Source organism: Centropristis striata, chromosome 9 (assembly GCF_030273125.1).
Source record: "Centropristis striata isolate RG_2023a ecotype Rhode Island chromosome 9, C.striata_1.0, whole genome shotgun sequence".
Taxonomy (NCBI): Eukaryota; Metazoa; Chordata; class Actinopteri; order Perciformes; family Serranidae; genus Centropristis; species Centropristis striata.
This window is the reverse complement of record NC_081525.1, coordinates 22,444,644-22,689,356: the sequence shown is the minus strand read 5'-3', so window position 1 is coordinate 22,689,356 and position 244,713 is coordinate 22,444,644. Positions and strand designations below refer to the sequence as shown.

The 244,713-nt window shown below is 39.3% G+C and overlaps 1 protein-coding gene and 3 long non-coding RNA genes across 6 annotated transcripts; 1 reads left to right on the top strand and 3 right to left on the bottom strand.

The window, feature by feature from the left end:
- Nucleotides 1-16,493: 16,493 nt before the first annotated feature.
- Nucleotides 16,494-231,304, bottom strand: lrp8 (low density lipoprotein receptor-related protein 8, apolipoprotein e receptor). 3 transcript variants are annotated; one of them, XM_059340547.1, is made up of 19 exons: nucleotides 231,127-231,304; nucleotides 229,990-230,115; nucleotides 122,446-122,568; nucleotides 95,609-95,737; nucleotides 71,782-72,156; nucleotides 67,033-67,155; nucleotides 65,330-65,452; nucleotides 60,704-60,823; nucleotides 59,139-59,264; nucleotides 50,613-50,784; nucleotides 46,968-47,192; nucleotides 46,204-46,322; nucleotides 43,886-44,025; nucleotides 36,883-37,024; nucleotides 31,917-32,069; nucleotides 28,324-28,719; nucleotides 23,231-23,299; nucleotides 19,846-20,036; nucleotides 16,494-17,754 (listed from the first exon to the last, which is right to left on the bottom strand). In XM_059340547.1, the coding sequence occupies exons 1-19, from the start codon at nucleotides 231,191-231,193 to the stop codon at nucleotides 17,716-17,718; spliced, it is 2,958 nt and encodes a 985-aa protein (XP_059196530.1). In that variant the 5' UTR covers nucleotides 231,194-231,304; the 3' UTR covers nucleotides 16,494-17,715. The 3 variants fall into 3 exon arrangements, with proteins under 3 accessions (XP_059196530.1, XP_059196532.1, XP_059196529.1); XM_059340549.1 differs by having other exon boundaries at nucleotides 19,846-20,018; XM_059340546.1 differs by lacking the exon at nucleotides 16,494-17,754 and having other exon boundaries at nucleotides 17,830-20,036.
- Nucleotides 141,108-142,792, bottom strand: LOC131977312 (uncharacterized). The gene is made up of 4 exons (XR_009394877.1): nucleotides 142,733-142,792; nucleotides 142,363-142,416; nucleotides 142,091-142,228; nucleotides 141,108-141,376 (listed from the first exon to the last, which is right to left on the bottom strand). It is a non-coding gene; the product is annotated as an uncharacterized LOC131977312 (long non-coding RNA).
- Nucleotides 147,548-149,104, bottom strand: LOC131977313 (uncharacterized). The gene is made up of 4 exons (XR_009394878.1): nucleotides 149,024-149,104; nucleotides 148,306-148,453; nucleotides 147,823-147,985; nucleotides 147,548-147,734 (listed from the first exon to the last, which is right to left on the bottom strand). It is a non-coding gene; the product is annotated as an uncharacterized LOC131977313 (long non-coding RNA).
- Nucleotides 149,290-152,132, top strand: LOC131977314 (uncharacterized). The gene is made up of 4 exons (XR_009394879.1): nucleotides 149,290-149,399; nucleotides 149,779-149,894; nucleotides 150,809-150,877; nucleotides 151,921-152,132. It is a non-coding gene; the product is annotated as an uncharacterized LOC131977314 (long non-coding RNA).
- Nucleotides 231,305-244,713: the final 13,409 nt, after the last annotated feature.

Below are 244,713 nucleotides of genomic sequence, written 5' to 3'. Positions count from 1 at the left end.
ATTTACACAGGATCACAGAGAATTTATTTTAACTCAGTGCAGCACATCTGATCATAATTGGCCATCTGTATATATGAAGGAATGGAAATGAATAGTGTGTGTGTAGCTTCCCATGTGTCAGACAGCTAGTGGATGATCAGATCTGTTTACATTTGGTTTTTTTTTGCTTTCTCAGGGAAAAATAGTACCAATATATTCCTGTAACAAAAACATACTCATACTGCAGCTTCTACTGTACAACAAACATATGTATATATGTATTTAAACACTTGATTTGAAAATATTCCAAACAACATGAATTCACTTTAAATGTCTTAATGTGCATAATTTCTCAAGGATAAAGGTGCCATTATGCAGGTCTCTGAAACAATTTTCTGAAATATATACAATATGTGAGCCTGAGCGCTCACGCCAATATATGATGTAATGACAAAGAGTGACCAGCAGATGGTGGTGGTACTTTGTGGAAAGAATTCATTGACTATCACCTCACATAATAAATGAATTTAAACAATAATACATAGCATAGAAATACTTCATTGCCTCTCTGGGTGTTATATTATTATCTGGCAGGGAAAGAAAGAGTATTATTATACTTCTAGTAATAATACTGTTACCGTAAAGAATTTTTACTCAAGTAAAAGTTGAAGTAGGCTTACCTCTGTGAAAAAAGTACTCAGATAAAAGTAAAAAGCATGCTAGGTCAGTTTATATGTAGTTGTCTTGGAGTAAACATTGCTACTTTACATTTGATGATAATGATTTATGATACAGCTGTTTTATCTATAGGCTACAAAATAAAGAGTTCTTATGTCTAAACCAACAAGTTCAGTTTATATAGATGCACTGTGCAACCTTTGCATAACCAACAACTGATGATACATATACAAACAGTAATTAAAAAGTCAGTGGATGCAACATGCATTATTAAAGCACATAAATTAAATAAGCTGACCACAGTTGAAAGCAGAATAAAACACCACCAAGGCAAACATATAAAAACAATATAAACTCCACAGCGATTGCAGCCACAAACCCAGAACACAAGTATTAAAGCATAGAGCTGCACTGAGTGTGAGGAGTGTGTTGTTGTACCTACCTGTCTGCACTGTGAAGTCCTCCACAAGCTGCTACAATAGTCCACTCAGCCTCTCAGTCCCAGTGTAACCAGTCAGTCCACTTGGCCTCCCAGTTTCTCTGCACTCGTCAAATTCAAAACATTTTGAGCTAAAAGGGGCTTTGCAGTAAAGTTTGTAGTTAACGTTCCTCAGTGAACACAGAAGTTAGCTGGAGGATCCACCATGAGCATGTTAACATTTAGCCAGACCCAGCATGCACCTGCCCACAACATTGGATCACAGCATTCTGGATGGGTGGTGCATTAAACAATGAAGGTAGATGCAAAAAAATTTGATTGACTGCAACTAAGAGACTTTTCTTTTTACTCTGTACAAGAAGCAACTTGAAATGTAGCAGCGTACAATACTTGAAAATAAAAGTACTTGGCTAAACGTTTACATAAATACTCAAAAAGTAGGCTACACGTAGACCTACACATAGTGTACGAGCCATGTATCCATTGGACACAGCACCAGTTTAACCCTGTGACCCCAGGCTGTTTCAGAACATACGTATTTTGCTCTTTTTCCTCAATGTGACCGTGTATTTATCTTCAATATATATATATATATATATATATATATATATATATATATATATATATATATATAAGATGGACACAAATCATTAAAAAAAGTTAATTTTTTCTGATATATATATTTTTAAATTCGGAATTAAATGGAATTTATATACACTTTTTTTTTTATTATCCATAAACACTTTTCTAAGTGCCAACAAGTGTAATTCAATTCAATCTTTGTTTTGGTATTTGGCAACATTTGTCCGTTATCAATCTTTTGAATAAAAGCTACTCTTCAATCCCACCAAAGCTTTCAGTTAAAAACATTCAAAATCAGCAACAAAATCTGGAGATACATGCTTTCCACCGGACAGGAAGGAAAAATGTATTCTGAAAAGTAACTAAAGCTGTCACAAGGTACAATATTTACCTCTTTACTGAAAATATTCCGGTAAAGTAAACATACCTCAAACTAGTACATAACTTGAGTAAATGTACTTAGTTTCATTCCACCATTGAGTTCAGGCTACATCAATATTAGCAGCATAAATTAGAATGATCTTATATTTAGTAAAAACATGAAAATCTCAATATTTTTGATATTTTTGAGGTGTGAGCATGATCTCTGCTTCTACACATCAGTCTTCTCTAAAGCTCTGAGTTCTCCACTTTCAGCATAATGGACAATTAGGAGTGCCTATCATTAGATAACCTTGATCATTCTGCATGTTAATGGCTTGATTTCCTTTGGGACTACGTGTGCACCTGCTATCAATAGACGTTGTATTCTTCTTTCTCGAATATTCCCTTTGTTCTGGCAGGTGCCTGTGCATATTGAGGACTCAGTTTTTTTCTTATCTAATTAATTAGAGCTGTAAATTTGCTCACTGACTGTCAAAAAGTTGCAGTATTATAAAAATACACCTGTTGTATCAGTGAAAATTAAATAGTGGTTGTGCAATACAGAGGATCAGATCTGTTTTTACTAATAAACACAGTAGCTTTGGGCTCTTTTAATGTAATTTTTTTCAGCTATGAAAGGAAATAAAAATAAAGATTTTGAAAATTAATCACTAACATGGCTTTAAGTGGCATAAAAAAATTAATCTGAGCTATTTAAAAAGAAGAAATTATTATATTCAGACTGGTATCATAGATAATTTCCTCAAAATTAAATGTAATGTTTAAATTCTGTTGCTTTCAGCATGCTTAATTATGCATATTAAAGTGTGAACATACCAGATGCAGCCAAAACACTGGACTGAACTGGACGAGCTACCGGGGTGATCTAAAAATTAAAAAAGCATGTGTATGGATTTTTATGGGTTATAAAGTTTATTGCTATTACATTCTTCATAAACACATATTTTACAATGATTATAAAAAAAACTTTATTGAACTGATTTGATTGATTAAAACAGATTGGGAAGTCATTTTTAATTTTTTTTTTTTTACAGGAAACAGATGGCCGTTAATCACAAACTCAGAGGAGGAGAGTGATTTGCTCTTAACTGAAGTGGATGATGTGTTAGCACCGTTTTTGAGCTGTTCCGACTGCATTAATTACATACACACACAATTCACACTGATGTGGGTGTAAACATGTGGACGCTCAAACACACACATGTAGTAAGGCAATTTTTAATTTCCCTTCGCATTCTCTTTCCATACACTGAGGACTACAGAAGAGAGGATAATGAGTAAAAATGATGTTGTTCTCTTCTCATCAGCTTTTGTTTGGCGGCCAGGGGGATTGTTAAGATGAACGCTTAACAGACTGGTTGCAAATCAGATTTGTGGTACTTCTGGATCCGAACACCCTCACCTGTCCCAGCAGGTAGAAAAATTTAATGAAAGTAATGTCTCACGTATATGCAAAAATAACATCTGCAGCACAAAAGGGGTAAAATATTTGTTTGGGTTGTTTTTGTGTAATTGCACCTTACACATGTTTACGTTCCTGCTGCTGGCTGCCTCTCTGTGTGCCACAGACACCATTTAGGAAGGGAATAAGCCCATCACAGGGAGTGAAGAGTGAGCCCATTACAGGCATCCACTTTATGTGGTGTATGGACGCCCTCAAACTCAACTCACACTGGGCTCCTGTGCGTGCCAATTATGCTGATATACAGTGTTCATATTTGTGTGATATACGCCTGCACACACACACACACACACACACACTGTGAGGATGGCTTCTTATTCAAAATGTGGATAACAATAATCCTCTCATCATACAAGTACTAAACACACACACAGATGCACATATAGAGGGAGCAGAGGTATAGAATGCACACACATGAACACACAAGTGCTCCTAATCTGAATTGCAGATGTTTTTTTTGTGGCCTCCCTGTCTGCCAGCACGGTGATGATGAGCTGTCCTCGTTAGCATGGAGACTTTTAGCCGTAATTATCTGGTAATGGCACTTAGCCCATCAACTCCTCCTCTAGTGTGTTCCAGTGCAGACACACACAGACACACACACACACACACACACACACACACGCACACACACACACACACACACACACACACACACACACACACACACACACACACACACACACACACACACACACACACACACACACACACACACAAATATCAAGACACACACACACACACACACACACACAAATATCAAGACACACACACATGCTGGCATGCAGCTATACACACAGACACAAATCCAGACACACACACACACAGCTGGACGGAAATCCATGAATACAGACAAAGAGACAAACCCAGACAGGCAAATATTAATAGCCACACATACAGCTAAACAGAAGATGCACACAAATATACACTGACAAACACAGACAGGCACACGCACAAACAAACACACATACACTGTGCCATATCCCTGCTCCTCCGTCTGCCCCCATGGCTAATCTGTGCAACTTATTATCCAGGAGATAATAGGAACTGTCATCCATGAGGCAGTGGAGGGAGGGAGAGAGAGGCAGAGGGGTGGCCGTGTGTTCACTGCATTTTTAAACAGAAACACTCTTTATTGCGATAACTTTATGAGGCCAGATGTGGCCATTTAACCGATCTGGCTCCTTTCACAAAGTTGAAATGTCTTCTCTCTGCAACAAAAAGGTGCCACGGTAGAGAAGTGAGAAGAGAGGAGCAAAAAGTGCTGATAGAGGTAAAATGAAATGGACCAAGAGAGCGACAGAAGGTGAGAGGGAACATGTAGGAGGGATAAAATGTAGGGAAAGAGCTGATGCAAATGGAAAGAACTGTTAAAGGTGCAGGCAGAGACTGAGTGCTAATTTGCTTTTAACAATCCCGTTTTTATTGCAGTGGTTGTGAAACACTTCAATTGTTAATTCTGTGAAATTGTTCACACACAGGAGCGCCATAAAACCTGCATCTCCTCCGCAGAGCTCTCAGAGGCAACACAAAGGCAGAGAGGAAGGTAATGAGAGAGGGGAAGAAATAATGAAACAGAGAAAGAGGAGACAATAATGGAGAATGATTAAAAGGAATTACTACAGCAAACATAAGCACAGACTCTGCTTTATGTTACTTTATGGAAAGTGATGTGCCCTGAAAAAAAATGGAGGATTACTTTTCTGTTTGGGTTTCAGTGTGATGCTGAAATCACAGTTTTTAAGGTTTAGTGTAGTGAGGGCCTCTGGCCAGCAGGTGCAGCAGAACATGAACAAACAGAAACTTCTCAGCCTGAAATGTGAAGCAGGGAAGTGCCTGAAACCTGCACTCTTTCTAATGACCAGCAGGGGGCGACTCCACTGGTTGGAAAAATAAGTCAATTTGTATGAAAGTCAACAGAAACATGACCCTATTTCTCACTTGATTTATTACCTAAGTAAAGATTCTCCTAAGGAGTTTAGAGAGAGGAGCCGTCCACTGCTGTTCTTTTGGTCCATAAAGGTTTTGTGTAGCGGATGATCCGGGTATTTTAAGATGGCCTGGAACATCTTGCATCTCTCCACCACCTCCACCAGTGTCCAACTTGGCTCCAAATGTAAAAATTTCAGCTCCTGATCCATTCTGCGCATGCTCTGTGGCAATAACCATAAAGCAAAATGGCAACAGCCAAAAATGCTAAACTCGAGACTTCAAACCACAGACAAATGTTGGGTGACGTCTCGTGACTACGTTCATTATTTTTACAGTTTGGTGTTGACATGACACTATAAATATGAAAGTAAGTAGGTTGAAGCTTTGTAACATGACAAAGCTCCCCTCAAAATGTGTTTTCACCCTTGAAAAGTACTCCATCATGGTGTACAGTACAGGCTATAGTGGTGAGTGTTACCAACACTTTTTTAGAGATGTAACCTCTAAAAAAATGTTTTACTTTAAATGTTATTGTCGTACACAAAAAAAATACCATACTATCAACCAAGGTTAGGAGAAATCTCTTTTTGGTGTTTTTAGAGTGCCACCATCCGAAGCCAGTTAATTCAGACGAAGTGCACCTGTTTTACATTTCATATAATCAAAGATTACTTCGATAACTTTCACTCTGAAGCTGAGTTAAATCATTCAAGATCCTAGTGCAGAAGTGTTCACTGGAAACACTGGGGTGAATGATTTCACAGGGACACTTGTGATTTGGTGATTTAGACATCTCTGTCCCAAACAAATCTTTTTTGTGTGTTTCTTTGATGGATAAGAATATCAGCAGCACCTGAGTGTTTATTTCCTCTTCACCAAAGTCTCCAGAGGAAAAGACCAGACAAGTCACAGTAAAGGGCAGAGGAAGTGTGAGGGTAAAATGGGCTGACAGTGTAACCAAGGGAAAAAAGTAACGGATACTGGGGATGTGTGTAGTCCCTGGAGAGTTGAGAGGACTGACAGTTCACTGGGGGTTTGATGGATGAGCCGGCGGGAAGAGTTGGCTGAGGATATGGGCGCTCTCTGGCCTGCCCATTGTTCCAGTGTTGCTGCTGCTCTTCATTGAAGATTCCACCCTGCCTGTGCCCTGCGCTATCGTCTCCCCAGGCATTACAGAAGTCAAGGCTTTCATTGAAGATTCATGATAACTGAGGGAGTCGTGGTAGATCAAAGGGTTATGGTGTGTTGTAGGTCTGAGCAGAATGCAGCATATTTCATTTCTCTTTGAATCTCATCCTTCAACTTCTTCTTCCATTGCAATTATAATTCCTAATATGTACTATACAATGTAATATAAAGCAGTTTTCACATGGTTGAAATAGAAATGTTGGTAACTCTAAATTCTCGTGGAGAGTGAGGTGTGAACCAGATGTTTGGAATCAGAATCCCCAGGGCAATTAACCTGAATATAGAAACAGAGTCCAGAGAGAGGCCAGTTATAGCCAAGAAAGGCCTACAAACATCAAAACCCAGCAAGGACTGATTGATGGCCTCTCTGTGGACTCTGTTTCTATCTTCATGTTGATTTGGCCCAAGAACTATGATGTGAAACACCCGTCTTTGTCACTATATCATACTGTATAAATAATGGAAGTAGTTGCCGTGATATCAGCCATTGATTGATCAACATTTCAAGCTTAAACAACGCAGCTTGATCAAAAATGAATTAACACTTTTTTTTCCGAGAAAAAGCCTAACCCAACTATGTCACGCAGGTCTTTAGCTCAAGACCAAAGGAATCTTAGTGTTGAGTGTGAAGTTGTTCGGATGAGTGGTTATCGAGAAAGCTGCATGAGGAGGCCGAGCAATCAGGCCGTTCACAACAGGCACGAGTTATATCAATTTCTATGAAAAACTTTCTAAACTCAATCAACTCTGCTGCATCCAATTCCACCTATGGCCATTCAGAGAAAGACATCTATAACAATCCACTTTCACAGTACTGAGGTGGCAATCCAGCCTCACTTTACAACCTCTCCCTCCAACTATTTCCCTCTCCTCTGCTAAATGGAGCTAATGTCGGACTCTATTAGTTAACATTTGGAGTTAGTGGGGCATCCAGGTGGCTGAGTGCAGAAAATCTCCGCTCTCCACCTGTCACTTAAAAATGAATAAAATATTTTGGGTGCCTGGCACGGCAACTCTACTTATGAAAATCATGTTGGAATAGCAGAGCTGACCGCATCGTGCTCCTCTCCCCCTCCCCAGGGAACGACTCTGTTTTAGTTACACATTTCAATTTGATCTATACAGCATAAAAGGTTTAATGACTTTGCATAATTTCAAATATAATTTATCGTAGGAAAGGTAATTATAAATTAAAATAACAGCATTGTTGATTATGACAATGCCCTCTTTCCTCATGCAGTATACAATAGAAGCAACAAGTTCTCCAACCCAAACGGCAGAAGAGGTTGTGTTTCAGTACCACAAATTATAACACAAATGTACGTATCGCGGCTCGTGTTTCGTGGCTTGTGGTACAGTAGCGCCCTACAAAAATAGCACACGTCTAACACTCGCAGTTGTAAAAAAGTTTCTGTGGATTTATGTTGTAAAACCACTGACCTAGGTTTAGGGCAAAAAAACTTTCTGGTACGGCATCATAAAAAAACAGTTAAAAATAATTTACTTTTGTTTTAACACAGGACACAAACCCAGCTCTCCTGGGTGAAAGTCCGCTGCTTGTTCGACCCATCCGACACCCCAACCTCTAACTGAATGCAGGAATCTGCCCTTTTAAACTTCACTTGGCTGTCAGTCACTACTACGTTAGCAAGATGGTGGGGGACGCATTACTGCAGATGGTGAAATACGTAAATATAGCTCATTTTTCGCTGCCTGTACACACAACCTATACTGATGTTTTTGAGAGAACAAGCTGAGTAAAACCTAGTTTTACAGCCTACACCAAACGACAGACAGTTAGCACATTTAGCATCTAAAAAGCTGCTTCCCTGAGCAGTTGGTGGAGATTATATGTAACCTTTTCTAGACTTGCAAAAGTGCAGAAATATAATCTATACATACATATATTTTGTCACACCACATGAAATAGCTTGTTGTCCCATTTATACTTCGTTTTTCTGCAGAGCAAATTATAAATGATAAAGGGACTGCACTTACATAGTCTCATTCTAACTTAATGGACAAAGTGCTCATCAGGAGCAACTTGCATTTTGCTTTTTAACAATATTTCATTTAACAATTATTAAATATGTCAAAAATGACATTTGGCTGGTTTGAAGGGAAAGGTTGGTCACATCAAATATTGATTTCATTTAGATTTTTCTTCAGTTCACTCAATTTGCATTTTGATAATTGATACAAATAAACTATTAGCATTTCTATTTTTGAAAGCATTCTAATTTTCCAGCATTTTTTCACACCTGCCTAAGACTTTTGCACAGTATTGTACTAATGGCAGGAAGCAGATGCTACCTTGCCTTACAGTCGTACAAGAAAGATAATTTACCTTCTGAAAGCTTATGAAATGTGGCAAATGAAGGAGCCCAATCATGACCAATCAAAACACTTTCTCAGAATTTAAGGTGAGGTAATTTAGAGACTGACTTGTGAGTCTAATACTGCATTTCTTGAATTTAGGATGAGCTACTTTTAAGGTCAATGGGCCTCATGCATGAATGTTTTTATCACCTGACTCTGTTGATGAAAAATTGGATGCACATGCCAGGCAATTTGCAATTAGCACGAGGAAACGCCCCAATAAACTCAAACACAGGCAGCAGACTTGTGCTGTATGCAAACTGCAAACCAACAAGCCACGGACATCTGACAGGTAACGCTTAACTCAGACAAAAGAAGAAAAAGGAAACATAATGCTCAAATCAAAGAGTATATTATAGACTCTCCCACATACTGTATGTCCTCCACTTTTCCACAAATTGATGACACTCTTGTAACACCCATGAATGTAATAATGTCCACAAACGTAACAAACCACAAACGTAATAAAAATCTGCAGTTTTTAATGCAATAATCCCACAAACGTAATCCATTCTCCACAAATGGAGTAGCAGCTGCCTACTACAAACGTAACGTGCGATTTCCCACAAATGTAATAACTATCACGTTTGCAGGAACTTATTACTTTGTGGGAAAGTGAAAATCTTTCAATATTGTAATAACTTCCAACAAATTTAATAATGCAATGAATAATGGTCATTGTGGTTGTTGTTGTTTGTTTGTTTGCCTAAACACACACTACTAATACTGACCATGCGTGCAAAATCCAGCTTTGTGAAAAATGTATTACATATGTGGGATTATTGCATTAAAAGCCGCAGATTTTTCTTACGTTTTGGTTTATTACATTTGTGGACATTATTACATTCGCAGGCGTTACACACTTTCAAAAAAAGGAACTTAAAAAAAAAAAAACAAGACATAAAACACACAAGCAATACATGAGGCTTAATGTTTTTCTTGATAAAAACACAAGACAGCTTCCAGATATAACACAGAGAGACAAATAGGTTGGACAGTTTTTATAAATTTAATATATCAATATATAGAGATATTTATCAACAGCTTGATTTCATAGAAACGTGAGTGAGACCATTTTGGCATACAGTACAGATATTCCATGTAAGTACAGAAGTTGCTAAGTTTTAAATCCCCCCCACCCCCCGTCCCTCACCAACCCGCCTGTTAACCCCCCCTCCCGCCCTCCCGCAGACACATAACACAGAAAAACAGAAAGAGTAAAAGTATACAGGAGCACAAAACAAGGCACCAATAAATTAAAATGATAACCCCTCTTTTTTAAAAACACACAACAAAATCTACTGAACAGAATTAAATACAGTATGAACACTAAAAATCTGCAATGCTGTTAAAAAGCAAAAAACAAACAAACGGAACAGACGGGAGAAAAAGTAAAATAAAAACACTTTGGCAGATTATTAATTTTTAGTTACAATCAAGTAGTAAATAAATCCAGTGCTCTTGTGTACAAATAAATTCATATATAGTCTACACTCCTTTTTACCCCAGAGGTTTATGTACATCTTTTTTTACAGATACATTTAAAACATTATCAAAAAGTTTTTGCTGTATGAAAACGTATTTACAAGTCATGATTCAAAACCATTGGACTATACCATTGGACCCCTACCCTCCTCCCTTTTGTTTCCTCCCCTCCTAAGAACGTTATCTCTTTACACAGTGCAGAAGGCTTCTTGAAAAGTTTTGTGCAACAAACAGCATAAAAAAATGCCTGTCGTATGGCTGTGGAATGGACAGAGCCCCGAATGGTTTTTTGAGATTTCCTTGAAGGCGATGACACATCAGCAACATTTTGACAAAATGCATGTTTTCAAGAAAACGGGCGCCAATATTTGCGGTGATTTTCTCCCACATCAATCACCGAAGTATCACCTGAAGTAAAATGCTGTTATTTATCAGAATGCTGCCCGAGTATATCATCATCCCATCCCATTAAAAAAATGTACACACATAGATTTCACAGCTTCCTCATTGCTGTCTTCTTCCCCCAAACTTCATTTTACACTGACTGGTAGAAAAATGTAGGTGACTGAACACTGCCCTTCAAGTAATCAAACCCCAAGAAGATCAAATATGAAACTGAGACTGGTGTGGCAAGGAGAAAGAGAGAGCAACAACTACAATTCACAGACTTTTTTAGTCCAAAAAACACATGATCATAAGAGGAACCATGAAGGAAAGTCACTGGGTCAACAAGAGCTAACTGCCAGCCAAGTAGAGTCAATGAGGGCTCCTTCCAAAGTCCAAAACTGTAGCTTGGGGGTGAAGCAGAAGCTGCTTCTCCTGTTTGCTGGTTCATGATCGGGAGGTTTTTTTTTCCAGCTCTGGGAGTTTTCCTTGTTATTTTGGGGATTCCAGGTTATTTCCCTCCAGTGTTTTCTTCCAGTGTGTGTGCCTGTCTACCAGAAGACTGATAGCCCTTGCCAAAAAGGAAAAATGTCGATGACTGAGATGAAGATGGGAGGGCAAGAGAATGCGAGTGCACAGAGACAGCAATGCTCTCCAAAACTAAAATCAGTAGTATGAGAAGAACCCAAGTCAAGCCTCACAGCTGGCATTACTTTTCACACAGTGCACGAGGAAAGTGAAGTGGTGGAGAGATGATATGAGTGATGTTAAAAAAGCAGTCAGTGCATCGTGGTTAAAAGCAGCATGGGTCAGATTCTGGAAGCGACCAATTACATCGTAGAGAGGAAGAGAATGCGCATGCAACAGGACGGTTAAAAAACAGGGAGCACAAATCAGGAACACTGTAATTACAGCACACAATTAGACTGGATTATGGGTTATCACAGCTGTTAGAATTTTCCTGTGATGAGCTAATAATGTGCCATCGTTCCCAAAAAATAAACCAGACTCAACCTGGTCATGGATGGTTTGACATGATTTAGTGGTGATAGTAACCTGTCGATAGGATTATTCCAATTATTTATGAATGTATGAGTTAAATCTATAGATGGATAGGCCTAAACGACATAAACATTTATTTAGAAGGTGTATATGTATTAATTTAGATCTTAAACCAAGATTGTGTTGCACCAGCTGTTTGTAAATCCTTCACTAAGTCTTTTTAAGCTCTGAGCAACATCCAGCAACTGCAGCTTAAACATTAGACTTAATAAATTGGGTTTCACCGTTAAAACTTGAGGAATGAATTAGCGAGGTAAGACTAAAGCAATGTGTAAATCAAATGCTAAGAAATGTCTGTCGTGTAGTCCAAGCAAAAGTGATTAACAATGCAAAGAGGAAGTCACTGTAGCATCACGAATGGGGGTCAAGAGAAATATTAAACTTAACTATGAGAATATTAAATAAATTGTACCATTTTCTTGGCCAAATTAATGTCACAGTAAATAGAAAAATTGTATCCAGTGGTCGTCATTTCACCAGAGATCGCAGCGGAAAAATCGTGGTTTAGGATAGGAAAGAAAGGGCCGTTTATGATAATTCAAAATATATCAAGAGATCAATGTAACTGTATGTTAGACAGCTTTTTAAAGTCACCTGTGACGATATCCTCGATGATCCCAATACTGAAAATTCACCACGATTAACCATGTTTTTTTTTTTTATTTATCCGCAAGAAAACCATATACAGTAGTGTCATATTTTAGAATGAGTGGGAAATATCTGATTACATTAACTAATTTTTTTATGGCCATTAAGGCTGCATCCAAAATCTATAACCTACTATTTGTTATTTAGTCCAGTAAAACAATATGTGAGATTTTATAGTATATCTGAAACCATAGTATGTGTTTGCATACCGTTTCCAATGAAATATCACAACATGCCAGCACTGGCCACTAAACCAGCATAAATATTCCACAATGTAATGCGGTAGTTAATGTATGCCAACTTCCATAACGGCAGGCAGTGAAATGTAAAGCAAAATATATTCATTTTACATTAGATTTGTTTCATTTTTGTTAATGCTTCATTGTATGTGTGTGATTCTGATGTTTTCTGCCAATAATGTGTACATTAGCAGTTAAATATAGATTTAAAAAAGAAGACATTGAGCTGGGCTGCTCTTTAAAGAGATACACGAGACACACAAGTACTCTCATTTATACTAATGTATGTTTCATGATAGTACACATATTGGGTCTGTAGTGCATAGTACGTGATTTCAGACGAAGCGTCATATATTTGCATAATGATTATTTGAGGTATATTGTTATTTTTCTGAAATTTTCCAGTTTACATCATTATTAAACAGCATTTAATGTCAGTTAGCCTCATCTGATAATATATTAGTGAGTTAAAGTTTGGCTCAGTTTGCTCACACAGTCACAAGGTGTAAATATTTACTAAGTTTGTATGGTTTCAATTAAGCTTAGCCTCGTGAACTACAAACTGCTGGTGCAACATGAAGAACCTCTTAACATGAAGAGAAAATAGTACAACAAATGACATTCTCTGCTTTATATTGTACATTTCTGCTTGAATGCTAAATAACTTGCAAGCAATATATTTTGCACGTGCAACACTGCAGCAATTACTGGGTTAACACTGACAGACTTCAAGTAAATGATCAACAAAAAATGTACCTAGAGTGAGAAACTCCCGTACCTACACAGCATCATATCTGCACTACAGTAACCCGACATAAAAACACACACAAGTAATAATTTTTCAGCCTAAGGTGAGAGCTCAGCTTGATCCTTCTGACTGCAGCCTGACTGATAGCAAAAGTATGATTATGCTGCCATTAGTGCACTGATTAGCTCCTAAATGATTCCTGAAAGCATGAATCATGAATGTCCAGAGACAGCACACTGTCAAAGCATGTCCTCTACTACCACTACAATAACTCCCTACTATGTGATGAATGACAAAAGTCCCTTTCTGGACTTTTTCAGTGTCCTTCAGTGGAGACGGCTGCCTTCAAGGTGGCCACAAAGTGGACCAGCCAATCTGTCTTCACACTGTAGCAATAATAACTTTTCTACAATGCCACGCTCAGTCACCTCAATAAATAAGCAATTTATTCTCCTAACTGCAAACCCTCCGTATGGAACTCCATTAGACCTACAGCAAACATGGACATGAAGGAAACTGGCTGAGACCAGGGTTCAATCCAGCAGAGGGTTTGTGATTTACTTCATCTTAAATTCACAAAAAAATCTGACCATTTTCATTTTTCTTTTCACCTTGCATCATCTTTATCTTTCCTATAGGACTTAGACTTTACGAAAAAGTTTGAATTTGTAACAAATTCCACGGCCATCATACCCACTGAAAATAATATTAATATGCAGCTGTATTAACTAATAACGATTTCCTACAAATATATCCAATATTCTGCGGAAAAACAAACACAAATGGAGCTACCAAACGAGGCCAGGATCATGCTGAGCTGAGTCACAGTCTAGCCCACCGTGTAATGCATTTTATTTTGCTTCATTTGTACAAGGTTAGATAAAGGAAGATGGCTTCCCCCTTGTGCTCAATCCTCCTTCATTAGATAGATGTGGGGGAGTGCAGAGCTGGAGAGGACTATAATTTACCTGTCTAACATGCCACTTGTCACATACAGAACATAGAAATCCCCCACAGTGCATCATAAACCGAGAGGAGAGAGCTCCATCCTTCTGGGGGAGGTGAGCGGGAATGAGTGTCAGAATACTGCGTCACGATATCAGCAGAAATCCGGCAGAATAAATGGCCCGCTATTCATCTTCCAAACACAAACATGTTCGCATACGGTTTAGTGTGAATCCTGGCAGTCATTTCCTGCCTACCTTTGTCTTTGTTTCTTTTTTTGCCTCCCCTGTGGTACCCGAGCATCCACACTGAGCAAACATTTCTAGGAAACAGTGAAAACTATGAATAATAACTACCATTAATCAACTTGTTGTTGTTTGTTTGTGTGCACATACTGTCTGCATAGTATGATGAATATATATGCTGAGCCTGCATGGGAAGACGTTAATGTTTGCATTCTGTACTTGTTTTTGCTTGTTGTTAAAAAAAGAATGTGACATGTTTCTTAGCTCCACTAGGCTAAAATGCAGCATTTGTTCCTCCAAGAATGGAAGACTAAGTGTGCTCAACACCTTCAAGATGCCCTTTCTTGAGGCTAAATGACATGCAGAATAGAAAAGTTGTTCATTTGCCATAACTACTTGTAACAGCTATTATATTAACTTGTCATAACGGCCTCTAGTAATTCGATATTACAACACATTATGAGCAATTATTGCAATAGTCACTGGGCATGAATTCCATCTGATTCACTGGGCTGGAAGCATGTCTGTGGCAAGCCAATGGAAGATCAGCTCTTTACGCTGGTTTACACGCTTCCTCTCTATCCAGCCTTCAAATCAAATCAGCGATCGACTCAGTCAGCCTCGGCATATTACTCATCTGCTCGTACAAAAACAAGGCCGCTAACAACCACGCTGAACAGTCAGTGACAGCGGAGAGTGATTCCTTCCAAACGTGGGCTTGTTTTGCGACAGAAAAACACAAAGCCACATTGTTAAACAAAAAAAGGGGCGGGTTACTAAAGACGAAGACTTTAAGTTAAAGCAGAGCTGTGAAGCCACTGAAACACTCAGATTTATATTTACAGGGAAGATATGAAACCATGTTCTGTCAAATCAAAGGGGAAGTGATGTTGTGGGAGCCATACCCATAAGACTAATGTAGTGTTTAAGATTATCAGAGCCAAAAATACAGCAAAAGCAGACAAAAACTCACACTTCGCTCTATAAATCAGTAAGACAACTAAATATGTACCTGTTCTCCTCTCTCTTCTCCGTCTCTTTACATTTTCATTTCTCTTATTCTGTCAGGATATGTGAAAGGAACCTCACGCGTACTTCTTTTCTCCGTTTTGCTGACATTTGTTTGTGTCACAAGATAAGCTTTATATATTAAGACAAGGTGAGGAACAAGAGGAGACACCACAGGGTCAAACGGCATCATCCTTACATATTACTGCGCAGTGATCAACTGGAGTAACCAAACATAAAACTGTGGTGGCTGTGCAGAACCTCTCTCATGCCCTACTTCATATTCGACTTTATATTACATTTTTTAATTTCTACAGAATTCCAATACAGCCTGTGCTACTATGCATTTAAATGACAGATCCAGAAACAACATAAAATGTCCTGTATTTTTAATGTCTAAACTATTTCTGTTTATTTATTCTGTATACAGTCAGGGAAAACAATATTAGACTACTGTTTTCTCCAATTTCTTGTTCATTTTAACGCCTGGTACAACTAAAATGTACATTTGTTTGGACAAATGTAATGATAACAACAAAAATAGCTCATATGATTTTCATTTAAGAGCTGATATCTAGACATTTTTCTTGGTTTTCTTGATAATAACCAAACCCAGTATCAAGAAAACCATGGAAAATGTCTAGATATCAGCTCTTAAATTTAAATCATATTAGCTTTTTTTTGTTGTTATCAATATATTTGTCCAAAGAAATGTACCTTTAGTTGTACCAGGATATAAAATGAACAAGAAATTCAAGAAAACAAGGGTGGTCTAATAATTTTTTCCATGACTGTATTAAGGTTGAAAGTCACAGAACTGTCAAAGCACCGTTCATTTCTCAAAACAGTCACAGGGAGGTGTTTTGTGACACTCTGTGGTCTGAAAATGAAGTTTTACCTCTAAAATATTGATGGCAGCCGACACAAACATAAACAAAAAGTCAAGAACAAGCGTGAGCCCCAACACCCACCGCAAATGAACAAACAATCCCATGTTCATTATCGACTGTACGCATACCTCCAATACCAGGAGAGAGGATTACCCATAATCCTTTGCCTTTTCTGCCCTGCTGCTTTTTGCCTTGAGGCACTACCCTCTGGTGGCACAAATCCTACAATTCCCCTAAAAAAAAAAAACTCCCTCCCTTACTCTTTCACCCCCAAATCACCTCCAAACATGCAGACAACCTCGTCATTTTTCCCTGTCTCCTTTCCCCTTGGCTATATTTAGCTTTGCCTGCATACATACAATATGTCAGGGGGGCAAATGTGAGAGGAAGGTTGTGAAAAAGGATGACACTCCTTCGTTTTAAAGAAATCTGTCATGTCAGCTCAAGATGTAAAGGGAACTGTGAAGAAAAATAACGTCCTTGCATTCTACCGTTTATCCTTGCCAGCTTGAACAAATGCCTGTAGTTCTGCAGCTCTGAGAGATGCTGATTACATATTTACAACAGCAAACACACAAATAAATAAAACATCATAATATGAGGAATTAAAAATAATGCATGCCGGCTTTTTCCCCCTGTACGGTGGCCAGACAGCCTTCTATTTACAATGTGCACTGAGACAGCCAAATGAGGTTAGTTTGAACAAAATCATCAAGCAGCATTTTACACACCACTACAGCTAACAAGAGGCAGAGAGAAGAGAGGAGAGGAGCAGAGACTACTGATCAACTAGCACTAAGGGAAGTAGTAGTGGCTAGTAGTGGTAGTAATGTTACTCCAGAGGAGAAAGTATAGGAGAGGAAGAGGGGATTTACAAGATGTACATGTCATCCCTGCTCCTTATAAAAAGGGGAGGCAAAATGAGGACTCCTTCTCTTTCTCGTCTGCGTTGTACTGGCCTCATTGTAGTGGTGTAGGCTGTGGTGAGAGGAGGGGCCAGGATGGGATTGGGGAGGGGGGCAGGCTGCTACCCCGCCCTCAGGGATAGCCATCATCCTCCAGACTGAGTGCCACGCGCTGCAAACAGCAGATAAAAAGACTGTTACTACAGTAGGCTGGTAAAGGAGAGGGAGAGAGAGAGAGAGAGAGAGAGAGAGAGAGAGAGAGAGAGAGAGAGAGAGAGAGATACATGAGAAATGAAAACAGAGTGAGAGCATGATGGACACAGAAAAAGGAAGAAATCAGGTGAAAAAGAGAAGGCTAGATGTCACCCAGAAAAGAAATGGCAGGTTCGTATAGAATCTATTGTCCTGCTCCTCACTTCTCCGTCCTCTCCCTAACCTTCCTCTTCTTTTCTTTCCATTCCCCCCCTTGTTCATTCCCTCCTTCTCTGGCTCTAACTATGTGAGGAATGCAGGATGCTTCCCTTCGGCTGCAAATGTCTGGCCCACATAATGCCAACCTGATTGGTCTGGCTGTCTGAGTTGCCACACTGCCACAAAAGGAGAGGAGAGGAGAGGAAAGAAAAGAAAAGAAAAGAAAAGGGAGAGGAGAGGAGAGGAGAGGAAAGAAGGAGACAGGAGAGGAGAGGAGAGGAGAGGAGAAGAAGAAATCAAATAAAAAATACAAGACAATAAAATAGATTTGTGCAGATGTAAATAATAAAGCTGGGAGAGAGGAGAGTAGAGAGAGAATAGTTCCTCTCTGCAGCCCTTCACAGAGGGCGGCTGTTAATTCGACCTTGAATCTTAATATGACTCAGTCGTGCACCTGTTTCCTGTGTGTGTGTGTTGGTGTGTGTGTGTGTGCCTCCAGCCTGTCATCATGCCAGTGATACCCAGAATTCTTTGCCTCCTTTCTCTCTGGAGCAACACAAAGAAATCTGTGTTACCATGCCAACCGATCAAAGCGCTAAACTCCCACCCCCCTATAATCCTTTTTGGCTGCCCTTGCCTGCTCGCTTCCGCGATACCTAAAACAACAAATATATCCCATGAATGTCATAAGTGTCTGATACATTTAAGTGCATTTCTGTGCACAGCTGGCATTTTTTCTGCAGAAAATGCAGTTTCATGCCTAATAAGTGATTCTGAATGCATCTGCACCAATGGGAAATCAACAGGGTCGTCTGCTACTCATGAAATGTGAAGATTCATGATTTCTGCAACTGCACTCGAGATAGAAGATGAGATAAATTCTCTGGGACTGTCCTTGGGTCTGATTTGTGCTTCCCATTTTTATCCTGCATGCCTTGTTTACGCTGTAACGACAAATAAAAATAAAATCAACGTAAGAGCAATGTCATTATGTTACTATCCACTCTAAAAATCTAATTTATTTGCAGAATAGTTCGGTTCTGTGCTCAGCTGTCCTTTTTGTCAGATTTCTGAGGCGACTATAAAGCTATTTCTATCTTAACTAAAATTATTTTTTGTTTTACTAAGAATTCAACAGCATCCCATCATGCATCTCTCTCTCCTTCATATATAAACTGCACGCCTCAGTGGCCCTCGACGATTCTTTCTTATCTTTTTTAGCAGTGAACATAAAGAAAGAATTCCTCTCTGACGGGGATGCTACCTCGTGGCGCATATTTGTTGTTGACCTTGTGGAGAAAATTTTACTTCTGCATCAGCTGCTTCAGTAAACAAAGATGATATGTGTCTGTGTCAAGAGTTTTGTCAGGAAACGGGGGCATTATAAAAAACATATACCTCCCAGTAACAGAACAAACACTTCAACCACTAGAAAAACTAACACAAGTACAAGTAAATGGGGCGGGCAGATTGGCAACAAATACATGATGGTGATAAACAAATGTACTGTATGATCATGGTTATGAAGTGAAATAAATGATGTACTGGTGAAGGGCTTATGTGTGTATGATTAACATTTTCAGTGATTACTGCAAAAATGATGTGTGAGATTTTGGGCGTGTGCGTGTGCAAGCCTGTTCTTTCTTTCCACCAGGCCTACATGTACAACAAACGGGCTTTTCCAAACCCCTGCCCATCCTCCCATATCCCCAAATATTCCAAACTTCCTGTGCAGCTTCTCTCATTTGCCGCTGGAGAGCATCGGCGCCCCTGAGTACCAGTGAGAGTTGCTGTCTGTGACACCGCCCCCTAGTGGAAGCGCTATGAATGGCTGACTGTGGCTGCCACTCACTGCTGGGTACACGTGGCCGATGGACTCGCTGTGTCGCCCGATGTGGATTTCGTCGTCGTCGTCCTCCGTGGTCTTGCGGTACACCGGGTTGTCGAAGTTCATGCTCTTGGTGTTCTTGCGCCGCCAGTTGCGCCAAACCAGGTAGGCGCCGGTGCAGAGTAATCCGATGACCACTGTGGCAAGGATAGGGACTGCATGTGTTTAACACACACACACACAACAACACACGGCGGGAGCGTTAACACAGCCCAGGGGACACATAGCGGCGCTTTAAGCACTCACACACACAAACACGACTCACACACTTTATGTACTGAAGACTCATTATTATCAGTCCTTATTTTTCAAATCAGTATATATTCTTATACACATCTGTAAGACAGGTACGTAGTAGGGCTGCAACTCATGGTTATTTTCTTTATCAATTAATCTGCCAATTATTTTCTAGATTAATCGTTTCATCTATAAAATGTAAAAAAATATAGATTTAAAAAGTGAATCAAAGTCCAAAATTATGTTTTTAAATGTCTCGTTTGGCAGTCCAAAACCCAAAGATATTCAGGTTAATGTAATAAAACAATTAATCAATCATAGTTGTAGTATAATAGTTGATGATTATTTTTCTGTCAACTGACATCACAAGTTTGTAGAGAAATTAAATCAAGTGGAAAAATGCTGCAATGAGACAAAAAACTACTAAATTTGCCAATTGTACTGAATACTACTGTTCTGAATACAGTGTAAAATAAAACAGGACAATGACTTTTTGAAAGCATTTTGTTTGTAATTATTTTAAGGCCCTAAAATGACCTTGTTTGTATTTATCTTCACTCTGTAGAGAATCTGGTCATCTGCATTTTTCACAAGAGGTCTTTGTTAACTGTAGCTAAACTGCAGCCATTTTTTTTGCAGGAAAAAAAGCAACAAAAAAAAAAAATTGACATATGAAGACATAAAATCCTTGTAGGAAATTAATTATACCAGGATTTCCCCACAGTGATTTACATAGGAGGTGGGCCACCAGATTAGGAACAAAGACCACCTCTGCATACATTAGCAAAAGTTTAGGCTGAAATGAAACATCCACTTCCAGGGAGGAGCAGATGTGCTTTTTTTTCAAATAAAATCAATCAACCAATCAATCAGCTGTAGGATATGTATATCAGTTGCTAATGTAAAAGCTGTGGGTATTTTTTCAGTGAAAGTGAAAATAATGAGCCTTCAGACTGTGTATATCTATTATATTCCTTTTGAGTCTCAATCATACAGAATGATCAAAAACACAAATAAACATGAATGCACATGCTCAATTTGCAATGAATGCCTGCATGCACCATCACACATACCACACACACTCAAACACATGCAGACACAAAGACTGAACCGCACAGACTTTTCTATTAAATATTGTAGCATTCAGTTCCTGAAGCTAGTGATTAGGATTCTTTTTTAATAAAAGCCCTGCAAGGTTGCTTAAGTGTCATCACCACTTTCTTTTTCTGCTACATTTGGGCTATGATTTATAATTTTGCACTAGCCTGGGCAACAAAAAAAAAAGACAATCTGCAGACTGTCTGACTGTGGTGTTTTTGGATGGGGTTATGGGAGGAGAATGGACAGGGGAAGGAGAAGAGGGGAAAAGAGGGAGAAAGGGGGAGTGGAGGGTTTCAGATAAGCTCTGTCTCTCTCCTCTCATTACCATATCAGCATGACTGCCTAGTTGGCCTTTAGGACCTGTGTGTGTGTATGCATAGTGCATGTATGAGTTTATGTGTGTGAAGAGACCCACAGCCAAACCAGAGGTGTGTCAACGAGGAGAGATAAAACAAGTGTGAGTGTGTGTGGGTGTGTTTTTTTGTGTGTATGCCCACGTCCATAGATGTGTCTGTGTCCCCTGTGGAAGCCCCATCTAATTGCTCTTTTGTTGGAAAGGCACTTGAGATCCCTGTGTGACTGGGCTGGAAACCCCAGATCCTCCTTTGTTCTTCTCTAAATGCACACTGGTTTAAAAAAAACATCAGCTTTTGTCTCATTTAGAAAAATTTCACTCCAATTACAGCCTGACTTTGGCTAAATACGATAATCATTGTTGGGCTGCTTCCCCTTGTGGAGCTGTGGGTGGGCGTGGTGCATTAACGGATGTGAGCGGAGAACTGGGGTGCAGAAATCCGGCCCTTGTGGACCTCCAACAATAATTAACGTTTCAAAGCTGCCAAAAATGTGCAGAATAGAGGGGATTTATGGCTGCAATGAATGGCAGGAGGACAGAATGAGGGATGGAAAGGGTTAACAGTCTCGGGGGTTGTTTTAATGAGCTAATATCTCAATCGTCGAGAATGAAAAGAGAAAAAAATTGCTATACGATGTTTAAGAGCTCCCATAATTTATCAAAGTATTCAATATTAGGGATGAAAAAGATCTCAATTAGCGACATATGCTGCTGCAATATAAGGTCATTTGCACATTCAGCGGATTTCTTAGTTAGGTTATGCATATAAGTATTACATATTTCCATAAAATTATCATTTTAATTAAAGCTAATAGAATAGATTGACTTCACTAAGATGGTTAGATTGGAAGAACTTGTATTCTCTTTGCATGCTAAGCTTATATTAGTTGTACTGTAGCATGGTGGTGTAATAGTGTTTTTTCTAGCCTGACAATAATGTTATTTCCCAGGTGATAATTTCCACTGCTCCAAGCCAAAAGTGCAATTTTATCTCATTAAGCCTTTTCCTCATATTCAAAATCTGATTCCAGCAGCAGTGTAACCCACTCTCAGCCCACTGGGTCCCTGAAATAGGTCAAAGCACTGGATTGATTGCAGTGTGAGCATACTGTACGATCAGAGTGGGAACATGAGCTTAATGTTATAACAGCTGGTCAAATGTGATGACAAAACATGAACTGAATTTCCCATTTGCTCAAATCTCATTAATAATGACATAATGTGCACATTACAAAGGCTCGGCCATCGCCAGCTGATGAGCTTACTGGCCCATAATGGCTTTTTGTAGCCCTAGGCCAGGAGGCTATTGTTGGATAATACCACAGCTCAGTACATTCGCTCAGTTACTAAACTATTATTTTGCGCTCGAACATCAGCTGAGGCTGACACAGGTCTTGCATGTTCAAAAGACACAAATTATTGCTATCAAACCTAAAATACACTTATTTTAATCAGTCAGGTGGGAGTACAAACACTCAAACAAACCCAGCCACTCACACACACATGCTAGTGCACACACATGCAGCATAAAATAACACACCCACACACAACGTGCAGGACTTGATCGACAAGCAGAGACGGAGAAGCGAGGAGGGTAGAAGCAGGCAGGCAGAAAGCGAAGGAGACGAAAGCAGCGAGAATGTAAAGAGTACTCACCGATAGGAATGACTATCCCCAGAACAGCTACTGTGATGTTGTTACCTATGAGATAGTGATCACTCGCAGCTGAGAGGAAGAAGGGAAAGAAAAATACAAACTAAGCAAAAAGTTTAATTCCAAAACACCCTCCCCAAAGGCCTTGCTAGAGAGAAACACAAGTTTGAAGCATTGTGCTGGAAAAAATATATTTGCATAATATAAAAGCAGAGAATCCATCTGATTTCACTTTGGACTGCTGAGGTGTTTTTTTGTTTTTGTTGTGTAAATGAAATGCAGATAAATCATACCAGGATGCCATATAAATGCAATGAGATGCGTTTTAACACTAGAGGAGACAAATGCAATTCCGGGACGTAATGCATCAATTTGTGCTAATACAATTCAAAAACAAATTTAGATTTAGGGAGCAATACATCATTCAGCAGAGGTGCGAAACATGCTGGATAGTCCAGCTGACCTTGACTTTGTGTTGTAAGTCTTTCTTTTTCTGCAGCACGTCTTTGTATTGTGTCACAATAAAACACAGAAAACGATTATTCTGGACACGCTTTGTATCCCTACTCCACCTTCAACTCTCACCCCAACAGGTCGCTTAGCAGAGTGACATTAATCCTGCTCCCAACCCTCCTATTAGCAGCAGGCTAGCCATTAGCCAAAGTGTGATCAGATGGCTGTAATGAAGTCTAGTGAGGAAGATTAACAGAGAAGATCACAGCGCTGGTCCTGCATACTGATTGGCTCATTCTAGAAAGAGACTCTGTGTAGATGTATGCACTGAAAATGCACAGATGGGAGTTGATGGATGGGACATACAATCACGACATATTTGCTCTCATAAATGTAATCATATAGAGGATTAAGTGCATTGCGATAAATGTACACACGCCCACATCCACACCCACCCATACGCACACACACAGACATACTGTCACATAAAGAGGCACAGCAGGTGATGCGACTTCAAACTGAGCAGTGAAGCATCTGATGTCCTGAGTCAGCAGAAGTGAATTTGGCTTTTCTAAAAGTATGAGTGACGTCCAATGGGCCCTAAGACTCTAAAAGGCGGATTAATAGAATCTTATTATAGCAGCAGTTATGAAAGAAGCAGTCCTGGAAAGTGAAGGCAAAGAGAGAGAAAGTGAGAAAGAGGAGAAAAAAAGCAAAAATGTCTCAATTTCATTACGACTATTTTTGCTGGAGGGATTTTGAGTTCAAAAAGAATTTGCTGTTTGCCTTCAATGAAAACGTCCCTATTTATATTCCCATATTTGGCTCATTTAAATATAACCCTATTACAATGTGTCAGCTACCTACAGTAATTAATATCAAGTCAGCATATAGAAATATTTATAATAACTCCATACATTGTTGGTCATACCTTAATGAAGATGTATAGGGTCATAAATGTCTTGGAAGTATATTCCACTTAAAATGTCCTGTTCTACCCAAAAAATGAACAGCCATCCAAGTCTGAAGACAGAATATATTCACAATAAGGTTAATGGCCACAGTTAAAGCATGTTTACATTTCTTCAAGTCAGTCATAAAAGAATGATGGCAATAAGTCAGTCATAAAAGAATGATGGCAATAAGTCAGTCATAAAAGAATGATGGTCATATGTATATTAAAACAGTTTTCTCTTGCTGTGATCATTCCTCCTGCTCATTATGGCCATTACAACATACTTTTCTAACATGCTTACACTGTGAGTGATGGGGGCCAAAATCAGCCCAGATAAAAAGATTGGTCGTGTTTCCATCAAGGAATTTCTCCCTGCATTTTGAAGAATCACATGATAAGAGCTTGATGGATACACCAAAATTCAATAAAACGTTCCGAAATTTCGCTCACTTGAGGTGGTTTTTGTCTTTTACAGAATATAGTTATTGCACTAAACGGAAGATGGAAACAGTTTTACTGAATAAGTTCTGATGTAGTGAACATTTCACTCACATGACTGATCAGCTGTTTCCGCTCTGCCAGAAAACCCAAAAGAAGAAGAAGCTGTTTCCGCTGTTGGCGACTTCTCTCCATTTGGCCAAATTTGCCCAATTAGCAACCTCTTTTTGTATTTTTTCTCTTCTTCTACTGATGGATAAGCCTAAAGCAATACATTACACTGCCATCATCTAACCAAAGTATGTTCATACGGTTTGATTATTTGCTCGAAACCAGTTGATGGAAACTGACCTGATTTACATTTTCTTTAATGCAACATTTCAAAAGGTTGCTTCAAATTCACTTTGACTTTAATTGGCACATGATATGTAATGTTTTTAGCACCCTTTAGGTCCTGCGTAAGACACAGCAGACACATTAGACACATTGTTACTGAAACTGTGTCCAGTAGTTTTTTTGTTTTTTTACCCAAACCCTGATTGTTTCCTAATCTTAACCCATTCTTTTTGTTTTACATACATTTACTACATTAACTACATATTTAAAACTGCAAACCAGTGTATCACAAGTAAGAAATGACAGACTGTGGAGTTTCAACTAATGAATCTGTGATTAGAAACATACAATGCCAACTTTTTTTCTGGAGACTGGGTTGGACAAAATCCACAGTCCTGGTTTTGTGCAAAAATGTATTCCAAAGCTAATATAAAGCTTCAGCAATCTGAGTTAATTAAAAGAAGTGGGTATCTGAAGTTGCAGTCCTTTTAGAACAGAATACATTACTTTGTTTCTACAGTCAGTGTTTTGGTGCTGAGCTGTGGTAAAGGGGTAACAACACAAACATTTGTCTCATACTGCTGAATCCTATTAACTTCAGACAAAATTTGGGATTAATTTCTGCACAGGACGAGGACTGTGGATTTTCTCCTTCAACATTTACGTTGACAACACTTTCAGAACTGATTCAATGTTCATATGAGCACCTGAACCTAGCCTTTTAACAGCATACTGAAGTCCTGTCCCATGATGCAGAAGGATTAATGAATAATTACTGGCATCGAGGGTCATAATTGTAAGAGCACAGATGCATATGAGCTTTGTGTACCAGCTGTGGTTTATCTTTGAATCCTGAAACTCCTGGTTCTTCCTCGCTCCACCATGCCAGCCTGAACGCCGCACATGTGTAACAGCTGATGCCTACACACTTGACAGTGTGCACTGAGCTGAAAATTATAACACATGGCCCGTGGGTTTGGAGACGCGTCTTGTTCATGCCCTATTTTCTCATCCGTGTCTGCTCCACCTCTCATCTGGAGCACTTGTGGTGTGGTGAGGAGGCTGACAACTTCAGAGACTAGAGGAAACATGTTCTTGCTTCTTAGTTACTCCGAAAAACCCAGGACCCCAAAGTGATGAGACCAGCTGCAGCAGCCATTCTCTTTAACTCCCAGTAAATCACTTTCTCTCCAGCCTCCTATCCCATCCTTTCTTATCCCTGTTAATGCTGTTTTCCCTCCCAACAGTGTGTCGCTTTATAACTCCCACCCTCCCTGTTCAAGTGCTGGACTGTCATGTTCCTTTTAGTGCTCTGTTCATTCTTTTTCCTCCATGGCCTCTTTATTGCCTCTCACTGTACCTTCTCATTTAACAACCCTTAGTTTTACTCCTCGGTCTTTATCTCATTCATTTCCCCATCCTCCCTATGTCTCTAACTTTTCCTCCTCCGCTCACACTCACTTTCATCATCCCTTCTTTCTGCTTTCCTTCTGTGTAGCTTTTTCAATCTCAGCCCTTGCTCTCCTGGTTTCTCAATATAATGAGAAATGTCTCTGATGTAAATGCAATATTGCCAAATCTGAGTTCAAACACAGTGCAGCAGCTTGCAATCTTGCTCACTTGCCACCCAATTTTTCTTTTAATTCCTTCTATTTCTTCCATCCCATCTTTAATTATCTGCTGAGCCTACATCATTCAATTATAAGATGTAAGCTAAATAATCTTCTAAAGTGTGTGAGTAAGTTTGGCTTTAAAAAAAATGATTTAGCCATAGTAATAAAAGCTTTTTAAATATTTTCTTGTTTAGTTCATATTTTTTATATGTTGGATTGCCTTTCCTTTCACAATAATATGGGACAAAGTGCGTCCCTTTTCACCTCAGTACCGGACGGGTGCTTTTGTTTCTAAATACGGGACGATTCCATTTTTCAAGGGACGGTTTACAACCCCAATGGCGACACAAGATGGCGACGAGTGTAACGCCGAACTCGATGCCTCAAATGTGCCGTCCACAAGCCAATGGGTGACGTCACGGTGACTACACCTATTATCTATACAGTCTATGGTTGTACCTTGATGTAAAGGTGACTAATCAGGTTTTCCAACGACACAAAATACAACACCAATTGGTATTATTAAAGGGAAGAAATAGTTTACAGAAATAATGTTTGTTAAAAAACTTTTATATTTGAGCTGAAAACACAAATTTCTGCAACAGAATCACATGATAGCATGTGGTGTGAAGCACAGTGGTTTATCAATTTTGCTTTGTGGTGCTATCAGGGATTCTTCTCCGATTCCACATACAATTTGAGTCTTAGCGTGGCTTTGTGAAACATTGTTACTGCTGTTATATTGTGCTGTCATTGTTTGTCTGGGCAACAAACTGTAAAGCTGTATTTTTCTGGCGCGCCAGCAGAGCATGATTGGTGCAAGAACGAAGAATGCTGCCAGTTTCAGAGAGCGGAAGCGAAAGAAGAGGAGGAGGAGAGGGAGAAAGACAAAGAGAGCGAGAGAGGCTGTCAGAAAGTGAGGATGAGTGATGAGAGGTGTAAGGTGAGAATAGAGGGGACTGTCATTTGTTAGCTGTGACAGCTCTGTTACACGCTGCTCATGGGGGAGCGACACCAAGCAGACCGAGAGATATAGTATAGTGTGTGTGAGAGAAAAGCAGGGAGGGAGAGAGGCCGTACAGTAAATAGACAGATGGTCAGACAAAGAAACGAAAGGGAAGAGAAGCAATAGAGAGGAGGGAAACTGACTTAAGTAGTGGTTTTCAACTCCCTGCTGCTTAAATGGCAGGTGGTAGTGAAAGTGATAGCAGTGGAGCATTACACTCAAAGCACAACACACATACTGTTTGCATACACTTCACGCATTCCTTTGCACAAACACTGCCCACCCCTATCCTTACCTCTGTGGGAGAGGTTGCCGTTGCTCTCCCTCTGAATGCTGTTGGGGGCCACTGGGCCCAGCAGAGGTGTGTGTGTGGATGTGGTCATCTGACGTGTGCTGCTGAAGCTGGTCGTCTCTGTACTGGTGGCAGCGGGGGTCCGAGGCTGCTCCGTGGAGGTTCTCCTGGGGGTCTGAGGATGGGCAGGCGTGGTCAGGCGTCTGGTTGTGGGCCTGAGTGTCATAGTAGCAGAGGTGGTAGTGGAGCTTGAGGTGGTGGAGGTGGTGGTGGTGGTGGTGGTGGTAGTAGTGGTAGGGGGAGTCATGGTGGTGGTAACAGTTGTGGTAGTTGTTGGAGGGCTTGTTGTTGTTGTGGTGGTGGTGGTTGGAGCAGAAGTGGTTGTTGTTCTGGGTCGAACTGCACAAGAGAAAGAGAACAATAATCATTAGCTATAGTCTATAGCATTATAGAGTGTTGTATTGTTTAAGAACAATTACAATACTGTATCATGTGATTGTGGCAGTGTTCAATTATTATGCTCCACATATCTGGAGCAAACTCCCAGAAAACTGGAGATCTGCTGCAACTCTCAAATCTTTTCTTTTTGCCACTGCCTTTCAATAATTGCTAATAATGCACTGTGACTTCTATTCCTTCGATATTTTATATTTTTTATTTGCTCATTTTCAATTTTTTAAATTTTATATTTGAATGTAATTTTATATATGTCTCTTCCCAATGCTTTTAAATCAAGAATGAAGACTTTTATTTTATATTTTTTCTAAACATTTTATCTTCTCATTTTACATTTAATTTTTTTTATTTATTTGAATGTGATTTTATGTTTCTTTCTAATGCTTTTAATGTTTTGTGTAAAGCACTTTGAATTTCCTTGTTGTTGAAAGGTGCTGTACAAACAAACCTACCTTGCCTTGCTGAAAATTCATAAAAGATTTTAGTGACTTTAATTAACTAAGTTTTCGATACTGAAATAGGCTGTGGCTGACATGACTAATGAATGCCTAGTCTTAGGCATTCATTATTCATTCATTATCACTTTCACCGCCTTTTTAATAACCAGAGACAGTAACAAACATTGTACAGTAGGGAGATATTATATAATTATTATTTATATATAAATAGTGTCTGTCTTTTTATTCTGATCGCCAATTCCATTTCGGATCACTTTTTTTGTGTTTCAATACAGCACATAACAGTAATTATGAGGTTATCAATAGTCACGTTTTCATGGAGCCTAATATACCAATTATAATCGGTTATAAAGCCCAAACAGAATAAAAAAATAAAATCTGTATAAACCCTTAATTAGAACAGCAGAGGGGTAGTTTAAACCTTTTCACAAACCGATCAAAAGAAAAATTGTACCATTTAAATTCTGAAATAGCATAATAGCAACATAAAAATGGTCGTGCACTGCACTGAACAGACGATAGATATATGACATCATGGAGCTGATCAAACGGGTGAGCATTTATTTTGCGCATGTTAGGATTAAATGTGTCAATGCATGTCAAGACCACGTAATATTAGATCATATTACATGTTCCAACAGTTGTTCCATATTCCAACAGCTGACCTGAAATCTTCAATTGGAAAGACTTCAATCAGAATTTTATAATGTGCATATAACACCTTCTATTTGTGTAATTAGACAACCAAATGACGGCATAAAAAAGTGATTTGATTGGGCATTTCTAAATACATTCCTTAAGGTTTTATGGTTGCTGCAGAATTATTAAGGCTTTTCTGCAAAAATAGACAAGAGGCATAAAGCAGACAACAAGAGGAACATACTATAAGAGTCCGCTTTATCAAACATTAATAGGAGCTCAGCAGAAATATTTTTATTGCATTAGGAAGTCCAAAATATTGTGAGCGCAAATGTTCTCTCTCTCTGCATGCTCAATGGCCATGTTCCCTCTCCCGTCCTTTCTCAGAGGGATTCTCTGGATGCTGGCCTACATACATCATCATCTCTCTTTCTCCTCACCTGTGCAAACATGTAATGCAAAACAGCACGGGTCTATTAAGGATACCAAGTTAACAAATGTGGTGACTGCAGAGGCTGGGGACCGGCTGAGTGGGGGAAATAAGGTCGGTGAGATAATGAAGGAGTGCTGGGAGCACAGGTAAGATGGGAGAATCCCCGACCTGCTTCCCAAGATAGTGTTACATTAAGCACAGGAGTCAACATCCCTGAAGGAGTTGGCTGTTGAATCAATCATAATTAGTATAATTAGTTTTGAACATGTTGCATTGTTGAAGGCTGATAGTGGTGGATACTTGAGGTTTGTTTTTGTATTTTATATATTCAGCATTTACTGTTTTTACTTTAATGGCAATCTTAAAAAGGATTCAGTGGATCTTCAGGGTCAAGTACCTACAAATCTAGCTCTAAATATCAAGAAATTAGTTGGTCTTGGTCTGGCTGTGCTGAAAGCATTTGGAAGAAATATCCTATCTTTATTCAAGAGCATAGATTTTCAGTTTAAGAGCATGATTTTATTCCTTTTCAGTGAAACAGCTCCTTCTCGTGCTCAGATTTATTCTCCTCATGCTCACATTTTGTGCTCGCACTCAGATTTCTGCTGCTTTCTTACAAAATGTGTGCTTGAACTCAAAAATCACATGCTTGTGCTCACATTGCTTCTTCTTGGACACAAACATTTCGTTCGCACTCAAATATGTCCTGTTCGCGCTCATATCTAGAGTCTGCACTCTCAAAACTTATGTACACACACTCATAACAAGCACATCCTCTTAGGCTGAGGTAACTGCTCGGCCTGAAGGATGTCCCTCCCTGCACTTAAAATAATGTGTTTCACCAGCCAATAGGGAGACAGCTAGAGTGTGGACCAATCAAATGACGAATGTCGTGTATTGGGTGCGTTCTTTCGCCCCTTTTGAGAGCTCTGTAGACCGACTATCGTCTGTTTGTAAAACTGTTTCTCTCTTAAAATACACCAATTTACCATATAAGCCAGCTATTTGAATCGTCACCTATTGAAGACGCCAGCATATTTATGTATAATTAATCTTAAATAATCCTTAAGAGTTATCATAGTTTAGCCTTTTCCTAATTTTATATTAGATATAATATTTTTTTTGTTATTTTATATACTATGAATACCCTAATCGATTTAGCAATGTTACGATAGTCAAATGGATAAGGAAATTGCTATCTATTGCATTTTAAACCATGGGATGCTGGTACGCATCGCGGCCGCAACAACTCTTGCTGTATTTTATATTTTGATTTTAAATTTAAATTTATTAAATTTAAATTACAAAGACCGAAAAATAACCTCAGTTGAAATTTTTTTTATGTATCAGACTGGACACAACAATATACTGAAGAGTTTAAAGTGGAACATTTATTTAAAGATCTGTATTAATACTAAATTATGAGGTGAACTCCTTTTAGCAGTGTTAAGAGAGTGAAACCAGTTTAATCTCCGTATGGCCTTGCACTCCATCATCTCACTGTGATTAAAGTGATGTAGACTTCATGTGACATTACTCGGCACAATCCCTTGAGTTGAGCACGCTCCAGGACTCTGTGATTTATTGGTTTCAGAGTGTGACCGACTTACCTATAGCGCAGCGCCTCATGTCTGGACCCAGCTCCATGCCATCAGGACAGGCACAGGTGTACTTGGGAGAGTGGTCTGTGATCTGGGGGGCCTTCAGACAGAGGTATTCACAGCCTCCATTCGGCAGACTGCCCATGTTGCAGGTATCTGGGGCTTGAAGGGCACAAGCAGAAATAAAATGATTAAAATGGATGAGTTTGTACAATTCCCCTGACAAATATGTGATACAAAATCAAGGTTTATTTTGTTTCCAATGGTTTGGTGCCTTAAATTTGCATGGAAAACTTTCAAATAAAGACATTTTATAAACATTTGCTACTTTCCCCCAGTTGTGCTGTTAATTGAAATCTCATGTCAGCTCCAAAGTGATGAGCACAGAGGTTTACATGTACTGTAGACTTGAATAGTTAAGAGGGTTATTAAGAATTGAAGACAGAGCCCCAGTTTTGGGTCTCGGTCAACATCTAAAACATAAAAGCAAGGTGAACTAAATTCAACCTTTGTGCCTCACTGTCAAAAGTTGCCCTGGTGTCCTGAAATGTGAGTCGAAAAGCTAAATATTAATATTATGATCTATTAATGGCTGTAGTGGTTATCACTGTTGCCTCCCAGCAAGAGGGTTGCCGGTTCGACTCCGGCCTGTGGCTCTTCTGTGTGGAGTCTTCATGTTCTCCCCGTGTCAGCGTGGGTTCTTACTGGGTACTCCGGCTTCCTCCCACAGTCAAAAATATGCACATAGGTTTAATTAGTGACTCTAAATTGCCGGTAGGAGTGAATGAAAGCATGATTGTCTGCCTTGCGATAGTCTGGCGACCTGTCCAGGGTGTACCCCGCCTTTCGTCCAATGGGATTGGCTCTAGCCCCCCGTGACCCGGTTAAGGATAATGAATGAATGATCTATTAACCATCAATTTTGATCTTCAGACCAAAGCAAATTTTAACCCTTTGAATGCCAGTTGTTTTTGTTTTTTACTTTTTACCACAGTTAAGAAGAAAATTTTAAAAATATTTTCTGTAAACTAAATGGCTATTCCAAGTCCCTTATGAAGCGGGACCATAAAGATCGGTGCACCTCGAGGGGAGCACGCAGGCAAGCGTCTGGTGGCTGGGCCTTCGTCCACGGGGCTCGGCCGGGCTCAGCCTAAAGAAACCATGTGGACCCGCTGACCTGTGAGCCCACCACCCGCAAAAAAACAAATAAGGGTCGGGTGCGCAGAGAGTCGGGCGGCAGGCAAAAGAGGGGACCTGGGCGCGCTGACCCCCGGCTCTTGGGACGTGGAACGTCACCTCGCTGGCGGGGAAGGAGTCTGAGCTTGTGCGGGAGGTGGATCGTTACCAACAAGAGATAGTTGGGCTCACCTCCATGCATGGCGTGGGCTCTGGAACCAAACTCCTGGAGAGAGGCCGGACTCTCTCCTTTTCCGGAGTTGCCCAGGGTGAGAGGCACCGGGCGGGTATGGGGATACTCACAAGTCCCCGGCTGAGCGCCGCTGTGTTGGAGTTCTCCCAGAAGAACGAGAGGGTCGCCTCCTCGCGGCTGCAAGGTCATGGGAGTTTGCTAGTCCAGTCTACATGTGTTTTGTGGATTTTGAGAAGGCTTATGACAGTGTCCCTCGGGGAGTCTTGTGGGGGGTACTGCGGGAATATGGGGTACCGGGCTCGTTGCTACGAGCTATCCGGTCCCTATATAACCAAAGTGAGTTATGTTCGCATACTCGGCACAACGTCAAACACTTTCCCGGTGGGTGTTGGCCTCCACCAGGGTAACCCCTTGTCTCAGATTCTGTTCGTGGTCTTCATGGACAGAATCTCAAGGCGCAGCCAGGGGAGGAAGGGATCCGGGTTGGTGACCTTAGAATTGCATCTCTGCTTTTTGCCGATGATGTGGTTCTTTTGGCTTCATCAAGCCAGGACCTCAAGCACGCAGCTGGCTGGCTTGACTTTAGGGCAAATACTAGACCCCAAATTTAGAAACGTCAGACAAGGGTTTGGAATATTGTTGTAGTAGACAGTATCTAATCAGTTAAAATACTTGTACAACATACTAGCTATAGATGTTTGTGTAGCATAGTAAAAAACATATAAACTGGATGCTGGGAGCATATTTTCAATGTTATTTAGGGAGCTATATTTAATTCATGACCTATTTTCCGGTGTAGTGAAGATATGCTTATGTTAAGGCAGGGCTGTTTAAACTTTCTTTTTTTAATCTCTGCACTCAAATGAAAAATTTACATGTAGTTTCCCAACCTAAGACTCAGCGTCATGGAAAAATATTGCTTCTCTTGTCATGTGGGGAAGCACCAGAAATAGGTCAGGTCGCGGTCGATTCTGCCTCCTGACTTGTGCGTAGTTTTAAAGAGCAGCACATCAGAGGAATCATCAACCGCCAGGGGAAGCAGCAACATCGCTCACGACACACTGCAAGATTCTAATAAGCAGGGAATACGGTTGTGCTCGGCGTACAGTAAATCAGCATATCAAATATGTAATACGAACAGCTGTCTAAACGGAACTCCACATTTCTTCTATACCTGCCTTCATTATTAAAAAGAAATGAGGTTCTTTGGGTAAAAGTAAGTCTTTGAAATGACATGACACATTATGACAACACATTTAAATTCTATGCTGGGGGAAGACGGATAGAAGAGTGGAAGAGGAGATGAGAAGAGTGGAGAAGGGGAAAAAATATATCAAAGAACAGAAAGGGAGAAAGAAATAAAATATGATAAGGGAAAGACCGTAAAGGAAAAGGAAATAGAAGATGGGAGAGAGACGGAGATAACATTTCTCAAAAATGATGTTCTGAAGTGCAAAAACTCCAGTGTCCCCTTCTCCTCCTCTGCACTGCCTCCCTTAGGTCTGGAATAAGAACTAAAACACCTTCAAAGCACAGCTGGTTGGACAAAAAAATAAATAGATAAATAATAATAAAAAAGGCACAACAAAGACAGGATAGGAAGAGAGGCTGCTTTGAGAAAGTGTGTCAAAAATTGAAGGCCGTCAAATATGGCTCCAACTGATTCAACATGTGTGGAGGTGTGTTGTGGCAACCGATTATTAAGTGATGAGTTTCCATTCTGGGCTTTGTTTAGATTACCATATTTTCTGGCAGGAAAAAAATTATTTGAAAAGCACGAGAGGAAGATTAAGCATTGAAAAAAAAGGGGGCAGTGCAAATTGCTTCACTCAAGGTCACATTTTATCGAGGATGTCACTTATCAGTACTAGTAGAATCCTCACAGCACAGCTAGAATTCATTCAGTGTGTCTTCATTTAGCCTGGTTAGCCTGGGTGTTTCATGTCTTGCTTTTGTTGGTATTTTGGAAAAACATGCTTAATTCTGTGATATCTCTTTGAGCAGAACTCTTGATTTATTAATGAGAGAATGCAATTAGCTCCCCACTGGCACTCAGACAAGACTGCTTTGAGCTCTGAGTGAGAGGAGAAAACAAAGGATAAAAACACAGACTCACACCAGCAAATTGATTGTGCACACTTTCAAACACACACAGACGTGCTTAACTAGCACGCACACAAGCAGGTGTTCGTTCGCACACCTGGGAAAGCATCCATCCTGGGAAAAACACTACATCAAAACACATCATTTGACACGCATGGCACACACATCAATCTAATCACACACATCAGGCTATGTGTTCATCATTCCAAACAGTTTTTTTATAGGCAGATCATTTGGTCCATACATGTATAATTCAAGACTTTGTTACCAGGAAGTGCAATGTTGAAAGGATTTTTTGCTGGCAGTGGTTGAATGCAACTAAGTACATTTACTCAAGTAATGTACTTTCTATTTTTATTTTATTAGTAGTTAAAATGAACCCTTCTTAAGCAGCAAAATGTTACTTATATAAATGCTTATAATGCAATAGATTTAGTATATACAGTACTGTGCAAATGTCTAAGGCAGGTGTGAAAAAAATGCCTAGAAGAATAGATGCTGATTTGAAGGCAAAGCGTGGTCACACCAAAAATTTATTTGATTTAGATTTTTCTTCTGTTCACTCACTTTGCACCTTGTTAATTGATAAAAATAAACCTTTAACATCTCTAATTTTTGAAAACATCTTTATCTTACAGAATTTTTTTTCACACCTGCCTTAGACATTTGCACAGTACTGTATATATATATATATATATATATATATATATATATATATACATATAAACACTGTTAGCTGTTGGTGGTTAGCACTCTCGCCTCACAGCAAGAGGGTCGCCGGTTCACCTCCCGCCTGCAGCTGTGTGGAGTCTGCATGCTCTCCCCATGTCAGTGTGGATTCTCACCGGGTACTCCGGCTTCCTTCCAGTCCAAAAACATGCACTTAGGTTTAATTGGTGACTCTAAATTGCGGATAAGCGGTTAAGGATAATGAATGAATGTTGCCCATTTAGTTGGAATAATTTTGTTTTCAGGCACAGTCCTCTGTTAATTGTGGTTTCATTTTCATTGTGACATGTTTGGAAGATATTGATTAACAGTTTTGAGAAGATATACACTTTATCTGTCAAGAATAAATCACATTGTCACAATCATTTCATGGAAAGAGGTAAAAAAAAAAAATGTATTCCAACTTTACGGGCGACCATGTATAATAAGCATTGCCATGCTGCATAAAGAGTACTTTTACTTTTAAATCTTTAAGTACATTTTGATGCCGATACTTTTGTTACTTTAACTTAAGGAAGGTGACATGACTTATTTATTGGTTATAGTTTGTCGTTGGGTATGTGCTGATCAAGTCATCATTATACTTAACAGACTAACACTGAGTAAATATTTAAACGCATGGAGCAAGCATGTAACGCTCATAATGCCCAATCCTCAATGCAAGCACGTCATCTGAAGCTTCTCATCTCATCAGTTGAATGTGTATTCTACTGTCCTCAAAATCAAAAAGGTCCAAACATGTCCATGTTGTATCATTGTTGCTGCATGTCTTACCCTTGGGCTGCCTCTGTTCATGAAACACCACCAGGTCTAGAGGGTTGTTGAGGTGCTCTGCCACCTTTGCAACCTCGTGTCCTGTCAGTCGGTTGGCACTGTATATTGCTTCATCCTCCAAGTCTGTCCAATATATGCGATCCTGGATAGAAAAAGAGTGAGAGTGAGAAAAATAATAATTAAAAAAAACAAGAAGAAAGCTGAAATATCTGAAGACCAAATGTCTCCTCATCAGTTACTTCTGAGACAAAAACTTTTTCATATTTTGGTTTGTGGATTTACTTGACAGGAGAGGCTCATTTTAAGGAGCTTTGTTATGCCTGGGGTAACTTTGATTCAATTTTTAATTGAAGGCATATGAGAAATGACAGGTTTGAAGGCAAGAACATTATTTATTGAAACAAGGTTTAATACATTGCATTTTAATCAAGAAGAAGTTTAAACAGACTGAATAAGTTACTGTAATGGGGAATGTTCTATTTTAACTTTATCCTCTGACATTTTGAACCCCCAGCACTCGATCCTGACATTCAAATAATACTGAGCAAATAATACTTTGACAATATTATAATATAATGCTTAATGAAAAAAATAATACAGGACTTATATCCACCGTTATGAATAAAGGAATGTCTGTCATTTTATGTATTTACATGCACTTTTGCCAGAAATTATTATTATTATTATTTATTTTTTAAATCACAACATTGGGCACCATCGATCCGCCATCAGCCATTAGTGATGGTTAGGGATCTGGAGCAGCAACTATCTGGCACAAAACTGCTACAACAACACTAAAAAGCCATCTACTGGATGGTAGATATAGAAACACTTTACTGTTTCTACCTACTCTACAAGAGCCTTGTGTAAAAGAAATCAGTTGCCCCTAATTCTTTAGAAATAAATAATACTGCCGGCCCTGACCCGTGAGATCATTCTCAAATTTTTCACTTCACCTTCTTTCTCCATTTCTCTTCATCTCTTTAACACCTCCTCCCAATTCTCTTTAGTGATACTACTGTACAACAAGATATTCCATGCAAGTGGTTATGGCACTTGGTTTCCATGGCAACTACAGAGCGCTCCATCTATGAAGACACACATCAATTAACACATACACAATAAATGATAGCAACAGGCAACACACATGCGGCGAGATCACAGGAAGATAAATAATAAAGGATGTAGAGATAATTCAGGAGGATGGCTCCTATAGGCATTTTTTTTATTAAGCTGTGGTTGTGTTAACAGTTGTGTAGTCTTTTTAAAGGGCAAGGACCTGTAGGGGTCCAGCCACATATTTGTCTGGTGTGTCTCTGTGTGGTTCAGTCAAAGCTGTAATCCATGCTCTCCATTTGTGCTGGGTTATCAGCGGACTTAACCTTTCTCTCACCTTCTCCTTTTCCATCTTTCACTGAGCTTTCTATCACTGCATCTTCCCTTCACTCAGATTCAGATAACCTTTACTCATATGACAGTGGTGCTGAAACAATGAAAGACAAATATCAACCATGATGATAGAACAAAATTTATCATTCCATCTCTCCCTTTGCCTTTCTGTCTATGTGGACTTGTTTCTCGGTCCTTGTCAGTCTCTACCTCTGTTTTTCTCTTTCAATTTCTCTCCTGTCAGTCTCAGTCATTTTTTTCTTGCATTGAAAGCTTCAAACGGCAATGCAAACCTGAGAAGGTCATTGCTCTTCACTGTAAGATCAAGGTGAATCTACCATGTGTCAAAGAATAAGCTCCAACTTGTGCACGTGCACGGGAAAGCTCTGCCGAACACATGGCGTTGCATCATTTCAGAGCTGTCTGTGTCAGTCTGCAACTGTCAGCGGGTTGAGGCTGCATCTAAATGGATGTGAAATCTTTTTAGGGTCAAGGGGAGAACAGCCCTTGATTATTTTGTCTGATTTTGTCCCAGAAGTACCTTTTGACGGCCCTTTTTTGACTGACACTTGTGCCTGATGCAGCCCTGGTGCCTCCCTCATGCTTAGATGCCACGCCAGAAAACAACAAATGAAAGCTCAGACAAAGCCAACCCACTCAACTTTTGAAGCCTTTGATTGTTTGGGTTTGATTTGTATTCTTTGTTGTATCAGCCCAAGTTATGAAAAAATAATGTTATGGCTGTGTTGAATCTGTTTATAAATCAAATGACTTTAGGAGACAGTTTGTGTTAATCTCCAATAAGCTGCAGAAGAGTATTAAGGCCTTTTCACATGCATAGCACACCCACACAGGTGATTTTAGTTATTTTAGCTGATTAGGCCTCTTATCAGCACTGTGGGTGTGGACAGATAGGGCTTGACTGACATTTTCCTCACTGTTCTATTAAGCCTGTGCTCACGCAGGCTCCAGTTTCAATATTCACTCCAATTATCATAATTGATCCCTGTGTGTCTGATGAAATCAAGAATATGTGTCCTGTGTTGGTGGCAGTAACAACCAGCTCCGGCTGACTTTGACAAGCAAAGCCACAGTGTGTATCGTCTATCACTCAGTTCAATATTTTCCGTATTATCAGAGGAGGTTTTCCTTATCTGATATGAGGGTCAAAGGACAGAGGGTGTTATATGCTGGGGAGAGTGTAAAAGCGCTTTGAGGCAAATAAAGGCATATAAATTAAATACAATTTAGTTTAATCAAATCTCAGTTAAATGTTTGGCAATGGTTTTTATTGGTGCTGGGTGCATTGCAATTTCAAATGACTTAAAAGGCCTGGCCAGCATTTAAAACTGTGAAATTTGCAATAAAATCAATCACTTCTGATGGAACAACCGTCTTGACAGTGTTGACCTTTGAGGGGACGGAGAGTCAGAGAGTCCAAAATAGAGGAAGTTATTGAATCTTATTAGCTCTGCTGCACCATTCGCTTTAATTTAACCTCCTGCTCCAGGGGAAAGAAACAGTTCTGCAGAGAGTAACAGTGCAGACAGCTATGAGACAGGAGTCAATAGGACAAATGTGTTTTTTTAAAATAAACTTTAAATCTATTGCCCAATTAATGGTCAAGCTCAGATAACAAGCTAATGTTTTTACTAAATGGCTGTAAGCTAATTCTCTCTCAGGGTTTTTTATTTTCCCTTTGAAAAAATGTTTTCCCTTCAAAATGTTTTTATTGGAAGAAATAGCATACCCTAGTGAATAAAATGCCACAAGAAACTCTGGAAGCTATTGTGACTGACTAGCGTTAGCCTAGCTTGACTGGCTAGCGCACTAACCAACATCTACAGTAGTTCAACAACAATCTAAACGAGTAGCCTAAGGAGGCTAAGAAGAGGCACAACTGTGTCACATTATTGGGGTATAACACACATGCAGTGTAAATGGAGCTGTGCTGTCTTTTTTCTGCTCAGCTACTATTCGGGAGTGCTTGACCTGAAAGAACATCTGTGGTCTATGATCTATTCACCAACTATTGAGCCTTTCGGCAGGTGCAGAGTGGCTTTGCCTGTGCATGAGTTGTACCCTATTTAAATGATGTCTTTGAACCTGTTACTTCCCCTCTTTTCACCTCCCTTGCCTACGAGTAGTCACTGTATGTACAAAGTTTCAAGCCCCACCTTTTTCATTTCATGTCAATTTGTGGTATGATCGCAGCTTTACTTTGTTGTAATGGAGGGACAACTTTAGTACCGTGAGATCACGTAATTCCCAGCAAAGTTCCACCCACCTTAAACTTGAGCAGAGGTCTAATCAAATGGAAGAAATGAAAACACCTGTGTGGGTGTTCAGGGCTTTTGAAACCTCTTTAAATCCTCCTACGGTGTTGAGTTCATGGTATAAGGGCAAATTCCTATCTTAGTATCACTACTCGTCTTTCAGCCCGACTGCGTTTATTTCCATGCCAAACTCATCTCTTCTCCTTTAAGAGGGGATATAAAAGTAATGCAAGTAATGCAATGATACTTAAGCCAGAGAAAGAGAAAACATTACTCTCTGCATGCATCTGCAATCTACATTTCCACAGGGCTCGGTGTCTAGGCAGGGGGTGGACACTGACTGGAAGTGTTTGTAAGTGTGTTTTTGGTGGTGGTGTGTTCAGACTTTGATTTAGGAACCCTGTGTCTTTCCTCTGCAGAGTTAAGAAACGTTAGTACATCCGCAGTGATGTAAAGTTTGCAGAGGATAAGCTCAAGTGGAAAGACTTTTACTGTGTATCAGCCAGGAATATAAGAGGCCATGTGCGGGCCATAATACACACTTTAAAACTCACACTGCTGAAAAGAGTTTTGTATGGGTGTGTCTGTATCAAAAGGAATGCCTATGAGGGGAAATGTGACTGCATTGGGCAGCAATTAGTGCTCTCATTCACTCCTACGACCAATTTAGGAACTTCTTTCGACTGCAGCTTGGAGTTGGAGTACCCAGAGAGGGAACAACAAGCGAGCTGCACATGGAAGAGCTGCAAGCTGGAGTAGAACCGGCGACCCTCTAGATGTGAGGCAAGTGCTGACCACTATACCATGTGTAGTCCGCTGTTACAACCCTGTTAATTCATCCGTAGCCAAGTGGCCGTAGGTGCACTATGATATTTTTCACTAATTCTTTCCATTTTGATCAATCTTCTGCAGTTGCTTTATACCGTGTCATATTCTTCAAACTTGCAATATTCGAGAGCCAGTTCTTTCTAGGTCTTCCTCTTCCTCGTTTTCCAGGTACTCTGCCATGTTTGAGCATCGTCTTTTAATATCTGCATCCAATGTCCATGATTCACAACCATATGTCAGGTCAATGCCGCCATAGCTATCGCAATACGACACTTTAATTAATAAAGTAATTAATCTTAATCTTCCTTTCTTCGACTGAGTACAAGTCACTGTTTGATTTCTGAGATATTTGAAGGTGTCTACTTGTTCAAAACTTGATTTGAAACCACTATTGGTTATTGGAGCTTGATATCTTCCTTGGAAGTTACCGTGATTTTACTTTTCTCATGTAAATTATGTCCATGATATTTAGTTCACTATTGTACATGACCAGATAGCCCCATCAAATCCTCCAATTTGACAAACTGAAACCAGGGATTTTGTTTGGCATTTTGCTTTAATCAAAATAGTTGCTGATTTATTAATATGGCAATCAACAAATCGATTAATCATTGCAGCAGGATTCAGCAGGACAAAGATGCCTGAAAATATCTAAGTCTGTATGCATCTAAATGACTTTCACCTCTCTTGTGGCATACAACCAAACCTAATCAACAAACAAATGCTTTTGTAATCAACACCCATCTAGTACTAAATGATAGATACCTTATTCTTTTTATCACCATTTTCATGGTCAATAAATGTTGCACGATTACCTGGTGTAAAATATGGCAACTGGGAGAAATTGGGCCAAGTGAGCAGTTTGACACGGACCTAGAACCTGAGTCAGAAATGCTCCCTTGAGGCCCATTCCCAGATAAGACACAAACTCAATTAAATGGACAAAAAAGGTTCAATGTTGACAAACTCCGGAAAAACAAACTTCCCATTATCGGCCTGTTGGGACCGGGACAATCTGCTGCACTGCTAAAGGATTTTTAATTTGGTCTGTATCATAACCAGAACCGAACAATGGCCAGAAGAGCTGAGAGCTATTAATCTCGAGATGAACTTTCACTGGCTGCCTGAAACGTTGGTTTTCTTCCTCGTTTTTTACACATCCGAGCACACATGCAGGCACACTCAGCTGGACATGATGGATGTCCTCTCTTCCCTTTGCTTCTCATCATCACAGTGTGTGCAGCAAAGAGAGGAATGGAGAAAGCACTTCCTACTGATCACATTTCACCTCCCACTTTCTTACCCTCGTCCTCGCTCCGCTCCACTCCGCTGTGCTGTGATTCCCTTTTCCACCTTCCACATCATCCATACTTGATGGGCTCTAACAGACTGACTCACTCCTGCTTCAATAAATACACCCAAATTAGTTTCATCGATCCCTGTGCTCTCCTGTGACTCTACACTGGTCAGCCTTGAAAAGATGATTCCTTCTCTGGGTTTATCTTGCCAGTATACCTTTAAAACATCTCCATCTCTCATTTTTTCTCATCCAATCTCTCTTCTCTGGCAGTTTTTTCAAATATGAACAACTCTTGTTAAAAAATAACAGCAAATACTCACATCCTGTGCTTATATTTGGCTCCGCAAAAATCTAAAAATACATTCACAAGATGGCAATCAACGACCAACATATGTCAACCACGAGGCAGAGATAAGTGACGACAGACCTATTTTTCTGGATCTATCTAGCTTTGGAGGTCAAATAAGGACTTTAGCATCGAGTGTGTGTTACAGGTAGAGACCTACAAATACTGCCAAATGATTGCAGCCGATCCATGCCAAGTCCCAAAGTGTGAAATTGAAATTAAAAATATATATTCATGCTGTATTTCGAGGTTATCATTACCTTGTTTTATTTTAATTTGTGCTCAGCTTCTTTTATGCTATTCAAGCAAGCAAGTTTAAAACTTATTTTCCCCTGAAGCCAGGTTGCATTTTTTAAACTTTTATTAGCCTGACATTTTCTTGGGATAAAGACACTTCACATCTAGCTGGCTCTGATATATTCTAATAAGGCAAATACCTCACTGTGCTCTTGTATATTTCAAATTGCAAAAATGTTAGACTTTTCTTGACTGTCGGTGGAAACCTTTAATACCCAGGATATTTGGCTGCTTAAGAGAACCCTTACTGATCAAGAAAAAAAGGTTATACATTTGAAAAGATTGCATTGAGCCTCATGAGGACTTTTCACAACATTTCGTCATGAACTAAAGCAACATAAAAGCAACCTTGAAGGAAGAAACCAATCTAAAAACAGCCCTGCAAAATGAGAAAGACTGAAGAAGTAGGTAATATAAGCTATCTGTAGATAATGGGGTAATTTGTAAGAGCATGGTGTGGTAAGTTTTACCTCTCCTGCAAACAAATAACCAGCATACTGAGGTATTTCAAGCTGCCTTTGGTTCGACTCATTCTGTGGCTGTATTTTAATCTCAATCCTTTCATACCTCAAACACAGTGAGGGCGAAGGGGTGTCCCAGGTGGTGATGTGAGGACAGCAGCACTTTGCGGTTGTCTCCATTCAGATCCACACTGGACAGCAGGTGCAGCTTGGAGTCCACCCAGTAGAGACGCCTGTTAGACAAGTCTGAGACGATGGAGGAGGAAGTAAGAGAGAAAGAGAACAAAGCCAAGGAGAAAAAGAAAAAAGAAAGAGGGAGGGATGGAGACGAATGGAGAGGGAGAGGTCATTCCATGAGAAAAGGCCTAGGGTGAGAAGTATATGAATGTAATGGCCCAGTAGCCACACCATCAATCTTCTTTGACATGACGGCTGAGGCCCTGCGCTGAGAAAACACAGATGTGATTGTAATATTGCCGGTTGACTTCTTTGCGGGGGAAAATATATGTGCCCTTGAGCAAATTGATTAGTCTTGCTGGACTTACGTTAAAGGAATACTTTGCTGTTTTACAATTCTATCACCATGTACCGGTCCCATGCTCTTTACTTTAGGACTCTGACTCTGTTTTTGCGCTCTTGCTATGGACCACAAAGTAATGCTGTGGTTGACCAGAAAATTTGGATTAGAGATTCCATCAAATTTGACGGCAAGGGACATAATCCAACTATGACTTTGCTTTTATGGGGTAAGTATTTTAACACATCCTTTTGAATTACACATTTAATGTATAAAATACATACAAGTGCTATGCTATATAAAAAAGAAAACATGAGCAGGAATATTGTATTTTCTTGAACAAGTTTTTGTTGTAGTTACTACAAGGAACTTTCATTTTGTGTTGATTTTGGCAGCCCCTTCAGACAAAAGCGCTGCTGCCAGACTTCCTTTAGAAAACCCCTCATTTTAATGCAGCAGAATCTGACAGTCTCTCCCACTCAGTCTCGCTTCTGGCCAACTCTCCCTGCTCTCCAGGGGGACCAGCAATATGACATGGGTCTCCAGCAGCGCTATGTCGTCGTTAGCTTCCAGTATGTGAGAGTGAGCTCCAGGTGTGGATGGACCCTGTTGCAGCTTGTCTTCATGTGGCAAAACTTCCCGCCAAAATCGATTCGTATATAGTATATATGAACCATGTGGAAGATCCTCCCGACCACTTTGACTTTGACCAGTCACATCTGAATCAGTGGGGACTGGCGGAGCAGCAAGGTGAAGCTGTGCTCCTGGCCTGAGGAGGAGCTGCCTCTGCAGGAGCTCTGACTGTATGTAAAAGGTGGCAGCAAAACCAAATCTAGGTATATCCACAGCAGGCTGGTTGCTGCCAGACTCCTCACTACATGTAGTTAATTGAAATAGGACCCGGCATTGGGCCAGACATTAGGCATAACTCCATAGAAATAGCGTCTATTCTCACTGATGGTCTGGTTTGCTGATGTAGGTCATATAAAGGCCTCAGTATTAAATTAAGGCTGTTTATAAGCAGTTAAAAACTCCTTGTAGTAACATACAGGTGACATTCCAGATACAATGGCAGTCACAACACTGTAATTTCCCTTTTAATACAATAAGGAAGTCCAAAAAATGCCTAAGTAAAATGCCAGTAACCAAATGCCTACTTTCATTTGATCATATGAAATAGGCAAGTCGGCTGATTGAACTTAAAAAAGGAACTGATTGAAAATGATCATGCAGAAAAAAAGTACAGGAATACCACAGGGTGTATTTTGATTCACAGCTTCACCTCTTCTGACTCAGACAATCAACCGTTCTGTTCGCTGCTCTGTATGAAATCAATGACCAAGGCAAAATAATCCACCTCTTCTTCCACAGCGGTCTGGCAAACTCTCTCATTCGCCTTACTTTAAAAAATAATTTGTTTTCATACAGATGTAGTGACACCTCAATTCCACAGAGAGTGGCAACTGCGCGCCTCTCTTTCTCCTCGGGCAAGGGCAGCTGAGAGAAATTGGCTGGTGCCGCGGAGGGAGTTGAAAGGGATGATGGGAGGTATTGACGGCACAGAGCGTCTGGCTTATTAATTCGGAGGCCTGTGTTCGCTGGCTTGATTGATGAGAGCCAGACACAAACTGAGCTATAACAATAAGAGCTACTCAGGGGTTGCAGCACCCCAAGACTGTTTTTCTTCTCGCTGTTTGTCTCTTTGTTTCTTTCCCTCTCTCCGTCTCTGTTGAATTTACTCAAATACTTTCCCCCCCCTCTCAAGAGATAATATCAGCATTATAACTTTGTTTACAAAACTTCTCTCAGAGCTGATTGGTTTTGTCCTCATATTAACTTTAAGTTTACTCTGCCCTCTTGGATGAGCCCTACATGTTCAAAGTTACAGTTTTGTGTCCCTTACTTACCCAGGGTAATTCCATTGGGCCACTCGATGTGCTCAGACACCAGAACTTGTCGGTCCACTCCATTCATCCCAGCCTTCTCAATTTTGGCCTGACCTCCCCAGTCTGACCAGTACATAAACCTGTTGAAAGACACATACAAAGCAGTTAGTGATGGAAGGGCACAATTCAGCTAAAATAATGAAAAAAGAGCCCCTTTTCAGGAGCAGTGAATAGGTTTTCATGTGCAATGTCATGGTCCATTTTTAGAAGACAACTAATATGGGACTGAATCTACTGTAATCTATCACACAATGTCCCCGTCTGACTCGCCATCTCATTTTCTCTACAAAATCAAATAGTTGAACTTCTGAAAAAGGCCTTGAAGACACTAAGAAAAAAGTAGATACTGGTACTCAAAACTGTCTGTGTATATGTGTGGAAGTTCGGCTTGATTTGCATGTATTTCATGCTACTCTACTTTTGTAGGGTTGTGAAAAGAGTTCTTTTGGGAACTTAAGACATCTGAGACAAAGAGAAAGAGGCAGATAGAATAGACAAGAGTCACGCCATATCTCCAAATAATTGTTCAGCTGCTTCATCTAATAGATGGGTGCACAAAGTGTTAGTACGGTGTAGTAAAAAGAAACATTGGGTTTTCCCTATTTAGAGAGTGACAATGATTCACAAGAGTTTGTCCGGCCACCCTTCCTCTCCTTCTACCTTAATCCTTTTGCTCAACTCTATCTCTCCAAAACTTGACCTACCCTCAAACTTGTCCGACTTACCCTTGGTGCGGGTCCACCGCGATGGCCCGCGGCTCGCTCAGCTCGGTGGCTATCAGCACTTTTCTCTTCCTGCCGTCTCCCGTGGCGACAGAGATGCTCTTGTTGCCAGAGTCGGTCCAGTAGATGTTTTTGTGGACCCAGTCGACGGCCAGGCCCTCGGGGGAGTGCAGCGAGTCAATGAGAGTAACCTGCTGCAACGAGTCACTGGCCTTGTTGATGTAAGCACTGGTGGATGGTAGATAAGAGTTGTGTCGGTAAGTGTTTTGGAAATCATGAAATACCCAATAATTTAGGAACAGGCAGACAAGGAGAGACAGAAGACAATCACACAAGTTGCTAGATTTCTGTCTCTAGTGGTCTCCTTTTCTTGTGAAGTGAGACCTGAGAGTACTACGTGCCTCAGATACATAGTTGCTCATGGTGGGGAACAGGTATTCTTTACTCCAGATAATGCTATGTTAGGGGCACTCAGACCTGACACCTCTATAGCAAACCTCAGGCCCCCCACCTAACAGCACCTCCCATGGAGAAAGAGTCTGTGGTTATCTATCAGCAGCTTACAAAACAACATGCTTTTCTCTCTGCTTTTGTCACTCTCCCCCTCTGTGTCTTTCTGACTCTCGTCTTCTTAATCTCTCTCCATTTTCCTCTTGCTTCCCACTTGTTGTCTGCCCAATCTTCTGTCCTCGATTTCTGCTTTTTTCTTTTCCCCTCATACCTCAACATCTTCAGACGTAGCATATTATTGACTTCACTACATGAGGGCCATAAACCAAGACTATTCAAGACATGCTTGTTAAAGGTTGGAAAACGTACCAATCTACACCTCCTTCCATCTACACACTAGCAGACTGTACTGTAATGAAATCAAGAAGTATGGATGGAAAGAGCAGCGTATCAAAGGGTGGAGGGATGAGTTAGAGATGGATGAGTGATGGACTCGGAAGCAGCTTGTATTGTTAATTGGCTGTGTTACTGTTTGCCACTGCAGACGTCTTCATCTACGGGGGGACATTTAGCCTGCTGCTGTCTTGTGATGGATAATCTAAGGCTTCTCTCTTGTGTCCCAGGGTTTATAACAAGGACCCAACACCTGTCAACTCAGCTCAGGGTGCAAATTAAAATGAGAACTGGAGCAAAGTGGACGTGGATGAAACCCCACATGTTATTAGTGCACCAGTGGTCTGTTTAGTAAGTGCGGGAATAAAAATATTAAAAACAACATGCTGTGACTTGTATTTTAAAGCCTATGATAGTCCTTGTCCAATATAATAATCATTACATTTATATTCACTCATCTAGTGTACAGATTCTTGTGGACACCATGCGGAAAATATAATTATTTTTGCAGAGTATTGGTATTATTCATTACGCCCTTGTTTTTAGTTAGAGGTATTCAAATAGAGCGGGATGAACAAGTTGGAGGGATGAATAGAGGGCAGAATGGAGTAAGAAATAAGACAGAGACAGATGAGTCCAAGTCCACTGAGCAGATTGCATCTTTAATTGGCTGTATTATTGTTTGCAACAGACATCTCCATCACAGGAGGAAGTTAACAAGTCATCGACCCGTAGCTTGCTAATCACTATGAATTAGCCTGGAAAACCACACCGTTGCAGTGAGGGGCAATGAGGATGAATCACTTTTAAATACCCAGCATTTTCTATTTGGTAAAATGCTCCTTATCAGAGGGAAAAGTTTTGCTTGGGAAAGTAAAATGCTTGGGTAAAATGTGCAATCAATCATGTCCTTAGTATTAAGATTCAAGTTGGTCAAGTATTTTAAACAGGAAGGCATTCTTAAAACATTATATATGAGAAACTAAGTCAAAAAGAAGAATGGGGAATAGCTGTAGGTTCACAAAGATCCGAAAAACAAGTTGTCTTAAGAGTTGTTATTTCTGTTACAACAGCCTGCTAGCTGTGTCAATGGATCTTACACGCTTGCCACCTTTTTTGTGGCCATTTTTATGTTAGCTGTATTATAAAGGAAGAGGACTTCACTCTTCTTTATCCTGCCTACAAAACCCTGATTGGTCAGTTGTGTAAATGCTGTTAATGAGCTGTTAATGTATAAATCGTTGCACAAATGGGAAATGTGGGTGGCAATGTCGATATGTTACCAGCCAAGATGAGTAGAGGAAAAGGCTGGAAAGGGAAAATGCATATTTGGCACTTGCATCATAGCTGTTATGTAGCGTTTTGTCTGTAAGAAAACCTTGGTATTTTAAAACTATGGAGGTGATGAACTATCAAAAGGAGCAGAGGATCTAAAAGGTACTTGTATATTGAGAGTTATAGATTGTATGACAGTCCTTGAAATTGACACCATGAAACATTTGCAGCATAAATGCACTGCTTCAGTGTTTGTGATTGAATACAGATATGTATATTTTTTAAGGATAACTGAGAGGCAAACACAACCAACAACAAGAGTTCATCATGACGAATTAGTTAATTTGTCCTTTCTCTGTACCAGCCCTTGAGAGCATCAGTGAGTTTGTGTGGCAGCGTGCATATGTGCGTGTATGCAGATGAGTAATGGTGGTGATTATTGAGGCAGTGAAATTAAAGAGAGCATATGGTTCAGATGAGATGATAGAAGGCCCCTCCCACTACCTGCCAGCCATCAGGGTGAGATACACACACGCACACGCACACAAAGTCATGATATACCTACAGTATGTGTAATTGTGTGTGCAAACACTGTATTTGTGTGAAGGACAAACAGCTCCCCTTCTACTGACAGATGACACAGCCCTCCAGGTGTATGCACGCACACATACACACACAGCCCTCCAGGTGCATCTGACACACACAAACACACACACACACCAGACCAGAAAACCAGAAGGTGTGACACTTTGAAACGGACAAGATGGATGGATAGAGGAGAAGCAGCAGGATGACAGAATGGCTGAAGAGCAAGAAATGAGTGTTATCCAAAGTCATGAAACCCTGATTCTGTACAGTGCCCATCATGGTTTTATTTAAGCTTCATTGCTTGTCTAAATAAATCATTTTCTTGTTGAACTTGCATCACATGCTATGGCAAACATTCAGGCAGGTCTGAAAAGTGAAGCCAATTGCTGAAGTGCCTTAATCCTGCAATCTTTGAAATGGCCAGTAGGGGACGACTCCTCTGGTTGCAAAATGAAGTCTGATTGTGTGAAAGTCAATATGAAAAATTACTGTACTTTTTGCTTTATTTATTACATCAGTAACAATTCTTATAATGAGTTTATGGTCCCAATCACAAGTGTCAAGTCCTCTTCAAAACATTTTGTAAACTATACCCCATTTAGAGTTAAATAGATGAGGCGTGGCTATCTCATGATTAACAAGTACACTTTATTTTATGTTTTCAGTTCAATTTCAGTATCACTTAAGTAGCTTTATAATGTCTTGTTCAGCTTTCAGTTTTCCTAAAAGACAAATTTAAGAAGTCTTGTTAATTTTGGATTATTGATGCACCTTGCCATCAAAGCTAGCTAGTTAGCGCTAATACAAGCTTCAAAACTAACTAGTCCATAGACCCATGGATGACATCACAGTGACCGTGTCCACTTCTTTTCTGCAGTCTCTGCATCACACAAAACATATGTACTGTACACTGTGTGTGTGTGTGTGTGTGTGTGTGTATACCTGTATATTTTACGATGATACAGATCACACCAAAACATCTTGTTGGTGGACACGTCTACATCCAGGGCCACTGCATTCTTCAGCGTGGGAACCACCTGAGTGTATTCACTCTTCAGCAGGTCAATGCGTCGGATCTCATGACGGTTGGTGAACATCAGGTATGGACTCTTTCCTGATGGAGAGGGAAAGATATTCATATCATATCACTACATGTTGTCGCATGTCTCCTGAAAAACATTTGCTGCCATTTATTTACACCTTGACATTGCAGAGATTGGACAGATGACTCCAAATCTCAGGAGAAGTGTGGAGACTTGTGATGCTCATTAACCTACTATGGTAACCCCAAAAGGAAATACATTTATCATTCTCAGCGCACTCTATACTAGACATGGGCCATTTGTAATACTGTCAATCACAATAATGTACATGTGACAAAGAAACGTTTGTGGATCTTGACAATTATACACAAATTGAAGCACACATTTCAAACCTGTATTTGAAGGTGAACCTGCATATCTGTATCTTTGCTAATGTAATGCAATCCACTCTGTTCCTGAGCCTGAGACAGACAAGGTCACATTGACTTCATGCCAGTGTTGCTCGCTGAGAGTACAGTGTGATGTTATCAGTACATGCTGTAATGTGTTACCAGGTCACCGAGACCTGAAAATTGTCAAAGACCTGATATAAAAATATGTTTTAACTGTGCTGCTGACAGGAAATGCCGATTGGCCATGGCAACTCCCGTCCAATAAATACGCTTGAAAGGCAGTTCAACTAACTATCCAATGACAATTGGACGATGAAAATGTTGGTCTGTTTCCACCATTAAATGCTGCAAATCAATCAGTGTACTCCAGTCTCTTTTTTTCCCCTTCACATGTATTTCAGCAGTACTGTTTAAACCTACACATACTGTTATCTACAAAAACACCATGGGTGGTGTTGAGTGTTTATTCTTATTCCCCAAGAGGGAACATAATGTTCTGTAAGATAACCACGGCCTTATTTTGCATTTGTTCTATTTAGGTCCTTAACACATGTATTTTTTATGATGTGAGCATAAATTAATCATCCAAATAAACCTTTTAAAAGGAAAATATTCTGCACACAGACAAACATAGAGTTCCTTTATGACACAACATAATGCTGTTCACTTTATTATTCACACAACTATGCCCTGCAGAAAAGTAACACAAACATAATGTGAGGGGCCCTAACTGAAAGCAAAGGAGGCTTTAAAACGACACATCCATTGAAAAGAGTCTGTGAGTTTGTGTCTTTGTCCTGCTGCTGGATGAAGTAATGAAGCACAATGTGCAGGTGGACAAAGTAGCCCGACACCTAGACATGACATATTGTTCTATTTTTAGTACAACAGCTTGTCAAAAGTGTGTTTCTGGGTTCCTCAGGTGCGTACGGTACGTGCTGCTGGCTGGCACATCAGTTACCTGGGGCACACTTTTCAGCACGCTGAAGGTGAGCATGAGTCAAGCATTTGAATATTTCTCATGCAGTTGACAAGGTCAACCTCATCGTTAGCGCTCACTGACAAAGAATATCTTTATCTGTGTGTAAGCACTGGGTAGAGACACCTCACACATACTCTATACACACTAATCACAAATCCATCAGATTTACTCCTAAACCATCACTAGCATTCATCAAACTCAATCACTTCCCTTTACTTTAGCTCAGCTGTGCTGCTTTGGCCTGGATTTCTACTTGTCTGCCTGTTTCCCTCTCTATCTTTTTCTCCCTTTTACACAAATAACATCCATCTCATTTTCTTGCTTTTCTTCCCTTCATCTTCACTGCCTTCTCCTATCTGTCATGTTACTCCCCACTCCACACTGTCCAGTAAAGCAGAAATGCCATGCAACAAGACAAAGTTGGGCAACAGTCACACTGACGCACGCGCATGCACACACATGCAACAACACACCCACCCAAACTCATACTTTCACACAGAGCCAGCCATCCCTCAAAAGGTTTCCTCAGCCCCGGTTTAATACGGGCTACTGCACAGGGAGAAAATATTACATTTCTACTACTGTTTGGATCCAATCATTTTCCTCTGACTACTAGGTTTGAAACCATCAATTTCACCTGCTGAGAGAGAGAGAGAGAGAGAGAGAGAGAGAGAGAGAGAGAGAGAGAACGAACGAACGAACGAACGAATGAAACAAGAAAAAGACAGGCTCAAGCAAATGTGATGAATGCTTCAGGTAGAGTCGTTGAGAAATGAAGAGTAAGAGGATGTAATTGGGGAGGAAGCAAGAAGAAGAAAAAGACATTACCAGATCAAATGCCAGCAGGGGGAAAAAAAGTCAGGTGGGTGGAGTGGAAGAGAGAGAGACAAGCGAGGAAAAACAGGATGAGAAAAGGAGAGTGAGAACATTTTGAAGTATGTGTAAGATGGATCTAACTTCTCTTTCATCAATCGCCCGACTCACTTCTACAAGACAACATCTCTTATCCCCCATCACTGTTGTCGCAGCAATACGTATTGAAAAAAAAAAGCTGAGTCACTGTTTTCTTCAGGCCATGACGCTGGAGATGTCATCAAAAAGTACAATATTATCTCTCCTTAATATAACCTGGCATAGCAACAGTCAGCTTCCCTCACAAAACAGGGTCCCCTAGATATATTTTAATCTGTACTGCCAGTTCAGGGCCGCTCTGCCCCGTTAGCCAATTAAGATAATGCAGAGAAAAGATAAATACGGGCTGGGGAAATGCTGTCAGGCACTGCGGCCGCATTGATTTGATTTGTACCAAAGCAGATGTTTATGTTGTGGAGATGCAAAGTAAGAGGAAAAATCCAACATAAAGACAGACGAAAAGGTCAGACATTAAGGTAGCAGGTGCTGCAGGATGAAGGGGATGTTCAGTAGCAGCCAGTGTGATGGTGGTGTGGGTGAGGTTATTATTAGGATGATGTTATGTCTGGAAGTAGACACATACGTCTGGGTCTGCCATGCTTGTTAAGACATACAGACCATGCTATATAATGATGAATAGATGCTGCAGCAGCAAGCAGAAATGAACCTTCTGTCAAAAGTCAAAAAGTCATCCTACTTGCTAGCATTCCTCATGACAAAGCATGTTACATAACCCGTCATTATTTCTGTGGTGGACAGCCAAACTATCCATGAGCAATTGTCTTTTTTCTAATAATTCTTGCAGCAACATTTTAAAGTTTTGACCATTTAAGACAGAAGACAGAAACTAGATGATAATTATGTACGTGCAAATTTGTATTCTGCAGTAATATTACTAACATTCCTGCAGGCAGACAGAATAAAATGTTATGTGCTTGTCTATTAAAAGCCTAAAACTGCAGGAAAGAACTTCTGAGATGAGATTTGACAGTGTTCCACAACATCTTGGGTCCCATGGCAAAATCTTTTGACAATGGGGAAAATCTGACCACTGCTTTAAACCCATTTTGAAAAGTGTGTGCTCAAACTGTCAAGTGTGGAAAAAAAATCTACTCCTGGCACTGTGGTTAAGCCCGCAGTGCACTGTAGATGAGAGAAGGAACAAGGAACAAGAGAAGGAAACGAGCAAAAGGAAAGCAAGTCTTCCACAGGCAGTTTGTAAATTTCCTCTGCATCGTTGCGACAGCGTGTCCTGCTTTTATCAAACAGCTCGTGTGTACCTGTAATGTATTCCATGCTGTCACATCTTTGTCGTCCTTACCCTCACTGCTGTCTGTGCAAACTTTTATATGATTACCTTAAAAGTCTTAGTTATCTAGTGCCATTAAAAACTTATTTAATTGGCTTTATAAATGTATTATTTTAATATTTCAGGATAACCAATATTAGAACCCCAAAATCGATGCAACTGACACTTCCTACAATAACTGCTAGAATATCATTTGCAAGGTTTGTATTTTTCCATTTTTATATAATTGAAGCTAATGAAAGTAGTTAGCAGAGCCAGTGAGTGAGTCATTTATTGTTTCATTGTTTTGTGTGACACTTCAAAACTGCAGCACAGCTATTATTAGGTTGTTTGGCAGCAATTTGAGTTCTAGTTGCAGCATTAATTAGTTTTATTGTAAGTAGCATATTTTGTAATAATAAAAGAAAACTCATTTGGACACTGGCAAAACATTGTTCTCTAGAAATGGTGCTGCAGTAATTCTTATTATGCGTTGACTGATCAGTTGTGGCATACAATAATGATCATAATGAGGGATAATATCACAAAAAAATACTTGTTCTACACTGAGAAATGAGGGGCAGGTTTTTTTTACTTGATATATATATGCTTTTATATTTCCACTCCTCTCTTGGTTTTGGTCCTATCAAAATCATTTTTGCATCAACTAGTATGACAGACGACTAAAGTGAGTAAGAAACCCTGTCCATGTGGATCCATCCTTCTTATACCAACAATAAACTCCCACACACCATCTCCCTCTCGGTCTTAAGCACAATAATAATAACTCAAGTTGACGACTCAGTGAGTGGCATCACTTCCATAAAGGTGTAAACACAAAAACAATGCATGCAATTAGTGTTGAGCACAGCTTTCTTCAGGGGACTTAATGGACGCTGCCATGTATTAATACAAACACGCACCCACATCCACAAACACAAGCTTAGAAGAGAGAGCGCATTATGACTCCAATTGGGACTTTACTTTTAATTAGCATTGCTAGTGCTGCATATTACTCTGAAATTAATCTGCAGAGCCTGAAACCACGTGTTAGGATTAGAATGAAATGCTCTCTTTGTACATTGTAGAATGCAGGGGTTATCTATTCTCATTCAATTATCTGCACAGGCTCAACTTGCACCAACTACAGCAAACACAAATAGAAAATTAAAGCTGCGAGCAGAGTGAAGCTGTCGGGGGTCTCGTGATCGTCGCCTCCCAAAAGAACCTAGGACAAACAGGCTACGGGTTATGCAAAGGGGTGTGGTCAAGTTAAGGGGGCAGGGCAAGGCGACACCAACGAAATAGGAATTCTCTGGTGAGTGCACCGACATCCCTGAAAAGAGTGTACGACAAACAGGCGATGAGTTATGAAAGGGGGCGTGGGCCTTATGTTGACTTGTTGAAGTCAATCGGGTTAAATCTGTAGGAGGAGTTTGTTAAAGTATGCCACGTGGAAATAGCGAAAAATTATGAAAAGTGCGATATACGATCCAAGATGGCCAACTTCCTGTTGAGTTTGGGGTATTGGCCCAAGAGGCTTTTTGGTGCGTCTTCCCATGATACATATGTGTACCAAATTTTGTTTGTTTACGTGAATGTTCGGCATAGGGTGCTGCTACGTTTAAACTTTCAGCGCTAGTAGTTTCTGAGACCAATGAAATACGTAATTTTTCACCACGATGGATTAATGTTCCAAATTTGGTGACTTTTGGAATATGATAAAGCCCCCAAAAATGCGTTTGAATCATCAAAAGAATGATAATAATAGAGGGACCAATTTCAAATACTCCTCACACTGTCGTGCTTGGGCCCTAATGAAGAGGAAAAAAGCTATACATGGCTTTGCGTGCAACTTGAGGATGACACTGTGTTTTGCTGTGTGCCTCTGAGATAGAAACACAAATAGCAGCCTCGACTTCAATATGTGCAAATGATATTTGCACTTGGCATGTGTCACATCTAATCACTGCACTCTGTGTACGGACAATGATGTGACTCCTTGAAATAACGGCATGTTTTATTTGTGAGACCAGAATCCCAAAGTCTACATGTATGTGTGTGGCCATACATGTGTGTGATTGGGTGCACATTCACTCTGTGCGTCTAGGAATGAGTTCACAGTCAAATGTGGCTTCATTAAGTCCACATTACATCAGCTTCACAAAGCAAACATCTCTGTATTCATGTTCCCATGTCCATTTGTGCCTCTGAATAAATAAACCTCAACGTAAACAATAACCCTGTCATATTTTCTGTCTCTTCCTCTTGACGCCGTCTCCTTTGGCACGCTAGAACATGTGCCACAATCAGCAGTGCGGATGCATCTCCGCATTGCCTCAATGAGCAGAGAGATATTCATACAATGCATCCATCCATCCATCCATTTATCTTTTCCCCTCCTCCGCTTGCTTATCCTCCCCTCTAATAAATGTCTTAGCCTCTGACAAGGACTGTTTGCGCTGCCTAACAGTAATAAAGATTCACACAGAGAGGCATGAAGCAATCAATGGTGGTTTTTATGCCACTTAGCCTAAGAATAAGGGCCTGTTTTCTGCTTTAAGCTCTCTCATTACCAGACCAGTTCACCCCATAATGACTCAACCTAAGACCGATGGCGGTAATCACTAGTAACACTCTTCTTTCTCTCGTCCCACAAAAAGTTAATTTGCTGTGTAACTCAATCAGTTAAAAGTTCCATTTCCGATCAAGTAAGGGGCCAGTTGCAAGGCATTACCACTTCCAGAGCAAGAGTTTATGTTCCCTGTAGAATGTATAAAGTAGACAAAGCGCTGATAATGCACTGATTATAGTTTCTAATCCTGTCATGCCCCTTTCACACATGCTCTGCAACTCTGAACTAATCTAGACATTACCTTTAGGAGCTCAATGTAAGAATGCAAACGTCTGAATCAATTTCACTGGACATTAAACAAGACTTTACCCGGCCCACTTCTTAGTGCAAAGTGTGTGTTGTTTGGTTGAGCACATGTGTGAATAGAGCATGTCACTGTTGGTAAAATGCACAGTGAGTGACTGGGTGTGTTGATGACATCTGCATCATGCAACTTGAGAGAAAATGGAAGAATACAAACATCTAAGGATGAGACAGAAGGATTATTTACATGACGACGCCATCTAAAATATCAACAAGATTTGGGAACTTCTGACGATAAGGACTGACGCCGAAATTGTTGAGACTCAGTGGTTTATGACAAAATTATGAACCATAACTGTAAACAAAACACTAAGGAGCAAATTCACAAAGAATGGCTTGCAGCCACTGATGGCACCATAAATTGCACCTGTCATAAGGACATATTCACAAAAGATATAGCACTAATTATATCACAGTGCAAACAAGCCTATAAAGTTTTGAAGCTGAGCACAATGTGCCTCTTCTTTTATACATGGATATAGTTATCCAAGTGGCAGTATTAATGTGCTAGAGGTTAAAGTGTGGGTTGTGAGGGGTGAATCCTGAATAACTCTCAATCTGATGCATACTTTGGCTGAACTTGTGCTGTTTTTTTTAAATAGATTGTACTAAGCTCATTTAACTGCAAAGATAAGTGTGTCGAAGTTTGTATACACACAAGGCACAACAGCGGGTGTCCATGACTATCTAAATTTCCAGAGTCAGACCAGCTGATCAGTCAGGAACTAATATAAATGAATGTTCTGTGTTCGTCTACACATCCAAAAGATAATGCACACACAGTCTGCTTTCACACAGTGAGCATATGTGAGCACATCAGCTGTGGACATCACAAGAGTCGGACTGAGCCAGAAATCTATTTGTTTATTGACTATATTAATTTCTCATGTTTTTCCAAAAATTAAGAGTTTGAGTCGTTGAGTATATTCGTCATTATAAATGTGCTTCATGCTCTATTAAAACTTAACTAAACAAAATATTTCTAGTAAGTGAGAATTTGTCTGACACAGACAATCTCCTTTTGTGTGAGAATGAGAACCAGACATTGATACCAAAGGTCATACAAGAAACAACTGAGGTCACTCTTTTGTTATAAATGGAAAAGAGCTACTGTTTTGTATTACAAATAGGAGTAAAATTCTGCTTTCAGCACTGCTAGATGTAAAATATATATTAACTTTTATCATAACATCACTTCACATCAGAAGCTCTAATTTGTCGGTGGTGACAGGGAACGCTATCTGCAGGTGTTTAAATGGTTGTTGACAGACAGTGTTGTTATCAGTAACGCCAGCTGTAACAGACTGAGAATGTGGGGACTGATTAAAAACACCCAGAATCCACATGGAGCTTTTCAAGAGGCATTCTTAGGTACAGCTAACAAGCCACAGTTGCATCTTCACTTCAGGTAACAGCATTGCCTGGTGCAACTATGAGGACATGGTTTTATTTTCATTCATACCACTGCTCGGAGTGTTTACCCAGGCCAACGAGGGGTACAGACCCTGCCTGTGTCCTGTAGTGAGTGGGCAGACCGCCCTCCCCGCGCAACATCCTTTCCTTGACACTCCAGGGACAGCAGAGGCAGCTGGCTGCAAACTTTTCATTAGTGAGGACTGCAGAAAAAGGTGGCAAATATTTATCTTTGCACAGATTGCTGCGCAAGGCCTGCATACAAAGCAAGCCTCACAGAATCCCACAGACTGAGAATAGTGTGGGATGTGCCTCGGTAGCTAGGGGGGCTGGAATTGGAGAGTAATTGGTGTATATAAGAGCTGGTCTCGCTGTGTGATTCTTTTCGAGTGCATGTGCCAATGTCTTTTTTTTGTGAGAACATCCATCTATCTATGACAGTATGTGTCTTTACCTGACCAAATGTGTTTGTGTGTGTGTGTGTGAGATAAATGACTCACCCACAGCCTTGCAGGTCTTAGAGGCAGGGTCCATCTCGTAGCCTTCGTAGCATTCACACTTATAATCCCCTTTGTAGTTGATGCAGATTTGACTGCAGGCATCTGGGTTCTCACATTCATCTATGTCTGTGGAGAGAAACATGAGGATCAAAACAACACTACAGACACACACGCACACACAAAGTAATTTATGTCTGAGGAGTGAGAAATAAGAGAAGTGCATTTTCTGTATCTCGCATGTTAACAATCTTTCTCAAAGGAATGTTCACTTCAAATGAAGACTGATTCTTCAAATGAAGTTTCTAGGATTTATATCTATCTGGCCGAGAGCGTCAACAGACAGGATTAGATTTTGGTTTGAAAAATTTGCATACTTGCTATTTGTGAAGTAATAATGTGATTGTGAGAAACCCAGTGCAATTTCATTTGCATGGATCAGCACTGAGACCATCATTGCTTTTAAGTGTATTGGAAGTTATTAAAAAAAAATCAATATTATACTATGTTAAAGAAGAGGATCTGGTGACTTTAAACATTTTCATGTGTTTTCCTGTATTGGACTTTATATTCTTTATATGAATGGATATTGCGCCCACTGAATATTTCACCTGTAGAGATGCATTGTCCTGTCTGAGACTCAGTCACAGGGTAGTGCATTGAAACATCTTAAACCAAATAAAACTTCAAAACAACAGTCCAGCATTTTGGGAAATGGCTTGTTTGCCAGCAAACCTACAGCCGGATAAGAAGATCAATACCAATTTGATCTCACCGAGATCGGATTTTGGGATGTGTTTAGTCAAGCTTAGCACGACGTGAAGCAGGGGAAAGTACTTCTCTGGTTCTGCTCAGAGTAAAACAAATCACTTTCAAGCAACTGTAGAGCTGTTCTATTCATTCTTTGTATCTTATCTTGTTAATTTAGCTAGTTTAGGAAAAACAAAAACAAAAACAGTACTCTAATTTCAGAGTCAGTGACAACATTTGAGCTATAAAAAAATGACTGTTTATGCATCCTACAAGCAAACTCAGAATTTCTACCATGGATGGTGATGCTGTGATGTCAAAACATGCAATGAGAAGCTAAATAAAAGGTTTCCTGCTGTAGATCTTCTCAAGCATTAGGATCTAGCAACCAAACTATTTTTCTAGTTGTGCACCCAGTGGTTGTTGATCATGACATCAGACTTATAACTGCTTGTTCCAAAGGTGTATTAAATGAAAAACATCACATAGCTTTTGCAGCAGGTAATCCCTGCTTTAAATCATGTCCCAGTCTTCATTCTTTATTGACACATATAGATTTTATGATTTCATTTTTAATGAAAAATAAGCACATTTCCCAATACTACATGTCAAAATGCTTCTTTTTTCTCAGAATATGATCAATAGTTGGGTTAGAACTCACATGGAGCTCCCGCTACTCTCACAGAGCTAAATAAATCATCAGCGGTCAGAATAATTGCAGCAGCCGAGGCCCAGACAAGGTGTAACCGTACATAAGTCAGGGATTTTTGGCATTTAGGCGGTAGTTTTCTCGCATTACTTTTAACTCTTTTCTTTACCTCCACAAGTCTTTTTGTCCAGGAGTTTGTACCCAGAGGGACAGTCACACTCATAACCAATTCTGCGGTCCCTGCAGATGTGGGAGCAGCCGCCATTGTTGTCTGTGCACTCATTCAGGCCTGTACAGAGAGGGGCAGCGGGAGGAAGAATAGAGGATGGGACAAGTGGGGAGGGGAGTAAAGAGAAGTTGAAAATTGATGAAATAAGTCCAGCAGCCTATTGGACAAAAAAAAAATCAGCCTGGATAAAACAAAAAAAGAGAAAGAGTTGGACAGAAAGACAAAACACCAAAAGTTTCTGTATAGTTTTAATCATCCTGCCAGTTAAGATAAGTTAGTCAAATGTGTCTCTGTGTGTGTCAAAGACACTGAGCTTAAAAGTAGAAAAAGAGAGACAGTGTGTGTGTACAGTGTATCCATGGGCCTGGTTGTGTGTATTCATGTCCGTCAGGGCCAGTCTCGGCCAAAAGCACCTGGACTCAATCCACTTTCCAACAGGGAGCTTGGCCACATGTACCAGGTGCTACTCCACTAAAGTATGATGCCTGTTGTTACACAAACACACTCTGTCCTTCATCCTCTCATCTCAGTCTCTCCATTTCTTCCCTGTTTTTTGTTTTTAGTGTTTTATACAGCTGAACAGATTGGACTCCCTCTTAGTCATGCTTCCTTTATGTCCCTTCCCTTTTTTGTATCTGTTTCTGCACCTTCATTTATTCCTTTGTCTTTCAACTACCCTTCTGGGAGCAGAGAGAGATCACTGCAGAAAGCTAAAGCTGGTACTTCATTACCGGTTTACATTAAAGATTTAAGCTTCAAGGCTACAGGTTCTGCTGTGAGACAGTGAGAGAGAGAGCAAGAATAGAAATGGAGACTGACAGGGAGAGAAAGACGGAAGTAATGACTTTAAGAGACATTTAACTAAATTAAGGTTGTAATTTACAAAAGGCTTTAAACAGTGTATTCTATCAGATAAGAACAAATCAACTAATTATCAACACAGTATTTAAGTAAACTAGAATTACTGCCTCAAGGTCTGCAAACCAGCCAAATTACCACATATATCCATGTCTGTTCAGGCTCATATGGAGCCATGACAGGAGACAACGCTTCAAATATAGATGCTGCTGCAAAGAATCTACAAATTCTAAAAACTGGAAACTTCACAGACAATTTACACATATTAGTCAGGGGGCTGCAAAAGCAGGTAAGGATTATTTCAGTACTACCAGTATTATAACAGTGGTGGTAGGATTCATTTAATACTAGAATTCATTAAAAACATGTTTATTTTCATAAGTTCTATTATAATACATCTAGGGATGGGCGTTTGGAAAAAACCTGCAAACTCAAGCATCTATAACGTTATCGATCAATTAATCGCTACTTTTCTATACATTCTACAGTATGTATAAAAATACAAACATGGGCAAAAAAAGAACAGTTCTATGCAAAAGCCTGTTTTGATAATGGGCACTTTTATTTAGAAAGGACGAAAAGAGACTTCCTGACGATCGTTCAACTAACTCAAGTGAGGTGATACTGTAAAGATAACGTCAAGGAGTTCAATGTTTTATCATATTTGTTCAAATTAATACTCTTGTATTTCTGTGTGATTTATAATTGTGATTGCAACTTTCAGTTTTCAAACTGTAATCCAACTTAATTCTCTGCTCATTTGTGTATTCATGTATGTCTGTTCTTAGTTCACTGGGCAGAACTGAACGCTTGGTCGTGTTTCTGAAGTGAAACACGACCATGTGAGTACTGATATACAGTCATAGATAAAATTGAAATTTAAAAATTCCACGTGATCGATCAAATTCTTAATGACCATTAATCAATCATCATTAATTATTCCTGTTCCTAAATACATCAATTATTTGCAGGTAAAGTGAACTTCTTTTTTTGGGGATGTGTAAAATATAAGGTTTTCGCACGCAATCCAGGTTCCGTTCATGCCATGATTCAGTATGATTCATACGGGAGGCCTGCCGGGAAACTGATGCTGATAAAAACCTTTATGGCAGAGTCTGCATGGGTCTCCACACTCGACTAATCGAGTGTGTGAATGTCGGGGGCAAACAGTTTGAACATATGTTTATATTGATATTTTTGTATAATCAATAAAAAATTTTTATTACTGTATACCTACTTTTGCAGCCCTATGTATATGTGAGCTTTACAATCACAACAGTTTCAAGGTTTAGTTTCATCAATTCAGTATCTTCTTCTTGTGGCGTTGAATAATGGCCAAAAAAGTGCTTGTGCTGAACATTATGATGTCAAAGTAAAGTTGACCATTGACCTTTTGGAAAAAAAAAACATTTTATCCTAGTAGACACTGGTGTGAAATTATGTTTAGCGAATTACATTACATTACATTAAATTACATTACATGTCATTTAGCTGACGCTTTTGTCCAAAGCGACTTACAATAAGTGCATTCAACCCTGATGGCACTAGCCACAGGAATCAAGTAATTACATTACTTTCAGGAGCCAACTGTAATTGCTACAGAATAATTAGAAATGTATTCTTGTTATGGCCTAAAACTTACTTTGAATGCTACAGTAACCTTTGACCTCATTTGACCTCATTTAGTCCAAGAGGACGTTTGTGGCTGATTTGAAGAAACTATCTAGAGTCGCTCCTGAGATATTTTGTACACAAGAATGGTGCAACATAATGCTTCTGGTCACTGAAGTACATGAAGAAACGTTTTTTTAGAGTTTAGTGTAGAAAGCTCCCCAGGCCGGCACGGAGCCCTGACCTCAACTGCATTCAGCACTTTTGGCATGAGCTCGAATGCTGACTGTGAGCCAGGCCTTATTGCCCAACATTAGCAGCCCACCTCACTAATGCTATTGTTTCTAAATGGGAGCAAATCGCTGCTGCACACTTCCAAAATCCTGTGCAAGGCCTTCCCTGAAGAATGTGAGACTAGCTTAACAGCATTTTAATAGCCACAGTATTTAGGTGAGATGTTCATTCACTATTATGTTTAAATGTAATAGTCAGATGTCCACATAAATTTGGCCATATAGTGTGACTTAACTTTAAAGAAATCCTGAGGAGTTTTTGATGATTAGTAAAATGTTTTTCATGAGTGGGTTTCTTTTATATCATGCACATGTTTTAAATTCTGCCTTTAGTTTCAGGGTATATAACTATTAACAGTTGGCAGTTATAATAAGAGCTGCAAATATTAGTTGACTATTCAATCTATTTTGTTCATTGATTAATTGTTATTCATTTTTCATGCAAAAGGCCAGAAAATGTTGTTTTCAGTCTCCAAAATGTGGAGATTTCCTGTTGTTCTGTTCTGTTATATTAAAGTGAATATCTTTGAGTTTTTAAAAAAATGTAAGCATTTGAAAGCAACAAAATCTTCGCAATTCACCAACAAATACAAGAAGAATTAGCAAGCTTTTTCTTTCCTGACAAACATGCATGTAAAACTAATGCATGATTGTAAGTACTGTATGCGTTAGTAATGTACTCAAAATGTTTGTCAGACCTCAAGGATATACACAGTGCATTTATGTCAGTAACACTGATCGTAATTTATATAAAAAAATTACATTATATACCCCTAATTATAAAAGTTGGGATACTAAGTGAAATTTAAATATTTAACAGAAAGCATCAAATTCAGAATTGTGTAAATTTACAAAACAAGTTTAGCAATTTAAACATAAAATACATTTAAGCTGTAGAGTTGATAATTGAATATATGTCAAAAGGGGTTAGAGAATTATCACATTGTGTTTTATTTATGTTTTAGAATATGCCCCAACCTTACTGGAATTGGGGTTGCATGTTGCTTTGGCCTTGGTTTAAGAACTATCACGTTCTCCATTCTGCAGATAATGACTGTTGTCAGTTACAGCTAAAACAAAGATGAAGTGCAGGTTTGCCTTCAGACACTCTGAACATCATGTTTAACATTAATGATATGGTTACAGGGCGACCTCATTATAGTGTATATCCATCCGCCTGGAGATCAGAGCTAGCTGAAAGGGCAGTGCTCTAACATATCATTTTGTACCCATGTGACTGGCTTGAGACCACTTTACTTCAGAGCAAGAACGCACGTGAAGTGCAGTTCCCTTAAGTAATCCAAAAGACCTCTGCTTGTATTTGAGTTCACTTATATAACATAAATTACAAATGATATTTACTTGACAGATTTTATTAACAGGTATGTTTTTCTCACTCTCTTTGCAGCTGGATGTGTTTATGATGTGAGATCCGTAACTAAAGCTCGCTCAGTGGTAATTATCTACAGTGTGTGGATAATCTGTGTGGGTCCTTATGGGTAATGTAGTCCAGTCACGTTTTCCGGGCTAAGATCGCACTAGAGGGCAGAGTCGCTTGGCTCTTTGATCATAACAAGGCAGATGAGAAATGTCCTGATTTACCCTGCCTTGATCAAATGAAGCTCCTTTTACTAAGAGTGACCACCCACATCAGAATCAGCTGATGATTCCCCGGGTGTAACGTGTGCATCGGTGCTATTACACTCGCATGTATGTACATCTGTGTAAGCCTGAGGTGGTAAGAGAACTAATGAGTATCTGGGCATGTAGGTGTGTGAAGAGAACCAGAGACTAATTATCTTACCACACTCCTTCATGGGTTCATCAGACCAGTCCTTGCAGTCTTTCACATTGTCACACACCTTGCCACTGTCAATACACTCCCCGTTCTTGCAGCGGAACTTTCTCGGCCCATCGCACTTTGTAACTGGAGACAAAATGGTTAGAAGATCAGGTTTTTACTTACTGAACTACTCCTTTTTTCAGTTAGACACACATTGTTCAGGTTTAAGGAGGTGTCTTTAACAAATCCTGCACACTTGATCCAAATAAGAATTCTGCAACAAAAATGTTTTTTTTGATTGCATCAAAACCATGCAAGATGCAGTCAGAGTTGGAAGATGGGTGTGGTCTGAGCAAGGGCACCCCTACATTCCTGGGGTGATTTTGCACTGAAGCTGAGGTGATCTCATAGCAAGATGGTCTTTAGATTTTTGTGTATGAAAAAGTGCAGTAAATGTGATGCCTGTGCAAATAATAGTGTCAAAGTTAGTTGCTGTTTGTGAGGATAATTTGTGCTCTCAGTAAAAACTATCAAGCAGTGCTTATAGAATAATGAGAATAATAAGTTGTACATACCTTCTGTATAAATAAAGATAGAAATACAGATAAAAAAATTAAATTGAGCATAACATTTTTTCAAAGACATTTATTTATTGAAGGTCGCTTTGGTTTGGAGGTTCTGCCCCACTTCAATCCCAAAGCGTTGGTAATTAACAATTCGGGAATAATTATTTTATGGATAATTTAATGCAGAATAAGGCTGGTGGACTGCAAGTATTTCTGGTGACTTGACCTTTTCTTTGCAAGAATAGTTAAAAAACTCTCACAAATAATGTGAAAAATGGCTGTCTTAGTCATTGAAACATCACAAATTTGGGAGAGTAGAAACTATTTACCAGATAATTTAAAACATTACGCACTAGGTATCACTGTTATGTGCAGAATGATTCATATCAGCCATGGTTTCTGATTGAAATACAGACACAGCTGTGCAGTATATGACAAAAATGTATGCACAGACACATGCACTGTACTGCATCCTTTTTTTAACCATGAAGACTAAAAACTAAATTTCAGGTTCACAGCTGCACTTGAAAACACCAGCTTCAAGACAAAGTTCTCTGCCAGACACAGTGTCTGATAATGACTTTGAGCTTTTCTGTGTGTCACGATATGTAAACTCAAGATGATGTGTAAGCCAAGCGCAGAGAGTGGTTAGGTAAAAAAATAAAATAACAACGTAACTTGTTTATACGATCACATTTCACTGAACTCTTCTTGTATATGTCAGAGGAGATTGAAGTCAGACATACTGCATCTTTTTAAATACTCTGACACCATGGCCCCATCTCTCTTTATCTTTGTTGCTTCAGCAGTTAAACTTACTTCTTAAAGCAGTTTCTCATGGGGCAGACTAGACTAGTGCAGCCAACTGCAGCCATCTGTGCTGCTCTCTACTATATCCCCTGTGAATCTTGTTAGAAGTATTAAAGTTGTAATTGGATGGATTTTTCAGGGGGAATCAAGTATGACAAAGGACTTAAAATGCATGAAGCTGATGATTGCAAACACAGATTACACTTATAAAGGTTACTGTGCCACTTTTTTGCAGTGGAATATGAATCTCACTACATCTTTTAGATAGAAAAACCCTCATTTGATCATCTGTGTTAGGTGCATAGGTCAAAATGAATATAATGCAGCCCATACTGGTGCGACTCTTACCGTTGACACAGCCAGCTTCATCACTGTAGTCCGGACAGTCGTGGACTTTATTACACTGTTTGGTGCCATGGATACAGGATCCATCGCCACACTGGAACTCATCGGGTCGGCATGTAAGCAGGGCTAGGAGACACAAACCGCACACACCTAGAATTAGCTGACCTTAGTGAAAATATCATTGTTAAATGTGCCCTGGGGTTGTAACAGTACTATCCCTCACATGGGGGAACCACATTTGTGTTGGGGTTTTAATCTTCCACTGATTTCCTGTGATGTCAGAGGTTAGGTACACTATAAGTAAAAATCCAGCTTTCAAAACTTACTTAAGTAAAAGTACAAAAATATCAGCATCAAAATGTACTTAAAGTATCAAAAGTAAAAGTACTCAATATGCAGAATGTCCTCACTGAGATTTAATTCTAAATATATTATTAGGTTATTTGCCGTGATGTATTTATATAAGCAGCGTTTTAATTTTGTGAAGATAGGGCTCCCTTTAATACTGTTATGAGGTTTAATTTATAAAAATGCATTATCATTTTAAATGTATCATGTTTTTTAATGTTAAATCTCGACCTGAAAAGTAACTAAAGATAGCAGCTAAATATAGTGGAGTTAAAAGTGCATTATTGCCTCAAAATGTAGTGATGTAGAAGTATAAAGTTAAATAAAATTGAAATACTCAAGTAAACTACAAGTAACTCAAAATTGTATTTAAGTAGAGTATTTAAGTAAATATCCTTAGTTACATTCCACCACTGGAGAAGATATAAAGCTTATAACACACAAGAGTCACTGATTAACAGTCACTTATGGAGAAATAAATCCTGTTAAATATTCCTCAACTTTCATTTTAATATAAGCAACGTGAAGATAACATGAACACATAAACACAACATTCAGCTCATAATTTTTCTCACTCAACTGTATCTGTGTATCTAGTAGTGCATGTGTGTGTGTGTTCAGTGTTTGCTTCTTCAATGAAGCCAACTTCCAGAGAAGTGAATTCCAATCCAACAGTAATCAGTCATATGCAACTCTTACCTGCTCAGAAAAAGCCCCAATGAAAATAACAACCAGGCAGGTATTCATTCACTGTCTGAGGAAAACCCACATCCAGTGACCTATTGAGCATGTGTGTAGGTGCAAGTGTGTATTGGCATTTGTTTGTGCTTGCTGGTGAGGGCAGGTTTATTTAACTCATTCGTCTTTTTAACTGGCTGTTTAATTATTCATGTGTTGTGTTTTGGACTGGCTCTGCCAAGGGAATGGAGGCAGACATGATCAATGGCTGCGGAGGCCACAATAATGTGTGGCACAAAATCACTGTATCAGGAAATATGGAATAAAACACAGCCACCCACACTGTTTCACACCAAGAACTCGCACACATCCACAAATATATGTCCTGAAGGTTAGCAAACATGCAGACACATCAAATGACTGAAATGAAATACATGCATGCAGTAAGATGTGTGCATTTACATGAACACACAGAGAAGCTGACTCAGACATAATGCTCAAACAAAATATAAATATATAATGATAAACACATATTATTGCTAAAATCAGCAAAGTGTGGAAGACATAATCCTTTGCCATCACAAAGTGTGCTGATTCTTTCAGCCAAATGATTGGGATCTGAGCTCAGCTAATTATGATAAATCCCCAGGATGAATAGTAATAATAACGGATTGCCATCTGCAGAAATGGTGGCATGAGGGAAAGGAGAGAACCAGCTAGATATATGATTTGACCATTTCTCATTTACATCAACCTCCTGTCACCCATCTCACAGTCACTTGTCTCAGCATGTCTGTGAAATAACATGAGATTATTGAGACAGATGTTTAAAATAAGATGGGAGATAATAACCGAGGGACGGGTGTGTGGGAATGAGCAAAGCTTGACGGAATAGAGAAGGAGGAGAGAACAAACTGCAGATATGTAATGAATCTCACATTCCTAATTTACATTGAAATGTTGCACCTCCCTAAGCTGAGCTCTGCTCTCTCATTTACATTACACAGACATCTAAAACTATTACATCTTGTTTCACTCAAACCTTCCAACCACCCAATTGTATTCACAATGTGATGAGCATGCACACAGACCCAATCAAATACACATAGAACACACAGCTCCTGTCTCATCATATCTGTGAAATAGGGAACATGGTTATTGAGACAGATGACTCTACTGGCACATGTAGACAGTGTTTCACTCTGTCAGAGGTCAGCGCTATTCTATTCTATTACTGGGTTTGTTTTTGTTTATGCAGACATACTGTGTGAAATGTATTGATGGTATTAACAGAAATCTTAATTTTGTGTTGTTGTTACAACCAACCAGTAGATATAATTTAGAGGCGTGAATCAGCAGAGGCCCCACGATACGATTTTATCCTGATACTTGAGTCAAGATTCAATATTATTGTGTTTTTAAGCATTTTGCGATATGGTGTTGCTGTAAGCTGTATAACTGCATTTTGTGTCCACAAAATTAAATTGAATCAAGAATTGTTTTGTCAAATAAGAGACAATTCTCAGTCTATTCATCTCACTTCAGTCTTTTTTCTTTCACCACAATGAGAGTCAAACCCACAGACTGACCAACAAAATAACTTCCTATAGATTCCTTAGATCTTATAGTTTCATATGATGCCATATATCCAGTATTTTCCTAAAATTGACACCACTACGGCCTCTGGGACAAAAAAACAATATGATATTGCCACGCAAAATATAGCGATACTATGCTGTATCGATTTTCTCCTCCACCTTATATAAAGTGGTTGCAATCTCAGAACCCATTGGCTAATGTTTGGTGACGATTCAGCATTTAATTAACCTTAACTGCTTATCTGATCGGGTCACGGGGGGCCGGAGCCAATCCCAGCTGATATTCGATGAGAGGCGGGGTACACCCTGGACAGGTCTCCAGACTATCGCAAGGCTGACACATAGAGACAGACAACCATTCATGCTGTCATTTACTCCTACAGGCAATCTAGAGTCACCAATTAAACCTAAGCTACATGCCTTTGGACTGTGGGAGGAAGCCGGAGTACCTGGAGAGAACCCACACTGACACAGGGTTATGCTAACCACTATAGTTGTTTAGTGGCATCAAATTTTACATTCATAATCTGCTTGTAGTGATGAGCGGACTATCATCTGGACGTGTTGTGCAAGGTGTTACCTTGCACAACACAGTGCCAGAAAAGTTCCATAACAAAGCTCTGCCATCATTAAGTCTTAAGACATTCATACTGATTCCGCAATGGCCTTAAATTGGCTTCCCCAGTCTGTGAATTCACATTGCAATACAGTGTGTTACAGAGCAGCAACAGTCTGGTATACTAAGCAATTGCAGCTGAGTGCATTCACAACAATGATGGTGGAAGAACTACCAGTTGCAAGCAGAATTGTCCTGCATTTTGCTGAACATGATTCGATTACTGTCGGACTCCAGTGAGAGGCGTGTTCCACTTCCTTTTTTATTACCCAAGTGTTGGTTGAACAAATAATGTATGCAACATATTTTCCGTTCCTTTAAGGAGTTCCTTTTAGGAGAACCATTAAATACTGTACCAGCCCTCAATGACTGCATAATTATTTCAGCTCCGACATTTGTTTGTGCATGAAAATATGCATACCTGTGACCATATGTGCAAGCACAGGTACGATCTCCATGCAAACATGTGTTTCCTTCTGCCTGAGATACAGTGTGTGTGTGTGCGTGTGTGTCAAAACGCAGTGTGCATCATGTCGTATGCGTGAGGATGCTGTCATCTCCCTGAGTGGTGTGTGGGTGTGTGAAGAGGAGACCAGATGGGGGTCTTGGTTGATGAAGGACCTTCACCTCCCACACACGCACGCATGCATGCACGCACACACGCACACACACTCACTCACACAACAAACGCATATGGTCAGAAACACTCAAGAGGTTCTCCTTCTGCTTGCGCAGATCACATGGTTGCATGGCAACACACTCATGGATCATCATGATAAAGTTAGCATTGATCTTCCTTCAATCATTTGGTGGCACAATGAGATTTGTCTCAGAGTCTTTGTTCGCAGTGCATGGCATGTCAGCCTTTTGAAGCATTTTCCTTCAGTAGTGGTGAGACACGCACACACATTGTTCCACAACACAACATGCATTCTTACTGTTATGCATTAATCACTTTCATTAAAGCCTGGAGCTAGTATTACGTCTTTAGATTGATTATGAAATTCATTTTTTTTAAAGCGAACAATGAATTTCTCCTCCAAACAAGTGCTGTGTGTAGCCTTTGTGTCATGGAACAGATACATTACATAAAAAAACCATTGCATTCCCGTGCAGACATTACAATTATAATGAACATGGCAAATGTAAATTAATAGCAAAGCTGTGTGTCTGAGCATGTGCAGTAGTGTCAGGGCTACTCCCCTGAGACTGAAAATACAGTCATGGATTTGTGTCAGAATAAACTGTCTTTGTCTGTTTTAATTAAGGAATATGTCAATGGTGTGACTCTTTTATGTTTCAGAGTTTTATGACACTGGTGAAATGCTCCATCATGCAGCGAATAGCCAGAAAATTCTTGCTGATAGGAGAAATTTGGTCTCTTCTGGGTTCTTGATAATAATTAAAAAGACAGTAGCATTATCCTTTAGAAGTCCATTCAGTTACACACTTATTTACCCACCCACTCATCCTTCCACCCACATAAATACAATAAATCCACAGATGACTTACGACAATTTGCTTCATCCGATTTATCTTTGCAGTCTGCGTCTCCATCACACTTCCAGTTCATGTGGACGCACTCCCCGCTCCCACACTGGAACTCGCCCACTGGGCAGCGAGGTTTCTGGGGCTCCGTCCTCCGGCTGCAGCGCTCCATGGACTCGTCAGACTTGTCCTTGCAGTCCGGGTCGCCGTCGCAGCTCCACAGCGCTGGGATGCACTCCGAGTCATTGCAGCGGAACTCGTGCTGGCCGCAGGTGGGAGCCGTGCACTTCTCTTCGTCGCTGGCGTCCCCGCAGTCGTCGTCGCCATCACACACAAAGATTGGTGCCAGACACTTCCCGTTGCGGCACTGGAAATCTTTGGAGGGGCAGGCCTTGGCATCTACAGGATGAATGAGACAGGTGAATGTCATTTTATTATTACGTTCATTTTATTGATAACTATAAATCTCATTATTCTCACTACAGAAAATCTTTTCGACAGAGTGGATTTAAGAAACTTAATTGAGCTGTCATATAAAGCGCATGAGCTGATTTTGGAAGCAGACGTTAATGCACGTGGGAGTAGATGAGAGAAAATGTGAGTTAAGAAGACAGATATAGATAACTTATCACCGCATATATTCAAACTCTTTGGGGGAGTTGGAATATATGCAGCAGTATGTATTTCTTCCCTTCTCCTGAGATGGAATAAAAAAACTGTGTTGGTGTTAGAATTTAGAGTTAATGAGCGGAGGGTAATTCCCAATGTTTCGCATGCTGCTCTGGGGCTTTTGCTGTCTGGTGAGAGTAAAAGAAAAAGTTTAATCTAAAGTCAAACTGGTGACTATGCCGTGCTGAGGAGCACCTCTTTGAAATACACATTCCTTGGAAGTCTGACTGAGCAAAGTGTAGCAGGTGGAGGAACAAAAAAAATGATATATAGCAACTGTTAAAGCAAAAAGGAATAAAGAGACAGGAAGAAAAACAGGTAAACTTGCCTCATGGGAAAAGCACACTTATGCATTATTAAATATAAATAAACATGGTCCCAAATGCACAAATTCTCAACCCTTTAAACGATGAATGCAACCACTGAAACGCACAAGATAAATATGACATTGTGCCATATTCAGCACAAGGTCGACAGCATATGTGCAGCAGAAGTCCAGTATGTGGAAGCAGGTGTATAATGAGCAGAGTGGGGCCACAGCTGCAGGTGCGTGCCGCAGTGCAGAACCCCTTCGATGAGTGTTTGTGTGTGTTTATATGTGTGGGGATATTTGCATAGAAGTACCTGTGGAGCCCGTGCATATTTATGTGTGTGAGTTTCTGTGCATGTGTTTATCTCTTCTCCGACTTTTGGGAAATGATGAAATTATGATGAATGGTGTTTAAACTTTTTATGCAGCCGTGAGCGTGTGTTGTTGTGTGTTGCTGGCAAACTGCTTGCATCCTCGTTGCCACATCCCAGCAGTGACAGTATCTAATTCCAGCCAGGTTGGACAAATCAATTTGAATCATGTATTCTGCTAAAAAAAAACACTTGTCCTTTGATGTAACTTTCTTCTCTGGGCGACCGACACAACCGCTCCACTCTCTCTCTTCTACCTTCCCACACAGTGCGCCAAAGGGACTCATTATGATAATAGGCTATTGGATTCCCTGCTAGCTATTACTGCTAGCATGCTAATCATCCCCACTCAGATCTAAGTAATTCAATTAACATGAGCACATAAACAACATCAGCAGCATCCCTGCAAAAGCTCAGGTGGCTTTGGGGTCACGTAGGGTGTTCGTGCAAACAAATACCGGGCAAAGTTATAAAGTGATTATTTTAAAAAACTTTCTGTAGAAACAGCAAGATGATTTTGTTTAGGGAAATTATAAACATATTTTGCTTCATCCCAGAGGATGATGATGCATTGCTAGTCGGACTAAATACCTTCTTTTCTTTAAAGTATTTTTCCAGCCTGGTCAGCCAGGTGTGCTTGCTATAAACAGCAGGGCTGGATAAGAAGCTTGTTAGTATGGTTCCCATCGGGATATTGAGCTACAAAAAAGATGGTCTGCTCTCGATAGCTTTATTTCCACAACAGGAACAGGCAGGTGGCTTCCAGTTCATCGAATTTATGTCTTGTGGATAAAATATAACTGTAGCTTGAGTTTGAAATTCACAGCAACAGAGGCTATATTAAACCCATTCTTCTACAACATCCTACAGGAGTTACAAGAGGTTTGGGAAGGCATCTTTTCTTCTTCTTTAGGTTTTTTCCCCCAACTCTAGATCCCTGGATCTCTACACATTCTGCTATTTCCTTTGTTCCTGTCACGACGATAACAGAACACTGAAACTTGGTTAATAGGGAAACATGGAGCAGCAATATATAATACACACACACACGAGAAAACAAAAATCATATTGGGATAAGAAACTGCTTTTCCCACAAAAACACATTTTTGGTACTTTTAATGCTTTGGCATATCAGGGTTTTTTTTTAAATTGATCCTTGACATTAGCCAAACCAGGTTCTGCATCATTTGTGACTGTAAACTTGATATCTGACTGGAAAATAATGTTAATTTCTAAATGGTTTCTTGATATGTTTCCATAAACCCTGCTGCTTTTTGTTCCAGAGAGGATTATGCCACCTGCCCGACCCCCCGTAGTTCTGCTGTCTGTGCAAGTATTTTCTTTCTTTTTTTCAGTTTGGTTCGCAAAACAGATGAACATATTTAAAGTCTTACACTTCCCCAATCAACTGCCATTACAATAAACTCTAAAAGTAATGCTCTTGGTGCTTTAAAAGGTATAATCTTGCTATTTTGTCATAAAGGAATTCACCATTCCGATGAGACAGTTTGCAATATTAAAAAACACTGTGCAGAAGACTAAAGATGGGGGATTTGCCTTATTGCTTCAAAATTAATAGGATTTACTTAAAATATATTATATTTGACATGTATCAGCCCTGAAACATAATGTTCTGGTTCTGTTTTCCAGGTTGAACCTCCTACTGAGCTCTGGGTCGCTTTAGCTGCGTGTTACTTGATCCTATCACTTGGCTACGTCAAAGCTGACACACGCCAAGAAGACTTTGGCCGATCCCTCAGTGAAGGCAGTCTCTCGGTTAACACAGGCCAAAACCAATCCTCAGAAACAGAGTAGAGGGAGACTGGAGAGTAGACAGGTGCTCAGAGGAGCACATGGGGCGGTAGAGCTATTGATAGATTTGAGAGCAGAAATGCCCTTTCCCAACAAATGGGACCCATCCCGAGAACAGCAGGCAGGCAGATTTAATAGCAGATAACGGCAGAGAGGATAGATGGTCAGATGTGACAGGTCATAGATTAGATAAGGAGGGATTACAGTCAACTAACTGCAATTGTAATCCTTTTTATAATGGAATTTAAAAAAACTTGTAACTTATAATAGATGTTTCAGTAATCCGACTAAAGTTGAGAGGAATCAGTTTGTGTCATGGATCTGGACTTCTGACTGTTAATTAAACACATCCATCCAATAGATTATTCTACCAATTACAATTTTAAATAGGTAATCAGTAGTCTGTAACTGATTACATCTTGACGGTAACCTTCCCCACCTGCAGGTGATTGTGTTTAACTCGGGGTCGAAGCTTTCTATCCATCCATCCCCAGACCCTCCTCCGGACAGCTAATAGATGGAGCAGGGAGATAGGGCACAGCTCATTGACCTTGATCTGAAGGACAATTGAACTCTCTTCCAGGATGGACTAGTCTAAACCAAGCAGCCGTCGTACACGCACCAACACACACACACACACAGGAAAACATATGTAATCTCGACTGAACACACCGAAAAAGAGGTATGGAAACATACAGGCGCACATAAAAACCCAATCTATTTAGGTATAAGTAAGCATTCAAACACATGAAATGCAGGGACACCACACACACACACACACACACACACACACACACACACACACTTCACTCTGAACTCACAACCTCTCTCTGAGTCACTGGGTTTAATGTTTTTGGAGCGTGGAATCCAATCAGACTCTGGTATTACATGTCAGCCACTGAGCCGTGGCGTGGGAGCATGTCCACGTGTGCACAAGCATACACACACTTTCGCCCACATACTTACGCTTGACACAAACCTTAGTTCACCAGGTGTGCAAGTACAGAAGCAAGCTAAAGAAATAAAATAAATCACAACCAGGAATGGAAGTAAAACATTAACTTCACAACATTGCGTAAAATGCCGCATTTAACCGGAAACAGAAACACGTCCGCTCTATAATCAGCTAAAACCAGACAGTAACAGCTGAAGGCATTTTAGTGGAGAGCACAGCTTAATGGGCCGTATAGTAGACAAGCGACATGTTCATCTACTCTGTGAAATATCAATATGTATGCCTTATCTTTCACACAGGAGCATCAATAAAAAACAAATCCGTGTTGAGTCAAGCATGCCTTGTACTGTCAGATACACAAGGGTAATTGCAAACAAATCACCATCTATATTCATGAGGATTGATGGGAGAAAAAAAAATCAGAAGAGGAGGGAACATTTTTGTTCAATTATTCACTGTATATTAAAATATCAGCCCAAACCGCATCCAACACTTCAGTGCATGTTTTCATCAGGGCTGTGCAGGATGAGTACCCAGTGCCTCTAAACATTATTTTCACATGAAGCCGGACAGAGCAACAGACTGACAAGTTTCTCATAGTTCTGCTGCTTTGAGGGTAACTTGAGACCAGTGTTGTTGCATGACCTGTCACTGTGCACACTCTATTCTCCATTGAAACCTAACCTGATAAAACAGGACCCCTCTTCACCAAAACAAAGGCTAAATGTCATGTGCTCGAAAAAAAAAATATATATATTTCATCTGAAGAAGATAAATCCTATTTTCAACTATACTAATTTTGTATTAACAAATACAAAGGCTGACTGAGCAGAGGTGTGATGGTGATGCATCACTATAATAATTTCTAATGTATATACAGTGGCAAGTATGTGAACCCTTTGAAATGACCTAGTTTTCTGCATTATTTTCATAAAATGTGATCTGATCTGCAGCTAAGTCCCAAGTACAGAAAAACAAAATGTGGTGAACCTAATACCCTTTATTGAACATATCCATTAAATATTCATAGTGCTGGTGGAAAAAGTAAGTGAACCCTTGGGCTAATGGCTACATCAAGCGCTAATTGGAGTCAGGAGTTCACAAACCTGGAGTCCAATCAATGAAAAGAGATTTGAGTGAGGTGTAGAGCTACTTTGAACTATAAAAAACACTCAACCTTTTTGAGTTTGCTATTCACAAGAAGCAGCTGCTGATGTGAAGCATGCCTCGCAAAAACGAGATCTCTGAAGACCTGCGATCAAGAATTGTTGATTTACATCAGACTGGAAGGGGTTACAAGGACTTTAGGTATTTACCAGTCCAAAAATGGAGTGGAATGTGGCTAGATTAGTTGACTCCAAAGGCACAATACAGACTGCTCAGTGAGGTAAAGAAAAACCCCAACAACCCTAGAGTAACAACTAAAGACTTGAAGGAGTCGTTGGGACTGGTTAACATCTCTGTTCATGAGTCAACCACATGCAACAGAGTGACCAGGCATGGTGTCCATGGCAGGACACCACGGTGCCGCTGCTCTCCAAAATCACTGCACATCTGAAGTTTGCAAAAAAGCACCTTGACACACCACAACGTTGCTGGAAAAATGTTTTGTGCAGGTCTGATCAGCAGCTACCAGAATCGCTTGTTTGAGGTTACTGTGTCATTGTGTTTGTCTTTGGACTTAGATGCAGATCAGATCACATTTTATGACAAATTAATGCAGAAAACTAAGACATTTCAAAGGTTCACATACTTTCTTCCTGCCAATGTATTGCGTCCTGTTTTGAAGACTGAAAAGTTGAATGCAACATTGTTCCCTAAATAGCAAGCAAGCACTCTAGCAAGATCTCACTAATGATGGCACTTCACTACCTCCTGGAGATTTACAGGAAGTGAGGTAAAAGTGGGGTAAAATCAGTGTACAATTTCTTCACAACACCTCTTTTAAGGGATACCAATGGGAAAAATTACAGGGTGCCAATTTTAAACTGCCTAAAAGTAAAATTACTACCATTTTCTTGCACTCCGCAGCTCCATGGCTTTCAGAAAAACCTCCATGTATTCAGTGAGTTTTTTCAGGGCAGTTAGCTAATGTAGCATTTGCTATGTATGAAGCACCATTACACTTGATATCATTAAAACAGAAAACCGTTAGAGGAAGAAGAGTGCCAGAGGCGTCGGCATCCCCGCGTCTGAAAGATAGTTGTGTGTTGTACAGGTCTAGAAATGTTACCATGGCACTTAGATCGGGACTAAACACTGAGGAGCTGAGGAGGAGCAGTTTTAGATCATACTTCTGATGCATTACATTCTGCAGGAGGGCCACAGGAGCCCTGAGTGTGTGTGTTAGTGTGTGTGTGTGTGTGCCTGTTTGAAGACAGACATAGACATCTTGACATGCAGTCTCTCTCCAGGGCTCTAACAAAGTATTTATCAGTGCTTTGGCTACATTAGACCTTTGAAACATCACCGCAGGCACATGGCAACATGCACACGCACACGCACACACACACACACACACACACTCTTGTGACCATCAGACAGACAGGCCCTCAGCCCTCAGCTCTTCGACTTGCTGTAACATAAAAGTGATCCTCTTTTCCTAATGGAATAGACAGACAGTGAGGCAAGACGAGTTTCAGAATAGATTTATCACTGACTGACAAACAGAAGGCAGCTTCAGAAATATTTCACTTCCCAACAGCCTGGCCAAATGGGGATTACCAGACACAGCGCAGACACTACAAGTTCGGAGCATTGGTGGGAAAGTGTCAGCTCACATGTCAGTCACCCCTTTTGGTAAGAAAATGTTGAATATGATACAAGATGCTACCGCAGATAGAGATCTTTTGCACTGTATTACACAGTGCACATTCAGTGGAAGCAGAAATGTGTAATACAAGAACAATTCTATTTGCTTGCTACGACATTATGCAGTATTTCCTTCAGTGAAATCTGCCAACTTCTCTTAATGAAAGAAGCCAAGCCCTCAGGGAGTCTGAGTATGCTGATGAAGTGAGCAACTCATTTTTCATCTCTTTGTCTCAAATGTTGTGATTTGTTTCTACATTACTTTTAAGTGAAAATGCTGGGAGAAGAAAAAGGAAGGAAGTAAATGTATCTTAGGAGATGAAAGGTGAGCTATATTGTGGTTTGTGTGATTGTGTAATAACCTGCAGATATTTTAACTGACTAAAACTTGTCTGCGGTGTTGTTTACTTTAGGTTTGTGTGAGATACCTTAATTGAAATATAATTTGGCCACTCAAAACATGAGGTATCTTAAATCCTTAACAAGGGAAGACACCATGTAAGTCTGGTGAGGCAGTGGAAAATTGGTGACTTCATTGGCGACCTTAAGCAACTATCAAACCCCCCCCCCCCCCCCCAAATACTAACCAGGGACAGAACAGCAACGTAATAACTATTGATACAGGACTGCCCGAACTCTGCAAAATCACCAACATACAGAGCTTAAAGACTTCAAAACAAATCAGCGACCTATTAAAAAACCATGTGGTCGCTTAGGGTTTCCTCCACAAAAGTTGTTAGGTTGGGTCCGGGTTCCAGCACAGCACAGACCAGCGACAGACTGAAGCAGCATTAAGGTGGGACCCTATAGCTTCTGTGTTAAAGGAGATCCTATAGTGTGTACATGTGTTGACCAACAGATCTCACTGGTGAGCTTTTCTACTATTATATCTATGTTTCTAAAAAGCCGCCCCACTGTACTGTCACAGGTAATACCAAAATTGTTGAGAGAAAAATTTAACAAAAAATATGTCTGGGTTCATGGATTCCCAGCAAACTATGACCTGAGCTGAACTAGGTTTAACATTTTTGGACATGAAATTTATAAAATTTCAACATTACCAAATTGGACCAAATTAATAAATCTCTTCATCAGTAATTTGGTCAAATCCTTTCCCACATTGGGCCGAACACTGCTGAAGTGTGGAAGTGCCTCATAATAAATAATACACTGCTAAAGCTAAATAAATCATAGAAAATACCCCCACAGCATTTTAACTTCATTTTCCAAATAGAGCCTTTCTATTCACCTATGCAGGGTAGATTGTCTTTGCCCAGAGTAAAAACATGTCAAACTGAGTGTGAAAAGCCACTGAAAATAAGACCTCAATGCAGTGTGGCAGCAGAGCCTGGGGAATCCAAGTGAAAAGGCAGCTTAGATGAGGAGAAAAATGGCACAAAATTCACTGAGAGACTGAAACTCACTGTGTAACCTGATTGGTATACACCAGGGAGAGACTTTCTCTTAACCACCTTCATGATGAGGGGGGACTATAGGGATGTGCACACACAAATACACATGCACACGCACACACGGTATATTGACTAAAACAGGATATTTCAATAGCTCAATCACTATGCCATCTGACAGCAGCTTAGGCTTGAATATTAACTGCCTCACCAGCAATCACACAAGATTGTATGTCTGTGTGTGTGTGTGTGTGTGTGTACCCATTCATTGTGAATGCCATTGGTAAAAAAAATATATATATTTCTTATAATTTCAGCCATTAAATGTTGTATGTGACAAGAAAATCACTCCATCCTTTTGGCTCTGCACAGTCATACATCTAAGCAGTAAACTAGCCCACCCCTCCACACACACACACACACACACACACACACACACACACACACACTCACACACTCACACACTCACACACACACACACACACACACACACACACACACACACACACACACACACACACACACACACAATCTACATGCACGTCTGGGAAATAATTGCATTCACTCCGATAATTGTGAGGTTGTAAATTTTATGAATACATTAAAAATAGGTCATTGTGATTTAGTGTGATGATTACATCCCCACAACAAACATGTAATCCTGCATTTTAGCATGCATGATAATGACATGTTTACCATCTGAGATGGCCTCATCATGATAGAGCTGCTGTTTTTCATGTTCATCATTCTCCACAGCTACCACCATGCTTCCTCCTGCATATTACAGTGTGTTGTAACTTGTAATAATGGCTATAATTTTACAAGAGTCACACAGTTCCTCACTGCTGCCATGCTGTAGTGAGTCTGTTCCACGGAGGTATTTAGGACGGTGACTGTAATCGGCCTGTCTAAAAATATAACAGTGTTTCCAAGCTAAACGGGTGTATACCGTACTTGTTGTCAGAACTTGACAAAGTGATGATTGGAGAAACAGTATAATGAAAACAATAGTTTTTTGTCGTTTTTTGTTTCACATGACCTGGCATCTGTTTAAACTTACTGGCATCTTATAGGTAAAACAATTGTGAATACAAAAAAGCAAGAAAATCAAATGTTAAAAATGGTCACAATCTCCCCTTTTGTTTGTTAGTTATTGTTTTGAAAAATGTCCAGTAAGGTGTTTTTCCTGAACATTATGATGTAAGAGTGAAGCTGACATTTGACTTTAGGGTAAAAATGTCAACACTTCATCATTATATCCTACTACACATTTGTATGAAAAATTAGTGTATGAATTCTTAACTTCTGGCTAAAAATGTATTAGTCATGTGATGTCACAGTGACCTTGACCTATAATCTATAAATGTTCATATTGGATTCCTAATGGACATTTTTTCCCCAAATTTGAACAAATTTCCCTTAAGGTGTTCTTGAGATATCATAGACAAACATTAACATTAACGTCACAGTGCCCTTTACCTTTGAACACCAAAATCTAATCAGTTGACCCTTCAGTCTAAGTGGAAGTTTGTGCCAAATTTAAAGAATTTCCCTCAATAGTTATCACTTTTACGTGAATAGGACAGATAACCTAAAGAGATATGTTGTTGTCATAAAGACACACTATAACACTATAAAGGGGCTGTTGTTGAACATCTGTTAAATAACAATATAGTCACATTTAAAGGTCCGACTTCAATCCTGTTTGATTCAGGGGCCAACATCCACATGAGACGATATCATATGCTCATTTAATACAAACTGTTACATTTATATCAACTCACAAAAAAACACAAAAAATATGATTTTACAATTTTATTTCTGAGCTCTTCCAGATATTTAAATGAAAAACCATCCATTATTTATTAAAAATAGACCTTATATGCCACATTGCATTTAAGTGCAAATGTTTATATGGGTCAACTCAAAGAGCCTGTGATTATCTTTTAATTATGAACATAGACAACTTTCAAGATAGGTTATATCTGTGTGCTCAGTTTACTTCTGAAAACAGGGGGATTGTCAAAATAAAAGCATCTATTAAAGACGGCGATCATCGATGCAATGCCTAAACATCGATGCAGTTCGATTGTTCACCGATGAATCGATTTATAGATCTACATCAATGTATTGTTACACCCCTAGTTGGCTCGTTCATTTACTTCACTAAATAGTAGCTAGCTGTTAGTATCTAGATTCCAATAGCCATTTGGGTGTTTTGTCATAATTTCAATGAAGCTAAAGAAAACATTCCCTATAAAAATCCACAGTAGGAGAAGGTTTTGCAAACACTCACTTGCCTGAAGTGGTTGTGTGGTGTTTCTTTAGGTCACTGACCAGGAAAGCAGCAAATTTAAAAGATCCTTCCTCTCTGGCTTTTAAACATTCTGTTGCATCCCTCTTAGGCTGGAGCAAAGTCGTGGTTTCACATTGGTCATTTCCAGACAAGCAGGCGTCCCTGAAATTCCTATGTGATTCTAAGAGAGTATGAGTGTGTGTGTGTGTGTGTGTGTGTGTGTGTGTGTGTGTGAGAGAGAGAGTGTGTGTGTGTGTGTGTGCAGGGAAAGGATAGGGTTGGGGTTGAAAGAGGAGTGAGTAATGTTCTTAAAGCTATCATTGGAAGAAAACGGTCTGCCTTAGTCTGAAGCAAGTGCAAACGCCTCTGGGTGCGCAGCGAGCCTGTTTGTGTGCTGGCACTCCATTACATTACACCTACGCACACAGCGAGAGCAGTCAGAGGATTATAAATGAAGGAGAACGTAATGGGAAGAAACTCTGAGACAAGAGGCTACCACTCTATGTCTATGCAGTCACCTGTTCTAGTGGAAATGTGGGTGAAGCAAGATAAAAGAGCCCAAACCACTACATACATAAATGTTCACGCACATGCACTCATACTACAAACTGCATTTTTTTTTACATGTGGGTGGACTCTTTCGTTTTTGATCTCTTATCAAATAATGGAATAGAGGTTACATTTACTGCAGCCTACAGCCAGTTGGACTAAAGATGTTATATATTTCATGTGTGTAGATGCCTGGAGGAGGGGATGCGAGTACAGTTTGTACCTCACTTTGTTCACTCAGGATGTTTCCTGTGTGTAGAAAGCACTTGAGACAAACTTGTGGCTTCACTTACAGGCACTTAAGATGTGCCACTTTATTTACTCCCCTTCTTCAACTTCCTACTAGAAAAACACACATGCAGCGCACACACACACACACACACACACACACACACACACACACGTCTCCCTCTCCTCTGCCCCTCTCTGCCCTGCTATAAAACACCAACTAACATATCCCTGGTGGGCATCGATCCAGCGGCCGCTTGCTGTAATGTAACACAGCAGCTCAGGCTGATGTGAAAAGAGCAACAGGTCCCCAGGGCCTGCAGGAGTCTCTCCGACTATTGTCTCTCTCTCTGTCTGCCTGTCTCTCTGCCTGCCGGTCTCTCCGTTTGTGCTTCCCTGTTTCTGTCCTCGCAAACATAATACCGCAAGTGTCTATGGAGCGAGTACGGACAGATCCAAGTAAAGTGAAGCAAAGACGGACAAAAAGGCACGAGAATAGATGGAAGATATGACAAGAAAACAGTCTCCAACAATGCAGTTTACACATACAGAGGAGGAAATCCTTGACAGTTTAAATGGCTATGAAAGACTAGACTTATTCACACATCCTACAAATCCAAAGTCTTTGAAACAAGAGAACCAAAAAACTTGCATGCAGAAAGGATCCAGGTCAAGGATCAATCCTGAGTCTGTTGGAATTTGAAACTGTTACACTGTAAACCATTTTACATTGTTGCATCCAGTGTAGCATTTCAAAGAACAGCAATACTGAGGAGCAAAGATTTGTTAAGAAATGTAATTAACAACAACAATCAAAAGCCACAATCTTTCAAAACCAGCTAAATAAAGGCGGCTAATTCCACAAGTGGAATTAGCTCCAAAAGTGAAACCAAAACATCCTGATGGCTTGCTGTTAGTTTAGGGAGTGTATGATTTGAAATGCACACAGTGTTCATCTTCACTTAAAGAGTTAGTTCAGAAGTGGGGTTGCATGAGGTACATACCCACAGTCAATGTATTACCTGCAGTAGATGAAGGTCTGCATGTTGCAAGGTTGAAGAACCAGACGCCCTCCAGACAGGAAATGAATGAATGTATTGCTGCAGACCAGGACTAACACAAAACGTATTTTAGCTACTTAAACAAAGGCCCAGGGGTGGGCGATATGGCCCTAAAAGATTATCACGATATTTCAGAGTATTTTTGCGATAACGATATTAAAAAATACTGAAAAATATACAGAAAATTATTTTTTTATTCTGTATAAATAAATAAAAATTGTACAACAAAATAAAAACCAATCATATGTCTAAATGTAGTGTAAATTGCAAATCTCAACAGTTGCCAAATACAAAAAAATATTACTCGACTCTTGAGTATTAGCAAATTAAAAAAAATAAAAAACCCATCCAAGAAAAGTGTGTACATTTTATAGTACAATGTGATCAATCTCATTCACTTTGAGAGCTAAATGTGAGCAATTCCCCCTGGTGAGCCCAAATTTGGTGCCTCTCACACATTCTAATGCCACTATTGCATCATGTACACATCATGCATCATGGATCTTCATCATTGCCTATTTTAATTAATTATTGTAAAGGAGAATAAAGGTTCTACTATGTTTTCTTTAAGGCATCTTATTTTGACAGTCTTCTTGTAATTTCTGTGGTGGATTCTGTGCTCTTATTTTGAAAGCTGCATTTGTTTTCTCTTACAAAAAGTAGCTACTGGATTCTGACCGAAATCAGCTAATCTGCGTCGATGCGCAAATCATATAATGTCCATGTTTGCTATTTTTAATATTTAGTCTTTGTATATTTGTATTTTTGTATGAGAGAGAGATACAAACCGGGGTCAAATTCCTAGTATGTGCACATGTACCTGGCCAATAAAGATGATTCTGATTCTCTTCTGATTCTGATATAATTTTTCTCTAATATGGTTGAGAAAAAGTAGTGCCAAATGATACGGCTGTGGATAGCAACAAAAATCGGTGGACATATTGTTAATATAGCGTGCTCATAAATTTTTTTTTTTCCAATATAAATATATTTATATGAGAAAAGAATAACAAACATTACAAAAGAACTAAATATGACAAACCCTAGTAAGGCCAGCATTTACATATAAAGAAAAAAATTGAAAGATATTGATATACGCGATATGCTCTAATTCCATATAACTTTTAAAAATATATCAATATATCTTTTAAATCGATATATCGCCCAGCCCTAGTCCCGTTTTGCAGCAACACATTCATTAGTTTCCTGCCTAGAGAGTTTCTGGTTCACCAAACTGGCAATGCACAGACCAACATATACATTGACTAGAAGTACCTCATACAAACCCACTTCAAAAAATCCCAACTATCTTTTTAATTAAGAAAAGCCAAAATCATGATCACGATACTCGATTACTTGTAAAGACCGCAGTAAGTGGGGAAGAAAGACAGAACAAAGCTATGAGAATAAAAACACAAGAAAAAGAGAGTTTTAGTCCACTATCTTTTCCCCCAGGTTGCAATGACACAAACAAGACAAATCTAATTAATATATTTGGGAATTCATTTCCTCACTTGTAGACAATTTAATTAACTCAACCTCTTAATTCCAACAGTCACACACATCTTTTTGTTTCTATTAAGAGGAATTTGTGATGCATTAAGAGACCAGAAGAAAATCACCTAATCCTCGTGTCTGTTCTCATTTAAATGAGCGTGCTCTTATTAGGTTTGTGGAAGGGTAAACTTCTCTGGTGATCAACCTTAAGCAAGCTGGATCATTCCTGCACTCGCTGAATCAGCACCTCAACAGACCACACACACACAAACGTTGTATAAATTTAAACAGTCCAATTTGTTGAAATTAAAAGTTGATTGGTGAGCAGCTAAAGAACACTTTTCAATTATGATTTGCTTTAAATATTCTCTAATATGAAAAGAAAATGCAGAATTAGTATTCAGCAAACACAAGGGAGGCCATTAGTCATGTAAGCACCACCTTACCCAAATAAAAAAAATGGTGTTTTACCTACACACACACCCTGAAGCATGCAAACACACAGCCAGCAGCGGCAGTATACCTAAACGAATGCAATTTCACATTAACATACATTAAAGGCTCATAAACTTTCTTCAGAGGCCTCCTCTTAATGTAATAAAGAGCCTCTCTTCCTGGATCCATGTTTTATTCAGCATTTGGATATGCTCAATTAGCAGCCCTAATTAATGCTTGCCGTGCTCCAATTGCAGCTGCTGCTGGAAAGAGGGATGGAGAGAGAGCAGAGGGGATCAAAGGTTGGGGAAAGGGTGGAGGGGAGGATGGAGCGATGGGTTTGAAGGGGGCCGGGGTTAAAGCTGAAGATTTCAAAAGGAAACATATTTTTTAGGGGTAACATGAGAGAATTAATGTGTTTGTGCATTCAGAGTGACCATTATAGATGTAATAATGTTTATGAAAACATGCCACTTCTTTATTATGGAACATTTAAGCTCCCAGCAACCCCTGCATATGTATTTTTCTCTTTTCTTGCCAATTATTTCTGTTATTTTCCAAAGACCTTTTAGTGATGACTGCTTATTACTGATAGTCCTGAATGGTGGCGTGTGTTGGCATTATCAAGAAGCCCGTCTGGCTGAGCTATTCATGCAGTATTCTACCCCCCCAACTGCTATCAGACTGCTTCACCACGTATAGCTGTGTTATCTGTAGATACAATACTCTTTTCATTTATTTTATTTTCTTTGTTATGTCCGCAACACCAAGAACAAATCAATTTTCCAAGAATAATAAATGAAACAGAAAGAGCATGAGGAGGTTTTATGCTACCCAAATCATCCTCTTTTTTAAATTAATGTATTTGCGCAGTGAGGAGCAGAAGACGGTAGATTGAGATATTTTTTGTAATGTACTGTTTGTTTCTCATTGGCAAACATTTGTATTATTTTTCCCTTTCTGTCTGAGCTACTTAATCAGTGTGAAATTATTCTTGTCCTAGTGTAATATTCAGGCAAATCTAGTTTACTTTGATGAATTTCTTCTGTTTCATTTGAAGCAGCATTCAAAGTTGGCCAATTAAAAAAAAAAAAACAACGAAAAACTAATAGGCTAGTAGAACTTGGGTATAAAGTGACAAAAGTACATAATTTAATAATACAGTGATAATATACTACATTACTATGGAGTTAGATTTGTGCCAAAATGTTCAAACAACACTTCTTCAAATTCAAACAAAAAAAATATTAATTAAAATATCAAATACAAAATTGAAACAAAAAAATAAATAAAGTCAAAGACAAAATTCAAAACTTGCAATCAAATTATTTGTGTAAATGCAAAAGAAACCTGTCTTTAAGTCTTTGAATAACTGTTTTTTTGTTTGTTTGCTGCTGGTTTTGCGATTCTGTCTTTGTGTTTGCGATGCCAGCCTTTTTGCTTGCGGTTGTGGCACAAATTTCACGTGTGGGGGCGGGTTTCTCTTGGTGCATTCCTATTGGTTTTGACTGACAGCTGAGCTGAGCTGCAACTGCCCCGGAAGTTAAAACAAACTGCTCTCTACTTGTTTGGGAGTGGACTGTGGAGAATATCTGGTGATGAAGGGAGCAGTAATTTGGAGATCCAACACATAAAAGTGTAAGTATTGGCCGTGTTTATTGTCTTGACCTTTTGCTGTTTTGTTGTGTTAATGCAAAAGTAAGACTTGGCTCTACTAGTGGATATGTAAGGTTAGCGAGTTAATTGACCGTTCGCAAAAGCTCCGCCCTCTTAGTTACTGTTGCTATGTACATCAAGCTCCCAGGACTGTCGGCAGCCATGGCGCAGACGGGCGACGTTTGTGTTTGCAATTGTTTTTGGAGTAATACCTCCGGGAGGTGGGCTGCCCATTCACAAAATGCTACAAAGATTTAAATAAGTTCATAATGGCCTATTGGGATGTTGTGTTCAACACTGACATATATACTACAGGGCTGTAAGTTAACTTTTTTTGCTCATAGCACCGGTGCTACAGAGGTTGATAGTTTTGTGGCACAATCCACAAAATCTCTAGCATTAGTATGTAGTTACAAATACCTCATCTGTAGGCTACACTCTAGAATAATTACACATTTACACAAATAATTTGATTGCAAGTTTTGAATTTTGTCTTTGAGTTTATTTATTTTGTTTCAATTTTGCATTTGATATTTTTATTTTTATTTTTATTTTTTTATTTGAAGAAGTATTGTTTGAACATTTTGGCACAAATCTAACTCCATACATTACCCTTGATATTATGATAATACAATAATATAATAATGCATGTACACCCTAAGGAAAGAAGGAGCGCAACCAGAAATTACAGCAAAATGTGTCCCTGCATAGTTTTTTTCCAACAAGATTTCCAACCTAAACGACAGAATAGGTTGTTGGTCAATACCACCCATAATGGCACATATCAGTGTTCTAAGGTTGGTGGTACAGAGCAGTGCAGCGATCTAAATATAGCGCACAGGTCATTATACGTACACATACGGTTCTCAGTTGTAAAGGCTGCAGTTTGGTTTAATTTAGGCTACAAAACTTGATGCACAAAACGTGAGGCATGGAAGTTCTGTGATGTTTACATAACATTGTTTTCACATGGGACATGACCCCCGTTCTCCTGGGTGAAACTCTGACATTTGTCGACCTATCCACCACCCCTTCCACCCACCCAGAATATGAATTCTGCCATTTAAATTCCAGATTACTGTCAATCCAGTTTATTCTCCCGTCAAAAAGTTTATTTAGGTCTTGTGTAATATGTCCGCTACCATCTTGCTGACGTAGTAGTGATTGACAGCCGAGCGAACTTTATGTCGCTGGAATGGCCGGATTCCCGCATTTGGTTGGAGGCAGGGGTGGTGTATGGGTCAAACAAGCGGCTGACAGCGGGGTTTGCTTCCTGAGTGAAAACAAAAGCAATACATTTTTAACTTAAGTTATGTTGTTTACGTAAGTTACGTGAATCACGTTTATGAACGTAACTTAAGTTTTTTACGTAACTTGAGGCAGTCACGTGACCCTTGTAACCACTTTACTTCAGTCATTTATGTAGATGTATTTACTGTTAAAACTAACCCTTTTATGAGGCCTTACCATGAGTTTGCCCTAAACCTAGGTCAGTGGTTTTACAACATAAATCCACAGAAACTGAAACTTTTAATACCGCGTACAGTACGTGTGTGCTATTTTTAGAACGTGCCGTTGTATGGCAAGCCGCGATATGTACCGACGTGCCGTAATTTGTGGTACTGACACACGACCTCTTGTGCCGTTTATGTTGGAGAACTTGTTGGTCAATAATTAGTACTAAGGCTGCTAGAGGCCAGCGGAGGACAGTCTTTGGCATCATTTGTCCATTCTGGGCTACTGTAGAAATATGTTGGTGCAACAGGCAGGCTCTTTGAAAGATGAACTGCTACCTCTTAGCCGATAAAACACAATGATTCTTAGTTTGAAGTGATTATACACAAATGAAAAATTTATGAATATCATATTGCATTTCTGCCAATAGATCCACTTAAATCCTGCACACTGCTCCTTTAAACTTTGATAGAATGAAAAAAAAACCTCAGAGCTAATAGATCCACTGCGTGGCCTTTGATGTGAACCTTTATGTGTGAACTCAGATAACACAGGTCTTTTTCCATGGATCAGATGAACTTAATATTCATCACTACCACCTTCATCTTTAAATGATAGATCAAAAGCTGATCTCTACAGGTTATCATAACACTCACACATACACTCAAAGCATCAGGCAGGAAATCAATTATCATAGAGACCCCCATAAAATATTTCACAGCACTTTATTTCCCACTGCATTGAGGCATAAAGGCCCACACGGGTCAGGCAGATGAAAGGTAACAGAGAGAAAATGTGGTGTCTGATTGGCCTCAGAGTCAATACTCAGGGATAAAAAGATAATAAAAAAAGTTTAGGTGCCTGTGATGTTTTTACACAGTTTAACAACAGTTTAACGTGTACATCAGAGAGACAGAGATGGGATGTGAACGATGGCCGCTCAGGTTTCGTGACTAAATCAAAAGCGGTTGTTGTTTTCATTAGGTCGTGGCCACAAACTCCCTAATGTGATCACTGTACCAGCAGTCTACACTCTCACAACATACACAGTGAATGGAGATAAATTAATGTCATTGAGGGTAACACTCGGAGAAAGTAAGGAGCAACAGCACAGGGAGAAGAGCAAATATGAAGAGAAAAGGAGAGTGGAGTTACTTTGATTTCTGTTTTTTGCTGGTGCGTGATGAGATCAGTAGGTGGGTTGGGGGGAGGCGCACATGGAGCTTGTTGTGTTTGTTTACTAGAAAGTTCATGTGTTTTTTGGGGTGACGAGACACAGAAAACTACAACCCTGATCCCAAAAAAAGTTGGGATGTTGTCTAAAACCTTTGTAAAAGAGAATGCACTCATTTTCTAATCCTTTGCAACATACATTCAATTGAAAACTGTACAAAGACAAGATATTTTACCTCTTAAAACCCACCTCAATGCGAGCAAGTAAAGGTATACTATATTATGTTCATTATTATTATTATTATTATTACTATTATTATTATTATTATTATTATATTATGTTCATTATCATGTGCAATAAAACTCACTTTACTCCATAGACACTTTTTAAATAATGTTTACATTTTTTATATTGCTATATTAAGATTTATATTATATATTGTTATTGTTACCTATTTTGTTCATTGTCTTTTCTTATATCATCCTTTATTGTGATCGTTTTTGTAACTTTGGAGCAATCTGGAACCAGAATTTCCTTCAGGATAAATAAAGTTCTATCTTATCTTATCTCGGACCGAGGTTTCAGTCGCGTGAACAAGCTGAACAAGCACTGCAGAAACCAGAAGATGTTACCTTTAAGTTGAAGCATCATACATGCATTGAGGCTTTATAGTTCTTTTGGTATAAGCTTTGGGTCAAAATTACATACACTCAGAATTCAGAATTTGATACTTTTGATACTTTCTGTTGGGATTTTGGTTTTACACAGCCTCCCAACTACTTTGGAATCAGGGTTGTGAAACTGTGTCAGTATGGAAACAGTTTGGGCATAAGAGGTGAGCCTTGAGCTTAGAGGTGAATTACCACGAACAAGTGGACTGGAGGCATTATACTTCAATTCAAACTGCTCCCGAGGGAAGTGCAACACATAGTGGTAAAATTTGGAATACCGATCTGGTGTTTGGCTTAAAAACAAACCAGTTTGATTTTTTTTTTTACATGGCCCAACCCTAGAGGGAAGACTTTTCTATCCACCTATCAAGACATTTTTTACACAACTTTTGAAATGTAGCAAAATAAAGATAAACTGTGAATTTCATGTATTTGATTCAGCTAAGTTCAGTTGCAGTAAATACTGTAAATAAGCTTTCTGGTTGTCCAAAACATTTATATAAATTTAACGGGAAACTTTTGAAAGCAGTTTATTAACAGTGCTTGACATGTTAAGGATTGTGCCAAACCTGTATCATTTATTCCTATTTGCAGTGCTATCTGTATTGATTCAAAGGTTTCTGACACATGTAGAACTTAATTTAATTTAATTAATTTAATTTCCTTATTAATATTAATTCATTAAAAATAACTGCTTATAGACTGCAAAAAACTATGGATCAAAACCTAATGCAAGTCAGCGAGATAAAGAAAAGAAAAAGAGCCAGAGATGACTTGATGGGAGAGAAGAAATGATGCAATGTGCTTCTTATGCATCTCTGTGACTGGTGTGGTGAACTTGCAATAATTAGGCAAATTTCATGGTATGAATGCACCACGTTTAGAGTAAATAGCAATACAGTGGCTTGCTAATAGTATTTAAAATATATTAGTGTTTTTGTAGATACTTGTTCGATTATCGTGCTGCCCCCAGGGTGTTTAAAGTGATGCGACTGCACAACTTGCAATTAAAATTCATTAAAATTTGGATATCATTTTTTATCTAAATTGCCTCAGTAATCAGTAAAATTCATTAAAAAGGCGGTGTCCAGGAGCAATCTTACAGTGTGTATTTTCATGCGTGTGTGTGTGTGTGTGTCATTAATTATACATGCATGTGCACATTCTTACAGTGTGCATACATGCATTTGTGCACAACTTACAGCATAAGAATGTATGAATGTCACAGTGCCTGAGGGATGATGGAAACATTATGGAAACTGAGATGCATAAGACACACACACATACACACACAAACTTGTAGTTCTATTCTTATGAGGATTTTCCCATACTGCATACACTCTCTCTTTAAATGACGATGTCACACAAATGGAATCGCTCTGAAGGTCTGAAAGTCATACTTGTTTTTACAAAAGGAACACATACACATGTTTATACAGAAACTGTCTGCACATATACATTTAAAGTGGTTTTCTATCTAAAAACTGGACAAAGCTTTAGCGAAAGGGAAAATATAACATGCAATCTATATTCTGGGAAAAATGCTGTGTGTGCATGTGTGTGTGTGTGTGTGTCACATGTTTGAAATCAATAATGCTGTCAGCCAGATGTTTACGCTGATGAAAATCAATGCACTTTTCACAGCTTTGATGTCTGCTGTGAGAATGTAGGCTAAATAATGTGATGTGAGTGTATATTACTATCCAGAGTGTGAGGGTGTTGCAGATCAAGCAACGAATGCCTGTGGTTTATTCATAAAGGTATTCTATAGGCTTCCTTAAACACAAGCTAAGCCTTGTGTATGACCATCTCGATCGGCTGAATTTTGAAGACACCTACGCCTGCTTCTCCATGACTACAGAATTATTATGTGCCTGTGTGAGAGTTTCTGTTAAAAGTGACAGTTTACCTTAAAATTTGTAATACCTATTTTTTTTTTTTTACCTTGAGTGCTTTTTATAAATCTGGATTTTTGAGTGATTTTTGAGCAGCCATGGAGATGTTTGTCTTTTCTGAAATTTAATGGAACTAGGTGGCACTTTGCTTATAGTTCTAAAAAAAAATAAAAAATTGTCATGATTTGTCTCTTTCAAGAAATCATCACTACCTATGTGCCACTATATTAAAGAGAAGGCAGACATATCTACCTCAGATATCTCCAACATTCGGCAACTCATACCAAAACAAACTATATTGATAATTAGCAGTGGTGGAATGTAACTAAGTACATTTACTCAATTACTATGCTGAAGAACAATTTCAAGGTACTTGTACTTTATTTGAGTATTTCCATTTTATGTAACTTTATACTTCTAACCCACTTCATTTTGAGGCAAATATTGTACGTTTTACTCCACTACATTTAGCTGACAGCTTAAGTTACTTTTCAGGTCGAGATATAACATGAAAAACATTATGAATTTAAAGCGATTTTTTAAATAAAACCACATAAAAGCATATTAAGTAGTTAAAATGAGCCCTTCAAAATTAAAAAGCTGCCTACATAAATGCATCAAAAAAAATAATCCAATAATATATTTAGAATATATATAACAATCTGAGAGGGTCCATTCTGCATAATGAGTACTTTTACTTACAAGTACATTTTGATGCTGATACTTTTGTACTTTTACTTAAGTAAGTTTTGAATGCAGGACTTTTACTTGTATTCAAGTAATTTAACAGTGTGGTATTAGTACTTTCACATGAGTAAAGTATGTGAATACTTTTTCCACCACTAATAATTAGCCCTACAGGCAAGAATAAAATTTGTATTTCAGATTTCGGGGTGAGAAAATGCCTTTGTCTATCTTTATGTACATACATTGTTGAGATATCACTTATATTACAGAAAATGATAGGAGGAGTAAATATGGCTATGATTCTTCAGTCACTACCACACCGGTACATGATTTATATAAGTAATAATACTCCTAATCGCCACCCATTCATACACTGTGGTGCACCACATGCTTCTCACTATGAAAACACTAAAAGTGTGCCTCCACTCCCTCTGCACACTGTGCATGACGCACTTTGCTGAGCTCTGTACAAAACCCTATTGTATGTGGAAGATTGTGTTTGACTTGGTGTTAGACTCTTTTTAAATGTCAGTCCATCTATATAAACACGGAACTAACTGGTGTGTAGGACACATCCTGAAAGATACCTTTTCAAGATACAGAACTGGTTTTCCCTTCCCTAAAAAACAACATTGGCCCAACTCTCCCAGTCTGCTGTGACCTGCTTTCCCCATTTCCAGCTCATCGAGCAACAGCCAAGAACAAGGCCAAGATTGAGGGGAGGGAACACAGATCATGTTTGACATCTCTAGACACACAACAAGAAAAATATATATAAATAAGTGAAGAGATGAAACATTTGACTTTTTTGGCAGCTATGACGTTGAGTTAAAAATACTCCTGGCTGCACTTTGGACTGGAGTTTAACCAAATCTTTAAATATAAGACAACCAAGGTGACAGACTAGAAAGCAACAGAAAACTTCTCCACATACCCATAATACTCATATTCGGTTAAAAAAACATTGATCACATAACCTGATCTGCTGAAACACATTGTGCATGACAGTTATTACTAATATGTACCTTCATACATTTCTAGAAATATTATCACAATGGACCACAAGTTTTTCATGTTATCTCCCCTTCCTTTCTCTTTTTGCCTTAAACATCAACAATCCTCCTTATTTATCATTTTTTTCTCTGTTCATGTCTGCTGCTCCCGACCTACCAAGATGGGATTTTTTAGTCGATGGCGATACTCTGTTATTCAAACTATGTATTACATTGTCAGCCAATTCTATAAGTGATAACTGACAAAATAAAGAATAAATAGAAGTAAAATATCTAAATAAACAGTCAGTCAATTGCTGACTATTAAAAAATAAAATAAAATTAAAAAAAATGAATAGCTAAGACCATTTCTGAATCATGCCAAGAAACATTTTCTGCATAATGTATTATGGAAAAAAAGTTTTCATAATCAGTCAGCATATACACTGATACCCATAGGCCTTTAATAGGCCAACATCAGCTGATAATATCAGTAAATAGATGTACTGTATCTGTTGGGCTCGATTATAAACACTTTCCAAATCACTTTAAAAACCTAGAAAGACCTGTGACATTATAAAAAAAAGTCCAGTACTGTTCAGTTGAGCAGTTAGAGAACATGCAAATGAGAACTCTATACTGTCAATACCGGATTAACTAATGATCATTAAACCTAAAGAAAAAAAAAAAATTGTCCATTGCTTCTGGTGCCAGTTTTTGTCCGTTTTGACAAAAAATGGACACAATAGCTTAAAGTGTAGATGATTTTCTTTAAGGGTTTTCAGACTTTTGCCCTGCAGGGAATGACAGGAAACTAAAGTTGCCTTCAAATGAAGATCAATATAGATATAGCTTTATCTTTTTCTCTTCTCTTCTCATTCCTCCATCCCACATTTCCACCACCCACCACAAACTCACCTGCAGCGCACTGCTCCTCATCCGCCCCATTCTCGCAGTCCCTCTCTCCGTCACATCGCCATGACAACGAAACGCATTTGCTGGCAGCCCCTCCGCAATCAAACTTCTCCGGTGGACAGGTCTGTCGGCCTGTTGTGAGGGGGCAGAGGTGAAAAACAGCGAGGGAGAGAGCACAGAGGGGGAAGGCAGGGAAGGGTGATGAGGAAGTTGGGTGGAATGGATGGAAGAGAAGGGGGACAGAGAGGGAAGACGGGGAGAGTAATAATGAGAAAAGAAATAGGGAGGAGGCAAAAGATAGAGAGAGAAGGGACAGCCAGTCAATGAAACAGTTTGATAACTTAGTTATCTTGTTGCTCCAATCGATTCGCCCTCAAAGGCCTGCAATTAAACTAGACACACAGTGACAGAGGAACAAAGAAGCAGGAGCACTTTCTGGCAGACAGAAAGTCAGGAAAACACACACAGTACACAAACCAAAAAAGACATGAAACACATGCACGAGAAATACACTCACAACATGAGAGGAAACACTCAAGGACTACTTTGTTTGTATTCATAACCCTGAAAACGAAGTGAATCTTCAAATTACTTTAATTGAATGTAAAAACCCAAAGCTTTTCAGATTACAGTCATATAAATCTGGAGAAAATCAGTAAATGCTAGCATTTAAAAAGCAGGAAACAGTGGCTGTTTGACATTTTAATGCAATTAAAGAGAGAAAATGAAATGACGTATTTTTGTAGGCCAACCTGGAAGTAGCATGGCCATGGGGCCTAAGGGAGTTTTGCATTGGATTTTGGCTCATTGCAGAAAATAAGCTCTGTGGCAAACACACATTTCTGATGCTTATACGTTTTGTTGGGCAGGAAAATCTTCACAAATGAAAACCACTTTTATTAAGTTTGAAGCGTTAATGCAGCCGACAGAAGTGAAAAGCAAATGTTAAGCGATAGCGAACTACACCAATGTCTCATGACTTGAACGTCACAGCCATTATGCTTCAGATGATCTCCAACAAGCTAACCAGCGATTGTGACAAGCTAGCAAAACCATAGCCTAATAAATTATTTATTCACATAATCGACAAGAGTTTTCAAGAAAAACACGACAAGAGGCTGTAAGGTGGACTAGTGTAGGGTGACAATATTTTGATTTCCAAAAAAGAGGACAATCGGCACGGCCTCGAGACACAAATTCAGACAGGCTTCTCGGAGGTTGATGAACATGCTTTATTATGCTTCAATGGTGCAAAATTAACTTCTGTAATAAAATAAAATGAAATCTGTAAAAACTTGTAACAAAATAATAGCTCTCGTAGACTCTTTTCAAATAAATGAATAAATAATATGAAATAATGTTCTAAATATGAACTCTTCTGTTAGAAAATCTAGCTTCAACAATATACCTCTTAATAACTGCAATAAGATAAATAATAACTGTTGTGGTGTTTCACAGTACGAAATGCCATTACACCTTCCGCTGCATTTACAGCATCATCTGTTTTCCCAGGTCTAACAAAGAACTTTGCAGAAGAACTCTCACCTCGCACAGCTTTTTTTTATGTTTGTCGGTGTCCATGTGAGCTTTGAAATCTCCAGCACCTTTATTAGACACTGAGACATATGTGCCAGCTTTGCACACGGTGCACTCGGCCTCCCACCTGTCCCGACCGGGACGGTACGTCGGAAATTTTTTTTGCAGTTCATCTGTGACGCTGCACTTACGCTTCGGCATTTCCCGTGCAATGCTGCTCCGCTGTTCGATCTGCCCTCTGTCTGCTCTGCTCTCTCTCTCTCTGTGTGTGTGTGTGCGGCGCTGACCCGCCCACAAGGCAGCCTCTTGGTAATTACGTCTTGCAAAAATGTGTGCAAAGCGCCGGTCAATTTACGTGCACGTGTACTGGTCCTATGAAAAACAGTGAACACCGGACATTTTCGTGAATTTATAAAACCCGGCCGGACGCCCCAGACAGGACGTAAAAAGTGGACATGTCCGGGCAAAAGAGGACACCCTTGATCACCCTAGACTAGTGAGAGAGTTCCTGTCCGTGTCTGGCGTCATGGTGATTAATGTCCCTGAAAACCACTGTAGTCTTATTTAGCCACTTGTTAGCAACAGCCTTTTTAAGAACACATAAAAACTTGGGGTATTTACTAATCTATTTTATGTCGTACAACAAAATGCGAACATCTCTTCAGCTTGTGTTAACTACGGATGTTATTTCAGGCATCTAACCACCAACCCATTCAAAATCCTCATTGACTTTGAGAGGTTAGACCCCAGGGTGCTAAAATGCTAACTTACTTCCTGGTTTAAGAACCAATTCCTTGGCGCCGACTTCCACTATTAATTAATTAATTATCAAAATTGCTCTATATAATTAACAACTAATCACTTCAGCTCACACAGACACAACAAATGTAAAACTGTAATAAATAAGAATACAGAATGCATTAGGTACACTGCAGGTGTCTTTTTATGAGAAACGTTAGTCAGTTGCTTTTCTTTTTTACTGTAAATCAGTGTTATTACAGTGAATGAAGTAGGAAAGCACTCATTACAGTTTGTCAGTCAAACACACACACACACACACACACACACACACACACACACACACACACACACACACACACACACACACATACATACACACTGTGTTTGAGTGAGAAAGTGTTCCCTCTTGGTAAAAGCCCATTACAGTAGAGAAGGCCATTGTTCCTACATGTGTAGCCCGTGGGGTTGGTACAGGGAGGAAAAATACAGCCATCCAATACATCAAATTTACACTGAGTCCCCACAGCAAATCCCTCTCCCTTCTTTCTGCAAACCACTACACTCCCTCACCCTGCCTCACTCCCCCCTCCTGCCTCCCTCTTCAATCTGTCTCACACACACACACACACGCACACACACACACTCTTACACCATGGGGACTCTAGGCCCAGATTACATTGCAGCGCTGTGTCAAACTCAGCTCTATCAATTATACATATTTGACCACCAGCATGCTTCTTGGCAACCAGCATTAGTGTTTGTGTGTGTGTGTGTGTGTGTGTGTGTGTGTGTGTTTGTGTGTGTGTGTGTCTGTGTGTGTGTGTCTTGCAGCCACAGATCAATAGTACCTATGGGATTTGTCTATTTTCAGTCTGATTCTCTATTTATTCATCTCATATTTCCTTCTCTTCTAATTTTTATCCTTAACAGTACGGAATAAATTGCTGCCATTCAAACGCTGCCCCTCATGGATGAACGCTGGGGGTTTCAGCCTTGCCAGTGGTGATTGCCAGGATTTTCTCCAACTGTGCAGTCTGCGCTGCCAGGTTCTACACTATTGAAAACACGGCAGCTTGCATTTTGTCCGTCTATGAGACCGGACAGATTTGGGGTTTGGATTCCTCTCTTCTGTCTTGCGCTGGTGTTGATCCTTTGGATGACCTCCCGTGGCCTTTAAAGAATAAAAGCCTCCTACAAATCTCTTTAAAGAGAGTGAACGAGCAGGCACTGTGCATGCTTGTGCTCCAAAATGCAACTCTTCTGGTCAATGGGATGTTGTGAATATAAATATTAATGGCAGGTCTGTCTAGGTGTGTTAATGTGAGGAAGGAGGCCAGTAAATTGTTTGACATCTGGCTTACTGTTCAGTGGATTCAGACGTGTGCTGGTGCATGTCGAAGTACTGTAGTATATACTAGAGCCCGACTGATATGGATTTTTCAAGACCGATACAGACTTTAAAGGAGTACATTTTTAACTGGAATGAAAATGGCCCTTTTTTGTGGATTGTGCACCCGTTTTACATCAATATGACGATGCAAAGGTGCTCAGAAAGATGATTTCCTAAACAAATAACTTACTTTAAGTGTGTTTGTGTGGGTCCAAGGGCTCCGTGGCCTCTCTCTAATACAATCCTCACACAGAAATACACCCCCCAGGGTTCAGTCCACTAAGTGATTGATTGACAGCTGGGTTAAAAGGATGTCATTTGTCTGATTGACCATTTCAGGCCCTCGTGAGCAGTAGAAGGGCGGAGTCATGGATCAACTGCCAATCAAATGACTGAATACAAACGAGCAAGAAAAACAGAGAGCTTCATTGACATTGATTATGACCAAATCAATTAGATGATTTTCATCTCAAGGGAAATAATGTTCATCAAATAAAAAGGACAGTTCCAATTTCCTATTATTATATGTTTAAGCAATAATTTGTGACTATTAAAATGTCTTCTCAGCTGCTCTCAATTGGCCTCTGATATTACACAATAGCAGCTCTACACATACATTCATACAGTCTATAAAAAGGTTTTTCTATTTGCTGCCTCAGTCAGCCAGAGCATTGCACACCATTCACAGAGAAAATTGGTATGCGCAAATTAAGAAATGTGCTTCACATTGCCTGAAGAAACAAGAGCAGTTTGTTTGGAACAGAAGTGGTAGTACATGAAGGTAATTAGTATTATCAACAACAGCCACCAAGTCTGCACAGACAAAGAAAAACTTGCCAAAGAAAGAGAGGAAATCTGGTATGTCTGCGAGTCTAGATCACATAAACTCATTGAAAAAACACATTTAAACACCACTATCGTACAAATTTAGCACCCGAATGCAATCAAAATCAAAGAAAAGAAAGAATCTTGTCCCATTTTTTTAAATCAAGGTTGCTGCTGTCTGACTTTGCCAGTCCAGATGGTAATGGTGTTGATAATGAAGTTGTAGTACAGGTACTTTTCCCAGACTTTTGAAAGTCAGTGCTTAGCACAGATTTGCCCTCTTTCTTTGTTCCCCTTTTACTAAATGCTGACAGCTGTATCCAGCAGCAGAGGAGGCACTGAGGAGCATTGATGGACTTATCGACAGTAAGCTGGGGACACATCTGTGCCTGCAGGGATATTACTGACTATGATCATATTCCAGGCCAAGTGCAATATCGACTACTGCTCTCACTGCAGAAAACTATATAAAAGGTTGCATCTCTGAAACATTAAGATACAATAGCATGATGTAACTTTGCACACATACATACAGCTGTATCTTCATGGAGCCAGGTACACTCACAGATACGTACATAGCCAGGACTACTTATAGCTATAAATTCTTTCCTCAGCTGCCAGTCATGGGCGTTTAACTGAATTCACTACTATCCTGACTTTGTATTAAATTAATATTTCATGGGCTATAAAACTCCTGGGGCAGAGAGACAAACACTGGGCTGTTAGCAGCCAGCTAACTTACTTGCTGCCAAGGCCTACAGCGAATAACAGCTGAGGAACTGATTCTAGCCATGCTCCAGTGGAGCTGCTTGGTGGCGAGCAATAAGAGATGGTGGTTGGACACGGCAGCTCCCAGGTGGGTGTGTGTATGCATTATCGAATGAGTGTGAAACAGGGTCAAAGCAAGCATGTCTGGTCAGTGAATGTATCCGGGTTACACCGAGGTAAAGCAGACTAAACACGATTGGCCGGATGACCAGGTCAGACCATTTCTCTTCACTTCCGTTTCTGTGATGAATACAGGCATATGAACCCCAATAGATTCAGCCTTGGGCCTTCCTATTCATGTAAGCTACAGATATAATTATTTCACAGTCGCCCTAGGTTAGCAGTAATTTGCCTGTCAGCATGTGAGGCTGTTTTCTCAGTATGAGACTGCATTAGAAAGTGGCAGGGGGCACACTTTTTAAAAATTGAATTTTAGTTTTGTCAAGTAGGGCTTTTTTTTAACTACCTAAGGCAGAAATGTAGAGCAAATAAGGTTCCTCAAACACGCACAAGGTATGGCCACAATGATGGCTCAAGGTGTAACAGGGTGTCATTGTTAAAAGATGCTGTAGAAAATACAGCTTTTCATACATTTTCTACCTATAATATGGAAAACAGGGAATACTCTGCCAATGCAATGCTCCGTTACTCTATTAATTCTTATTAAATAATATTAATTAATAATTAATTAATATTAATATTAAATCTAATTACTTTATTTTTGGACTAAATACATTCACCCACCAGTGCCTGTAAAAATACACTTTAATAAGTATTTATTTCTACCATTGCTCTACCTGTACATCTTTTTCACCAACCTGACATTGTACATTTATTTTTGTAATGTCTTTGTTTGCTATTTCTAATATCTGTATAGTTGTATTTCTGTATTTTTGTACGAGAGAGAGACAAATTCGTAGTATGTGCACACGTACCTGACCGATAAAGATAACTCTTATTCCCACGCTTTGGGTTTTTGGTTCGATTCGGCTGTCCAACGCTGACCCAAAGTGTTGGTGTTGGACAATCAATACTGCACCTTTAACTTAATTTGCAATAATGCAATTGCATAGACACTCATGTTTCAAAGTGTGAGTGAACAGGCACAAGCAGAGTTTGCATTGGCTACAGGTAAAGATATTAAAATGTATGTATACGAGGAATTGGTCAGCTTATTAATATGCAACAGGCTCTACCTGTGCATATATAAATTGAATTTTAAGTGAGATTATAAGGTTTTATTGGGTTTTAGTTGGAGAAAAAAAACCCTGTCCTTCAAAAACAGGCCTTTCCCCAAAAAAATTCTTTATCTTACTATTTTGGAATTTGTGCAGTGGAATTTAAATAGGCTTTGCTGATAGTCCTGGGGTCAGAAAACTCATTTGGCACATAGGGGACGATGCAGTCTTTTAATTCAAATAAGTCCACAACCAGAAGTGGTACAGACTTGTTATTCTCCTCACATGGCCTGCCTAAGTGTCCATTATGAGCAGGGTATAGGGGTGGACTGAGCAAGGCGCCGTATGCTAATGAACTTTTGATTAACTACCTTCTTAATTTCCCTTCACAAGGAGGGAGGGGATTGGAGCATTGTAACGTGCTACCACGTCCACTCTCCAGCTGCCTGCCTAGCATCAAAGCTAGCCTCCCAGGTGATTGATTCAGACGGCTCGTAGCCCCACAGGCTAATGCTAAGGTAATTTATTTATCATGAGGTGTGCGCATGAGGCTGGGAGGTAATATAAGTCATTCTTAAGTCACTGTCTGCCACAGTGAGACACCCCGTCAAAACAACGCCACATGGGAGGATCGTATATGGTAATATGGCACATGTTGAATGGGAGCTTACGGATGATTTACCCTGCTCTGGCATTAAGCATTATAGTTGCATGAATTTAAAATGCTTAAAGGTACAGTGAATTCCCCCTCACTCCAGACAGCACAGCAATGATTGATGAAGTTTCATGCTTTACCGTCTTTTTATGCAAACACCTGAGAACTGTGTCTCATCACATTGGTGGAATATTATGAATGCCAAAAGACTGCACTGCTGCAGAGAATACCAATTGGCTCCACATGCACTAATGCAAAATGCATACAATATTGAAGGCAGTTTGGTTTTATAAAAAGGCACAGGTACTCAGGCAAAATATTATATTTCCCTTATCAACTATCAACTTGTGAGTATCTCTACAACACAACATGAACATCATTAGAACCAGAAATGAGCACAAATAATGATAATGTATGTAAGTCAGAGAGCATGAATATTGAACTTATTCCTTGCATGTATCTGACACATCATCAATTAAGTCTAACTAACAGGGGGTCTATAACAGCTGATCATCTGTGAAATAGCATAATTAAACTCAAGTTTCAGCCATGAGGTTGCACTATAAATTGGTGAGTGGCTGCTTGAGAACAGTAAACTTTAATCGCTTGGCTACTCTGCAGTAAAAAGACAGGGCCAAGGCATCCCTTGAATCAATACACAACCCTGTACTGGGCTGACTCAGTCTGTTTATATAGAGACCTTATAAAATATCAGCCATTTAACTGCAGAATATTTAATATATGCCAGGCATTTAACATTGACATATCTCAAACTCGTGTGTATTTTTAGCCTTGGTTACCTGGATTAACCTGCATTCATGCGCAATAAATGAGACAAAGAAAAAGACAGAGGATGGAGCTAAATGGGTAATAAGGAGGGAACAATGCAGTGCAGAAAAAGGAGGTAGAGTGAGATGTACGAGGGGGAGGTGGGGTCAGATATTGGTCATTGAATGGGGAATATCAGTGAAGGGACAAACTGGGACCAAGGCAATTAGAGAAAGATACTGCGGAGACACACTCAGAGAGAGACGCTGGGGTATTGGGTTGGAATCTGATCAAATTGAGGCCTCTTGTGACCTGAGGGCCTACAAATCCACACACAATAGACTCATTAGGTCATTCACTTATTCAGCTCCTCAACATGTCTACAAACAGAGTTACAGATACATAAGCATGCACGTTAAGAAAAGCACACAAACATAAAATAATGAACTGCAACTCTCCCCAGGTTACGCTTTAATCCATTTAGAGACTGTACTCTATAATGAATATGTTGCTCTAATTTCAGTGTCTGCAATTTCATTCAAATAAATGGAAGCTGAATAGTTAATCACTTTCAGGTTGCACACAGTATGAATGAGAAGCTTTTCTCTCAGAGCTGTAACCTTTACAAAGAAAAAGAGAAGACTGGAGTAGACAAAGGACAGGAGGCAGGGGAGCCTTAAGCTCACAGAACTCTCATATGCATCAATGATTCATACAAGACCAGAGATGTATGGATCAGCCAATTATTCGCCTTGTAAGGACTTTGCAAGTCTAATGGTTTGATCAGTTGCAGTGGGTCATATCGCCATGGTGATGCTCATTAACCTCGTTCCAAACAGTGGTCTTATTTTCACAGGCTTGTTAAGGCAAGTTAAGGGTGGTCATGGTGTGTGTGTGTGTGTGTGTGTGGATGTGTGTGTGCATGTCCATCAGGCACAAGCACTTTCTCAGGGTTAAGGAGCAGATATTTCCAAATGCATTTCTTTCCCTGACCATTAACAGCAGGTTTTACTGGAGCTAACCCCTGGTCAGGCAAGATAGAGTTTAAAGAGGACTATAAGAAACAGTTTGTTTTCTTAATTATTAAGCAATAATGTTTCATACGTGCATTTGAGCTGAAACGATTCATTGACTCAACACAAAAATAATGTAATATAACTATTTTGATATTCAATTTAAGCAAAAGTAGAGAAAACAATGTCAAACATTCTTTGTTTTCAGTTTCTCAGATGAAGGATTTCTTTGGATTTTGTACCTTTGGTCAATCAAAGCAACACGTTTGAAAGTGTTTGCACGGAATCTGGGAATTTGATTTGTAATGAGCATTTTTCTGTACTATTTTTTGAGTTTTCGTAGACTAATGGTAAGCAGTTAATCAAAAACAAACAAATTGAAATAATTAGAAGATGCAGCTTTTTATTAAATTACTAAGTGTGTTCTTGTATTTAGTGTGTTCATATTGTGCAGAGATAATAGCTTGACTGAACAGTACTGAATGTCCACTGTTACCCTTAAGTTTGGAGTACAAATAAATATATAAAAACATCACTGTTGTGCACATAGTTTCTGAAGCAAGGCTGTTCTTCCTCCTTGAACCTAAATTCATCATTTGACATGAAGTGTGTCTCAGAGGGTTAGTGTGAGCTGTCACATTACTGTAAGTAAATGACATGGAAAACAAGAGGATGTACACACATGACTTGTAAATCTAACTTCACAGGTCAATGACAATTCTTTCCTTTTATAGTGTCAACTCAGTCTACGCATCACTTGCAATGCTTTATTCAGCATAGACTCACTTCGTGGTTACTTCATGCTAGTTATTTTGGAGACAGAAAAAGTGTGTGTGGGTGTATGCAAGTTCTGCACAGTAGGCAAAATTAGTGCATGCATGAGTTAAAGTGGGATATTATTTGCATGTGTATGTATTGTAAATGTAAGGATGGTTTCTTATATTTTTGTATGCATGACTGAGTGTGTCTTTGGTTGTTTGTAAGCATAATATATGTGTGAATACATGAGTGTGTGTACTTGCATATTCTCACACTGCACACAGAACTGGAGCATGATTTTACATCAATGTAAAATAAGGAGCAAAAAAAAGCAAAACAATTTCCGTAAGGGATCGAAAATAACCAAATCAATTTGTTTTAAAATACAAAAGTCATCATTTCTATGTAGTTTTCACCCTAACTGCATGGATAAGTGTGATGTTCGTGGGACAGTTGCTACTACATCAACTGCCAAAACAAGCGCTATCACAATGTTCCCATCACACATTTCTGTGTACTTTTGACTCTTAAGTTTGGTTCAGTTGGCTGATCTCTTGGCACTGAATGTAAATGAGCAGTTTGGACTTGGAGGCCAAGACCGACCCGCTAACTCTTGCCTTAATTGTTGCCGTAGCGGCAACTTCACCCCCACCCCCACCCCCACCCCCGTCCTTCAGATCTGAAATCCAATTTAGGGAAAGGGCGCATGTGGTTAATATCAGATTACATTTTAAATGAAGGTTAGTGTTGATTAGTGGCTTTCATTGGAACACTGATCTCCTATTACTGCAGCCCTGATGTAGCGAGAGGGGGGAGTATGCTGGAGAGAGGAAGATCAAAGTCAAGAGAAAGGAGAGAAAATATGATCAAAGAGAACAGGTGCACAGGAAGGAGAAAGTGGTGGGATGGCAACAAAACAACGGGAGAGGAAAATAAAAGCCATGAGGCTGAGTAACATTAGAAAAAAAACACGGGGAAGTTGTGGCAACTCTGAAATAAGTTGAAGAAAATTCTCAGGCAGTAGACAGAAATTTCCTGAAGGAAGTAAAATTTGAATCCGAGTGAACACATTTGTTTCCTACACGATTTATTTGGGGGATCTGAAAAAACGCTGAGCAGAAAGAGAAGTGCCAGGAGCTCCTGTATGGACGTGCTCTGACCCATGACCACCATGAGATTTACTCATGTCATGTGTCTCTCAGCTGGTACAATTAGATTTTTTTTCCGGGGTCTGAAGTAAATACTGCTGTGCTGAGTGGATGCCCTCTCACTGCATCTCCCTCTCTCAAGGCTGTGTGAAGGAGAAGAAGGGTCTTGTTAAACGTGGAACCATTAGTGCAGTCTAGACTCTGGGTCTGTCAGTGCCGTGGGGGGAAGAAATACAGCGCAACACCAGCAATCTAATAGGAAATTGCCACTTTCTTCCAACAGGCCCCTTCTTAATGGTTGTTTAGTAGACGACACATCGGGCATTAAAAATACCGCCAGTGGCTAGTGCCACAGCTCAACTAATGATTGCAGGGAAAAAAAGAAGACAAAAGGAAAGAGAGGAAGGACGGAGGAGAGTTTGGTGCTGAACTTGACAGCAAACTCTGAGCTCATTTCCTCGCTGGCAGCTTATTCAAAGGCTGGGTCAGGCCACAAAGGCAGGGGTGTGAAATTTAAAACAGACAGTCAAATTATGTGGAGAGCGTAGTTGACTTCTTAAAGCTTCTGAATGGACTTTACTAATATTAGAAGACAGCGACTGGCGACTCTGTAACGTTGCCTTTCAAAGTCGTAGCAAAAAGCAGTAAGGTGGGCGGCTAAGTTAAATGACACGGTTTAGCAAGTTTAGTGGCCTCGAAAGCAACTCAATTTTGATGAATACTGGCATAACAATTTCCTGCATATTAATTACAGTCACTGGAAACTGTGGAACCCCACAGAGAGTGTTTGAAAATAACAACTCCGATTGCAGGCCTCAATGGGTATCAAGTACTTTTGCATGAATCATATTTTTGATATTATATTTATCAACTGTGCAAAGCCAACTGGGTCCAATTTTGTATTACGCAGTTAATTTATTTAACTTTATTTTTAACCATAAGCTATTTATCTCTCAACAGCTGTTAATTTAAGTCGGACCGCCACTGAGATTACAGGTGATGCATATGCTGCTGTCATGGCCATGCATCTTCCTCCCTTTCCTCTCCTGCTTACAGTTCACATTATTTATCTCTGTATTGTGCTTTTTGACCTCTACTGTCATTGAAGCCCTCATGGCAGACATTGTGCTCTGTTTAACTTGAGTATAATCAATAAAATTAAATATGGCTGCAATCCATTTAGGTGCTAGTGCCAGGACCGCAGTACTGTGCATACTGGGGCCTCTAAGTGGAACAGATATGAAATGACTATGAAATGTCAAAAATTCTTCTGTGAGAAAGGCCAGATTGTGATTATGACCAGGGATGGGCTTTTAGAAGAAACCTGCCAACTGGAGCATCTATTACGTTAACAATCAATTAATCAATTAATCGCTATGTTTTTATACATACTCTTGTATGTATAAAAACATGCATACATGGGCAAAATAAAAGATATCTATTATATCATATATTACTACTTTCTTTTACCTTAGCTGATAGCGCTGCATTGGTCTGAGGTCATGTTGCTTGCCTCCTTTCTGACCGCATAAAGAGTTTTCATGACACTTCTTCTGTCTCCCGTGTCTGCTTTTTGATACCACATCCGGTGATACAATTTAGGCTTTTTTTAGAGAAGGAAAATAAAATAAAACTGTAATTAAAAGAGATAGATTTTTTTTTTTTGCCCAACTAAATATAGAAGGAAACAAAAACAATAAAAACATAATTGTTATTATGCATGGGTCTTTACAAACGCAACCAAAACACTAGAAAAAGCAATCCCATCAGGCAGCTCCAGCTCCACGAGAAGCCCTCTGAGAGCAAAAACATATTGACCACCAATCAATCGTAAGCAGCCAAGAGTAAGGGTCACTAATTGAACGGAAGAATGGAATTGATGAAAACATCACAAGGTGGCTGTTGCTGCGTATGTGGGGTTTTTTTTTGGTTTGATTGCCATGTACAGTGTAAACAAGGTAAGTAAGTACGGTGTAACCAGCTGTTTCAACCTCACACAAGCACAAATGTTCTGATATCAAAACTGGTTTATTACATGTTTTCTACCTCTCAAACTATTATATTTTCACACTATGTGTGGCTTCTGGGAGTTACATCGATAATGACCACTTATAGGCTCTGATAAATAACAGTATAAGTTTTCTCATATATTGTTTGTGTTCCACAGGACCTTTTATATTTTGCTTTTTCTGTGTCATTATTTCAGAATGGTTATCATGTGCCACCTAAAATACAATGCATCTTTCAACGCCTGTGGTATTTCCTGTTGTGTACATCGTGGTTAAGTTGCTGTTCTGTATCTTCCTTAAGGGATCGATGCACTTTCACTTATTACTGGTATAAATCAAGGTAAAGACATTTGTGGTTAATGAGATGCCACAAGATAGCAAGATAAGCAGAACAATGCACATGAGGGCTCCAGATGATGGGCTGACAATGTGAGAAGAGAGAGAAGACAAAAAAATGACCTTTAATGTTTGTTTTTTCTCCAATAACTTCTGAGGTGACATTAAAGTCTTGTCAGTATTGTATCTTCAATTATTTATGAGCTGGATTTCACAAAGAAACGCACACAAATGTGATTCTACCACTTTGTGATGGTGCGTATGGAGACAACTACTGAGAATCAGGATGATTGAAGACAGTGTTTTTTTGTTAAAATGCTAATAACTATCTTAATATTTTTTTATTGTGGAAAATAATATTATATTCTTAATGCTTTAAAGCATTGAGCATTTACAGACACATGACCAGACAACTTAACACAGGGGGTTATGATGAAAATTTCGATTATAGTATTTGACTGTTTGGCTCTGTTTTCAATACACTTTCTTTTGTTTCTTTGAAGCGTTTGTCACTGTCCTTTAATGTCTGATCCTTGTATGTTAATAACATTAAGTCGTGACTTCACCCTGTAATTATCTCCGGCCTTTTGGTCATGTGGGACTTATTTTCTGTATATAGGTGCAACAGTTTCTTTTTTCGAGAGAGAACACCGACTTCTCTCCGTGCTGCACAAAATAAAGTTTTTGATTCATCACACTGGCTTTCTGCATTTTTCTTCAGAAACTTAGCAACTCTCAGTATTTTTTGAAGAAACTGCTCTTACACTACCCTGAAACCCCTACAAACCTACTACTGTAGCTGTAGGGTCAGGTGGGTCTGAGCTGTATACAGTCTGTGGTTACTAGGAAATATTTTGGGTGGCTAAATCAAAAAGTTAAAGAGCAGAATTCTGCTTAAATGATAAATGATTCATTACAACAAAAAACATCGTGTACAATAGTCCGTCTTTCACTTTCTCTCCTTTTTTTCTCTCTCATACACAGAGCAACACAGCGCTCAATATTCCTTCTCTCAACCCGTGTCTCGGGCTCTTACTGCCTGACAGACTCCCCTAGAAATTCCGATATTTAGCATGCTAGTTATCTGCAATGTGTCAGCGATGCATCGGCGAATCTCTCGGCTCGCGTCTCTGAACAGTTCACACATGGCGATCATCGCTCACGGGAGCAAGGGCCGAGCCGAGGCAGAATTTTCTCTGCTCTGGGGCTTTTGTTGGGAAGCTTCAAAGGCTGTGGACGAAGGGGGAAAAACAGGGCTCCATTCAGGTAGTGTGAAGCAGTCATTAGTAGCAGTGAGAGAAAGTCACCACAGATGCCAGTCATCACAGCTTTGGTCATTTACAAAATACAGAAAGCCTTCTATCGCAGCAACAGGCTTATTCAGCGTTCATTTTTTTTGGCAAGGACTTGAATGTAACGGAATTTTCATTTTTATGTAAAATTCCTGAACTCTGGGTCGTCCCGGTGTAACACTGGAGTGCACACAACATGAGGCTTAGTCCTTGTAAGCAAGCGGCCCGGGGTTTGAATCCGGCTTGGAGCCCGTTCCTGCATGTCTTCCCTTCTGTCTCCCCCTTTCACTCTCTATCTCTCACTGTCTATTCACACTCGGGTCGTGGGGGGGCTGGAGCTGAGCTGACATTGGGCGAAAGGTCATCAGACGATCGCAGGGCTAACACATAGAGACAAACAATCACGCTCTCATTAACTCCTATGGGCAACTAAGAGTCATCGATTAAACCTAAGTGCATATTTTTGGACTGTGGGAGGAAGCCGGAGTACCCGTAGAGAACCCACGCTGACACCAACATGCAAACTCCACACATAAGAGTCGCAGGCCAGAGTGGAGCCGGCGACCCTTTTGCTGTGAGTGCTAACCACTACACCACCGTGTAGCCCTCTCTCACTGCCAAAAATGGACAAAAAAAATAATGAACTCCAACTTTAACCAAACAAAGCATTAAATATAATTTTTAACTTGGAAATAGTGGAAATTAAATGGAAACTATTTTGTCTGTAGCTTTTAATTGTCAAGAATAAACATTTATGCTTAACACTAGACTAGTCTACCGAGGTCCCATGTCAACAGACCCATTTCCTACAATGGGTCTGTTGATTAAGCAAAATCAATTAAGCAAAATCCATCTGCCAAGACCAGGGGATACAATGGCAAGTTCTCGAAAAAGCTAAAAGATTAAACTTAAGTAAGTAGTAGGTAAGTAAGTAAGTAGTTTAAAAAAAATGTTAGTTTTCTTCAGAGTAATGCTTTAATTACCACCAGGAAAAGAAATCTCAGTCAGAAGTGATTCGATATGAGCTCTATAAATCAAAGCTGCGCAAAGTGGGAGAAGTCCTGCTGTGATAAGAGGCTCTGCTTTGACAGTTTGTGTCTTTAGACGAATGGGTAGCATTAATGTCTAAAATGAGCCAAACTTCAGAGTATCAGTAACTGCCCAGCATCCTGTAAATACCTCTGTATTCATATGACTGTTGCTATGAGACCAGTCAGCCCAGTGTACAGACATCAAACAGCTGCATATTCTGGATGTTCTTCCTTGTGTTATTGAGTACCTGAATATAGGCTCCCCTTTCTCAAATTGAAGCATGACAAGCCATCACAGCCTTCACAGATAAGTGCGTAATTCAAACTTGAAGTGTACAATAATTTACAACATGAAATAGATATGGTGGGAGAAATGTTGAAGCATGCAGACACAGTAATGCTCAGCCAATCAAAGCAACTCGAAGCCTTGAGTTTGGTGTCGGTCACACAAAGTCTACTGCCTTGATTAAACGTGGCTCTCGGTGGTTGAGCCAATAACTCACAATCAAAGGAAAACTTTTTGAACTCATTTTTTCTCAAAAATGTTCATTCATCCAATCATTGTGTCACTGTAACTGACTGAACTGAAGGTGAAAAGTGTAATTTGATTACTTTGACAGTTTGAATCACATCAATATCTCATCATATCTAATGGACAAAAAGAAAGTGAAGGATTGAAACGAAGGAAGGTCGGAGTGTGTGTCTTTGCATTTGTGCTTGAGTGTGTGTGTGTGTGTGCGTGTAGTGCTTGTGTGTACATTGTGGCCAGAGAGACAAATTCAGCTTCAGGCAGTGGAGGCTTTCCATTAAAAGAACATGTAGCAGGAGACTAGAGACAAATTAGACTACTCTGACTCTGAAGTAGAAGATCAGAGTGACCTCAGATTTCTCACTCATACTCTCCAGTCTCACAAACACCCACACATGCAAAATCACAATAAAAAAACTACACAGTGAAGTGTTTCTTTCTGTTTCTGAATGTTTGCGTGCATCTTATGAATGTGTTTGTATTAAGACATGTGTCTCTGTTGATGGCTGGGTCGCTGACTTTCTACTCGATTGAATGAGGGACACAGGTGAAGAAGGAGAGAGTGAGACAGAGAGAGAGAGAGAGAGAGAGAGAGAGACAGGCAGAGGGAAAGAGGGAGGGGCCACCTGGGAAATTACGCCAGGCGCCGCCGCCGCCTCAAGCATGAAATTGAAGCCGTCCGACAATGCAACTCACTGGATCCTTCCCGTTCATATTCCAAAATAATTAACTAGCACAACCTCCTGCCTCTGTGCTATAATACGCTGACCTGCCTATTGTCTCAGCACTCACAGACAAGGAAAAACCCATCTCAGTGAGGAGGAGCAGGTGGAACTGATGACAGCAGGAACAGAGAGAGATGGATGGGGAGGGAGGTACAAGTTCCAACTTTAGTTGTCGCTAATAGACAGCTGACTTCAGAGTGGTGTTACACTGGTATCTCTGGCTAGTGCTGGATAATTAAACAGATTTCTCTTCCACAATCAAGATCATTTCTACACAATCTCAAAATACATGTAAAAATCTATAAAGCAGCTACTTTAGGAGACCTGCTCATCACCAATAAATGCATGCATAAATTAACAATATTCTAGGTTTCAGACACCAAAATATTATTCAGAATAAATTTAACAGCTAGCCTCAACAAAAGAAGTACACAGCTTGGCGGTAATCGTCTTGCGACTCTTGTGTGTGGAGTTGGCATGTTCTGGTTGAATTGGTGACTCTAAATTACCCGTACGAGTGAATAGGCGCGTTTCCATTAGGTACTTTTCCATCTAGTGAGCCGCTATGAATGTGCCTTGGGAGAGAGCATCCGGCCAAAACCCGTCCAACTTCACCGGTTAGCAGCTCAGGTAGCAGCTCAGAAAATACCTTCCTTGGGTAGGTACTTTTCTGAGCCATTACTAAGCCGCTACTAACTATTCGACGCTGATTGGATACGGTTGAGGCGGGGTATGATGTGAGTAGAACTCGGCACAACCGTTTATTGCTGTTTATTTCAATCTCCTCATCAATGGCTCCCATCTTTGTCTGGTGCAAGGTCTCCAAGACCAGGCGTACAAACACGATGAACAGTAACACAAAAACCATCTCCTCTTCTTCCATGTTGATGTTTTGACTTGCCGCGTCGATCTATTGTCAGCGTCACGTCACTGACATAATGGTCAAAATTGTCGCTGAATAATCACGTAAGTGTCCCAGAACTATTTACGCTGCATTCGGACTCCGTTGGTTAGCCGCTACAAAAGCACCTGTATGGGAACAGAGGCTGAGGGGAACAAACTCGTGAGCGTAGCCAAAACACTCAGCCGCTTTCCGAAAAGTACTCAGTGGAAATACGCCTAATGAGAGCATGAATGGTTGTCTGTCTCTATGTGTCAGACCTACGATAAGTTCTGTTTCCATTAAAGTCGAACCGAAATTTGAAGCAACGTTTTGTCTTTAATGTCACATTAAAGAAAATGAAAATTATGGACATTTCCAACTGGTTTAGTTTGAATATTCAAAATTGCATAAACGTACTTCCATCAGAAGATGGCAGTGTAATGTGTTGCTGTTGGCTAATCCATCAGTAAACAGTAGAAGGAGATATTGTGCACGAGAGAATAAACAACAATCTTTCCATCCCCTTTGGGTCTGCTATTGTGATATGAAAGCAGTTTAATTTGCATTTATTTGAAAGAGAAAAAAAGGACCATTTGGTTCTTTGAAATGAGGACCGGTATGAGAGAAGTCTTCAGGAATTGGATTCAATTGGGCAACTTATAATTGTTCTTTCATGTCATCATCAGAATCAGCATCAGAATTTAGTCTGAAAAAGTGCTTCACTTCTCTCATTTAGCACATTAAATATTGACCTCAAGCAAGCATAAAAAAAACATTAATGCGCATTTTAATTTTTTTTTTTTTTAATTTTGGTGTTTCCATCCAGCTATTCTCCTACGAACCTTCAAAATGCACATTGAAAGTAATTGACCAGATTGTACAGGGTGTACCCCGCCTCTCGTCCAGTGTCAGCTTGGATCGGCTCCAGTTCAGATAAGCAGTTAAGGATAATGGATGGAAGTTTCCCTCTAATACTGACTCAGTTTAGCATGTTCGGATGCTAACATTTATTAAAGCAGCTACAAAGAACTTTCATTTTGTGTTAAGTTTAGTTGTTTGGTGTCAGTAGGCTTCATTTTTTGGGACCATGAATGTGTCTTATGGAAATCAATCCAATAGTTCGCTCATGAAGTATTTCAATAACAAAGTGTTCATTCATAGAGCCACACTGCTAGCAGGGCTGAAAAATAGAAGTATTACTATCAAACTGAGTTTCACAGCAGGTATTAAGAAAATAAAACATTACTAACAGCAGGAAGCAGTTTTCTAGAGTCTTGAGTAACAGCAGGTAGTACAAGAACAACCATTGTCTGAACAATATCTTTACCATCAACATCCTGTAATCATGACTGAAAAAACATAACAGACTTCCTTCTTCCGTATCAACATTTTCGAGGCTCAGGTATGAAGAAGCTAGAATACCTGTTTGACTAAGCAGTACTGAGGCTGTATCAGTTGTCCACCTTCACTATCTGTTCCTACAGTTTCCTCCTCAGCGCTTTAATTAGCATATGAAAGAGGAATTGAAGAAGTCAGTAGTGATTCGATATGAGCTCTATAAATCAAGGCTACACAAAGTGGGAGAAGTCCTGCTGTGATGAGAGGCTCTGCTTTGACAGTTTGTGTCTTTAGACGAATGGCTTTCATCAGATGAAATGAAATACGTAGCAAAGTTTGAAATCATGTCAGTTTTAATACCCTGTGGTGCTGGGTAAGTTGATAAAAAGATCTCATCAGATAATCACTAGAAAATCCGAAACTCATACTATTTCTTAAGGTGCATTACTGTTCAACATGTACCGACTCTCTTGACTTTGTCTTATGCTTGCATCAGAATGTAAAAGGTGGTGGGTTCAGGGTCCTGCACTGATAAAGAGCTCAATTTTACATACCGGCCCTCATTTCAAAGAAGCAAATGGTCCTTTTTTCTTTCAAATAAATGAAAATTGAACTGCTTTCACATCACAATAGCATACCCAAAGGGGATAGAAAGATTGTTGTTTTCTCGGTTTTATCTCAAAACGCTCTACCATGTGTGACTTGAGATTACTTTGACTCCTAAAGTTATCAAAAATTCTCATTTGTGTTTGTCTTTTTTTCCCTCCCCATTATGTTCCACAATGAGTTTGGAGGCTTTTCAGCACAGCCTTTGTCAGCATGCCTCCGAGTATGAAACATGCCTGAGCAGACTTGTAATGATTAGATTTTCTTACGTTGATGATACAAGACTTTTATGTTATGAATATAAAACATCCTCCAAATAATACAAAGCTTTAAGGAGCCCTGAGGAGTCGTCTCTCTATATCCAAAATTTTGAAGCATCGCTTGGACTATCTTGGGGCTGTAAAGAGAGCGTCACATGACGGTTGAATATGGGAGGTTGGCTGAGTGTCTGATGTTGCAATTCAATAACCTTTATCTACACGGGGACACTTGGGTAGTGAGAAGGGCTCTTTTTAATCCCTGGAGTGTAGATATGCAGCAGTGGAGCAGAGAGAGCACGCACATAGAGATGAGTTTAAACAATGCTTGAGACAGTCTACGCAGCTCCTCTAATCAGCACTGATTGTCAAACTGCAGGATCTTGCTGATGCCACTCAGAGTAAATGGATGCTCACTTTGTAATGTCTAGACCCCGGAAAATCAGAGCTTTGATGTCTGGCACACGGATTATGAACAGAGGGTGCCCGACAGCGAAGCACATTATGTAAATTCAACAGTTATGTGAAAATATATGGATGACCCGATGGAAGTCAATGATGAGTCATTGTGTATAAATTACCAGCATTTAGTTGTCAGGTATAATTTCCTGGATTAGTAACAAGCACCCTTTTAAATGAACCATTCAGCGGTGAATCCACAATGAGGGCATTTAAGAATTTTTAATGAATATTTATTGGCCTCAGATCTTTTATCACAGGAAGTCAAAGTTGGTGCTCAGCCTCACAGATATAAAAAGTTTGTCTCAGCGTGAATAAAAAGTAGATTGATGAATGAGTTGCCTCTGTGTGTTTTATTGACTTTAATATTGACATTTGATTCTAAATTTTAGACATAAGTTGCTGCGCTGAAAAAGGCTTTACATTTGCAGCTGCATTCACAGGGAATCAGGCAGACAGACAGAAGATGGACATCTTCTTCTAGAGGGGAAAGTTGTCTGTCAGAATAGGCAGACAGCAATTACAAAGCATGACCATATGTGTCTATGGTGATGACATATTATTTGCAAAGAATGGAATAAATTATACATGGTCAAACCCATTAACCCTCCTCTTATGTTGCGGGTCAAATTGACCCATTAAAAAAAAATTTGTTAAAAATATTTTTTCATAAAATTTTGAAAATGTAAAATAAAATTCAATGTCATGTAAAATCGTTGAATTTTATATGTAGGTCTTTCCAATGTACATTAAAAAAAGGTTTACCATGCATTTTTTTATGAAAAAGGAGTGAATTTTCCTCATTGAACCATGATCTGTGAGAGGTAAAGAATTTAAAAAGAATTTAAATATCTAATTTTGGATGACAATGACATTTATCATTACCGATACAGTCCTTTTACAGTCCAGTTTACAGTCCTGATCTCGTCCACTGAAACTATATCTGGTTTGTCTACAGTCTGCCTGGTTCCATGTGAATGCAGCGTTACTCAAAGGTGTTCTGAAGGTAAAGTGTTTCAAAGAGTTTCAAATGTGGAAAACAAGAAATCAAATAAACCGCATGCAGTTCAAATGTGTAGGATGTTTGTTTGTTGCTGGCTTGCTTATTTCTATACATTACTGTCACTTTTTCAGTAATATAGTGACTTCATGGTACTAATTTTACTAATGAAATTGAGATGATGTCTGCACTGAAGATGGGTGCAGAACATTGTGAGTAGACATGCACACACTTTCATGCATCACCTGATCGAGCATTTTCTCCAGATTCCCCTCCAGGCCCAGATTCATTTTAAGATGTGTAATTACAGACAACTCCTGGAGTGTGTGTGTGTGTGTGTGTGTGTGTGTGTGTGTGTGTGTGGTTTCAGAGGCGTCATTGGAGGTCCATAGTTAATCAGCAGGCTACTGGAGACTCTCAGGGATCAGCCCATCGATTTCCTTGCAGGGAAATCAATTGAATCAAAGGCATTACTTAAACTGAAGTCAGATCAGAAAGTGGAGGACATAAAGCGGTGAAGACCAAGAGGACAGAGAGGATGATGGGAGACAAGATGGTAGGCGGTTAGAGAGAGGTGATAGCAGGTGATGGAAACATTGAGGGATCTATGCGATTTTAACAAGGAGCTATTGAATGACACAGCACCTATGGGAGATTATGAGCCGAGTGTTACACAGTGCTCTCCATCACCATCATCACAACACCAAAGGAGGAAATATCTCTGGGAAGAGCCTTGTGGAGAGAAAATGTCAATGTCAATGACCTGAGGTTTCATACTGGTAGCTATCCCTTTAATACCTCCGCATGTCAGATAGGCCTGCAACTAATGATTTTTTCCATTACAGATTAATCATCTTATTTTCTCAATTAACATTTTGTAAAAAAAAGGTGAAATATACCCTGTGTAATGCCCAGAGTCCAAGATGACATCTTCAAATGGTATATGTATCTGGGTCCAGATATCCATAGCTATAGTGTTTATTATCATGTATGACAAAGAAAAGCATCAAATTACCACACGTAAGAGCATAAAACCAGCAAATAACTGGCCTTTTTGCTTCAAATAATGGTGAGTACATGTTTTGCAAATATTTATCAATTTAAAGTAAGAATTCAGTTGGTGAGTGCGATTAAAGCAATATATTGTTTGTCGCATATTTTCTGTAACTGTCTATTAAGTATTCCTGACAATTCGATGGCTGATAAAAAATTGTCACCAAAAGGTCAGCAAAGCCGTTCACAAGTAATACAATGTTACATTTTTAATGGCATCATTGTCATCATTTTTCTGTGAATCGACTAATCGCCTTATTGACTAATGGAGGAAGCTTGTATTACAATATTTGATTGACAAAAAATCTACATAAAACAGTAATTTTTCAAATGAATGGATCTATCAATATTACGTTTTTGAACTGCACATACCTTAAAAGAGGATGACTTATCCATTTTGATCAACTCCCTTTAAATTGCCAGCCCAATGCGCGCACACACTGTTCTGATAATACACGTATACGCAAATTCACGCACACATTTTGCTGCATGCCAGCAAACACACACACAGCTGCGAAGATCAATCTGGCTGAGAAAGTTGGAGAACTCACAGCGTCTGACCTTGATTAGACATAATGAGACTTAACCACAAGTCCACTAATCTGATGAAATGACTTACAGATTCACCTTGTGATGAATACTAAATACAAGCATCGACTCTGGCTGTATACACACGCTTATGCGGCTGCACACACTCAAACCCTTGGCATGTGCAGGCATGCACACACACAGATATGTCCTTGGCCTATCCAAATCAGACTTATTACTTTGGGAATCTTCAAAGGCTCTTTGATCACCTCTTTGAAAATCATCTTCATAAAAATTGCAAATAGGAGCTGGCCTGTAGATACAGCCATATGGAAAGTTTTGTGATAAGACAGAAGTGGAGAGACTGACCTCTAGCAGCTCTGCTCTGTTCTGTGACTTATCTTTGGAGGAAACACTGCTTATGTTGGAGATTAATGGGTGAGACCCTATGAAAAGCCAGTGAATTTTACTATATGTCTGGATTTTACTCCTCCTGCCTCTAGAAGCTGGTTAGTTTCAATACTGCTGTTAACAACAAGATCTCCAACCTAAACAACAGAATAGACCGTTTGTCAATACCACCCATAACGATTCATATGAGCGTTTGTGAAAATGAGCTTTTTGCGGCTCACGGTACAGTGGATCTTTTTAAAAATAGCACACACATCATTATACATACACATACGGTTCGTGGTTGTAAAAAAGGCTGACGTTTCGGTAAATTTAGGCTACAAAACGACTGGGTTGGTTCAGGGCAAAAAAACTCCTGGTTAGGCATTATAAAAGACAATTTACCAGTAAATAAATGTATGTAAATGCCGGAAGTGAAGTAGTTATACGGGGGTTGAGGTGAGTCATGGAAGTTACAAAAAAAATGTTAATCCCGTAAAAAGTAATTTACTTTTGTTTTCACACGGGACACGAAGCCCGTTGTCCTGGGTGAAAGTCCACCGTTTGTCCGACCCAGCCATCTCCCTGAGTGTGACATTCGCCATTTAAACTTTGCATTGCTGACGATCATTACTACTACGTCAGCAAGAAGGTGGTGGAGGACAGCCTAAAACATAAATGTGAGTCGTATTTGTCGTATTTGAGGGGAGACCAGTCTCGCTGTTAACCAACTTGCTTGAAATGTTTACAAAGCATCATACAACCTGGTCATTGTGCTATAACAGTTAAACTGTAGGTCTTGTTCAAACCAACTACAGCACAAAAAACACACACTGTCTTTAGATCTTTGGATTTAACAACAACATTAATGTGGCATTGAAATGTGCAAGGTAGGCAGTGGTGGGAAAAGTATTCAGATCCCTTACTTAAGTAAAAGTACTAATACCACAATGTAAATTTACTCCACGTCGAAGTAAAAGTCCTTCATTCAAAACTTAATTAAAAGTACAAAAGTATCAGCATAAAAATGAACTTAAAGTATCAGATGTAAAAGTATAGTTCAAATATATTATTTGATTTTTTGTCGTGATGTATTTATGTAACCAACGTTTTAATTTTCTACTGTAATGAGGTTAACTCTCGACCTGAAAAGTAACTAAAGCTAGCAGCTAAATGCAGTGGAGTAAGAAGTACAATATTTGCCTCAAAATGTAGTGAAGTAGAAGTATAAAGTTACATAAAATGAAAACACTCAAGTACAGTACAAGTACCTCAAAATTGTACTTAAGTACATTACTTGAGTAAAAGTACATAGTTACATTCCACCACTGAATGTAGGTGCTGTAAGGCACTCTCCTTGGATTACTTCTGCAGACAATCTTGATGTTTTTTTCAATGACGTCCACGCTGTGCCAACACAGCTGTCTGATGAAGTGCATGTGCTTTGTTTTTCGGTTTGAACACGGCCTTCAAAAAAGCTCAGTGCTTGAAATTTGGCCTGCTTTGAAAAGGTAATGGGTCAGTGCATCGACTTTTAAGAAAGCCAAAATGACTGCAGAGAGTTGTGTTGGCAGCTGGAATATGGATCACCTTCACCAAATACTGTGCTACTTTCAGCAGTTTTCATATTTGGGCCACAGTCTTTCCCAGAATCAACTATTTATTTCTCATGAAACCTTCCCAAACTTTACTCAAAGTCATCAGCATCCAGACCTCTTCTACTCCTCTCTTTTACACCTATTTAAGCCAGAACTATGCATACAGTGCACATTTGATACTATTATTTATTTTTCAAAGCCACTAAAAACTCCATGACTCCATTGTCCTTGAGTTGTTCTCGCATGTTATATAAACCAAAGCTGAAACTAAATTCAAAAAGTTTTCAACGTTCATAAACTTTCTTAGCTGTTGTGCAGCTGCTGAAAAACTTTACAGAATAGCAAGCAACCTCTACTTCCACATATATCATCAACATCAAAAAGCAGCAAAAACTTCCTATTTCAGCCTCTTATCAGTCTCATCATCACTCTCTTTCTGATCTCATCTCCCCACTTTATAACCCAAGAATACAAACACACACATGCTCGGTATAACCTCCCTGCACCAACGCACACTCATCACACCTCTCTGTGGTTCAGCCCCCACCTGCCAATAGTGGGTTACCTCTGCTGATTAAAAAATCCAGTAATCACAGTGGGCAGTGTTCCACTTTTCATAATTGCAGCAGCGAGCGACCTCCCCTCCTGCCAACCTTTTAAATAAGAGCTTAACAGGTAAGGTCTGTTTACAGGATTTGGCCCATTTTTCATAATTACACTAGAGTTTGCTTAAAACACAAGCTTTAAAAAAATCACAAGAAATAATGTTTTTGAGTACTTTAGTGTTGGACAAATGTTTTTTCTGCTTCCTTTTACATAGACTCCTAACTTGTTTTGGAATCAGGGTTGTCATATAACAGCATCAGAAAACAATTTTCAAGGTAATGTATGTTTTTTCTTGTTATCCATCAAGCAGTATCCAACAAAAACACACATGGGTCATTCTTATGTTTGAGCTGCACTGGCTGCAGAAACAGCTTTGGTACATTTATATTCAGCATTTGCAGCAAATGCTTGTTAGCAGCGATATATCCTAACTAGGATTGTGCGTTATGGACACAAAAAAAAAAATCTGAGGATATCCTTAGAAATGTAATTTCTTTACAAAAAAATGTTAAAATGTTAAAATTCTTCTTAAATTGTAAATTGTTCAGCATACAAGCATGAGCAAATAAGTGGCACATTATCATTTCTTAATATTGTTAACAAAGTGACTTTCATGCACCTCTATGGACCTTTCATTTGTTTTATTTTTGAGATAATATAAATACTCTATAATGTAAAATTGCACATCGTCAAAACAACATTAACGATATTAACATAGACGCTACATATCGCCAACTTCAACTATAAACTGACAAATCTTTTTATCAGTGCTTGCCCGCAAGCTGTGCACAACCAAATATGTCATAACGGAAAATCTTTCTCTGTATTACAATCGGTTTTGAGAGAAACAGAGATAGAAAGATTCAGGGGCAAGTAGTTGTTTCTAAATCTAACTTTTCCAAGTGTACTCTACAGGAAATAATGAAAAAAGCAGGCATCTTGTCCACTCTTCCTCCCTTCATGGCCTTCAAAAACATGTGGATGTCCTATGTGTGATGGTGTCGCCAACAAAAGAAAGAAACTGAAAGCAATTTTCTGAGGCAATATGCAGGAAAGAGAAGGTTGGCACAGCGGCTGGAGCACAGCAAAATGTGACACGCTTAGACCGAGCAACCTTGAGAGTGCTTTCTGCCGACGGAAATGTGTGAATGTGTATGTGTGTGTGGAGGTCAACTAGTTTTAATACAAGTTCCATGACTGTCAAGGAGACAAGAGCTGTTACATCATGCTGGTGCGAATGCATGTGGGTTTTTGTAGACACACACTTACACTTGTAGCTGCTAACAGATTTGAGACATGTCAAATGTGTGTGTGTCCTGACCTCCCTGCCTGTGTGTTCATGGCCTTCCCTTTGTCTGTGTTTGCATGTTTGCCTTTATGACACAGTTTCCCTGTGGTTGTGTTTGCACGGCCACTTACTGCAGATTGCATCAGCCTCGTCTGAACCGTCTGCACACTCGGGTTCTCCGTCACAGCGCCACCTAGCAGGGACGCACTGTCCGTTCTTGCAGGCAAAGTCTGTGGTCGCACATGTCTTCTTTGCTGTGGAGAGAAAGGACACATGATATATTACTCCATGACTCAAAGAAAGGTAAAGCTGTGTCTGCTGCTACTCTAGACTGGTCATTAATATGAATAGTGAAGTAAATAATTCTCTGTTTTTAACACAGTCGCTGTGTATTACATATTTAATAAGATGAATTCTCTGGAGTGCAGAAAGTGGACACACACTGGACACACTGATTGACAAATGATGAAAGTTTGTGCAAATCTTTTAAGGTATATGTGGTGAAACATGTCAAACTATCCATTTTACAAAGCAACAAAGCTACAACAATTAAAAATGTAACTTTACTCAAGAGTAATTCCTGCAGCAGCAACTTTAAACCAATTTTGCCGTCCATTGTTATTTTAAAATTCATGTTGTTCAAGTGCAGCTTGTATCAGGAGACATGGGGGAACAAGAGGCGTTGATTAGCTGCCCTTTGTTGGTGTGCGTTCTTTGAGGTTGAATAAGTGGACAGGGCCATTAAGTCAGGTGGGACTTTTTAAGTTTCCCACTTGTGTGTGTGCAACAACTGTTTTACTTGACAAAGATCCAGCATGAATGAAAAAGTCTGCAGTCTAAAGTTTGATTTGTTAGATAATTTCAGTATTATAGCGAGTTAAATTTACTTGTGAAATGTGGCTCATTAAGAATTTAAGTTTGATAAAGTTGATTCTGGAACAGCGACATATTATATTTGACACCCCGAAAGAGATTTAAAGTCTTATCTGAGAGAATAAATCCAGTAAAATAGCTTACTGGTGGATGCTCCGGTGGAGGAGCAGAGATTTTAATCTGAGCACTTTGATTTTAGAGTTTAGACTTTAGAGTTAGTGAGCGCTGCAATGACAGCTTTAACAGAGCCTCTTTTTGCAAGAGAGTGTTGGATGTTGGATATGGTTCAGTGAGTGGAGCATGTCACATGTGAACAGAGCAGCATCCCTCAAGTTGTCCAGCTGATCTGGCTCAAAGGTTTTACTCAATTCTAACCCTTGCATGATCCACTTTTAGGATCCAGCCCAGTGTGTGCAGAACCAGCCTCGGCTCTGGCTTCGGCTCTGGCTAGCCCATTTTCCCCCTGATACCCTATGGACTCCAAAAGGTTTTGTGCAGTCGCTTTCTCCAAGCAAGGGGAAAATTGAAGCACTTGAGTCTGTCACGGGCAGAGGCAAAAAAATCCCTCTCTTTGACAGCGAGAGCCACTGAACAAGAGAAAGCACTCGCTTGCCGTGTTAGCAATGCCTTGCCTGGCCATGATGAAATATACTGTACAGAGAGAGAAAGGGGGGGTGACAAATGGAAAGAAAGTGTGTGTGAAAAAGAGTAACAGTGACTGCTACTGTTCCATTTTCTTTCACGTGAGCTTGGCTACAAACCACCTCAATGACCCTTCGTTTAAACCAGCTGAAAATGTGAGGTGGCAGATTGTTAGGCTAAAGCACGGTGATGAAACTGTATGGACGGATAGTTAACTAAAATCATATTTTACAGCTAAAGTTCACCATTCTCTAATAATCTGTGGTTATATCATCCGCAGCTTTAGTGTGGGGTGGAAGAAAATCAAAGAAAAACCAAGACAAAAGGTAGCAGTGGTGGAAAAAATATTCACATCCCTTACTTCAGTAAAAGTACTAATATCACACTGTGGAATTACTCCACTACAAGTAAAAGTCCTGCATTCAAAACTTACTTAAGTACAAAAGTATCATCAGCATCAAATGTAAAAAATTACTGAAAGTATCAAAAGTAAAAGTACTTGTTATGCAGAATGTCCTCACTCAGATATATATTCTAAATATATTATTAGATTATTACAAGTACAGTACAGTAAATGTACTTAGTTACATTCCACCACTGAAGGTAGGTGCTGTAAATTACTCTCCTTGGATTAGTTCTGCAGACAATCTTGATGTTTTTTTCCAATGGCTTACTTAAGTACAAAAGTATCAGCATCAAAATGCACTTAAAGTATTAAAAGTAAAAAGTACTTATGTAGAATGTCCCCACTCAGATTGTTATATATTCCAAACACATTATTACATTATTTTTAATTATGCATTTACGTAAGCAGCATTTTCATTTTGTAAAAAATATGGGTAATTTTAACTACTTAATTTACAGTTATATCATGAGGTTTAATTTAAAATAAATGTCTAATTATTTTAAAGTGATCATTTGTTTTTTATATTATATCTCGCCCTGAAAAGTAACTAAAGCTGTCAGATAAATGTAGTGGAGTAAAAAGTACAATATTTGCCTCAAAATGTAGTGGAGTAACGGTATGAAGTTACATAAAACTGTAGTTAAGTACTATCCTTGAGTGAATGTGCTTAGTTACATTCCACCAGTATGAGGTCTCTATCAATTTATGTGAAAAGTCATAACAGACTGACTTTTCCCTAAGATCAGCACCCTATGCTTTACTTTTACAAGAATTTAGCAGTGCACTCATTTAAACTGCTATGCCGGTCCAACCCTGGCATTGTGTTATATACAGTCCTCCCCCACTTAGCAAAGGAAAAGCTAGCCAGCTTATTAGCTTGTTGTTTATGTGTGTAGCCTTGGATGTCCTATGGTTGGGAGCTAAAAGGGAGTGTTATGACTGATGGCACAAGTGGGAGCCATAATAATGAAGTGCATGCTTGAGGAACTGACAGCATCTCAGCATGTGTGGGGAGCAGAGCTTTCTATATGTATATCTAAGTGCATTTATATGGATGAGGATGTATGGCGGATTGAAGAAAAGATAGAGACTGCCACACCTTCACCAGTATTGATTCCAAGTAGAGAGAAAGAAAGAAAAAGGGAGTCTTAAAGACATGAGAGGGATGAAATTGAAGAAGGTGTAGACCTAGAATAAATGAAAAGAGGGTCCCGAGGGATCACAGAGTAGTCAGAGGCAAAGACAAAGGTAAATAGAAAAAGGGAGAGAGCGGGGAATAGGGGTACAGAAACGAAAGACAAGGGTAAGAGGCTGTTGAGATGGGGTCTGGTGTAACGGCATCAGTCTTAACAGAAGACTGAGTAAATGCTTTTCCTTCCTGCACAATGTTAGCATAATTCCCATCTCTTCCTGGTTTGTTTCCATCATTCCCTCCATCTCTGCCTGATAACAGAGCCGGCGTCAGCCACACAGAGAGCATTACACTGGGGGTATAATTCACAATACTACTGTAGATCACAACAAAGCTGATATCAGGCACACACAAATAAGAGTTTCCTTTGCTTACATATCTTCTATCATCGCAATCTTGTCCAAAAGCAGCTTGCTTTATTCAGTGGGGATGCAGAATGGTGCAGGTGACAGACCGGCTTGCAACGTGTCACACTCAAGAGGATTAATTAAAATGCAGAAGCCAGCAGGCGTAAGCCTATCATTTTCCGACAACCCTATCCTCAACTCGCATTTTCTTATCTTGAGGACAAAAGGAAAAATAATACAATTCACCTTGACCCCTTCTATTTCTGGGGGCCAAAGGCATTGAGTAGCAGCTTTTCCTCCGCGAGCAAATAAAATATGCTTTTAATTAACCTTAGGATCAATGATGTTACTCAGTTATTTAACAGCGCCACTGGACAAAGATAAAAACAACAATGTGAGACTTCATCCAGAGCAACTACAGGACAGCTTCAGGAGAACATGTGATGATGAGTTGACACTTTTAATTATCTGTTGAAAAAAGGACAGAGAAATTCTGAATTCAGTATGAAGACTGAAAATTACACCAGCCACTATGAGTAAAAAATGGTAGTATTTCAATAAAGCACATTAGGAAATGCTATTACGATCTGTTTCGAAATCTGAAAATTACCTTTATGAGAGTGAAGTCATGACTTTTGAATACTGAATGAATAGTTTTGTAGATAGATTTGTTTTATTCAAGGGAAAGAAAGTGTTGGAAATTAAATAAGCATGCAAATAAAACTATTTTTTCCGGGTGCAACAGGCACAGGAAATGGCACTAGATATAAAAAAGCAATACAGAGAGAAAGAGCTACACAAATAAATGCAAAAGTTCAAATATTTCACTCATATCTATTCTAAATAGTGGTAAAAAAAAAGTAGATTGCCGATTGATCGTGTGTAAAAAAGCAACACATACAAAATAAAGGGCTTTCCCATGCCTCTCAGGAGTTGCTGATGCACACACAAACAGCTGCTTACATTTACATTCTGATGCACCACAACCTGTCATATATGAGTGTCATCCATATGGAACAGCCTAAACCTGCCTTATGAGGTGTGAGAGTGAATGCGCAGGAGACAAACACTGTGGCAACCATACACACACATACACACACCCTTACCTACCGACCACCCCTACTCTTAGATTTGAGACGTTATGTTATTTTAGTCCTCTATCCCCTTATGGAAAAAGTGATTAATATTTATGTGAAGTAGCACACAGAGAAGAAGAGCTCCAGCTTACATACTGAAGGTGATTTTATCCACATTCTCGAGTCATCACAGAGTTTGTACACTTATACCCCTTTTTGACCAACGAGAACCTAGTTATTTTGCTGGGCTGGTGCTGGTGCTGGGTCGCAGTTGGTTCAACTTGCGAACCTTCTCAGAACCTGTTTGCTTTTTCACAGGCTAGAGAGCCACATCCTTACATCACTGTATATGTTTCGGCTCTCTCAGCAAGTATAATAGCAATGGCGGACTACATTGTATCTTTACAAATGTTGTTACTGGCTTTGTGAGCCTACATTAGCATCGAAACACGACATGTACAACATGAGAAGTTAATGTTAGTCTTTGTTGTCGGCACGACTAATAGTTGGTGCCACTCTGGAACCAGTTTTCTTGGCGAGAGAGCCAGTTCTTTGGCTGTTGAAATGCAGTGTTAGCCTTAGTTGTAAGCTAATGCTAGCCCGCTAACGGTAGCCCGCTAACGCCAAACCATAGACTGTATAAAATGCCAAACCTTATCAATGACATTGCAGTTAAACAAATAAAATAAAATGAATGATAAACATTTTAGTTGGTCTTGTTGGTCAGAATGGTCTACGAAAAAAAAAAAAAATTATAGGGCCATGCAAAATAACACCAGTTATAAGGATGTCCGTGGGCACCTGCAGAGTACACTTAAAGGTTAGACTACCGTCCATCTTTTCTATAGACATAGTGTGTTAATCTTCCATTGACATTCAACTAATGTCATGCTCTACAGACTCCCATGATCAATGAATGACTAAGCTGACCTACTCATGTTCATACGACCTCCACCCACCCACACACACACACACACACACACACACACACGCTGGACACCTCTTGAGATTCTTCACCACATTCTTCTGACGACATGATTTGGGACGCTATTGTTCGACCTGGGAGCAGGTGAAGGTCAGTGTCTTCCTTCAAGTCATTCAATTTACACACCTCATTACACACACACAAACACGCACAGAGTAAAAGGGAAATGGAAATAAAACATCCAACAGCACAATAATAGCTAAGGGAACACGGTGTCGCCTCTAATTAGGATTTGTTGACTGCGGTGCCTGAAATGTTGATTTGCTCCAATAACAAAGGTCTCAAGCAGACAACCTGTGCTGTAGTGGGAGATTATTTACCAGCCTTCAGTGAGAGACACTGACACCTTTTATGTTCGAGTTCCAAGTGCAAGAGAACAAAGCGGGCGTTCTTTGTTCAGCAGCTTTTGATTTGGTAAAAGCAGATTGTTTTTATAAATCACAAATTATTTTTTCAAGTTTATTTTAAGACTGTTTGGGTTTTCTGTTTTCTGTTCTGTCTCTTCATTTTGATAGTCTGGTGTTGGATTCAGATGCAATGCAAATGCATCTTGCTACATTCAAGAAAATTAACTACTGGAGTATTTTTACAGTTTGATTTTTTGGCTACTATTTGCAAATGTTCACAGTAGATCCATTAGCTAATACAACAGACATCAGAGGAGAATCATCTTCAGTAAACATTTGCATTGCATCCAGGAGGTAATCTCCTTCTTGTCTATATACATGTACGTATAAAGTGAAGTCATGCTACTTTGGATAACTACAAACTACTCAGCCAGATTCACAATGTCAACCTGAGCACATGTATCTTTCACAAAAAAAAAAAAATCCTCCATCTATGTCCTTGACTTAGAAGGTTTGAAGATAGAATTCAGAGGCAGTACGAATTTGTTCAACCTTAACAAAAAGTGCACAAAAATAATCAAAACATTACTTTTCTGTTTGCTGCATATGTAACCCGAAAGTAATTATGGCCCCAATTTACACAAAAGATTTATCCTGACAAAGTTATTGGATTTTTGAGATTGATGCCCATACTAATTATAGAGGGGGAAATTCATCTATAACTGCTATGGTGGCCAATATAGTAATTTTTTGAGCTGGAATGAAATGATGCCGTCTTTGTGTGGATTTTACACTGATTTTACACCACTCTGCAAATGTACCCAGACACCTACTTTTATAACATAAAACTTTATTGAATAATATTTAACATTGTTATACATTATTAAACATTGTCAGCCAATTCTATGAATATAACTGAGAAAATAAAGAAAAAGTATGAGTTAAATAAATGGCTAAAAAAACATCATTACTGTTAGTTTCAGTCAATTGCTGACTATTTTGAAAAAAGAATAAAAAATGAATAGCTAACATAATTTTTAAATCACGGTAAGCAACATTTTCTGCATTTTATATTGTGTAAAAATGTCATAACGGCACATATCGGACAGCATATACACAGATACTGATATGCCTTTGATCGGCCATTATCGGCCAATAATATCAGTGAACCGATTTACCTGTTGGGCTCTAGTGAATACAACATGCCAGAAAATTAGTTTAAAATAATCCGAGGAGAAAATCTTATTTGTGTTCATGAAAACTGTAGAAAAGTCAGAGAAAATACAGCTCAGTTATTGAATAACATTCCATTCCATTAATCAAGCCATCCAAACTCAGATGACAGGAATAGACAAAGACCTTCATCACTGAGTGTTTGAAATGATCTCTGCAGTCACCTTTCTAGTGTAAAGATGAAAAGCCTGGTTAATGCTCAATAAAGATGGTCTGTGTGTACTGGTGATTATGATAATTATCTTGGTTCTGGCCTAGCATTTTCAGTTGGAGTTAACTTCTAGCTTTTTATAAAGACTTGTATTTACTTCTGAGAATAACATGAAAGTCTAAATGGCATGCAATGTTAATGACTAATAATAAAAAGACTGTAAATGTCTTTGTTTTCTTTTCAAGGGGCATGCGGCTGCACCAGATTTAATCTGGAAACTGCAACTGTATGCTCTGCAAAGCCAGGTGTAAACATCTTTCTTGAAAACACCATACATTAAGACAAACAGCAGAGAAACGAAAGAAATTGCACAGTATGTGTCTGGTTGTAAACAAGTCTGTGGAGGACTCAGGAAGGAGCCGGGGAGAAAAATGAGAGACCGAAGGAAAAGAGAGCAAGAGAGAATGGAGAAAGAGCGAGTGTGGGAGAAAGAGGAGAAGAAAATAGATGGTCCTCCACATTGTTGTGATCGGCTAAAGAGCTAAAGAACGTATCGTGTCAGTAGAGAGAAAGAGGCCGTTAATCAGCGAGCAGAGGTCGAACCACAACTGTGCGGGAGTTGCGAATACTCCATGAATCGTATGTGTGTCTGTGGATGTGTGAGCAAGAGACAGAGAGAAGGATGGAGTAAAGAAGACAAGTATAATATTGGTCTTTTGAGGAGATTAAAGGCCTGTCCAGTTTCCCAATAATCAGCTGGAGACAGAGAGATATCGTGGAGAAAGGACTGGAATACAACACAAGCACGGTGCTGCCAAAAACCCACTAATTGTAAAGTAATGGACAGCAGGGAGGGATTGGATGGAGCATTTTCCTCATCTGTAATTTGAACTTTCTGACTTTTTCATTCGAGTAACCTGAATACCAAGTACAATAGTCCACTCACAATGATGAGGAACAAAGAAATAATCAACGCATGATCCACCCATTCACTGATTGAAGATAGAGGGCAACTCAAATGGCAGCTAAAGATTTATAGCTTTCCCAAACTCAACTTCAAAGCCAAACTATCATGACTGTTAGTTTAATATGCAGACTGGTCTTCCATCAAAAACGACCCCATAGGTTGTTTGTACAAGCAGCAAAATACGACCCATTTTTACGTTTTATACTGTTCTCTGCTGCCCCCTAGTGGCCGTAATAATAATGAACGACAGCGGAGTTTAAATGGTGGAATTCCTGATCAAGGAGGTTGTTGAACAGGCGTCAGACTTTCTCCCAGGAAAACAGGGTTTGTGTCCCATGTGAAAACAAAAAAAAACAATGTGATTTAAACATAAAGGAACTTCCGTGCCTTGTGTTTTGGGCATCATGTTGTTACGCAACTATGTCACTTCCGGTATTCATGTCAACCTCGTAACTACCTCCCTTTCGTCACTTACGTACATTTATTTACTTTTTTAAATGGTTTTATAACGCCCTGCCAGGAAGTCTTTTGTAGCCTAAATACAACAAAACTGCAGCCTTTTTTACAACCACAAACCTTATGTGTATGTATAATGATGTGCACATTTTTTTAGATTGCTCCACTGCGAACCACAAAATGCTCTTATTGGTCGTTATGTGTGGTATTGACAAACAACCTATTGTTTTGTTTAGGTTGGAGATCTTGTTCTGACTTGATGTATTTGCATGCCTATGTCAGGGTAAATCTTATCATTACGTTTTTGATTGGGTTGGAGATCTTGTTGAAATATGCGCTCATTATCACAAGAGACGAATGTATAAATACTGTAATTATAAAATGACTCCGATTTAAAAACGCAGGCAGGTGGGCAATTTTTGATAAGGTATGGAAGCCTGTATTAAAATTTCTGAAGGACCTGAGAGAGATTCACGTTAAAATTTGAATGATTCCAATTAAGTGATCATACTGACTGGAAGCAGATCCTTCCCTCTGCCATAATGTATGGATTTCATCTGATGGCAAACGCAAAGCTCCATTTATGTCTTAGTTGCTGCTGTTGTCCTATAAATCTCCAGTTCAGGTCTGCACTTTTCTTTTTCCTGTTGCTGTTGTTTGGACACTGTACCCAAGTTGTGTGGTAATCCGCCATTTTGTCATATCCAATTTATTTATGTTTTAAGATGCTGCCGTGTTGTTGTTTTTGTTTTTTGTTGGTTTGTTTGTTGTTGTTTTTGTTTTGTTTTAACTTTTATTCTTTTTTTTTCTTGTATACCAAAAAAGCATATAAAACTATGATTGCTTTGTGTGAAACAAGTATTCTAACCAATGTGAACTTGGCAATAAAAAGAATATAAAAAAAAATATATATAAAATGACAAAAATCCCAAAAAGTGCCTTTGCACCTGCATTTGAATGCTCCCAGGTGTGTGTTCATGTGTGTGTGCACGGCTGTGTGAGTGGGATGTACACACTACAAAGGCAGGAGATGTGAAGAGAACTCACGGACCGGCAATCCAGACAGCTGGCCAGATCAAATACACTATATATTATGCTCCTCACAGCACATCAAATACCACCTACCAGTTCAAAGAAGCTTGTTACCATTTCAAGATCTCCCTCTCTGGACACAGGAGAGTCGAGCCTATAGGGCAGGACGCGGCCTCGACATTTTTTGAGGCGAAAACAAGTGAATCAGTAATGAGGTGGGTATCAGAGGTGAGCAGGAGTCGGAGTACAGAGACGCGGGTGACAGTTGCATCATGTGGTAAAGGCTGATTCACCTCAAGCTCAGTGTGGCAAAGATGAAAGAGATGGAGGCAAACTTTAGAAAACTGAGATACTTGTAACTCACATTTATTGTTTTTTTCTTCTTATTTATTGATTTGATACATTTTGATGCTGATACTTTTACTTAAGTAAGTTTTGAGTTCAGACTTACTTGTAGTGGAGTAATTTCAGTGTGAATACTACTTCCATCACTGTAAATAACTGTATATTATGACTGTTACCACTTTGTTACCATACCACTTTTTATGACTGCACTATGCCTCATATTAATCTACATTATATATTAAAAGTGTACTTTATTACGGTATATTTGGCCCTCCAATATAAATATCTTTAAAATACCAGCATACAGGGGAGTATTTGTCCTTTCTTTGTCAATCTTTTTATTTATTTATTTATTTATTAATTATTTCATTCTGCACTGCTGGAACAACACCATTTCTCTCTGGGACCAATAAAGGACTCTATAAACAGTGAACTCCTTCACATTCCAACCACTGAAAGAAAAAAGCAGTCGAAATAAATAACTTCCTTTACTTTAAATCATGAACAAGAAGTGTGCAAAAACAAAGCGGAACGGAGCAAACACATCACGCAGCTGATTTCAAAAGGCCTAACTTCTAGATGGAATAAAATAATGTCAAGGCCACTGAAGACGCATTGTGCGATTGTGGGAGTAACGCTTGTCAGCTTCTCCTCATATATAACTACTTCACAGAGGTTAATCTGTCTCCTGTGCGTGTCTGTCGGCGCTCATGAATCTGTTTATACCTCTGCTTAAGTCTGCAACTGTTTACTCATTTCAAGAAAACAGATTGCAGCACTTTGTCAGGCTTCTAAGCTTTCAGAGAAATGTGAAGAGCCTTTGTGTGAGTCTCTTTTCTGTGATGAGGGATTAACATTAAGGAGCTGAGGAGAGAGGCTGTGGTGCAGAATAATGCTATAAATTATAAATAATTTTACTATTAACTTTTTAGTTTTAAGAAAAAAAACATGCAAAGAATCCTGCTTTAAACATCCTGCAAGCGGCTCTCTCTTCTAATATTGCTAATATTTAAAACAAATTAAATTGTTTGGCAAGTCAACCATGTTTGCCTGACACCTTTACCAAATATTTGAGCTCTCAAATTCCTGTTTGTCCACGTGGACATTTCCTTCTTCTGATACATGTTTGACATGCATATTCAAAGAGTCACATCACGATCAAACCAGCCTGATCATTTTGGCAGATACAGGTTTAAAAAGACACTGGTTTTTAGATTGCAATACAAATAAGCTTTTCCGACCCTTCCCATTGATATGGACAATTAAGGTGAGACACTACATTTCAAACATTTAGATGTTTATTTTACTATATTTGATCCTTTTACGGCTGTAGATTTCTCCTAAATTCAAATCAGCATTCTACTGCAGCGTGTAATACTGTGAACGTCTAAACCTCGTCATCACAGGCCTCGTTAGAAAGCTCCTATTCTCCTGCACAATATTATGTGTTTTACATGTTCTGTATTGTTGTTGCTATGAATTAGATTCAATATTTTATCTTCAAATAATAATTTCCATTAAGAATGTATGAAATATTTAAAGGCTGTTTTCTCAAAATGAGTTTTATTCCTGAATATTCTGAAGTTTTTTTTTTACAGAGATGTTTGTCTATATATAACTCATACCTTGATTTTAAATATTTGTTCCTAAAAACATGAAGAAAATGTTTATTTTTTATTTTTATGGCTTTTCACAATATTTTCTGATTCATGAAATGATAAAAGGAGATACCCCAACTTTGAATCTAATATATCAACAAAATAAAATTATACCTTTGCAATTTGCTTCATCCAATGTTCAGATTTATGTCCTGGAAATATATGCAAATTAGTGCATATTTAATGAGTGCATATCTCATTAACATATGTAAACATACAATTTAAAAATGCAAAAAGATACTGTTTTAATGTGAATATCAAACTGGGGAAGTTTCATGGTGATATCTATAAGTTTCCCTATTCACCTGTAGTGTCTCAGCTTAAGGTGTTTCCGCATTATTTTGGTTGGCTGAAGGTAAAAATCACTCTGGGCATGTTAAAACATTGTCCCCTTGGCTCTGTATTGCTCCCAGATCTCTGGATTTTAACTCCCAGAACGACGGCGTCGGCATCAGCCGCATGCCAAAGCCTAAGACCTCCTAAATCTTGTCACATCCTGGGTCCCCGATCCTCGTTCTCCCTTACATAAGCGGGGTATTACAGCTCCACAAAGCAGCTTACAAGTGTAAGGAACCAGCATGACAATAGAAAAAGGAAAAAAAGAGAAGAAGAAGAAATAAAAATACAGGGCCACAGTGATGATCAAAGACAGAATCAGAAACACATCAGACATAATTGGAAGAAACTGTCAGGAGATGAAAAGTATCAACCTCTTTCTTTATTCTTTTATGTTACAGCTCTCTATACACATAACATATCTCTTAATCTCCATCTTTTCTTTCCCCAACCTCTTTGTTCAAAGTTAATTCTTTTGTTTATCAATCAAACGCATGAGCAACAAAGCCGATCATTCCTATCACAGAAACTCACAAAGCTGCTATTCTACAAGCTTACAGTCCACTGTCAACACACAGACTTCGGAAATTCCTCCTAAAATTTAACAAAATAAATCCTTTCTTCCTTCTTTCTCTCTTCCTCCTCTCTTGTTTTTTTTTTGACATCGTGTGCCCGAAGGCTCTTAGCTAGCTCTTGAGACAAACAAACGTGAGTGTGTTTGTTGTTGTGAGCGTGAGTGGATATCTCGTCAGAGAGATCAGAGAGCGGTCGCTTTGTACGCCGCGCCGTGTTAGCTTCACAGACTGCTAATTAAGTAGCAGCATAAAAGGGGGCATTGTGGTAGCACATGGTGAGGGGAGACACAAACAGCATCGGGCCTGGGTCTGTTTTTACAACACAATCAGTCCTTCAAATGATGGCGTCAGAGCGCCACTGTAGTCCAGGTAGTTACATCCCACTGATTCTGTCTATCAGGGAACATCAGAACTTTGTTAAAAAGGGAAGCTGCTCTATAGTGTTCCGAATAGGATGAATGTAAAGTAATAATACACATTTCCATATAAATAACTGTCGGTTTCTGCTATCCGACATCCTTTCACTCAATGTACCGAGTTCAGTACATTTGCTGACATGGCATGCACTGTCCCCGCTCAAATAAAAAAAAAAATCCTATTTTGCATTTTTAAAGTTATGCTATTTTTTAAACTAATAGAAAACTATGTGACAGGACTGAACATGGTGTTTAATAAGCTTCTGTACGAAGGTGCAGGGGAGAAACAAGTGAGAACACTCTGTGTATATATATATATATATATATATATATATATATATATATATATATTTATGAAACATCTATAAATATTTAAACATTATGTTGTTTTTGTTGCAACAAGATCTATAAAGTTGTGTTTATTCATTAAAAAAATTAATTTCAGTGATGCAAAATACTGTTTTTAAGAAGTGTAACAACAGTGTAGATTATTACAAAGAAGACTAATGTCTTCGACTAAGAATAGATAAAAGAGGTTCAATTAGGTGCATTTTAACATGTGTGTTTGTGTGTGTGTGTGTGTGTGTGTGTGGTATTCTTTTCCAAGATGTGGTCATATCCTTCTGCTTCAGTACCTCTCATTAGAAGTGACATATGAACAGTCTACCACACACGCAGGCACGCACACACAAACACACACGCCGACCAAATCCCCCTAACAACAGGCCATCTGGGTGACATCCGGCTCTCAGACTTGACCTGCATTGATTTATTAAACACTCAGACACTGATACCAGCCCTGTGACTCACATACATACTTGCACACACATGCACATAACACACACACACACACACACACGTGCACACACACACCCACCCCTCCCCCATGGTCCCACCCTTACACTCCAATCTCATCAGACGCTCACTTTCCGAGACAGGGTCATCGTTTTAATGATATCAGCTATCAATCCTTTAGCCCGCTCCTCCCCACACATGTAAAACCGCCATGGCTCTTTATTCACCAGGGTGCTGTCAATGCTGCTTGACTGATGTCATCATGGGAAAAGGAAATCATAAAGCAGTCGGACGCAGCCGCAAGTGTTTTGACGGGCGAGTCTGTCCGCTCTATTGAATGCTTACTGCTTAATCATAAATATGTTTTGACTGACGGGACTCGGCAGAAAATTTTGTCACAAATTATGTTCGTTTTTTTGTAAAAGAATCCTTTAAGAGTTTCTCTTGTTTGTCTTTGTTAATTTTTCATGCTCATAAGAATAAGATATTTGTGTGAAGATGCTTTAGTTGTATTGGTAAACACAATAAGAGAAAAAATCCTTTTACAGAGTACAGAGGGTAAACAAGGCCAGCTTCCAGACACAGTCAGAGGTTAGGAGACATGGTACACACACACACACACACACACACACACACACACACACACACACACACACACACACACACACACACACACACACACACACACACACACACACACACACACACACACATACTTGTTTTCAGGACTTATCAGTACATATGACAAAGATGTGAAAAATGGGAACATGCCTTTCTCAAGGTCCTCGAGGCTGGGGAATCAAAGTGTTTCTTCCCCATGCTTCCAGGAATATGCCCATCTGTTGAGATTTTGGCTAGGGCTATCTTTTGGTCAAACCTTATTTTAATGCTACTTGTTAGGACATTGTCAGGTTTATGTGACTTATAGGTGCAATAACATCACACACAGATATTTCATGTTTAGGTGAATTGTGAAACCCATGGATAAACACAAAATTTTCATGTATACATGACTTATAAAGACCAGGAAAGGGAAGGGTCTGTATTTTCACCTTGACTCCTGTTGCATACGTTTGAAATACCTATATAATATATGTTAATAGTCATGCTCATCAGTCAGGTAACCTCTGACAGAAATGTCAGATATTCACATGTTAATACAACACAGTAACACTGAGCTCTGTAGAGACTTAAAATGAGACATAGCTAAAAATGTGGTCAGTCTACTTTTTGAATCTTATTATTGTATTGCATTTATGAAATTTGTAGTACATGTTCATGTGAATAAAAACATGGAACACTTTCTGTCATTCTTTCTTTTTTAATTGCTGGCAAAATCTGTAAATTGAAACAGAACAGGCCACAGAAAATTTAGAAATCTGGCCTCCTTCCCTCATGGATATAAGGCAGTGCAGTAGACAAGGCATGTTTGAACTGAACCAGTTTTGTATCTTTCTATAAAAAAAAAAGACAGTTCACTCTCTATTGAAGCTTACAGCTTCTATGAAAAAGTATATTCAGCTAACCTTTCTAAATAAACTCAGAATTTACATAGCTCCCATTCCAGTGAATTGTCTAATACTTCAAAAACCAGATTCAACAACTTATGGGTAAGAACAACGCAATGCTGAAAACTTAGGAGATAACTATGGAAGAAACAATCTCTTTTAAGAAGTTTCAACAAGCAATAGAGAAAGTACTTAATCTTCTTAAACCCCATTTTCTAAAAGAAATTATGGCAGGTACTGTGAATAAAACCAGGAGAGTGGGGGTTGAAAGAAACATGCTCATTAATATGAACATTTGGCAGGACTGAGCAACTCAGAACAATCTTTTACAAACATCGAATAAAAATAAAATTCAGTTCAACTGACATAGAATAGTACCTTGGCTACAGTTTGCATTATCAAGTTCTATCTATTCATCTTCCTTTTTAATGCTATGATTCTGTTGTGAATGTAGTATTTGATGGCAACCCAGTCTCTGTCTTTTAGAGCTACCGGCTCTGCTTGGAGGCAGGAGTCACAGTCCCTTTTACCTGGTACTCTGCAGCTCGTTATGAAATGCAACATGTGCTGCTCAACAGCCCTCACTTCGTCACCTGTCCACTTGCTTCTCACCTTCCCATCTGTCATAAACAGAAACAAAAGAAAATAATTTATCAATGGAACAATGGCTCTGCTAATGTAAAAAATGCAAGACAGGATAGAAAATATTCTAGTTAATAATGTGAATACAAAATGCTCTTTAACCTTGCTTTCCATTGGAGCACTTTGAGGATGCTTGGGATGTACCCACTTGAAGTGCTGTGCTCTGCTGGGAATCTAAAAGGATGAAATAGAATATGTATTATGATAAAAGCACACATTCACATACTGCCATGCCTGAGGAGACTTAACTTTTCATCACATGTACATTCACTTCAAACATTCTGTATTTGGCTGCATATTATATTTTACCATTTCTTGGTTCAGTGTTGCCGTTTTTGTTGTCCGATGTGGCTGAAGCAGAAGTGCCCTCCATGTTGTCCAAGGTAGTTGAGTCAGACGTGCCATCCATGCTGTCCAGGGTGGTTGAGTCAAGTGCATGGCTTGGATCCCCAGGAGTCTCAGTTCTTGAGCCTTTGAAAAGTAACAATGAAATGTGTTAAATGGATCCCTATGAAAAAGGCTTTCCTGACTTGCTACCTCCTCTTTACCTTCCTTCTAAGTTGCTCTGCCCTCCAGTGTACTGCTAACTGACTTCTTAGCTATTATTGCAAAACATAAATTCCCTTTTTGTCATCTAATGTTGCTCCATTGCTTTCTTATGTGTCTTGTATCCTTCACTAATTTCTCTTTTTCTTTCTGTTGTCTAGACCTAATAGGCTTCAACCTGTTCATCTTTCTCTCAATGTTTCCAGATCTTTCAGTACAATATTCAATATTCATAGATGATGTCTCCCATCCTCTCTAATGAATATACTGTTGTTCCTTAAGCCCATCTAACAAGATTATCACAGTACCTATTAACAGTCTCCAGTCTCATAACTTAAAGATGTTACCACATACTGTGCGAGTCAGGATACCTTTGTGTTGATGTCGGTCAGCAATGGTTTCTTCGCTGGAATCATCATCACTCGTGGTTACTTCATCTGGTTGAGTACAAAAGTCAGGCCAAAGTTTTTAAATTAAAAGCCGAACATGCATATATGTTACATTTAAAGCTTTATAAACCATGTTTCAAACTAAATTTTACCTTCAGGATTGATCTCAATGTCATCCAGCCCTTTCCCTTGCAGATCAGACAGTTTTCCTTTTTCCATTGCCATCAACAGTTTGCTGACTTTTGCAAGCTGCAGGGTACTCTCTGGAAGCCGGTAGAATTCTCTGTGGACACGGATGTTGTGTCCGAGGAAGGTGGCAAGTTGATCCATTTCATTTTCTTTAAGGTTTAGTACTGTGGACAAAGTGGCGACTTGTTTCCGCAATCTTGTTGAGGTGAGGGCCTCTGGGTACTTTGCACCACATTGTTTAGCATACTTGCGAAAGCAGTCAGAGCCTCTGTAATGGGAAAGGACACCTGGGCGTGCAAACAAGTACACATTCTCTGTGCAGACTTGACAGTCATTCCTGTTTGTCATGAGGAGGTCCATTGCAGCGATCATGTCAGGTGTGAGAAGCACAGGTACCATTCTTGACCCTTTACCACGAATCTCAACTCTGTCAAAGTGCCTTGCAAGCTTCCTTTCAAACTCAGTAAGGCCGATCATAATGTCAGGATTCAACTCTGTGCGATTCCGGGATGTGAAAACCTGGAGCTCCATTTTTGAAACTTCCCCTTGCCTTTTTCTGTTAAATAGTACTACCTGCGTTAAAGTCACTTTAGCAAGATTTCCGAAGGTTATGCTGTTGCGGTTTTCCTTCAGGTCCTTCATGCACTTAGCAGATTCGGTGGCAAGAAACTTGTGCAGCAGCGACACATCCTGTGTAAATGGTAAAACCTGTGGTTTATTCCATTTGGCTTGTTTAAGTGTACCCAATGCAGCAGCTGAAATGGACTCTGTCCACTTTTTCTCATACAGAGTGGCAAATTGCTTGGCTAACTCTGCAACATCATGGCGATTTGCAATGATGGCATCGCACTGCACAATGCCTGCAACTTTGGCCAAACTGTGCCCCAATTTCAAAGCCAAGGATGGGGTTTTATATGAGTTGCTTTCCAACTCATAACCAGCAACAGCTCTGACTGCTTGTATGACCTGGGGAAAGTTACTCGGCATAACAAGGTCTTCTGTGCTCTTCAAAGGTGTCATAGCTCTTGCCGTTATCAATAATCTTGCCATCTCTCTCATTTTTTGCCGTATGTAATCATTCCTTCTCTCATGTGGTTTCCTGGCATTGTACAGTGACTCACCAAGGCTTAGAATGTGTCTTTCACTCCTTACTACCAAGGAAATGTCATCCTGGTTCATTTCACAGGCAATCTTCCAAACAGCTTCATGAATTTGATTAGGTTTTGGTAATTCCAGTTGGATCCGTTTTCGCCCAGCGGGAGGCTCTCCCTCAATGGGCTTCTGAGGGCAGTTTCTCACATGTCTCCAAAGGCAATCTCTTGCATATAGTCCTTGACAAAACTTGCAATGACGATAACCATCAGACTCTCTTGCTGTAGTGGGTCTTCGACAAGCAACCATTTCTCCAGCACCAGAGGTTGCCGCGGTAGCATTATGGTTAAAGTTTCCCCTCTTCTTGATAGAGCGTAACAAATCTCTTCTTTGGCGGGACCTTTTATTAAAACCGAAAGCCCTTGCAACATCAGGCTGATTCCCGTGGGCGGATTCAAGGTGTCTTGCCAATTTAGAAATGGCCTTTTTACAATAAAGACAATATTGCTTCTTGTTGTACTTGCTTTGTTTTGCTGGGTTTGGCAATGGCGCGACTTTTATGGAGCTGTGATTGTGTGATGTATTCCCTGATGAATTGGCACTGCAACTCATCACTGAAGTGCTATGACTGCTGCTCCTCAGTGGCGAACTAAAACTTGTAGGTTTATCTGAACCAGTGATCTCCCCACTGTGTGCTGTAGCTATCCCCACTAGCATGTCCTGTAACAGTTTTTTGGGAGCATGAGAGTCTGTGATTTCCAGTTCGTTACTACAAAGACTTTCGTCTGAGGAATTGCCACTTGAGTCTGGAACATAGTCAATATCTTCATAATCTGTACAATCTGAAGATTCATCAGTAGACATCTGAAGGAAAATGGAGAAAAAAGCATTGTTACATTCCTAAATAGCCAGGTTATCATTCCCCGTACAGTACCATCACATTGTGCATAACACGACTTGAAAATGATGAGTCATTAAAAACATGAAATTTAATTGAATTGGATTCCTTAATACAGTTGTTTTTCTATTTCACTACTGTGTCATATTCATTAACTGGTCACTTAAGCTTGCAGAGTTTCCATCATGAAATCCACCATCATCGACCAAGGGATGTTCAACCTTTAAAACCATTATTAATACTGTAAATACAATTCACTGAATAGACATTTTCCCCCTAGTTATATTAAAGTGGAAATGATTAAATTATTTAAATAACACTTTGAAAATATTTGCCTCACATCCCTACCTATGACATACTATTAGGACAATAATCCCTAAACCACAACACGTCTCAGTGGGCGATTTGATTTTGATGGTGTATGATATAAAGGAGAACAATGCATAGCATGAAGTTTTGCATTACTATGACTCACCTATTGCATAAAAATATAACAAATATTTTGAGAGAAAAAAATCTGTTGCAACTTTGTCATTTAAACATGGTGCATGAACTGGAAGCAACAAGTGAATGAGAGAAATTCTGCTAGGCTCATGGAGGTTCTTGTAAAATAAATACCTTGAAAATAATTAATTTGCATATGACCAAATGTTTGTATTTACTTTGATTTGCATACTCACAGAATTATTCATTCTTGTGAACAGAGTCAAAGTCATCTGCCTCTCTCTCTCAAATATCTTTTTCTTGGCCTCATCGTAACGTTCCTCACATCGAGCATGATGTCGCTTTAGATTTTGCAGACGACGGCATGCTCTTAACTGTCCATATCAAGAATCAAATGTAAAGAACCTTAGTCTTAGTTAAGATTCTACAATATTCCCTCAAATAGTTAATATCCCCAGTCAAAGAACATGACATTTTTGAATGAAGGAGAAGAAGGCAGCTGTCTTACTTGCTTTGCAGTAGCTGTCTGTTGGAAGGAGACACCTCCAGTGGTCTGGCTGACCTTAAATGAAATGACAGAGATTCATTGTTTGTTTGAGATTCCACAGAACGGTAACTGGAAATTATGATGCAATTAATTACACTGTAAATGAAAATAGTGGTTCTAACTTTTTCTATTGTCGTCAAAAAAAGCTCTAAACCCCACACTGATGTGAACTGATCTACTTCCCCAGAAATCCAATGCTGATATTGATGATTTTGTGAAGATTTCACACAAACTGATTGTTTTAATACAGTGAAAGGGCATTTCATGTTTGCACTGGAGCCAACTGAGACATATACTTAATTCCAAATAGAATAAACTAATGTGTAATTACCTGTTGGAAGGATGAAGTGGATCTCTCGCTCACTTCTTCGTCTACAGAAGATTGAGTCAGGATCTGAGCACTTGGTGTCTGCAACAAAACACAATACAGTGTCAAACATATTCTGTACTATAAATCCTGACTAATGAACACATGATCATACTTGTTTCAGTGAACATAATTCACAGGAGGATCTAGGCTCATTATGCCAAACTCTATAGAAACTGCTAACACTGTACAGCATCTGCTACCCAACAATATGAGGACATGTAACACACACTCTACAGTCGATGGGTCAGACAATATGAGGACATCACCTCAAACACACTCAGGTCTTTCATAGCCTTAAACAATATGAGGACATCACCTGAAACACACTCAAGTCTTTCATAGCCTTAAACAATATGAGGACATGACGACTGAACACATGTAAAGTCCATGTTCTTGACTTCTAACTTCTTCTGTTGTTGTCAAAGAAAGCTCTAAGCCCCACACTGATGTGAACTGATCTACTTCCCCAGAAATCCAATGTTGATATTGATGATATTGTGAAAATTTCACACAAACTGATTGTTTTAATACAGTGAAAGGGCATTTCATGTATGCACTGGAGCCAACTGAGACATATACTTAATTCCAAATAGAATAAACTAATGTGTAATTACCTGTTGGAAGGATGAAGTGGATCTCTCGCTCACTTCTTCGTCTACAGAAGATTGAGTCAGGATCTGAACACTTGGTGTCTGCAACAAAACACAATACAGAGTCAGACATATTCTGTACTATAAATCCTGACTAATTAATGAACACATGATCATACTTGTTTCAGTGAACATAATTCACAGGAGGATCTAGGCTCATTATGCCAAACTCTATAGAAACTGCTAACACTGTACAGCACCTGCTACCCAACAATATGAGGACATGTAACACACACTCTACAGTCGATGGATCAGACAATATGAGGACATCACCTGAAACACACTCAAGTCTTTCACAGCCTTAAACAATATGAGGACATGACGACTGAACACATGTAAAGTCCATGTTCTTGACTTCTAACTTCTTCTGTTGTTGTCAAAGAAAGCTCTAAACCCCACACTGGTGTGCACTGATCTACTTCCCCAGAAATCCAATCATGTAAACTGATCAGCAGATATAAAATGGACAAGAACATTAGCAAAATGATAAAAAATATATAACATTTAGTGAGAATAAAGATCAATTTAATGCTTTAAGGAGAAGTTAGAGCTAACAAAAGATATAGCCAATTTCTTTCTGCTTAACTATTCAAAAACAAGTAATGCTAACATTGATATTGTGAATATTTCACACAAACTGATTGTTTTAATGCAGTGAAAGGGCATTTCATGTTTGCACTGGAGCCAACTGAGACATATACTTAATTCCAAATAGAATAAACTAATGTGTAATTACCTGTTGGAAGGATGAAGTGGATCTCTCGCTCACTTCTTCGTCTACAGAAGATTGAGTCAGGATCTGAACACTTGGTGTCTGCAACAAAACACAATACAGAGTCAGACATATTCTGTACTATAAATCCTGACTAATGAACACATGATCATACTTGTTTCAGTGAACATAATTCACAGGAGGATCTAGGCTCATTATGCCAAACTCTATAGAAACTGCTAACACTGTACAGCATCTGCTACCCAACAATATGAGGACATGTAACACACACTCTACAGTTGATGGGTCAGACAATATGAGGACATCACCTAAAACACACTCAGGTCTTTCATAGCCTTAAACAATATGAGGACATCACCTGAAACACACTCAAGTCTTTCATAGCCTAAAACAATATGAGGACATGTAACACACACTCTACAGTTGATGGGTCAGACAATATGAGGACATCACCTAAAACACACTCAGGTCTTTCATAGCCTTAAACAATATAAGGACATGACGACTGAACACATGTAAAGTCCATGTTCCTGACTTCTAACTTCTTCTGTTGTTGTCAAAGAAAGCTCTAAACCCCACACTGATGTGAACTGATCTACTTCCCCAGAAATCCAATGTTGATATTGATGATATTGTGAAAATTTCACACAAACTGATTGTTTTAATACAGTGAAAGGGCATTTCATGTATGCACTGGAGCCAACTGAGACATATACTTAATTCCAAATAGAATAAACTAATGTGTAATTACCTGTTGGAAGGATGAAGTGGATCTCTCGCTCACTTCTTCGTCTACAGAAGATTGAGTCAGGATCTGAACACTTGGTGTCTGCAACAAAACACAATACAGAGTCAGACATATTCTGTACTATAAATCCTGACTAATTAATGAACACATGATCATACTTGTTTCAGTGAACATAATTCACAGGAGGATCTAGGCTCATTATGCCAAACTCTATAGAAACTGCTAACACTGTACAGCATCTGCTACCCAACAATATGAGGACATGTAACACACACTCTACAGTTGATGGGTCAGACAATATGAGGACATCACCTCAAACACACTCAAGTCTTTCATAGCCTAAAACAATATGAGGACATCACCTCAAACACACTCAAGTCTTTCATAGCCTAAAACAATATGAGGACATGACGACTGAACACATGTAAAGTCCATGTTCTTGACTTCTAACTTCTTCTGTTGTTGTCAAAGAAAGCTCTAAACCCCACACTGGTGTGCACTGATCTACTTCCCCAGAAATCCAATCATGTAAACTGATCAGCAGATATAAAATGGACAAGAACATTAGCAAAATGATAAAAAATATATAACATTTAGTGAGAATAAAGATCAATTTAATGCTTTAAGGAGAAGTTAGAGCTAACAAAAGATATAGCCAATTTCTTTCTGCTAAACTATTCAAAAACAAGTAATGCTAACATTGATATTGTGAACATTTCACACAAACTGATTGTTTTAATGCAGTGAAAGGGCATTTCATGTTTGCACTGGAGCCAACTGAGACATATACTTAATTCCAAATAGAATAAACTAATGTGTAATTACCTGTTGGAAGGATGAAGTGGATCTCTCGCTCACTTCTTCGTCTACAGAAGATTGAGTCAGGATCTGAACACTTGGTGTCTGCAACAAAACACAATACAGAGTCAGACATATTCTGTACTATAAATCCTGACTAATGAACACATGATCATACTTGTTTCAGTGAACATAATTCACAGGAGGATCTAGGCTCATTATGCCAAACTCTATAGAAACTGCTAACACTGTACAGCATCTGCTACCCAACAATATGAGGACATGTAACACACACTCTACAGTCGATGGATCAGACAATATGAGGACATCACCTCAAACACACTCAGGTCTTTCATAGCCTTAAACAATATGAGGACATCACCTCAAACACACTCAGGTCTTTCATAGCCTTAAACAATATGAGGACATGACGACTGAACACATGTAAAGTCCATGTTCTTGACTTCTAACTTCTTCTGTTGTTGTCAAAGAAAGCTCTAAACCCCACACTGATGTGAACTGATCTACTTCCCCAGAAATCCAATGTTGATATTGATGATATTGTGAAAATTTCACACAAACTGATTGTTTTAATACAGTGAAAGGGCATTTCATGTATGCACTGGAGCCAACTGAGACATATACTTAATTCCAAATAGAATAAACTAATGTGTAATTACCTGTTGGAAGGATGAAGTGGATCTCTCGCTCACTTCTTCGTCTACAGAAGATTGAGTCAGGATCTGAACACTTGGTGTCTGCAACAAAACACAATACAGTGTCAAACATATTCTGTACTATAAATCCTGACTAATGAACACATGATCATACTTGTTTCAGTGAACATAATTCACAGGAGGATCTAGGCTCATTATGCCAAACTCTATAGAAACTGCTAACACTGTACAGCACCTGCTACCCAACAATATGAGGACATGTAACACACACTCTACAGTCGATGGATCAGACAATATGAGGACATCACCTCAAACACACTCAGGTCTTTCATAGCCTTAAACAATATGAGGACATGACGACTGAACACATGTAAAGTCCATGTTCTTGACTTCTAACTTCTTCTGTTGTTGTCAAAGAAAGCTCTAAACCCCACACTGATGTGAACTGATCTACTTCCCCAGAAATCCAATGTTGATATTGATGATATTGTGAAAATTTCACACAAACTGATTGTTTTAATACAGTGAAAGGGCATTTCATGTATGCACTGGAGCCAACTGAGACATATACTTAATTCCAAATAGAATAAACTAATGTGTAATTACCTGTTGGAAGGATGAAGTGGATCTCTCGCTCACTTCTTCGTCTACAGAAGATTGAGTCAGGATCTGAGTACTTGGTGTCTGCAACAAAACACAATACAGTGTCAAACATATTCTGTACTATAAATCCTGACTAATGAACACATGATCATACTTGTTTCAGTGAACATAATTCACAGGAGGATCTAGGCTCATTATGCCAAACTCTATAGAAACTGCTAACACTGTACAGCACCTGCTACCCAACAATATGAGGACATGTAACACACACTCTACAGTTGATGGGTCAGACAATATGAGGACATCACCTCAAACACACTCAGATCTTTCATAGCCTTAAACAATATGAGGACATGACGACTGAACACATGTAAAGTCCATGTTCCTGACTTCTAACTTCTTCTGTTGTTGTCAAAGAAAGCTCTAAACCCCACACTGATGTGAACTGATCTTGTAACTAGAAATTACAATCAATAATTTAAGTTTAATATGTATCTTTTTTTTATCTCCTAATACTTAACAGATACTTCAGTGTATAATCTATGAAGAGGATTTACTCACCAGAGCTCGCCATGGCCACTGAGATTTTCCATAGTCATAGGTTATTTCACTCTCTGCTTGGATTTCTTCAATAGCAAACAAGCAAAGATGAGGTTTACCCTGGACTGTCATTTTTTTCACTTTGCAGTTTGAGGACTTGTGGCCATCATTAACCAGCCGGCCCAGTGAGTCGTCTTCACGGGAAGCATCAATGCTAAAATTGAATAAGGAAACATATCTAAGTTTTCTACACTAAAACCATGATGTTGTAAAGAACAATTAATCTTGTATACTTTACTTACCACCATGAGCTATTGTTCCATTTAAAATCAAACAGGAAAGCATTTTGCTTCTCTGTGTACTTTTTCTGCCGCTTGTCCCGTTCACATGGTGAGATCAACTCCCCACGGTACTCGACCACAAAGGATCCCTTTTCAATTGGTGCACAGGCAAATACACCACGTCCTAATACACAAAAGTTCACTGATAAGTGTCAAGTAATACAATCCAAATCAGGTTTACTAACTGCAGCTGATCAGATATTGACAAAACATATGCAGAACAAACAAACATAAGACTTTCTAACAGTGAGAAAAAGATCTGAATGATGTTTGGTGATGTCTGGAATTGATGGTTAGGGCTTCAATCAATAAAATCACTTACAAAATTCTTATTAAAATAGATGGCAACAAATTTCATTAGCAATTTGTTGTGTTGTGCGATTATGTTGTCATGATGTCTAGTACCATTCACGCAGTAAACATTTGGAATGATATCCAACATACCTTTATAGTCATTGATCCACTGGACCTTTAAACAAGGCTTGTCACCTCCAGATAAAACAAACTGAGTAGCCTCAGCCTCAGGACGAAGTCTGGCTCTTCTTTCTGACATGCTCTTTTCTTGGCCATTTACTCCTCAACCTGCAAACATCTACATGGGATGATGACAAAAAGTCAACGAGACAAGTACAAAAAAGACCAGTACTTATTTTGAATCAAAGAGGACTTATAAAATGGTATTATTCATAACGCATTTGCTGATAAGGCTAATAGATCAGTGTAAACCCTGGGCAAATGTCATTAAACATTAAAAAACTTTAATAAATAATATTAACCTACCAAAGCACCAACAAAGCAACTTAAAAGATACATGTACTCTACCTGTACTGAATAACTAGTATCATCAATTTGTGTTAAAAAGGAAAACATCATCTAAATTCCAGAAAAATATCTAAAAAAACAGTTAAAAACAACTTTGATGTCACTGCGGTTGAAGATGAAACAGTTTGTTTGGAGAATCGTCCCTTTAACTCAGGTTTGCATTGTTATCAGTTATATTTAGCAAAAACTTCTACTATCTGTTGTTAAAGATTAAGCAAAAGTAACTGATTACCATTTATGATACATCCCTTCCAGTTTGTTTGAGTCCACTGCCAGTTTAAATTCCGTTTAGCTAATTAGCTAGCGTTAGCTAATTAGCTAGCTAATTAGCTCACTTTACCTCATGCGGTGGATGTCCTGAGCGCCGAAGGTCCCGGATGTGCCGTTCACCGAGAGCTCCGCTGCGGTCTTATCCGTTTCAGAGGCGTTGCCTCTAGTTGAGTCTTTCGCCAAATCAGATGCTGAGTCACTGACTGACTTACTGACTAACCATTCAACGCTGATCTCAAACGCAATCATTGTGTAAAGCTGGTTCAAGCCACGGTTGTATGACCAAACGGAAACAAAACTGAAACCTAGTATAAGACTGAACTGTGTATAAAACCCAAGGGGGCTTTTATTTTGAAAGAAAGGAAGTGGTTAATGCAGGAACTTCACCAGTCACGGACTTCCCTCGTGTTTACATTCGAAGCTCAGCAGCACGCACCGGAGTTCAGGTAAGAACAATGTTTCTAAGTTGTTGAGAGTTGTCACGATAATGTTTTGCAAACTGCTGTTACAGTTAATTTGGTTCCGTTTGCATGGGAAACTGTTCTTAGACACACGTAATAGGCATGTGAAAATGTCTTAATTGTTCCAAGTGTCCTGATTGTGGTGTGTTATAGGTATGTTGTTTTAAAAATGTCCTAATTTGTCATGAAAACAAGAGAAGCACCTCTGGACCTCCAGATGAAAATACAGATGATTTAAAAAAAAAAAAAAGTAGTATAATGTGTTGTTCTGCACTTTACACAAGGCTATATTGTAAAAAGGCTAATGCATTTTAATTTAAAATATAATTAATGAAGTGTTGGCTATGTCAATCAATACTTATAGGTGCACAAAGGGAGGAGAGACTGACCCTGATGATGACCATATTGAACTGGATGACAGCAGCAGCAGCAGGAACCTCCCAGTTCAACCTACTTTTGCTGTACTTAAAGGTTCCTAACGTAGAATACTAATTACCTAAAATGTTACTAATCCACCACATAGCAATATGTGAATTGCTCTTTTATATTGCTTGCCTGTTGGAATGTTGTTGTCTCTTAGAATATTTTGGGTGACAACAAGTAAAGCTTGACCACCTCAATATGTTATTTCAAAGTTGTCAATGGTTAAAGATCCCCTTCAGGCATGTTATGAGATTGAATAAAATACTCTACTTTGAAAAGGTAAATTCTTAATTTCATTTTTAAAATTATTGCCTAAATGATATACTTTCTTTTATCCCTGTGGCATCAGGGAGCATCACAGACACAAAACACAAATACTATATTTACATTACTTTGGAGTATTTTATAAATGTATTTAACAGGGCTGAAGAGCAATACACTTTGACACACTCAAAGGGATTTTGTAAGGCCACACTACTCACAGGATGTCTGTATTCAAGTTCAATCAGTTTGAGCACATGCTTCCTGCCTAAACTAGTGAACAAATAAGCATGTATCAGTTGTTTATGTCCTTAGCCTTCTCCTACGGCGTTCCAATGTTTACATTCTAAAAAGTAAGATATATATTATGTAGTTATTGCAGTCCAGAAAATATGTTTACCATGAAGGACAGTCCACTGCACTAGTTTAGGCAGGAAGCATGTGCTCACACAGAATGAACCTGAATAGCCCTGTCAAATACAATTACAAAATACTGCAAAGTAATTCAAAATCAAGGAACAGAAGTACCATGCAGAATGATGTATGTGCAGATTTTGACCCTTGAAGACTGTTTACATACAGCACATACACAAGCTCAAACATACAGTTGTGGGAACAAGAGGAAAAACACATTTTTGATTTTGGAATTTCAGCATTGATCATGAGGATTAACTTCCAAAGACTCATTTTGAAACTTTTTGTATTTCCAGACATTTCTCAAACAAGAGCTGCTGGCCCTGCACAACAGATCCTGAAGATCTTCCCTCGCACTTAGCATGGTCGGCGTATTCAGCTTATACATTCTCACCGTGAAATTGAGAACAAGAACAACAATATCCATACTCTTATTAAGAATATAGAATGTTGTTGTTATTGTTCTCACTTACACTGTGATAATTTGAGTGGTGCTTATTCTGCTTAAGACTGATTACTATACAGAACACCAAGATGTTTACTGTACAGAGCTGAGCACTAACTATTGAATGAGAGTGTAGAATATTGTTGTTCACTGTGAGAATTTATGGTGCTGCTTATTAGGGTTGCAAAATTCCTTAAATTTTCAAAGTTGGAAACTTTCCATGCGAATCAATTGGAATTTATAGGAATTAACAGGAATAATGGGAAATTTGCAATATATATATATATATATATATATATATATATATATATATATCTGTGCATAGCATGCATTAGCATTTTTTTTACAAACTTTTCTCTCATCTTATTCTACAGAACAATGTGGAAACATTTTACCCCAGCTAATGTAGAAGGAAAGGCTGTGAACAATTGCGTGCATGTCAGCTGATGACAAAAGAATATATACATATGTATATATATACATGTTTATATTTATGCTTGCATATGACAGTTTGTAAGAATTACCCCAACTTTCCCATTAATTCCCATTTATTCCCATTGCAAGTTTCCAACTTGGAATATTTCCGAATTTCCCCAGTTTTAACTTCCCATGGAAAGTTTCCAAAAATTTACCGGAAATTGTCCACCCCTTTGCAACCCTACTGCTTACTGTGCATAACACTTGTTTACTACAGAGTTGAAGAGTATTGATTATACTTATTAGAAATTTAATAATTCTAATAAATATTGCAATATATGATTATTGACAGTGCTGTAAATAGTGTTGTTCCTTCACAATACATTGCACCCACTTAACCTGGCTTAGGCTACTGTTGATGAGATTACTTATTGCACCTAAGACCCAGATGTTGATGAAAATTATTATTATTATTTTTTGACTCTAATTGTATGGAATATGTATTTTGCAGTAATGCTTCAAATGTGTTTGTGTGTCTGAACAAAGTGACATATGAGGACCGGCAGCGTGACGTCACCGAAAGTGTGTTAAAAGTGTGTTAAGTTCCAAAACTGGCCACTAGTTGGCGTAATCGAAAATGAGCAAAAATGTTAAACACACTTACACACTTAATTTCTTAAAATTGTGATGTTTCAGGACATTGGAGATTTTTGGTCTGGGAGCATGTTGGAGGGGTCTAGAACACTGTAGAGAGCTCAGAAAAATGAGGACGTCAAAAATGTCCTCATTTTTCAGAGTGTCCTGATAGTGTAGGTGTGTTATCATAAAAATGTCCTGATTTGTCATGAAAACAAGTACACACACACACACACACACACACACACACACACACACACACACACACACACACACACACACACACAAATGGATACCTCCTCACAGGTTCACTCACACATATAGCATAAATGGCCCATTGGGACTATAAAACCTGTCTGGTGTATGGGGGGAGGGGACATACAGTACTATATGAAACCTCAGTTAGTCCGACCCCTTTGAGGCAGGCCGTACACACAGACACACACACACACACACACACACACAGACACACGATATTGTGTGCTCCGTGTGTGCATGCCTATACTGAACATGTAAAGGCAGATATTGAATCCAGCTTCTCAAGCCTACAAATGTGAGCTGATATGCTAGATAACAGTGTAAACATACATCTTAAAATGATTAATCCACTTATCAGCTCTTCTATCAACACATAATTGCTAAATAATTAATAACCTTGCTGATTATGGCAATTTAATTTTCAATTACAAACCAGTGGCAATCACCTCATTCTAAACCCAAATTAATATGCTTGTGGCAGTCGCACACAAGTGGCAAAATAAAAATTCATCATCACTGTTCTGTAATTACTCTTCAAGCGAGTGACTGACTGACAAGCGGAAACATGCGAGGTTTCCGCAGCCCCCTCCAAAAACAAAAAGAAAAAGCCTTTCACTAGCAAACATCGTTCCCGCTGGCTCTATGAATCGACGCTCACTGTGAGCCTTGTAATTCTCCTTTCGCGGCCCTGCACTTCCACCATCGCCATTCAAGTCCCAAACCGCACACATGCAGCGTGCTGCTGGTCGGTCCACATGACAAATTACTACTGGGCTTATTATCAAAAATCAGCACTCGCCAGAGGGAGTGGTTGGGGAGGGGGGAGAGGAAGAGGAAGACGGGCACGGTAGAGATTCCAACAAAGCCTGCTGAGCATCCACAGACAAAAGAGAGGGACAAATTTATCCCGCTGCTGACAAGCAAAAAGAATTCATTTCAATTACAAATGGCTGCCGCTCGGAAGCAACAAAGAGCCCGACAAAGGTCACCAGGAGTTGGAGCATGTAAGCATCTCTGTGTGTTTACTTGTACAGCGGAGTAGTTTGTGCATATTTATTTGTTTATTTAGTTCAAAAGAAGGTAGAAGAAAAGGGAGCTCATATTTACAGTGGTGACAAAGGTAAAAAAAAAATAAAAAAAATCCCAACCTGCTGCTTTGCATTGCTGAGAGCTTCCAGAGGCGATGCTGGAATGTGATTATTTTTTGTGACACACTGACCCCGCCTCTCTTCGTGTTCTGCTGCGCTCTCAGCAAAACAAAACGCTGTACACAGCCTCCCGTCTTTTGTTTCTCCTGCCACGCTCATTCGTTCTACGTTCCTTATCCGCTCCTCTTCTCCACCCTTCCCCTTCCGCCTCCACCACACACTCCCTCTCTCGCTCGCTCGCTCCCACCTTTCCTCCCTTTCTCCCGCCCCTTTTCCCTTTGGCAAACAGCCGGTTGTCCCTTCCTTTGTCTGCTCTGTTGGTGATCACTGATTAGAAAAATAAATAAAAAAAAGCACCTACTGGATGAAAGGATGGTGGCCTGAGATCAGAGTGAATAAAAAACTCCCACTGGGAGAAGCCTCAATGTGACAAAACATCTGAATCCGAGGCTGTAATAGAATAGTGACAGATGAATGTTGTGTCTGAGTCTGTAGACATGTGTTGGAAATGGAAATAGCTGAAAGCCTCAGGACAAGAGACAAGGTTTCAGCTTTGTTTTAGTCCGTATATTGCAAATAGACAAAAAAATGCACATGCAAATTAAATCATGCTTGTTTCACTCATACAGTTTATTAAATTCTATCACTGCACCTCTCCAATATGACAAAGGAATTTGCCATTTCATCTGGGACAAAAGACTGATACAAAAGTCAGTATGTGTTGAGTGCAAATGAGTTCAATTCCACCTAAACACTAATGACCAATAATCGAGCCAATTGAGAGTAAATAACCTAAAATACCATGTCTGAAATGGACTTTAAGGATAATAACTGTCTTTGTTTATTTCTAAGTAATAACGATTCTTGCGTTTTGTTGCTTTAGTTTCTTCCTGGAGGCATTAAGCTTAAAGTCAGCTAGGCTGAATGTCTCTTTTGAGCAAAGTTGCTGCTGTTGGGGTTTTGTAAAGTATTTGAAAAAATCCCAGCCTTAGATTAACTGTCAAATAAACATGAAGCCTTCATTTTGGATTCTGCTTGATATCAGCATGGGCATCACATTCATCTCAGCTTTCTGTCAATCAACCAGATATCAACTTGAACAATTTCCTCCACCAAGGAATCATTCCCTGAAAAGAATCTTACCTCACAAACCTGCAGTAAATGTTTCATCTGCTGTATGTCTATTCTTTAAGGACTGTTATTAATTGAATATTAATTTGACATCATAAAGTTTAACAATCCTGAAAGAAAGTAAAGTTTATAAGAAGGACCTAGCCTACAAGACAATGTTGTAAATGTGACGTCACTATTATTCGTGACCTTTTCTCAATGGGGTCAAAGGTTGCACGGTCAGCACTGTGACTCACTAATCGAGAGCTTCCTCTTTAAAGCTCCACCACTGGTGTCTCAAGCAGGTTTACACTGTCAAAGTAATCATGTTTTCTCAGCTAATCCCTTTAAGGCCTACATGTCCCATCATCATCGACTGCATGAATGAAATTACACAATGACTAAGCTCTTTTCATTGGCCCACAAAGCTGCTTGATTTGGTAACATTAGGCGGGAGCAAAGAAAGGGATGTGGAAGGAACCATTTGACACAGCCTTTGTTGCGGCTTATGAATCATCATACTTTGTAAGCTGGCCAAATGAGCTCGTCTGTCGGGTGTAATCTCATGACATCTCAACTTTGAATGGAGAGAGAGATCTGCAGGGAGTGGCCTGTGGTTACTTAATCCAAAATATATCTTGGATTTTGACTTTGAAATATGAAGATTAGCAAATTATACACGACTGTGGAGGCATAGTCAATTAAATTCAATGCTAACTGACACAAAATTTTAATTTGTGTGTGTGTGTGTGTGTGTGCGTGTGTGATTAACTGAACGACTCACACACAATCCATGAAGAAAAAGACATGGCCAAAGAAGGATTTCAATTGTAATGGAGCCATTGTGGAACCAAGTTCTCATAAAAAGTCAAAGAATTGACTCAAAAGTTGGTGCCACATCGCCCAAGATGAGAGTTTAAAGTTACAGTTAAATGCTTAATTACTGTATGAAGTCTGTATATTCATTCGGAGACAATGTGATAAGTTTGTCATTGATTTTATGGATCATTTGTGTTCTATTGAAAATTTTACAAATGGACAAAGTCAACTGTCAGCAATGTGTAGACTGGTCCCATTTATTTAGTTCATGTATGTAAAGTTGATTAAGTAATTCTACCGGAGTGTTCTTGGGAAATTATTTTTCTTATTCACCCACCTAAAACACAAAACAAGAAAAGAAAAAAAGGTCCAAACTGAACCATGTCCATGTCTACGTCCAACCGAAACAGTGCCAACTCTACATCAGGAGTGTTATGAGGGTTAAAGGGTTCTACATGAGGGTATGAGGGTTCTACACTAGTTTTTACTCTGGTTTTGGAGAAGCTACAATTGTGTAGTTCAGGCGACTCAGGAGTTTGTTGCATTTCCATTAAATAAAATGTTATAGTTTTGTGCATTTACTGTGTTCACAACTCTCAGCAGCCAATAAAGTAACAGGTGAGTGAGAGACACGTGAGTGAGTGTCTTTGTTTAGTCCTACTCACAAACTAATACTAACAAAGACACACATATACAGTATATGATGCTTATTATTTTTCAAAGAGTTTTTCTGATACATTTTGTCAGAATCTGCTGATTCAAAACAGCTCAGACATTTACAAAATAAAATACCTTTATTATTTTTCAAGTTCATGTCTTGTGGATAACTCATTTAAGTTCACCACTGGGAATTGAGAAAGTGTTTTTGTGATTTTAATACATTAAGTCAGAGATGCATATAATTAATCATCCCTTTGCAATGTCTGCTGTTATCACAATCAAAAAATCATCTGCAAATATGTAACACAAATGAGGAAGAAGCCATAGATGAGCATATTCTGGACAGAAGTGACCTAGAGTTACCTTTCACTGTGTGGCTCTTTCTAATCATCGTGGGTATCAGGGGCACGTTTGTGAAATAACCGCTTTCCCATTTCCTCCTTCTGCATGCTTCCCAGTCACCTAGGTGTATCCACGGATACCCCGGGCCACCGGAATACAAATACAGACCCAGACACTCGCCTCTCAACCCCATTACCACACACACACACACAGACACACACACACACACACACACACAGACACACACACACACACACAAAACTGCGCTGTCTTCTTTCCTGTTTCACTGTCTCCCACACCATCCCCCTTCATTAAGTTTCCCCGTTTCAAAAGCAGTCACAGGGGACTATTTGTTCAGTTTTAATAAACGGGACAGTGGGGAACCTTTCTTTCATTTGCTCTTCAAAGATGATGCATAATTTACAAAGTGGGATGCATTATGTGCAAACAAGAGGTGGTTGCCATTCACCTTTTGGCCGCTCCTCCCGTTCATGTAGACTGATGCGTTTCTACAAGGTGCCTTGGTTTCACATGGATGCACGCTATTTCTGCATCTGTGTCTCCACCTATCTGTCTGGTAGATTTTAGGTGTGTATGTGCAGTGGGTGGGGGGTGCCCTTGGATCGCTTTGAAAAACCCCAGAGAGAGCCTGATGAAAGGACTCCCAGCAGGTGCTCTTGGCCACACAACACAATGGTGCAATAGCTGCTGGCCGAAGCAGCTGAAAAGTAGTGCCAGGAGGGTGGAGGGTGAAGGGCAGAGGGTGGGTGCCGGTTGGTGGTGGGGTGGGCAGGTTTTGGAACCAGCAGTGTGCGGGCACGGCTTTTCGATGGCAGCGAACAAAGCCGACCTCTTCATAGCCATCCAGAGATGCAAATTGCTCTTCATCAAAGTTTCACACTCGGCTTCCAGCGAACAAAATGGAAATGCTGGCTCCTTGGCGAGAACTGTCAGTAACACCCCCGTCCTCTCTCCTCTTTCACCGCTTGTAACTGGCAGTTCTTAGACGAACAGCAAGGTGAGCACACACATTCACTCACATACTCACAGGACAGTCACAACTGCACACAAACTGGGCATGTGCATCCCCCCCTTCCTCCCACAGGCCCACCTTTCTTTCCACTGGCTGTTTTTTTGATCCAGTATCCCACAGGGGAGCTTGCAATGAGCCCTGCTTCAAAATAGGCTGGGCAGCAGCCATCAAAGACATCCCTGCCGGAGGGCTATTTAAACCTGATCAGCCTCATCTCACGGGCCCCTACAGGTAAGACAGAAGGGTGTGTCTCTGTCTATGTGTGGGAAACACAGACAAAAAAAGGAAGTAGGTTGCTTGGCGAGGTGTGTACAAGGGATGGCTTTAATATTTCAGCCGCTGCTTCCTTTATTCTCTCCTCTTTTCCTACTCACATCCTCTCTTTTTGCCGCCAGCTACTGAAAAGGGAAGATGCTCTGAACTCTCTGGCTTAGTGCGATAACAGCAGAGCTTTAACCTCATCCAGGACTGTCTTTCATTATTCTGGTGAATGCTTTTAAAAAACGTAGGCCGAGCGAACAGGTCAAATACACCGCATTAGCATTTTTGGAAAGTATCCCTGGATGGCAATGATGTTTTCTAATTCCTCTGTGTGTGTTTGTGCGAGTATGTTTGTGTTCTGTACAGCTTGTGCCAGGCACTAGGGGGGTTTTGTTGAACCCATTTGACCACCCAAAGCCCTGGCTAACTCTTAAGCTGAACTGAGCTTTACACATGGATTCTTTCTGGGGGTGAAGGAGGAGCAAGTGAGTGGAATAATGTCCATCTATTACTACAAATTACCACATTACCCTTATTTTTATTGCTAGAATCTTAAAAACACATTACCCCTTGGTATATTAGCACAATTTACCCTCCTAGTCTGTCTTCTATTGATGGTAACACTGCAATCAGTAACTATGATGTATTTGAATGTAGGGCTGGGCGATGAGGACCAAAAGTCATATCCCGTTATTTTAGGCTGAATATCGATATAGGATATACTGTATATCCCGATATTTTTATTGCAAAGTGAGAGCAAATGTTAAGTCAAAGTCAAAGCCAAATATGACATGACACAAGTAGTTTTGAAGTGAACATAAATACTGTATAACAACAGGAGTACCTTTTTTTTTTTTTTTTTTTTTTTTTTAAATCAAAGCTCCATAAAGTGCACATTTAAATAGAAAAAATATCTTAAATATAAATAGCCTATGAAATAAAACTGGACAATCTTTTTCTGAAATAAATATATTCATATGAGAAAGAATAACAAACATTACAAAATAACTAAATATGAAAACCCCTAGTAAGGGTACCATTTATATATTAAGAAAGAAAAGAAATTGAACTATCGACATATATGATATGGTCCAATTCCATATCACATTAAAAACATATCAATATATTTTTATATTGATATTTCACCCAGCCCTATTTGAAAGTTAAAGTTTTTTGTTCGTACGTGAATGAAGAGGCTGATTTAGCAATCTGAAGTACAGATGGCAGGAGGAACAAGATGCTCAGGAGCCAACAGCAGCACTGAGTCTTGTGGTTTTTGAGGTTCTCAAACAAAAGAGGCCAAATAACTAAACACAGGAAGCAACTGAGGAACTGGAATTTCCTTGAGTAGTGCATGTGGTTTTGTGTTTTGTTTGTTTCACAACAACCACAAAGATTAGGCAAATTAGGCAGATAGCAACAGCTTGGGTTTTGCACATGATGAGACAACACTGTTAACAAGAACGAGGCGGAGGTCATGGTTTTTTTAACGGAATTCACTTCTGTGACAGTTTGATGTTTGAGTTGATGCTGGAAAGCAAATGTGTAAAAGTAAAAAAGCAGAGAAAAAAGGTTGTTTCTGATCTCAGTTTCATATGAAGTTTAGGTTCCTTTTTTTCTGTCCTCATTGTTTCATCAACTACTTCCTCTGGTAATCCCTCCCTTTTCTGTTATGTAACTTGTGTAAAAGTCAGTTTTGCATTTAGATGCAAAGCTGGTCTTAGTTAAATTTACTTAGAAAAAGCTAGGCGACAATTTCTACAAAGAAATTCATAGTACATTTTATTAGGAAAAAGCTAGGTAACTTTTTCCACGCAGAAATTCTCAGTAAACTCTACTTATAGTTTCAGACCGGTTTCTATCAATAGAACTCAAGTAAACTTAACTCACAATTCTCTGTATTAGTGACAAAATTTTACTTGTTATTCCTTAGTACGTTTTACTAGTTTTTCCACTAATTTTTACTCACTATTCCTTAGTGTATTTTACTATTTGCTAGTTAAGCTTACTTGAGTGCTTTTGCTAGAAAATGTTATGAAATTGTAAGTAATGTTTACTTGAGAACATGATTTTCTGCAAGGATAAAGCTACCTAGTTGTTTTTAAGTAAATTTCACTCCACATTTTTCTCAGTGCACTAAACTAAACTAAAATAACATCTCAAGGCCTCATATTGACAGAACAATCAGTGCTCGCTTGCAGTCTGAATGAAGCCCGTCCACTCTAACATGTCCTCGCTGATAGACCATTACTACCTCAGGAGACAGGACCTTTTGAGGCCAAGGAACCAAAAGTTCAACTAAAATGTTCCACTACTCAAGTCCAATATGATAATAATGCTGAAAAAGTGTTGGTCAGCCAAGTCACATTTAACCTCTCTGCTGTTCAGTTAAGTGAAAGTTCTGTGGAACGGCCCCACACTGTGTACTTAACACAGCACAGATGCTATAATACACACCACATCAGTATCTCATTGTGAGAGAGGCTTGCTCTCACTAGATAATAAGTAAGAGCAATATGGGACCAACCATTTATCATATGTCTCCTGTTATTTTCTACCATCCGTGACTGAATAGAGTGTGCATACGGAGGAGGTCTTGCTCATTAGTATTCTTTAGAGTCCGTACGAACAGACAGGCCCGCGATCAGAATGCAAGGAAGTCCTCTTTCAGGCGGCGAAGGAGCGAGGGTGAGGGGGACGAGACAGCAGAGGCCTGTCTACCATGTAAACAAAGCTTTAAAGAGCGCATTTACAATGCTGCACAGTCTTAAACGAAGAGGCAGAAGGGCAAAGAGAAAGTCTCCCCTTCGTTTTCTTTAAGGTGTGGTTAAGATCTTGTTGAGTAAAAATTACTTTATGGATGTTTCTTTGTTTTTTCTTGCATGGTGTAAACATGTGTCTCAAACTGAATGGCCCTCTTTTGCGTAGAGAGAATAAGAGCTGTGAAATGTTGCATCTGAGCATGTCAAAAAGAAGAGAATAGATGCGAGGAAACTGTTTTGACAGTAGGAACAAAAGCATGTGAAGTCATGAAAAAGTGAGCTTTTTCCAAAGAGTAAAGAAAAGTAGACACTGGAGTCTTTGTAAGCATGAGCATCAGAAAAACTGTTCTGAGAAACAGATGACATCTTCACCTTGCTTTATGTGTCTGACAAGAGTCCAAAATCAAAACAAACTTAATTTACACTGTTACAAAACAGACAAAAATAAGTAATTTCTCTCATTCATACACAGAATGTTTAACAGCTGAAAGATCATCAAATGGTTGATTTTTCTCAGCTAACTGACTATCTATGGTTTGTGTTATTAATAATGCAGAAAATCCACTTTTATAACGACGACATACCATACCGTTAAATCCAAAATTAAAATACTATACATCCAGTTTTTCCTTTGAACCTCTCTGATCACTCTGACCCAATTCAATCCAATTAAGTCATGAAATAACATCAAATAGGGTTGATGACATCTTAAAATAAGCTCAAGATCAAAACAGAACCCTAAACATTTTTATTGCATTGTTTGAATTAAATATAAAAGCCAATGACTTCCTTCCATTGGTCGACCCTCCTCCATCCTTAATTTCATTTACCACATAATGGCCCTGCGATATTCCCAACAGGATCTCTGCGCTCTCCCTCCCTTCCCTTCCTCTCTCTTTGTATCTCTCTCTTTCTGTCCATCTTCTGTCTCTCTCCCCGCTCACTAAACAACCTCTTTTTGTGGTCCATGTCATTGGTATTGCATGGCCGAGGCCTTTCAGACCTGACGGATAAGGGGCCCATAGGAGCCGACTGGGCCCTGATAAAGGTATAGCGGACGGGAGCGGGTGTGGGCTGCGGCCCATTTAGCCCTCCAGAGGAATAATTTACAGCTCTGCCACAGTTGATTTCCCTCACTACAACCAAAGGCACTCAGAGACCGGCCATAGCACCATAGCTCACTGGCAGAGAGCTGAGCATAGCAACATACAATCACACACAAAGGAGCTGAGAGGCAGAAGGAAGGAAGGCAATGGTTTGAATTATTGAACATTTATTATACAGTGGGAAAAACAGTAACACTAATGGGAGAGAGGGGGGTGGTCTGGACCAAATGGTAGTGTTAGGTTAAAGTCCTATTCAAAATAAATACACATGCAAACACACCCTATTATTAATCAAATCACTTTATTTATCCCCGAGGGGAAATTCAGTTAGTCTGTTAGCTCTGATATCTAATATTGAAATCCATTAATCTTGCAATTATTTTGGATGAATTGTTTGGTTTCTAATTAATTGCATGAATTGAAAAGATGTAAAATGTCTCTTATTATTAAAAGGTTGATTTTTATTTATTATTATTATTTTATTATTATTAATATATTGCTGACAATGTAAGGGTACTTGGTTGATAAATGTTCTTTGTAATGGTAAAAGTAATCAATAAAAATATATGTTAAAAAAGGTTGACTTTTTATCATCAGTATTATTATTGATAATATTAATATTGTTATTATTATATTACCCCTTTATTGTATTGTAATTTTATTTTTTGGAATTGCTTAAAATGTAAGTACACTTGGTTGATAAATATTCTTTGTAATGCTAAAAAAAATTAAAAATTGTTATAAAAGTTGACTTTTTTATAATAATAATAATTATTATGTAGGTGGTTCAGTTACCACATGATGTAGGTTTGGAATTTCAGCCACGTAATAACTTATGCATTTGTGCATATATGATACAGCAATACATGCAATACATGCTTATATTTCATATTATCTATCTGAAAGCTGCAAAAAATAATTCCAGTAACTGAACCCTGAGATAAGAAAACAATTATTTCAAAATTCAGTAATGAACCTTCAAGCTTAATCTAATTGCTTTTTTTCTAACCTGTTCTCCAAACTACAAAAGGTGTTTTATTTACCATTATAAATCTGAGAAAAGCAGAAAATCCATACATTTGAGAATCTGGAAGTAGCGAATGTTTGTCATATTAGCTTGATCAATCACTGATAGTAATCAATTATCAAAATAGTCGTAGTTTTATTTTCTGTTATTTTAGCTGTGTCTGTGTGCACATATATGCATTGTGATGTCATAGCTTCTGCCTATAAGTGTGCATTAAAGTTGCTTATGTGAGCAGCTGCAATGCACTCAACACCCCACTGACTTTTTCATTTGTTCCACGTAAAAGAAGATCCAACTCTCTCAGCAAAGTACACAAACCTCTTTTCCCAACAAACACACAAACACACACATCCCCTCCAGTTAGGCTAAAAGAAGAGATTGGCTTTGACATCTGCCTCAGTGTGTATTGTCCTGTTCTCATTTGTATGGGGCCTAATATCGCCCTAACCTTTACGCCGTGCACTGGTTCAATTGCATCAGCATAAAACTGCTTCAGTGAAAAGCCAATTATCTTCTCAATCGCACCACAACACTGCTTAGGCACTGCCCACGCCATTGCTGAACGCACAAAACAACCAACAATGCTGGCGAAGTGACAAATCTAGGGCAGAGCATGCAACAGCGACAGAAGGGAGGAAAATCCAATTGCATCCCTAATCAAAACTCTTCGACCAAGTGTGTGTGGCTGTATTTTAACACTTTTTGTTTTTAACTCTGAACTGCATTCAATTGTGATTTATAAAGCAAAATCTAACACCTTTTCTCGTATTATTTTTTTATCCAGTAGTGTAAGATTGAGTATAATGACAAAGATGGAGTGAAATCAAGTTTGCTGTAGGTGAGATGGAGAAGTGAAGGTTGCTGCCTGTTAGGTAACATAAACAACTTCTTTTCACCGCCGCTTCCTGCTTCCTCTTCTTTATGTGGAACTGAATGAGTGTCAGAGCCACTTTCAAATGCCCTGTTCGTCATGCAGGTTCACTATTACCTCGAAACACAGTGCTGTTTTTCTTTATTTTATAAATGCAAGCTGAAAAAAAAAAAACACCAGCATTTTTGACTAATACGGAAGGTGCAATTATGAACAAAAATGTTGATACACCTGCAGTGCTCAGATGTGAGAATGCATCACATGAATTCCTTCATTTTGAGGAGGGGAATTTATGTAAATACATTTCTGTGCAAAGATGTGGTCAAATGTGGAAAAAAAACCCACTTCAATCCAGACTAGTCTACCTTAAAAAACGACCCCATAGGTTGTTTGTACAGGCAGCGAAATATGACCCATATTTAAGTTTTAGACTGTCCTCCACTGCCCTCTAGCGGGGGCAAAAAACGTCCTGGTAAGGCGTTATAAAAGACAGTTTAAACAAATGTACGTATATGCCGGAAGTGAAGTAGTTACACGTGTCACGTGACAAGCTACGTAGAAAATTCACGAAACCTACGTAAACAACGTAAAAAATGGTTTACTTTTTTTTCCACACGGGACGCGAACCTCGCTGTCCTGGGTGAAAGCATCAGCGGACGGTGAAATACGGAGATCTGCTCGTTTTTTTTGCTGCCTGTACACACGACCTATATTGATGGGAGAACAGGCTGGTTTTGTAGCCTAAATTCAACCAAACTGACATGTTCACTATTTTTAGAAAGCTCCGGGGAAAGCCCATTGACAAACAATCACATGGGTAATTATGGGTGGTATTGACAAGCAACCTATTCTGTTGTTTAGGTTGGAGATCTTGTTGCCTAAACCCTAACTTGAGCAGGATACCCTGACATACCCTGCTTCTTGACCCGAGGGAGTGCAGCTTATTAGGTCCCATTGCTCCCCTGTTCACTTTCATTTACCAAGGCGTCACTTATTTAAAAACTGCAGAGGAATGCTCATCTTGGCATAAAGCATGAGCAAACAGCTTCCAACTGATCTGCAGCAAACAAAAGTTACAACACGCTCTACTGTTTAATGCAGTTTTTGGTTTAGAAAGCTAACAAGCAATCTGCTGTGCGGGCAGCCATGATGGCTTTGAGGGTAGAGCTTGAATGGTTGAAGTTTTGTTCAGAAAGTCACTCTGACACTATGGCAACACAATAGCATCTCAATGGGAGTGGAGGTGGCAGCGACAGAGAAATGACTGCGTGTGTGTGTGTGTGTGTGTGTGTGTGTGTGTGTGTGTGTGTGTGTGTGAGGGGGTAGAAAACAACTCTTTCTTCATTGGGAGAAATGGTTGAGTAGAGGGGAGAGGGGACCCGACCGTTATTACCTTTCTTTGCTCCTCCCCTCCACCAATCCATCTTCACACACTCACACACATGAGAACACACACAGATTTCCCCAAATTCACTGAAGCATGGAGCAATCCCTCTTTCAGCCCCTTTATTCCCGGGAAAAGCTTATGGATCTTAATTGCATTACTGGGAGGCGTCAGGGGCCAGAAGAGTCCAAACCCGGTGAAGGCGGAACAGAAATGGAATTTTGATTGAACAGAAGAGGAGAATAATCCGCTGCTGACAGTCTGGAGGTTATCTCTCCCTTTCTACCTCCTTCTATTACCCTCACTCATTCAGTAACTGTCTTTTCTCTCTCACAAGCTGCATTTCCATCTCAGCTCCACCGTGCAAATTAAACCAAATTAGAACAGTTAGATGTAAACAGCAAATTCGATCAAACACTGCCATGTTTATGCTCTCTTGAAGTGGAAAATCTTTTCGTCAATGAAGAAAATTATACGATAAAAGGAAGTGGAAATGCACTTGTTGAATTATTAATGAGTGGCTTGACATGACCAGACCAGTGAATGGTTTAATTCAATTACAACAATTGAAAAGGGGCTTTTTATGCTCTAAAATCTTGTCTGCATCTGTCCATCACAACCCAACCAGAAAAGTTAATCCTTTGGGGCCAAATTAGGTTTGAAGATATAATAAAATACAGCACTTAAATATATTTCTTGTTCTATTTAAGTACATTTATTTCGCTTTTCATGAAAAAAAGCCAGATATGACATGATGACAAAAAATAGCATATCAAAATTAAATTATTTAAACATCAAGTTTATGTGATTTTTAAGACTCTTGTAGGGAAATATGGCTACTCTCTTGTTTCTCTTCTCGAGCTATGACTATCCAGAAAACACTTTCCACACACTTATTTTATTTTGTGTTTTTTTTCTTTCAGGAAAAGCTCTCCCTCTGTCATTCTGTCATTTTCACAAATGAAACTCATTAAACAAAACTGAATCTTTTGGCAAAGGCTGTTGGGATTCTCTAAAATCGGTACTAAGTGTGTGTTTGAGCGGCTAATGTCGCATTCATCTGTTCATCATTTCTTCACTGTTGCATCTTCTGCTGTCGAACTGGCAGCGCTGATCTGCCTGCATGTCGAGGCAGCTTATTCAAACATGACGTCTAAGCAGAAAAGTGCCACTGCAAACACAGAAAAGGCTGCATCTGTGACAATACCCTTTGTCTCACTGTCTTTCTGACAGAGAAAACACTAGATATCACAACTCATCCTTTCCGATGGGACGGCTCCTATTCAAAGAAGCGGAATGAGAGGTAGAGTGTGTGATACTGGAGATGCTGCACTTTGAGGAAAATGGTGAAAGGTAAAAGAAGAAGCATGTGGAGGGTTGAACTGTGAACTTCTCGCCTTTTTTTCTAAAACACAGGGCATTCATTGTTTGGACTAAAGGCCTTTAAGTCAGTGTCTCAGCCTCCCTCACCCCTCCCACCCCTGCACAGGGTGACAACTATAGGCTTGAACTCTTAGATTAATGCTGTCCCCCTTTCTGTCCCTAACATGGGCCTTGGACTTTATAAAGGCCTCCTCCCCATCACTTAGACTGGACATCCACACATACACACACAGCACCCCCAACAACTCTTTGGCAGGCGAGCACAAACAAGGCGTAAGGGATGTAGTTTCAAATGCTGGACAAGCCACGTCTGGGCAGTAATGGCTGATGCCGAACAAAACCCGGCAGCAGAAGTTACGAGTGTAAAGCCCCTGACGGCGCCTCATGAAGGCATCTGTATTCTTTGGTCCTCAAGAGGGCCTCTTTTTTACATCACTGCCTCTTAAACTGCGGGTCTGAATCCCAAACAGAATACAAAACATATTTTTTTTAGGAGAAATGACAATGTCAAAGCTATGGCACCACTACGGGAAGAGGAAGTTTTACTCCCGGAGTCAGTAGAGCTTAGGAAAGCTTGGGGAATAAGGGTTTGCAGGGGCTTAAACCCCAGCACAAGAGACGGATTAGGTTGAAGAGAAAGGTAGGACCTCACCATAGTGATGAGCGCAGCAAAAAAATCAAAAGTTCTTTGTGAAAAAGTTATGAGGTCCCTCAGATAAGAAACTATCCAATTATCTACTGATCAGATGTGAACAGCGACAGGGCAATTTGCACGGCAGGAGGAGAAGATAATGAATCCCTCCATCCATGCAGGGGCTTCTCTCTTCTCTCTGCTGATCTCAACCACCGGGTTAGACTGAGGGGGAAGACAGAGGAAGAGAGGATGAGAGTAAAAGAGGAAGAAAAGTTGAATGAGAGATGGAGAGTGTAAGTGAAGTAGATCAGACGCGAACACCAACTTCAGACGAATATCGGCACCCTTTACCAGCTGTATCTGAAGCCAGGAGTGATATAAAATGTTGAAAGCCTTCTCGTATTGAATTAAAGAAAATAAAACTGAACTAAGCAAGTGAACTGACCGAACTCAGAGTTAGCGCCCATTTGCTAAAACTTTGTATAGTTGTTTGACAGGTACTAACGACAAATGGCAAACACAGAGATAAGCTTTGTTCTCATGCAATGCTGTGAGACAAATGGTCTCATTACTTGTGAAACTAAGGAGAGAGTTTATCCAGAAGAGTCAGCAAGGACTGTCGTGTTCGGCAGTGTATAAAAAAGTTCTTTCTCTGTTCAACTTTTCAAAAAAAATGGGCAAAAATATACTGCATGAGCAACAGTTAGTGAGAAGATTCAACTAAAACAGCTGCATTTTTATACAGTTTCTTGCAGACGTTGCTTTCTGGATTACCACGGTTTAAGATGTCTTGCATCTACTCATGTTTCTCTTCAAATATACTCACAGCCTTTGTGTGCATGTGTATGTTCACGTATGAGCTCTTTTGGAGGCGATGCTCGCTGCTAGCTAAGTGCTTTAGATGTTTTGGTATAGATGCTTGAATTGCTTGTTTTTCTTTGCAAATATACTGCTGCAATTAAATCGATCTACGAGCAAACAGAGGCAGAAACATTTGCCGAGAAGTGTGACTGCACGACGGCGTAGCACAAACAGTATACACAGTCCACGCCGAGAGACAAGCGCAAACACACTAACCCTTCAGCAAACACTCAAGAGATAAACACATACTTAGCACTATGGATATACAGACATTCATGTGGAAAATTGATTTGTGAAGGAGAGGAGTACAACAGTTTGGTCTAAATAATACAAGATATACAAAAATATATCAATCAGATGGTCTATCCATCCTGCTGGAGTGGGAGCCCCCCATGCTGTCAGCAATATTCAAAGGGTCGGACATATTGTACAACATTGACATTTTGACACATGCAACAAAGAGAGGGGAAAAAATGCATTAAATTGGTTCCATCACAAAGATGATAGTTTAAACGTCAGTGAGCCAATGCATTTGGGATTGTTTGAATTGGAGCTGCCCTGAAAATTACTGAGTTAAACTCCTGTCAAACTCCTGTCAACGAGGCTACAATATTCCTCAGAGTGACAGAGGAGGGTGCTGACACAGAGTCTCATCAGGCGGAGAGTTTGGCAGTGTGGAGAGAGAGAGGCAGACAGATTACGTTGTTTTCAAGGTTCTGCCATGAAAGGATCCGTCTGTTTCATGGGTTGCACAAATAACTTTTTTAAGTAAGGAAATATTAAAAAATAATCTTGGAGGCGGAACTTTTGAAAAGAGTTTAGAAATTAATTGAAACGATCCTCTTTTGAAAGAAGAAATAACTCAGTTGTTGGTTTCATATTTGAGAAAAGTTGAACTAATAAGCAATAAAAAACATCCTTGCTCAACACAAAAAAAAAACATTTGTGGGTTGCAGCAACTAAAGCCTTATTTGGTCTGGTATGACCAGTGGTGGAGGAAGTATTCAGATCTCTTACTTAAGTAAAAGTACTAATACCACACTGCAGAATTACTCCCCTACAGGTAAAAGTCCTGCATTAGAAACTTACTTCAGTAAAAGCACAAAAGTATCAGCAACAAAATGTACTTAAAGGTTCAAAAGTAAAAGTACTCCGAATGGCTCCACTCAGATTTTTCTTTATATTCCAAATATATTCTTGTATTATTGTTATTGATGTATCTATGTAAGCAGCAACTGTTGTCCAGATAGGGCTCGTTTTAACTACTTAATATACTTTTATCTAGTCATAAACATGCAACTGATCATATTTTTTTAATGTTAAATCTCAACTTTAAAAAGTAACTAAAGTTGGCAGCTAAATGAAGTGGAGTAAAAAGTACAATATTTGCCTCTAAAATGTGATGAAGTAGATGTATAAAGTAACATTTGTACTTAATTACAGTACTTGAGAAAATATACTTTCTTACCTTACCACTGACTGCATGTTGTCTGCATGTGTAGAGAGCAGTAATTCTATTTCCTAAACCTTCTGAATATTCGATTTTTATCTATTTAAGCTTCAATTTGCTGTTCAAGAGGAATACTAATTAGCCTCTGAAAGGCTTTATGATGTATTTTGTAGGTGTATTGAGTTGCATAATGGAAAGTGTGGGATCCAATTCTGCTTTTAGCTTGACCCATTTGAGGGACTAATGTCAATAAATTTAGACCTCTGCTGCATTAATTACATCTGTTTTGCAGGCATTCTAATACAGTACTCAGTCGTTAAAATACCATGTTAATGTTGTTTTAATTGTTATTTTTCAAAGTTGAAATGAAAGCATGGTTGCAGTACATTTCAGGAAGAACATCTACGTTTGATAAATGTGATTCAAACACAATGTTTGGCGACCTCAGCATATATTGTTAACCTGATTTATTGCTGTCAGAAACAGCATTTGGAACATATTTAGGATGAATCATGAATATAGACGTGCTGAATAATAATTGCCTGCTGTGTATTACTTTGTCTTATACAATTGCCATCCTCTATCCCGGTAGCCCAATTTACATATGCAATTTTCCTGTTTTCAACAAAATGGTCAATTAAGGTTGTTCCTGTGGAGATTGGTGTCATTAAACATGCCAATGCTGTAAAATCATAACCATTTAAGAAAACAAATGCAAACATTACATCGCCTCACTCTTTAATTCAGTGTAATGTTATAATTGGTCTGCAATATTTGTACATTAAGATTTGTATGTAAACTTCCAGTTGACATCTCTGGTATCCAATGAGTGTTTTTCAATGTATATATAGATATAATTATTAAGTATAATATGTTGAACTAGGGCTATTTATAAAGTAAGAACAAACAAAAAACAACAACTTTTGGTTAAAGTTGAGTTCTCCAGCACATTATCAGCCATCATTAATACCACAAGATGAAAAGATTCTACGCAGTTTCAAAATGTTTTGATGTCCACCATAAATCTTTGATATTGCACCTACTGTGTGAACCACTCGTCCACTTCTTCAGCTGTACAACAAAGGCATCTTTTCTTTGAGGAGTTAGATGTGTGAGTAATTCACTTTCAAAGACTCATAACAAAGAGAATGAGGCTGAGAATTAAAGCTTTCGTGCAATTCCCCATCCCCATCAGAATAGCAGCCTCGTGGAAAAAGCAACTTATTTCGCCGCTGATGACAATTTCCCACCTTGCTATTTGAATGCAACTGAACCCATTACTGAATATTACATTGACAGGAGTGTCTAATGTGATTTCAGACAAATTGTCTGGCTATACAATTACATGTTAGAGGACTGTGGATAACAATCAGGATTTGTTAAGCCTCTGAAGTGCCATTTTAAAGGTAATAAAAATTGCGTTACCATGTAAACAGTTTATATTAACTGTAAGCACTTGCACTGCAGCAGTGAACACATTTTTGGTTGTTTGTTTGGGAGGCACGCACGTTGAATATTTCATATCTAGCTCTGGTTCCAGTCAAGTTTGAATGCACTTATTGTAAGTTGCTTTGGGCAAAGGCATCTGCAAAATGAATGTGAAGTAATGTATCATCATTATTATTACCTCCATAAAGCGCACGAGTGCAATTTATTCTGAGTCATTTAAAACGTGACCTTCAAAAGCCTTAATCTTGTAAACAAGCTACATCCAGCACCTAAATCTGAAGCTTGTTGCAGTCAAATGACACAGCTTTTGGCAACTGACGCAGACATTTAGCTCCATTAAAACCTGTTTTTAAACTGCTCACCCTTTCAAAGCCACATTTATATAAAACCAAAATGAATCAGCCACTGCAAAAAGCTCTAAAGCTGTTGTTAATTACACAAAGACTGATCCACCATGGATGATCATCCTCGGGCAAAAAGACTGCGGAGCCCAGGGGAGTTAACCAGGTCAGAGGGAACAGCATGGCATAGCTTGGCATGGCACCACAGCTTGTTATTCTGCTGGAGCAACAGGAAACGTCTGGCACCACAGTGGCTGCACCGACCTCGCCAGCAGCCAACATGGTATCAATTCTGTCAATATGCGAACACCCAAAGGGTTGGATGGATGTGAGGACGAACGCACGTTTTTCAGAAAATACGAAGTATAATTTAACAAATACTGGACTTTGTTTTCATTCGAAGACTCATTGGCTTTCACTTTTTTTTTCTAAAAGCAACTCTGCTCTCTAACAAGCAGATTGCATGGCCTTTACAGACCATGGATAGTCAAAAAAAGTGCCAAACTGTCTCCAAATGTTAGAGTGGATCTTTGATCAAGTCTTGGAAGTCATTCAATTCACAGTCATCTGCTATCACTATAAACCCTTCAAGGCTGACAGCTGGTCCTTTGATGTCAAAACATGCCCTTTGGCAAATATATGGGTATATGGGGAACACTGCTAAATTATCCAAAAAATTTCTTTTTTTTCATGCACTTTCATCCTCCTCAAAAAAGACAAGCAAGGTGAGGATCATACGTTCAAAGATCTTTACTGATGCTCTGATGTGATGCTCGATTGATTGGAATTTGGCTTCAAAAGAATTTCTACCCATAACAAAAACAGTGTTTTTTTACGGTTTCATATAGGGATCCAACAGAATCATTTATAACATTTCAATACTGAATGTCAAGCAGACATTCCCCTCAACATCGTGCTGCACTCATATCTAACAATGAGCAAAGAAAACAAGCAATAAAGTTAAAACCAGAGTGCTTACACTTTCTATAAATTGATTTCTTTTGTACAAAGAAATCCTACGATTTTTATTCAACGTACATACTTAGTGAAAGAAGAAAATCAATCACAAAGCATGGAAACAATGGAGCTCAATATATGGCGGGCTAGATTGCCGCATCAGCAGAAATCTCATGAACCCTCCGCTCACAGAACGCTTTCACAGGAGGGAGGTAGTCTCTCATGCCTTTATTCCTCCTACCAGCCCCTTAAGGAGATCAAAGGCTCTCTTGTTGTAAAACTTATGCAAAGAAAGCTTTTTTTATTACGCTAATCACGTCCTGCTACTGTTTAGCTAAAACCCTCCTCTTTAACTGCTTAATATCCCCATCTCGTTACAGCATACAGTATTTCCTGTATTGGCGGCAGGCAGCTTACGGAGCTCAGCTCTATCGATCCGTCTTAGTGATGGTTAGACATGCCTGTGCTGAGAAGAGGCAAAGGGGAAGAGCAGCGAGGCATTCACTCAGAGTGAGATGTGGCTTTCTTTCTCGGCCCCGTAATGATAGCAGAGAAATCTCATTTCACGACTCACTGCCGTGTTTGCAAAAGCGCATCACTGAAGGCACATCCAGAACATAGCTCTGAGGAGGCTCTGCCGCCGAGTTCAACCTGTCTGGGTCCAGGACACATCTACAAAACAGGTGAGAGAGTTAACAGAATGAAAATCTGACGGGCGAGGGTGAGGGTGAGAGCTCCGGGACAAACGTTGACAGCAGCTGCTGCTTTGGTTGCTAATGGGTTATTGATTGGAGTGGCGACGCATCCAGCTTTCCTGCGTAAAAATCATCCTCATCCACATGGGTGAAGCGGACTGAGATCAGATCACTCAACCTGAGACGCAGTTGTTTTTTCCACTCAATGCTGCCGGCCAAGCACCAACACCACTTCCTTTAACCACACACTTTTTTTTTTTTTTCTTTCTTTTAAAGCTTTAAAGCCCAGCCAACAGACTCCAACGAGTCGTTTTTATTATTTAGCCTACTATCAGTATTATGAATCAAGTAGGCGGACAACAAAAAAACCTGAAACACCTGTATATAATGCAATACAATGAAACAGCACCAAAAACTGCAGACCCCAAAATACCATACAGTTGAATCAACACCTCTCTAATAAGGTTTCAGCAAAAACTGAACATTACATCCTTTATGAAGGTAGAATATCTTGCATTGGTTTTAGGAGGGAGTATAGCTACCAGACAATAAATACACAGTTGCCCATGAAGTTGGAATAAAATATGTTTTGTCTCTTCACACATGATTGTGATTTATTCTTGACAGATAAATTGTATATCTTCTCAAAACTTTATTAATCAATCTCTTCCAAACATATCACAATGAAGATGAAACCACAATTAACAGAGGATTATGTCTCAAAACAAAATTATTCCAACTTGGAGGTAGGAGAAAAAATTCATCATTATTAAGTTTGTTAAAAAAAAGTAAAAACCATGAGAATAAAGTCGAAATACAATGTAGAGAAAAAAACGTATATAATATAATACAATATATGTCTAAAGAATTCACATAAACTACATAAAAGCAGATTTTCCCCAAAACAATAGTTATGGTAGCCTACTACCAAGGATAGCTCATGTGTAGTCATATGTGTAGGGTTTTTTTTAGTACTACCACACCCTTATACATTGTAGTTATTGCTCATTTTATGACATTGATGAAAATCTACCTAACTTTTCGGATAGTTGTGCCGTTTCTCTGAAAACCAATGTTACTCTGATGACTGATTGACACTAATCTGTGAATATCTTTCCAACTTTACAGAAAACAAAAAGTTTGCTTTATACTCGTCGAGTATACTTTCGACTTTTTTCTCAAAATCGTATTTCAGCTTTATTCTCGACATCTCATATTTATTCTTGTTATTTCGACTATTTTCTTGAACTGCATAATGAAAAAAAAAAAAATCAAGTAAATGTAAGCATGTAAGCAAGTAAAAACTGAATTTATACTGCCCCAGGCAAGCAGACAAGTGTTAATGTAGCTTGTCAGGTCAGGAAAAAATTATAAAATAGCATCTCTATTATGATCTAATAGTGTACATGAACTGGCTTCAGTTTCTTCCTCGATTCCCAATGATACATTTCTTGGAAATAGGCGAAATTGTTGCACTTATACTGTATATATTGCAATGTTTTTCTTATGGTGAAATTTAAATACTTAATTAAACTTAATTTAAACACACAGAGCGTTGTCAGACTGCTTAATTTTCCTTTCAAAAAAGTATATTGGTCTATATTGGTCGAAACCTTGAGTTAGATCTCATTATCATTTAAATCCATGCTATAATGAGCGCGCAGTATGTGCCACCGGGACACTCCACAGCAGTTATACTCCGCTGTAATACCCTTCCTCTGTGCTGATTTAATAGCTACTGTTAAGTGTCCCGTCCTTGGTTGTTCTGTGAGCTTTGTTCGCCCGTGGAGTGAGATTAGTGTGAGCTCACCAGTGGAGAAATCATTCCTGAGAAGTGCTTTGGCAGTCGACTAAACTGTGCCGATATTCATGACTGAACGGTGCCGGATGGTATCTCACAGCGTTCTGTCACATTTATGTCACATATCTTTGCGAGTGTTGGGCAGGAAACATTATAAACCGCTTTGTGTCAAACTGATATACAATAAAACAGTGATCATGGATTTTCCACCTAATCCTGAACATTTATCTAATTTTCAATTAGAAAGTGGCATTTGGTGGAGTTTGTTAATGAAGTCCAAGGGGCAAATACCTCCATATGCAGAGAGTATGGAAATCCACTGGGGCAGCAGAAAGTTAGCATCCAATGTCTTCCTTTTACACAAACCACATATTGCACATGAAGTAGCATCACACACACACATGCACTCATGCACACACACACACACTTTGTGTCTAAGTCATTTTGGCTAGTTACAATGGGATTCCTGAAGGCTTCAATTTGCACGGTGAGTGAAGCCAGGAACCAGACTCAGGAGTCCAATCTGTGTGTGAGCAGATTTACAGAGAAGAGAGGTTATTAGGGGGCATGACTCTGTGTGTGCATGTGTGTGTGTGGGCATGTAAGTGTGTGTTGCCTTCTGTTCTTGCCAGTACGAGGCAGGGGATGGATGGAAGCCCACCATAACAGCTTCTCCTCCCTCTGTGCTATATGTGTGTATGTGTGTGTGTGTGTGTGTGTGCGTGCGTATGCATGTGTGCGTGAGGGGTATGTAGCCTCCACCTTCTCTCCCCCCTACCCTGCTAGAATGCTGTGTTCCTTTCCATCTTTCACCATTTAATATGCAGTATTCTGCTGTCTGATGACTATTTCCATCTAGAATACAGAGATCATCGCTGATCTGAAAGGCAATTTCAGCCCCATTTAGAACTGGCACTATAATCCAACTGTAGATTGAAGATGTTTCATCTTTTTCAGTATGAAGGCAAAGATACAAAACTTTCTAGCATGTGCTAAAGTAGCAGGTACACTTAGATGTGGTTCTTCAGCGGCTCAAAACTATAATCTTATATTTCATTAATGAGTGAATGAGACTGAATTTAGCATGCAGAACTGTCAGTGAGAGAGTAGTAACTGCGCCTACAAAAAAGAGAAATGGTGGCAATTTTCCCAAATTACACATGCCTCATTGACACCTGAATCTAACATTGCAGTGCAGATAGAAAATGCATTTCATCTATATTGCACTTCACTAGGATTAAATACACAACACAGCCTTTTAGAAAATTGCCTTTCTCAAACCGCCTAAGCCACTCTGCAGCGAAGGTGTAAATAAATTGTTAAAGCACTCTTTTAAAAAGATGTCCATCGGTACTTCTGCCTTCTTTTGCCGATGGCACTGTGGGTATGAAGGGGCAATTTCAGATCAGTCAGAAGTGAGGCATTCACTCCTTTGTACCTGCACACAATCAGTTTTCATCAAAGTCAAGGACACTTGAGAAACTCTTTCTGAAATCTGTGTGTGGGCCTCACAAAAAACATTTCTTTTCAATAAAGTTCAGTAAAAAAAAAAAAAAGGTCAGAGTGTAAAGCAATCTTCTCATTTTGCAGCAAATTTTAACCAGTCCAAAAAGTTAACATTAGCATCAGAGAAGAAAGATCTTAATTCATAATTCTCATCTCTAATGCACAATATTGTTTCCATTCAACTAGGAAGCAAATTGTGAGCAAACTACTGAAATGTTGCATAAAAGAAAATGTACATTAACTGGTATGGTGCAAATTAACTAGGATACTCCTTTTCCATCTAACCCTTCTCCAAAGGGTCTTAGGGGATTTTTTTTATTTTGGCATGTTATAATTTTTCCTTTCATCTTAGGTTGTATGAGGTTAAGTACTGTCTTTGTCTGGCAACAAAGACAAAGAATATATTATCTGGGAATATACCAACAGCGGAAACGATCAGTCTTGAGTTAAATGTTCGCCACGTCAGAATTTATTTGGCAAAGGCATTTCCATATCCTATTTTAAATATTAACTGTTATTGGACAAAGGCAAAAACCACCTCAAGGGAGGGTAAAAGAAAATTTGGATTTTTTTATTATCAATGTGTGTTAATTCAGCTTTACTCAAAAAAACATGGCTTTTTAAATTCCTTTCAAGAAATAAAAAAACAACTACATTTTAATGCATTTAATTTACTGATGTGGCAAACTATAAAAAAAAAAAGAAAAAAATGTGTCTAAATTTCAGCTTTCCTTTTCAACAAGAGTTGGCGCAAAGGGTTAATATCTTCAAATATCTCTGTGGTCAAACAGTAATCTCTCTGTCCATCCATGTGTCTCATTAGAAGATTCCCAGCTCTCCCTTCAATCCCTCATTCACTTCCCATCCATTTCTACATGTGAATGGTAATCTCCAGACATCTCTGATGGGATGATCTCAAGGTGGAAGTCCAATTATTTCAGAAGTGAAGGGATTAGATGTGTAATGCAAATCCCCTTTCCATTCCTGTGACAAGGTACATTATAGGATAATTCCTCTATTTTCCCTTAATGCGATATTTAGATGGTTCTTGAGCCTGGCAGTGCTCTGGATTTCACTGGAGGTTTTATTTTTTTGAGTGAGACTGAAGGGACAGAATTTCCGAGGAATATGAACATATGTAAATGTTTCACATAAAGACAGAAAGAGTAATCTACAAAGGCTTCATGGTTCATTCACACAAATTCTTGTTGTGTAGCTTGTATCTATAGAAAGGTTTTGTGACACATGGCAGCCAGCAGCAGCCCAGATTAAGGTCAGAACAGTTGTGTGATTTATTAGTGTAAGAGAAAGTAATTTTTTTTTTGAGTGTTTGGATACACAAGCGCCTAGATATATGTGTGTGTGCGTAGGCAGCCGTTAGTAGGCCACTAGGTCCCTCAGGACTTGTTGGAGTCATCGTTATCGTCATCCCTCTTTTAATAAAAACACAACCTGGAAGAGATTCAGACAGGAGAACTTACAATAGCCTGATTTCATCTGTGTGGCTAAATCAGGCCGTTTAGAGCTTAGTCATTAGCCTGGTTTCTGCTACAGGTCCTCACAGAGCTCGTCAGCACTTAATCACCCACTCATCTAGCATTACAGTAAAGTGACAATATTCCTAACATGATGTCTAAGCTCACCAGAAAGTGGCAAAAACAGCGGAGTAGAAAGAGTGCCAGCAAAAGAGAGACAGACAGGCGGAGAAGCCTTTGAACTCTGCATGCCCAGGAGGCTGACGGCAGGACAGAGAGCTACCGTGACCTTGCCTTGGCATTGTGCTGCCCGTCAGCAGAGATCAATGTCAGTTTATATGTGTTTGTCACTACCTACACAAAGATACCCAGTGGCAATGACAGAGCCTTCACCACATAGTCAAAAACAGCCAGTTGTATTCTTGACACTGTCCTTAACATTTCTAAAGGCTGCTTTATACAACAAGTTCTCCAACATAAACGGCTGAACGCTGCAAAAAAGCCAACTTGTATTTTTTTTGCCTAAAACAGTGATTTAAGTTGGTAAAACTTGGAAATATAAATTATTGACATTTAGGGCAATAATGTAAGTTAGCACAACAAAGGAAGCCAGTTGTATGCTCAAAAACAAGTTTGTGAGTTGTTGTTGCTTATATCTTTAAGTTGGGGTTCATAACAAGGGACAATAGTTCTGCTAACTCTTATTTCTTTGTTGTGAAATGCGGGAAAGCGGTGAAATTCATTAGCGAAAGCTAGCGGCTAACTGATGCTAGCGGCGCTGCTTGTTACAGCTACAAGAGTAGCCATTAGCGTATCAATGCTAACTCAAAATTGTGGTCGCAACATTAGCTGACATTTCATAGCGGCGTTACAATCATGCCACTTCAGCGCATTGCAGAAGTTAGCAGAAGTAAGGATTAAAACTTATTACAATGTAAAATTATAAATTGGTACAACTTACAGTTGAGTTGACAAAAATCTGAATTCAGAGTTGAGCAAACTCAAAAACAAAACTTAAAATATTCAGTTTAATTGTCCAACTTAAAATTTTATCGACGTTTGTTGCCTTGAAATTTTTAGTTCACCCAACTTTTCTTTTTTTGCAGTGAAGAGGTCGTGTGTCAGTACCACAAATTACGGTACGTAGGAACATATCGCAGCTCGCGTTTCACGGCACATGTGTAAGTATCACGTCTTGCGGTACAACATCACAAAAAATAGCACACACATACGGTCCGCAGTTGTAAAAAGGCTGCCGTTTTTGTGGATATATGTTGTAAAACCACTGAGCTAGGTTTAGGGCAAAACACTTCTGGTGAGGCGTTATAAAAGACAGTTTAAACAGAAAATAAATGTGAAGTTACAAGGGTCACGTGACTACCGCAAGTTACGTAAAAAAACGTAAGTTACGTTCAAAAAGATGATTCACGTAACTTAAACATGGTTTACTTTTATATTCACACATGCAAACCACGTTCTTCTGGGTGAAAGTCTGCCATTTGTTCGACCCATGGTCTCAATAAGTATAATATAAGTTTTTCTTCAGCAATACTGTTAGTTGTATTTGAGGGTGGGGTTTTTTTTTCACTTTTTATGAGTAAACTAGCAATAATTTGCATGCAAATTTGAAGAATTTGACTTGGTGTCCAAGTCTGAGATGTTTTATCACAGCAGAAATTCACAACAGCTGGTTGTTTAATCAGATTTTTGTCTGGTGTTATTTTTAACTTTGGCACAAGCTGTTGTATTCTGTAGGGATGTACAGTAAACATACAAAGCATTTTTCATTCTACCCTTCTTTTATGTTTCCTTCTGGCTATTCATCAATCTTAATTCCTCGGCTACCTGTCTGTCTCACCTCATTTATAATATTAACGTGGCATCGTTTCAACAATCAAGTATGCAGAAAAAAAAAGACAGCCAGCAATATACACGTCTCTCTCGCAGGTGAAATGAACAAAGACAACATTATCTGGCAGGGAAACGGATGACCCGTCAGTGTGCTTTATGGGCGGGTGAAGAAATGAGCAGCGACAGCGATATATGCTCCATTTATGGGTGTCTCAGAGGAGATGGGTGAAGAAAAGAAGGGGGTGGATGAGGGAAAAGGGATGAGATTGGGGGAGAGAGATGATTATAGATACAATACAAAAAAGAGAATCAAGGGGGGGCAAGGGGGAAAGAGAAGAGAGACAGGTGGTGTTTTGCAGGTATCCCAGCAAAACCAATTTGTATCGTATCCAGATCAGCAGGAGATAACGTCTCCTCATTTCCCTTCTGCCAGATTTTTACTGTACACCTCACTGTCTCCTGTCCTTCTCTACAAAGCCCTGAATGAAGAACAAAAGATGAGCGGCAGAGAGAGCAGTGGCAAACAAGGAGATGCCTCTGATCTCCTATCCTCTGATTCCTCTGGCAAGATTACACCTAATAACAGGAAAACATGTAAGACGTGGGAGGCAAGAATAGCTGCACTGAGGTCGGAAATAAATACCACTGTGCCAAAAATAAACGATGGAACGTGTAAATGTGCCAGCATCCATCTGGAAAAAGTCAGGTGTACAAATGCAAGCTTAAGTTTATCCTCACACAAGAAAAACAAAAGTAGGATAACAGAAACACATCTATGGTAGCGTGCCCAAGCACATTGTTATAACAAGATATGTAAGACATCAAACTTTAATGGTCACTGTTTGGAAATTGGGTCACTAGAGCAAGATACAGCACAGAACATAACAATAAAAGCATGAAATGTAGACAGATACCAACAAGATCCAACCTAAACAACAGAATAGGTATGCAATACCACCCACAATGACACATATGAGCGATTTGCGAGTCGCGGTATAGAGCGGAGTGTCTTAAAAATAGCACACATCATACATGTACGCACAGTTCGGGGTTGTAAAAAAAGGCTGCCGATTTGGTTGAATTTAGGCTACAAAACCACTGATCTAGGTTATGGACAAAAAACATCCTTGTAAAGCGTTAGAAAATAAGATAATAATAAAAAAATACATATATGCATGAAGTGATGTAGTAACGAGGACGACGTGACTACTACATCAACGTGATACACGAAAAAAACACAGGGCGCGGAAGTTCAGTGATGATTTAATCACATCCTTTACTTTTGTTTACACATGGAACAGGAACGCTGTTCTCCTGGGCGAAAGTCTGATGTTCGTTCAACCCATGCAACAACTAGAGGTAGGCGATATATCTTCTATGCAATTTTACATTATCGAGAATTTATAAAATCTCAAAAAGAAAACAAACTGATGTTTACCAATGTAATGTTTCTACATTGAAGTTTAATTGGAAGTCTCTTGAATGCTTATGTTTAAAGAAAATAAACAAGAGCTGTTTCCTGAACAATCTGAACTAATTATTACGGTCGCTAGAGGACAAACATGACAAAACGTTAATGTGGGTTGTATTAAGCTGCTTGCACAAGCAACCTATGGGGTTGTTTTTGAGGGGAGACCAGTCTCACAGATACTATATAGCCAAATAACCTGGTACAGTGAATATACAACCAACAATGTAGACAATGCTACATGTGAAGCTCTACAGTTAGATAGATCTATTAACACAAAAAAAATTAAAAAATATTACAACACTATATAAAATATGTAAAATAAAAAAATTCACATACATGAACACACACACACACACACACACACACACACACACACACACGATGCCAGTCCCTGCATAACCAAGACAGCATTCTCTCAGTGCTCTGCCTCCGCCTCAGGGTACTTTACTTTACTCTAGTGGAAATGAAAGTGCATAAACACACTCCTCATTACAACGCAGGGGGCGTTTGGTGGAGATATTCCAATGTTATGCAAGGGAAAGTGCTCAAGGCATGGCACAAGTTTTTCCCGTATGCTAATTCAACATCATTAAATATCATCAATAATGCATTTACCTGGAGTCGGTATTACAATGAGTTTCATAACTGCTGTGTATAGTAGAGATGAATAATGCTATGCATGATGGGCTGCCATGGCCTTTATGTTGTTGGGGACATAAAATGACTCTCGGCAGGGGGGAACCAAAAATTTTTATTTTACTTTTTTATTTTATAAAACAAAACAAATTGTTGCACTTGTTTTGTTCCGCATTTTTTTCCTTAAACGGTTATTATTTTACAGCAAATGCATGTACAAATCTCCACAGGAACAACCTTAATTCACCATTGTGATGAAAACAGGGAAACTGATGTAAATTGGGCTACAGGGATAGGAGTATTTGGTAATTAAGACAAAGTAATACACAGCAGGCAGTTATTATTCAGCACATCTATATTCATGATTCATCCTAAATATGTTCCAAATGCTCTTCCTGATAGCAGTAAAGCAGGTTAACAATGTATGTTGAGGTCGCCAATCATCCTATTTGAATCTATGCATGTAAAAACACATTTATCAAATGTAGATGTTCTTCCTGAAACATGTACTGCAACCATGCTTTCATTTCAACTACGAAATAGAAAAATTAATACAACATTAACATGGTATTTTAACGACTGAGTACTGTAATAGAATGCCTGCAAAAACAGATGTAATTAATGCAGCAGAGGTCTAAATTTATTGACATTAGTCCCTCAAATGGGTCAAGCTAAAAGCTGATTTGGATCCCACACTTTCCATTATGCAACTCAATACACCTACAAAATACATCATAAAGCCTTTCACAGGCTAATTAGTATTCCTCTTGACCAGTAAACGGATGCCTAAATAGATAAAAATCCAATATTCAGAAGGTTTAAGAAATAAAATTACTGCTCTCTACACATGCAGACAACATGCAGTCAGTGGTAACAAAGTACATTTACTCAAATACTGTAATTAAGTACAAATGTAACTTTATACATCTACTTCACCACATTTTAGAGGCAAATATTGTATGTTTTACTCCACTACATTTAGCTGCCAGCTTTAGTTACTTTTCAGGTCGAGATTTAACTTTAAAAAATATGATCAATTGCATGTTTGCAATGACATAACAGTATATCAAGTAGTTAAAATGAGCCCTATTTGGACAACAGTAAAATGCTGCTTACACAGATGCATCAATAATAATAATAATAATAATAACAATAATAATACAAGAATATATTTGGAAGACAAACAACAATCTGAGTGCAGCCATTCTGCATGAGTACTTTTACTTTTGATAAGCGAGTTTTGAATGCTGAACTTTTCCTCGAAGTGGAGTAATTCCGCAGTCTGGTATTATTAATTTTAGTAAGAGATGTAACTCAATACACCTACAAAATACATCATACAGCCTTTCACAGGCTAATTAGTATTCCTCTTGACCAGCAAACTGAGGCTTAAATAGAAAAAATATATAATATTCAGAAGGTTTAGTTTTGATACTTAAGTACATTTTGATGCTGACAATTTTGTGCTTTTACTGAAGTAAGTTTTGAATGCAGGACTTGTACTTGTAGTGGAGTAATTCTACTGAGGGGTATTAGTACTTTTACGTAAGGGATCTGAATACTTCCTCCATCACTGCATGCACTGTACTGGGTCATGTTTTGGCAGTATGTGACCATTAAATACCGTTTTGAAGCTTTGAATCTTTTACTGACAGAAAATAAAAGTTATGGATAGAAAGCAGCTCTTTGGTAGACTGATTCCAAATGCACAAATCAATAGAGGGGAGCTTTTCTCTTGTTCTGGAGGCTTGTCCCACAGGTCAAAGAGTCGCAGGGATGACTCCCATATGTAACTGTCTGTCAGCTCCGTGCCTCTATATCATAGCTGTACGCTGCGGCTGGGACACGCTAATCCTGTTTTTATTAAAAGAGGAATATAAAAGGAAACCGTCTGAAACAGGTCTAAGCCTCTCTGACAGCAAAGGATTTCATTACTGCAGCTCATGGTGTGTGTGTGTGTGCATGCATACGTGTTCGAGTGAAAGGGGCAGCAGTCACACATACTGTGGATTACATATAATACTTTAAGTTGCATTTTAATGTGCAAAAGTCATGTTTAACCAGCTAAACTCCAAATTCCAAATAGGGCTTTTTTACCAGCTTCTTCCTTCCAGATCTGACAGCTATTTTAGTTTATAAAAAATTCTCCATCACTAAAAATAAGACGTTTCTAATCACTGTCTGTCAACTGCACAGTCCAATTTCACAACAAGCTCTCTGCAGTTACACCCTGGCCTTTTGAAGCTAATTTAAGTATTACACGTTTTTCTGTATTTCTCAGAACCTGCAAAGCATACTTTGATCTTTTCAGGAATCGCACCACCCACACATTCTCAAAGTGTGCAAGTGGGAGTGAGATTAAAGACACAGTGTGGGACTGCGGGTTCTGGGTGAGTGTTCATTTGTAGTATGTAAAAAAAGTTTCAGGTCATTAGTGTAATTAACATTTCAACATGCTGCATGTTGATATCTACAGAAGATATTCTTCTCGAAGAGTGGAGAACGAAGTTAACAGTGGGAAACTCCTACTGGCCGTTCAAAGTAGAAACAGCTGTGTATCCTGTTGCTGGATGTGACAGTCAACTACCTCACACTCCCAAAAAAATGTGAGCAAATGTGCAAACAAGCGTACATGTCTTTGAAGGAAAACTACAGGTGTGCTTGGATTTGTGAGTGCAAATTGTCTGGGAGTTCATCGTGTGTGTGCTACAGTGTGCCGTTTCAGCAGAGCAGGGAGGTCTTTGTGTTTCATTTGCTGCCATTCATCTCTTCATCCCTGGCGAACTGGTATTGGGGTCATTGCCTTCATAAGCCTTCATTCCCACTTAAAAAGGAGGAAGGAGGAGGAGGAGGAGGAGGAGAGGAGAGAGGAGCAAAAAAGTAGAGAGAGACAGAGCATAATGAGAATGCAAGAAAGACATTCAGGGTAGAGAGAGAGAAGGAAAGAAAGAAAGAAACCCTCTACCGTCCTGTGTGCCAGAGTCATTGTGGTTTGCCCATTGACCAGCAGGACTGCCCACCACTTCAGCTGCTCTTGCGCTGTTTACAGATCCATGTCTTGTAAGGCCTGGGAAAAGCCACCAACTAGGAAGAATTTCTAGTAGCAGACGAAAGCCGGTTTTCCCCAAAAAGTCGAATTTAGAAACACATTAAAAAGAAAAAAATTTACCCATCAAGTGATTTATATTTCACAGGTGACAGGTTTATGCAGCATTTTAGCTGGAGGAGGAAGAAGCGAATGCGACCATAGGTGATGAAAATGTGACATATGAACAAGGTGGGATGAGGTTTCCGAAATTCAACTAGAAAGTCTGGAAGATACTAAAATTCAGCTTGAAATAGTTCATCCCCCCCAAAAAACTGCCATTACTAAGAGAGCAATGAAGCAAGAAATCCATGAGTCAACACTGTCGCCGGAAAAGTGGATCTGGTTGAGGTGTGTGTGGGCGGAAAAAGGTATGATAATTTCATCTTCCACTCAAGCAGGGGGAAAAAAACCCTGACAGTCAAAAGTCTGCAAGGTTGAGATGTCAAGGGTGAATTATAGACGTCAGAATGTCTGCTTAGCAGGGTTCATTTTACAGGCGGGGAGACGTTTTAGAGTTTTATCTGTCAAAGGTCAAATGCATGTAGGCCAGTAGAGCCAGACATTGGCATATCAAAGACATACAGAGTTGTTATCTATCTGGATAGGCAAAAAGGTGCAGAAAACCATGCTTGGGGTGATATAATTTTTTTTATTATACTTTTTTTATTGTAATGGTCAGAAATTGTCTGACCCTGAACATACAGTACATTACTGACATTTATTTAGCTTTTTTTATTTTTTTAATTCTGGCTTTGACTATTGATTTGGTAGATGTAATGTATATTGATATTAAATATTATTTAATTTCATTGAGCAGCTTTCTGAGTACATCTGCATTGTCATAGCAGTGCAGAATTGATGCACAATCCACATAGAAAAGGTTCATTTTCATTACAGCTCAAAAATCACATTTTTTTTTCACTCTAAAATTGGATTGAGATTGTACAGTGCTGTAATGCACAACCGACACAGTTACTATGGAGTCTTTTTTTGGTTTGTTCTTTGCTGTCATAATTTAGACAAGAGATAAATCTTTGAAACTGAGGGAGAACAAAGCTAAATATTTCCTCCTCAATGGCAGCTGGTGGTGGCTTCCTACTGTATTTACAACTCATGTCCCACAGCTCTACCGTTACGGTGTGTAAAACATAAATAAAACACAATGTGTTAACTTTCGCTAATCCATTGTGACAAATATTAAATTAAAAACTGCATAAATATATTTTATTTCTATTTGAAAGTTGTATTCGTTGCAAATATGCACTCTGAATTATGAATTTAATGCATTCTATTTTTATTAACATCTAGCATGAAGACATACGGTGCACCCTGGACGTATATCCAGTAAAGCCACATGGCCTAACTGACAAACACACTGAAAGTCAAGCATGAAGGAAAATTAAGAGATTATGGGAGGACATGCAAAATTCAAACAGAAAGGCGACAGCAGGTTTGAACCCAGGACCGTCTGGCTGTGAGAGGACACTGAGCAAACCATGATAATGGTGGATATGATAATCATGTGAGGGATTAGAGACAGGATGTACGGGGGATGTAGTACCTCTGAATCAGCACAGAATAAGTAATTCAACCGCCCTTATTAACTGAAAATCAAGGGAAGCGGAAAAATAATCTTGTGCCTTCTATTATACCTTTACTTTTACTGATGGTAATGGTGATAGCATAAGAGGGGTTTAAAAAATATATCCCATGATGGATTTTATCTGTAAATTACTTATAAAAAGGTACCTGTGGGATACACAATTTTAATTATCTCAGATATATTACAGATATTACAAATACATGCACTTAATACATAATATCTAAAAGCTTTCAGCATCAATGCATTATGTAGAAAAGATTTGGGAATTTGGCTTTATTGGACTGTTTGATTTATACAGGTGGAATAGAGCAAACATTTATCTTAAAAAAAAAAAAAAGCTTCAAGTTTCAAGGATTTTTTGAGAACCAGAATGAGAGGCAAGGGATTTGTTGTTCACTGTCCTTCCCAGCCAACAAACACATTTAGGCACGGACCTTCACTTTGTCTGGACTATGACTAAAGCCACTTCTTCACGGCCGCGCGGCAGGAGAAATATATGCTAATATTTTAATACGGCCGCTCTGCAAATAAATGAATCCATGCATGGATGAGTGCAGACTGACACCCTGAATATCATCACATCAGATAGCATGGGCTAAGTGACTTCCCCTTGTTGAAATATCCAGACGCTGTTGGGTGTGTGCAATAATAGGGACTGAAAGGCCAGTTGAGGTGCATCGTTCATCATTATTACAGCGACATCTCGTCCAGCTCCATCTCAGAGTGACAGCTCTCTTTAACGCGTTTCTAAAGAGCTATTCTTTCAAGGTGGTAATGTGAAGACACCTAATAAGTGCTGCTATTAAGCAGCCAAGAGCACTCTTGTCACATCTATAAACACACTGATATTACTCCCCAAATGTTCACAGACTGCCAGTGGAGAGGTAGAAGCTGCCTTGGCAAACGAAACCCCTTTACAGCCACTGAAAGTATGTATCTGTAATATAATGCTGCTAATATAACAATCCGGCATTGAACTGAACAAGTGCACTGCTGTGCAGCCATTAAACTTGAAACCATAATGCCTGTCAGAACATTAAAAATGCATAGGATCTATACATAAAGTGCATCTTTAATTAAATAGTTCCCACTGTCCTTAGACGCAGTGTTGATGCAGAGACAAATCCAACAGCCATTAATTTTGTGTGTGATTTTGACAAGTGAGTGTAGAATGTTTCATGTGGTTCTAAGTGGCCAGTTTAATGGGTGTATAAGACCTTAAATAACAGCCAAAAGCACCACATAAAATTTAGCTCACAAAGTTATGACATCAGACCTATAAAATGTTTACTATGTCTGTGGCTCGGCTTCATGATAGCAGGAGTTGCAGATGTTTTATAGATAGACTACACAATTTAAAGTGCATCTGCATCTTAAGGAGGAACTCCACCAATCTAACAGGTCAGGATCAGTTCATAGGTTCCGGGGCCTTTGTCTTCTGTGGCTCTGCTTTTTAAATATAAAAAATAAAAATACCAGAGTGATGTCACCAGCGTTATCTCAGCTTGGATTTGACAAAAAGTCAAACAGAAAGTCTGCAGTACAAGCTGTGGAGCTGTTGAGTTTTACCATGCAGGGGGAGTCTAATGAAGAGATGCATTATAGGAAGTGCAGAATCCATCATTTTATGGAGCTTCACCAGCACTAGGGACTAAAAGTCTGGATTGATTTTGCATCCATTTTGAAAATTCATCTTGAAATCTGTCTTATCTTAATCACCCCTAACCCTTTTATTGCAAATGTGGGGGTTGTTGGCAGTGGACTTTTAGGAGGAGATAGCAGGTCAACAATAAATACCACATAGAATTGGTGGACATCATCTGAAAGTTGGGGATCCAAACATTAATTTGAGATGCAGCTCAGCAATGTGTCAAGTTGATCTGGGTCAAAAAACTAATAAAATTGACCTCAAGGTTAAGGTTGAGTCAGAACATTAATATTTTTCTTTCTGAACTCCATTTCCATTCTCAACTATGTCCCATACGTTGCAGTTGATACCATTTGTTACACACATTTGGTGCTGAATTAGGGGATAAACACTTTGTTTTTGTTTTTTATCCAAATTTGGGCCATTTTACTACATGCTTGACAAAACTCAACATTAGAAGCCTGAATTTCCCTGTAGAGCTTTTGGACAGTGGTGACAATTAGAGGTATGCCTTAACTTTGCCTGCAGTGGGGAGCCGAACAATTCAATTGATCCCTTTTCATAATTAATTGCTGCTGAACAAAGGAGCACTTAGCCAACTAATGGTAGTAATCCACAGGAGACAAGGAGTTAAAGTGTGGCCCTAAAGCTATGCGAGTGCGTGTCTGTGTCTGGGCTTGAAGCATATGTCTTTAACTCAGTCGTAAGATGTTATTTACACACTGATGACTTCATTCACCATAACTGATGACCTGCTTCTGTTCGGCCAATTAAACACCACAACAGTTTCTGCTGCTTCCATTAGAAAGAAACACTGATGACTGTCCATTTAAAAACATTTAAATACAAAAACGACAAGGGGAAATGAGACAAATCAGAGACAAAAGAAGCAAGAAAGTATAAGGTTCACGATAAAGACGGGGTGAAGGTTTGGGATGTGCACCCAGAACCTCGAGGGCACAGAGGGAAGACAGGATCACACGGAGGCAAGAACAGGCCAGGAGGTGAGCTTTCACATTAGGTCTGTGCAAGTAGCGATGGCAGCTCACACGATTCAACTAATACCGAGTTTATGGATGTGTTACATCTCAAGGAGGAAATAAGGGCCTCAAGCAGCGAATGTAAACCCCCCGCTGAGCCCACAGGCACAAAGAATGTGGGTGAGAGGAGGAACGGGGAACAAGCAACATGGCATTGAGATAGAGATCATTTACAACTCATCACCCTCTCATCCTCTCTCTCTCTCTGTCACTCCCCCTCTTCTCCAAACACCCTCCCTCTCTACAGGCCTGGTGATAAGTCATTATGGCAGAACACACTTGGGTAATTGGGGCAAAGACAGCGGGAGAATCTGCACGAAGGGAGGGGTGACACTCTGACCTGTATTTCTTTCCATCTCTTGAAAGCCATTAGCCACAGTGAGCTTTTAACTGGCTGCTGCGTCTGCTGCATTTATATTTAGATTTCATAATGTCGATACGTCATAACATAACCACTGTTATGCTGCCAACCAGCGTCCTCGTTGGCTTGGGATTCTCAATTTGTATACTTCGACAACAGCATGAGGGGTTTCATTAATGCACTACATTACAGATGCATATTTATTGGACAAGCTCATTTTGAGAAATTTTGCCACACTAGATATGTGTGTCACAGACTGTATAAAAAAATGGACGTGGTCACCGCGATGTGAACCATTGGTTTGTGGATTAAGGTTTTGAAGCCTCAAATTCTGCATTTTGGCTGCCGTCATCTTGCTTTACACGAGATCATCAGTTAATACTAGTAAGAGCTACCTTGGTTAGCAAGGGGTAATCATTATTCAAAATTAACAGCGTACTCTTCAGAGTGTCTCTATTCCAACCAGTCACTTTTTTAAACGACCAAATGTTACAATGCACTTTGACGGACTTCGGACAAACTATGGAAGTGTAGAAACCTATCAATCATAAGGTAGCCATCCCCTGCATGCTCTATTTTACTCTACATGGGACCATAATTTATAAAATTAGCATCATGCTGTACTGAAGAAGACTTAATTGTAGATAGTAAACATACTCATAATGAGTTTATGGTCTCTGAGGTTATAAATCAAGTGAGAAGTAGGTTCATTTTCCTATCGACTTTCATGCAAACAGACTTATTTTTGCAACCAGTGGAGTCGCCCCCTGTTGGCCATTAGATACAAGTTTAAGGCACATCCACATTGGCTCCTGGTGTGTGTGTGTGTGTGTATATATATATGATTACAAATATAAGTATTTTGGATCAACAATGCTGTTTTTGTACTTGAAATCACATAATTTATAACAAAACATTAACATGTTCATTGTTGGCTGTTTTCTGTACCTCCGAAATCTCTAGTATATTATGTAGAACAAATTTTCTATGTACATTAACATAAGGCTAAACAGCTACTCTGAGTTGAGATATCGAATTCCTTATTGGGAGAGAAAAAGTGAGATCTGTGCTTTCCTACAAATAAGTTTGACTAACTTGGTGGTTTGTTCAAGACCCGTGTGATCGTTTGAGTGCTCATGTTTCTTGCCCCGTTGGCAGTTAGCCACCAAAACACAGGGATAGGTTGCTTTTCCACTGTGATAACAAAAAATCCATATTGTTACAGCCCTAGGTACAACTTGTTATAAAACAGGATTTTTCTTTAAAATACAGCTCTCTGATATTTCTCAGATCACACAACATTGATCAAGTAACGGAGAGTGACAGAGAAAACACGACATGCAATGACGAGAAGAAGAACGATCAAAGGATGAGAGGAGATAAGCCCACAGCATGTGACAACTCCTGGGCAACCCCCTTCACACACACACACACACGCAGCTACTGTAGCAGTGGCTAACAAAGGCTATCATGCATAAAGCCTCGCTCACTGCTCTGGCCCCCAGGTTCTGAGGATTGTAGATGCTGTCATTTCTAAATCGCCTGAGGAATCTTTGCCTCGAGAAAAGAAAGCCATAAAGGAAAGCCTGAGGTTCAGCAAAGCGGACAGACATGGATACTCTACATCTACTCATGATGTTGTGAGTTTAAGCCTGGTTCAGAGTCCATTATGCTCTCATCTACTCCATTTCTCTTTATACTTTCTGTTGCACTCTGTGCACAATGGCCCATGATGTGACTGAAGTTAAGTGAAAACTGATCTAAAATCTAGGCTGCACTTTGAACATCAGGCATCATCAGATCATAATAGCCCTGAGGGGCAGAAGATGGACTCATATGGCTGCTCATATTTGGTTTTATTTTAAAAAACACAAATTCATGTGTTAAAGGAAGATATTTTTGTTTGTTTGCCGTCTCGTATGATAGATTTGAAGTTACATTTTTTGTGTCCTTCAGGCTAAACATGGCCAGTTATATCTTCTTATTTTACCGCTGGTCAGAAAGCCAACAACTATATTACACAACATTTTAGAATGTTTCTTTCAATTATCTTATATTCCAAATCAGAGGTGGGACCAAGTCATTGTTTTGCAAGTCAGAAACTAAGTCTTGAGTCTTTTTCAGTAAAGTCCAGAGTCTTAAACCTTAAAGTTTTGTGCCTAAGTCATAATGAGCTCTTCACCAAATGTACTGCTATTTAACATTTTTTTGTTAAAAGTGCAACTGAACTAATTGTAGACATGTAGTGCTTACATTGCTCTTTCAAAGCATAAAGCATGGTTTGGGGAATACTGTTATGTTATCAAGTCAAAAGGCTCATGTCCAAGTGAAGTCACAAGTCTTTGGTTTTAAAGATCACTTTTTTATCTTTCAGGCTAAATGAGAGCACACTGATTGCAATTTCTTTAGTATTGCTATTTGGTTTGGAAATGTGATTAAAACAGAAGATGTAGGGACGTATTATTTCTTTGCAGTGATGGTGCAGTTAAGCATTTTCTGAATGATTGAACATAGTGGGGGTTCAGTGTATTTGTAGAACGGCTTCATAACAAAACACTGCCACTTAATTCCTTTGAGTAAGATGCTCCTTATAGTCAGTCATTCAGGTTCAACCTCACTAGTTAATCTTGTTCACAAAAAGCTTAAATAGCAATTCTATTCTCCGATGTTGACACCAAAAGTTAATTATGTTATAAATTCACTCCTGAAGTTGCTGGAAGTACAACAAGAAAAAGATGCCTCAAATCGCTTGAGCCGTTTTCCACCTTATTGATGCATACATCACATTTTCTCTGCCAAATTTCGGGCAGCTGAATTTTTTCTCACGTCTAATTAATGCAGATTTATTGCACATGCATGCATCCAGTCTCTTAGACTCATACACACTCTTGGGGGAATAAAAATGCTTACAAACACAATCCATCTCTCTGCTCCACCCCATCCCCTCCCAACACACACACACATGCATACAGAACATGCATATCATCGCAGCTTAATCTAATCCATTAGTCATATTAGGCAGATGCGGTAGTTTATATGGACCAGACATCTCTATCTACCAGCAGCAGATGTTGAGTTCTCCGACCAAAACTGAAACCTTAATACATATTATTACTTTATTACATATTATTTATCATTATGACTCACTTACAGTAAAGTAGGAATATCAGCATAGCATCTTATTAGAAAATCCTCCCAAGATGCAGCTCGGTGTCACTCTGCGTGTGTGTGTGTGTGCGCGCGAGTGCTTAAGTGTGTTTTCGAGTTTCAGCAGCCAGCTGAGTGGCTGTGGTGGGCATTGGGCCTGAGACAGCTGGTGTAATGACATTTTCACAGCCAGCGACAGAACAGCGTGTTATTTTCTTCCACGGATGGTGAGCCCACAGATTTAGAAAGGCTCGAACAGGCGTTTCCATTCAAATCAATATTCTCAACAGAGGTCATTTGGCCGGTGCGCTCGAAATGAGATGGAGGCAAAGAGGGGATTATCAGTGTGTTATAAAACCAGACATCAGCAAAGTGTTTGAGACTTATGTTTAATGTGATACAGAGGGAAAGTTTCATTTCACTTCATTTCATTCTGCTGACCCTGCCAGGGGAAAGTGGGCTAAAAACGTATCAGCTTTATCATACAGTTAACTTGTGCTCTGAATACACAAACGTATAATATTTTGAAGACAATGTTCTACAACACTGGCTTCAAATGTTCCATATAGCGGTCACAAACCCCACCAGGAAGAGCCGTTACACCTGATTTCAGCTGCATGATGGTGGCAGATGCAGCTCCTGTGGTGTTGTTGCTATGGATGGGCACCCCGAGCGTTAGCATCCCACCGTCTCTCTCCACCTCAGTGGGATCATGTGTGTGTTCGGCTGCACCTGGGTCACATCTCAGACTAAAGCCATTAAATTCAGTTCAGTCTAGCGCAAGCACCGGTAACATATTCACATAATTATTAGAGCCTGACAGATATTATCGGCCAATCTTGGCCTATCAAAGGAACATTGGTATCGGTGTATATCTGCTGTTATGGAAACACAATATTATGCAGAAAAAGTTGCTTGATTTAGAAATGGTGTTAGCTTTTCATTTTTTTTTTTATCTTTTTTTTTTTTTTAAATAGTAAGCAATTGACTGAAACTGGACAGTAATGATGTTAGTTTAGGAATTTATTGTATTCCTATTTATTCCTAATTTTCTCAGTTATCATTAACAGAATTGACTGACAATGTCATGCATTGTTTGTATAATGTAAAGCAATATTAAATATTATTTAATAAAGTTTAATATTTGAGAAAGTAGCTCTGTGGCTACTGAGTGATGAAAAAACATATAAAAAAGGTCTATTTTCATTCCAGCTCAAATAATTAGGATACCGGCCACCATATCGGTTATCGATTAATTTTCCCTGTCACCATCAGCATCGGTCTCAAAAATCCAATATTGGTGAGGCTCTAATATTTCTTGTGATATAAAACTTTACTATACTACCAGGTTTAAAATCATAACAGCTCTCACTGGATCATTGAGCTGGATAAACATAGGCATGATGGAAATGTCATACCTTGCATTCGATTCCTGATTGTGACCTTTGCAGTCATTGATCATCACATCCATTATATGTTCAAATAGATATATAGATGGGAGGGACAACTCTTTTCAAATTACAGTCATTTCTATGAAAATAGGATCGATCCCACACATCACACGCATAACGTGTCAGCCACAAGATATCTGAATTCCCTACAACTGGCTCAGCAGTGCAATGCTTATCACAGCTCTGCAGCAGCTACAGCAGTCAATGAAGAGAAACTATCAGATACATTACTGATTCCTCTATATAGCATTTATTTTTAAATGGCACAAAGTGATTCATTTGGCTTGTTTTCACTTACCAGCAACCAAAAACTGATGTTGAATATAGAATTATAATCTATAAATGAAGGAAAAGCAACTAAATGTCCATATTAGGAAAGCTATGTTTAAAAAAATAATTGGTGTACTTTCGCAACATTAAGCAACATTCACGCTTTGAAACAGAACTACCTTTTGTACTGCCAATCTCTTGGATTTCTCTGAATGGAGCTTAGACAAGTCAATGTGGATAATTGTTGTGATTGAACAGCAAATCTTTATGATTCCATTTAAATAAAATAATTGTTTTACCGCCACCCATCTAGTGCTGTAAACCATTCATTTAGTCTTTTGTCAAAAGCAATCTGTGGAAATAGAGATACCTGAGCTGTAAAAGACACACCATTGTGATAAAATTATAGCTTACCCTGAAACGGACTCAACAGACATTTATGTATAAATATAAATATAAATATAAATATAAATATAAATATAAATAGACACATGTGAAAATTGTTCACTTAAATTTGCATAAAGTACGAACATGGGGCTTGAAGCTGCTCTTTAAAGTTGGGCACTTTGAGTACAGCAAAGAATAAAATATATATTTCTATTAAGCTGTCTGTGTTTTGATCAGTTATCCATGAACCAGCTGCAGGAGGAAAAATGTAAAAAGGATAATTTTCCTGTAATTTTCTTGAACAGAGTGCTGAAGTTGAGCTTCTTTCTGTTTTTTATCTGCTTTTCTGAAGCTAAAAGACATTCCTGGGGTGTCATATTTAAGGTAAAGGGTATTGTTTCTTTAGTATTTGGTCAAATTTGAACCAACAATCACATCTTTCTTGTTAGCATCCAATAAGTTTAACCTATTGGTCAACTTTAAGTTAAAAAAAGAAGCTATATTTAAACACTTGACTGACAGAAATCCAAGAAAAAAAGCACAAAAGCTTTGCAACAGAGTCTGGGGAGTGAAACAGTTTCCTAAGAAATTAATTCAGGTTTTATGAGAGGAATATATAGAACAGATGAAGATATTTCAGGATTTATATACTGATTTTAATACTCAGAACAGAAACTGCAGATTTTTCCAAGATGCTGCTTTCTAGGCCAAAACCATTTAAAAATAACTCCCTCATCTCAACAAACTTTGGTGGAAAAACTTTACATTGGCATCTGTCTACTTTTTGGGGAAAACTTTTATGTTATGAAATCAAGATTTTTTCTCTTCACTGCAGATGTTGAAAGTACTCCAAGTCATATCAGCATTGACCCAAGAAGAAGGGGAAGGAAGTGAAATACAAAATTGTTTAAGAGAGAGACACTTCTTTCTTTTTTTCCCCACGCTCTTGCTAAGTTATAGAACGACGGTTCAAGGACTGACATTTTCACTTGACACACAAAGACTTCCTCTTTCTCTCCGTCTATGTCACAGACAGAAAAGAAGGAGGAAGAGCTCTGTCAACATGTCCCTGTGGCATCATTAGCAGCCTCTAAGGACACACACAGGCTTGGCTGGGCCTATGAGTGCCTCTGCATCTATCACCACCTGTGTGTAATGGTCTGCTTTCTTTCTCAAGTTTGTCCACCTGATTTTTCACACTGTTTTTCACACATTTCTAAAAGGAGAATTCATTTTTTTCTGCAGCAATTACAGGGGGAAAAGGCTGCAGTTGAGCTGAAATGTAAAGGGGAAGTTTCTAAAAAAGAAGTCAATTGGTCACTTGGTTTCAGGAAGTAATAGCTTTTATATAGAAGTCAAGTTCAAAGGCATTACTATGCATCACCACAGAGAGGATTTTGACAGTTACTTCATCATGGAAAGCATTTGAAAAACCTGTTTACATAAAAAAAAGGGTTTCAATGTGAGTCTCCACACTGATCCGTGTAGGTGTGTGTTTTCTACAAAAAATTGAATAGTTTACGAGACTCCTGTATTAAGGGTAATTTCCTTTCACTGTTACTAAATATGAATCTGGGGTGGATTCCCAGGCCCAAAGTCCTCCTTCCATTCATCAAGGATAAGAATAATTGGATTTTGGTCAGTCGGAGGACAAATACGGAGCAACCAGGGAGGGCCTGGGTGTTTAGCCATGCAGAAGAGGTAGAGGAGCTCACACTCTGACCTTGACTGATCACAGCACAGGCTGCTTCTGCACGAGTCAGCACTGCAGAGCATGCAGGTGCGAGACTTTAAAGAACATTCTTAGGAGTAAATGTGTGTGTTAGCTGCTTATTGGTGAAATTTATTTTACTTTTTTTAAGAAACATTTCTAATTTTAGCATTGCTCAGCACAGTCTGTTCTTGACTGATCACATCCTCTGGTGGAGGATTCAGAGGAGTCAGCACTACAAACCAGTGGTAAGCAAATAACAAGGAACACAGAGGAGCAGCTGCAAGAATCTGAGGTCGATTTTGTGCAGTGAAAATTTTGTTTATGTGTTTTTTTTAACGAAGGAACGGATAAACCATGACACAGGATTCACCAATATCCATAATTGTGGAAAAATCATAGGTGATAGCCAACAAATATAAACAATAAGCCAACAATAAAAGTATAAACATTACAAGAATATTTATAGATACCGTTTTGTTCAACTCACATGTTAATTGTCTCATAACTTGTGATGGATTTAATGAGGGGAGCCAATAAGAGATAATCACTTTTATCTATGTACCTCATCAGTCTCTGTCAAAAAAAATGCAATATTTTGTACATAAGAAATACACAAATCATGTGATCTTTGTCTAAGCTGTTAACTTTAAACAAGTCCACAAAAATACACAGCCTCAAAATCCAACATCATTACACCACAGTGTCCTGGGATTGCAGATAGAAAGGACCAAGCATGCAGGTGTAACCTTTCTGCTAAAGCCTGTAGGGCTATCTATAATACGAAGAATCATAAATTGACAGCTATTGTACCACTATTGAGTGGATGAGGATGAGGGCGTACAGCAGTAAAAGGAGAGAGGAAGAGAAACAGAGAAGAAGATGGCCCCAACCCTGGGGTTAAAGGATAAAAAAGTTGCTGAGTGGTGTGTCAGACGTTATAATAGAGGTCAGAATGTATTAACTGGATGAGCGGATCATCAAAAGTTACGGGGCAGGGAGGGGATGTGGTGCCATGTGCACTGGAGGTGCAAAGAGCAATGAACCACACAGAACAATCTCACTTTTAATATTCTTGCAGAAGTCCGACACCGGCTCCCTCAGGGGAGAGGGGAAAAAGAGGCAATCCTCCTACAAAGACAGCTTTCTCATCATGATGATTATCATCGCGGCCAGATAAACTCTTTCCCCCGTCATTTTACGGATCATCTCTGTGTCTTTAATCAACAGTTGCCTGGACTTGGAATATAACTGAACCAAAAGCCATTGACTCATTTACTGACTGGCACCCCAGGATTACTGAGTGTGAGAGAGCAGGAGAGACCCCATGTAGACCATCTGACACCCCGTGATTAGTGTGTGTGCGCCACCTAATCTCCACAGACTGATACCCCGTGATTAGACACGGATGGATATAAAGTGTGTGTGGGTGTGTATGTGTTGGGGATGGTGCAGCGGGGTGAAGATTAACAATCATCATTAACACAACACATGTCCATTAATCCTCATCATAAAGCCTGCTATTATTGCACTGAAAAGTTCAGCTGTTTGTCAGTTCCTGAGCTGCAGAGCAGTCCTGCTACACTGCAGGAAATGCAGCATGCCGTGCATATACATTTTAATGGAGAGATTAATGCATATTTGATATGGGTCCAGTAGCATGACTCACATTTAAGTGTGTAGTCATTTGGTCACAGTTTTGAAATTCAGAAAATAATGATATTATATAATGTTCCGTTAACATCATTTCTACATAGCTGTGCTGCCATGTTACACCTGATCAATCAAAAAAAACACTAAGATTAATGGCTTGATGAATATTGATCCCATTTCCTTGTTGGGCTGAGGCTATGTGTAGGCCTGGGCAATTATATGATCACCATTAGTGATCACAAGAAATTTCAGGTTGATTACAGTGATCAGCTGTGCGCAAATTAACTTCAGGTCAGAAATGTGCGTGACAACAGCCAATCTGAGAAGTAAACAGAAATACTGAACATGGAGCTAAACATGGAGCTGAGAGCAGCGAAATAGATGTCAGCCATGACTTGGAGCAATGAACCAGGGAGGTACAGGTGAATGTTGGGAAAGTGCAAAGGAAATTACAATTTATCCACAGCTGTATTGAGAGAAAACTAACATTCACAGCACTGCAATTCACACACAGGTGTGGTGAATTCAATAGCGTCAGAACGGCTATGGTGCATTCAGGAGCATGGGACATATGAAAACTCAGAGAAACAAGGTAATACTGAATGGAACTTAGTTCAATAAACAAGTTATCAAAACATTAACAGCGTGGGTTTTCTAACAACAACAAATCTCACAATTTTGTCTCTACATTTGTTGTACTGTAAAACTGGCAGTTTAAAAACAATATAAAAAATAGTGATAATCAAGGATCAGACGATATGAAAAAAATATATTGTGATCATTTTTTTGCCAAATCGCCCAGCCCTAGCTATGTGTGTGTACATCAAATATGCCCACACACACACACAAAAGGTTACACAAGCTACAGTCTGAATCAAAAGTCAATCCAAACAATCAATCAATTAATCGTTTGTTCAATAATAAAGTATAAATGCCATACCTTATCTGGTTTCAGCCACTTCACTCAAATTGAGACGTTTGGACTCGTTTTATACAAGTACCAAATAAAGGTACTGTTGGGTATCTTTACCAAATTCCAGGAACTGGTACCAGTACGGTATCGGTCAATGCAATCAGTAGCCAACCCTAACTTATTATCTCCATTTGGGTCTCCACTATCTCCGGGACTCTTTAGTTCCTAAATATTTAATTATGTTCACCAACCCACTAACTCACTGGTAGATAAGAAGTTAATCAAAGCTTTTTACTGAAAACAAAGCTGATGAGAGCTGTAAGAGTGGACTGAAACATTGAAATTGTGATCTGACAAACCAAAACAATGAGCTAAAGGACAATAAAACACTCCTGAGGCAAGGAGGCGTATAGAGTCAGGGATAACTCTCTGTTGGCCCATCACAGAACAACCCCTTTTACATTACACTTAGTAATTAAAGTAATTAATATTACAAAAATACTGATTCAAGCATCTTCAAAGATTAAATCAACCTCTAAAAAACAAAATCAATAATAATAATTAATAGTAGACTCTAGATGTTTCTGAGCGTTGTCATGCTGTATCATCCTTTCCCCCCCCCCCCCCCCCTCTTTCTTTTATCCTCTGGCAGAAACATAATTTAGACCAAGATTTGGTTTTCTATAAAGCGCACTCCCTCATCAAAGCTAGGACAAGTAAGAAGATGACTAACACTCAAAATACACTTTATTTTATAAATTCAGCAAAAGCAATGCAAAAAATCAAGCTGAGTGACTAAGTGGGCCAAGTGTTTGATTTAAGGCAAAGTCTTCCAACTTCAGTGGATTCATTATATAATTCGATGTCCTGATATAACACCATGCACACAAGAGTCCAAGATTCAACTTATTACCATGAGAAACTAAACGCATATGTGGATGGAAATTCAGACTGCATATATTTGAAATAATTCACATTCATAAAAAGGTCCAGTATATATTGGTAGCTATGTGCACAAAGGGTGAATATAAATGTGTAATCCAGTCGGTGCCCTTCACTCTGCCACGATCACATTTCAATTTTTATATACTTACTGCATTCTGCTGTCTAATACGCAGCTCTACTTCTTTGTCTTGTCCTCTCCTCTCCTCACTCATATTCTCATCTCGTCTACTTTCATATTTTTTCCTGCCCTGCTGTCTCTCTCATCCATCCTCACATAACTCCAGTACCCACTCAAAGCATTCATGTGACCTAAAGCTCCACACAGTGAGCACTTTCTACCTGCTGTATCACAAAGCCTTTGTTTCATACGTGACACTATCTGGCTTATAAGCTCCAACTTTCCCTTTCTTAAAGCCCAGTTTTAAATCAATCCCTAAAGCATTACATTTTTATTACGTCATTAATAACTTATAGTAAGGGTGAGATTAAAGTATAAAGTTTTTCCAGGTGCTTAAGTCATATATATGTGGATAAAATGTAGCCATGTAGCGTCGACATCTATGTCCTTCATCCTTGAAGTCATACCTCAGGAAATACACATCATATAGGGTTTTTCCACAGGAGATGGTTCCCGGCTGGTGCTTGGCCAGTGCCCAATTGCAACGGTTCTTTGGTTTTCCATCTATTTCTCATCTATTTGATTTGTTTAACTGCAATGTGATTGATAAGTGCTAGCGGGCTAATAAGAATGTATTCGGCGTCCATAGTGATCAAGTTGAGCAGCACAGATGTGTTGTAGAGACATGTAGTCTGCCATTGTTATTATACTTGCCGAGAGGGTGGAGACATATACAGACGTTAGTAGTGACGTAGAGCCTGTGGAAAAGCAAAAAGGTTTGGAGCAGGTTTGCAAGTTGAACTAACTGTGAATCACACAAGCACGGGTCGGGCTCCGGCTGGGCAACGACTCCTGGTCACAAAACCCTAACAGAGAATTTGGCGACCTGGAGATTGATCAGTGCCAGGGGCGACCTACAAGCTGCTACAAGCTATCCAGTTCTCACAAGAAAAACACAGACAGAATCATTGATTAACACAGTGTGACTGGGTAGATAGGTATAGTTTTGCATTATTCCAGCATAATTAACCAGATAAGATGACTACATGGATCAAATGGTGTTTTAGCAAATCCCCTAAGTAATTATCTAGTAATAACCTCTTTAAGTTTAATGTAAGACAGTTATGAGCAATTAAACACTGCCCAGAGCACCTCAAGGTCACTGGAAGATACCTTTAGGGTCCACCTTGACATTTTCACTTGAATTTAACTAGATTTCACCACAATAGATTTTTTCTTGAGTTATCTAAAGCAATGTCTTGTTAGCGATATGAGTTAAGCCAGACTACAACCTTACACATCTATTCCCCTCTAGGTCCTGGTACCTCTTCAAGTCAGATGGCAGACGATGAGTCGAATTCCAATAGGCTGTAGCCGGTGTCGAATTAGCATGGAAAGAAGGGCAGCCTTCATTAGAGGCCCAGTGGTTTGTCTGGGCTGATAAGGGCCCAGCCAGGGAGGAGACGAGCGACACATCAATCCTACACAATGAGCAACGTGTGACACGCTGGAGCCCTGACATAGATTAAGACTTAATGAAAACCAAATCAGACGAAGAAGAGAGAGAGAGGGAGAGACAGAGACAGAGAGAGACAGACAGACAGAGCAATGGAGATAACAAGGGGAGGATGAGGAGGGCAGCCATAGAGGGAGTCCCATCCGAAGGAGAGACAAAGTTGGACAGGATAAGCAGAACCTTGGTGGGTGGAGTGCACAAGATAGAGGTTTTGAATGTGTATGTATGTGAAAAGGGGTTAAGTGAACAAAGACAAAAGTGTCAAAGAGAAGTAAAACCCTGCAACAACCGCTGCAACGTCTTATTTCGTGTGAATGCAGTCTATATCTGAGCAAGAAAGATAGATGTCAAATGTTTCTCTGGAGGAATTTGTAAGTAACTTATGGGGCTTTATTTCTTTGTTCTGAAAATGGTAAGAAGTTCAGTTTTTTAGCATACTGGGCTGAACATTTACATTGTCTGCCACAACTGAATGACCCGCAGGGCTGAATGGTGCATCATGTAGCGCCAATAAAACCTGGATATGTGCATACTTGCTGCCAGGATGGAATATAACAAGCTGAGAGGTGTGGGAGAGGAAGACAGTTGATGGTGATGGTTGGTGGGTGAGTGTGAATTGCAAGAATGTGAAGGTGTGGAAAACGATGGTGACTGAGAAGGGAATCAGACACCCCAGACAGGTGTGCACATGTGTGTGCCATCACGACAGCAATATTGCCACAACTGGTTCTTGTGGTTTCCTAGAGATGGACGCTGATTATACATTTAGAGACTTGGCCATTTGTTTGAAAAATATATTTTTCTTATGTTTTCCTGACTTTTGATGGTAATGCAAATCATGCCTAGTTTGCACATTTATCTTGATCTTATTATACTATTTTGAATAGTGTTCAAGACCCGGTTGGCGTGGACAGCTGGGTGGACAAGGCATTATATGGCTTCAATGCAGGAGACTATGGTTCATGTTGCGTCTCCTACCAATTGACAACAACAACAAATTTACAGACTCTGTAATTTGTTCAAAATATGATTTTATTATGTTTTCCCAATGGTAATGCAAATTATAAGTGCACACCTAGCACCAAAGGCAAAAGTGTCACGACCTTATCATACTATTGTAAATAGTCTTCGGAGGCATGTTGGGGTGTACAGTGACCATGGGCCACGTTGCATCTCCTACTAATAGTCAGCATTGATTGCTTTAAAAAAAAAAACACTGTTTTTTGTCTGTTGCACAAGTGGGTGGAACTAAAATACCCAACCAATAAAGTCACCACACATTTCTCACAGATTCCACCATCGCATTAAGACAGGAAATACAGTAATGATAGCATTTCATAGGACCTTTAACCATAGAAATGATCTTTAACAAACATATCTCTCAACTTAACCTCAATGATTGAAGCCTAGAGTGGGTATGGAAGGCTCCGCAGTGTTAATAGGTGTTTATGGTCTAAAGGAAGGACTAGATCACACTACTCAGAATCAGCAAGCATTGAGTATCAGAGTATCCAGTGGTACGGTATCAGAATCAGTTATAGTCTTAGTATCATGACATTGACCACACAATCTTCAATAAAGGAGAAGTGCATAAAGCTTCAGAGAAGATGGGATGAGGTGATTGGGATCTCTTCGTGTTTAATGAGGTGACAACCACGTAGTGAAGGATGAGTGTTTTCTCATCAGCAGTACAATTCAGATTTAGGCCTGTTTAGATGGAGGTCACTGGGCTTTTAATAATGAGCTACATGGTCCGCTGGCTTTAGTGTGTGTGTGTGTGTGTGTTTGTGTGTATGTGTGTGCGAGCGACCAGGAGCATGTGTGTAACAGAGACATTGGGTTGAGAGAGCGCTTGGAATCTCGATATCTTTACTGATTCATATATTTAGTCATGTTGAACCCCCTTGTCACTCAAAACACGTTTATTATACGTGTGAGGAACGTAGCTGACACACTGCATTTGTTCTCACATATCACACACACACAAACACACATTAAGATGTATAGGGGTACATCTACAAGACTGATTAGAAGACAAATCCCAGTAGGCTCAGAGAAATCCTGTCCAATCCGAAAGAAGAGCTCACAATTACAGCTAAACTACAAAACCAAGCAGCTGCAAAACCCCTCAGATTTACACAGACAAAGAAAGAAAGTGTGTGTGTGTGTGTGTGTGTGTGTGTGTGTGTGTGTGTGTGTTAGTGTTACTGTGTGTGGATAAAATCTGCTTGTGTGTCCATGTTTACTGTCCATTTCCTTTGTGAGAAAATACTGCTTAGGTGTGCAAATTGGTGTGTGTTTATATATACTCTTTCTACAGCATATGTGTGTGTGTGTGTGTGTGTGTGTGTGTGTGTGATGACAGTTGCTACGCTACTTTTTCTCAATTCAGACAAAGCTGGTGTCTCAGCTGCATGCCATGCCCTTGCATTGCTTCGGTGCATACACACTCACACTCACACAAGGGATAATCAGCCATTTCCCCTACCTCAGCATGACATTGTGTGTATGTGCCGTGGTCTCTGTGTGTATCAATGGCGCTTCTCCTCCTTGTGACAGATGGGCTCCCATAGCAGAAGTTCACATGGGGGCGGCACAAAGTCACTTTTGGACTCGATAACCTTCACACCTCCCAAGAATTTCTTGGAATGGGGGAATTCCTGTCGAACTGGACAGACTCAAGATCTGTGCAAGTTGCACTGGCAGGATGTAGCCGGGTGTTGGAACACCAAACCGTGCCAAATAAGGCCAAAGCGGGCCAAAGCAAACCGAGCTTCAGACCAAAAGCCTGTGCAGAGAATCCGTTTTTAATGTTATGTAAATTGCTTTGGTAAATATGCTGTCAAACGCAACTGCCAGACCTATAAAGCGCAGAAATAACAATGAATGTAAATTCTAAATTGAATTGTAAATTGTGAAGTGAAGGATGGGGAAACAGATGGCAGCAGCAGAAGGTAAGGACAGGGCAAATGGACATCCTCGTCTGTGCCGTCTCTTGCTTGCACTCATGCAACCGGTTCAGGCGGTTGTCTTTGTCAAATTATGATAAAGTCAGTCAAAATGTGCTGCGATGTAACCGCCGCAGAAAAACCTGTCTGATAGAGTACATCAGAATGCTGAGGCACAGTGTTTGCATTATAACATGTCACTCTTGTCTGTATTGGTCTACGGCAAAGCAAAAAACACATCAATACTTAGTTAAAGGTCATCAAAAGCCCTATCTGCATGTTCAAATGAATAAACTACACATCACAGCTTCTATGGTGGCTCTTTTATAAGGTTGTTTCACCTGATTGTAGCTGGAATGGAGAGAAAATGTCTGACTGACCAGGCAATGTGAACATGAATATATTATATTTTAAAAAGTGATGAAATATAAGGCAATAGCATTCATGGGTTTCACACCTGTGAGATCCAATTAACATGTTTCAAAAGAGTACTGAGAGGGTCTCCAACCACTAAATACACTTACACTTAGTATAGTATATATATTCAACTATTAGGTAGAATTCAGCTTTGACTATGATTTTTTACTGTCCCTACACATGAAACATAAGCAGCCCAGATGGAGAATGGCCATATTAGTAACAATCATTGTGGCTCCAAGTAGTTTGCTTATCAGTTTTATAGCCAAAATAGGTTTGACATAGCTTACAGTAGCTGAGAAACAAGAGGATACACATTAAGGGAAGTTAAGCTGGGAAATTTTGGAAATATTCAAAAGCGGGAAACTTTCTATGGTAATTATGGAAATTCTGGGCATTAACTGAAAATTGGGGGTAATATAAACTAGCTGTATCATATCCAAACATAAATATAAACATTTTGTTTTGTCATAAGCAGACATCCATGCAAAATAATACAATTAAATAACATGACATTTCATTCGATTTATTTGTAAGTAGGACTTTATCAAGTTTAAATTTTTTTATTGAACAATTGGTTATTTTATTGAACATAAAAACATGAATGTTGACTTAAATATATTAAATTGCCGGTTTATTTCTGTTTATTCCAATAAGTTCCAGTTAATTCCCATGGAAAGTTTCCCACTTTGAAAATGTTTTTGACTATTGCAACCTTAGTTATATTCGAACTTGATTCAGCTGAATCTTCAAAGAAATATGTACAATAAATGTGCATGCATACATCACTAACAATGTGTAATGATGCCGACATCTCTGTAGAGCCACACAGCTGGTTGAATAGACTCTCCTCTAGTGTTTAAAAGTGCTTCAAAGAGAAGGTTATAATGGCATTAAACAAGAAGAGAGACAGAAGACAGTCGGAGACATATGTTGAATCACCACCTGGAACATGTGAGCCGGGAACTGACTCTTTGAAACAGCAGGAGAGGAAGCAAAGCAGAATGAGGCTGTTTATTATGATAATGAGCATAACATTATAGCTGTATGCTTGCTAAAGACACTTTCCGAGGTGATGCAGTTGTCTCCATCACTTCACAATGAGCTTCAATCCATTTTTCTCTTCTTGCTCTTCCCTGTCTTCCTTTCCTTTTTGCCCCCTCTCTGTCACTCATTTTATCATCTTTCTGAAATCTTCATATCCCTGCATTTGTGTACTGTTTCCCTCACTCTCTTCACTGATGCATTCTTTATATGTGGGACATCTCAAGCGATGCTTTCATGTGTAACTCCCTACACTCAGGTGTAATTCTCAAATCGTCCTCACTATAACCCCTGTACTTCCATTCTTCTCCGCTTCCACTCTTTTTTTCATGATCAGGTTCCAACACACTCTCCCTCGCCCATTCTCTTTCTGCTTCCCTCTCTCTCTCTCTTTCATCTCTCTCTTTCTGTCTCTCCCTCCTTCTGATGTTATGCCACTGTGCCAATGAGGAGGAGCAGAAGGAGAAAGGAGGAATGAATCTGGGTCACAGGAGGCCATGCATCTCAAGTCTCCACTCCGCCACAATAAAAAGGAAATTGATCTGTGGCTCGCCTGCTCTCCCATTCCCTTTAGCCCCGAGCCCGGACGGACACACACACACACAGCTGAGTCAGTCCACGGAAACAGTGTTCATCCGCCTCTTGGATCTATCATCCTTTTTCCAGAGCAGCAGGTGCAACCACACTTTAAGCACACAAATGCAGCAACGTACAGACACACACAGGGTCTCTTCCCTCTACACCACCACCCCCCTGTGTGCACAAGTTTGTGTGTGACTGTGTAATTCTGTTTCTCAATTTAAAACCCTGCAGTGGTATGAAAGCAATTTACTAGACCTTAAACTGCAATGGGCATTTTAGCTAGTAAACATCCTTTAACATTCTGTTTGCTTCTCTACCATCTCTCACCTTGCCGTTTGTCCTTATCTGCTGCTGTTATCTGCATGAGTGCAAATGAACCCAGTTACTACAAGAGGACTCAAACATTAGCATTAGTTGTCAGAAAAACTCCAAGAACACGACTGCAGCTGTTTTTGATTTATAATTTCGTATTAAAATGTCAGCATATACTGAAAATAGCTTTGAAAAATTGCTTTGTCTGACCAATAGTCCATAACTGTTAGAAGAGGTTTTAACTTGACATTAGCAGCGTTTCCATTTCCATTTCCAACCATCAACTGGTAGAGCAAATAAACAAAACTGCATAAACGTACTTTGGTCAGAAGATGGCAGTGTAATGTGTTACTGTAGGCTAATCTGCCAGTAAACAGTAGAAGAACAGAGAAAAAAACAACAACAAAAAAAGAGGTTGCTAATTATATAACTTTGGCCAGCCACGAGAGCAAATGTAGAGAACCCTTCAGAAATTGGATTCAATTGGGCAACTTATAATTGTTCTTTTGGGTTTTCCAGCAGAGCAGAAACAGCTGATCAGTCATGTGAGTTGACAAAGCGATGTTCACTCTATCAAAACTTATATTGAAAAAGCGTCCCCATCTCCCGTTTAGCGTATTAACTATTTTACAAAAAAAAAAAAAAAAACACCTCAGGCTAGTGTAAAAGCATTTTATATTTTTAAAGTTTTGTTCCTATCAAGCTATTCTCATGCAAATCTTCAAAATGCACAGAGAAATTAGTTGATAGTAAAGTAAAGAATTTGAATTTGTATCGTGAATTATGTTAAATTGTTGGTAAAATCTTCTGATCCGTGCTGAAATATATCTTTAGATGTATCAGAACACACCCAAACAAGAGAAAGGATGTATACATGAACATAATGACGACAAAGAGAGACGGAGTAACAATGTGATTTGGAATTTGAGAAACCCAAGCAAGAGGTAAACAAACTCTTTAACAAATCCACAGTGGCCATGGGCATGAGAGAAAATGAGGAGCGGAGGCAGAGAGCTTCAGCAGCCATGCAGCAGAAAAGAAAATCTAATCATTTTCTCATTACTATGCTTCCTCGGTTAGTTGGGCTGATTTGGAGAAAACGGATTATGTTCTTCGATCACTCCCCACGAGTGCCGGTCAACTTTCGCTGAAGCGTGCTCCATCTGTTGGAATGTTTTAGATTACCCCTGCTACTACCTGCAGGTGCTGCTTATTACTAGCTGGGGGACTTCTTTTAATTTAGCTATAATGGCAAGAAACCCAGTGTTCTCACAATCATCAACATGAAGCCATCACTCACGGAGGAAGTTGATTACAGATCGCTCTGCACAGTCTGGGGAAAATGAAGACAGTTTGTCAATATAAATATTTCAGCACGGATGCACAAAAAGCTGTTTCTAGGCATGTTGTGAAGCAAATTGCATATGTAATAATGTACACATGGTTTCTTTTCATTAGATTTTTGTTTTCTCGCCTTCTAGACCCAGGTAGGTGCACAGCAAGGACAATTTTCAGTAACACACAAACTGCAAAAAAGCCAAAGAAAGCTTCCTGGATCAGTGTGGAGGTGAATAGTGTGTTGTTTTGTGTACGAGTGAGTGTGTGTGTTTGTGTCTTCCAGCCCCATGAGTCTCTCCGTCCCTCATCAATGGCTGCTTTAGTGCATTAGTACAGAAGTCTGGGGTCTGCGGGGTGAACGGGGAATGGTCAGGCTCTTCCATTTCCGACTGTGGGGTCATTGGCTTTACAGTCCCTCATAGCTAATGACCATCTCTGGGAACACACTGTAATGTGCTCACACACACACAAGGCAGGAAACTCTTCATCATTGCGACACCTCTGAAGCATATGCAGGCGCAGACACACAGAGACTCATTAACCGACACCCCAATCTATAGTCTCTACATCATGGTGACACTAACAGTAGGACACACACACACACACACACACACACACACACACACACACACACACACACACACACACACACACACACACACACACACACACACACACACACACACACACACACACACACACACACACACACACACACACACACACACACACACACACACACACACACACACAGGATTCTTAGGATGAAAGACTCACAAGAAATGCAAACAACAGACTTGGCCATAACAATAATAGTCTTTTTGGACTAAATACTGTTTGTATGCTGAATCTATGAAGTCATTATACACCAACCAGCCAATTCATTAGGTACACCAGTACAATGAAATACAGCTCTGCAATTAATTCTACAATGTTGACACTGTCAGAAAGGTAGAAAGGTAAAAATTACACTTTATGTTTATTACTGAGGTCACAGCATGTGGTGGTGATAAGGCTGTGTGATATGTGGAGACATTAAATGGGTAAACTCTCAGGTTCTCTCTCCTGAGGTAAATTGTGCAGCATACAATCATGAGCAAAAAAGTGGCACATTATCATTTCTTGATATTGTTAACAAACTGACTTTCATGCATCTCTCCTCTACCTTCTATGCACCTTTCATTTGTTTTCTTTTTGAGATATTATAAACACCAGATAATGTCAAATTGCACATCGTCAAAACAATGTTACGATATTATCATAGACGATATTTATCGCCCACTTGTAGGTAGTGATGTACTGGAGTGCATTATATTGACAGGTGTTTCTAATATTCTGGCACTACCATGTATGTAAATTTGGTGGCCAAAATATTAGAAACACCTATTAATACAATGGACTCCAGTTCAAAACTACTGCAAACTACAACCTCTATAATGAAGATATAGTTAAATGGATAACTCTCTCACAGTGCCTTAGAGCATTAGGTTATACAAGTGGACCTAAAAAGTGGCCAGTCAGTGTAGCTGTATGATTTACAATAATGTATCTAAATTATATTGGTCCATATCTGAATGCATTTTGGTGCACAGGATTTGAAAACAGGAACTAACATGACATTTACAAATTTGGTGAAGAACCTGTTAAACCTGCTTTCTTTTTATGAGGTAAATGACTCACTCTATGCAGAAAGTGACAGTTGTAGGTGGGGAACAGCACACATAAACGTGAAACAGTTACACAGAACTATTTCAGCCATTTCAAATTTGACACAATATACAGTCATGGAAAAAAAATATTAGACCATTGTTTTCTTCAATCTATTGTTCATTTTAATGCCTGGTACAACCATTTTCCATGGTTTTCTTGAAAATAACCAAAATCATTATCAAGAAAACCATGGAAAATGACTAGTTAATAGCAAAGTGGCAAAAAGAAACCAAATCCTCCTCTGCTTATAACACATAGATGGCAACAACCGCCTGCTCCATAACAGCAGTGATCTCATCCATACAAAGGGTCAAAGGTCATGTCCAAAGAAAAGCTTACATCTTTGTTTAAAACAACAAATAACAGAAGCATAAAGCCCTCTAAATGCCATTTCATGCTTCTCTAAAATGCCTCACACTCCCTGCACAGCTCCTTCAAGTGACTCCCTTGTGGTAAGCGTGAACATCTGTGCCACAAAATTAAAACGTAATGCTATGATTCATCTATCTGCTATAACAGATTTTTTTTGCAGATGGAGAGATGGACAGAGAGAAACAGACAGACAGTGAAAGTCTCTCCCACACACCTTCACTTTATGTCATTATTGAGCGAGGCAAACAGCCCCATTTATCAGTTTAATCAATCCATGGGTCTATTTCTATCGCTGTGCAAATGTTAGATTGATTTTAGGTAGCTGTATATGAGCGCTGGTGCTGCTGAAAACAACAGCACCCACACACAGAGGGACACATTTACAGTCAGACATATGCAAATACATTTAAATATCCGTCTTTAGCGCTCTCTGTCTGTGAACACATGAGCAGCTTTACCTCCTCTGCAGTTTTTGCTGTTGATTAAAAGCATGCACCAGGGAGAGAGGGATGAGGCAGGATGAGTTAAAATGAAGGAAAGGGAAAGGTAGATAGAATTGAGAAAGAAAAAGCAAATTTTGGAAAAAAGCATTTTTTCTCACTGGTATCACATTAAAGATGTAGGGGAAAACAACTACAGACCTGACTGCAGCCAGGCAAATATTTTTTAAATTATGTAAGATTCTTCTCCTCTATAGTGCCCCAGTGGTGGAACGAGCTTCCAAACTCCATCCGATCTGCTGAGTCCTCATCAATCTTTAAGAAGAGACTGAAGACCCAGCTCTTTACTGTACACCTTCACACTTGATCTACACATATGAGAACAATAAATAAATAAAATAAAACAAACTGTTAGCACTGACCACTCGCACAACCTAAAATCTGCACATGCTGCACTTTCCGGTGTTTCATGGTCAATTCAAATAAGATCGCCACCACCAGTGTAGATATAATTGATTCAGTCATATTAAACAAACTACATGTGAAATTTCATATATGTACATGGAGATTTACATGTCTAATTACAACATGAAAGTAACTCTGATGAGAGAAAGCAGTAAGAACGCCTGGGCGACACTCAGGTGACGATCTTAGAAGTACATCTGTATTTTTACTGTACTGTATTTTATTGTGAAGGACCGAAGTACAGTCGAGGTGTGTTGATAACAATGGTTGATAACGGTGTTATTTATTTGGCCTACCCAGAAACATCCAATTTCCCCCGAAAAACTCAGGAGCCCCCATTGTTTTACAGCGAGGAAATCCAAGTGTCCGATTTTGGATACAGTTAGTGCACGGCTAATTCACCAGCGTTAGCGTCCTTTTTGCCAACTCCTGTAAACCCAAGGCTAAGGTACACGGTTAAAACAATATATGGTTCCTCAAGATAAGAAGTTAGACTTTAGTTTAACACCATTTAATTCATTGGAAACATAACACATAATTTATATTATTATTTAATGTGAAATTTTGATAGAATCTTAGCTGAAAGGTGTTCGAGTTGGGATACAGTGACGCTAACTCTCAAATGTACGTCGCTTTGGATAAAAGCGTCTTCTTAATGACATTGTAGGATTGTAAAATGTAAGAAATATAACGTATATTTGCACATCTGGAGCTGAAATGATGTAACACAAACACAACAATGGAACAGAAAATTAATGAGGTCTTGAAAACAGGGGATGTCCCTGAAATACTGACACACATACAAAACAGGGATGGGATATGCAAAACACACATGCACAACACAACACAACACACACAGTGAAAAAAATCCAGTTGTGAAAGCACGAAGGAGATCTCTAAAGACATTTCAGTCATATACAGAATATGCAACATGAATAGTCATCCCAAAAGAAGCACACACAACATGCACGCATAAAAAGAAATAGAGCAAAGTAAAACGAGATGTAATGCTTGCTCCCATATGTACATGAGCACACAAAGTGACCTACATGTACTGTAAAACAAACATAATCACATCTCTGCTACTACTTATAGAACACAAACACACGTATACACTGTTTAACACGCACTACGTGTTTCTAAACCACAATGCCGTCATCCTTTTATGGATTTAGGGGGGCAATTAAATGAAACATGAGAGCAAGCACATGATTAAAGATTTATCTGCCCAGCATCCCCACAGCCCCTTCCCTCTTCACCCACACTCTCACACACACCTTCTACTACTGTGACCATCTGGGGATGCAGGAAGGAAGGCATTGATCTCATTAAAAAACTCTGACTGTACAGATTGCCATTGGAGCGCCCCCAACACACACACATACAGATAAACACACACACAAAACACCCCCAACTGCATGTTGGTGTAATTTACTAAGTGAAGTATAAATCTGGCATTCATTGAAATCAATTAGCCGGGGGTTGCTAACTTTGAACACATCTCCATAGACCCTCTGGAGACTTGGTGCTAATGTGATGAATTAAGGTCAACAGCACAGACATACAAAGTGTGCACATGAATACACACATGAACACACACTACGAGTTTGTTGCTATTGCTTTTTGCATTAGCAACTTATAGATCTCACCCCTGTTTGCATTATTTACTTCTAGTATAAAAATAGCATTACACAGGGACTGGAACTGAAAAAAAAACTTGAAAGACAGATGAGAAATAAAAGTGGCTGTTAGTATAGCAGCATGTTGTGATTTTGCCAAGTGACCTGAGATCAGCTATGATTGCCGCTGGCCAACAACAGCCTCAGCCAATTAACACCGTCAAGAACTGCCAATTGCAGATTTAGGTCTCTGCCAAATGATGACAACACCTCACATTGAAAACATACAGCATGTACATGTCTTTTTATGGTGTAACAGACAGAAATAGTGCCGAAATAATAAGTTAGTTATTTAAAATTTGAGAGAGTGGTTTAACAACAATTTTGAGTATTGACAGTGAAAGTTCTTGAGCCCGACAGATATATCGGTTGACAGATATTATTGGCCTATCAAAAGGTATATTGGTATCAGTGTACAGGTGCATCTCAATAAATTAGAATATCATAGAAAAGTTTATTTATGTTGGTAATTCAATTTAAAAAGTGGAAATAACACATTATATAGATCCATTATACATAGAAACGTTTCATGTCTTAATTTATTTAATTTTTTATTATTATAATGATTATGGCTTATGTTTAATAAAGGCCTAAAATTCAGTGTCTCAAAAAATTTGAATATTACAAAAGACCAATTTCAAAAAGTATTTTAATATGGATATGTTGGTCTCTGAAAAGACCAATTCATAAGGTCATTAATGAATTTTCCCCCTCTAAATTCAGCATTGCTCTCAAAAATCCCTTATCTTATCAAAATATGACCAGGTTTATTGTTTTCCCCTTTTCAGCTGTGAATATTTTCTGTTATTCTCTGATTACAATCATTTCCATTGACTATCTTTGGCGTTTGAAGTGTTGATCGGATAAAAGAAGCAATCTTAAATTGGTAACCATTGGCTCTGAGAAACACTGACCACAAACCAATTTATCATAGAAATAATCTCCTGTTGCAGCCATGTAAAGAATATATAAGATAAGATACATATTTTGAGAGAAAAAAGCTTAAAAATAGGTTTATCAGGAACTATCTGGCACATGCATTTTGATGGCCAAGTCAATCTTATCTTAAGCTGATATCCCTCAGCGTCTTCTCCTTCCACACTCATTTTTCATCTCTCTATCAATCCCCCAAGCACATATGAAAGAGCGAATAAATCCATTTTATCCTTCCATCACCTGCAAAACACCTGCTTATTTCCCCTTGCTCCCTGCATGTTATCCTCTCTTATTCTTACCTCATCCTTACTTTATTTTTATTCAACTCCCTCTTTTAAGTTTGGAGCTTGGGTTAAAAAAAAAACAGTGTTTGCCTTCCCTCTGGATTCTTTAACAGGTGCAAAAGTCTCTTCATTAGAAATGGATCAATGTGTTTCGAGTGCAGATGAAAAACATTTTGACGCTTTTTGAAGTTTTGGGAAAATCTACTCATCTTCACCCGTACAAATACACTCACAAGAGCACCCTTGCAATGTTTCTTAACATTGCATAAACATCCTGAAGAGTGGAAGCATCTTTTCATGGCATCTGACAAATTGGATTATGGGTAAATAGGTCTGGTCCTTTTGACAGGAAGACACTGTGCCATTTCAATATTTATGACTTTCAGAATGAGCTAGAAGTGAATAGAATTAATCAGGCAAACTGCGAGGGATCTTAATTACAGGAGGCAACCTGAGTCTTTTCCTCCCTCAGCCCGTCGCTGGCAGAACAGAAAGAAAAATTGCAATAAAGTGACAATTATTCAGTGAGAGATTCAAGCTCCCGCAGAGTAATTTCAAAAGGACAGGGATGGAACTTGATAGAAAGAAATATAATCACCTGGGAAGGACAATTTCAAATGGAAAGTAATTTTGAATGCTATTTTTTGCTGAGTATCTTTGTTGAAAGAAGCAAATTTCAGAACCTTATGATATGTCCCCTCTTCTGTCCCCCTCCTGCTCTATCCGTACTGTTCAGTGTCAAACAATTACACCCAGCCACCTGTTCAAAGAGCTGCTCAAGTGAAAAAAGCCTCCGAGCACTGTGGAAAAGAGGCTTCATCTTGGAAAACAATGGGCTGCCTGCTTTGATTGTGACTCACCTCTTTCTTTCACAGTCAGAGGGATCGATACTTTTTGCTCAAAGAAAGAGACCAGTATCTTTGCCCACAGTCACTTTTGCTTTTTTGGGGAGTCTGGGTGATCTGTCCTCAGAGCCCGACTCAAGTGTAAAATCATAAAGTCTTAGGTGGAGACCTTGTATATTATCCAATAGGTGGTTAATCAGCAGGTCTGAGAAGTGTAAAAATATGCAATCTGAGGTGACAAATGAAAAAGGATCTTGATATTGTGTCAGGGTTTAATTAAACTGTCTGATCATTTATGAAAGCATCATCAGACAGAGAAAACTGGACCATGGCTGCCGTGGCCGGGCCAAAAGAGGTGGAATAAAGCCAATAAAGAAAGGCAAAAACATCACAGTAATAACACCACGGGCCAATTATACTTAACTACTGCCTTCTGTCACAACTGGGTCACTGGGTCTTGTGCATGCACAGTGGAGTAAGTGTATGCGTGCGTGTTGTAAAGGGTCTGGTTTGCACATGTGTCATTATTTAATAAAATAATTCTAAAAGCGTTCTGTGGTTTTCCAATTTGGACACAAATTTCTTTCGGAAGCTCGGATAAGATACTGTCAAAGTGTTTTCCTTCATTTAAAACACATTTGGAGTTATTTGTTTATGTACTGAGCTTATAATTTACTTCAGATGTTACGTAAATACATGGCCAAAATGAACATATCTATTTGATCAAATAATCATCTAGTGATATTTTCAATCGCTTCAAATGATTCCTTGACCCAGAAAAATGTATATTTTGACACCAAGATTGACCTTCTAAGTGGCTTTGAAGATATATTGGTTTTCATAGACTTTATATGGCTGCCATCTCCAATCCGCCATCTTGATGAAGTGGCTCCCATCAAAATTGAAACCTATGGTGATGTCATGTGGAAAAAATGTGGTGCTTTTATCCGACATGTCCCCATTCTTCTAAAATCTGGTCCTAAGCCACCTGACTATTACACTTCCTATGGATAAAAAAAATATTTTTACAGCTGGGAAAAAATATTGCCTGGTTATAATAATAATAATATTTAAAAAGGAAAGACTACCTATTTAATATTAATATTTCCAAGTTCAAAAAGTATTTTTTTTTCATCATTGGGAATCTGCACACCTGTTTATCTTTGTACCTAAAGGCCAAAGTTATGAAGTATGTTGCCGCCAAAGTATCAAAGTACTGTGCCCAAAGTCCCTTGAGGGGTCACCTTAGAGGCCGTATTATTACACATTCAGAATCTTTGCTTCCTGGTTTGTAGCTTCGCAAAGTACTCGGAATTGAGCTTGGGTGATTTCTTTTGGATGTCTACTTGTGGGCATTAAATGTTGGCTTTTTAAATATAGTAGTGGGATTTAGAGTTGGTTGCACCTGAGCACAGCAGGCATCGCAAAGTGGAAATTTATGGGCAGCAAGGCATGAAAACTGCAGATGGCCCACTGCAGCCGGGGATTCACCCCTTCACTAGTCTCTGTGGCTAAACAGAATGATCTCACTATTTGTTCACTTTATAATGTGACTGTCATTGCTTAACTCTTAAGCAAGCACAATATTATTAGTGGTAATATAATCTTATTAGGACAGGATATAGGATCTGCTGAAAACTATGTTATTTATTAATTTGGCCACAAAAATCTTGACTACTACAGAACTTAGACTGTCTATTATATACTATAACTGACTAGTTATTGGGAATGCAACAACAAATTGATAGCAATGGACCAATATACTGGCCGAACATAGGTATCAATTAATATTTTCATGGTTAACTGCAGTCGGCATATCTGCAAATAAGATCACAATGTTTATAAAATGTGTTATATCAATTTCTGTGCTGGCTAAATGTGTTGGTTATTTGTGGTCTGACTCGGATATAACAGATTTCTTTGTTTCACTGCCACAAAAGGGGTAACAAATAACAGAAAAGCAAAATAAACTAGAATACAGTACAGAAGCCAGGAACTTCACAATAAGTGCATGAAAGGGTAAATAAGAAGAAACAGAGATGCCACATATTACACAAATACTGAATGATGATGTGAAGAAAATAATGGAGCGCAGTACAGAAGAAGCTTTTAGAGAAAGATAGACATCCTCAGCAGTAACAGCACTAAACCTTCTCTAAGAAAGCCCTTTGAAAAGTGATCCAACACATGAAAAGAAAGTTTGTACATGAAAAGACGTGAAACACACAGGTCAGGTATGAATCAATATCTCTAGCGGGAGCGCAGTATTAGTGAGCTATGAGATTGAGCGGCATCAAGAAACTCAGGGAAACCAAACAAAAGCAAAATCACTTTTGTGCAAAGCCGGTTATTCTGTTATGAGTATGTGAAGGAAAAGGTCACGGTATTCATTCTTCAACGTGCTAGAGCAGCCAAGAAGCTGATGCTAAAGTGCATGTGTGTGTGTGTGTGTGTGTGTGTGTGTGTGTGTGTGTGTGTGTGTAAGAGAGATGGAGAGAGAGAATAAACCAATCAAAGAAAGAGAGGGAGCTAAAAAGACAGAAAGTGCATGTATACAGTAGCTTTTTTTGCATATGTGCAGGCCTGCTAATGCCAGTATGGTAATTTGCTTGTTCTTTTGCGTGTGTGTGTGTGTGCGCGCGCACACAGGCCTCTCTTCTTCCTTCAAAAGCCCAGTGTAAAATCTTTAAGCCGATCCTCTTGCCGCTTCATTTAATCACACTAAACCTCTGAGACCTGTCCAATGCAAACAAACATCAACAACAACATGAGCAGACGAACAAAAAGGCTTCAGGACACGATTTTTCTCTTGGAAATTATATGTAAACACATGGTTATGTAAAATATAGACACAGATTTTCGAAAAAAGCTAACGAAAACACGAGGAGCTCTGTGAAAACAAGGGAGAAAATGTATGAAAATTCTTGCAAAGAGTATCGAACTCAGCAGGATAATGCAGATGTTGCATGCAAGGTCACAGCTCTATTCATTATGCTCACACACACACACACACACACACACACACACAAAACCAATTGTCAATGAATCTTTTCATATGTGTGTGTATGTGAGAGGGAGAGGGCCTCTGAGGCCCCATTGAGAAGGTGTCACCCTGCTTCCAAACATTCAAGCGCTGCTGCAATGACACATAATAGGATATGGGGGTGGAGGGCACAGAGAGAGAGGGTCGTCGTTGGTTAAACGCCCCGTGAACACATGCCAGAAAAGAAGAAAGACAGAAAAGAGACCTTGAGGACGGAGCAGGACAGGAGATCTGATGAAAAACATCTTTACTTCACGCTGTATTACAAACACAACAGATTGAAACTCATTGCTCTCTCCAGAATCTGCTCCCTCTCTCTCTCTTCCTCTCTCTACATTTGGCTCATCCTTTGCAACACAGCATCTTTAAACTGCAAGTTGAAAGCTTTGCAAAGCAGCCAACATCCCAAATAGCTGAAGTACGTTTTGAACGTCAATGTGTCCTGAGAGACTCCTGATGCTGCTCCAGCAACTACAGCGCATCCGCTTTTTATTTTTTACTTCAAACACACTTCCAATAATCCCCACACTGTAACTCCAAGAAGAAGGATTTTTTTATCAGGTGTTTCAGAGGATAATCAGAGCAGGAGGCTTTTTATTTTTTTTTATACTCAATCAGCAGTGGAAAATGTGGTCCTTACCATTGATTCCCTCACAATCTCCTCACCCTTTAATCTCCCCCCCAGCCCCTGCATGTTGACACAGTGTCAGTGTGTTGTTAAAATAAAGCATGCTGCAGGTAAAAGTGTTACATTAGCATTATGTCTATTCCCCAAAACATAGGCTCTGTATGCGTGTGAGATTTTGTGTCACACTAGCCATTTTCCTGATAACCGGTATTACTGAGCGCGAGCTATATCATCAAAGAGCGACTCCCCCCACCTTCGCTGCCTCCCCCCACCATCCTGCAACGAATGACAAGCAAAATCCCCTCAAGGTAAAAGAACCGTTCTCCAAGCTTAGGAGCTGGCAAGGCGTGTGTATGAAGGAGATACGTTGTGTGTCTGTGTGTGTGTGTGTAATCTACATAAACAGCTTCATTCAAAAGCCAGATGGAGGGAAGGGGACAGGAGGAAGAGAGAGAAGGACAGAGTGTGAAATAAGGACAAGAGTGAGAAAGGTGTGAGGACATGGAAGAGATTTGAAAATATGTTGAGGATGTCAACAACTTTCTCAAGCTGGTAATTCTCATGTTCCTTTGGTTACTGACCAGCCTCCCGTCAAAAACCTCACTATAGGTTGTGTGTACAGGCAGAAAAAAAACGATCTATGTCTCTGTATTTCACTGTCCGCTGTACTGCGTCCGCCGCCATCTTGGTGACTTAGTAGTGATGGACAGCCAAGTGAAGTTCAAATGGGGTGGGTTTCCTCCTTCGGTTTGAAGCAGGGGTGGTGGATGGGTCAAACAACCCCACTCTACTTTCACCAAGTAGAGTGGGGTTCGCGTCCCGTGTGAAAACAAAAGTAAACAACTTTTGACTTAGTCTTATGTTATTTATGCAAGTTACGTGAATCATGTTTCTGAACGTATCTTACGTTTTTTACGCAACTTGCGGTAGTCAAGTGACCCTTGTAAATCCTTCACTTACGGCACTTACGTACATTTATTTACCGTTTTAACTGTCCTTTTAAGGGCTTACCAGAAGTTCTTTGCCCTAAACCTAGGTCAGTGGTTTTACAAACATAAATCCACAGATACTGCAGCCTTTTTTACAACCGCGGACCTTACGTGTGTGCAATTTTTAGAGCGCGCCTCTGTACCGCGATACGTACAGTACGTAAGTTGTGGTACTGACACACGACCTCTTTTGCCATTTATTGGAGAACTTGTTCATTGGTCAGTTATAGCAGAACCGGAACTGGTACATTTTTATATGGAAATTTGAATCTAGGGTGATGGTTTCGGCTCAATTTTAAATTTAAACTTTTTATTTTAAGCACTAGACGGAATTGTTGTTAGACGGATCCTGCTTTGTAAAGATCAATATTGGATTTATTCCCTGACAACTGTCATTCACATTTTTACATTCTGTCCCCAAGATTTTCACCTAACAAGAGTGAAAAAATAGCAGCAGATCCTCACATTTCCCAGGTTAGAATCATCAAATTTTTGGTATTGTTGTGTGATCTCTATCAAAATTTATTGAGATTACATTTCTTTCAGTCAACCAATTAACTAATTGATTCAACATTTCTCCCCAGACCTCAACTAACACACATGCGAGAGCCAGGACAGCTTCACCTGTTTAAAAAAACCTGAAAATGTTCTGATCTCTGCAATTAGTTTAGTTCCTCCAAATCCCATGAGAAAGACAGGTTTGTCGTTGGGCAGATAAGATCAGCCACATGCAAAATTTCCAACAGCCTTGTTTTTTATGTAACATTATATGCAGGAACAATGGGTAAGCCGTAACTCCATGGAGAGACAGGCTTTACTAAATGCATTGACTGCAATGATGTATGCATAAACCATCCACATTAACAGTAAATGGGTGCCTAAATGTATTGTTGCTTAACCTTGTTGACAAAATAATTCAACAGACTTCTAATTGTGCAAAAACACTTGTTTTGACACTCTGAGAATCCCAACACAACATGATTGGGAACAAGTGTTTTATTTTTACTATGATGGCTGATTAATTTAGTCTATAACTAGCTGTAATTGTTACATTTAGAAGAATAAAAAGCTTTGGCACATCACATTTGTATAACCTCAAACAGTCTTTATTAGGATGCAACTTTAGCATCTACATCAGTGTTTTCTGCTGCCTAATGATGCAGATGAAATAAGGGTAAGATCTGAGTTTATGTACTTTCTGAGGCTCCTTTTTCCTTTTTTTGACACCTTCAAAGCCTCTTTCCATCTGCTTTCTCTCAGAAGAGTTCGGCCAGAAAATCTAGTCTCACCAACAAACACGCACAAAGACACAACTTCGTACAAATGTGCACAAACACACAGGTACACGCAGCAAATTCGCCACAAGCTCAACTTGTACTTTTACAAAAACTGATTTCCTGCTTCATCACCACGGTGGGTGGAAAATTACCTGTTTTTTTGACAGGAGACACTGGAGCGGGGTAGGATGCAATGAATCAAACTGAACAAACCAGCAGTTAGTTCTTCAGTTGAAGACAAAGACTGAGAGGAGAGAGAAAATAAATCGTAGACAATACAAGAAGAGTTGAACTGAAGGCAACAGAGCGAAGACAAATGAAGAGAAGAAGTAGAGTACAGAGAACAAAATAGAACAGAAGAGAGAAGACTGAGGGATAGACACTGGAGGAAGGGAAGTTGAGGCAATAACACCAGAAAAGGGAGTTAAGTCTAACTCTCTTTCCTCCACTTTGTAACTTCCATGTAAAACTTTTCATGAAAACTTTTGACATGCAGCACTCAAGGGCCCTATCTCCGTGTCAGCCCAGCAGACTGGTATTAGCAGCCATGTTTTATTCATCAGCATTCTTAGTTGTCGTTTCATACGCCGCTCCCTGACTGCATATACCAGGCGACAGAGCGCAAGGTGAAAAACAGGATTACAGCAAATGTAAATAATAAAATGGAGGCACATGAAGATATTCAGTTAATCTGAGCTGGGGATTAATGCCATGATACCCTGTCAGACACGGCTGGGTTGGGGAGGGGAGGGGGGGCTAACAACAGCCCAACACAACAACACCGGCACAAAGAGACACACGAGAATGAGACACAGCTAAACACACACACACAACCACGGTGGTGGAATAGGATTGCAGTGTTATCAGAGTTTGACTTTGAACAATAAGTGACTTTGCAGCAGAGCAGACAAACAACACAAGGTAATCTGTCGAAAACTGACGAGCTAATTCTGACAGAAAAGACAGGAGGGAGTGGGGAACTGTATCTGGAAAGGAAGAGAGATAAATGGAGCAGGAGAGAAAGAACAAGAATTAACAAACTATTGAAATAAAGAGGAGTACTACATCACTTTCAGGCTTGCAGCATCCCCTTTGTTACTGTAGCACACCAAAGTTTCTTCCAGTTTATTGACACCTCTCACACAACTTCGTCCACCTAACTTTCTTATTCCCTCTCTGTACGCTTCACCTTGAATCATTGTTTAACCTTCTGTAACTTTTCTGCATCGTTCATCAGGCCAGACACAGGTAGATTATGTTCAGGGTCAGCCATGTTAGTCCTCAGGTGAAAGCAGAGGCCATGAACACAACTTTTTTTGAAAAACACCTTGAATGTCTGTGGTCAGGTCTATGCTGTAGGCCCTGACTGTCTGCCTGTCAGCTGCATTCCTGCTGGTGTATCTGTGAGAAAGTGGATGTGAGCGTGGGTTTGATATTCAGTTTCTCCAGTAAAAAGTGTAAAGGTTATTTACTCTAATATTCTCATATGCTTCATTACATAGCCACTGATTGAGAAGTTTTCACATGCTCTTTTCCATGCCCTAAATCAGAGATCATCTACTGCAGAATAATAACCTAATGAATGCAGAAAATGTGAGGAAAAAAATGCATTGTGGTATTTAGCATATTTAAAATTACGTTTCTGTAACCATAGTTTTTAACAGTGAACTGTAAGTCATTTTCTAGTGAAGTATCTAGTTCCCATTCTGGATTTCCCATGTTTATTAGGAGTCTGTTGAAGAAAGTGTAAATAACTAACAATGATAACTAGGCATAAGTACATTTTATTTTCTTTATTTGTAAGTCTGGCCCTTGGACAAACGTAGTTGATGACCCCTGCCCTAAATATTGGGTTGGTCGACAGTATTATGTAGGCTTTCAGCAGGTCACCAGGAATAACAAAAAGACGTTTTATATATAAATATACTACACAACATCAATATCTTTAAAATGGACGCATAAACCTTCATTAATTCACTTTTGGCCAAATCAGGGCAGGACACCAAGCTGTCAACACAATAATAAAATATTATCACTTTATGAAGTTCATAGTGAAAATGTTAGAAAACTATTGCATCTGATTCATTTAAATGCAATATTCACTCGGCTTCTAGCTCTGTCTTGGTTTCCACCAATTCTTGAGGGCTCTTTAGTAGCTAAATACTCCGCTATGTTCACTAGCTGGTTGCTAACTTTGTCTATGTGCCTTTTGTGCTAGAAAGCTACAGTGTGTTCATAATGAAAACAGCATTGAGAACTTAGAACATAAAAAAACCCCCAATGATATCAAACATTCGCAAAGTGACACGGGGTACGAGAAAAGAAAAAGGGGTTGGCAATTTCAAAGTCAAACAGTTGAATTCATTTCAAACTGACTTATATATAGACATGCAATCAAAAACCCAGACACATTGCCAAAAATACACTTATGTACACCCTCTGAAGACTTTTCTGTTTGCCACTGCCATTCAGTAATACTGCACTGTAACTTCTATTCCTTTTATATTTGATATTTATTTAAATATTTTATCAGCTTGCTTTCAATTTTAAAATTTTATATTTGAATGTACTTCTAATCTTGCCTTGCCTCTAGTCTTCAGTGGAATAATGACACTGCCAAAAATAGCTACAGGTAGGTTAGTCAAAAAATAGGCATCACAGTTAAGACTCCATCGTGAGAATTCCACCATTCTGGTCGCTGCGTGAAAATTAATAAACCTAAAGCTTTCATCCTCTGTACTGAGACACCAACCACTAGAACCAGTAGCAGGTATGATCGAGGATGCATGTGTAGCTGAAATATTTCGTTTAGCTGAAATATTTCGTTTAGCTGAAGGGAACTGCTCGGTGTGGGGATAATTCCCTGCAGGTTCATCAATACAAGTGACCCCTCTCACATCGCACATTCACACAGATTGATTAGTATTATTTGAGCTGGCACTCTCAGCTGGTGGGAGCTGTAATTCCTGCCGTCAGCAAAAAAAAAAAAAAAAAAACTTGGAATCAGTCCACTCATGACTGGTACATTAGAATATTACTTGGAGAAATGTGCAGTATTTCAAAGATACTTTTGAACTGTGGTGAAATGAGTTTAAACCATCCCTCGAGGTAACCATCCCAAAACCTACGCATTAAAAACATAACTTGATATTTAAGAAATGTTATTCCCCTCTTCCAGTTTCCTTAAGCCTTCGTGATTAGATGCTTACTATTTCCCCACATAAATAACCCAGTAGTTGGGTTTTAAGAAAACCTTATTCTGATAAATATGTCCTGATTTTGGAAGAAGGGAGATGTGCAAAGACTCAGAGAGAAAACAACTTCCTGTCGTTGCTTTCTTTGACACACACACTTCTCACAGTGCAGATTCTCACCCACTGAGACACTCACTAATTGGATTAGAAGTATGTAGATGGACAGTGCAGTCTCACTTTCTCTCTCTCTCGCACTTTCACAGCAGCTGCTTCCTCCTTGTAGGTTTTCTGCATTTTATACCCCTGCCCTTCATGTCAATACAAAGTCATTACTCCAAAGGGCTGGAGAAAAACAGAGAGGGGTCACAAATACAGGAAGGGGGGGTGGAAAGGGAGCGAGGTTGAAAGTTTGTAAAAATGAGCGAGAGAGACACACACACATAGATGGCCAAAGAGAGCGAGAGAAAGAAGGAGAGAGCAAATGCCTCAGGCAAGCACTGACCTCAGCTAAAATTACCCTGCTGCTGTTTTGCACCGCTGCACCCAACACCTATTCAACACACCAGGTATTGTTAGCTTGTAGAGCATGATACAGTGTTGACAAAGGTGGTGCCCTGCCATAGTTTGGGCTTGTCACCAGTAAGGCTAGCAATGCTGCATGTGTCTACTTGATTATGTTTAATATTCAATCTTCAAGGAATGCTTCATGTTTTAGGGAAGATTGGCCAGCTGGCAGTCTTACCCTTTAATGTGTCAGCAGAGGGACAGAAGGGACTAGCATCATATAAGAAGAATAAGAAGCCTCATGTTTTATTAATACATTTTAATTTACTGGTGTGTACATTGCAGCATTGGTGAGAATGAGCAATGAGACAGCATAAATAAAAAAGATACATAGGTAAAGAAATTAAGCAAGGTTTATTTTTGGTACAGTTTTGGACCAATTTCACAATTTTTAGTCATTATCCTAATTTCTTCGGAAGCAGAGTAAATAGTCCATCATTAAAAACCATTTTGTGTATTTCATGTAATGTTTTTCAAAACTCCTACACAGAACTGTTAGATGCAGCCTCGTACAACCTCAGTATTTAGCTTTAGGGCTGCAAAAAGTTCTCATTTCCTTCGATATTAGTCTAAGAATGCAATCCCACATAAAGTGCATGAATAGTTCCGACATGACTCGGCTCACAACAAGATCTGTGGATTATTTTGAGTAACCAGGTCATGATTTATGACATTTTTGCAAGCGAAGTAACATCAAGCTGCATTATATTTGAGAGAGGGCAAACATCTTTACAGCCGATATCTCCAACTCTCAGTAGCTCAAACCAAAACGATCCACCAAAACAAAATCTGTATTGTTGATTTTGAGGTGAGCTGTAGTTTTCAAATATTTCTTTTCAGCCCTAATGGAAGAATAAATTCATGCTAACCAAAAGTCGGCAAAGTTGTATGTATCCAAGTTGTATAAAAACAGAATGATCCTTTCTCCTATCTTTTGCAAGTCAATTTCCCCCCAAACCTGCTTTTTCTGTGACATGCGTGGCTTATGTGTAATCATCTGTTTGTGAAATGCTGACTGTCGGCACACAAAGCCAACCAGATGAAACCCACGGACACACTTGCCCGCACACACACACACACACACACAAATAGCGTCTCACAGTGCCTCAGTGGTCACAGAGCACAGCAGTGGGTTTCTCTCTTGAGACTGGAGCACTGCAGCTGCGTACACTCCTCACATACATGCACACAAACACACATACATGCACATATAACACTGTCTTTAGTCCAATAGAGAAAAGCAATGATGGAGTGGGGGGTTGCCATGTGCTTGTGTGTGTGGTTGTTAATGAGTAATAGTGTGTTTCTGCTTATGTGTATGTGTGTTTGATGGCGTATACACAGTAGAATAGAAATAATACCCATTTAGAAAGAAGTACTAGGGTATAAAATGTGTTTTGAACCCAGTAACTCAGTTCAGTGTGTGTGTGTGTGTGCCTATTTTGTCCTTTCAGAAGCAGTGTGTGTCTTGTTTTATTTTATACCAGTCTTGCCACACTGTCCTGCAACTACACACACTCATTGTGCGTCCATATGTGTGCGTTTGTGTATAATTGATTAAGGTACCGGTCCCTTTGACCTCACACTCCCATTAATAGTCTGACCCAGCTGTGCTACAGAGAGCAGTGTTGGTGCATATGTGTGTGTGTGTGTGTGTGTGTGTGTCAGCAGGTGACCAAAATGTGTTTCTGTGAGCCTATCAGTACAATGCCTTTTTTGCCTGAAGCGCTTCTCTGCAGTCTCTTATTACAGTGAGTGTGTGTGAGATAGCCTGGCCTCACACACACACACACAGAGCAGCGGCGTGAAATGTGTTGTGATGTCTCCTCTATGGGAAGCTGGTCTCAGACTGCAGAGGAGACGCTCCCCTTCTCAGACCTGCTCAGACTCATTGTCCTGCTGTGACACACACACACACACACACACACACACACACACACACACACACACACACACACACACACACACACACACACACACACACACACACACACACACACACACACACACACACACACACACACACACACACACACACACACACACACACAGCTAAACAAGAACTTTCTTCCCACCCTTATGTATTCTCTTTTCATCCTCTTGTTTGTAGCTTTGTGAAACGCTTTCATGGTTCATTGAGGCTTTACAATTCAGATTGTGTTCTTATCCTATCTTATGTCATATGGTTTTCTTTTTTTTTTAAAAGGCATTTTTACAATAAATGTCTGACACAACTTTAAAAATTGATGGCAATACATTTTCCATTTATCAACTTGTTTTATTTAACTTATTATTGGACTAATCTTTGCACCACCAATCAGCACGATTGATTTCAAAGTTCCATGTTCGCAAATAAATTCTCTCCAACAGTTATTTTTACAGTGCAGCATGACCAAGGCCGTTTAGAGGAGAAGCTTCTGCACAACAATGTGAGAGAGGTAAAACAATTGACAGCTAACACAAGGTTTAGATATGAGATGATTTTACTCTGGCACTAAGATTAGGGATGCTTAAAGCCACTTAAATCTGCTGTAAAATGACACAGTCTTTTATTTGTATATGCCAGAAACAAAATATAGGTCAAACAAAGAGTTGTGCAGAGGTGTAGAGTTACAGTGTGTATGAATACATGTGTGCAAGAGTGTTGTGTTCACTACAAAGAAAGCACATGCATGAACAAAACCCCCTTCACCACCACCACCATCACCACCACTTTACTGTCTCCCAGGGCAACAAGAGCGAAATCTACCAAGAGGCATGTTGAGAATGAAGGAGAGGAGAGGGGAGGAGAGGAGCAGGAGGAGGAAGAGAGAAAGAGAGTGAAAGAAAGGAGAGATGAGGCACAAAAGACAACCAAATCTACCAAGACGTATTCTAATACAGCTGCCAGAGGGAGGATGCTATAGGGTAATCCCTGCAGTGAGAGCCCTGTGTGTGTGAACAGAGATGGGTGATGTGACTACTGACTGAGAGGCACACGGTAGCGCACACTCACACAACACACACGTTATACCTGGCCTGGGTGTTTATGAAATACTCATGCTTGGTGTGCTCACATGCACGTTGCTGCCTTAACAGAGAAGAGGGATAACAGGCGCCAGTGTAACAATGACACAATGGTATCACTCCACGTTCTAATGCATTTAAAATTCCCAAGTTTCCTCAACAAGAACTCAAAGCAGGCACTCCATTCTACAAACTGCAATGAATATTTCCTGCTTCAGAATTGTTCGGAAACCAATTTCAGAAGGTTATAAATGCACTGTACATTTAAAATGAGAATGGCTTCAACAAGTGGCATCTCACCACAAGTTTAATCAATTAATCATTTCACAGTCCAATGCAGAGGTCTGCATTCTTTAACTGGTCATAATTAGGGACACATATCAAAGGTTTGCCCGCAAGGGCGCTGATATATTAAAACATTGTTGTAATAAAATGTATCAGTATTAAGGTAAATTTGACAACTAAATACATTTTAGAAATTAGAGAAATTTTAGGTGCTTTCACAACTGAAACCTGAAACAAACGGTCTCGGTTCATTTCCAAGTGCACCAAAGCAAAACAGAGCATTCTGGGTTTAATTTGGCCAGAAATTTGAGAATCACCACCAGCCATGTCAGCAATGGGCTTGAAAAACGTCTCGTCAGATGTGGTTTGATGATGAAGTCAGAGAACTTATTGAATTATTTAGTTTATTAATTTAAGCTTGTTTCCACTCGAGCCATCATTTTTAAGTCAGAAGCAAAGGCCAATGAAACCCAAATGGATGCTTATCAAATGAGAGATTCATCTGACATACAGCCTACTTTAAATAAAACCTGTTGCAAGCCCATTTAGCTTTGTCACACCACCATGTGTGAACTAAACTTGTCAGCTTTGCTAAACTAACCTCACCCTCACTCTTCACATCTCTCCTTCCGTCTCCATTTGCCCTCTGTCCATTCTCCAAAATGATTCCACTTTCCTCACACTACACTTTCCTGTTCCTCTCAATCAAATCTCTCCCATCTTTTCTGATCCTCCTTCACCTCCTCAACCTCTTCCTCCTCTCCACTAAGCTCTGCTGGTGATATTGCGGTTTTGGGGAGGGGGCACACTGGCAGTGTTGGCATCTGTTCGAAAGGGCTGGCACACTGCCAGCCACTGAGCATCACTCCGGCAACCAGAGTCACGCTGTTGGATTTATCTCCAACCAACCTGTCAGCTGATGCTCTTTGTGGGCGTAAGACGAGTGGGCATAGCCTCCGTGGCATTCGCACTGCCAAGGTGCCCACAGGAGATTTAAAAATGGGGGGAGGAAGTTGGTGCTACAATGCTGGGGAAGGGAGACAGCTTTTTAGAAAGAAGCACCCAACTTCAGACACAGGCTGAGCACTCAAAGAATAGAGAGTGCAAGGTGTGTAGGAAGGCAGAGAGGGAGCAAGGGATAGAGGTAGCAAAATAGAGTATAAGGCACAGCAAGAGGTAAAAAGTAGATAAAGGTAAAGCAGAGCAGGGGGAGAGAGTGACAGAGGAGCCCAAGAGGAAAGCATATCCACAACTCAAGCCTACAGGTATGTAGCAACAAGAGTGAGGAGAGAAGACAGAGGCTGAGCACATTTCTGCCACAGACAAAGTGATTTGGTTAAAACAACCGTCTGTCACCTTAAGTAGCATTTTAACATTCAACTCTTCAACCAAACAACAAAGTAAAACGCACCTTCAAGAGGAGAGGAGAGCTCATTAAAATCTAATTCCACTTCCATCAAGTATCGCCCACTAAATGTCCAATAATGCCAATCAGCCTCTGCAGCGAATGAGACGTGCATGTAAATGTCACGGCATTCATCAAGGGAACTCCCCAAGATATTCCGCGGCCACCCCTCGGGCGTGCTGGTCCACAAGATAAGCGATGAATCAATTGGCCGCTAATATAACCATTCAAGCAATTAGTACCATGACAAATTTATAAGCAATGATTACTCGGCTGGTTGTCCGTGCAATTTCCTGAATTGAGCAGAGTGAGTCGGTCAAACGGGAAAGTCTTTTCCACACATTCCTGAAGGGTATAAGACAATATTTGAATGTCCCAAACCACATATCTAATCTGTATTTTTAATTCTAATTACGTACCACCTGCACAGAAGCAGAGGCGCCCTTGAGAAAAGAAAAACAGTAAGATGTTACCATCCATATCTAAAAGCTACAGTTTATGCATAAGAGCATGCTGCATTAGTCAGCAGTGAGTTGTCATGACATTTAACACTGCCATTTGATCATACTATCTCAGATATGACTGTAAAGCCATTATATAGCCAAAGCATTATGAGACAGTATAGCAGGGTGAGCTGATAACAGGACTGACATTATCTCTACAGTAATAATAATATCAGGCAATGGCCCTGCTCTGACATAATAGTACCACAGCTCTCCGTGTGTTGGAAGCTTTCAGAGGCTGTGAAATTTGTAAGAAATTGGTTAAATTCCTGTGGCCATGTGACCTGACCAATGATCCAGGATCAGCAGTTCCTGCACTGACGTGTGCAGGCTAACAACTGAAAAGGAGATTCCAGAGGGGCCCAAAGCAAATAATAAGCAGCTTATTCTCAGTATAACTTAATTATTTCAAAGGTTACAACATGGATGTAAACAGCACAGCATCAAATAATGGTCTGGTGCCCTATGTGTGCCAAACTACATGGCGGCAGGTATATTTAAGGTCCATGGTGCGGCGAACAAAAGCATCACTGTGTGTATCCCCCAATTTAAGAGACTCGTGGCTACTTACGACAGTTCTCTTCGTCGCTGCTGTCTGAGCAATCATCATCATCATCACATCTCCACAGGGTCGGGATGCATCGCCCGTTCTTGCACTGAAACTGCCCGGTTTCACACTCCGACTCTGTATTAGTTCCTATGTTGTCATTCAAAAAAAAAAAAAAACAAGTTGTCAGTCACTTATTTGGCTCATTTAGTGTTTAGAATCTGTACACTGGATACATGTAAATGTCAGATTAACAGAAGAGCATTAAAAAATCTCGTCAAATAATCAGTTTATAACCATAAAAGCATGGTGACGAAATTGAAGATATTTACAGGAAAGAGGCGGTGTACTTTATCAAGATCAGCCTATGGCAAAAGGGGGCTCGACTAGCTCTGTTTACATGGCTGTTTCTTGTGAGGTTAACTGGTGTACTGCAACAATCTCCACTTTTTTAAATAGCCTAAAATACATTATATACATGCCTTTACTGCAATAAAGCCAGAGATTACTTTTGCCATGAGTACTGTGGGCTGTAAACTGGTAAATAGCTATGATTGCTCCAAATCTCTCAATACTATCACAAGGCTTCTTCCAGTAATGACTGTTATAGCGTGCTTTTCTAAAAATCCAACATTCCTAGAACATAATTGACACTTTTTCTGTCATGATTAGCTTAAAATTGTCTTCTTTCATTGTATATGTATCAATGCAGGCTTTGGTGACCATGACTGGGTGCCACCAGTGTCCTGCAGGCACTTCAACACAAAGATCTGTGTAGGCAAATCTATTTAAGCGATGTTTTGGCTGCAGCTACAAAAACACCAAACGCAGACCACTGCAGCCTTCACATCACCACACAGCCTCTTTTCTCGCAGTAACATCAGCCTACTGCATTTAGACACGTGTTGGGTTTGTAAGGATATTTCCTTCCGCGTATTGTCACCTCATGCCACCAGTGATCGCAGTCACAGCGCGGGCAGAAGAGACGATCCAGGTGTGAGCCACTGCATGCACGAGATGACAAAAGTCTTTGAAAGGCACATTAGCGCAGCGCTTGGGAAGACGCGGACTACACTGAGAGACGTTTCTCAGTAGGCAGCGATCCCCAAAGCGTCCGTGGTGCGATGCAAATTCACCTCATTGCTGAGACAAGTGTCTTACCTTTAGCGCAATGGAGCTCCATCAGTAACAAATGAAATAGCACAAGCTTTCCGACTTCTGTCCACATCTTTAGATCCTGTGGGGGTCTAAGCTTGTGTTCATGCAAGTGAAAAAGCACTAAAGGATCCCCGACCTCTCAATCGCTCTGTGTGTTCCTCGCTCTGCCTCTGCTACTGAGTGTGTGAATGTGTGTGATCAGAGCCAGGCTCTCTCCTTTCTCTCCCTCTGCCTCGGCTGCAATTTGAATCAGTGACGCTTATGGGCGGGATAACTGGGGATAGTGCCTGCGGTGAATGTCGTAGGTAGAGAAACTACATCAGAACTGTTGTTAACCAGGGGAGGGTTATCTGTTAATAACAGTAGGTACTGCGATGGAGCAGACCCCTTCAAACTTTTTTAGATTTTATATAGCTTGTCAAGGATCTGCAAATAATTGTTGAAAACGACACAAATTATTAGGCTAACCCTCTGGAGTCCGTGTATTTATTGAAAATACTAATGTTTTATTTACAGTAATAACTTTATTTATATATCATATGTAGACAAGCTGAGAAAGCCAGTTAAAAGTACAATCATAGGAGCTTTCACAGTGTGCCATTTATGTTTCTAGACCATTTTAAATTTTTTGTAGTTTTATTTATTTATTTATTTATTCTTTCTGCTGTTTTTGTGTTTATAAATGTCTTTTTAAAAATGTACTTTTCCATAGACACCTGTGTCTTCTGTTTGTATTTTAGGTTCCTGGCAGCTTTATACTTTGTTAATTGAAATAAAATGAAAAATCTGCCAAGTTTGTGTTGAGAAAAAGGAGCCATGCATGTGATGTAAGCTAAGGACAGACTGAAAGATGCTAAACACAGACGGAATCGAATGCATAGGAAGTTGACAAATTTTAACCAAAATCTCCTGGACTTCAGAGGTTTAAGCTTTTAAAATAAATAAATTGGGGGGGCATTTTTTCACTTTCTTCCCGAGAGTTGAACATGAACACTGATGTCACTTGTTTTGTCAGTTGCTAGCTAACTTCTCCGTTAAGCTACAGCTAGAAGCAGCTTTACTGAAAGACTGGAAACAATTAAGGCAAACAGTTAACATAGCTTTAAAGCTCATTAAATAACATGTTTAATCCCTAAAATACAGCTTGGAGCCTTGCAACCTCTGGTAACTTAAAAATGAAGACTCCTGAAGTATACTGTGCCCAGCCACGAAATAGTCCTATCCAAAACTGCCTGTAAACTAACAAAATTATGTTTTTTACACCTTGGTTTATTTATTGATTAAACAAACTATTTAACATGTTAATTAGGGTGTTTTGGGTTCTAGTTGGTGGACCTTTAGACAGAACCAGGCTGGCTGTGCCTCCTTATCCCAATCTTTATGCTAAGATAAGATAACCTAATTGTATCAATCGTCTCATAACTCTGGGAAAAGGGCCAATAATGACATATGAAGATACAGCCAGCTTACACGTCTGTCCGTCCTGGGAAGGGGATCCCTTCTCTGTTGCTCTCCCAGGGTTTCTTCTTTTTTTCCCCTGTTAAAAGTTTTATTTGAGGAGTTTTTCCTTGTCTGTTGCGAGGACCAAAGGACAGAGGGTGTCATACCCTGTAAAGACTGCAAAGCCCTTTGAGGCAAATTTGTGATTTGTGATTCTGGCATATATAGATCAAATTGAAATGAAATAGCTTTAAGAGTGGAATCAAGGGGAAATTGAGGCTTCAAAGCTCCAAACAAACTTCAAAATTAGCCCACATCTAAAGCTCAATAATTATCATGTTACATCTTGTTTATTTAATCCCTACAAAACCCAAAGTGTAAAAATGACAATTATGGTTTCAGGGCCCGAACACATAACACGTTTTTGCTATTGCTTTCAATGTGAAAGCAAGGAAACCATGGCATCACAGGCCCACAACGTTCCCGAGCTCCTATTTTTCAGAGGCCGCTATGGCTGCACCTTGAGATAAGGGTGCGTTTGTTAAAAACAGACAAATATGAGAATGCTAACAATCTTACTGTCTGTTTTTAGACAAGAAATTGAATGTATTTCTTCCAAAATGTCAAACTGTGTGAAGGGAAATTTTTGACAATTATTCAATGTATCCTATTGAAATTAGATTTTTGCCGGGAGCCCAATTAGTGGCAGCAATGGGATTAGGATGAGCTCCAGATGAAATTTCATACATGAAAGCTTGAGCAACCTGTTACTATGATGTGATGCTAAAATCTTCCCTGTGCAACCAGATGGTACCAAATAAAGTTTCAGTTTTGTTCGTTCTCTTCAGCTGTCTTTTTCTTGCAGTTTTTTTTTTTTATTTGCCATGTCATAGGTTACATAAATTGCTTTGAAATGTTCGTAACATTAGAAATTGCCATGCCTAATCCAATCATATGCATAAACATTAACACTAGCACTGCTCCTCTCACGCTCCAGCATCCTTTGTACGCTATCTGTTGCTATGGGAGAAACAGGGGCACCACTGGCAATAATGTTTAATCCAGTTTTGATTTGCTGTTGCCTCAAGCTATAGCTGTTTCTTTTTACCTTAAAAGGATTCCAATAAGGGTTACTCTCAGTTCACATCTTTTAAAGGAGGCTTATTAAACAGTTGAGTGACTGTAATGGAATTTCTTGAGATGAAAAAAAAAAATCATAAGCACTACATGTGTTATATGTCCTCTGCTATATGGGGCGGGCAGATTTTCAGTCACCTAGAATAATCACAATTATTGAGGCAACCAATGACCATCATTTAATGAATCAACGTTGGGGAGCATGTACAGTCATATCTGCAGATATACCTGAAGGCAGTGAAGTGACCAAACATATTCAGAGTCTGAAGAGAATTTGAATTGAATGAGTGTGTGCAATGAAAGGGAACAGGCTGGTCGGTACTGCTGTACTATGCAGGCAGAGTTCAGTTTTGATTTGTTGCAGTTCAACATGGCTCATGTGCATGAAATGACTTTAACACATGAATCAACACATGAATAATGAATAAAACTACAGTATAAATAGAGGGTAGAAAAAACACCATTCTTTCCTCTTATACATTATTCAATAAAAAGAGTGTGAATGAAACATTAAAAGGCTGGCACAGGTGCAAAAAATGGTCATAATAAGTCTTTGCATCACTTTCACAACGTCTGTTACCTGGGTTTGTTGTTGCAAAGTTTTCCCTCAAGGGACAAATACATCACAAAAGGAAAGCACTGTGCTGTTTCTATGGTCTTCATACCAGTTCACTCAAAATTCACGTTATAAGTTACTTAGGAAAGCAGAGTCTTCTGGGAATTAAAATGTTTGTATAGTATTTACAGTATATGCTCAGTAACTACTGGCACGACCTCTTGTAGTCTGTCTGCTATCATATGGTCTGTGACAAGAAACAGAAAACGTGCACAGCTGGTGTTACTTCCTTGGAATGTTATAGTATATCTTTGAGGTTTGCACAATATGTTTCATGTATGCACAACTACTACACATGTATGGTATGTCAACTTGCATCTATCAAGCCCACATGATTACACCTACAGTGCAGCACTGCCCTGCAGTGGGTATGAGCTCAGGGATGGGCATGAATTAGAGCAGAAGAGCAGGAGCAAGTTTTCTGTCCAGACTCGCTCGACAGCTGCCAGCAGCAAACGTGCTGAAAATTGCAGAAAAATCCCTAATATACGTCATAGGATAAAAAGGCCACATGCATAACTGGTTTCCTGAATGCAAAATATTGCAGAAGAGAGGAAAAATATACATGTGTTGCAGAAGATGCAAACATTGTGGGTTAGGCTTTGAGACTGCTATGTTCTTCTAGGGAGTTGGCCAGCTCTTTACATAGAGATTGAGTGCCTCAATTTACTATCCAATTTAAGTTAAATTAGCACAGAGCATATCCTTCCCATAGAGCTGCAAAGCATGAGGAGCCATGGTTATTTCCTGCATAGACATTGCAGGTTAGGTAAAAAGGTGTCTGCAGAAAATATGTGACTCCAATGGCTGATATAGCAGTTAAAAATATCACCTTTTTATTTTTTAATATGAACATTGGGTTTAATGACTGCATATACTGTGAAAGGTGTTGCTCGTCGTGGTGAACGCACAGAGGATTATCACTTGTTTTTGCAGTTCCATTCAGTCCCATGAAGCCGTTTAGCATCTTTCAGTATGTTATTTTGTTTAAATAGTCTGCAAATGTACTGTGTTGGTTTACTTGATCAGCATTGTTCTCAGCTGCAACAGACTACTTGGCAAGCACCACCTAGCAGAAAAACAAAAGTGAACATAGTGGAGAATTTTGCAGTAAAAGAGTTAAATTATTTTCTCAGGAATTGGTGAAGTGCAAAAAAGAGCAAAGAGGAGAGTGAATATTTGATTTACAATCACCAGGTCGTGATGAGTTGAGCAGCAGTGATAGAACTAAAGCAATTATGACAAAAATTCAATTTTCCTTTTCTTTATCACTGCTTAGTAATGAGGCCAGAGTGGTATGTTTTTCTGTAATGTTCAGCATATAAAATAACTGCATCCTACAAGGGATTTAATAAAATGAATAAAACAACATATTCTTCACTCAGCTCCACTTTCTGATACCAACCATAGACTGTATAAATTACTTAATTTTTCTATTGACTTACATACAACTTCTCTTTGCTGCCAATAGAGTCCCCTCCTGCTGGCCATTAGACAGAAAAGACTGGTCTCCCCTAAAAAATGTCAATATAACTAGTACGTAACTTCCTTTTTTTTTTTTTCATAATTTTTGTGGCTCACATCACCCTCATAACTACTTCACTTCTGGCATCAACAAACATGTAGTTACTTTTTAAACTGTCTTTTATAACGCCTAGCCAGGAAGTGTTTTGCCCTAAAACTAGGTCAGTGTGTTTACTCGATTGATCGATCACGTGTGATCCAAGATGGCGCCATCCATGGTCGCCGTAGCTTGTTTTGTACCATCCTTGTGTCCTGCCTGCCTTCCTACACAACGGAGGAACTACTGCACTTTAGGGGCTCAACCCCACCGGACTTATACCCCAATCTACTCACCCGTTCCACGGACATTCTGGACATTCTTGTAAGGGGTACAGCATTCTTCACCGGTGCTGTCAGGTGGATCAGAAGACCGCGCGGATGGAGAGCTCTGGTTCATCTGCGAAAGAGGGGAACGAGACCACCTCTTCCGGGAATATTCCTTGCAAACGTGAACTCTTTCTGCAATAAAATGGACAAACTCCAGTGCCTCGTAGCAAGGAGCAAGGACTTCCACTCATCGGCTGTCTTTCGTGGAGACCCATCTGTCGCCAGGTACACCTGACGAGGCTGTGGAGAAATGCTTCTCTTCGTTCCGGGCGGACAGAGACTTTGCGGCAGTGAAGTCACTGCAAGTAACTGCAAAAACCCGGCATTGCCTGAGCTTTTTCCCCAACTCTCAACGCTAGCACAATACCCCACCAGGACTGAATGCACTGCTTGCACTCATTATTATCATTATCAGTATTATCACTTACAGCATCTATCAATCCATTGCACTGTTGTCTTGTCATATCATGTCTTGTCTTATATGTCCTTTCTGTCAACCACATCCATGCATGACTGGCTGTAAAAAATTCCAATTGTGTTTAAACTATATGGCAATAAATTGAACCTTGAACCTTGAACCTTGATAGCCTAAATTCACAGAAACTGAAGCCTATTTAACAACTGGGAACCACACATGTATAACGACGTGTGTGCTATTTTTCGAAAATAAATAAATAAATCAATAAAGTGAGTCATTTTGACAAGTGCTCATATGTGGCATTTTGGGTGGTATTTACAAACGGTCTATTCTGTTGCATAGGTTGGAGATCTTGTTTGACTGGGGATTTCCACCAGGCGCGTTACAGCAGCAGCACGGCTCCACCGCGGTTTTGCTGCAGTTCACACCGGGCGCGTTACAGCAGCGTCACGTCAGCTTAGCGAGCCGGCCGTATACACGCGAGATAACGAGATCACGCCATAATCCTGACCATACGGGAGACCGCAAGATCCCGTGATAAACTCTAAACTCTATTTATACAGTCTATGGATAAACTGTGTATAAAGTAAACAACAACAACCAACTTACTTTGCTTCTCTGACGTGAAAGATATGTTGATCTGACCATCTATCCTTATAAAAACAATATGTTATGTCATAAATGATTGTATGATGTTCCACTTCAACAATCAGTCTCTTGTCGTCCGTGTCGCCGATCCTCTGAGACCCTTTGATTGATTGATTGCTGATCTGGTCATAACATAATGTTGATGTGAAGTAGTTTTAGGCTGCATGAACTGCGTATTGTGTTTTATTTTAAAAAGGGGCGGAAGTGTTTTACGCTGATTCTGAGTCGGACTTCCTGTCTGGTGCGATCTGCTCTGTTGAGATTTACGCGATTTGGTAGCGTCTCGCGGAGAAATAGAAGTCCTACCTAATGCTCGTGTAGAGACGCTGCTGAGACGATGCTGTAACATTACGCAGCGCGCCCGGTGGAAATGCTCTCATTGATTAGAGTGTTACCTATTTGCAACGGCGAACGCGACGCTGACGTGACGCTGCTGTAACGCGCCCGGTGGAAATCAGGCTTGACAGAATGAAGGTTTAAGGTACTTCTGCATTGGCTTCACATACCAACCACGCTGCTACTTCAAAATAGGGGATTGTTGTGCAACCCAACAGTGCCTTCAAAATAAAAGCAATGTTCCGGTAAACGTTATTCTCCTGCATTTTCACCTATTTTATACAGTCTATGATTTTCACCAGAAAATTCACTTGTGAATACATGAATGGAAGCACATAAAGGCTATTCTATTCTATATATATTTTTTAAATGCATAAACAAGTAAAACTCAAAAAATACTAAAAGGAAAAGTTCAAGCTTCTTGATTGTCAACGCTTTAGCATTTCTCCTGTGAGTAGCTTGGAAAGACTTTAATAAGGACTACATTTACAAAGTGAGTACACTTCCTTTAGGCTTTTACGTCAAAAACATTCTGCGTTGGAGCATGCCCCGAGACCTCCCTCGTTAATTTGGGTCCCTGCCTCATAGTCTCATAAAACCTTGTGGTAAACACTGGTTCTAAAGCTTGTTATGCAGTGTCATTTTTATACTCTCTGAATTGCTAATTGATATTTACACATGCACAACATTCAGGGAATAAATAACCCTTTACCCTCTCCTAAAAATCCTAGAGGAAACAGCATACATTGTACACATTGTGAATATTGCACTGAAGCTGGATTTGAAGAAAATCGTGAATCGAATCAAAATCGCAATATCTGCCAGAAAAATCACAATTACTTAATTTCCTAAAATCGTTCAGTCCTACTTGGTACCAACATGAAGAGGGACAATCCTCTGTTACAGATAGTAACTGTTAGCAACTACCAAACTGACACAAGCCTTCAGAAACAATGTTGGAAGTTTTAAAACTCATGGCAATAATATACGTAGTATTGTTCAATTATCTTGGGAACTCCATTATTTCTATGTTGGGGAAGATAGAGCATCATTAAAAGAAAATTTAAAGCGATAAAAAAACAACTAATACAAGTGAAAACCACTGGCTCTTGCCAATGACATGAAAACATTCTCTACTATTGTATGCTGATTGTGGTACTCCAGCATTGCTTTGTGGATTTATATTGTTTTTCCAACTCCCAGAAGTGCAGAAAACCATGAACACGGCAGAGTTTGCTGAATTCATCAGTTCAGAAAAAATGACTTCAGCAGTTCCAAAAAGTACAGAGACGGTACAACAGGGAGGACATGTGTGCGGTCTGCCATTGTGCCTCTGAGGTGAAGCAGAGCAGCGGGGAAGTCACATTGCACTACCATACTGTCATCATGTTTCTACACTCACATTCAACTGTTTCTGATTTTTACCCCTGGAGGTCAATGCTGAAATTGTGTTCATCTTTCATCCCTGCACACACAGCTGGAGCTAACTCTTGCATTCATCTTTGCCGCAGGACAGTGAGTGAGTCTGACTGAGACCTTCAGACCTTTAAGATGATTACTTTCCTCTTCCGTCTCTTTATCTCTCTCTCTGCCTGTCTTTGTCTGTGCCTGTAACCGGGATTGTTTTCCCCTTCCGCTATTAATCTATTTCTCTTCTCTTTCTCTTCCCTTATCATTTCTCCCCTTTCTCCCCCTCTCCTTCCATCCACTCTGTCTCTCCCCTTCTCTGTTTTTCTTTCTCTCCTCTCTCACTCTTCTACTCCTCCTCTCTGGCCTGAGACAGATAGTGCTGTCGAAAGAAGACAACAGAGCCGGTGGTCAGCAAATCTTCTGTCTTTCCTGTGGAGCGTTGCGGCATGTGCGCGAACATGTGTGTGGCACGGCGCTGGATACAGGACAGGAGAGTCATCCGCTTTCCTGTCACAGCTTGTGACCCAAAAACCATGAGTGAGGTCCGGTCGATAGCTGGCCAGGTGCCTGCTGCAGACAGAGAGGCGATGGATGAGATTTGGACATCGTTGCGTCATCAGACAATATGGCAGCAGCGGCAGGGCAGGGCTGAAGAGCTTACAGTCAATGTACTTCATTACAGATTATTCATTACGGAGTACAGAATAATTTAAACTTGAATGCAAATCATTTTACTTAGATCAATTAAGTATGATTACTTTGTTTCAGTAAGTTTTGGAAATCTTTTTTTTTTTTTAAGTAAAATAATCTTTCAATAAGCTTTAACTTCAATTGTTGTACTCTCATATCAACATTTCTAAACTTTATTTCTTTTAATTAATTTTCATGATACATTGTTATTATTATGGTCTCCTAATTAAAATTCTATGTGCCTTAACCAAAAAAGTAGCCATCTGTGTTATGCCTCATAAAGGAAGTGGATGTAGCCATTGTAGCACTACACAGTTTTGCATTTTGTTCTTCGCCATCTTGTTTTTTTAAGACCAGAAGTGACCATATTCGGGCAAACAATGAGCTAATACTAGCACCTGCTAGCTAGTCTTCTGGCAAAGTCATTGTTATTCAAAATGAATAGCCAACAAAGTGTCTTAGTACAACCGATCACTGAACAACATTTTTAGGTGACCAAAATGTTAAATGAACATTCAAATAGTGAACAAATGCAGATAGACACATATGGCAACACCCTAAACCTGCTTTTGGGGGGGATATCATGCTATATTCAAGAAGACTTTGAACTTGCAATGGAGGCCATAAACTCATTGTGAGAATGTTTACTGCGTGAGAACAAGGTTTATTTTCTCAGGGACTTTTCATACAATTGGATTTCTTTTCACAAACAGTGGAAGTGCCCCCTGCTGGCCATTAGAAAGAATGCAGGTTTAAGAGACTTATACATTGGCCTCATTTCAGACACAAACGTTGCTGCTTGGCTGAAGTCAACTTTACCCCTTCCTAGACAGAGAAGTGTGAATGTGTGTGTGTGCTGATTTAAAACTTTCACATGATTCCACGCGTCTTCACACTCTGTTTTGTCATGAATCAGATCTCTGTCATCTCCAGACATGTGATCTTATTCTCCTTCACATTGGATTTGGATGTGAAAGCAATGAAAAAGTGTTGGTTAGGCTCAGTGGGAGCAGCCAGGCCACAGCTGGAGCTGTCAGAACTGGTGTTTCAATCAAATGCTGAGGGGTCAGAAGCTGTATCCAGTCCCTGAGGAGAGACACAACTAAGTGGAAAACAAAGCACAATAAAACAGAATGAAAGTGATAACACATTTTAAAATGGCTACCACAGAACTTTGCTGTCAGCGCTGCTTGAGAACGAACAATTGTGCTGTCCTCTTTAGAATTTTGTCTTTATTTTTTGAACAAATAAAGCCTTGTTTTTCAAGCGTATTCATTCAGGATGGAGAAGCGTTGATTTGGCAGGCATATTCGGTCTGGGTGCAACCCAACAGTGCCGTTTCTTGCCAAACAGCCTGTAATTTCTCAAACTGTACATGAGCGGGGTTCAGTGAACCTCACCGCCTTATTTTTCTGGCAGTATGATCTGTTTTTTAGTGAAATTGCCAGAATATTCTTTGTTTGTGCAGTTGATATCTGCCAAGTAATGATCATATTCCAAACTGCATTCTTGATTTTAGTGTCTCTCAATATCCCTCACTGTTTTTTGCTCTGCTGGATGCCATAATACATCTATATATATGTGCTTTCTCATCCTTCACCTGTCTGCTGATAACATTTGCAGACCATCTCCCATTGCAGAACAGTGTCTGTCTTTAGAGGGACACTGACACTGGAACTCCTATCTTACCACATAAACCCCCCATACATAATTCAAAAGCAGAATTTTTTTCTCATGCTCTAGTAATCTGGTTAAATAATTTGGGATTACATTGCCTCAGCTGCACACCAGTAAGGGGATCAGCGCTCTGCCCATGAAATGCCCTCTGTTGTGTGGTACAAAGGGCATCTCAGTCGCCCATGTATTTGCAGTCTGGATAATCTCCCATTGGGTTTAGCACCAAACGCAGGCATGGTTTCATATCTGGGAGGCTTTGTTAGCAGCTAATAGGGCTGTTTACTCCACCCCCCAGGCTGAGCGGTGACTTTGACGCAGACAATTTAATCAGGAGCAATCACGCTGCACTGCAAACATAGGTTAGTTGTAAAAGGGAAAGCTTCCAAATGCTTTGGCTTTTAATTTGAAGCACCAAAAAGAAAGGAGTAAACAACAAATTCCACATTTATGAGGCCTATTTATAAGGCGTATTGAAAGAGCCTCATGAATGTTAAAAATGTTGTTAGAATAGCAGAGAATAAGCTTCATTCTCTTCTATCTTTGGAGCATCAGAGCCAATTTCACACTCAGGCTCTTGGCTGTTTGAATTAAATACGGACTGCTTCCCTTTTCCCTATTGTCCATCTGCCAGATGCCTCTGTGTGACTAGTTTAGTTCTCTCCCCCCACTGCCATCAGTATTCCTCCACCATAACCTGCTCCATCAGGTCCCAACCTACACATTAGGGTAAAGAGTGAGCAGCATTGCTTATTCAGATTGGACCCTGCAGTGTATGGAGGCAAAAAAGAGAGAAGTAACCAAGAGATAGAGGGAAGATAGAGAAAGAGAAGGTAGACAGAGGTGAAGGTGAAAGGAGATGAAGCAGCCGGAAAGGGCAGACCCAATCTGCCCTCTTCCCTCTGAGTCCTCAATCGCACAGTCCCCTGGGAGACAAGAGAGGAGGATGGAGAGATGGCACTGAGGGAGCTAAAAGGAGAGGTCAGATCATTAGGCAGGCAGAGGTGAAAGGTCACAGCAGGAGGCAGTCAGGAAGCAGTGAACCTGGGAGGAGAGGAGAGGAGAGGAGAGGAGAGGAGAGGAGAGGAGAGGAGAGGAGAGGAGAGGAGAGGAGAGGAGAGGAGAAGAAAGTTCTCACAGCTTGAGCTGGCTTACCAGATATTGATTTGTACATCAGTATGTCATGTCTAACAGGACTTAAAAACTCTTAATCTTCGAGGTACAGCGGTGTGATTAGGAGACATGTATTCAGAAGAAGGAATCCAGAGTAGAACTCAGCTGACTCTGCTTGGATGAATCATGTTTTACTGAGGCACACGACCCACAGGCATTTCCATGTTCAGTAAACTCTGAGATCGCCAACGTTAACATTGTGAGTGACTTATTTTGTTTGTCAGTAGAACTGCTTGGCTTGACTTTGTGTCCTCTTTCCTTCCTTTCGCTCAATTTTATGTCTAAATAAGAAAAAAAAAACAGCAATCATATGCTATAACCAATATTCAAACTGCAATACGACCAACTCACAATCATTTTGCCTCTGCTTCAAGCCTTGTATTTACTAATGAACCATTATTAGCTTCCATCCATTTTAACTAACAATGACACAAGCAAATAAAGCCATTATTAGCTTGCACAACTCTGGTGGATAGAAATGAATGAGGTCTTCTTTCTGTTGCACTGAACCCTGCTCGGTCAGCACTGCTGACAGTCTCACCTGCACTATTATTCCCCACAGGCCCGATCATTATAATGTCAGTACAAAATGAAAATCTGCTCATCTAAATGCAAATCATAAATGGCATTTCCAATTATTTTTTCCTAACATGCTGTGTCTAATTTCCATGTACGCACATGAAACTTTGTTGCTTTCCATCCAAATAGGTACAATAATGTGTAATTTCATATGGCAATTTCAGCTTGTACATTTTCTACCCCAGGCTTTTTCACATATTGTTGGAAAGAGTTTCTGTTGTATTTCAGCTGCTCAAGAATTTATGACATTTGGAAAAAGTGCAATATGTTAACACATTCTTGCTAAAACATTTCTTCTGTGGAAGAACTTCAACAACAAATCTTTGAATATGTCACAAAATCAACAAAATCCTTATGTATGTGGTTAGGGTTAGACTTTCTGCAGATTAATGCACAATATAACAAACAAAACTGTCACATGTTGATTCTTTCCATTGCACACCCTTGTGTCTCTGTACTTTTGGGACAAGTGGGCAGAGGAGGCCAACATTCAGCAGAGGTCAGAAGTCAGGATGACACCATGAGTGTGCGATTTGTCTTCGCCCACTAAAACACCAGGGACATCTAATTATTTGCTATTCAGCAGGGATTTAACTGGAGAGCAGCAACAATGTTAATGAATTGAGATGGAAAGTAGGCTATAGGGACGACCTGGCTTGTGTTCAGACAAGCATTTAAATGGAATTAAGAACAAGGGGATGAAGACGGAAAATTGAGATCAGGCCTAATCCTTCTGTCCAAGCAGTAAACAGCATCAGGAGGAGAGCAATAAACAAGAAGTTATAGTCTATTTTCTCTCTATAGCAAGCTATATTAGAAATTAATCCTTGTTGTCTTGTGTGTAATGTTTTTTTTTATCTCTTCCTGAAGCTTAAAGTTACCTATGAGTGCTGGACTCTTGAAAATGCTTATTTGTTTATAATAGTATGTGAGGATCCTTTACTTGTTAATGCTCTTCTGAAGTGTCTTTAAACCTACTGGGATGTTGTTCTGTATTCACCCCTAATCTCTGAACTTGATTTGTATATTTGCAGTCTAGTGCAGGTTAGGCAGCCCGCGGCTCCGGAGCCCCATGTGGCTCTTCAGGCCATCTACAGCGGCTCCCTGTGGCTGTGACCAAAAAAATTATACGAAATAATAAGTTATTTCTTTACATTTTAATTTTAATATATCATTGGTGTAGGCCCAAATCAATTTGTATTCTTCAATTTTAAAAATGTGTGGTTTATAAATGGCAGTAAATCATTTTAACATTTTAGTCAACTAAAATGTGCATCACAGCTTATGAAAGTCTTGAAAGTATTTGCACTTGGGTCCTCACTGCATTCTAACAAAACCATATTAATAACTGCTCAATGTGAGCCATTAGTAATGCTGATAGGCTTCAATTAAGGCTTTTTTTTGGCCAGATTTTTTCCCTTTTTTTGGCCAACAACGGCTCTTTTGTTAGTAAAGGTTGCCGACCCCTGGTCTGCTGGTTTGATTTGAAGTAATTTTCCCAGAATTGATATTGTTTCACTCAGTGTTTGGGCTGAATTATAACAGAGCGTTTTGAATCAAGATGGTCGAGCAGAGAAGA

What these genes read in the sequence shown, in the direction of transcription:
- lrp8 (XM_059340546.1), bottom strand. Translation starts at nt 231,193, where the DNA reads ATGTGGACAGAAGTCGGAAAGCTTGTGCTATTTCATTTGTTACTGATG. An exon ending in GCGGTGGACCCGCACCAAGG is followed by an intron (nt 46,323 to 46,967) that starts GTAAGTCGGACA and finishes GTCTTTCAACAG; the next exon opens with GTTTATGTACTGGTCAGACT. An exon ending in TCGCCCTCACTGTGTTTGAG is followed by an intron (nt 37,025 to 43,885) that starts GTATGAAAGGAT and finishes TTTTCTATCCAG; the next exon opens with GATCGCATATATTGGACAGA.